This window comes from Adiantum capillus-veneris, chromosome 7 (assembly GCF_014529385.1).
Source record: "Adiantum capillus-veneris isolate H3 chromosome 7, ASM1452938v2, whole genome shotgun sequence".
Taxonomy (NCBI): Eukaryota; Viridiplantae; Streptophyta; class Polypodiopsida; order Polypodiales; family Pteridaceae; genus Adiantum; species Adiantum capillus-veneris.
This window is the reverse complement of record NC_140937.1, coordinates 145,459,840-145,748,197: the sequence shown is the minus strand read 5'-3', so window position 1 is coordinate 145,748,197 and position 288,358 is coordinate 145,459,840. Positions and strand designations below refer to the sequence as shown.

Genomic DNA, 288,358 nt, shown 5'->3' with positions numbered 1-288,358 from the left:
TGAACAAGTATGTGATTCCTTAGGGGAACGCAACGAACTACATAAGTGCAATGCCTTAAGCTTGACATTAAGTGGGAAGGCTGGAGATTGGTATAGGACCCTAAGGGTGGACGAGAAAACAATCTACCCTACCCTTCGAAGGTTGTTTCTAAAGGAGTACATACAAGAAGGTGTGCTTTGGGGTGTAGCATCTCAGCTACAGAAGGCCGAACATAAGGAAGGAGAGTCAGTAAGGGACTTCATTAGTCGTCTAAAGCACTTAAACTCTCGCTGCCCTGTAAATGAGCGCTTCAACAATAACCAACTGCTTGATCGATTCATTCGAGGGTTGAGGAATGAAGGAATCTATAATGGACTAGTGATTAGAGGTATCACAACCTGGGAAGATGTCACTGCCAATGCAATCCAATTAGAGGACAACTTGATGATAGCAGGCATGAGGGTGTCTACTGACACGAGATCCACTAGCTCACAAGCCATTGAGTATGAACCCATGACTGCAAAGCCCATTGCCAATGAGCCAAAGGTATTTGAGACATTCTTGACAGACCTCACCAAGGCAATCCAAGAGTCTCTTAAGGATAATCGACCCCCTCAAAATAGTCACATGTATCCAAGAAGGGAGCAACAATGGTGTTCCATTTGCTTAGGTCCACATAGCACTAGTGAGTGCCCTACGTTTAGAGTAAAATTTAATGGAACTTGCAACGCATGTGGTAGGTATGGTCACCAAGCTAAGGATTGTTTAATGATCAAACGTATGATGGCAAATAGACCACCTGTAGCCTGGACGGATGCACCTCGAGCTCCTGTATTGATGCCTACTCCACCTGTTGAGCAACTACCGCAACACATGGTCCCTAGATCTCAAAATGTTGTACAAGCTACACCGTTACCACCTCCTGTGCTAGGACCGCAGCCCCCGCATCCAAGAGTCGCCCCTATGAACCAAGTGGGTTGCGAGCCATCAAATGCTTATGCAGATGGCTATGAGGAGGAAATAGACACTAGTATTGCCTACGGACTTGATACATTGGAAGAATGTCCTATATACTACATGGAAGATTGTTGGGGGCAAGTCAAGCCGGTTTATCAAGCTGCTGCTGTCGCATCCAGAGGTCAAAATATCAACACCCAGGCTAGGAGGCCACCTCTTCAATGCTACGAGTGTGGGGGACCACATCGAGTAGCGGAGTGCCCTATTAGGCTGCAAAAGAATGCTGCACAGATGCAAGTGAATCAAGGGAGCACGTCTGCAATGCCAATACTCACATGTAATCGTTGTGGCATAGATCACTTGATTGCCCAATGCCCCTATAACCCAAATGCGCCTAAAATCACACCCCTAAATTTGGTCGAAATTGCTAGTGTGACATCGCCAATACCACCCGTTGCACTCACTTATGCGATTACACGGTCCATGCTTCAAGGGCCAGGACATATCCTCGAAGAGAGAGATACCGCGTCAATTATCCAAGCAAAGAAAAAGAAGACACGAAGGAAGAAGTCGCAGAATACGGAAAATTCAAAGCCAAGTTCCAAAACAAACATAGGAACAGGAGATGACCCCGTGTATATGAATGACCTCGAGGATGATTCAGATTCAGTCGAGACAATGGAGACTAGAACCAATACCACAAAGGGAAAGACCGACAAAGAAAACCATAACATGGAACCAAATGAAAACCGAATAAGAGAAAATCATAAAGAGCCTCTGAAAACACCACAAGTGTTTCCAAATCCAATCCAAGACCCCCAAGATAAACCGCAGGGGCAAAAAGGGAAGAATCGTAAAAAGAAGATTGGGACGTACCCAAACCCAGTAGACGAGATTAAGCAGGTGAAACATCTAAGAGGTTTAGTGGAGGAGACTCAAAGGAAACTAGAACCAGAACCCATGCAGGTCAAAATTCATGACATAGTGTTTCCCACGCAAGTTCATCCACCCCACATGAACCATAGACCGTTAGCCATATCTAGTATCATCCAAGAAGGGAGTGAGGACAGGACATCAGAAAGTGAGCATACACCCTTCTTGTTGGAAAGGATGTTTAACGAAGGAATACCTGATCCCATTGAGGAATATGAGATTCCATCCTCACCAGTTCCTAGTCAAGGACCTACACCCTGCAAAACGCCAATGAATGTTGCCAAACTAGTGGACTTCATGTCTTCTGAGGTCCGAACCACGATCATAGCAAAGCTGTATGGAGATCCTGAGTTATTCCTTGCACTTCGAGCATTCCTTAACGGAGAGCTACGAACGGGATTACCGCAGTTTGCGCAACCAAATAGGCCTGACTCGATTATGATTGATGAGGAAAATCATGTGCAATCACTTGACTTAGATGGACCCGAGTCTGTGATCGAGGTACCCATTAACGAATTAGGCCAGTATTTTGAAGGCGACGAGTCTAATGCGACCCTACCCATCACTACCAAGGGATTAACTATAAAGGGAATTCTTGATGGTGGTGCGGGAGTTAGCATCGTTACAAAAGATTGTTGGGAATCCATGGGAAAACCCCGCCTCAGTGTTACTAACATTGTGGTAAAGATGGCAAATGGTACCATAGCCAAACCTATGGGGATGCTCAAGGATCTTAAGATCAAAGTTCTAGGACACAAGGTACGACATACGTTCATTGTAATGGATTTCTCTAAACACCTTATGTCATATGAAATGATTTTAGGACGACCATTCATGAGGGAAGCACAAATGGTTCACGATTGGTCTAAAAATCATGTCTATTTGCAATTCCAAGACTCTGTCCTTAGAGTGGATTTGGTGACTGGTAAGGTACACCCCTTAGGAGGTAAAACCATTATAGATCATCGCTCTGACACCACAGTTCACTCGGCCCCACTACAATATTGTTACACTTGTAAGAAGGATACAGACATTGGCCAAGATTCTCCTTATATGGATATCCTACCTGGGATGACTGAGTCGGACAATGTGGATTGGGTACACCTAGCTGCAACCATAGATACTTGGGGAAATAGGGGGACGACCTGGGTAACACCTGAGGGGGATGAAATGCCTATACCCTTAAATATGCTACAAGCAATGCATATCGCTTCCAACAAGACTCATCCTAAGGTAACGAAGAAAACATACAAGTGGGTCCCTAAAGCTTCTTTAGTGACCATAGCTAGTGCTAAAAAACAGAATCCTTGTAAGAAACGTACCACTCGCTCCAAGAAAAGTAAGAAAATGTTGCGATGGATCCCTAAATGACTATTGGAAGCCCAAGGCTACTATCAAGGAAATGATCAAATCTGGGTGCCAAAACGTAGATTGTGCTCTTACCTATCACCTGACCCAAGTGAGCCCAATCCCGTAGCTCCAAAACGAATCAATGATCGTGGAAAGAAAAAAATCACAGAATGCTACACACCTGCTCCCGAGCTAGTTTGGGTACCAAAGAAAGAACGATTTGTTCCACCTAGCTCAGGAAGGGGGGAGTCCCATGAAGATTCTAGCTCATCATGTAATACATCCATAGAGGTAAAAGCTTCTACACAGCCTCCATCTATAGTAGTGGACCTCAATGAAGCTACAAAAGAATCCACACCTCCCAGTGTTCAAGAATCACCTAATGAACCACTTCAAGTTCGATCCTGGGAGAGTACCTTACCACCGTTGCAGCTTGACAAGGCACCTAGGGTAATAGAAAACTACTGGAAAAAATCCTCACCTATTACCAACTGGAACAATTGGTTTCAAAGGGTGACAAGCTCATTTCAAACGGTATGATCTACCCAAGGAAGGGGGGAGTGTTTGCTGACAGTCATCATTCATTTGTTTCCCTCTCAACCTTTTTCCCTGACCTCTCAGTCTCCGATCTTAGGGAATGTACATATAAAGCTTTATACTCACAAAAAAACAAAAAATAAAGAGCAAGAGCAATTAGCAAACGAGTATGCACATTAAAGTCAAAACATTGACTCAGACCTACACATGTCACATCTGGTACAGTGAAACAGAAACCTATGCCATAAAACGCCTTCGATCCTCATCACTTGAGGGATGGAGGGTAGGTAAGATTAGTACGATAGGAGTGTTTCTGTTTTAGGGTTGAGTGATTAGCAAAGATCTCTTTTCCCACTAATGTGCCTCCTGGAGGTATTCCTTTTGTTTCCTAGTGTGTACAGGAGCGTGTTGCTATTGATAGGATTTGGACCTTCATGGAACCTTTCTCTTGTTCACACTTCAAATCAAGCGCGACCATCAACACAAACAGGTGTTTCTTATCCATTAGCATTGCCCTTATCTTTTTTGCATCCATGTTTGTCTGCTTTGATTGTGATTGGTAGCATAATATTCAGCGCATTGGCTTAGTATCAAACATTTAATTCAATGCAATCTTTTGTCATAATCACTTGTTTAGGTGTAAAAATCAAGCAGTCCGACTAAGCTAGTTTGACCAAGCTAGGTATTAGAAATCTTCTCTTAATACCATGGGGAATGCCTTCCTAATAAACAATGGTTACTTAGGTTCTTAATCCGATTTAGGCAGCATTGTATGAAATGTACTAGGGCTTTCTAGTGGGCTTAACCCTATTGACCTTTAGCGTAAGTATTATAAAGGGAGTTTACTAATGTGATGAGCCTGGGGAGGGTAACAGTGTTATATGACCCCCCAAAGTTACAAAATTAAAATGATGAAAATGAACAAACAAAAAATCAAAGTGCCACAATGTAAAATTTTAAGCTGGAAGAGAAATCTCAGCTTGATTTGGTACTTCACTCACATGTATTGCCTATGGTACTAGAGCCCTAGAGGTTCCCAGTGTGGGCGCTTTTCCTTGAAAAGCAAAAAACCCAAGGCATACAAAATAAGCACACACATCATAATTGAATCACTCTGAAAAGACCTTGGGGGGTCAAAGAAAAAGTAATCTCCACGCACCCCTTCCCTGCCTTTCCTATGATAGAAATTGCACCACAAGGAAGCGTAAAGTGCTAACCGAGCTTAGTGTAGGGCATATCCCCGGCAGCGGCGCCAAAAATGTGCGCTCCTTGCCGCACTGTCGAAGCAAGGGACTTGCCAATACACCGTGTGCGAGCCACAAACGGCTCCAAGCACACAACAAGCATAAACTAGCAAGCTCAAGAAAACAAAGGGTGTGTCAGGTACCGGGCTTGTCGGACCAATAGGGAAAGGTAGAGTGATCGTCGATGAGAGGCGCACTTTAACTTGGACATTCAAGGGATTAGTTGGTTAAGCATGGGCGCCCAAGTGTGAATGGGGTGAGCTCCTATAAAAGCCAACTAAACCTAATTTTTACTCATTCTCTCATTTGTGCAATTGAAGAGTGCTCTTGCTCCATCTCCATCTTCTTCTTCTTCACCTCCTTGTGTGTGTGTGTGTGTGAGAGAGAGAGAGGGAGAGTGTGTGTGCGATCGAGCATTACGAAGGCACGACGGCGGCGAAGCGGTTGAGCGCGGCACGACTGCAGCTTCTTCTTCATCGCGGCGAGGAATCCACCACGAAGGCGAGCGTAGAGCGGTGAGTGACACACCCTTTGTTTTCTTGAGCTTGCTAGTTTAGGCTTGTTGTGTGCTTGGAGCCGTTTGTGGCTCGCATACGGTGTATTGGCAAGTCCCTTGCTTCGACAGTGCGGCAAGGAGCGCACACATGCGAGGAGCTCCAAGCAGTCTATCATGCATCATCTACTATTGGTTGGGAGCTTGCTGTCTCTATTGAAAAGTTAGATCAAGTTTTAAGGACACTTACGTGCAACATTCCCACCATTGCAGTGTCTGTTAGAAACTTGATACAGATAAACTCATCCAAAGTAGGCAGCAGACCGTGGCTTGTAGTAGAAGATGCAAGTGTAGCAAGATGTGAGGCATCATCATGCACCTTTGTGCTTAATTGGTAGGATATTTCTTTTACCTTGGGTTTATGAATTTTATAACCTTTTAATGCTCAATAAGTTCTGACATTGCCTATGTTGTGATCTCTTTGTTGTTGCTCAAAAATGGTGGTGGTTATTTTCTCATGGTATAGAAATACTCGTCGAGGCTTTAATGTGAATGTGCAATGCTGCTTCAACTTTCAACGATCGTAGACTTCATGGTTGAAATGTCAGACATTCAATGCTCAGTAAGTTCTGACATTTCCTTTGTTGTAATCTGTTTGATGTAGCTCAAAATGGTGGGTGTTATCTTCTCATATTACATAAATAGTTGTGTACTCTTTATTGAGAATGCGTGATGCTTCAACTTTTAATGATCATAGAGGAGGTATATGACCTTATTTTAACTTTTGGACTCTACACATACATTTTATGTCCTTGGTTTTTGTTGCTATACTTTGTTCATTTGAACCTACCTTTGATGCGTTATGGTAGTGTGTATTGGTATTGTTTTTATGTTGCTTGTTATTGAGGTTTCATTGGTTTTGCGTGTAGAACAATTAAAAGTAGCATAAAGTGAAGAAAAAAGTTTGAAACCTTTTTTTTTAATGGGATGGACATTATGACACTGAAAAACAATGATGCCTTGTGTTATACTGCTATGTATGACATTGTATATTTCAGTCATGGATAGATGCCCTGTTTTTTAGAAGTATTTAGAAAATGTGAGTTTTACGCAAGTAAGCATGCCGACATATGTGCTAGTCACTTAGTTTGTGTTGTATGCAGTTCGTAAACTTTCCAGATGATGGTGGGCAAACAATCTTCTTGGTGTAGATGTCTATGTCAACCGGTTTTTCCTAATCATCGAGCTGGTCTACCTCTCAGAGTTGTTGATTGTGACACAGATTTATTTGCGCTTGATTCTAGGTCCAGTCACACGGGTTGTCCAGCCTAGCACTTGCTTGGTAGATACTGGGCATTTGGTAAGCTCGTTAAATGCAGGATTAGAGAGTGGGCTAATAAGGAAGCATATCACGTCTTAACTAGTAGACATTAATTGTCAGTGTTAAGGTTGACTTGTGTATTGCACTCAAAGCACAAGTGAGGAGTATATAATGAACAGGGTCTTGTCTCTCCTAGCCTCTTTGATATGCCCAAGATTGTTAAGGTTGACTTGTGTATTGCACTCAAATCACAAGTGAGTCGAGTAAATTTAGTGAACAGGGTCTCGTCGCTCCTAGCCTCTCTGATATGTCAAAGAGTGGGTCTTGCTATCTCTTAACTCCATAAAGCTACCTTTTTAAAAATTCTCTTCTTCTTCTTCTTCTTCTTCTTCTTCTTCTTCTTCTCACCCCTTGTATATTAAGCCATGAGTGAGCGGTACTAGTTGTGTGATGCAGCCATGTGTGGTCACTTTTGTCATCCAGATTGTGTGGCAGATATTATTTTAAAAGACAAGGATACCAGTGACAAAGTTGTTTCGATAGAGTCCATCAAGGAAGGGAAGTGGTTTGCCTGTCCCATGCAAAAATGTTGCAAATAAGGCAAAGGCAAAGTCAAAGAAGAATGGGATCTACAGTTTGGTGTATGTCATAGATACTCGTGAGCCTGGCATCGTAAATGTTTGCCTTTGTAAGTTCTGTCTAAAATGTTGTTATCACAAAGAAAGAGGTTTTGTTACTTGTTTCTATTGGTGACATTAGTGCTACTTGTATTTGAAAGTCCCTTCCTCTGATGATGGCTCTGATGAGAGGAGGAAAATGATGATCCTTAGAGAGCTTGGGCCAACCTTCTACCCAATCATTGGTTTTGCGATTCATTGGTTAGTGGTTCTTTTCATATAAAGTCACTTTTGTTTCTCTTTTCTCGCTATAATTGGTCTTTAGACTCTGGTTCTTTTGTTAAACAAAAGTTATTTAGATCGTTTACTCAATTTTCTCTTCAAGAGTTTTGGCTTTGATCCTTTGAATTTTAATAACCCACCTTGATTGCAAGCTTGCCTTAAAGTGAACCGGAAACGCTTTTAGCAAAAGCTTCAAATTTTGACCTAAAAACCAAGACGCTTTTAAGTTTTCCTTTATTTTATAGTTCTACTACTCTATTACACATTGTTTGCAAAAGTTAGAATGAATAGAAACGTTTGCATTTGGTACATGGTGTGTGTGTGTGTGTGTGTGTGTGTGAGAGAGAGAGAGAGAGAGAGAGAGAGATTTCAATAAGAAATAGATACATTTAGAGAAAAAAAAAGTAAGTTAATACCTTTTGTAATGTGTTTTGATTTAATAAGTGAAGTTTTCCATGGTTGTTTATGAGCATACGATTATTTGTTATTTAGAGAACAATCCATTTCATATGTGTGTCTTAAATCCCACGTGGGAAGCCTATTGAGTAGGTGGCTAGTATCATTTCTTTTGAGACTAAGATTTGTATCAGTTTACAGGGGAAATGATGTCCGCCTTTTGACAAATTACATTAAATCGATTGGTTCATTTTAATTTAGTATTCATTACATTTGTTGATTTTTTCATGGTTTTTCTCTTAACATCTATTGCAAATGAAAACACACTAAAATCTACACTTTTGTTTATTTGTAGTTCATCATGTATTTCTGCAAAATCATGTGCTTCTAAAATTGTTATGTTGCTAGTATACATAAAATAGTGGGTCATTACATTGCATACGAAATCCGTATGAGGGGGGATGGCTCATTGCAAGAACGTACGAATCTTGTCCGTATGTAGGGGGGTAGGTTAGCATGCAAGATACCGTACATAGGGGGGTTTCTCTAATTTTGATGCACACAAGTGACATTCCCCCATTACTAATAATGAATCCCCCGGGGTTCCGTGCCATATGCATGTGCATTGAACTCCGACCTATGGGTCCAAACATCAATAACTTGATTATAGGGAGCATGCATTTCCTCTCTCTATTACTCACAAGCCTCTTTGGCTGAAGCTAGTGGTGACACCTATCATTTGACTAGAAATCTGACATCGAGGCCACCATGGCCACCACCACGAGTGCCACGCCGATCTCCTCCACCAAATCTTTATGGTAGTAATCTCTGTCCAGCTTTCCTTTGTCCTTGTCTATCGGTGAGTTCCTGCTTTTGCCTTTGCCTTCACTCTTAAGACAAACAAAGCGTTGAATCACAATCATGATTGTGGTTGAACCTCCCGGGTACCGAGGTAGCTAACTGAGTACTGATATTTCCATCCTTGTCCAACTGACTGTTGCCCTTGTTCTCTAGCAAACTCTACCATTTGATTTTGACTTCACAAACTTGAGCCAAACAATTTTCCAAGTTCCTTGAGAACTGTGCCAGTGCACAGACCACTAAATGGATGGTTGACGATCCGTTATCCATAGCTTTTGGTCGGTTTTTCTTGCCTCTTTTGCTGCTCCCCGATTGCTTCAAAATCGCTTCCAAGCCACTCCAATTTAGCTTCTATCTCTGCCTCTTTCGAGTCGTCGTGTAGCACTTCAATGGTACCTGCAGAATGTGCACCAAGCTGGCTCCTAAACACATTAGGATGTCAAAGTCTCTCCCTCCTAGAGGTGGCCGTACAAAACTCCACCAAGCCGTTTCGCCAATTTTTCCCTCTCTTGAGCTCCAAGATCCTCACCTCCAAGTACTACAAAATGGGCACATAGCCATTCCCAAAACTGCTCACAGCTCTTGGGGCTATTGCCACCTTCTCCCTCTCCTGATCTTTTGAAGCACCCTCCATAGCCCACAACCCACACCATTTCAAAACGATGGGCTAAGAGCAAAGAAGGGGTGGCTGGGAGCATTTTAAAACGCGTAATAGTAGAGGATTATGGTCGGAAGAGAGGGTGGAGTCCAACATTGCTGGGGCATCTCAAAACGGGCAGGGGGGAGGCACTAGCAGGAATAGCATTCTTAACCGTTGTCAAGAGGGGAGGTTGGCTCTGGCCTCTGCAGGTGCGTTTCAAAATGCACTCACGGGATGGGGAGAAACTGGTGCCGACAGGGCAGCATTTTGAAAACATTGGCGAGGGATAATATGGCAGCATTTTAAACTGCTTGGGAGAGCAGCGATGTCAAGAGTGAGCAAAGCGCCCACCGTTTTGAGATGCCACCAAAGATGGACGCTGACCAGCAAGGGTTCTTCTCCCAAGTAGGCTACTCCTCCATGTCCAAGGCCTTCAAGGAGCACACAGCTCTGATACCATGTCAAAGTCGATGATGCAAAAGCGTAGAGACCAAGGGGGGGGGGGGGGGGGGGGAGAGAGAGAGAGAGAGAGAGAGAGAGAGAGAGAGAGAGAGAGAGAGAGAGAGAGAGAGAGAGAGAGAGAGAGAAAGTCTCTCGAACCAATCAACCTTGGTAATGAATAATTGAATGTGTATACAGTGGAGGCAAGGGGTTGCTTATATAGCAAGCCTAGTAAATTTCCCTACCCAACGCTTTGATAAATAAGTAAAATAAATACCTAAAAGCCAAACTAAATAATGGGATCACATTAGGCAGTTCACTTGAGATGCTCAAACTTTAACATTTTGTGAGTAGATTGATTTTTTTTGCTCCTGCCGCTATCTCTGTCTAGTTTGCCAACTCCTTGAATGGGTTTCCAACTCCTTGAAAGGGTTGCTCATTATGGTGCTCTGATATATGATGTGGTAGGTAGGCATATCTTTCATCATGGGCTTGAAGATGGTAGAATCCATCTCAAAAGACCCGGTCATGAATGCCTCTTTGAATTTTTATTGGTATTGTGAGGGTGGGAACATGATCCGAGCGTACAACCCCATGATGCAAGCATGCAACTCCATGATCACATTTTGGTTGGGAATTTATGCCTCCATATTCCAGCATCGAACCTCTTGTCCCATCAAGGAACACCTACCATGGGTGTTCTGCTGCCTCGATGTCCTCAAATGCAGTGATGCAAGTGATAAACATTTTGACAATTTTCACCAACATTTGAGAAGTGAGATCTGGGACATCGCGCATTTGTGTTATTACCCCTCATAGTGTATGAACCATATAGTGTTCTAAAGGTGTAAAGTTTCCAGCCGGCTTTTATATGATTGGGTAATTTAGTACCAACGGCCTTTTGCTTTGCTAGGTGTAGTAGCAGTCCCAGGATCTCTTTCTACTAATGGGACATAATGTTGGGTTGATCCTGAGATGCTGTGATGCATTCCTGTATATGATCTCATCATGTGGCCACTTTTCAAACCATTTCTTTCACCATAGGGGTTGATTCTCTAGTATTGTGAGTGCCTAATCTACTACCACCGGCACATCTTCATAAACCCCCTTTTGGTTTGTTTGAGAGTGGGAAGTAACTTCTTCTTCCACAAGATGGCCTCTTGCTTCATGAGTGGTAGTGGAATCATGTCATAGCCAAAATTCTTTACCACTTCATTTGTCGTGATCATGAAGAGGGTAGTTGATTCCAAAACCTTGAGTTCATACTACATATATTCTGAATGTGAAGGGTCTTCCACTTCTAAAATCCACCTTTTGATTTCATCTCTAGCATCTTGTGTTTCTTATGCGGCTTCAAAGTCTTGGAAACCTCCCTTAGTAAAAGTGCATGGCAGATATACTGGGGGTAGGTCTACCTTGGTGTGCTCTATCTCTATTGTATGTATTGGTGGGGTTGGCCCAATTGCTTGGGCTTGCATGGCATTGATTGCCACATATCTCTTTTGTAGCTCCAAAGCAAATTTCACTTTTTGTGCAGCTAACTCCGCATGTGCCTTTGCCAATTGCTCTTTGATATGTGTAATCTGCTTATCCTTTTGAGCTTGAATAGTGTTGGTCGGCTGCCAAGCCTCACCATATCAATGTTGGTAAAGCAAGAACCATAGACATAAAATGTCAATTTGTGGGACATAGCTGACCCGACTAGTGTATGGAGGCTACAAGAGATAGCTAATTTCTTTGAAAACACAAGTCCAGTGTGCTCTTGCCTAGATCAGTCTTAGATGTGTGTCAAACATCAAAAGCAACTTTCCTTACCGCAAGCTTAACTTGATGAATTTGTATAGCTACAATTCTCCAAATGCAATGAAACTTACTACCTAGAATATGCAGAGTATCCTCAACATCTCGATATGCTCCAGTTCATTTCAGCACTCAAACAAAATTGCACCTAAGATAAATAACCTATTTTGGGTAGGTCGGTTTCAGCCCCCGAAGCACTACATAGCTTCCTTAGGATGTGCTATATCTATCCCTATGGTCAAAAGTTAGTTAAGTTGTGTGTATTGTGAGTAGGGAATGAAAATAGCTCATAGACAGGCACACCTAAAAACACAATTTCATTGCAAGAAACTTACATAGAAAGAGAGAGCATTCACCTGCAACTGCATTGTTATGCTTGGATTCACAATGCAACACCGCATGAGGGAGACACAAACGATCAAAAGAAACAAATAACTCGCAATACTCAGTTGTTGCGTATGCTCACTTACATTATCCAAAAGCTTAGGTCCAAAGTTATAAAAATTGGCTTTTATACCTTAGCCAAGGTTTAAGAACTGGATTCTTGACTAATTGGGCTCAAGAATATGGCTTATGAATTGCAGTTAATTACAACTTTGGAAGCCCTCGACTCCTTTACACTCTTTGACGATCAAAAATAATACAACGGTTTTGGAATTTGATGGGATTTCACATTAGTACACGAGGTTGTGATACAATTACTGGGGATAAAAATAAGAATGATGTCCTTTTGATGCTTCTGTTAGCTGAGCAACTAACATTCCCCCCCTCCTTGACTATGTCGTTCGCGACACAGCCACTTAAGGTGCTAAGTAGTGGTCGGGCTTTTTGGTCTCGATCCGCTTGGCATGTTGTTCTAGGCCTTGCTGATACTTGAGGTGAAGTTCCTTATCTTTGGTAGACATGGATTGCATGGTGATTTTTTTGTTTTGCTCAATAGCTAAATAGCTTACAAATCTAGCTCGCAAATTCGTGATGATTGAGCCAAAGATATTGGATTGTAAGTGAATAATCCCTTAAAGAACGCCTCTTCAAAGGTTTGCATGTAGTAAGAGGGTAAAAATATCACCCTAGCATAAAAACCATGGAGCACTTTCTTCAAAGGGGGTTGGCTTGATAAATCGTAGCATAATTCGTTATTGCCTTTGAGGAATGACATCCAGGCTACATCTGTATGCTCTACATGGTGCAAAGTTTCTAGACATGCAACCAGCATCTTCAAAATCTTAACCAGCATAATGCAAGACAAGTTTGATATCCCGCAAAAAAGTTGGATAGTGGTTGAGAAGTTTTCCACCATGTAATCTTTAGTGGGTGTGCCAGTCGATGGTGGTGGAAACCTTGGATAATTCAGCCATGTTGGTCACTTTTGCTAGATGATAGTATGTTTTTGCCAGCTATGAACTTGACACTGCACAGGATCCTTCTTTGTAAGTGGCGGGGCATTTTTGTACAAGATGAGATACGTGCAGTGTTGATTCAACCAGATCTCTCACCACTTGGGATGTACCATTGTAGGGTTGGATTCAATGTCACCTTGGGTAATCTTTCCTTGATGTGTAACACTTCAAACTCAATGAGTGGGAAGGGAAGAGCCTGCTAATGCCATTCTTCATTGACGTTTGCTAGTGTGAGAAAATTGAAATCAATGGAATGCAGGATTTGCTCTTCCCATTGCATTGCCTCTTTCCATATTTGCTATGTTTCCTCTTCCACTTGCTTCTTTAATGGTGTCTCTTCATCCACAGTTAGGGTTTTGGATGGAACAAGGGTCCAGCTTCTTCTTGGGCAGTCACAAGCTCTGGGAAATTTCTCGCTTGAGTGTTGGTTTCTTCAAACTTCATAAACTACAGGGCATCTGTATCTCCCATTGCTATGTCTAGTTGCTCTTACCTGATGTGGATGTTTGAGACTTAGTAGCCTCTAGAGCTTTGCTAAATTTATATTTCTGTTGTGCAATGCAAAAACTACAAGATAAGGGTGGCTAAAATGATAGTACCTTCCAACAAACTGAAGGAAGCCCTAGCTAAAGACAATGAAGTCTTGTTGGGGACGACAAGAACCTGGGAGGGGGCAGTGTTGAAGCTGTTCACCAATACATGACAAACCCAACTGGTCAACGGAGGCATATTATTTATTCTTCAATTTTTGCATAAACTCGGCTTGTAATCCATATATTTTATGAGATCTCTAGTAAAGGATACATGTCTCATCTCTCGCTCAAGGCATGCCATCAAAAAAATTAAGATTGTGTCGTCTCGTACCTCAGATACATGCATAGGATATACCAAGCCAATGTAAGCTCCCCTGGAAATCACTAGTGATCCACAATGCATCTAAAAAGACTACTCTCTAAGACATCCACAATCTATTAGCTGTCTTACACTGGGTTCAAACTCTGTCTCAACTGAGGAACATATCACACATGTTGTAGCATATAGGATGTACCACTAGGTAATGACAAGCAAACATCTGTTGCACCTGCAATGTCAAGCCAAGTGTACATGAACAAAGCTCCCACTAGAGAAAATGCTAAACCACTCATGATGTGGTGTGGCGTGGATGACCACAACCTCATCTAGCAACCAACGAGGAGAAGGGCCTCCTCTCGAGAAGACAAATAAGCAAGAGGAAGGCTAAAGGTAAACGTGACATCCCCGTCTCACTGGCATAAAAATTCACCTCTCTAGCATGTGTTAAAACCATATCTACACTCGCATAGATCTTCTCTCGGTGCCTCATACATCTGAAACGACACCTAATGTGCCATGTGTAACCACAATGCCAACATCACATATACCGACAACTATGAGACCTTCATTCCTTATGAGTCGCCACTGTCGACTTTGAACTGTCACACATGATGGATGTCATATCAGTGAATAGCGCATATGCACAAAAATGTATGGTGAGATGAAGCCAAAAGTATGGTGAGAAATCTTGGGAGAAATTTGACAGAGGCTTCCCTGTAAACCTAGCAAAATCTCAATCAAAGTCTCAACCATAAACCTTGTTAAAATGGAAACAAAGTGGGAGACCACTCGACCACTACACAACCATAACCATGATCAACACATCAATCTGATGTTGCATATGCAACATGTATCTCAATGTAGGTCTACCTGGATATGTACAAAAGAAGTTTCCAAATCCTGTGCTAAACCAATCAAAGTAAGTGCATACACTATTCGGGGATAAACAACTTTCAAAAGAACATAAAATGCATAAGCATATACATAAGTATTAAGCAAATGTGGTGCTCAATATGCATCCCACAAACTACACTGACAATTTGTCAATTGTAAGTAACCCGTACCTGTAATCTATAGAACCTATGAATACAAATCTCACTTCTGCAAGAGTGGATACAAGAACACGGAATCCATGCCCAAACTAAAAAAACATGCCAAAGTAAGAGTCAAAACTCGATCACATTGTCAAAGTGGAAGTCACTTGATCACTACAAAATGACCAAAAATTTGTCAACCAAAAGTATGGCAAAGTGGGAGTAAACCTCAACCACAACAATCTCCAAAAAAGGACGCAAAACCATAAATTGGTAAACACTATTTAATGCCTATGAGTAGAAACACCAAAAATGGCTCCAGTCACATACAAGGGCAATCCACAATGTATATCAACAGCTTTTCCGCACATAAACAAGCTCAAAAACCATATGAAAATTGCCAGCAATGACCATAAATCGAAGCACTTAATCAATGCCAAAATTTTGTGCAACAAGGCTATGCACAAAGATTAGAGAAAGAAGTGTCATAGAAACCGCAAAGACCATACATCAAGACTTGCACTAAAGAGTACTCATGTGATCCAAGGTTAATAATACACACACTTCAAGTTAGGTGCGTGTGTGGTGAAAATTCACTCTCAGCTACTACATCTATGAATATTCATGTGACTACATGAGGCAGAGTAAACCATCATAGAAATGGTTGTGTATTAAAGATGAAATCTAGCAAATCATATGAGAATTAGCAACCTTTCTATGATGGTGTGTGTGTGTGTGTGTGTGTGTGATACCCTATGTAAGGACCATTGGAAATCAAGCAAACCATGCTTATGAGTGTATACAGAATAGGGATAACTAGAGGAGAAGCAAGCTATGTATGTGAGTGAGCAATAGAAAGATGTCAATTTTCATGCACCACTAGCCAACTCAAGAGTTTTAGGTGTTCAATCAAAGAATAATATTTAGTGGCTAGCAAATTTTCATCTCCCGCACGAGACACATGAGTCCCTGAAATGGTATTTCAATCACACACCAATCGTTGATGTCATTCAGCAACAACAGGAAGGACAAATATTACAGGTTTCAGGTTTGGGTTTCCAAGTTGAGTAGCTCTTGGCACAAGACTTGAAAACTCTCAAGTGTATGTTAGGATGCAAGAAATGTGCAATGACCCTCTTTCCATGCATTTATTGCTACCACAGTAAAGTCTCCATGGGAACTTAGGGCAAGGGTACAAAGGCTTGCAAGTCAAAGTGTGGTAAGGGAAAGGGTAGCAAAGTTGTAGTCAATTTTGCGAAAGGTGTGCCCATTACACAGACACTAACTAAAGCACTATAACAATCATTTCAAGGTATCCTTAGTTGTGATCAAAGTTTACCCCCAATCGAGACATGGACGATCCATTTCTACATATAAATGTGCATATGTGTACCCTTCATGCCCGTCCATGAATTCTTCACAAGTTGCTAATGCTCCATACAATTATGCTTGGAATACAGAGCCTGTAGAGAGAAGGAAAGAGTGTATACGAGAACTTAAGGCTATTCTATTGAGTGTTGGTCTACATGGTGGTGCAATTGAGCTAGCAAAGGACAAGAAGGCATCTAGAAGTACATAGGATCGCCCTAATAGAATATGTATGGATGGTAGTAAAGCTAGGCATTTGCTTTTAGACTATTCTAACTCCCAAAGTCCCACTTGGTTTCTATTGTGGAAAAAGGTGTGTGACATAACCACCTACAGAGGTAACGAAGTAGCACTTGGAATTAAGCATGCTTGTGTGTGGCAGTCTGCTGATGATATTTTTTGTTTGCTTGAAAATGCAAAGCTAACTTCTAATGAGATATTCACCTTGAAGTTTCTAATCAATAGTTTCACAATACAAGTGGTTGATTCTTGGGGGGAAACACACATAACACATTACTTGGTGGGTTGAACAATTGGTCTCTAAAGTCAAAATGCGTGTGTGTTTTCTTCTTTAGCATATTCTTTTTGCACATGGTGCATTTTTTCTCGACACCTATGGTTCATTAGCATCTAGAGTAGTCAAGGAATGGAGCGCTCACACTATCAAGCAAAAGCAGTGTATTTTTAAAATACATGTCATGGAGGTGGAAGGAAAAGGAGCAACACCTTACATGAGATGTTCAATTGGTTTTACAGAGTTTTAGCTGGGAGAGAGTTTTAGCTGGGAGAGAGATAAAGAAGACTAGAGTGCAAAGAAGTTTAAAATGCAAAATAGAGAAAGTGGTTAGTGTTAGGAGATCACAATGTATCATGCTTCGAGTGCAAATGATCGATTCCAACAATGATTGTAGAGACAAGGCAACGAAATGGTAGGTGTTGGGTAGAAAAATAATTAATTTTGGACACTAACCATTTCTATTGTAATTATGCATTGTAATGACAAGTGATTTTTTAATGCCCCAATTAGTGGTTTTGTGCGTGAAGTTTCATCTATTTTGGAGGTTTTTTTTATTTTTATTAGTTTTAATAACTTTTTAATTTTAAAAAAACTTTAAGCACTATATAAGTCAAAACTTACAATTTGAATTTCATTTCTCATTTGCACATTCTAGAAGATCCTCTCAAGCCCAAACAAGCACACGCTCATATCTTGCACCACATGGATGATACACAAGAGCAGGCCACTATGCACATCCATGTCATCACCACCACTCACACAACAAAAATCCGCAACCAGCATCTCATGCAGAATCCATAGCTTCAAATCCACAACCTCCACCATGCATGGAGCAGCAAACACCACAATCCACTCCAGATGCCCATCAGCCTCCCCAACCTTCAAATCCAGATGATCAAAACACCATGCAATAGAGTTTTGGTGATCTCCCACCATTATATCATGCCACCTGCATAACTTTGCCGGATCCCCTACCAATCTCATCGCTAAAAAGAGTCACACAAGAAACAAGAACAAGTGAAGAATAATATTGAGGTCCGCTATTAAATGAGCAAGTCTCACTTGCTGTTGTAGCACTTGGTGCTCAAGAAACCGCGGCATCTACACCACAAAAATTTTCCCCGTGGTTCAAAGAAAGGGTGATCAAAGTAATACTAGGTGACCCCATTTTTGAAGCACAAGAAGCCAAGAGAAGGAAGAGAAATAAAGAGAGGGAAAAGAAAAAGGCAGCTGAGATAGAAGCACAAAGACAGCAAGAAGCAGACAGAAGACAGAGGGAGCATGAAGAATAGCAAAGAGCCGAGACTGAGAGAGCCCACTTGGTAAATCTACAAGCACGGGCAAAGGCAGAGAGGAAGGCAGTAGAGGACAAAGCTTCAGGCACCCAACAAGCAAAATCGAGGATCTCTAGACCTTCAAAAATTCCTCAAAGAGCAAAATAATGTGCAAAGAAGAAGGACAAGCTCACACGCGAAGAGCAATGGACCCAAGAGGAGAGGAGGACAAAGTACAAAAATGACCCTCCTCAATGGGCCAGGTAGCTAGCTCCTCCACCATTGCCAGCAACTTATAAGAAACAGAGATGGAGGCTAGGGACACCTGCTTTGAGGAAGATTCAAAAATATCAAAAGAGCACCAAGTCGATTATACCAAAAGCGACCTTATCTCGGGTGGTGAGAGAGATAAAGGATGAATATAGTGATTCTCTAACCTGCATATAGCGTGTGATATTATTGACTCTACATGACACCATCAAGGAAATTTTGGTGCAGTTGTTCCAGGATGGTGTTTCTTGTATGGTGCATGCAAAGCGATTAACCCTAAAAAAACATTGATTTAGCTCTTGCAATCAATTTGCAAAACGAAGGGTTCCTACATAAGAATTAGTTCATCCCATGTAACCTCTCTTTATGAGATTTGTAATCTTTTCATATAATGTCAATGACTTAAATTTGGGTGCAAAGTTCTTTTAGTATTTGAATTTGTCAAGTTGTTAATATTGAACTCCCTCCCGCAATTAAGTACCCGGTGGCCGATAGGACAAGGTCAGTGAACTTTTGTCAAAACCAGGCAATGAGGAGACCATACGGGGGTGGCACGATGCCCACAATGCACCACGGCACCTGGCGGGGATCAAGGGACACAAAAAAAATCCATGTGCGCCACAACGTGCCACATGATGGTGCACAAGACTTTTTTTGCACCCCTCGATCCCGTCGGGTACGCAGTGCATCGTGGGCATCTCACCACCCTCGTACGATGCCCGCATTGCTCGTTTTTTACAAAATTTCACCGGTGGTGTCCTGCCAATCGCCGGCAGGACAAGACAAAATATAAAGTACAAATTGTTGACAAAAAACAATAGAAAAGACAAAATTATTCTCTATTGCTTTGGTAATTACATCATGACTAATTAGTCTTTTTGCAAATTACATCTATGGGTATGGGACAAATGGCTAACTTGATGCCAATTGGTTTTACAATTTCTTCTACATTGGTCATCCCTTGACCTAGGCTTAAGGCATAGTGGCCAGAGGACTGACCTAGGGTGCTTTTTTGTAAAGGCATACAAGGCCGCCTCCCAGTCTACCAATATACATTTACACGCATTAATGGTGGTGAAGGAATCTTCAATGAGGATGGCACTTAATGATTTATCCTTGATCATCTCCACAGTACCATGCTTGGAGAAATCTATGTGTGTAACTCAAAGATTCGATGGTCCCAAGTGGCTCAAGTAGTGCCGCAAAGAGCTATCCCTGCCCATGAGCATGTTGCGAGAACCTCCAATTTTCATTGCAAACTTATCAACAAGGTATGTGGTCTACAAAACATTTTAAACGACTTGAACACTTACTGTAGGGAACCATAGACAATCGATTAGGTTAAAAAATGTTTACCTTAGTGTCTTCATCCATCTCTTCAAGAGTTTTCCTAGTAAGCTCGATGCTAGAGCAATCATCTCCACCCATAGGAATCAACGGTTTGTGTGGATGGAAAGCGCTTTTCGAGATGCTCTCATACAAGGAGATACATGATTTGATTTCCACAAGGGTACTTGCCACCATTTGCACCAACCTATGTTCAGTTTTTGCAGGTTCCTCATAGTAAACAGCTAGTGGCATCATTGCTTGACTTATGAGTAGCTCTATCGGCTATGTGTATCGAGCAATAGCTCAATCATCATGAGGTAAAGGCGTTGTTGGCCCAACACAGGTTACGATTTTCCTCCTCCTTATAGTACATTATTGGGTCCAATTGGATTCTCTCGGTGGTAGTGGCAATTGTTGCATCACTGGAGGTCCATATGGCCTTTCTCTCACATAATTCTACTTATAAAAGCACTCCTTCGTATCATGATTGGTGTATTTAGGCTCAATGGCACACCACTTCAACATCTTGGAGCGTCAACTCTTTGTGGATGCTGGTCTCAAATTAGGATTTCTTTGGTATGTTTGGTTCATTCTCTACAGATCATTTCTTTGACCACTTGATCCATGTTTTGTGTGATTGAAGTAGGAGCACTATATTTTGTGCCTGACTCACTGGCTGTAGAAGAGGCACTATCGGTGCTCATGTCTACATCCTTCGTTACCTCTCTGTACGTCTTCCAGTTGTCGACTAGATACAATGCTTCTTTAGTGACCTGCTCAAATGTTGTGCATGCTTTCAAGTGTAAGTCCTTTTTGAGAGATTTGTTTCGTAATCCCTCTATAAAGAGACCTAATATGTGATTGTCTTGTGGTAACTCTTTCATTGGACATCTTTCAATATACTGTTTGAAGTAAAGGGAAGCTTCCTTGACCTTTTTATTCTCCTTCTGCTTAAAAGCATAGATTTGGGAAATCGTTTTGTGTTTGCTTCCCCTCTTAAAGAATTCCTCGACAAACTCTTGCAAGAGTTGATCAATGTTTAGGAAGTCTTGACTGTTTAGTGGCTGGAAACAAGTCAACAATGTTCCTTTCAATGTCAACCCAAATCCTTCATACTATGTATTGAAATCCGTGACTTGTTTGGATCTTAAGACTTGCTAAAATATGGAAACATGTGCGTATGGATCCCCCAATCCATTGTACTGCTTGGGCATGCACTTTGTCACTTTAGAAAGTCTCATCCTTCTAGTTTTTGCTACCATTCTCATCATTCTAGGCTCTCCTACCACTACATCAATTGTCTCATACCCATATATACATAAAACGTCAATCTGTGAGATGTAGCTGACCCGACTAGCTAGTGTATGGAGGCTACAAGAGATAGCTAATCTCTCAAAAAACCCAAGTCCAATGTGCTCTTGCCTAGATCAATGTTGTATGTGTGTCAAACATCAAAATCAACTTTCCTTACTGCGAGCTTAACCTCATGAATTTGTATAACTACAAGGCTCCAAACACAATGAAACTTACTACTTAGAATATGTCGAGTATTCTCAACATCCCCATATGCTCAAAAGTCATTTTTGACACTCGAACAAATTTGTGCTTAAGATATACAACTTGTTTTGGTATGTTAGTTTCAGCCTCCAAAGCACTCCATAACTTCCTTAGGATGTGCTCTATCTATCCCTATGGTCAAAAATTAGGTTAGATGCATTTATTGTGTGTAGTGAATGAAAATAGCTCGTTAGAGGGGCACGCCTACAAACACAAATTAATCGTAAGAAACTTATGTAGAAAGAGATCTTTCACCTACGAGCACATTGGTATGCTCGGATTCACAATGCAACACCACATGAGCGAGACACGAACAATCGAAAGAAACAAAGAACTCATAGTACTCAATTGCAGCGTACGCTCACTTTCATTATCCAAAAACTTAGGTCCAAAGTTAGAAAAATTGGCTTTTATACTTAGACAAGGTTTAAGAAATGGATTCTTGACTAGTTGGGCTCAAATAGAAGGCTTAGTAACTACATTTATTACAACTTTGGAAGCCCCCGGCCCATTTACACTCTTTGACAATCAATAATAATAGAACAGCTTTGGACTTTGATGGGATTTCACATTAATACATGAGGTTGTGATACAATCAATGGGGATAAAGATAAGAATGGTGTGCTTTTGATGCTTCTATTAGCTGAGCTGCTAATAGATAGCTCTATGCCGTGAGTCAAGATTTGTCTGTCATACTTCTCTTGAGCAAATTCTTCTTTGGCCACCTTTAAATCTTCTAAAACTGATCTTGGAGATGATGAGAGTTGGGGTGGGTGCATCTTGATTTCTAAGAGCTGTGTGAGTGTGTTTTTTACCACATCGTATGATTCCTAAAGCTTCACATTCTTCTACTACTCTGCTTCAAGCTTTTCTTCAAGTATTTGCCTCTCTACCTACATTTGGCTATTTGGCTCTATATGCTCTTGCAAGATCATGTAGAGGTTTGTCTTTACTTGCTTTTCTTTCTTTAAAGCTTCTTTGAGCTAGATATGACTATCTTGAAGCTCTTTCGCTAGCTGCTAGATCTTCTAATTGTCTTCTTTTAGTGTCATGGTTGCAGCTTGAGCATCCTTCAGATCTAGCTCTTTGAGGCTGGTAATGGCTCTTTGTCACTTGAACTGCAGCTTGACATGCTCTCATCAATGTCAAAATTGTGAAAAAAAATTGGTCCATCTTCAGTGATAGCTCTTAAGCGCGGAGATACTGGCCCTCTTTAAGATGAAACATGTTTGCTAAGAGATGCCAACTTCCGAGTCTTTCTCCTTAAATACTTCTTTCTTCTCTTGCTTTGTCTCAATATTTGGAGCATGCTTTGCCTTTTTAGGTTGCTTTTCCTTGTGGTCTTCTTGTTGATGCGCAGACTCTTGTTGTATCGGAGGGTCTTGCAGTTGGTTTCTTTCTTTTTATGTGTCCTCTTTGTCTTTTTCTTCATCAATGGGCTGCTCTTGAGGTGGATGCTCTTGAACTTTTTCTTTCTTTTCAGGCTCATGTTTTGACTCATGGGCAGGAGGAGGGTTGGTAGCCTTGGGAGAGAGGGATGGCACAATTTCTGTGTGGATTTCAAGAGGGTTCACACCCGTTTCCTCCCTTGTTGGTTCTTCATTATCTTGTTCTTCGCTTCTTGAGGGGGTCCTAGGATTCAAGGTCATCGGTCTTTTTCTTTTTAGATTAACCTTGAGCTCTTTGCTCCACTTTACACTTTAGGACCCTGTGGATGTGTTGTCGCATGGTGTCGACAAGCTTCACCTTGTCTGGAGTTGTCCTCCTCTTGTATTGCTTTGTCTTCTCTCAACTATTAGCCTTTCTTTTCTCTAGAGGCTTGTCTTGATCTTCCTCCTCTTTGTCATCCTTTCGTTGCTCTTCAGCCTTGCCTCGTAGGCTTGCAACATAGCATCTAAATTCTTGTTCACCTTTTCAACCAAGACTAGTCCTTCTAATACAACCTTTGACTCTTTCGCTCCCTTGATGCTTTCTTTGTTATCATGTTTACTTTTGATTTGTTCCTTGGTTTGGTTTAGTTCAATCTTCAAGGCCGTCTTTTCCCTTATCCTCTTCACTTTCATTTTGTTTCATTTTGCCTTCCATGATTTTCATTGAGTCCTCACTGACCCACTTTTAAATTTGGTTTGCTATGGGAGTTTCAACTCATTCGCCACTAGCTTGTTTTTGGTTGCTTCCTGAGCTTGAGCTCTAGTCACCCTTTGATCGGAATTGTCGGCTCTAACTTAAATCCGTTTAAACAAGGTAAAATTCTAATGAAATTCACAATCACTTCTATTGTCTTGTCTGGATTCTTAGCACAATGTTGAAGTAAGTGATCTTTTCCACACCCATCATAGAATCCAAATTTTTTTGTTCATTGACCCTTAAATGGACACCTTGTGCCCAATGATCACCTCCACATTCAAAGCATGGACCTTCCGACTAGGCAACGGGTGGTGCTCCCATTGGCTATTGTGTCATAGGCGAATATCCTCTAGGGTTGCAATTTTGGATTGCTATGAACATGAGCTTATTTTCATCCATTGTGAATTGGTTTCTAGCAATTTGACATACATATGAAGGTTCCAAATACTGTGTCACCCTAAGCACACATAAACCAAATGTGTCTGAAACAACAAGACCAAAAACTACGAGAGTGAGTCTGCATAGAAACCGAGTGGAAGATTCTTTTAGTCGACCACATTTTTTCAAGCCAAGACTAATGGGATCATTGAGTTCAAGGGTTCCTATGTCCATGCATTGAGGTAGTGATATTCCGAACGCAATTTCTAGCACAAGGGTGCATATTACTAGAACCTAGCGTAGAAATGCAAGATCGGAGGAGAAAGTAACTGATCGGACTCCCTCGAGAGCACCTACATTAGGAAAAGTTTGGACTCAAAAATAGGCCTTGTAAGATTTGTTGATGTGGCATAGCTTTCAAAAAGTGGGGATCGGTAATTTTTTTGCAAATAAGATCCAAACTTGTCGGAGGTTGGATATTTAGAATCTACTCTTCAAATGCTATCTATTGATATATGGCATGCATGTATCGGACATTGCCTTCATGTAGATCTAGAAAAAGGTGATTTTAGATTACCGTAACGGTAACAAAACCTGGTTGATTGAAGAAAAATGGCATAACTTTCATAGAAGTCATCCAAACTTTTCGGACCTTGGCTCTTTAGAATCCATTTTTCAAGAACTTTCCAATGATAGGTCATATCATGGGGTTCTAAGCAATATTTAGAGGGGTCTACCAGGTTGCTTTCTTTTGTACAACTTTGATGATGTGGCACTCTTAAAAGGCCCAAAAATGAGTTCCTAATGTTAGTGGGTATGAGACGATTCATGTAGTGGTAGGAGAGCCTAGAATGATGAGAATGGTAGCAAAAACTAGAAGGATGCGACTTTCTAAACTGACAAAGTGCGTGCCCAGGTAGTACAATGGATTGGGGGATCCATATGCACATGTTTCCATATTTAAGCAAGTCTTAAGATCCAAAAAAAGTCATGGATTTCAATACGCAATATGAAGGATTCGGGATGACATTGAAATGAATGATGTTGACTTGTTTCCAGCCACTAAACAATCAAGATTTCCTAAACATTGATCAACTCTTGCAAGAGTTTGCCGAGGAATTCTCTAAGAGGGGAAGCAAACACAAAACGATTTCCCAAATCTATGCTTTTAAGGAGAAGGAGAATAAAAATCCCAAGGAAGCTTCCCTTGACTTCAAATAGTATATTGAAAGATTTCCGGTGCAAGAGTTATCACAAGACAACCACTTGAGAAGGTCACTAAAGAAGCATTGTATCTAGTCGACAATTGTAAGACGTACAGAGAGGTAATGGAGGATGTAGACATGACCACCAACAGTGCCTCTTCTACAGCCAGTGAGTCAGCTCAAAATGTAGTGCTCCTACTTCAATCATGTTGGAATTAGGGTTGCAGAGAAACACACACAGCTTGGACAAGACGAAGGAAGCTCAAGGCACACAATAGAGAGTGTATTACTTAGTGTGCAATGGAAAGATAGATAGCCCTAGAGTGATGGGCGTATATACAATGCACGGGGGAAAAAACCTCCTAAAGAGGGAAAAAAAGCCCCGGCAGTCCTAGTGTGTTCACACACATCACTACCACATGTATATGGTAACAAATCCCCTCTGGAGTGATGCGGTGAACGAGAGCTGACACATAAGTAAAGGGAAGTGCCACGCCCTGAGGACATGATCAGTCCACAAAGGGGAGTAAGCCCAAAGCTTTGCAGAAAGCTTCAAGCTTCTCACAAGACAATGCCTTTGTGAAAATATTTGCAAGGTTGTCCTGTGTTGGCACATAAGCCAAGCTGATCTCTCCTACTAAGAGCCTCCCCCTGACATAATGGTAATGCACCTCAATGTTCTTTGTGCGAGCATGAAAAACTGGGTTCCTCGCAACTGCCAATGCACTCTGACTATCAGTGTAGATAGTGTTGGCAGTGTCCTGTCCAACACCCAAATCAGCCATAAGGCGTCTGAGCCATACACGCTCAATCGTAGTTGTGAAGACTGCCCCGTACTCAACCTCACAACTCGAAGTGGCCACAGTAGCTTGCTTCTTGCTCAACCATGATATACATGAACTGCCAAGCATGAAACAAAAACCACTTGTGGACACTCACGTGTCAAAACAACCAACCCAATCTAAGTCCGAAAAAGCATGTGAGTTTGGCGGAAATGATCCCCCCTTGGGATAAAACAAGCCAAGATGTAAAGTGCCACTAAGGTAGCGGAAAATCCTCTTGACAGCCTGCCAATGCTTAGACCCTGGGCTATGCATAAATTTGCTGACCTATGAGACTGCAAACTGAAAATCCGGCCTCGTGTTGCATACATAAATGAGGCAGCTAACAGCAGTTTGATAAAGAGTGACATCAGCAGGATCGCCAGCATCATGTAGACTCAACTTCAAACCTATTTCCATGGGAGTGGCAATAGGTTTGCAATCCTCAAGTCCACACTTACATAGCAATGTCTCTATGTAACTTTTTTGACACAAGGCAATACCACCATCACACTGCTTAAACTGTATACCCAAGTAATGATGCAACAGTTCCAAATCTTTCATCTTGAAAGTAGCATTCAAATCAGCCTTAAATTTAGCAATATGTCTCTCATTTGGTCCAGTTATGATTATCAAATCATCAACATAAAGAACCACAATGAGAAGTACATCACCCTCACGCTTTACATACAATGTGCTTTCTGTTGGACTGTTAGGAAAGCCTTGTTTGACCAAATGAGTGTCACCTTTCTCATACCAAGCACGAGGAGATTGCTTCAACCCATACAAAGCCTTGTTACATTTGCACACTTTCTCCTCTTGTTCTTTTATGACAAAACCGCGAGGCTGCGATACATAAACTTCCTCAAATATGTCACCATTCAAGAAAGCAGTAACAATGTCTGGTTGATGCACATCCCAACCAAAATGAGCTACCAATGCACATAGAAAACGCACAGTAGTCATACAACAAGTGGGAGCAAAAGTCTCTTCATAATCAATGCCTTTTTGTTGTGCATAACCCTTTGCAACAAGTCGAGCCTTATGGCGATCGATCTCACCATCCGGCTTGCGTTTCAACTTGTAAACCCACTTCGTACCAATGGCCTTTTTGCTAGGAGGCAAATCACATAAAGTCCATGTGTCATTTTCTATAAGTGCATCATATTCTGATTGCATGGCAGCCATCCAATTTTCTGAATTCTGTGCTTCATCAAAAGATAGAGGCTCCTCAACATCATGTAAGCTAGACACAGCCAAAGCATAACAATCTGATGCATAAGATGCATGGCGAGAGCCTGAATGAGTACGACTAGACAAAGGTGCATCTAATTTACTGTCAGGCAAAGTGTGCACCAGCCATTTTGGCATGCCTCTAGCCTGCTCATTTTCAGCCCTTTTCTCATCAAATACATCATGTACATCTGCATCAGTAATAGGCTGATCTGTAACATTTTTAGAAACCCCCATAGGCTGTACATTTGCCTCATTGGAACTTACATTCGTATTTCCACCACTGAAAAGAGGCAACAAAGTGTCATAAATGTCGTGTGAGCTTACATTACTGTCTCTAGTACATGACAGCAAGGGCTGAACAGAATCTTCCACAAACACTACATCCTGTGAAACCAGAATACGTTTTGTTTGCGGATGATACAACCTGTAACCTTTGCTTTCAGGACTATAACCAACAAAAATACATTTGACAACCTTATCATCCAATTTTCTGCGCTGCACTTATGGCACCAAAGCATATGCCAAACAGCCAAAAGCACGCATGTGCTCAATAGAAGGCTTTCTATCATGCCATGCTTCATATGGAGTAATAGACTGCAAAGCTTTCGTAGGACACCTGTTAAGTACATAAGTGGCACACATGATGGCCTCAAGCCAAAAAGAATGCGGTAAAAAGCTTGACTTTTGACCATACATCGTGCCATTTCTGTTAGTGACATGTTTTTCCTCTCAGCAACACCATTTTGTTGAGGTGTATAAGGCACTGTACATTGGTGTTTTATCCCACGACTAGCCAGAAATGCATTCAATTCATGAGACATATACTCCCCCCCTTGATCGAAACGGAGGGTGCCCATAGTACATTTCGAGACATTTTCAGCCATAGCCAGAAATTGTTTGAAGCACATAAGAACTTCGGACTTTCCTTTAAGCGGAAATACCCATGCATGGCTGGAGTAATCATCAATGAAAGTCACGAAGTACAGGTAATTGCCTAAGGACGGAGTTTGCATGGGCCCACAAACATCACTATGCACAAGCTGCAACCTGCATGTGGCCCGAACTGAACCATCCTTTGGAAACTTAGAACGCTGCATCTTACACAAAATACATCCTTCACAAACATGTTTGACAGGTGCTTCAAGAGGCGGCAAAGAAGCAACAATATCAGATTTCTGCAAACGCAGCAAACTGGCAAAATTCAGATGACCAAAACGTGCATGCCAAAGTTTTGCATCTGAAATAGCCCTTGAATCTACAACAGCATTTGAAAAATTCAAATGACACTTGTCATACAAAGTGAGCTTATACAGCCCACGGCACAAAAGGCCAGATGCAACAATTTCATCACCAAAACTGAGATCATGAACTGTACATCTGTCATCCACAAATTTGACTACAAGTCCAAGTCTAGCAAGTGTGGATACAGACAAGATATTCTTCTTGATCCCAAGTACATAAAGTGCATCAATAAGTGTGAAAGAACTGCCATTTGCAGCAGTAAGCACAATCTTTCCAACTCCCTGAACCGGATAAGAGGCATTGTTGGCACAAGTGATTGAATTCCCATGAGGGACAGACTCGAGAGAGGTAAACAATTCACAATGTGAGGTAATGTGCTTTGTAGCACCACTGTCGAAATACCACACATGTGAATCTACAGCAACTGACAAGCATGCATCATGGACAGCAGGATTGTAAGTGCACTCTGTGCTAAAAGCCCATTCTGCATCAACATCAGCATCACAGTCTCCTTTCACAGAAGACTCAACAATAGCTGCATTTGTAGTGGAACTAGTATTTGCAGTGGAACCACCCTCTTTCTTCTTGGCCTCTTTGGCCTTCAACTTACGACACGACTTGATCAAGTGATCATTAGCTTTACAATAATGGCAACGCATCTTCTTTTTGCCCTTATCACCAGAATTTCCAGATGAAGCGCTGCCAGTAGAAGCATTAGAAACAGAAGTTTTGCCACTCGCAGCAGAACCATAAGAAGTGGCTGCATTGTTGTTACCACCCTTTCTTTGAGAAGCAATAAAAGCCCGTTCAACTGCACGCTGCCTAGTCCTGTTTTTTTTGGAAAGTGACTCTTGCAACAGCAATGTGCATAATGCATCAAAATTGACAACTTCATGATTTCCTTGGGTCATCAGTCTCCAAGTACTAGCAAAAGTCTGGTAGGAATCTGGTAAGGCATCAAGAACAGTCTGCACAAGGGAACTGTCTGAAATGACTTCACCTGCAGAAATAAGCTGCTCATTGATATCCTTGACACTAGCAAGGAAAGTGTCCATATCATCTTCCTCATGCATAATCTTCGACTCCAGCTCTTTACGCAGCAAAGCAATTTTAGCCTCATTGCGGTTTGCATAAAGACCTGCTAAAATATCCCAAGCCTGTTTTGCAGATTTTGCTGAACGGATGTGAGAAACAATGGTGCGCTTCACAGACAACGCAATCAATGCATGAGCCTGCGCATCCTTAACATCCCAACGAGCTTGTTCTGCCGTAGGCAAAACAACTCTAACAGTTGCAATCCTTGCAGCAAGACCTGCAACATCCTCAACATCGCCTACATCCTCAGAACCAGGACGCACATCAATGCCCTACACAATGTTCCAGACACCCTTTGACACAAGAACATGTTGCATCATATAAGCCCACATAGGGTAGTTGTCCCCATCCAACCTGTCGTCAGCAGCAAACATCTTGAACACATCTGTGTTGTTGTTGTCAGCCATGGTAAATGTTGCACCTGATGTGAAAACTGCCCAAAAATAAGAGAAACGGAACGGGAACAACACGTGCTATATAGCACAAACCGTAGAAGACTATAAGGCACCTGTTATGTAGAAAATGGCACTGACAGAATTTCTGCACAAAATGACGAAATTGCCTGTGCAGACCTACCTGTAGTGGAAACGGAGGCCGAAATGAGCCCAAATCGAAAATCTGAGCAGACCGAGCTCTACAAGTTTTCCCGAAGTATTTGTCGACCTGCAAATGCTCGCCAAAGCTCACTGAAATCGGAGAAAGTGAGCAAGCATGTGCTGGAGCAGCTGGCGACTAAGCCCGGGAGAACGCAACCTGCTCTGATACCAATTGTTGGAATTAGGGTTGCAGAGAAACACGCACAGCTTGGACAAGACGAAGGAAGCTCAAGGCACACAATAGAGAGTGTATTACTTAGTGTGCAATGGAAAGATAGATAGCCCTAGAGTGATGGGCGTATATACAATGCATGGGGGAAAAAACCTCCTAAAGAGGGAAAAAATGCCCCGGCAGTCCTAGTGTGTTCACACACATCACTACCACATGTATATGGTAACAAATCACACAAAACATGGATCAAGTGGTCAAAGAAATGATCTGTAGAGAATGAACCAAGCATACCAAAGAAATCCTAATTTGAGACCAGCATACACAAAGAGTTGATGCTCCAAGATGTTGAAGTAGTGTGCCATTGAGTAGAAATACACCAATCATGATACGAGGGAGTGCTTTCATAACTAGAATTATGTGAGAGAAAGGCTATATGGACCTCCGGTGATGCAACAATTGCCACTACCACCGAGAGAAGCCCATTGGAGCCAATAATGCAGTATAAGGAGGAGGAAAATAATAACCTGTGTTCTCAGGGGATTCACTATGTGTAAAACTACCATATCACGTGCGTCCAAGACATGTTTGTAGACCCCTTATCTATGAATTTTGTTAAGAATATAATGTACCCTTTTCTTTCAAAATCTGTGAGTTTTTTTAAAATTTGAAAAAATAATGCCCTTCTATATATATATTTGTGTAAGTTTCAAGAACTTTAAATACCCTCCTGTTGAACTATATGTGACATTTTTATTAGGTGACCTCCCCAGGCCTGTGTTGGCCCAACAACTGCCTTTACCTCATGATAATCGAGCTATTGTTCGATACACATCACTGATAGAGCTACTCATAAGTCAAGCAATGATGCCATGAATTGTTTACTATGAGGACCTGTAGAAACCATGTGAGAGAACCCAAAGGTGTAGCATGTGCTACTAAGGATAGTCTATTTTGGGCCAGTGCCAACAAAGTGATCGAGTGGGCCCCCAAAGTACGTATGTCCCTCAAACTCTTTGCGGCTCACTATGAATATCTCCGACCATACTTGTTTAACATGATTATCTGCATATCTCTTTCCACTTCATACGTGAACACATACAAGTATTTCTACTCTATTAACTCTATCACTTCGGTTCATCACACCTGTAGTAGAGTATTTTCTCGTTGTTATCATATTTGTATAAACCCACATGTGTATTGTCCGCGTTGATCTAAGTAGACACATTCACTTGCCGAAGCTTTGCATTAGGAATGACCAACTTTGGTGGATTCTCCTTAGGCTCGACGTTAACCTTTTTCTTTGTGCAGGCTTGTTAATCCCCACCTGTCCACAATAAAGGGATTGTGCACAACTAATACATGTTTCCTTCCTCAACCACTACTATAATCTACGGGCACTATGAGCTTGAGCTCACTAGATCTCTCGTCTATTTTTGCACAGTAACGATCCATACCATCTTTGTAGATATGAGCACTATGTTCATTTTCAAATTGGTATTGTAGGTGCAAAAGTTTTTTATTTGATGTTGTTTGAGAAAGTCCCTCCCATTTTGGTTCCTCCTTAAAACTCACGCTCTTGGATCCCTCATTCATATAGATATAAGATCTCTTTGAAGAAGTATCATAAAGAATTTCCTCCAAAATTGTCTCTAAGGTTGGTAAATTTCCTTGATTGACACTTCCCCCAACTGAAATATGACTAGACTTGTCTCTAACAATTAGATTTCTATTCTGATATAACTTTTCTGATCGCAAATACATCAAGAAAATTATGCTTACAAAACCCTGACCTATTACCTTTTATGGTGCATCCGACCTTCTAATCAATAGCAAATTTGACCTTCCAATCAATAACTTGCCTGATCGCAAATACATCAAGAAAATTATGCTTGCAAAACCCTGACCTGTTACCTGTTACGGTGCATCCGAACTTCCAATCAAAAGCAAATTGACCTACAAACTTTGATTTTCAAAACCACAAGCTAAAAGGACAAACAAGATATTGTGTATGGTGCTTACCAAATTGTGAGACAATCTTGATCGGATTGGGACAAAAAGATACATTTAGCCTTATGACTTACTCTACGTGTAGCCACCAAATTAAAAAAGATAGGACATGAGTTGTCAAAAAGAATTATTCAACTTGAACAACAAGATGAAACGTGTGCAACTTAAGCCATCACATGAATATATGCTCAAAAATGTTGCATGAAAGAATTCCATGATCAGAATGTGAAAAGAAAAAGAGGGTGGGGGGGGGGGGGGGGGGGGGGTGTTTTTTGTTTTGATAAAATTTCATCTTTATTTTGTGCTCAAAAGAGAATTCCTTTTAGTGTAAAGAAGTTCGTGGAATGTTTTTATAATAATAGAAGAAAATACTAGCCGTAAGATAACTTATGTGTGTGTGTGTGTGTGTGTGTGTGTGTGTGTGTGTGTGTGTGTGTGTGTGTGTGTGTGAGAGAGAGAGAGAGAGAGAGAGAGAGAGGCCCCAAGGACATGGAGTGAGTGAGGACCTTTTCAAGGGCATAAGAGAGAAAGAGAGTGTCTTAACGCATTAGTTCCTACCAATTGGTGAGAGTGGGAGAGAGGAGGGAGGGAAGTAGCTTGCATTGGGGGCAATGAGGAATGAGAGAGGAAGAGAGATAGAGCAAAAGAGGGAGAGATTGGTAGCAACCATGGGCAATGCAAATGCCACGTGGAATGAGAGAGGAAGAAAGGGAGAGATTTAGAGCAAGAGACGGAGAGGGAAAAAGCTTGCATGGGCAATGTCAATGCCACCCAACATGTGTGTGTGTGTGTGAGAGAGAGAGACAGAGAAAGAGAGAGAGAGAGAGAGAGAGATTTAGAGCAAGAGAGGGAGAGGGAAAAAGCTTGCATGGGCAATGTCAATGCCACCCAACACGTGTGTGTGTGTGTGTGTGTGTGTGTGTGTGAGAGAGAGAGAGAGAGAGAAAGAGAGAGAGAGAGAGAGAGAGAGAGAGAGAGAGAGAGAAAGGCATTAAATTAAATTAAATCAAAAGGATTATCATTAAATTTCAACCAACCGTAGAAGGTCATAAGACCATGTGCACTCCATTGTGTATCCCAAGGAGCTTGATACAACTGTTTCATGTGTGTAGCTATTGATACTGCCAATATCAAATCAAACCAATTAGATGTTCAAAGGATGTCATGATTGCATGTGAAGCTACATGCTTCGGTTTTGTAAGATCGATATTCTTTATGAAAGAGATAAGGAGAGAGATGACTAGAAATGTGTGAGCATGACTTGCTTTATAGAAAGCATGTGGGTACAAACTATATAGATCTCTCATCTACTAAGGGTAAAAACAAGCTGTCATGTCGCAATGTGTGTGTGTGTGTGTGTGTGTGTGTGTGTGTGTGTGTGTGTGTGTGTGTGTGTGTGTGTGTGTATGTGTGTGTGTGTGTGAGAGAGAGAGAGAGTGTGCGCTCCTTGCCGCACTGTCGAAGCAAGGGACTTGCCGATACACCGTGTGCGAGCCACAAATGGCTCCAAGCACACAACAAGACTAATCTAGCAAGCTCAAGAGAGCAAAGGGTGTGTCACTCACCGCTCTACGCTCGCCTTAGTGGTGGATTCCTCGTCGCGATGAAGAAGAAGCTGCAGTCGTTCCGCGCTCAACCGCTTTGCCGCCGTCGTGCCTTCGTAATGCTCGATCGCACACACACTCTCCCTCTCTCTCTCTCTCTCTCTCTCACATACACACACACGAGGAGGTGAAGAAGAAGAAGATGGAGATGGAGATGGACCAAGAGCACTCTTCTATTGCACAAATGAGAGAATAAGTGAATTTTAGGTTTAGTTGGCTTTTATATGAGCTCACCCCATTCACACTTGGGCGCCCATGCTTAGCCAACTAATCCCTTGAATGTCCCAGTTAGAGTGCGCCTCTCATCGGCGATCACTCTTACCTTTTTCCTATTGGTCCGACAAGCCCGGTACCTGATTCTACCAAATACATAATACACGTCCGTCGTAGGTGATGGGGTGTCCGTGAGCCGTGAGGGTTAACATGCCCCCCTTCCTGATGTAGATTCCGTCCTCGGAAGCTATTGAGTTGAAGCTCGTTCGTCGAGGTGGAAGAGCATTTGAGATGAATGTCCTTAGCCTTCTTCAGTCACTGCAAAATCAAATAACATTGGCACAGTAATTGCATTCTCATAAGTGATTAAAAAGCATATGCAGTTTTAGGTAGACAAATTGATTGGTAAAAGAATTTCAAACAATTTGTCAGCAATGAACATTAAATTGCAATGTAATCAAATGCATAAACAGATGTAAAGGTAAAAAATTAAACAAGTCTGGGGTCGCTAATTTGACGGTCGAAAGGCACTAGAGATCGAATATTAATACCATGGGTAAGCTTCTTAATTTTATGTGGTCAATTCAGTTGTTTAATCGCGAGAGCCAAGTATTCATGTTCGAGGGCTGACTAGAGGCTATATCTAGAAGACCTTGTAGTTAAGCTACCATAAAAGGAATTTCTCATGAAATCATCGCCTGACTGATTACTTTTTCTTTGACCCCCCAAGGTCTTTTCACATTGATTCAATTTGATGTGTGTGCTTATTTTGTATGCCTTGGGTTTTTTGCTTTTCAAGGAAAAGCGTCCACACTGGGAAACTCTAGGGCTCTAGTACCATAGGCAATACATGTGAGTGAAGTACCAAATCAAGCTGAGATTTCTCTTCCAGCTTAAGATTTTACAGTGTGGCACTTTGATTTTTTGTTTGTTCATTTTCAGCATTTTAATTTTGTAACTTTGGGGGGTCATATAACACTGATACACCTCCCTAGGCTCATCACACTAGTTAACTCCCTTTATAATACTTAAGCTAAAGGTCAATAGGGTCAAGCCCACTAGAAAGCCCTAGTACATTTCACACAATGCTGCCTAAATCGGATTAAGAACCTAAGTAACCATTGATTATTAGGAAGGCATTCCCCATGGTATTAAGAGAAGATTTCTAACACCTAACTTGGTCAAACTAGCTTAGTCGGACTGCTTGATTTTTAAACCTAGACAAGTGATTATGACAAAAAATTACATTGAATTAAATGTTTGATACTAAGCAAATGCGGTGAATATTAGGCTACCAATCACAATTAAAGAAGACAATCATAGATGCAAAAAAGATAAGGGGCAATGCTAATGGACAATAAACACCTCTTTGTGTCGATGGTCGCGCTTGATTTGAAGAGTGAGTCGAGATAAAGATTCCATGAAGGTCCAAATCCTACCAATAGCAACACGCTCATGTACACACTAGGAAACAAAAGGAATACCTCCAGGAGGCACGTTAGTGGAAAAAGGTACTAACACTTATTGAACACAACAAAAAACATAAGGAACCCTAACCTAATTATTTGCACTCCCCCTAGAGAGTCAAGGGAATAGGATATTGTAGAGGTTGGGGGGAAACCCTAAGGCTAAACCCCTATCCTCGTCGTCGAGATAAACAAAGTCATCATCCATGAGACCATATGTGCCATCCGTGTAGTCGTGTAAATTTTCTTCTTCATCATAGGTGCCCATGTTTACTAAGAAGGTCACTAGACGCCTATAGTCATCTTGGTCAAAAGGGTAGACTTGTGCAATGGGAGAAACGCTCTCTACTAAGTATGGATCAGACGTGGTCAAGAGATGTATCAGCCATTCTAACTCCTCAAAATTCCTCTCACATGCTAGCGTACCTATCAAATCCCATTCACATGCAAGCACTGGAAAGACCATGTGAAATATTTGTGAAAAGTAACGAGGGTACCTCTCACCCAAGGCAGGAGTGGATGACTCTAGCGTACTAGCCATATCTGTACATGCAAATAGATGATGGTTAGAGTGCAAATATTACAAGGGTCGTGTTCTTGTGCATAATTTATTTTTATGATTTGTGTTATGGATCTTGCTCTTTTACTTTTTTTTCTTGTTTTTGTGAGTATAAGGCTTTATATATACATTCCCTAAGACCGGAGATTAAGAGGTCAGGGAGAAAGGTTGAGAGGGAAGCAAGTGAATGATGGATGTCCACAAACACTCCCCCCTTCCTTGGGTAGATCATACCGTTTGAAATGATGTCGTCACCCTTTGAAACCAATTGTTCCAATTGGTAATAGGTGAGGATTTTTGCCAGTAGTTTTCTATTACCCTAGGTGCCTCGTCAAGTTGCAAGGGTGGTAAGGTACTCTCCCAGGATCGAACTTGAAGTGGTTCATCAGGTGATTCTTGAACACTGGGAGGTGTGGATTATTTTGTAGCTTCATGGAGGTCCACTACTATAGATGGAGGTTGTGTAGAAGCTTTTACCTCTATGGATGTATTACATGAGGAGCTAGAAGCTTCATGGAACTCCCCCCTTTCTGAGCTAGGTGGAATAAATTGGTTTTGCCTTGGAGCCCAAACTAGCTCTGGACTAGGTGTGTAGCATTCTGTGATCTTTCCCTTCCCACGGTCTGCCATTGGCTTTAGCATTACACTATTTGACTCATATGGGTTTGTTGTCGATAGGGAAGGACACATTTTACGTTTAGGTACCCAAATTTGCTCATTTCCATCATAGTAGCCTTGGGCTTCTAATAGTTGTTTTGGAATCCATCGTGATTTGGTCTTGACTCTCCTAGGGCGCGCTCTTGGTTTTCCCGGGAAATTTTATCTTGGAATGGATGGAAGGGTTGAGGTAGTTGGAAGTAAGGCCTTGGGGACCCATTGATATGTACTCTTAGGTTGTGCAGGTTGAGTACTTCCAATATTATTGCTTGCTGCAACTACAAGTGTTGAAGTGCTAGATTCATGGATAGCCGACAAAGACGAGTTAACCACCTTGGCTTGTGAATGTTGGCTATCCTTCAACTTTGCTAGAGTTTGCAACGTAGGTGACTTTGTTTGAATGATAGGGGTAAGAGTCGGTGGTCGCGTCGTGACACTACCAGTATCCCAATCAATAGTGCATTTGGTTGCCAACATCCACGTGCGTCCTAGGTTTACGTTGCCTTCCATAGCTCCTGCGGGCATGACTAGAAACCTCTGCACTATGCTTCCATTGTCATAGACAACAGGGGTCTGAAGGACTCCAAGAAAAGCAGTTTTCTTTTTATTAATGCCCTTGACTTGCATCGTACTCGGGGATAGGGTCGGTTTCCCTAATTGACACCAAACTCCATAGGATAACAAATTGAGTTTAGCTCCCATATCTAATAAGGCATTGTATAGTACTTTCCCATAGGGGCTATTTAGCTCAATTGGGTATCGTAGGGGTGGCTCAGATTCTAATGAGTCATCATCTGTGTCCTCGAAAAATGCTTGCGTGATTCCCAGATTAGCCTCTCGTTGGTATCTAAGATGTTGTTGTCGTTCTCGAGCCTCAACTCTTGCTTGGATTTTTTTAAGCTCTGCATGTTCCTTGGCAGCCTTCTTTTGATGGATGGCTTGCAACTCTTCCTGGCTTAGAGGATCATAATATCTTTTGAATTTACTCCCATTAAGGAATCCAATGGTTTCAACTCCATCTAGAGTCTCCACACGAATGGTACCTTGCGGAGTAATTTCACACGCTCGATATGGTCCCTTACCAGCGTATTTCAATTTCTTCTTTTCATTACGTACCCCGTACATAAGAACTTTATCACCAACCTTGATGTCTTTATCCTTTAAATGGCTATGAAACCACTTCTTTCTCCTATCCTTCTCCACTAGAGCATTTCGCACAGCTAATTGCCTTTCTTCATCTAGCCTTTCCAGGATATATAATCACTCCACTAAGGGGTTACCCTCCCAACCTTCTTGAGAAGCTACTCGAAGACTAGGAATGACAAACTCCCATGGCATAACTACTTCTTGGCCATACACCATCTTAAACGGTGTGCAATTAATAGCACAATGAGTTCCATTGTCACTCACAAGTTCAAAGGGGCATCCAAAACGTGTGATAATGTTCTCAAAGAGGAACTTAGCTGTTGTTTTTGCATCCGCCTTTCGTGTTGCTTTTGCTTCAGCCCATTTGGTTACATAGTCGGTAGCGACAATGATATATCGTGATTGCGTGTTATGTGCAGCCGGACTAATCGGTCCTACACAGTCTAAGCCCCACTTTTCAAATGGTTGGGTTACCTTGATGGGATGTAGAGGCATCCTATCCCTTCTTTGTGTCTTGTTAAAGCGTTGGCATTCATCACATCCCTTTGCAAAAAGTGATGCATCCTTAAACAGAGTGGGCCACCAATAGCCTGACTGTAAGATCTTTCGGGCAGTCAACTTTCCTGAAAAGTGACCACCAGCTACGCCCATGTGTGCCTCTTGTAGAATAAATAAATACTCATCCTCGCGGGCACAGCGTCTAAGAACATCATCTTTTCCTCTCTTATAGAGAGTTCCAGCTAGTAAGCAATAGGGTTCGCATTCCTTGATTAATTTTAGAGCTATATCTTTTCGCAGTTCTTTGGGTGGAAAACCATTAACTAAGAAGCTAAGAATCTTTTCACTCCATTCAGGCATTGTCTCAACAATGAACAAAGGAGTATCAGGCAATTCATCATCAACCCCCGTAGGAGCTTCGCCATTAGGGATACGAGATAAATGATCCGCCATGACATGTTTCCTCCCAAGCCTCACAACAACGGTGAAGTCAAACTCAAGAAGAATTAACAACCATCGTGTAATTCAACCTGTGGAACACGGCTTGTTTACCAAATATAGCAATGCTTGATGATCAACATAAAACACAAACTTGGTAGCAAGAAGGTAATAGCGAAATTTCTTTACTGCGTAAATCATAGCTAGACCTTCGCGCTCTGTAGTAGTGTAGTTCATGTCGGCATCATTTAATTGGCGACTTGCAAAGCTAATAGGGTAGTCCAATTTATGTTCTCCTGGTTGAGTTAGAACACACCCAATAGCAAAATTTGATGCATCAATATGCACATGAAAAGGTACATTCCAATCAGGTGTTCGCAAGATTGGAGCACTTGTTAGGGCCTTCTTTAATAACTCATAAGATTGATGACATTCTTCAGTCCAGTGAAACTCGATAAGAAGCTTGTACAATGGACGCGCTATCTCGGCAAAGTTTAAAATAAACCTTCGATAATAACCAACATGGCCCATAAATCTTTGAACTCCTTTATAGTTAGTAGGTGGTGGCAAATCGGCAATGGCTTTAATCTTACTCTCATCTGTGGATATCCCGTTCTTGGACACTATATGCCCTAGAATGACTCCATGCTTAACCCAAAATTGGCATTTGAAAGGGTTCAATGAGATGCGATAAAATCTGCACCTTTCAAATATTTTTCGTAGATATAACAAATGCTTCTCCCAAGAAGAATAAACACAAAGGTCGTTTAGGAAAGCTTCACAAAACTCCCTTAGAAATTCTTTAAACGCAGTGTTTATTAATCGTTGGAATGTAGCAGGAGCATTCATTAAGCCAAAAGCCATAACACGAAATGCAAACACTCCAAACTCTGTGATAAAAGCAGTTTTAGCTTGGTCCTCTAATGCAATTGTGATTTGATTGTAACCAGAGTACCCATCTAAAAATCTATAAGCTTCCTTGCCCGCAACTCTTTCAAGCACATGTTCTGAATATGGCAAGGGATAATGATCTCTCCTAGTGGTTGCATTAACTTTCTTGAGGTCCACGCATACTCTTAGTTTCCCATTCTTTTTTGGCACAATGACTATTGGAGAAACCCATTGTGAATGCTCAATAGGGTATATGAATCCACATTGGATAAGTTTTTCAATCTCCTCTTGTACAATTTTGGCGTACTTAGGATTCATTGGATAGGGTCATTGCTGGACGGGTTTAGCAGTGTTGATCATGGGAATTGTATGTTGCACCACAGAAGGTGGAACGCCCTTCATGTCATGATATGTCCAAGCAAAGATATCCTTGTATTCCTTGAGGAGCTCCTTAAGTATAGCCTCTTCAGTTTTGGTAAGGTCTTGAGCAATAAAGACTGGTTTAGACTCCTCACATTAGGGAAAATTTGGACTCACAAAGGGGCCTTATAAGGAGTTTGACTTCCTCTCTCATGTCCAAAACGGGCGTGCGGTAAAATTTTTGCAAATCAACTCTAAACTTGGCGGAGATTTGAGTGTTAGAATCTCTTTTTATTGATATATAGCACGCCATGAGATTCCTCATAGTTTGAAAGATTCTATTTTTTATTCTCTTGTGATGTGACAACTCCGTCTAGAATCTAGAGAATCAAAAATAGAATCTTTCAAAATATAAGGAATCTCGTGGCGTGCTATATATCATTAGAAAGAGATTTAAGAGGGGATTCTAACTGTCAAATCTCCGCCAAGTTTAGAGTTGATTTGCAAAAAATTTACCGCACACCCGTTTTGGACATGAGAGAGGAAGTCAAACTCCTTATAGGGCCCCTTTGTGAGTCCAAATTTTCCCTAATGCGTGGTTCTGCTAATTCTATCTCTTTAACTACCGCTGGACCATCATAGACTCCACTGCTTCCATTGGTAGGTATTCGTTGGGCTTTGGCATACACAACCTTTCGCTCCCCCGTGGTATAAGATTTAAAATGTTCAGGAGCCGTATGTAAGTCAGCAGGCTCTTGTCGATCCTGAAGGAGACCTTTCTTTTAGTTCTGCCTCCTTTTGTTGTTGTGCTAACTCTCCGTTTTGACGTCTTCTTATAGTTCGACTCAATTTCGGCTCTGTAACCTCCAATTGAGCGAGGTCAATGGGTCGCGGGCTGCACCACATGACACTCTGGAGATGTTCACCCCAATTGTATACTAGCTTTCGATGAGCATCACATGCCCCTAGATAGCTAAGCCATTCTGCAGTAGATCTTTCCTTGTTTATCCTAGCTCTCACATTTGCTCGATATCGTCGTCTCTTATATGACCTTTGTTTCTTGTTAAGGTTTTGATTTTGGTAAATGTTTGAACTCGACTCGCTTGATAGGTCTTCGCTTGTATCTTCTTCACTCTCATATAAATTACCATAGATGGTCGTACTAGACCTTGAGTGTTCAGTTTCTATACTTGGCTCACTCGATGTTTCCTCAGGTTCTGAATCCATTTCTCCCTGAGATTCCGTTTCTGATGTGTATTGGCCTGGAGCCTTTGAGGAATCATCGGTTTCACTCTCAGGTAGGTGTGCCTCTTTCTTATCATCGGATGTTACATGCGCTACACCTAACATGTTTACTGGTGCAATGTGTGGTATCTCTTCCCCATCTGGTGTTACCCAGGTTGTTCCTCTAGCTCCCCATGTATCTATAGTTGCCGCTAGGTGTACCCAATCGACATTGTCTGACACAGCCATTCCGGGTAGGATATCCATATAAGGAGAGTTCTCCCCAATATCCGTGTCTTCGTTACACGTGTAACAATATTGTAATGGAGCTGAGTGAATTGTTGTGTCTGATCGATTATCAATGATGAATTTATTTCCTAGAGGATACGTTCGACCACTTAAAAGATCAACTCGAATGACAGAGTCTTGGAACTGTAAGTAGACGTGGTTTTTGGACCAGTCATGCACCATTTTTTCTTCCTTCATGAATGGACGCCCTAAGATCATCTCAAATGACATAGGATGCTTGGAAAAATCCATAACAATGAAAGTCTGCCTTACCTTGTGTCCCAAGACCTTGATCCTGAGATCCTTAAGCATTCCAATAGGCGTAACAATAGATCCATTAGCCATTTTTACCACTACGCTTGTGGCTTCAAGGTGAGGTCGCCCTATAGACTCTCAACAACTCTTTGTAACCATGCTGACTCCCGCACCACCGTCAAGGACTCCCTTTACAGTTAATCCTTTAGTAGTGATTGGCAGAGTAGCATTAGATTCATCACCTTCAAAGTATTGCCCCAACTTGTTAACGGGTACTTCAATTACAGATTCATGTCCCGCTAGGTCAGATGGTGGTACTAAATGTTCCTCATCATTCATTACCGAGTCAGGTTTGTTCATATGTGCAAACGGTGGTAATCCGGCCTGTAATTCTCCATTGAGGAAGGCTCGAAGAGCTGAGACTAGCTCGGGGTCTTTATATAGTTTGGACATGATGGTGGTTCTAACTTCTGAAGAGATGAAATCCATCAATTTGGCAACATTTAATGGCATCTTGTGGGATGTAGGACCCTGACAAGAGAATGGTGAAGATGGAATCTCCACTTCCTCAAGGGGGTCGGGCATTCCCTCACCAAACATTCTCTCTAGTAGGAAAGGTGTGTGTCCACTTTCAGATGTCCTACCTTCACTCTCTTCCCGAATGATACTGGGTATAGCTAACGGCCTGTAGTTCTTGTGAGGTTGAACTTGTGTGGGAAACACTGTGTCCGACATCTGGATATGTTTGGGTTCAGGTTCTAATGTTCGTTGAGTTTCTTCCACCAAACCCCTCAGTTGTTGGACTCGTTCAATTTCCACTGTTGGGTTTGGATAGGTTCCAATCTTTCTCTTGCAATCCTCATTTTTCGTCTCTCGTGGCTTATCTTGGGGGTTCTCAACTGGGTGGTTTAACTTTGAATACTCTTTTGGTGTTCGTCGTAATTTTGCTTTTGGAGCATCGACCGTGTGAGTGCATTCACTGGTGCTATGTTTATAGTTGGTGGTGTCCCATCAACAATCTCTATTAAGTTCAATGGTGTGATTTTCGGTGCGTTTGGATTGTTAGGACATTGTGCGATCAAATGATCTATGCCACAACGATTACAAATGAGTATTGGAATTTCCAATGCACTCCCTTGACTTGTTTGCATTAGTGTAGCATTCTTTTGCATTCTAATGGGGCACTCAGCTACTCGATGCGGTCCACCACATTCGTAGCACTGAAGAGGTGGTCTCCTGGCAAAACTATTAATGTTTTGGCCTCTTGCTGCTAGCGCAGTAGCTTGATATACCGGTTTGAGTTGTCCCCAATGGTCTTCCATATAGTACATGCGACACTCCTCAAGCATGTCGACTCCATAGGTGATACTAGGGTCTATGTCCCCTTCGCAATCTACATAAGTACTAGATGACTCGCAACCTATTTGGTTCATAGGTGTAACTCTTGGATGAGGGGGTTGCGGTCCTAGCACTGGAGGTGGCAGCGGTGTGGTTTGGATCACATTTTGGGTTCTAGGGACCATGTGCTGTAATGGCAACTGTTGCTCCATGGGTGGGGTAGGCATCAATGCAGGAACTCGAGGTAGTCTGCCCAAGCTATAGGCGGTCTATTTTCCATGATGTGTTTAAGCATTAGGCAATCCTTCGCTTGATGGCCATACCTACCACACGCGTTACAAGTCCCGTTAAACTTTACTATGAAAGTAGGGCATTCACTCGTAGTATGTGGGCCCAAGCAAATTGAGCACCATTGTTGCTCCCTTCTTGGATACATATGAGTGTTTTGTGGAGCACGATTACCCCTAAGGCTTTCTTGGATGGCCTTGGTGAGATCTGCCAAAGTCATCTCAGATATCGTTTGCTCTTTCACGATTGGCTTTATCTTCATTGGCTCATGCCCTGATGCTTGCGAGCTACTTGACTTCGGCTCGGCAGACACTCTTTCTCCTGCAATCATTAAATTATCCTCCAATTGGATTGCATTCATGGTGACTGCTTCCCAAGTAGTGATACCTCTAATGACTAGGCCATTATAGATACTTTCATGTCGTAGTCCCCTAATGAATCTATCGAGCAATTGGTTGTTGTTGAATCGCTCGTTTGGATTGCATCAAGAATTCAAATTCTTTAGGCGACTAATGAAGTCTCTCACGGATTCACCTTCTTCTCGTTGGGCTTTCTGGAGCTGAGAGGCTACACCCCAAAGTACTCCCTCTTGTATGTATTCTTTTAAGAACAGTCTCCTAAGAGTAGAGTAGATCGTTTTCTCTTCTACTCTTAAGGTTCTATACCAATCTCCAGGCTTATGTAGCTCATTGTGCTCTTCCAAGGAATCGCACACATGTTCAAAGACTTCCATCTGCTTTCTAGCATCTCCGTCTCCACTGAATTTCTGTGTGAGCTTAGCTACTTGAACTGCCTTGCTCCTAGGCTCTCTATTAGGTGCACTACGCATGTTTTCCGCAATAGAGCGACCGATAGTTTGAGAAAATGCTGCCAAATCTCCTATTTGAGCAGGTATAATGGGTGTATGTGCTCCTGGAACCACATGTGAGATGGGAGTTGGCCTTGGCCTTGGCATACGCGCGGCTCTTGGGTCCCAAATTTCGTATGGTGGTGTACCAGACGGTGGTCCAAAGTTTACAGGCGTGGCCCTAGGCATAGGGGGTGCCTGATATGGCATGTTATTATTAAATGGCATGGCTCCACTTGTATAAGAGCTTGGATAATTCCATTGTGGATTGTAAGCTCTTGGAATAATCGGAGGTGTAGGAGCTACATGAGGCTGAGGTACGACAGGTGCACATGATTGATACATACATGTAGGTATAGTTGGGGGCACTGTGCTACTAGGCATTGGCGCAGTGGTAACAAATGAACTCCATGGTGTACTTCTTGTCATGCTCACCATTGGGATATGCATGGTAGCCGTAGTGTCATTAAGAGAAAGATGAGCTAGATCTGGGAAGGTAAAGCTGCCACTTGTGGGCTCAGATTGTACAGAGGCTCCTGGCGAAACAACATATGGAGGATCAATGGGGCTCACTGAGGGAGTCTCCATTTGTGACAGGGTTGTTTGGTTGGCCTTTCTCGTATCCAAGAATCTCATTAGGCCTGTTGAAGGCATGTTGATCCCTATGTTTTGTCTTTCTAACTCGACAATCCTATGGAGGACATCATAGACTTTCTGTTGTTGCTCATCTATGCTAGTAGCACCCGATGTGGATTGTAGAACATCTAACCAACCCACATGATAGGTGTGTCCTGTGTACCGATCAGTTAAAGCTTCTGCTTGTAGGTCATACTCCCAATTTTTGTTTAGGAATATCCCATCTAGGCCTGGCGTGCTGGAGGTTTCCCTTGAAGTGGAAGCATTATTGCTCCCCATAGCTTGCCCCTCCGTGACCGCTACCTTGGGAGCACTCGGTTGCTCGGCTGGCATGATTGTTGTCATAGGAGCCTTTGCTTTCAGGGCTCGACTTTGTTCTAGCCTTTGTAGGTTCTCAATTTCCCTCTCCCTTGTTGCTTTCATATAGCGTTCGATCTCTTGTACTTCGGCAAGACTCCTACCATCGGGTAGTAAAACCTCAGAGGGAGATAGTCCTAATGGATCAGGAGGTGCAGTGGATGGAATATTCACATGCACACTCTCAAGAATCATACGGTCCATTTTAGGCATGAATGACGAATTTACTTCCCCACTCCCTTCATTTATTTCATTAACCGCATGTTCGGAGCGAGTAGCTCTACTAAGGGTCTCTTTTAAGAGGCTAAACACGCTGGACCCGGGCCGTGGGCCCATGGCATGCATGTCTTGACTTGAACTATCAGGGTTTGGTGTAGGATACCCCTCCATGACTTCGTAGTCAGAGGAAGAATCACTAGACGCGATATGAGGATCTTGGGTCGCACTACCTTGAGTCCCGACCGAAGGTCCAGAACCTAGGGTGGAGGAATAATGGGTGCCCGCGTAAATGGAGGCACTACCAATATGCTCATGCTCTAACACTCGGCCAGAGCGTAGGTTCATATGACTTGGATCCCCTAGAAGTGTCAGTGAGGGCCCGTGAAGGCTGCTCACCTAGTAATTTTGGGTGTTTTGCAACCCAAGTCTTTTCTTATTTATTTATTTTTTGCTTTTTTGGTCCTTTTTTTCTGACCCAGCTATATAATAGAACGTATGATAGCTCAAAACGAGCGTCTCGGTTAGAGGGACATGCCGTGCTTTACAGCCCTCCGTTTGGTCACTTTATGCCCTCGGAATCCCTAAAACCGTCAATTTCTAGTAGGGAACTAGGCCCAAATTAGAAAGTCTAAGGGTGCAAGTGGGAAGAGAAGGGAGAAGAGTGGAGGACTTGCCCCACATGCTCTCATTCCCTCTTGAGGGGGTAGGGTATATATATAAGAGTGAGTCTAGTATATATTATAAGATTGAGGACTGAGGCTTAGGCTTGGGCTTGGGAAAATGATCCCGATCCCGATCAAAATTTTAGTGTAGCCCCCCAGTCACTCACGCTTAAATATTTTCGGTTTTTTTACTTTTTTTTTCTTTTTTGTTTTTTTGGCGATGACCGCTTGCGTTTTAGGTGACCCTTTCTTGGCCACACACACTCTCACCTACCTAACCTCCCAGTCAACAGCTCACAGACAGCTCACTCCCTTATCTACTTAACAGTGCTGCTAACCACTGACTAATCTGTTAACTGCTTACTGACAGTGAGCTAACTGTCCATCTACTTCCTCTCTCACTACCTTGCTGTGCAAAGACTGTGTGCAGCCAAACCTTGACAGAAAACTGTGTACAGACTGTGTGCAAACAGAAATTGCTAACTGCCTTCCTACTTATTCATTCATTGCAAACAAGCTAACGACTACTAATTGTGCAAAGACTGTGTGCAAACAGAAAACACAACATTATTCAGAAATCACAGAACTTGCAGACAACACAGAAATTAACAACTTAAAGAAAAACAACTCATTCCTCTTCCTCTTCCTCTTCTTTCCTACTACAAACAACTCATAGGAGAAGCACAAATTGCCTCTTGGGCTTAGTGCAGGGAGATTCCCCGGCAGCGGCGCCAAAAATGTGCGCTTCTTGCCGCACTGTCGAAGCAAGGGACTTGCCGATACACCGTGTGCGAGCCACAAATGGCTCCAAGCACACAACAAGACTAATCTAGCAAGCTCAAGGGAGCAAAGGGTGTGTCACTCACCGCTCTACGCTCGCCTTCGTGGTGGATTCCTCGCCACAATGAAGAAGAAGCTACAGTCGTTCCGCGCTCAACCGCTTCGCCGCCGTTGTGCCTTCGTAATGCTCGATCTCACACACACTCTCCCTCTCTCTCTCTCTCTCACATACACACACACACGAGGAGGTGAAGAAGAAGAAGATGGAGATGGAGATGGAGCAAGAGCACTCTTCTATTGCACAAATGAGAGAATAAGTGAATTTTAGGTTTAGTTGTCTTTTATATGAGCTCACCCCATTCACACTTGGGCGCCCATGCTTAGCCAACTAATCCCTGGAATGTCCCAGTTAGAGTGCGCCTCTCATCGGCGATCACTCTTACCCTTTTCCTATTGGTCCGACAAGCCCGGTACCTGACTCTACCAAATACATAATACACGTCCGTCGTAGGTGATGGGGTGTCCGTGAGCCGTGAGGGTTAACAGAGAGAGAGAGAGAGAGAGAGAGAGAGAGAGAGAGAGAGAGAGAGAGAGAGAGAGAGAGAGAGAGAGAGAGAGAGAGAGAGAGAGAGAGAGAGAGAGAGTAAGGCATTAAATTAAATTAAATCAAAAGGATTATCATTAAATTTTCAACCAACCGTAGAAGGACATAAGACCATGTGCACTCCATTGTGTATCCCAAGGAGCTTGATACAACTGTTTCATGTGTGTACCTGCTAATATTGCCAATCAAATCAAACCAATTAAATGTTCAAAGGATGTCATGATTGCATGTGAAGCTGCATGCTTCGGTTTTGTAAGATCGATATTCTTTATGAGAAGATAAGGAGAGAGATGACTAGGAATGTGCGAGCATGACTTGCTTTATAGAAAGCATGTGTGGGTACAGACTGTATAGATCTCTCATCTACTAAGGGTAAAAACAAGCTGTCATGTTTAAATGTTTGTGTGCGTGTGTGTGTGTGTGTGTGTGTGTGTGTGTGTGTGTGTGTGTGTGTGTGTGTGTGTGTGTGTGTGTGTGTGTTTAAGAATGAGAGAGAGAGAGAGAGAGAGAAAGAGATAGCTTGCATTGGGGTTAATGAGCCCACAATGAGGAATGAGAAAGGAAGAGAGATAGAGCAAAAGAGGGAGAGATTAGTATCTTGCATGGGCAATGGTGGTTCCACATGAAATAAGAGAGGAAGAAAGGGGGAGATATAGAGCAAGAGAGGGAGAGAAAAATAGCTTGCATAGGGAATATTGGTGTCACCAACATGAGAGAGTGAGAGAAAATATTTTCGAAATTTGCTAGCATAATTCCCAAAAAGCGCTCGCAAAAAAAACAAGTCCTAAAGAATCCATAATGAAACGTGTTGTCAATGTTGGGAGAAGAGAGAGAGAGAGAGAGAGAGAGAGAGAGAGAGAGAGAGAGAGAGAGAGAGAGAGAGAGAGAGATTTACAAAAGGCAAAAGACAACTCAAATGAGGATGAACTACCTAGAGATCATAGAATGCACAAGAGTTGTGTCTTATGTGCCACAATGAGGTGCAAATGACATCATTATGTCAATGTATAGTGACATAAGTTACTATGCCATGTGTAGCATGCTACCCTAGATTAGTATCCCATAGAGCTAACAAACCACCATTTAGGTCATGAGGTGAGATATCCTATGAGGTGACACAAAGCTCAAAAAAGGTGATCGTACTGGGAAAAAGAATGCAGAAAACAATAGCATAGACTCCTTACGCTCAAAGGTGATGCACCAACACAAAACTAGATTCAAAAGTCAATGCGGCTTAGAGGCATGTGTTTTGATGTTTAGTGATTGGACCACCCATAGCCCATGCACACTCAGAGGCCAGTAACACTACCAAAATACAAGTCCTTTAGGGGGGAGCTGTAGATGTGTTCTCATAGACTAGGTGGAAGAGTGAGGTTCCTACCCTCTGGTCTTGGAGACTACTGTGCGGCATAACCAAGAGCAATGAGAGTGAAGAGGGAAGATGGGATAGCTTTCAAGAGCAATGAGAGTGAAGAGGGAAGATGGGATAGCTTTCAATCGTTGGCGAGGATTAAGGTACAACCAAATGAAAGAGAAATATCTTCACACACACACACACACACACACACGCAGAACTTGATGCAAGGCAAGAGACAACTCAAATGCGAATGAAATAACTAGAGAGGATAGAATGTACAAGAGTGGTGGATTATGTAGCCATAATGAGATTGAAATGATATCATCAATTGTGTCAGTGTATAGTGACCTAAGTGACTGTGTCAATATGTAGGGTGCTAGCCTAAAGTAGTATTCCATGGTGCTAGCCTGAAGTAGTATTCCATAGAACTAACATACAAGTCATGTTCAAAGAAGGTGACGAGGTCCTTTTGGGGAGTCTAAAATACTTATAAAGTTTGAAGAGTGGCCCCACTCCTAAGTCATCTCCAAGACATTGTATACCATTCAAAATACACAAGCGAGTAGGAAAAATGGTCTACAAATAAGAACTTCAGCCATAGTCTCACGGCCATCCAATACTTTTGTTGGAATTAGGGTTGCAGGAAAACACACACAGCTTGGAGAAGACGCAGGAAGCTCACGGCACACAACTGAGAGTTTATTACTTAGTGTGGAAAGATAGATAGCCCTAGAATGATGGGCGTATATACAATGCACCCCGGGGGGGGAACTCCTAGTGAGGGAAAAATTTGCCCTGACGGTCCTAAGTGTGTTCACACACATCACTACCACATGTATATGGTAACAAATACCCCCTAGAGTGATGTGGTGAACGAGAACTGGTACATACAATAAAGGCAAGTGCCATGCCCTGAGGACATGATCAGTCCACAAAGGGGAGTAAGCCCAAAGCTTTGCAAAAAGCTTCAAACTTCTCACGAGACAATGCCTTTGTGAAAATATCTACAAGGTTGTCTTGTGTTGGCACATAAGCCAATCTGATATCTCCTGCTGAGAGTCTCTCCTTGACATAGTGGTAATGCACCTCAATGTCCTTTTTGCCAGCATGAAAAATTGGGTTTCTTGCAACTGCCAATGCACTATGACTATCAGTGTAGATAGGGTAGGAAGTGTCATATCCAACAGCCAAATCATCCATAAGGTTTCTGAGCTATACACACTCAACCGTAGATGTGAAGATTGCCATGTACTCAGCCTCACGACTAGAAGTGTCCACAGTAGGTTTCTTCTTTCTCAACCATGATATACATGAACTTCCAAGCATGAAACAAAAACCACTTGTGGACACTTGTGTGTCAAAACAACTAGCCCAATTTGAGTCCGAAAAACCATATAAGTATGGCGGCAATGATCCCCCGTTGGGATAAAACAAGCTAAGATATAAAGTGCCACTCCAGTAGCAGAAAATCCTCTTGATAGCCTACCAATGCTTAGACCTTGGGAAATCTACTGATGAGATTGCAAACTGAATATCCGACCTCATGTTGCATAGATAAATGAGGCATCCAATAGTAGTTTGATAAAGAGTGACATCTATAGGATCACCAGCATCATGAAAACTCAATTTCAAACCTGTTTCCATTGGAGTGGCAATAGGTTTGCAATTCTCAAGTCCAAAATTACATAGCAATGTCTCGAAGTATCTCTTTTGACACAAGGAAATACCACCATCACACTGCTTAAACTGTATACCCAAGTAATGATGCAACAATCCCAAATCTTTCATCTTGAAAGTAGCATTCAAATCATCATTAAATTCAGCAATATGTCTCTCATTTGGTCTAGTGATTCAGTAAATCATCCACATAAAGAACCACAATGAGAAGTACATCACCCTCACGCTTTACATACAATGTGCTATCTGTTGAACTGTTTACAAAAGCCTCGTTTGACCAAAAGAGTGCCATCCTTCTCATACCAAGCACGAGGAGATTGCTTCAACCCATACAAAGATTTATTACATGTGCACACTTTATACTCTTGTCCTTTCTTGACAAAATCGCGAGGCTGCATTACATGAACTTCCTCAAATATGTCACCATTCAAGAAAGCAGTAACAATGTCAGATTGATGTACATTCCAACCAAAATGAGTTGTCAATGCACATAGAAAATGTACAATAGTCATACGGCAAGTGGGAGAAAAAGTCTCTTCATAATCTATGCCTTTCTGTTGTGCATAACCCTTTGCAACAAGTGGAGCCTTACAGCGATCAATCTCACCATCCAGCTAGTGTTTCAACTGTAAACCCACTTTGTACCTTCTTCTTTTTTTTGCTAGGAGGCAAATCACATAAAGTCCATGTGTCATTTTCTATAAGTGCATCATATTCAGATTGCATGGCAGCCATCCAATTTTCTGAATTATGTGCTTCATCAAAAGATAGAGGCTCCTCAACATCATGTAAGCTAGACACGGCCAAAGCATGACAATCTGATGCATACAATGCATGGCAAGAACCTAAACAAGTACAACTAGACAAAGGTGCATCCAATATACTGTCACACAAAGTATGCACCATCCATTTAGACATACCTCCAGCCTGCTCATTCTCAGCCCTTTCCTCATCAAGTACATCATGTACATCTGCATGAGTAATAGGATGGTCTATAACATTTTCAAAAACCCCCATAGGATGTACATTTTCCTTATTGGAATTTATATTTGAACTTCCACCATAGAAAAGAGGCAACAAAGTGTCATAAATGTCCTGTGAGCTGACATTAACGTCTCTAGTACATGACAGCAAGGGCTGAACAGAATCTTCCACAAACACAACATCTTGTGAGACCAAGATACGTTTTGTTTGCGGATGATACAACCTATAACCTTTGCTTTTAGCACTATAACGAACAAAAATACATTTGACAGCCTTATCATCCAATTTTATGCGTTGTGTTTGTGGCACCAAAGGCTATGCCAAAAAGCCAAAAAAACGCATGTGCTGAAAAGAAGGCTTTCTATCATGCCATTCTTCAATATGAAGTAATAGACTGTAAAGCTTTCATAGGACACTTGTTAAGTATAAAAGTGGCACACATGATGGTCTCAAGGCAAAACGAATGCGACAAAGCTTGACTTTTGACCATACATCATTCCATTTCCGTAAGTGACCTATTTTGCCTCTCAGTAACACCATTTTGCTGAGGCGTATAAGGCACTATACATTGGTGTTTTATCCCATGACTAGCCAAAAATGCATTAAATTCATGAGACATGTACTCCCCCCTCGATCGGAACAGAGGGTGTCCATAGTACATTTCGAGACATTTTCAGCCGTAGCCAGAAATTGTTTGCACATAAATACTTCGAACATTGCTTTAAGCAGAAATAACCATGCATGCCTGGAGTAGTCATCAATGAAAGTCACAAAGTAAAGGCAATTGCCCAAGCATAGTGTTTGCATGGACCCACAAACATCACTATGCACAAGCTACAACCTGCATCTGGCCCTAACTGAACCATCCTTTGGAAACCTCAAATGCTGCATCTTACCCAAATACAACCTTCACAAACATGTTTGATAGGTGCTTCAAGAGGCGGAAAAGAAGCAACCATATCACATTTCTACAAACGCGATAAACTGGCAGCATTTAGATGACCAAAACGTGCATGCCAAAGTTTTTCATCTAAATAGCCTTAGAATCCACAACTATATTTGCAAAATTTTGCCCACATTTTTCATACAAAGTGAGTTTATACAGCCCACGGCATAAATGCCAGATGGAACAATTTCATCACCAAAACTAAGATCATGTAATGTACATCTGTCATCCACAAATTTGACTACAAGACCAAGTCTAGCAAGTGCAGATATAGACAAAAGATTCTTCTTGATCCCAGGTACATATAGTGCATCAACAAGTGTGAAAGAACTGCCATTTGTAGTAGTAAGCACAATCTTTCTAAATCCCTGGACCGGATAAGAGGCATTCTTGGTGCAAGTAACTTAATTCCCATGAGGAACAGACTCAAGAGAGTTGAACAAATCACGATGTGAGGTAATGTTCTTTATAGCACCACTGTCAAAATATCACACATGTAAATCCGCAACACAACTGACATGCATGCATCATGGACAACAAGATTATGGGTACACTCTGCACCAAAGGCCCATTCTGCATCAACATCAGCATCATAGTCTCCTTTCACAGAAGACTCAACAATAGCTGCATTTATAGTGGAACCAGCATTTGCAGTGGAACCATCCTCTTTCTTCTTAACCTCTTTGGCCTTCAGCTACCAGCAGAAGCATTGGGAACATGTGCTTTACCACTCGCAGAAGAACCATGAGAAGTGGCTACATTGTTGTTACCACCTTTTCTTTGAGCAACAATAAAGGTGTGTTCAACTGCACGTTGTCTAGTCTCGTTTTTCCTAGAAAGTTACTCGTGCAACAGCAATGTGCACAATGAATCAAACTTGACAACTTCGGGATTTCCTTAGGTCATAAGTCTCCAAGTACTAGCAAACGACTTATAAGAATCTGGCAAAGCATCAAGAACAATCTACACAAGGGAACTGTCTAAAATGACTTCACCTACAGAAACAAGTTTCTCATTGATATCCTTGACACCATCAAGGAAAGTGTCCATATTATCTTCCTCATGCATAATCTTCGACTCCGGCTCTTTACGCAGCAATGCAATTTTAGCCTCATTACTACTTGCAAAAAGACCATCTAGAATATCCCAAGCCTGTTTTGTAGATTTTGTTGAACGAATGTGGGGAGTAATAATGCGCTTCATAGACAACGCAATCAATGCATGAGCTTGCCCATATTTTACATCCCAGCGAGCTTGCTCAGCTATAGGCAAAACAACTCTAACAATAGCAATCCTTGCAAGCAAGACCTGCAACGTCCTCAACATCGCATGTATCCTCAGAACCAGGACGTACATCAATACCATGCACAATGTTCCAAACATCCTTTGACACAAGAACATGTTGCATCATATAAGCCACATAAGGTAATTGTCCCCATCCAATCTGTCCTCAGCAGCAAACATCTTGAACACATCTGTGTTGTTGTCAGCCATGATAAATGATGTACTTGATGTGAAAACTGCCCAAAAAGAGGAGAAAGAAAGTGGGAACAACACGTGCTATATAGCACAAACCGTAGAAGCTTGTAAGGGACCAGTTATGCAAAAAATGGCACTGACAAAAATTTTGCACAAAATGACGAAATAGCCTGCACATTACTGCTTGTAGTGGAAATAGAGGCTGAAATGAGCCCGAATCAGAAATCTCAGCAAATTGAGCTCTGCAAGCACACCCAAAATTTTTCTCGACCTACAAATGCTTATCAAAGCACACAAAAATCGAGGAAAGTGAGCAGGCGTGTGCTGGAGCTGCTGGCAACTAAGCCCAGGAGGATGCAACCTGCTCTAATACCAGTTGTTGGAATTAGGGTTGCAAGAAAATACATACATATTGGAGAAGATGAAGGAAGCTCAAGGCACACAACAGAGATTTTATTACTTAGTGTGCAATGGAAAGACAGATAGCCCTAGAATGATGGGCGTATATATAATGCACCGGGGGGGAAAACCTCCTAGTGAGGGAAAAAATGCCCCAGTGGTCCTAAGTGTGTTCACACACATCACTACCACATGTATATGGTAATAATTTCATGTAAGTCATCTACAAACAATGCTTACACCATGGCGACATTTGTGTTGCCAAGTATCCTAGTTGACTTCATCGAACCTCCGAGTCTATCGTACGAACTCGAAAGAATCATTAATTCTCATGAGTTACGGATAGAACATCATGTTCATCGTCAATTTCTAGTTGTGGAAAGACAAATTTGAAGAAGGTGCCATTCTAGAAAAATTGGTGTCAAGAAGAAGAGACTTTCCACTTTTGTTCCGAGAATGAAAAATCTTCTTGAGGGAGTAATGTCAACATAAGGGTCTTGTAAGGGCAAGAGTGGGTAGGAGTCACATGGACGGCGTGCATGGCAAGGTGTCCCAATAGTTGAGCCAAGAGAGAGGGATCCCACATATATATAGGAGACTCAAGATTCTTCTTACCCATTGAATACTCATGACTTCCAAGTGGGCACTTTAAATAACCTCATTTGCTACTTAAGGATTGTTACCCTCTACCTTGTAAGGTTTTCCAACTTTCCTCCAAGTTTTCATTGGATGCGATTGTTAATTTTCCCAAAATCTTAGGACCTCATCTCATAATTCCTCCCAAATTTGCCAATGATCTTAACACCCCTTTGTCAACATAACCAAATCATGATTCCAGATGGACATTAAAATTTAAAGTGTTTAAAACTAATCAAATTTTCTTAGCACAAGTTGTAACAACTCATATTAAAAAATAAAAACCTACAACTCCATCTAAGATGACCTACCCACATTTGCCTCGATCTATCTTCACAGTTGATTGAACCATTCACTCCCATATTTATTGCTTCTATGAAAATTTCTCCTTTTTTTCACAAGCTCCAATCTCCAGCTCTTTCAAATACACTAATGAGCAATTAATGTGTTGATATCTCTCTCTCTCTCTCTCTCTCTCTCTCTCTCTCATACTTATTGCTCCTTTGAAATTATATCCTTTTTTTCTCTCATCTCTTTCAAATAAATAATTCAACAAGCTTTGTGTTAGAACCTCATTTCTTTATACGAAATGTGGGAAGCTAGGGGGTAATCATCCACTTGTACATATCGGGTATCATTGAACCCCAATCGCAAGTCATTGAATACCTTCCTTCGGTTCCCATGATGCATCATTTTATCTCCCTTTCATATATTGTAGGCGACCAAGTTGGTGATCGGGGAAGGCCGGGAGCCAACCTTGGGAGCATGATTCCAGGGGAATGGTCACTAAGGGACCATTCCCGTTCGTTCCTCTCGGGGGGAAGGGGGCTAGCTAATGTCGACTGCAAACTCCAGCTGCTAAGGTGGCAAGATTGCAGAGCATCGACAATTACCGACAATATCGACCACAAGAAAACCTTCTCATGAGGTGGGAATAGTTCCAATCGCTGAGTTGGTAGACTATGATTAGAGGAGCTTGATTTCATTAAGGATGCTAATGTGTCCAACATCCATCGGCTATATCAATTGGGATTTCACTGCAGAAGGGTGAGTAGATGTATGACTTAGAGAGCTCACCCCCCGACCCACAACTGCAACGGTTTAAAAAACACCATTCTTTCATTAAACTATCTTTACTTGGTGAGCCTAACGTGCTATTGTGGTGTCTTGAGCCCACAAGCAACCACTTGACGTGATCCAGACCATTGCCCTTTAACTTGAAACTAGTATGTGACCCGCGCGTTGTTGCGGCCAAGAAGGAGTATCATTGAATTTTGTGTAACCCTTTCTCCCCCCTTCTTTAGAAGGATAACATGTGTAAGTATTTTTTATGCATCCAATTGAAGGTAGTGACAACTATATCTGAAGTGCTTTATTATGTGCAATAGTGCATTATGGTATCAACATAAATCACAGTGGATTTGTGCGACAATAGAAAGTGCATAGAGAATTGAATGAACATAACAACTACATGAGGTTGGGGGGGGGGGGTGAAGAGAGAGAGAGAGAGAGAGAGAGAGAGAGAGAGAGAGAGAGAGAGTAGAATAAGTACATGGTTTTTTTTTTACTTTAGAGAGAGAGAGAGAGAGAGAGAGAGACGGGAAAAGGGAAACTAAAAGAAAAACAACAATCCACTTCCATTACTATAAGTAGTCTTTGTAAGCCCTAATATTCGTCTCTAAAGAAAGTTCTTTGCAAGCCACTAAATCTTAACTAACAAAACAGCTGCAACTTCAAAACGACAGCCTTCGGGATGTTGCATTTGGTACTCGTAGAACCCAGGGACCCACACAATGAACGCTCCTACCAAAATGACGATGCCCCTCACACAAGGTGTACAATACGATCCTCCAGTTCTCATATCTGTCCCTATAAGAGTATTCTGCATTGGCCGGCAAGCGATCTCCGAGCTCGCGAACCCGTATGCGAGTTGAACCTGCATTACGATTCAAAGCCACATTGATATGAAAGTACCCTTGGAGTCCTCCGAAAAACTCATGCACTTCCATTAAAATGTTATCACGATAACAGTGATTCCTGCAAGCCAATTGGTTAATTACAATAAGTTCAATAACCAAAAAATATTTAAAAAAGCATTGTGCCTCATTGGTGTTCCTTACCTAACAACTTCAAAGCTTTCAATAATGTGTACTACATCATGCGTACTAAGTGGGCCTCTCCAACCAGGTGGATCTAAATGAGAAAATTGTTAGTTTGAACACCAAGCTGGAAAATTTTCAAAGGATATACTTAGATCCTACCATAGATAAGAAATGGCGGATGATGAAGCATCCAGCTAAACGTAGATACTGTCCAATGCCTTCTTTGACGTGGCATCTATAAATACAATATTTCAACCCCGTCCAAGAAACATCATAGCATCAACTTTTCATGACAATCAAAATGTATAGAGAATTGAATCAACCTAGCACCTATAGTATGCGATCCACATGTTGGTGTAATCCAAAAGAGCACACTATTGATACCATTGAAACTTTGAAATTTGCAACAAAATCTTAGTTCTCGATTACTCATAGACATGCATAAAGAGCTACACAAATCTACTCGTTTATGTGTACATAAGCCTTAAATTTTCAACATTTTCACATAATGAGATGGAAAAACATGAAAATATCATGCATATGTAACACATAGTTTTGAGATTTTAAGAAAAGAAAATAACTTCAAATGCAATACCAATAAACCTTCAAACACCGACAGATCTTATTTACCATTTACATTTCCACTCCATGCAAAATGTCAAAACTCTTAGGAAACAATCAACAAAATAGTTAGTGGCAAAGGATGCTTTGGTGGAGTTTCAATTGGTAATATATAATAACTATAATAACATTCAAATTTCCTACACTATCATACGTCGATGACCCTTTTGTAAAAATAATCGCACAAACTCTATCGTCTTGTTTGAACCTTCCACAATTAGGATACATCATATTATACATACTTTGTGGATACACATCATAACAGGGTCTCAATGGTCCCTAATTTCCAAAAGCAAAGGGTTTTATAGGATGAAGTTTGTTATTTGCAAAGAGAAAAAAAAAATTAGGCACGTGCATATGCATCAATACAATAAAATATCCCATTGAAGTGGTTTGATGTGCATGACCCCAATCTGAAGTTGTCTACAATGGTCATTACGAACTAATAATGGGGTCTAGAAAGTGCTACCCAATTATTTAAGAGTGCATAAAGTGAACCAAATCTAAAGGAGTAAGACAATTTCTACTTGTAAACCTAAAGATAACTTTCAGAATGAAATGTAGAGAGTGGTAAAATATCATGGAATCTATCAAGCTTCCAAGTATTTCATTGCAACGTCCTTGAAGCTCATACAGCTAAGCATAGTTGTAATGATGGAAGCCTCTTTTCTAAAAACATGCTACTTTATGTCCCCAAGCCACAAAGGTAGTACCTCATATTGTTTTGACCAAAAATATCATCTCAACCAAAGTCTCAAAACTTAATTTAAGTATACTCTATGGCTTTATGCCATGTAGATCAAACAACACAAGTATAAAACAAAAAAAAACATGTTCACTAATTATCCTACCAACGCAGTTCAAAGCAAGGTATGCTTTAGTACATCAACATAGTGAATCAAATTAACACACAAAAGTATGTGCTTCAACTATTTCTAGTAGCCAAGGTTGAACGTTGCTATATGGCACGGCCATCAGAAGCTCAAGCCATCTTTGTCATCAATGCATTCAATCGATTCAAATGGACCTTGAGCCGGGTTACCTCTCCTTCTAAAGCAAGGACCTGGTCCTTAAGTGCATCAATTTGGACCTGGATTTCCCTATTGGGCATGTGTGAGCTTTGCATTGATTCAAATTGTTGCTCCATGCGCACCAGCATGTTCAATTGGTTCTCCTCAACTTGGTCCATTCCTCCATTGAAGCGTTGTGCACATAAACGCACCTCATTGCGAAGGTCTAAAATTTGTTGATCATTCGCTTGCTGAGCCACGTCCAAAAGTGCTTCCAAGTGTCGTTCAAAGTCCAATTGCCTAGACTCACTACGAACAAAGAAGTCCCATAATGCATCCATGAGTTCATGATTCCCATCATTTACCACAGGATTAATAGAAGAGGATCCCACGCATCGAGCACTTCTCTTTGTCGCTCGAACATTGGCAAACCTTGGAGGAGTGGACTCAATACCTTCCGACTTGGTCTCAACGATGGCATTGTTATTCATGTTTTCCATAGCTGTACCATTAAAAAGTACATCACAATGCATATAAAGTTGAACTATGTAACAACTACAACAAAGGAAGCAATCCCTTGCACAATATTACGAACATAACATCTTATCATACAAAAAAACATAATCTACACAAAGCATAAGAGGTGCAAGCTCAAGAAAATACACAGAGAGACTTTAATGTTTTCCTCAAGCAACATGCATGATTTTCTCTCTTCCTTATTGCACATCTCTCTCTCTCTCTCTCTCTCTCTCTCTCTCTCTCTCTCTCTCTCTCTCTCTCTCTCTCTCAACATAGCAACCTATCCTCTCACAAACGTGAGGATCAATGCATAGAATTGTTGTGCTTAAACAAAGATCTCTAAGATATGAACCTAATATCTTGGATCCCTCAAACTCAAATCACAAGTGGAAAACTCTATTGCATAGAATTACAAAGTCATAATAAACACCAAGACATTTAGAAATGTATCTAGATTTTCAAAGAACATTGCCTAAAATGGATCACAAGCATGGCAAAGCTATTGATATGTTTGTCATAGAAGAAAACATAATCAAGGACATTATCGTGCCACAAATGATCTAAGAGGCAATATCAACGTAGCTCGCTTCATCATGCAATTGGCAATTGGCAATCGGCTTGAAGTTTCTCCATTCCTAAATTAAGGACCGTTTTTCCATCCCAAGTTTGATTATCTCCTGGATTAACAAACAATAGTAGTAAAAAAGGAAGACTTTTTTTAAAATAATACAATTGAAGCACCAAACACAACAATTTACACATACCAGTTATTGCAACTATGTATGGTACTGCCAAACATGCAAGTTGTTTAGGCAAGTAGATTTGGTAGATCAACTCAGCGAACCTAGAACTCTTGAGGTACTCCCAATCATCCGGAACGGAGTATCCTTCATATCTAGCAAACCATTGAGCATCATCTTCATCTTGGGAAGACACACACTCCTTCCTTGCCGAGTAGACACCGTACTCAACGTCGGGCAATGTAAAGATATCGATAGATGGCAACTTCCTAAGGTCCGCAACACATAAGGAAACAAAAAAACCATGAATCTTACTTTATGCCAAGTGAATCTCTGATTTCATTCACACACACCTGGTCTTGTAGTGCTTGCGGATGGTCCTAACAATTTTTTTGTGCGGCAAAGGTACACACCAAAAAAGTGGCTCTGCTTAAAATAATGGGAAAAAAAATCAAGGTCCCAAAGATAACACAATAAGTCTCCACATCATGTCTTAATGGTGGACAAAAACATACCAGGATGTGGATGATCTTCTACATTTAATAGAAAGGACACCTCGGAGATGTAAGTCATTTGATCCATGATCTATATACCCAAATAGAAACCACAAAATAGACAATGTAAGGAAGGAACAAAACCTTCACATGACATAGTTTAGTATATGTTATGGAGAGAGGCAGAAAATTAATTCACAAAATATTTTATGATTTGAAACATATATAAAGAAGAACACAATGATGAGAAGGATTGGAGCCTTCATATGGCATTGATTGATATCTCATGGTACATAATGTTTATTGTTAGTGCAATTGTTTTGTAATTACATCAACGTCACGTAGGAGAATTTTCACTCCGATAGTTGAGCGTGCGCATGACAGTGCAACATACAGTTGTCCATGAGTGAAGATCGGTGTCACCAGGTATAGGCCCAACATGGTAATGCTTTGGCCATGCGACTTATTTATCGTCATACACAAAGAAGGATTGGAACCTTCATATGGAAATCCACAGAGTTTTCCGCCACAGAGTGAGCACTAAAGTATTGCACAACATCACCTTTCATTGTGTACAGGGCCTTAGCATTGACAATATCAACTTCAGAGTTTTTTGGAGCAAGGATGGCCCGCTCTCTGAAGTATTCTGCATGGACCACATCTTTATCAATTTCTGAATAGATGCAACCTATAAATACATCCAATGAGGATGAAGAAAGCACCATGTGACGAGCGATTTCTATCATTTGTTCATCACCAATTGTCAAAGTCCCATTTCCTACATCCATAAGCCATTCTCTATAGGCAGAACTTGCAACATCACCACCTCCCACACGCATGTTATGTGCCAATCTAAGAATCTTCACACGATTCCAAAAGTGCGATCGACAAAGTGTAGCATCAACAATGTCAGCACGCACTCCCTGGAACACCACTGGTAAGATCTATCTGAAATCTCCCCCAAGAAGCAACACTTTTCCACCAAATGGATTTGTTGAACACATGATATCTTGCAAAGACCTGTCCAAAGCTTCGAAGGCATATCGATGCATCATAGGAGCGTCATCCCACACAATAAACTTGCACATTCTAAGCAATTCAGCAAGTTGACCTTGAACAGGGATATTGCATGTGCTACAACTATCAAGGTCCAAGGGTATCTTGAATCTAGAATGTGCAGTGCGTCCATTTCCCAATAGCAATGCTGAAATACCAGAAGATGCTGTGGCCAATGCAACTTCTCCTTCTCCACGCACATGTGACAACAAACAATTATATAAATAAGTTTTCCCAGTCCCTGCAGGACCATCTAGGAAAAAAATAGCCCCACCATCAATAGTCAATCCATGCAACACTGCCTCAAAAGCAATCCTTTGATCTTCATTTAGACTCTGCTCCATTTCACGTGACACGGATAGCTCTTGCATTGTGTCAAGGCATTGCTCTTGGAAAAGCAAGCTATTTTCATCACGTGTCACAAAGCGTTCATCAGGCATTGGAATTCCAGGAAATTCAGTTAAACTTCGTCCAAAAGTACCAAGAATGCTATGCAAATCTCTCAACGCATACCCTTCAGCAACCTGTGTACAACCATCTAACGACTCATATCTCCTCTCCAACATGTGTTGATAGTCCTCATACAAAAAACGTCGAAATCTTTCCCATAAGAGATGAGGGGAGGAGGGTTCACAAAACAATAGAATGGTCACAAACAAATGTCTCAATTGCAAGCCTGTATGTGTACTGCAAGCTTCCTCCATGCATCCGAACCATTCCCCATCATCTTCCAAGATACCCCTTGCAATGCATGCTGCCTTGAATGTTGGAAACAATACACCATTTGCGGAGCGTAGATCCTCAAATGATTTACATCCTTTACAAATAGTCAAAAGTAAACGGACATAATATCGTTCACCTGTAGAGGGCTACACAAAATACATCCGCCCAATAGTGTCCCCACGACGTCTCTTTGTCCATTTCTTGGAACCCGAATTCCACACCCACTTTTGAGGAAAATCGATGTACAAACTATCATTTGCTTCAGGATTCTCCAAGTTGCATGTGAACCACTTTGTCAAAGTGGTCTTCTCTGCATTATCTCTTTGCAAGACATCATTAAGTCTATCATTATCTCGAAAAGTCACCATTTGACCAGCCGGAACATGCACACTCAATCTCTGAACAACTGGTGCGTCATTGTGCAAAGGATATTCAAAAATTCTCCAGCAAGACTCAGATGCAGATACATAGCGGCCATCCGTGTACATGTCTATCTCATCAACGTTCACCCTTTTTGCATCACGTACCGATGTATGGAATCTTACAGTTGCCCTATCATGCCCCTTGTAGATGTACTTATAGACATACTTGACAGCTGAAATTGTCGAGCATACCTCAACATTGATATGTGCATTAAATAGTGTTGACAAAACAGGATTATATGGCACAACCCATCGGTTATCAATAGTAGAACCCCTAACGTTGGAGGTGAAGCCATTGTTTTCGTCGCACATAAATGGGGTAGCCATTATTATCCATGCTTGTTTGCTCACAAAATGAACGTGGATATTTTCTAATACATCGGCCATCAACCATTCAAGGAGATGACCTATTGAACTCACCGCATGGACCATGAATGTTACAACTAACAATGATATCATGCAGCATTGGAAATCGATTTTTATCTGGCAGCTCTGCACAAACCATCTTGTCATAGTCAAATGTTGATTGAGGCTTACATCGAGGATCTAGAATCAATAATGTATGAGAATGTGGCAAGCCTCTCTTTTGGAACTCCACGACGGACATGTAAGCCACCACTTTCCCAAAAATATCTTTCTTTAAGATATACTTCATCATGCTCGAGTGTTTCAAGAAGAAAACCCTGGTGGTTATGTCTGGTCGATCAGAGCAAACCTATCCTGGAAGTAATGCCTCATTTATTTCTGGCCATTTGGGGTTACATGTGAATGTGATAAATAGGTCTGGCTTTCCCTTTGCACGCACAATTGCCATTGCATCTTGATACAATTGGTACATGTGCCGAGGGCGCCTATAAAAGATGAGGGTAAGACAATTCTTTGACCTGCAAACCGTCCAACTACAACATCACTCCCAGACAAATGCACCATGTCAACCAAGCCTGCATACAATTCTGCCCTCAACGTCTGCTGATTTGTACGGACCCATGCAAGACGACATTCCTCAATGGCACAATATGCATCAACCATAAATTGTTGAAGTAAACGACCCCCACGGACATCCCCATCCCCATAGGGAGCCTCGTCTCAGCATTTCCATCGACATCCCTATTGCCATTGGGAGCCTCCTCCACTGCACATTTGACATGCACATTCCTGATACCCGATGCCATCTCTTGCTTCCATCATTGCATAGTTGCACATTCATCCAGAGTTTGCATTTATTGCTAGCTTGGATCGTTGGAAGAAAATCGATTCTTTTCATGCATTCGTTTCATCATCATCGGCTTGCCATTACCACATCTCTCGTCTTGGGGGTCTTGCAAGAGGAAAGAGGGATACTTTTCCACCTTTGCAACAATATTTTCCCATTGATGGTGTATCTTCCTTCTTCATTTCACACGGCCAAAGACGTGCACCACAAAACTCACAGAAGGAGGACATGGTTCCTGTATGATCTGTAGGCAATGAGACATGTATCAATGGTAGCATGGAAGGGTGGACACCTCGTAGACATGGATAGGCATGTAGAATGCAAGCAATTCCTCCAAGTGATGTGTCATGAACATACGGGACCTGTTCCTCATTTTGAGCATCTATGAGAGGGCAAAAGTGTCTGTCATGTTGATGGCATTGCTCTCTTATGTTGGAGGTGCGTTGCCTTGCCCGTTGTCGACGATATCTTCTTGTCGCATCCAAACATGAAAGAGTGTGTTGTCTTCGTCCTTGTCCTTGCATGACAGTTTGCAAAGGAACTTGTGGAATAGTAACATCACCATGGATAGAACCCTCCACAAATGTGGAGGGACTCCTACCACGACCATGGCCATTTGTTGAGCATGGCAAGGAATCCTCTAGCAAGTATATCGTACGTTGTATAGCGAGTTGACATCGATAATTTCGTGCAACCTTTCGGCGTGCACGCACATGAGAGGAATGACTTGTAGATTCAGGAAGACAAAGGCATGTGTCCCTTGTCCTCATAAATGCTTCTGTCAAGCAATAGAGAAAACACTAAATTCATAATGAGTGCATAAGTTTTATCATTTTAGTTACTCCCAAATGCAAGCATAAAATATCCTCAATACATCATAGTATTAATTAAAGTAGTGTACTTAATGTAGGGAAGTTCCTTATCTATACTAACTTCCAAATGCAAGCATATAATACCCTCAACACATCATATTAATTGGAGTATTATACCCAAGGAAGGAATAAAGAGTGTGCATGAGTTCAAGGCTTGTTTGATAGATCCTTTCGTTTCATGCATCCTCCCACTTCTTCTATCAGTAAGATATATTAAATTTAATAGACGTCATAGGATAAATTGAATATGAAATGACACCATTGGAGTTGAAGACTCAGTTGTGAGACTTCTTGAAGGTTATTTAGCATCTCCTATCATTGGTTCTCTCTATGACATCAAGAACAGATTTTTCATGGGTTCTTGCATGAAGAAGGAGAGAAAGGTTGAACCACCCAAGTGTGGTAAGAGTGGTTTTGTTGGTTTTCTCACCCAATGTGGTAGACTGGCTTTTCCAATTCCTTCTCCAAATATTGTAGGTTGGTTCTTCCAATTCACATTGAAATAGTATGCTTAGGTATCAAGACTCATCGGCAAGTCTATTAGCATTGTCCGTATGACATTCAAAACCTGCCCCATAATGGGGTCTTCCTATTGTGCTACCAAACGTGCCTATCATGGCTACCTGCATGAAGAAGAAGAGGAATCTTAAAGTTTGGTAGATTGGTTATCAGAGTTTCTTGCCCCATTGCAATAGACTGGCTCTCCCAGCTCCCTCTCCATTTTTGACTGCTATGCTAAGAGCAAGAGTTTCAATGGGTCTTGCTTGTCTCGTGCAATATTTCTCAGAATAACGTAAATGAGGTAAGGAGCTCTACGTTTTCCACTGTAATATGAGGAATCACTTGGGTTTCCTTCGAAATAGAAAATTTTGGGGTTAGTTTTTGTCACAAATTTTCTTGACCACTCTCTCTCTCTCTCTCTCTCTCTCTCTCTCTCTCTCTCTCTCTCTCTCTCTCTCTAGCTATCTATACCTCACAATGCTAGGAATTGCATGTACCATGTGTTTTTTTTTTTTAATGCAGAATGCCTTCTTTTATAGTAGGGAATGTTGAGATGGGGTTACATTTGGACTCTTTTATCTCTCTCTATGGAGCTAGAAAATGTGTTTATCATGGCTACATACATTAAGAAGGAGAGGAAGCTTAAAGTTTGGTAGATTGGTTATCAGAGTTTCCTGCCCCGTTGTAATAGATTGGCTCTCCCATTTCTTTCTCCATTTTGGACAGCTATGTTGCCCGTGATTAAGAGGAAAAGTCTAGTTCATTGACACGTGGACATGTCAAGGGGCCTTACTTATCTCATGCAATATTTCTTTCTTAGAATAACACAAATGAGGTAACGAGCTCTACGTTTATGACTGTAGTATGAGGAGTTACTTGGGTTTCCTCTAAAATAGAAAATATCCGGGCTATTTTTTGGCACAAACTTTCTTGATTGCTCTCTCTCTCTCTCTAACTATATATATATATATATATATATATAGTTTTTTAGGAATTCCATGTGCCATGTAGTTTTTTAGAAATATAGAGTGCCTTTTGTCATGAGTGTGAATCATGCACTTGCCTAATGTTAAGATATGTTGAGATGATGTTGTATTCTCCTCTCTTTTCTCTCTCTCTCTCTCTCTCTCTCTCTCTCTCTCTCTCTCTCTCTCTCTGTGTGTGTGTGTGTGTGTGTGTGTGTGTGTGTGTGTGTGTGTGTGCTTCACAAGGCTAGGAATTGCATGTTTCATGTGTAAAAAAATAGGAAATAGAGAGTCTTTTCTCATGAGCGTGAATCATGCACTTGCCTGATGCTTGGAGATGTTGAGACAAGGTTCCATTGGGCCTCTTTTAGCAGTTCAATATGTATAATCAATTTAGACATCATGGCAACGTAATAGAACATAGGTGTAGTAGTCCCAATGGTCCCGAAAGCTATGGTGCAAAGGTGTAGAGAGGTAGCTAGTGGTCAAAATTGATTGAGAGAGAGAGAGAGAGAGAGAGATGTTTTAGCAGGGTGATAGATTAAATCACTCCAAAAGAAATCTTAAAGCTCTCAAGTATTGTAGCATTGATATTTTTTATCCAAGTGCTCAAAAAAGAGCTATGTTTAGTGTAATCCCACATAAATTTTACTTTTGAATTTACTTTTGAAATCATTATTTGAAGCTAAAAAAACCTACAAAGACATAGAGGATAGCTCGTGGCCAAAAGTGGCTATGATAGAAAGAGGGAGGGGGGAGGGAGACAGTTGTCTCAAAAGCTATAATTTTCCTTTAAACATTGTTCAAACCTAGGTTTAGTGTATTCTCACTTGCAAATTTGGAATTCACCTCTAAATTCCAACTGGAAGCAAGAACACCTACAAAGCTCAAAGGAATTTAGGGTGTAAAAAACTTCAAATATAGGCAAGGGTTTCCCTTTGCCACCACCCATCTTCACCACTCACATTTTGGAAAAAATCATTGTGTATTGGAGTGCTCGAAGATTGGTTCAGTGTACTTCCATCCATGGATATCTTATTTTAAAAAAGAGGGCCAAATAATCTCAATCATGATAAAGTCAACCACACAACATTGACTATAGGTGAGACCATTTGAACCATCACCAAATTAAAGGCTTTTGCTTCTCTTTCTAGTCCCAAGGGAAAACACACCACGTCAAAAGACCACCACTCATTGACACACAGGAAAAATCCAAGTTTAGTGCAATCCCACCTATGAATTTTGAGATCCACCTCTAAACTTTCACCTCAAGGTGATAGCACCTACGAAAGGTGATAGCACCCATGAAACTAAAAGCACCCGTATTTTGGAGAAAAGCATCCTAACTTAAGTGCAATCCCACCTACGAATTTTGAGATTTATCTCTAAATTTCAGCCTAAGGTGATAGCACGCATGAAACTTGGAGGAATTTAATTTAGAAATCTCCAAATATAGTGGAGGGCTAGCCTAATTCATCGTGCCCTTCACCATCTGTGTTTTGAAAAAAAACATTTGGCTATGAGAGTGCTCTTAAAGATCAGCTTAGTGTAGTCCCACTTAACAAATTTTAATATTGACCTTGAGATTTTCATTTTGACCTTGAGAACACCATAAGGTGATTGCACCCACGAAACGCAAAGAAAATGCAATGTCAAGAGGACCGGTTTAGTGTAATCCCACTTGACAAATTATGATATTTGCGCCTAAAATTTGTAATTTTTAAATTTTCATTTAGACCTTGAAATCCCAAGTCAAAGGTGAGAATGGCATACAATTTAGAGAAAACCTTCAAGTTTAGTCAAGATTTTCCTCCGCCTTTGTCGCCTCGAATTCACTCGTGCTGCCTTGGATTTGCTCACTCTTTGCCTCGGATTTGCTTGCCTTCAACCTTGGACTTGGCTTCTTGCTTTGGGCCTTGTCAATGCCAAAAACCAATATATGGAATTAGCATCTTATTTTCTCTCTCTCTCTCTCTCTCTCTCTCTCTCTCTCTCTCTCTCTCTCTCTCTCTCTCACACACACACACACACACACACACACACACACACACAATGTGTTCGAAAAAAATGTGTCTCAGCTATATCCAATATCACATGAATTCCTAAGCTTATACACCAATTCCGCCCCAAGATCGAGGAAAACAATGCAAAAACACCCTAGTTTCCAAACTTTCCCCTTGTTAATAAAAAGTCCCGGTTGAGGGCAAGGCGAGAAGGCAAAATTCCACCCCAAAATAGAGAAAAATTAGTGCAAAACCCTGGAAAACAACCAATTTTTAAACAAACTTTCGATCTAGCAATCGGAAAGCGCCAATTGGGGGCAAGGGGAAAAGGTGAAACTCCACCCCAAAAAATTGAGAAAATTAGTGCAAGCTTGGCAATAACTTGAGGGCAAAGGGAAAAGGCCAAACTCCGCCCCAAAAGCACGGGTGCAAGACAATTGTCAAAGTACATGGGTTCGCCTCGCAACAATGTTTGGAAAAAATGTGTCCCAGCTCAATATTGTGTGGTTCTCAATGTCAAAAATGCCAATAGAGGGCATTTACAGTTAGTGATCTCTTTCTAGAGTGCCTGGCACACCAATAAGGCATTATATGTAATTTTATTAAAAGAATTCCCCTTGGTAAATTAAAGGAAAGGAATTTTGTTTGAATGAAAAACGGTTTTCTATACTCCAAAAGCAAGGTGAGGGCAAGGGGAAAAGGCCAAATTCTGCCCCAAAAGCATGGGTGCGAGATAGCCATCAAAGTACATGGGTCCACCTCGCATGGCCTACAGTGTTCAGGAAAAATGAGTTTCAGCACAATATTGTGTCGTTCTCAATTTCAAAAATGCCGATTGAGGGCAAGGGGAAAAGGAGAATTTCTACCCCGAAATAGAGAAAAATAGTGTAAAAATAGAAAAAATAAACTTATTTTTTTTAAATTTTCCCTTGGCAAATTAAAGGAAAGGAATTTTGTATGTTTTAAAAGTTTTTTACACCTTGATGTCCAAACTTTCAAAACAACTATTTCCCAAAGTTTCATTTTAGGGCAAGGAAGGAAAAGGCGAAATTCCACCGCAAAACTCTGGATAACAACCTTTTTTTTTATAAACTTTCGGTCTAGCAATTGAAAAGAGCCAGTTGGAGGCAAGGGGAAAAGTGAAACTTTGCTCCAAAAATTCAAGCAAATGTGTGCAAAGCTTGGCAATAAGGTGAGGGGCAAGGGGAAAAAGGCCAAATTCTGCCCCAAAAGCATCAGTGCGAGATAACCATCAAAGGACATGAGTTCGTCTCGCACAGCCCGCAATGTGATGAGAAAAATGTGTTTCAACTTAATATTGTGCCGTTCTCAATTTCAAAACTATCGGTTGAGGGGAAGGCAAAAAGGTGAAATTCCGCTCCGAAATAGACAAAAATAGTGTAAAAAGTTCAAAAAATAAACTTATTTTTTCAAAATTTCCCCTTGACAAATGAAAGGAAAGGAATTTTGTATGTCTGAAAAACATTTTTTACACCCTAAATATTTTTTGTGCTGCTTCATGAAGAAGATGCTTGTCAAAGACATCATCTCTCCTGACTATGATATCCTCCTACACCAGACCATAAAAGCGCTAACTTTTGGAAAAAGTGTTATAGCTAGCAAGACAAACTTCCCAAGTTCCTCCTCTACTTGTTTGGAAATGGATGGAGGCATCGAAAGTACTGCTTCATGAGCATCTATACCATGAATTTGAGTCATCAAAGAGCACCATGAATTACTTATATTGTGCCTACTCGCTCCTCTACTATTTTATTCAATTTGCACTCAAATTCTCTCCCAAGGATCTCCTACCTTTACTTTTGTAACCCGCACCCGTCAATCGCACTCAACCACTGCAAGCCCGCCGCATGGCTCACATTGGCAATCTATGCAAAAAAAAGATATAATGATTTGCCTCCACCCCAAACTCTGAGTGTCCCCTGCCCCCGTCCCCATCCTTGCGCGCAACTAACCACTCCAGCAAGCCCGTCGCCTTGCTCACTCTCGCCTTTTATGGCATATAATGATTTGCCTCCACCCCAAAGCCTTTTTATTGTCTCACGCACGATGCAAATGATTCGCTTTGGAGGGTAGACTCAATCACAATAAGTTTTGGACAGATTCTCACAATAAATTCCCACATTATGACTTAATGCAACATCATGAGCTTCTGTGAGGGAGGCGCGGCATACCTAGCTAGGTACGATTGGGGGCAGGGGACCGCCGGCCCAACGCGGGGACCAGTGGTCTCGTGCCCTAACCGTACCTAGCTATGTACGCGGTGCCACCCGAGCAGAAGCTCATGATGTTATGCATTGTATGAAAAACACTGAAAAAGTCTCCTTTTCCCTACATGAGAAAATTTCTAAATCTTCTTGTGAATGGACCCTTTTAAATAGCCATACAATAGGTTGGCACCAGTGTTAGAAAAAAATCGGGGTCTAGTGTATTTTAAACGGCTGAAATTATAAAATTCCGGTTAAATTTTGAGGTTGCCTTTAAGAAAACCGGCAAATTTACACAAATTTTAGTGTAATTACCTTCAAAAGCTTCAAATTTTGACCTAAACACTGGGACCTTATTTTGATCGGTTAGGAAAATTGTATTTTTCTAGCCCTAGTTGGGACGCATGTTTTATTACATGGAATTTCTAAAGATGCTTTGGAGGTGGCCACTTGGAGGAGAGATGATATAAGTTGTATGCTCCCTGCTACTATCACTTTATAATGACATTCAAATGCACCTCACTTCGCAAGCCATGAGAAGACGACGCTTATTATAGATGACCACAATAGATAAACATACGATTGCTATTGCTCAACTTTACAACAAACGTTTTGACATCTAGCTACTTACAAAGTTAGAGCCAATAGCTAGAGAGAGAAAGAGAGAGAGATTCTTTTGCCACATCAACCGCTTCCTGTCTTGCATAGGGTGAGGCAGCAGGCATGTCCTCGTTTCGGCTCACGCTCCAAGACCTCAAGTGGAGCGTCTCCTCCGTCTCTAGCTCTCGCTCCAAGACTACGATGGTCTCTCTCAGCAAGGCTCATTTTTGAAGGGTGACCTTTATCCTTCATTAAGCTATATTTAGGCAAAATTAAGCTATATTTCGGCAAAAATTAGACATAAGCACAAAGATCTACTCGCTCATCTTTGATTTTATTCATTTCGTTTGCAAGATTCCCTAGCTCCTCATTTACCAACCTTAGTCAATGAGCCTTACCAATATGAGATTTAAGTTTCTACCTCACTATATATAAAATGTAATTTGTTCAAGGATCGAACTCGAACCTGTAAGACCAGTAGGTAGAATTAAACCACTTAGCATCTCGTACGTTGTTGTCCGCAAAGCTTCTTTTAATATTAAAAAAACAGTTGACCCTCGCCCTACTACTCCACAAAACCAATGCTGCCCCCAAACCCACCTGCATCGCCGCGGCAGTTGTTGACACCCTGCAGCGCGTCGTCACAAGCTGCCCTTTCAACCCCCATCAACCCCCCCCCCCCAAACAACATCTCTGGCACTATTGCATGCACCTACACCGTCCCTCAAATATTCTACAAAAGCTGCAATAAACCGAGCTAGGGGCCCTACTCAAAAAAAATTCAATATTCTATCCTTCTTTCGAAGGGTAAAAGGTGCCTCGAAAGGAAGTCGGCCTCTATCCCCCTGGCTCTCGCCGTCTCCTCCAAGACTGCGTCGTATCCGGCTCTCGCTCCAAGACTGCACCGTCTCCTCTGTCCCCCTGGCTCTGCTACGAGAGCCCTGCTTCTCTCCCGTCGCTCTCCTCGATGGCGTCGCTCTCCTCGATGATAGCCTATTGAGCAGAGGACCTGGCTTCACCCGTGTGGTGTGTGTTGTGTTGGGGAGCATATGTTAGTACCTAGTTCTACACCGCTGAAATTTAATGTCAAAAAATCAAATTACACTCTGTCCGTGCATAGGAATTATATACATGAAACCCATAAAGTTTCTTGCTGCATGTCCCAAGCAATCCTCCGCCTTCTTGCTCCGACACCATCAAGGAATGAAGAGAGGACTGTTGGTCTCCAGCAAAACTTCTCAAGGAGAATTTCGACAGGTCGCTGAGCAGGTCTTTGTGCAGCGTTGGTCTGATGTATGCCAGCCAATGGGTATGGATAATGGATGTAAGCATGCCATGGTGATTTGCAGACCATGCGAGCCTGTGTCGAGGGGGGCAGTCCTGCAGGGGACGATGGAGTAGACTGCAGGTCGAGGGGGGCAGTCTTGCAGGAGACGATGCAGTAGATTGCAGGGCATGATGGAGCGGACAGAGACGACACACAAGGCAGCAGGATTTGGTGTTGAGAGAGAGAGAGAGAGAGAGAGAGAGAGAGAGAGAAACCTACTGATCTTGAGCCGCACACAGCCGCAACCTTCACATTATCTCCCTCTCTCCCTCCCCCTCTCCCCTCTCACGCACAGTAGTCTCTTCTTCTTCGCTCTCTCTGTGTTACTCTCACACGCCGCAGCTGCATGATTTTCACTCGCTTGCCTTGAGGGTAGCTCTCCAACATCGTAGCCTTGAGGGCAGCGCATGCACGGCGGGCACGATGAGCAGTCTTACCAAGACCTTGGACACAAGAGTGCTTTGCTTGGGACAGCGCCTTCAACCTCCGATCAGTTCGAGCCTCGAGGTTCAATTTGGCTTTGAAATCCGGAGTTTCCCGAGAGGCTGATGCCATTAGGTGTTGGCTGTCAGGTGCTGGCTGCCTCGTAATCAATGTCCTTGGAGGGATCAGGTGCTGGCTGTCAGAGGTGCTAGCTACCTCGTAATTAATGTCCTTGGAGGGGAAGGAGAGGCTTTCAAGGAAGCTAGTTTTGGGAGAAATAGATCAGGCCGAGCAGTCGGAGCTAGGAGCAAAGCTAACTAAGCTTCTGCAACCTGCAGATCAAGGGCTCGATTGTGATGAGGGGAGTATGTTCGACTCTACAAGATCAAGCTCTTTACTTTTTTTTGAGTTGACAGCCTTTATTGGACTTGAAAGGCCTTGTTATTTTATATTGGACTTTAAAGGCCTTGGAGAAGTAAAGAGGAAGCTACACGTGGAGGGGCTGAAAGAGCTTGAAAATCTCAAGCTGCATAATAGAAGTATAGATAGATTGGACGGCCTTAAACACACAGTGCATCCTTAATGCACCTCAGAGTGTTGAAAAGCTCAATCTTTTGCGAAGGAGAGCGAACGCGCGTCCTGTCATCTGCGATGAGGGCTGCTTTGTGTTGGCTATCTTCTGGGCTCTCTCACTGGTAGTTTGTTGTTGCCAGTGCTTCCGATCACGAGGAAACCCGGTTCCTCTGTTCTCACAAAGTGTTATCAGAGAGTTAACATCAACATCAACCTTCTGTTGATTTCAGCATAACAATCTTGTACAGAGTTGAAGGGCTCCACTCTGTAGATTGCCAGTGCCTTTCTTAAGCAATCGACTCTCCAAGATCAGGATACAAAATAAATTGCAAACCTTCTTCAAACAAACAGTTCAAATCGCCCATCTGAGCACTTAAAGAGCATGCTCATGATGCATGCTATGTCGATTGGAACCCTTTTGCGGAAAGATTGCTTCCTTAGCTCTTCACGAAATAGTTATATCAAACTTTGGACGATCGATCATCCCACATCACTTCCGCCTTTACGGAACACATGCAGAGATTGCACTCTTCATTGATGGGACATAGGATCCTACCTCAGTTCTATTTTCTTCTTGACAACATAATTGGCAGCCCGCCATTGCCTGGCTTTCTTGTGGTAAGGATATTCACAATGGTGCAGTGGTCTAGATCAACTCATCCAGGCCTTTTGGAAGTTTGCGTGTTCAGCGGTTCAGCAAAACCATCCATGGCAATGCACTTGAAGCATCAATAAGATTCGGTTATTTTCCAAGAGACTAGACCTTGCATAAGTATAGCCCCATGGTAACCACCAAGTACTTCCTTATCCACCAGTGATGAAGATTTTGAAGCTTTAAACACAGCCTTTTGCAAGTACTATGTAACCCAGACACTGCTCCACCATTGCCAATGGTAGGGATCTCATTTGTGCTCAAAACAAGTCTTATGTAGATTTAAAGCAAAGGTACTCAGCAGATGCCGTTGGAACTCCAAAATCTTTAGCAAACTTAAAAAATATGCCCTATGCCACCCCCAATGCTTCCCCAATTGAACCACCTTACAGAATCTACGCCTACAACGGTGTGCGTCTATAGTAGCAATATGCAATCCTTTACGAGCAGCATGGTCAAGTTCCACTTCCACAAGCATGTTGCAATATTGAGGGTCTATATCTTGGGTGTGCACATACGCTTCTACAATGGTTTAAAGATGATGCTGTGAAAGACTGCCCTTGCGCACGAGTTGCTTATATACATAGGAGGGCTCCAAACCTCCAACAAGACAAAAGAGGGACAAGTGGTGATGTTATACATTATAACTGAAGTGAACCCAATAGTTGACAAGATCGCTGAAGTCATAGAAGAGATGATGTTGGAGTTAGACATGATTGACATGATGTTGGAGTTAGACATGATTGACAAGATGATGGAGGTTGCGATATCCATGATTGACATGAGAGAACGTATGAAAGCCTAAGAGACCAAAGCAGGAAGGACCAAGATTGATAAAAACTCTAGCTTTTGTAAAAAGCATCAACTACATGAACTTGAGATGATCAATGTTTTATGAGGTACAATTGCACGTGTCATGGACCACCTGGCATGATCCATACCATTACCGTCGAGCCAAATCGCACAACCAACATCGGCCTTAAGCTTGCTTTTAATAATGACATCGTGCTGCACGTATCAAAGAAAAACAGTTCACTCATGCATACCACAGAGAGGCGTCGACATCAATCTTGTCGATCATGCTGCTCAGTTACATGGTACTTGCCTCAGCCAGAGCCCATTCTTTCTGCTATTCTTCCAACAAAAATAGCTTGGCCTGCAACCCTTTTAATGGAGACGCTGCCTTCTTGGCTGGTTGTGTCATCATTGTTTATAGATCAGAGAGGTATCGGTAGACTAGGTTTTTTGTGGTGGGTAGAACATATTCACATGTGTCACATATTCACCACATGGAGGGAGGTAATGCCAAGTACCTTCTCCAGTTGTAGCTGCTTACACAAGAGAGCGCCACAGAGATTGAAGGAATTGATCGGGAAGCTCTTGCTTAATCCCCAATGCTACTTAATTCTTCATGATTAGAGGTTCATATATGCCGCATTGCTCACATCTCCTATAAACTTCTATTTCCATGTGCCTTGCACTAGTAGTAATAGGGATGAGTCAAAAAGCAAAAGTAGGGGGTGGTGAGCAGAAGCCTGGTGGGAGGAGCGCTATAACAAGGGTCATATCTGATGGGAGGAGTGCTATAACAGAGATAGTGTGAATCCAGTGTGTAAGGCTCAATGCAGCATCTTTGAAAGAAAGGAAGCAGAGCAGCGTTTTCATAAGACCAATGAGCAACAAAAGAAAGAAAATAGTCCCCAAAGAGTTGGTCTAACCGTAAGGCTTTGGCCTCTCAACCTATGGGTTGTGGGTTCAAATCCCCCGTTGGGTCACACTCTAGAGGGACACCTTGTGCTCACCTGGTGTTCACGTTGCTAGGGCTCTTGCCCTTGGACACTCGAGTGCATCCTCCTCCTGGGGTGGGTCACCCGAGGAGGAGGTTCCTAGCTGGTTGCTACGAGTTCTCTCCGTCGTTCCCAGCATGTGGTGCATCAATTAGGTGGCCATGGTGATGCCTACGCGTGGCTCTTGCCCGATGGTATGCGGCCCTTGCCCGATCATGTAACATGGCTAATATTTGGAAGGGATAAGCACCTCCCTCTGTGGGCCCTATGGTGTGTCGAAAAAAAAAACAAAAACAAAAACAAAAGAAAGAAAATAGCGAGCAGGTTTGGGCTCACAACGTTATCCATATGCAAGGGAAAACGAGGAATCGCTTGGCATAATCTACGCCATTGCCCTCAATCAAAATTGTACAGTCCAGGACCTCATGCTAGCTTACGCATTAGACAGTGACTACGTAGTGTTTTACCAATTCTTTTCAAGATCATGTAGCGGCGACAATGCATCAGACCATTGCTCGCCACCACCGTCATTAGGTAGCTCTTGCAAAAGAAGTGTTATCAAAGGTGATATAGAGTTTTCCTATTGTGCTTGCTTTTGTCAAAAGATAACCCCTGGCGGAGCTCTTCATGACAGCTAGCATTGTGATGGTGTCTTGCTTATGTCAAAAGATAACCCCTGGTGGAGCTCTTCATAACAGCTAGCATCGTGATGGTGTCTAGCAGGGCACATGAGAGAAAGCCTGTGTGTAGCAACACCCAAAGAGAGAGATAGTAGCACCACCTCCTTCTGATGTCTACAACTCATCACCGGCTATTCTCCAGCATTCTTGCACTGTCCTTGTTAAACATGTCCGCCCTTGCAAGCTTTTGAAGTCATTGATGGTGTTTAAGATAATTTTTACAGGAGAAACTTGTCGTATTGAAGTCAACAGGAGTTATTGTAGCATCATGTAGTGCCTTTAGCTCTAATTCTGATAGTATCGAGAGAGATCAACAATCTGATGTGACTAACATGTTCAACATAACATCAGCGTCAAGCGGGGCGAGTGAATCGTCTCAAGAAAGGGATGTGATTAGCAAAACAGCGTGGGCAGCAGCTCAGCACATCAGCCAATCTGAAGTGCTGCAACAACAGGTGGGGGTGGTCTGAGCAGCAATGGGCTGATAGTGGTAGTGAAGAGGAAGAGAAATCTTCATGGACACTAGGTAATTATAAGTTACTATGATATAATTTTTAGCATGGGGTATGTGTGACCAGCCTCAATACATACAGCCCTTGATGGGGCTAACTGGTCATGATTCTATGGTGATGTGCAAATGATCTTGATGCGAAGGTGATTGCGCTATTGCCGTGTGGACGCTAATGGCAACGAGATGGTTTATGTGTGAGATCAACGGGTTTCAAGGAGGTTTCAAAGTCCAACTTCTTGTGTCAGTGTTGCAGCAAACCAAGCTTCAGATCCCAGCATCCTCTCTGCATGCGGCCATGTCTATTGTTGGCCCTATCTCTATCCGCTCCTCTCCACAAACTCCAAGTGTTGTGTACCCTTTTGTCAACTCTACTTGCAAGGCAACTCCCATCTTCCATGCAGGGGGAGGTACTTCTATTGGTGTTGCTGCTAGCAATGGTGATGATGATGATCAGGATGAGGTTACCCATCCTAAACTCCATGTAGATTACTCTCCCGCACCTCCTCTTCAACTCGTTTCTTTCCAAGCCCTCTCCCTAAGTCGCAACAGAACATAAAGTTATCTATGCTTCTCTTGAAGTTTAATCTATATGCTGTTTCTTAACTTTTGTGTTTGTGTTAACTCTTATTTGTGTGTGATAGAAAGGACGTATATCCACAGCAATGGACATTCCAAGCATGACTCCAGCTCGACAACATTACAAGGTTTGTTATCTGTATCCAATTCCCTATATCTATATGTTTGCTTGGTGCAACATATAAACACTACGGGGCAGAGGACGGCTTTCGTTTCTTATATTTTTTGGAGGGACCGATAATCATAGTACTTAACTAACTTGGCATGAACAATACTCTTGCAAGAGAGAGAGAGAGAGAGAATTTAGAGAACTTGATAAAAATTGAGGACCGGATTTAGTGAAGCCGGTCCCACCTCCAATAGGCATTTGTATTATAGATTCTCCCATCAAGAGAGACTTGGTACAATACAATCTTTGTGTTCCTTGTGAGCAAGGTGATGCAATGAAGATGGAAGGCTTCATGCATCACGAGCATAACATAGACTTTGTAAAAAGCATTAAGTATCCCAAGCCTCAGTCCCAAGGCCTCAAACACCTTCAAAGGTGGAGAGAGCTAGCGGGGAATGAGGGTAGGGAAGAGGAAGAAGAAACATTCATAGGAGAAAGAAGTAGTTCCTCACTTATCATTACTCTTATTGCTAGCATACATAATAGCATAGTAATGAAGATGGAGAAGATGGAAAGCTTAAGCATTGAAGCATGGCTCTTGGTTGGATTTGCATTCCATAGCCAAGAGTGTTGGTGTAGGCTCTCAACTTCTCTACTAGCTTGGAGAAGGAGATGGAGCTCTTGTACTTTGCAATTCACACAATGAGAGCGTCTGTGAGTGTGTGCGAGAGAGTATACCCCCCAAGAAACCCCCCTTCTTGCTTTGGTTGACCCCCTCTTCTAGCTCAACATGGAAGCTCATTGGATCCATGCAAGCCTAGCCAATCACATGCAAAATGCATAACAAGCAACAAGGGTAGCCTTGGGACAAGTGTCCCCCTTTCCCCTTTGAGAGAGAGGACTTGATAAATGCAAAAAAAATCAATTAAATAAAGTAAATTATCATTGTACCCTTTGGGAGGTTAATCAATAGGCTTTAGGCACACAATGAGGGCAACATGGAGAGGAGCTTGACAAGAGTCCTATTTGCTTTCCTTGTACTAAGCTTGCCTTGTGTGACGGTGTGTGTGTTCTCTCTCTAGCCCCTTCTTGTAGGGCCGCCCCCTCCTTGTAGGGATCTTTGTTGACTTTGGAGCACCTTAGTCATGGAGCACCTCAAGCACCTTAGTCAGCAAGCACGACAAGCACCTCAAGCTTGGGCCGGGTTCCCACCTCAAGCACAGCCCTAGCTTACCTAAGGTCAAAGGACTTTAAAACACTAACCATAGGAGGTCTTCAATGAAGCTAACCTTACGGTCTTTTAAGATGAGTGCGCATGTGCGCGGATATGTGCGTGTGTGCATGCAAGGAAGGGGGAAGAGTACAAGCCGGTGTGGGTGGAGCAACCTCACAAGACTTAAGATGAGGAGCTCCTTATTCTCTATGTAATGAAGAATAAGGATATGTACACACGTGGGCGGGCGGCCAGACACTAGACGTCCGGGTGCGGGCAAAAGGCGGAGCGCCTTTACCCCAACAATCTCCCACTTAAAGGTGATGCACCGGTAAGTGAGGCCTACTAGCTAAACTACTAGTATGTACAAGAAACTAGCTGAGAGACTCTCTCAACCTACACCCACTGGCTTACTCTGTCGATCTATATGCGGTTGTATCGGCTCTGGTGGTAGGCGAGTGTGCGTACCCATGCTAGAGCCTGCATGTAAAACCCGTAGACAACTTTGTATGGTCTGCAAATCTCCACAAAGCATCATGCTAGTGTCAGCCACCGTACGACTGACAATCCCTGCTGCAAATGCTTCCACTGCAGTTGCTAGGTCGGACCTTGACAATAACAAGTCGAACATGAGATGCCCGAATGCTGACGAAATCTGTGTAAGATTGGCTGTACTCGCCTCCTCTGCACTATCTACAATCACTGCATCCTCAGGACTACCCATCGTGTATGGATGTGTCAGCACCAACACTGGGTAAGCTACATCCCTCTCACCCATAGGCAAAACTGTGCGTCTTGGCACCAACTCGTCATCCTCTAACATGAGCATGTCAAAAAATTCCATATCTGTCATCTCTATTTGTGTCTCTAAGGAGCAGACCTGCTCTACCTCTGCCTGCACAAAGTCTGGCAATGCCTATTGTGTCTCACTAGAGCACTGTCGCTCGATCTCTGTCTCTACAAAGTTTACTAGCACGTCCTGCACAGCTAAATGCTCTGTCTTCTGAGCATGATGGAGATCATTGGCGAAAAAGACACATCTCATCTCTTGCTCAAAGCATGCTAGCAACAAAACCGAGACTACATCGTGTCAAACCTCAGACACATGCATAGGATTTACCAGGCCGCTACGGGTTCCTCTGGCAATCACTAGTGAACCACAATGCATCTGGAAAGACTTCTCTCTAAGCAGTACCTGACAACCAAAAGCTGCCAACTATCTCATTGAGATCAAGCTCTATCTCAGCTGAGGAACATAGCGCACATGTTGTAGCGTATATGATGCACCACCGGGCAATGACAAACAAACATATCTTGCACCCTCTATGTCAAACGCCGAACCATCGGCCAAGTGCACACAACCAAGTCTCTCCCTTGAAAATGTGCTAAACCACTCATGACATGGTGTGACATGGAAAACTGCATCGCTATCTAGTAACCATTGTGGAGAAAGTGTACTAACCATAGACAAATCTGCGAGAGGTACATTGGAGGCAGGCGTGACATCATCACTGGCATAAACTGCCACTAGAACTGCCTCTCTAACATCTGTCAAAGCCGTATCTGCATCTTGCATACATCTCCGTTGCTCTCTCATACGTCTAAAACAACAGCGTCTAATGTTGCTCTCTCATACGTCTAAAACAACAGCGTCTAATGTGCCATGTGTGACCGCAATGCCAACAACGCATGTATCGGCAAGAACGAGACCGCCATCTCTCAATGTCACACATGTTTGTTACCATAAGTGAACGCCAAAATGGCAACAAAGTGGGAGATTACTCGACCACTACACTAATCAAGCATAAACCAACCAGTAGCTCATTTTTATGAGAACTTGTAACCTGCATGCTGTAGTCTCACGCTCGGAATATGCATCGATGTGAGAACATGAGGCCAAATCAAAGGAAACCTGTAACCACTACAAGCATACTACAAATGAATGGCTAAGAGACAAAGTATGGCAAGAAATCTAGGAAAATCTGACATAATTTCCCCTGTAAACTGAGCAAAACCTCAAGTACAATCTCAAACATAAACCATGCCAAACTGGCAACAAAGTAGGAGGTAACTCGACCACTACACAATGCTCAAAATCATGATCAATCGCATCAAATCTGATGGTAATATATGCTTAAAAGCAACTCCACAATCTGCAAACTCTGCAAGCATAAACTGGAACAAACTGCTCAACTTAGCGTAAAGCGCATAACTATATACGCAAGTAGAGAACAAGCTAGCTCAAAACCAATCCCACAATAGAAACTACCTGCAAAATGTCTGCAAAAATCTATGAAACCTGTGACTGTCTATCTGTAGCCACACGAGCATACACAATCACACTCCTCACTCCTGCGAGAGTGGGTACAAGAACACCAAACTGTGTCCAAACTGACAAAACCTGTCAAAATCTGTCAAAATGAGAGTAAGCACTCGATCACTGTCAAAGTGGGAATATATCAACCATTGTAGAAGATGGCATAGCACTGCAAACTTTTATGGCCAGAAGACGGGGAAAAACAAATAGAATTTCCTTTGCAACGCAAGCCAAAAAATTGGAGATAACTGCTAAAGTGGGAGTCAACTCGACCACTACACCATCAGAGAGCAAACTGTGAATACGTGCAAACCATGGCGAGAATCTAGGAAAAATCCGATAGAGTTTCCCCTGGAAACTGAGTAAAAACTCAAAAAATCTCACCAAATTGCATAAAAACTAGACACACAGTGTCTCAAGAAACAGATCCACAGATGTTCTACATACGCTGGCAAACTGGCTCACTCCTGACCGAGTGGCTCTATGGATGTGTACCTATCCAAAAACACCTGTAAATCTGCTACCTACAAGCTATAGCTAGCTCAAGTTGTATCCACATAAGCATACATAGCCTAAAACTGCATCAAACAGTGTGAAAAATGCTCTCTATTGCTCCACACAAGCTGCTCGCAACCTGTAAGCAAAATCGTTGAAGGAACTGGCAACTACTACCCCATCGATCGGTAAACACATCGATCGAAAAAACCTGTCAAGAGTTGTGTGCGCTCAAGGGAGAAATCCGCTCTGGAATGGTCCGTCAGAGCCATATCTATCAGTATGTGTTGTCGAAGCCAAAACTGGAGATGACCGTCAAAGTCGTAAAGCCAGGGATGGCTGTCAGAGCCGTCTTCCGCCGTCGGACAAAACCACACTAGTCGAATAGCTGCAAATCTATGTCGAAACCGATGCGCCAAGCCGAGCCATCAATGCTCGAGGCCGTAGACAATGCTAGAAGACCAAACTCCGGCCAATGCCGGATAAGGTTGGGCTTACTCGTCTGCACGTAGCCAATGTGTTCTCACAGAGTTTGCTTTCTCTCAATCTCCTTTCACTCTCCAAGCAGTTGTACACCAAACTGCCTTGAAAAACACAGTCTCTGTGTTTTGGATTTTCGAGCCACCTGCACTCCGAATCAGAAAACAATTTCTCCTACAAAGTTGTAGATCTTGAAGGGATCTACATTTTGATTTTTTTTTAAAAGGTTTTGAAAGAAAAGCTTCCTAGCTCAAGTTATGGCTAAAATACTGAACATCTGTCAAGCTACCAAACCTGAGCGACCTGCTTCTCAGTGTCCCTAGCTCACAAAAGACTTGATCTCTCTCTTCCCTTTTTCCTGGTGGAGTGTAAGCTCTTGTTACCTTGATCTCTGAGATCTACTTTCCAAATCCGTGTTGAACCGCCTCTGATATGACGCCGCCAAGCACCGAACTCTGTTGCCACCGAGAGATCACCGCCGCCACCTAGCTGTAGCTCTGATACCAATCGATGAGTGTGCGTGTGCACGGTTGCGTGTGTGCGTGCACGGTGTGGTGCGTGTGGGGAAGGGGGAAGAGTACAAGCCAATGTGGGTGGAGCAACCTCACAAGACTTAAGATGAGGAGCTCCTTATTCTCATATGTAATGAAGAATAAGGGTATGTCACACACATGGGAGGGCGGCTGGACACTGGACGTCCAGGCAGGCAAAATGCGGAGCGCCTTTACCCCAACATTTTAAGCTCCATTAGCTAGCCTTGCACTTTGATAGATCATCTCTCATTTGGACCCCTTTACCATTGGTCCCATGTTGAGATGGACCGGTAGGCACATGTCTATATTCTAACCCTTGTTCCCATCTATTCTCCCACATTTAATGATCAGTTAATATGGAAAATCATTTGGGTTGGTTAAATATTAGATTTTATGACAACAGCTTACAACGTGCGTGCACACACACACACACATACACACACACAAACAGAGAGAGAAGCTAATACTGATCAGAGGACATAAAACATAAAGTTAACTCTACTTCTCTTTAACCTTAGTCAATATCCTACATCTTCTGTATTTGTCTTAATGTGTGTTTTGTGTATGTCAGAGAGGACATATGTTCACAACATTGAATGTTTTGATTACACAAGCGCAATTCTAGCTTGACAACACTACAAGGTCCGTTATTTGCATCCAATTTCCCATGCCTATGTGTTTTCTTGGTGCAACACATAAACGCTACGGGGCAGGGCACGACTTCTGTTTCTTATAATTTTTGGAGATACCACAGTGCCAACTCTCCACCATACTTTTGTATGGCACCTTTGCATGACATGCACTATACACTTAGACTATATGTTTAACTATTCACATTGATTTTTCGTAGCTTGAGTCGAATATCAACATGTTGATTGGACAATCGAAAAGCACTAGTACAACATTCCAGGTTAGTAAAGCACTTCATTTCTTGTTCCAATTTGTTGATCCTTTATCCATTTGCTTGTTTTAGAATTTTGGACATTACTTTCTTTGGTTCTTTACTTGAGTGTTGTTTTTAGAATTATAGATTCGATGTCGATCAACATCTCCACATTCTAATTACACACGCAACCCTTTGCATACGGTTGCAAGCCGATGTGGTGTATTACAATAGTGAATGCACAAGTAGTGGGAATACATGTGGTGTATTTCAATAGTGAATGCACCTTGTGCATATATACTTTAGCTCTAAATAAATGATGCCATATTGTATATGTCCTCATTTCCTCCATACTAGGTCTCAGTATGAATTTATCAAGTCCTACAAGATTGCAATCCAAGTGTCAAGAAGCAAGGGAACGAACTGCAACCAGATTGAAACTAGCTCACCACTTTCAAGTAAATGTGAGAATTTGATTTAGATATAGTTAGATCTTAAGTAGTAAAGCTGGTGAGGATAAAGGCAAGTAGGTGGGGAAATAAAAATTTGATTAGAAGGAGGATTCCAATGCAACATGTAAAAATATATATTTCCACAGCCCCTGTTGTAGCTACAATATGGTTTGGCTTACTACCATCCATTGCTAGGTGATGGTTTGAAATTACCGCACTATATAAAGATTGGACCATGCAATGTGACATTCTTGCTCACAATCTAGAAATATGTCCCTCTTGCATGGCAGGAGATCTCACATATAGCTTCTCTTTCAAACTCGACTAACTCTCTCAAAAATCATCCCTATAATCTATCTTAATTGCTGCAATTAATTTTGTGTCTTCCCATAAACATAATAAATTTTTTTTTAAAATGTATATGCTTCTTTAAAACTCAATTAGCTCTCTCAAAAATCATCCCTACAATCTCTATGCTTTGTGTCCTGTCATAAACATAATAACATCTTAGTGATGGTCTTGTTTCCTTTGCTAAATGCTTGATGTCAATTTGCATATGACCTGCTATATTCTATATATATTATATAGCAACCCCCAACAAGCAAGATTATCTTTCTCGCAAACCATAATAGTATATGTATCCATCTTGTAGCAAATATTCTCAAGAGTTAAACCTACATTTAAAGGCTTTATGGCCCAACACAATTTTCTTAGGCTTGATTGCTTCAACAAAACATCTAAGCATTATGGAGCCATGAAAAACCAAATCAAGTATTAAAAAAGAAAAGATTTGGAAGTTATCCATGGTCTTTGACCTACATGAATGCCTTCAAATTTCAATAAGTGAGCATAAAGCCTTTAGGCTTGAAGATAGTCTTGATGTCACATTCTATTAGCAGATATAGATTGCCTCATTTAGTTATACATTAAAAATCCAAATGTTTAATATACAATCTCATAAGTGAGCAGATTTATGCATCACCCAAGGCCTATGCATTGGAAGCTAGTTAACTTGAGCTTTTGCTACTTGAGTGGCACTATATATCTTGGGTTGTTTATCCGAAGGGAGATCATTGCTACCAGATTTCCATGCTTTTTTAGACTCAAATTGGATTGGTTTCTATGACACACGTGTTTGCACTAATGGTGTGTTTCATGCTTGATAGCTCATGATATCTTGGTTGAGCAAAAAGCAGTCTATAATTGCCAGTCCTAGTTGTGAGGGTGAGTATAAGGTAGCTTTTACTACTGCAATTGAGTGTGTTTGGATTAGACGCCTTTTGACTGACTTGGGTGTTGAACATTAGTATTCCGCCCCAATCTACACTATATAACATGCATTCGTAAAGGTACCTAAAAGACCCTTTTGCTAAAGTGTGGACATATATAGATTGACTCATGTGATATATTAACATGATTATATAGTGGACCCTCGAGGTTCTATGCGCATCCAAAGCACATTGAGGTACATTACCATTATGTGAGGGAGACATTATTTGCAGGAGAGGTCAGCTTGACGTATGTGCCTAATGTAGAACAATTGTGATGATCTTTTCACACACAAAGGCTTTTGCCTGATGAGATTTTCGAATGCTTTTTCCATAGCTTTGGGCTTACTTACTGCATGGACTGATCACATAGGGTTTGACACTTCCCTACACATGATCATCAGCTCATTTTCATCGCATCACTCCTAGGGGGATATTTGTTACCATGTTATGGTAGGGATGTGTGTGAACACACTTAGGAGAACCATGACACTTTTTCTCCCCTTTAGGAAGTTTGTTTCCCCCGGCTTGTGTGTACGCCCATTACTCTAGGGCAAGCTTTATCTTTGTATTAGCACATTTAGTAATAATACTTCCTATGTTGTGTGCTCTTGACATCTCCTTCATGTTCTCCATCTTTGTGTGTGTTTTTGCAACTGCAATTCTAACATTGATAACTAATTATAGATTTACTCAATGCACTTTGCACATGTTTACTTTATTCCTAGATGGTTGATGTGAATCTACATACGTCCTTGTTTGGCAATGCATCTTATATATTGCAACCCAACGTTCTCCTTTGCATAATTGTTGTGTAGCACGAGGAAAATCCTTTATCCTAGCATTTTCCTCCTCAAATATGTTTTGCACTAGGTTGTGTGATCGATAGACAAGACTCCTTGCTACCTCTGGCTGCAACAACGTGTAACTCTCTCTCTCTCTCTCTCTCTCTCTCTCTCTCTCTCTCTCTCTCTCTCTCTCTCTCTCTCTCTCTCTCTCTCTCTCTCTCTCTCTCTCTCTCTCTCTCTCTCTCAAGGTGTATGGAAAATAAGAGAAGATTGACTATGCTTGATTGGAGTGATCAATACGCATGCATTTCATTTTAAAAGTTTGCCGATTCCGTGAAATTGGACCTTTTTGCAGACAGCTATAAAGGTAATTAGTCATCATATACACAATTCTTTTTTTTATTATTCATCAATGTGCTTTACACTTCGTTTACTTCAGTGCTAGATGCTTGATGTCAATCTGCGTATGTCTTGTTAGGGTCTATAGTAATGCCCACCAAGCAAGCCTACTTATTATTAGCACAAAAATAATGAGCAATTAATGTCTCTCTCTCTCTCTCTCTCTCTCTCTCTCTCTCTCTCTCTCTCTCTCTCTCTCTCTCTCTCTCTCTCTCTCTCTCTCTCTCTCTCTCTCTCTCTATTAAACCCTGTGGCTCTATAACCTAGCAGATATTAAGTCTCTCAATTGTGGGTCCATAAAGTAGCAGAAATGAACACATCTTACCACATTCTAAAAGAGACGAGAGGCACCATCGAGGAAATTCTCGCCAAAATATTGTTTATCAATGAGGAGGGTATAAAGCGTTCAAAACTTTGGGAGCTCCTTACTCAAGCTTCAGTCGCTTTTCTCAATATCTGCCAAGTCAATACAAACTCCTTGCTCTTGACGGTGATGCCTTGTTATCTGCACGAAGGTAGGCGTACTGCAAGGCTGAAAAATCCCTATTCTACTTACTCAATTGCAATTAAAAATACCAACCATTTATAGCTAGCTTGAGGACCTCCCTTCTTGAGCAAGAAAAGATAAACCTTGTGCTCTAATACCAATGTAACATTTAATGGTTGGGTGGAGAGAGAAACAAAAAGCATAACACCTAGTTAGATAGGCTGAACAATGCTTCAAAAGAGAGAGAAATGAAGCTATTGACAACAGTTGAGGACCGGATTTACATGGAGCCGGTTCCCCCTCCAAAAGGCTTTGTATTATAGGTTTCCCCCATCAAGGGAGACATTTTACAATACAAATGTGTTCCTTCAATAACTAGCTAATGGAAGCTTCTAGCACTAAGCAAAACACTTATAAAACTCAACATCAATTCCCTCACGGTCTCAGACCCAAGACCTCACACACCTTCAAAGATGGTGAGAGCTAGCAGGGTATGAGAGTAGATAGAGAGGAAGAAGGCGAGAAAGAAGTATATCTCCTCACATAATCACTCATAAAATCTTAGCATAGTTTAGTAATTAGCATGGTAGAGGAGATGAGCATGCATTGAAGCCTGGCTCTTGGCTGGATTTGCATCACAAAGCCAAGAGTTGTTGGTGTAGGCCTCTCTTCTCCAAACTTGGAGTAGATGATGAGCTTTCCATTAAAGCTTGAGAAGGAGAGAGAGAGTCTTCTTGCTTCACACATGAGATTGTGTGAGTGTGTAAGTAATAATGCCTTTACAAATCAGTCCCCCACTCTCATCTTGGTCGATCCCTCCTGCTAATTCCTCCTGTTGGCTTCCCATTGGACCTTTCCAAGATTAGCCAATAGGAATTAAGAGGCATAAGTGATAGCCTTGTGACATGTGTCCCCCTTTCCCCTTTTGTGAGAGCTTTAGGTAATTAAATAATGCAACTAAACTCTCATTGGACCCCTTCGTCTTCTGGCCAATAGGAATCAGGCAAGCCATTGGGTTGTTGAATGCTCATTGGACCCCTTGGGAGACTGTCCAATAGTCTTCTAGAGAGCTTAATTCTTATTGGTTCTTTTATCAAGTGTTTTTAAATGAATTAAACTAAAAGTACTCTAGCCTAATTCTCATCGGTCCACCTCTATGGCCATCCAATAGGATTTGAGTGCACCTTGGGGGCAACTTGGCTAGGGAGTGACGAGAGCAAAGCGAACCCCGAACCCCGACGGCCTCTAAAACACTGGGGACCGAATGGCACGCCTCGAGCCTGTCATGGTAAAGCAAACAGGGGGCACCACCTAGCTTCAGCGGCTAGGACGCAAACAACACACCACCATAACAAAGTTTTCATCCAAGAGAGATGGATTCTTGGGAGTAATGATGAAAAGGAAAGGGAATGAGATCAAGTGAGAGAGAGAGAGAGAGAGAGAGAGAGAGAGAGAGTGAGGGAGGGGGTATAGCGGCTTAGTACTTAGGCATCACAAAAGGATGGCGAATCCGCACACCCTTCACACATACACAAGCTCACTCCAAAACACAAGACTAGGTGGCGATTCCGCACACCTCACATGGGCAAAACATTGCAAGAAAACATACTCACAAAACCTCAAGCTTTCTTTAGAGAATTAGGCGATGAAATGGGGAGCATAGGGTAGGGGAATGAGAAGGGAGAGAGTGGTAGAGCACATGGCGGATAGGTGGGAGTTGATGGCGAAGACTCGCACGAGGATTATGGCCATCATCCTTCATTTAGTTGCCCTTCATCTTCCATAGCCAAGGGTGTAGAGGTCATGCTCAAGACAAGCATGGTGATTGCGGTGATGGTGATGGTGTGGGTGTGGGTGTGTGTGTGTGTGCACTAGGCACACACAATGCATAGTGTACTCTTTGGTGATGGTGTGTGTGTTTAGTGTGATGGTGACCCCTCTTTATATAGGGGAGGAGGGGGGAGAAATTCTAGAATTTAGAAATGAAGAAATCATTATCTACATAGGCCATGTGACTGTGGGGCCCACTTGTCTGGATGTGTGTATATGTGCCAGAACAGCAGTCTCATGAGAGAGAGACTAAGAGAGAGAGATGGGTTGATGAAAAAAAGTGAGAGGTGACATGGAGAATAAAGTAATTACAAGAGGGGAGAGAGGGGAGTGTGTTCAGAGGTGAATCTGTGTGCAGATGTGTGTGAACACAAGAAAAATCAGGTAACCACCGGGTGGGGATGGGTCTGTGGGCACCTTTTTCAGTGAAACTGAGTGTGTGTGAGTGTGGGGGAGGTTATTTAGCTACAGACAAGAGACATGGCGCCCTTTAGAGAGAGAGGGGGGTATTTGGGTCATGGGATATGATAGGAGAGAGAAAGAGGGGGTGGGGTATACTATTTTGGAAGATAGGGTAAGTTGCATGTGAGTTGGTGCATTATTGGTGAGTTATAATGCATTATTGGTGAGAGGTGGGGTAGCTTGAGGGGAGAGAGAAAGGAGAAAGGACAAGGGGAAGAGAGAGGGGGTTGACCTTTTGAGTGGAGGAGAGGAAAAGGGACACCCGGCGGGGCAACAATGAAGAAAAAGGAGGCAAGGTGGGGATGGGCTACCCCGCAGGCATGAGGTGGCCTATTTTACCTTTCTTATATATTTACATAATCATACTTTACTTTTTTTCTTACTTTTTCCAATGCCTTTTATCACTCCCTCCCTAAGAGGGGGTTTTCATGGGGTGGGGACGAGAGAAGAGGGGTATGGGAGCTTGGCTTGTGAAAAGCCCCCATCATTAGCCCTCCCCTTTTGGCTAGAGGCATTCATGTCTCTAGCTCATCTGTTTGATCATTATCGTCGGAGGTGGCGGCTGATGGTGTGTCCTCATCTGGAATGTCAATTGGTGGAGCCTGGTCAAATCGAAGAAAATAAGGTTTAAGTCGCCAACCATTTACCCTGGTTTTATGATGTTTTCCATCAGCCTCCATAAGCTGGTAGCTTCCATTGGCATACTTTTTCCTGACGATGAAAGGACCTTCCCATCGGAGTAGGAGTTTCTTATCCTTGCGCGTGTCGAAGCGATTGTCATAGCGGAGCACCAACATTCCTTTCTTCAATTCTTTTTTCCGGAGATGCTCGTTAAAGCTAAGCCGTCTATGCTCTGCTTGTGCTGCATAATAATTTATTGCTTCTTCTCTGTCCAGCTGCAGTCTTTCCAAGTTGATGATGTGATCTCTCAAATGCATGTTGGGCTGTTGAAGCTGGCTTGCCATTACTCTGAGACTTTGTAGTTGCACTTCAATGGGCAAGATTGCTTCCTTACCAAATACTAGATGATACGGTGTGAATCCCAAGGATGTACGAAATGAAGTTCTGTAGGCCCATAAAGCTGGTAGTAGATACTTATCCCAGTCTCCAGGATGATTGTTTACCTACTTGGTAATAATTTTAGAAACCATTCCATTTACCTTTTCAACTAGGCCATTACATTGAGGGTAATATGGTGAAGAGTGCCTCCTTGTAATGCCCAGTTTCTGCATTAATTCTCCTACCAAGTCTGCTCTGAAACCTGGCCCTCTATCAGAGATGATCTCTAAAGGTGTGCCAAACCTATAGCATATGTGCTCGTAGATAAATTTAGCTACCTCTACCGCTGTGATTCTAGTGGTGGCTGTAGCCTCTGCCCATCTAGTCATGTAGTCGACCCCCATGATAATGTAGAATTTTCCTGAGTTGGCCCTAGGTAATGGCCCAATGGCATCGATACCCCATTTTTCAAATGGGCCATATGAGAGAATAGGTGTCTGTGGTTCAGGCATAAGTGACCTAGTGCCGGCCTTTTGACACAACTTACACGTTTTGCACCAATGGTGTACATCACGGTTGAGGCTAGGCCCTATGAAGCCTGCCTGCAAGATTTTCCTACTTGTTATGTCTAGGGAAAAGTGACCACCACAAACCCCGTCGTGAAAGCTAGCAATTACTCCCGTGATTTCGTGAGAGAGAGGGACCTTCCTGAGTATTTGGTCCTTACCCTTACAGTACAAACCGTCATTGATGAGTCGATACCTTGTGGCCTTCCGCGTCAGCCATTGCTTCTGTCCCTTTGTTAAATCTGATGGGCATTCCCCTGTTTCCAAAAAATGCATGATGTCAGGCAAGGCATCACTTCCTTGAAATAGAGGGAGCTTTAGTTTTATTGCTCCAACCACCACTTCCTGTAGTCTTTCACTTGCTAGGGCATCTGCTTCTTGGTTTTGAGCCCTTGGGATATGGTGTATTTGAACTTCTTCAAACTTACCCAACAAGGTTTTTACACCACTTAAGTGAGTCCTTAAACTAGGATTCTTGCATGTCCATGCTCCATTTACTTGCCTTACCAGAAGTAGAGCATCCCCAAATACATTAAGGCGTTGTACACCTTGCGAGACGCACCATTGTAGACCCTTGGTTAGTGCTGCATACTCGCTTCATTGTTAGAGTGTGAATCTAACAATTGGCCCAACGAAAATACCTTTGTCCCTTTGTCATCAAAGACCACTATGCCTGCAGCTGCTTTGTCGGACGCTCGCTTGTAGGCTCCATCAAAGTAGAGAGAGTATGCTCCTTCTACCATCGGTGGTACTGGAGGTAATCGGACTTCTCCTTCCTTAGATTGCTTCTCCTTCCTTTCAAAGACTTGGTAGGTCATGAGTCCCCCCAAACTTGCCCTTGTCGTGCTTTCTACCTGTACCGTGTAGTCAAACTCTTGCAGACGAACTAGCCATTTAGTAATTCTAGCAGACACATCCATGTGTTGTACAACATAGGGAAATATTTCATCCGTGGTTAGAATCACAAATTGCTTAGGCAGCAAATATGACCTAAACTTTGTAGTTGCAAATCTAAGAGCTAGGACTAAGTGTTCCACATGGGTGAAACCTTTCTCTCCTGCTGTCATCATTCGACTAGAGAAGTAGATTGGCCTCATGAAAGATGTCACCGTATCCTTTTGGAGTAGCACAGCCCCCAATGAGTCATCACCAACACTTGAGGTGACATAGAATTTTTCATCCCACTTAGGTGGTGAGATAGTTGGCAGAGTGGCTAAGACCTCCTTTACCTTGTTGTAGTGATGTTCGCTTTCCTCGTCCCAAGTGAAAGTTGATCTTTGAGTGAGTTGTTGCAGTGGTAGAACAAGTTGTGATAGTAGATGTATGAATCTACTTAAGTACCTCACCTTCTGTAGAAAAGAGACCAGGGACGTGCGGTCGTTGGTGAAGGTAGGGCTATGAGTGCGGACACCTTACTTGGGTCGGCGTTGATACCTTTTGCTGAAATTTCATGGCCTAGTAGAATGACTTTACTCTCCCCAATGTGGCATTTATCCACATTTAATTGCCCACCTAGGCTCTGCAACCTGGCCAAACCTTCAGTTACCTTTTCTAAATGTGAAATACGGGAGCTATATATACAAAAATCATCAATGAACACTCTTATGGATGTTCCAAAGAACGGTTGAAAAACATATGTGACATATCTTTGGAATGTGGCAGGTGCATTTGTGAGACCAAATGGCATAACCCTGTATGCAAAACAACCCCATGGCGTGATAAAAGTGGTTTTTAGCTGATCTTCCAAGGCTATGCGTATTTGAAAGTATCCAGAATAACCATCACAGACGGTATAGCATTCAAAACCCGCTACTTCATTCAGAATTTCATCCAAGAAAGGGAGAGGAAAGTGGTCTCTCTTTGTAGCTGCATTTAGTGGTTTGTAGTCAACACAGACCCTCCACTTACCATTCTTTTTAGGCGTCGCCACTACGGGTGACACCCATTCTGAGTTTTCTACAGGATAGATGAATCCCGCCTCCAGCAGTTTCCTTACCTCGGCCAAGAGTGCCTTTTCTTGTATGACCCCCAGTCGTCGTAGCTTTTGCACAACTGGTTTTACCCCTTCCTTCAGCTTAATATGATGTTTCACCACTGTAATGCCTGTGATTCTTTCATAGTTGTCAATGAACAGGTTAGGAAATCCCATCAACATTTGCAAAAAACTATCTTTCTCCTCAAGTGTTAATTCCGTAGACAACATACCCTTCAACCTACTTCCTCCTAGGCTACGTGATTTGCTCTCCTCTTCATTGGGTTGCCCTTTTGGTGATGGATCACCAGTTGTGCTTACCATTTGTGGATCCTTCATAATGATACCCATCACATCAATGGAACTGTCACTTTCGTCGGTGGATGTGGTCTCCTCCTCAGAACTGGAAGATTCGCTAGTGGTTTCATCTGCCGATGTTTCTAGATTCATTTGCTTCTGCTTGCCAATCCTCATGTCGTAGTAGATTGTCTCCCCTTTCTTACCGGTCATGCGTAGAAGGCCAGTACCCCAGTCCTGTTTTGCCTTCATGGCCATCAACCATGGCCTTCCCAAAATTAGTGGATAGCCCTTCCCCTTAGTAGGCATCACAAAAACATCTACCTCTACCTCAGTGTTGAAAGCTTTGATTTTCACGGCACTTACCACACCCACACACTTTACTTTTGCGTTGTTTGCCATCTTTGCCTTGCATGGAGAAGGCCTGTCAACCTCGAGCCCTAATTGAAGCATCATAGCTTCGCTCATTACACAGATTTGTGCACCTCCATCAATGTAGGTGTTTCCAACCCTCTTTCCTTTTATGTTTACGTCGACAATTGGAAGGATGTCATCCATGTTGCATCCCGAAATTGCTCCGGCTACCTTTGTTTTGGAGTGTCTTGTACTTACCATTTTAGACCATTGTCGCCTTACTTTTGGTGCAAGATGTAGCAGTTGTGGCCATGTAATCTTCGGTCCTTGCTCTGCCACATCCAATGTTAGATCATAGGGCTTAGAACTTTCCCCTAGCTGGAAGTCGGTGATGCCCAATTTTCGTCGTGGCCTGGATGGCCTCTTGCTAGTTTCTCCTCTCATGCTTCTCTCATCATCTAATTGTGTAGCTTTCTCCCTCCTAGCTCTTTTCACAGTCATGGCTTCAAGTGGTTCTAAAAAGGTTACCTTCTCCTTACCCTTGTCCCTCTCCTTTGCTCTGGGTGGATCCACTACTATGGCTTTTCCTTTCTCTTCTAGCCTTATGATGTTTACAGGGCGATCAGGTGGTGGGGCTGGTGGAAGAGGTGGGATGGATGCTTGTAGTGGTGTCTGGGGTGGACGTAGAATTTGTGTTGGTGGGGGTGGTGCTCGGGGTGGGGTTGTTCTTTCTCTAGGGGGTGACAATTGGTTCCTCCTACCTCCTCTATTATAGTTTTGTCATGGTTTGGGACAGTAGTACATACCGTGACCATCTTCTCCGCAGTTGTAGCAATGATACTCCCTGTTTTGTCATCGTGCTCTTCCAGGGTCTTGATCTCTTTCTTGACTCCTCCCTTGTTGTATTAAGTGGACAGACAAATTCTGCAGTTGGTCACTAATATGGGCCAACATATCTTGTTGGTCATCTGTTACCCCAAGAGCCGGTGGTGGTGGTGGTGGAATGGTGGTTGTCGTAGTTGCTGGTCGACGCGATGTTCCTGATTCTGTTGACTCGGTTTCTTTGGCTTTCATTCGCAGCTTCTTGTCTTTAAGGCGAGCAATCTCAACGGCTAACTCGTACGTAGCCGAGAATCTACCTTTCACCTTCTCCTTGAGAAGCGGCCATAAGCCATGCGTGAACCGATCTTTTTTTAGGAAATCGGGTGCAGCTTCCCCCCTAGCCAGTGACTCAACCCACCGTTCCCACAAATCCACAAATTTGGACTCACAGGTGGCATATTCTAAAAGACCCTCCTGCTTCAAGTCTCTCAACTTGTCCCACAACTTTTCTGAAGTGGTACCTCCCCCAAAGCGCCTCTTAAAAGCGGTTTTTAAGGGTTCCCAGTCATCCTTGGTTGCTTGTGGAAGTGCATTGTACCATGATCTAGCTTCTAGCTTCATGAGATGATTAAAGATTCTAACCCGGGATTCATCCGTATCTTTGTTTCTCACTACACATGCTACTTCAAAGTCATCTAGGAAGTCTGTTACCAAATCCTCCCCCTTCTTTCCTTTAAATGTTGGAAATGCTACACTTGCCATGATTACTGAGAGAGAGCTAGAAAGACACACTGCTTAACTTGCAAAAGTTTTTTTCTTCTTTACAAGGAGGCGTGTATACCCTCTTATACTAGGACATAGATTAAAACTTCAAACGGTACATTGCCTTGTACCAAAGGTAAGACAAATGGTTGATCTGATGCCAGAACCTCCAAAAACCGCTCCCCACCCGGCATGGTGTCAATGACGTGCTGGTAGTGAGCCTTCAAATCCAGTATTACCTTGATTGAGCGTACACGTGTTGGTATGTGTGATCTGTCTTGAGGTAGGTTGTACTGATTCATGTGAAGCTTAGAGGTGCTTAGTCACTGTCCAAGCTTGTGGGAGAGGGTGGTGTTCTTTCCTGAAACAAACTCAGTAGATCCCTAGTTTCTCTAGTGAGAGTGTGAGCCAATGCTTCCGTTATCTGTGCTACAGCATCAGGTGCGACTTGAAAACTGACTGTGATAATTACCTCGGTGACTTGAGTTACCCGATTCTCAAAGTAGAATAGTGTTGATTCTCTATTGTGTAGAGCTCCTTCCATTTTGTTGTTGTGGGTTGAATGTAGGTTGCGGACATGGTTTCGACCTTCTCCTTCTTCTTCTTGGCAGTTGGCCTATGTATATCCACTGGGTTTGGCGTGTTGGTTGACTCTCCCACTGCAAATCGATTACCGTTACGCCTGGCACTCGAGCTTCGATGGAGATGCGGAGTTCGTCTAGTTGTGCTTGGAGCTCTTCTTCTTCTGTCATCCAATTAGCAAATCCTGCTAGCCATTCATCCATTCACAATAGTTTAAGGGTTTCAGTCTTGTAAACTGAAGGGTTTCATGAAAAGATCCTCAGTGGGGGCACCAAATGACGAGAGCAAAGCGAACCCCGAACCCCGACGGCCTCTAAAACACCGGGGACCGAATGGCGCGTCTCGAGCCTGTCATGGTAAAGCAAACAGGGGGCACCACCTAGCTTCAGCGGCTAGGACGCAAACAACACACCACCATAACAAAGTTTTCATCCAAGAGAGATGGATTCTTGGGAGTAATGATGAAAAGGAAAGGGAATGAGATCAAGTGAGAGAGAGAGAGAGAGAGAGAGAGAGAGAGAGTGAGGGAGGGGGTATAGCGGCTTAGTACTTAGGCATCACAAAAGGATGGCAAATCCGCACACCCTTCACACATACACAAGCTCACTCCAAAACACAAGACTAGGTGGCGATTCCGCACACCTCACATGGGCAAAACATTGCAAGAAAACATACTCACAAACCCTCAAGCTTTATTTAGAGAATTAGGCGATGAAATGGGGAGCATAGGGTAGGGGAATGAGAAGGGAGAGAGTGGTAGAGCACATGGCGGATAGGTGGGAGTTGATGGCGAAGACTCGCACGAGGATTATGGCCATCATCCTTCATTTAGTTGCCCTTCATCTTCCATAGCCAAGGGTGTAGAGGTCATGCTCAAGACAAGCATGGTGATTGCGGTGATGGTGATGGTGATGGTGTGGGTGTGGGTGTGTGTGTGTGCACTAGGCACACACAGTGCATAGTGTACTCTTTGGTGATGGTGTGTGTGTTTAGTGTGATGGTGACCCCTCTTTATATAGGGGAGGAGGAGGGAGAAATTCTAGAATTTAGAAATGAAGAAATCATTATCTACATAGGCCATGTGACTGTGGGCCCCACTTGTCTGGATGTGTGTATATGTGCCAGAACAGCAGTCTCATGAGAGAGAGACTAAGAGAGAGAGATGGGTTGATGAAAAAAAGTGAGAGGTGACATGGAGAATAAAGTAATTACAAGAGGGAAGAGAGGGGAGTGTGTTCAGAGGTGAATCTGTGTGCAGATGTGTGTGAACACAAGAAAAATCAGGTAACCACCGGGTGGGGATGGGTCTGTGGGCACCTTTTTCAGTGAAACTGAGTGTGTGTGAGTGTGGGGGAGGTTATTTAGCTACAGACAAGAGACATGGCGCCCTTTAGAGAGAGAGGGGGGTATTTGGGTCATGGGATATGATAGGAGAGAGAAAGAGGGGGTGGGGTATACTATTTTGGAAGATAGGGTAAGTTGCATGTGAGTTGGTGCATTATTGGTGAGAGGTGGGGTAGCTTGAGGGGAGAGAGAAAGGAGAAAGGACAAGGGGAAGAGAGAGGGGGTTGACCTTTTGAGTGGAGGAGAGGAAAAGGGACACCCGGCGGGGCAACAATGAAGAAAAAGGAGGCAAGGTGGGGATGGGCTACCCCGCAGGCATGAGGTGGCCTATTTTACCTTTCTTATATATTTACATAATCATACTTTACTTTTTTTCTTACTTTTTCCAATGCCTTTTATCACTCCCTCCCTAAGAGGGGGTTTTCATGGGGTGGGGACGAGAGAAGAGGGGTATGGGAGCTTGGCTTGTGAAAAGCCCCCATCAGGAGCTGACATGTGTCCCTTATTCCCTTTGTGTAAAGGGGCTTGCATGAGTGTGTGTGTGTGTGTGTGTGTGTGTGTGTGTGTGTTTCTCTCTCATCCCCTACGAAAAGGGCTCGCCCCCATCAATCTAGGACCACTTGAAGACTATTTGTACACTCAATAAGCATCCAATTCCACTAAGCTTGACCATTTGGACTTACCTTTGAATTTTGGAACCTTAGCATTTGGGAAGTCTTAATGGGCTGAACCCTAAGGTGTTTGGAGCCCATTGTTGCACATTGCTCTTTTGCAGATGGCGCCCCCTTTGGATCCCTATTTTTCCTCCTTTGGATCCCTACTGTGGCCGGTCTGCCAGCTTAACCAATATTCTAGCTTTTTCTCCCCTGGCACTTCCCCATATTAAATGATCAGTTTAACATGAGAAAATCATTTAGGAGAATTAGATATTAGTTATTATGACATTACCTCTGTTGAAATCATAGTCGTCCTTGACTATGGGGTAGAGAAGATAAAGCCCATTCATTTATCCTTTTTCTAGCGGGTAGAGGATCCCTATCTTACCCTACGACATCGTTCCAGAATGGATCACTAATCCATTTGGCGCTTGAGAGCCTAAGGCTGCCGCAAGCATGTCTGCACATTAGTCCTATCAATCTTCCATAGTAGAGTGATAAGATCTACTTGGTGTTTGGGAGATGTAGTCTCCACAAACTTGATTCTAAGCATGCATACTACTTCATTTTTGTGCACAATAAAGAAAAAGAGAGTCTTATAAGACAAAAACTTTGTTCATTTTAAACATTTGTACATTTGCTTACTCTAGGGAAGCATAGTAAGCATTGACAAGGTTTAGGTTATCCTTTAATTGTATGCTTTGCATCCATCTAGAATCTTCAAAAGGATAATTCTTAAACTTAATAAGATATCGTCGGATAGTCTTACCGCCTCTTTATACCTTGTCTTCATGTCGGAGAATGGACTCAGGCTGTAGCACCTCTTCTTGGTCCTCGATCTCCGATGGGTCTTCAATAGTTGGTTCTTGAGGTGGCTCTCCTTTGTAAGGCTTTAGTAGGCTTGCATGAAAAGCATTGTGTATGAGCCAATGGCTGGCAAACTTGAGTTGATAAGCCATTTCATTGATTGGTCAAAGAATCTAGAAGGGACCATAATACCTTTTTGCTAACTTAGCATAGTACTTTTGGTGTCCCATAGGATTCTTGCCCGTGGTGTGCCTTATTCGAGCCTTGGGAAATTTAAGTAAGACCCAATCATTTTCTTTAAAGGCTTGGGCTCTTCTGTGCTTATCAGCAGCAGTCTTTTGTCTTTGCTGTGAGATAGAGATAGCATTCTTAATCTTTTGGAAAGATCCTTGTAGGTATCGGCTATACTCATCTACAGCGAAGATCTTCATGTGTACCTTAAGTAGCAAAAAACTTTTTTATCTTCCCTCAATTACCTCAAAAGGTGCTTTTCCCGTGGAAGTATGTACAGTGTTATTGTAGGCATACTCCACTAAGGGTAAGTACTTCTCCCATTGGGACCTTTGATCTACTTCGGTTACATACGCTTTTAGTAGATCAAGAATTGTTAGGTTAGCTATTTCACTTTGGCCATCCGTTTACCGATGATAAGCCGAAGAGAAATTCAGCCTTGTCCCTAAATCTCAAAGAGACCCTTCCAAAAATTATTGGTCATTCTAGGATCTCTATCTGACACTATGGACATTGGCAAGCCATGGTACTTGAAGATTTGTGATATGAAGAGGGTTGCCATTTGATGGGCTATGATAGTCTTTTTGACAGGTATAAAATGAGCTTGTTTACTGAAGCTGTCTACAATCGTCCATATTCCCGTATTCCCATGGATAGACTCAGGCAATCCAAATATAAAATCCATGGATAAGCTCTCCCACGGTGAATTAGGGATTGGCAAAGGTTGAAGTAATCTAGGTTGCTTCCCTCTATCAAACTTTGTCTTTTGGCATACCACACATTTAGAAACATACTCTTGTATGTTTGCTTTCATGGTAGGCCAATAGAAATATGTTTCAATCCCTTTTAGGGTAGACTGAATCCCCCTATGCCCCGCATAGGGAGGAGCATGAGATTCATACATTACTTTCTCACGTAGTGAGTTGATAACACATAGTCTATTACCATAGAGAAGATAACCATCTTGTAAAGTAAATGGTTCCTCTTTCTTCCCTAATGCAATGGCTAAAATCACATCTCTAAAAACGGGATCATTATCATAATCATCTATCATAGAAGATAGATCATTGTGAGTTGCTATGGAAACCGCATTCACTCTTGGTCGTCTTGAGAGTGCATCGGCTACTTGATTATGCTTGCCAGCAATGTGAGCAATATGAAAATGAAATTGCGAAAGGAAATTTTTCCACCTCATTTTTTTGTCGGAGAGCTTGGTCTACGTCATGAAGTACTTAAGGCTTTAGTGATCCATCCGCATAATGAAAGAAGTCCCCAATAAATAGTGCTTCCATGAGTTTAAGGCATGTAGAACTGCGAGGAGTTCCTTTTCACATATTCTTAGAGCTTGCTCAACAGGGTTGAGCCTTCGACTTTCACAGGCTATGGCGTGCCCTTCTTGGGGCAAAACAGCTCCAAGGCAATCACCACAAGCGTCACATTGGACCTCAAATGGCTTTGAGAGATCCAGCAATGTAAGCACAGGTTGAGAGATAAGCTTTTCAAAAGCATTGTTCTCCTTGGCAGACCATGTATACCTAACGTTTTTCTTTGTTAGGTCATGTAATGGTCCTGCTATTAGTGAGAACTTTTCTATGAAGCGTCTATAGTATGCACACAAACCTATAAAGCTTCTTAGTTCATGAAGATTCCTTGATTTAGGCCAAACTTTTTATTACCTCTAACTTTGATGGATCCATTTGGATGCCATCTTGAGAGATAATGTGACCTAAATACTAAATCTCTTGTAAGAAAAACTCACTTTTCTTTCGATTAACATAAAGTTTATTCTCTCTTAAGACTTGAAATATTGCCTGGAGGTGTTGCTTGTGTTCGTCTAGTGAATTAGAGTAGATGTTAATATCATCAACAAACACTCCAGTAAAGGTTCGGCAAGGCCTGCATAGCTTCTCCATCAAGCGTTTGAATGTGGCTGGTGCATTGGTCAAGCCAAAAGGCATGACAAGGTATTCGTAAAGACCAAACATAGTGCAAAATGCGGTCTTTACAATGTCTTGATTAGCTATCCTCATTTGATGTTAGCAACTTTTTAGGTCAATCCTACTGAAGTCGATTGATCCTTGTAACTTATCAAATAGGTCTTCTACCCGTGGAATGGGAAAACTATTCTTGATAGTGATCCTAAGTGCTCTATAGTCGACACACATGTGATATGTGCCGTCTTTCTTTTGCACTAAAACAACAGGTGAGCAAAATGGAGATGAGCTAGGCCTAACCATGCCCTTCTCAACTAACTCATGCACTTGCCGCATAATCTCCTCTTGTTGAGCTTGAGAAACTCTATAAGGAGGTTTATTAGGCGGTGAACATCCTGGAAGAAGTTCAATTGCATGGTCATCATTGCCTCATTTAGGAGGTAGTTCACAAGGGATGTCATCAATAAAGACATCTTGAAACCCCTTGAGAAAATTGGATAACTCTAATTTCTTGTGATTATCTATATTTTCTTTTACTAAAGCATTAGAATCTTTAACAAATATCATGTACACGGAAATAGAGCTCTTTATTGACTTATTGAAAGCTTGAGAATGTACAATGGGTATGGTGTTAACCATTTCCTTAGCTTCTATGTACATATCTTTTTCCCTAAACCTAAAGTAGATTCTCCTTTCACGGAATTCAACATTGGCAACCATGCGATCAAACCATGGTGCCCCTAGGATTACATCCCCATGCTTGAGAGGAGAGATAAAGAAGTCCTCTTTGTCCACATAGCTTTGGACATGGAGCCTCAATTTCCTGATTAAGGGAGTGACTGAAGCTTCTTGCCCCTTGAAAGCACCATCTGCGGGTAGGACATCTCCCATCTCATAGTCTTGGATGCCTAGCTTGGTGGCCAACTATGTGGATATGAAATTGTGAGTAGAACCAGGGTCAAAGAGAATAAAAGCATCATGTTCTCTTACCTTCCCCAAGCATGGAATAGAGGAGATCCTTTGTGGTGAGCTTTCTCTTCTTGGATTTTGACCACGGTAGCTTTAGGAGGCTCATGGCAGGTGTTCTTTTGGGGACAAGCGCGGTACGCATGTCCTTGCTCGCCGCACTTGAAACAGTGGTTATCCTAGCGATAACGCTCAAGCTCTTCATGAGAGAATTTATTTTTGCCTTTGTAAACTCCCTTCTCCTTAGCTTTGTTGTTATTGGAATTTCCCTTAGGAGACTTTTGGACATTGTCCTTCCCCTTAGGCGCGTTGGAACCCTTGTTTTCCGTGGGCTTAGAATTTCTCTTAGCCCCTGTTTGGAAATTGATTCAAGAAGCCACCATAGTATGGTGTATAACCGCAGATATGGTGCATGGCCTTTGGGAGTTGGCATACTCCACTATTTCTTCAGTTAAGCCCGCACAAAACTGTTGTTTTTGCTCTCCAAATTCTATCTTTGTGAAGAGAGTGGCTTTGAGATGTAAGTCCCAAAACTTGTCTACATATTTATGAATGGATTCGTAGGGAGAGAGCTTCAAGCTTCGCCATTCGGTGAGTACTTTGTCTTTGGCATCGGTGGCCAAAAACTGTTTCATAATGGAAGCTCTTAAAGCTTTCCATGTTTTTGGAGCTTCATCGTTTGCCCATAGGATAAACCACCATTGCCTGGCGGACTTTTGAAAGTGCATAGCTACATAGCGTAGCTTAGAGGACTCCGTGAAGCCCTCATCTCCAAATGCCGCATCAAATTGTTGGATGAAAGCCAAGACTTTGTTCGTACCACCAAAAGTGCCATCGTAGGTGAGGAAAGAGATACTCTTTCCTCCCTCTTTGAACTTCTTGAACTTGGATGACCTCTTCCACGTGGCACAGGATTGTCTCTGGCCTCTTCTTTTTTATGGTTCAAAAGTTGCACCATCGCTTTCTTCAAAAGATGAAGAATTTGAGGAAGATGGAGAAGAGGGTGACCTCTTTCTTGCCTTTTTCTCGCCTCGGTCCTCCTTGTCTGCACGATCACTTTCTTCATAAAAGGAAGAGGATGAAGAAGAGGGTGACCTCTTTCTCACCTTTTTCTTCTCTTGTTTTCTGTCATCCTTATTTGAATTATGGTGTGGAGAAGTGTGCGAGGGTCTTATGGAGAACATTTTGTCCACCGTCTTCGTGGAGCCATCTCCGTCGAGGTGGCAGGAGACTCACTTCTTTCTCGTTCCTTTGGTGGGGGCTCTTGAGTTCTCCTTTGTAAAGGAGATGCATCATCAAGAAGAAAATTTTTGAGCCCTTCGTATGGATCCTCTTCTTCTTCCCAAATCGGAGAGAGGCCTCTTTTGGAAGTCTCACAAGGAGGCTTCCTAGGTACTCTCTCTTCATGGTGGGGAGCTTGGAGAATCCCATGAGCACGTAGTTGCCGTTGCACTTCACTTTGGAGGGATGGATTGCCCATGGCCTGTTGAAGCCTAGAAACAAGGTAGTTAACAAGCATAGGGGCATCATTAGTAGCCTGCTCATTAGCAAAATCAAAGTTATCAACATTTATTTCACCCTCTTTACTATTGTCAGCCATTCTAACAACTTTTAGGTGTACTTTGGCACTTCAAGCCATAGTTGCTACTCCTCTTTACCCCTTTGTAAACACACTCAAGCTACTGTACCCGTGGCTCGAATACCATTAATTGTAAGGAATAGAAGAGAGGGTCTTTCAACACCAAAACAGCACCGGCTCCTATCAAGCTTCTAATAGATCAATAGTGGTTAAGCTGTAGGCAAGCCCCGTAGGACTCCACTATTGAGACCATAGCTCTTGACGATGATGCCGCGTTGTCTGCACGAAGGCAAGCGTACTGCAAGGCTGAAAAATCCCTATTCTACTTACTCAATTGCAATTAATAATACCAACCATTTATAGCTAGCTTCAGGACCTCCCTTCTTGAGCAAGAAAAGAGAAACCTTGTGCTTTGATACCAATGTAACATTTAATGGACTAGTAACTTGTGTGTAGTGGAAAATAGCATGAACATAGTGAGCATTTCATTAGAATAGATTCCTAATGAGCATAACAAGAGTGCTTGGGTGGAGAGAGCAACAAAAAGCATAACACCTAGTTAGATAGGCATGAACAATACTTCAAAAGAGAGAGAAATTAAGCTATTGACAACAGTTGAGGACCGGATTTACATGGAGCCGGGCCCCCCTCCAAAAGGCTTTGTATTACAGGTTTCCCCATCAAAGGAGACATTTTACAATACAATTCTTTGTGTTCCTTCAAAAACTAGCTAATGGAAGCTTCAAGCACTAAGCAAAACACTTATAAAAAACACAACATCAATTCCCTCACAATCTCAGACCCAAGACCTCACACACCTTCAAAGATGGTGAGAGCTAGCAGGGTATGAGAGTAGATAGAGAGGAAGAAGGAGTAGTCTTACAAGAAAGAAGTATATCTCCTCACATAATCACTCATAAAAGCTTAACATAGCTTAGTAATTAGCATGGTAGAGGAGATGAGCATGCAATGAAGCCTGGCTCTTGGCTGGATTTGCATCACAAAGCCAAGAGTTGTTGGTGCATGCCTCCCTTCTCCAAACTTGGAGTAGATGACGAGCTTTTCAAAGTTAAAGCTTGAGAAGGAGAAAGAGAGTCTTCTTGCTTCACACATGAGATTGTGTGAGTGTGTAAGTGATAATGCCTTTACAAATCAGGTCCCCCACTCTATCTTGGTCGACCCCTCCTACTAATTCCTCCGATTGGCTTCCCATTAGACCTTTCCAAGCTTAGACAATAGGAATTAAGAGGAATAAGTGATAGCTTTGCGACATGTGTTCCCCTTTTCCCTTTTGTGAGAGCTTTAGGTAATTAAATAATGCAATTAAACTCTCATTGGACTCCTTTTTCTTCTGGCCAATAGGAATCAGGCAAGCCATTGGGCTGTTGAATGCTCATTGGACCCCTTGGGAGATTGTCCAATAGTCTTCTAGAGAGCTTAATTCTTATTGGTTCTTTTATCAAGTGTTTTTAAATGAATTAAACTAAAAGTACTCTAGCCTAATTCTCATTGGTCCACCTCTATGGCCATCCAATAGGATTTGAGTGCACCTTGGGGGCAACTGGGCTAGGGAGCTGACATGAGTCCCTTATTCCCTTTGTGTAACGGGGCTTGCATGTGTGTGTGTGTGTGTGTGTGTGTGTGTGTGTGTGTGTGTGTGTGTGTGTGTGTGTGTGTGTGTGTGTGTGTGTGTGTGTGTGTGTGTGTGTGTGTCTCATCCCCTACTAAAAGGGCTCTCCCCCATCAATCTAGAACCACTTGAAGACTTTTTGTACACTCACAAACCATCCAATTCCACTAAGCTTGACCATTTGGACTTACCTTTGAATTTTGGAACCTTGGCATTGCGGAAGTCTTAATGGGCTGGACCCTAAAGTTTTTGGAGCCCATTGTTGCACATTGCTCTTTTGCAGATGGCCTCCCCTTTGGATCCCTATTTTCCCTCTTTTGGATCCCTATTGTGGCCAGTCTGCCAGCTTAGCCAATATTCTAGCTTTTTCTCCCCTGGCACTTCCCCATATTAAATGATCAGTTTAACATGAGAAAATCATTTAAGAGAATTAGATATTAGTTTTTATGACACCGTTTACCTTTTTGAAATAGGGAGAGATCAATAAGATGATACAGAAACTCTGTTTTCATCATATTTGATTGTCAGTGTGATAAAGGTTTTTTGTATTTGTTAAGTGTCAATTGTGATTGGTCCCCCCCCCCCCCCCCCCCCCCCCCAAATAACGAGCTCATTAGGGCTATCATCTAAGTTGGATTTTTCATGGGTTAAGGTTTTTTTGTTGTTTATTTGAATGTTGTTCACTTGTTCTCACTAAGTTTTGATGATGCGGTGAGGAGTAAGCAACCTAAAACTGTCTACTTTACAAAAGTATGTTGTAGCGTTAAGAAATGTAGTACTGATATGATTATCAAGCTTAAACTGGTTGTTATTTGGAGGGTTTAGCATCACTTCCTTCCTCTTAGCCCTAAAAACCTGAAGGTCTTTTTTGCCGGACAGAACTGGTACCTTGGATGCTATATCTTGTTGGCGTAGCTTCGGCTATCTCTGCTCTTGGGAAAACTACATGCTGGCGTGATGTCTTATTGGTCTTAAATTGTGCAAAATGTAAGGCTGGATTGGACACTCTCTGCAAGATTATTGAAGGATTGGATCTCTTATGAAGATTTGAGTATTAAGACACTTGGATCAAAAGGGGTGGTGGCCTTCTGATCAAAATGATATGTATAATAATATCTATTAAGGTCTTTAAAAAAATTGGGGATATATAAAAACCATATGTGTAACTATCTCCTTAAATTTTAAAATATTTTTAAAAATCTGGAGTACATGAGCTCTTTTGGACATTTGTTTTTAGTCAAAAAAGTTGTAAGTTAGACATGGATAACAATTGATATTGTCCATTGACACCTGTAAAACACATCTAAGCCTAAGATATATGTTGTCTTGTTTGAATGGATGCAGGTGAGGACGCTATCCTTTCTTGGAATTTTTTTGGCTTAAAGCAAATGTCTATCCATGATTACTCTTTTTCCTACTACTTGGGAAGTACTTCTTTAATGAGTCATTATCATTGGATACTAGAATGAGGCCTCATTCTCATAAGCCATGTACAAATATAATTCTAAGATTGAGTTGTTTTGTACTAATCATTGCCTTTTTTCTAAAGCCAGCTGTCTTTTGAATGTTAAAGTTCATTTATGTCTTATTATTTAAGTAAAAAACAGCTACACACACGTCCTATACATAAGGTTTTTCCATTCCAGGACACTGGCTTTGGAAACTAGCTTGAATCTTAGTTCTAAGTTGGACCCACTACCTATAATTCCTTGTTTGGTTGACTCGTGCTAGGTGGTCCTTCATAGGCTAATGTTCAGGATACCTACTCACGAATGTTATAATCTCTGAATTTGCAGGTTTAAGGATTGCACGTCCAACCTACATGACTATATATATATTTTCTTTCAAGATCACAAAAATTTTAAATTGACAGCTCGCACGCGAGTAAACTACAACTTTGAGAAGCACACAAGGATTTTAGAACAAATTAGGTTTTACCTAAAAGACCAATCTCTCAAAAATGCCTTGGCTATTAGAACTAGACCTTTTCTGCGTTACATATTACCATAAGTAATCCATGACTTACTAATAGTTTTGTCTATTACAGACCCTTGCTCTCTTGCAAGGCCTGGAACTATCTTTTGAGCCCCTCTCTGTGGCAACCTCTCTTGTCCTTAGATGTATTGGCAGTTTGGATGCGTCTCAATTAATATATGATTCGACTCTTACCTTAGATAAAAAGTTATCTATTTTACACGTCTTTCAATGATTGGGTCAAGATTCTGGCTACCCTAGATAAGGACTCCAAAGATGGGGTTAATATGATTTCCATTACAGAAAGTATAGGTAATTGAGTTATGTAAATGGGGTTAATATGATTTCCATTACATAACTCAATTACCTATACTTTCTGTACAATATGAGCAAGAGCTAGCCTTATTTTCTTCTTTTGGGGCTGAATTATCTAACTTTTGAGAAAATTATGTGGCCTCAATCCATCTTTTATCAGTCTCCCTAGTGCTCCAACTATCCCTCAAACCGGTGGTATCTTTTGCAGAGATAGTGCGGCACTTGAAGCTGTCAAGGAATTTTAAAACAATCTTTGCTCCCTTAGTGACTCTAATCTCTTGGAAATGGTACCCAAAGTATCCAAGGTTTTTAGTTTCCTACCAGTTAGACAAATTGAAATTGAATCTTTTGGTGTGGACCATCAGCTCTAGGTTTTACCTAACAAAGCCTTTCTTGCACCAATTCTTAGTGAAACCTGGTCTAACTGGCTAATCTTCCTGCCTCCACAATTGAGGATTATAGACTCAGGATTTTGAAAGGAGGATAGTTCTTGGACAAAGGAGAACTCATTAAAGCCCCCTTCAACCTTAACCTTATTGACCATTCCAAATGCTCTTCCAATACAGGTCTATACATTCAAACAAAAGGTAACATGGAGTTTGCTAAAAGTAATACTGACTTCTACACAGAATCTATTTGGAATGTTTTTTGGCCATATGTTAAATGTGCTGAGGCGGTCCGGGGCGGGCGGCAATAAAAGCGGCCTCTAAACACCCTTCGAGGCTCCCGTGCTGCTCAATTGGGGCTATGGCAAGCACAATCAAAGACGACAATAACCCACAACCAAAAACCAAACAAGAAAGGGGCACCACCTAGTTGTAGATGCGAACTAGGACGCACGTGATATCTCCTTGTACTCAAATACACAAAGAGAGGGGAATGCAAGCTAGCCACACACACAAACAAAACACAAACATTCACCACACCAGAGTGAGGTAAAGAGCACAAATCAACTCGAGCAACTCAGTCTTAGCCTTAAAGACTAGATGCACACAAAGCTTGGTGAGAAACAGAGAGACAACATAAAACTTGATCTTGTTGCCAATACACAAATTGTCTTAGGGTCACGGGAGTCCTCTCACCGAGCACCCTCTTACAATTGACGTTTTAGGCAAACAATTCAACAAGCCCTCAAACCGCCAAGCATGAAATGGCACAACATACTTCAAGGACAATATACCTTCAAGCACCTGATGAGCCAACTTATCAAGTCAATTTGGAGAGAAGAGTCGTAGTTGTTGCATACAATTGCACCCAAAACTATAATTCTTATTTATGCACACAAGAGTAGGCTACAAGTGTGATGAAGAGTATGGAATCACTCCACTCCTCTAGATACACAACTAGGCTTGAAAAGTGGTGTGTTATGTATGGAGAATGGTGTGGTGTAGTGTGATCATGTGATGATTTACAAGGGAAAGAAGGGCTCTATTTATAGGTTTTAGAATCCCCGATTAGGATTAGACCTAATCAAGTTTATTTGAAGAAATCAAAGATTATGCATATTTCTATTTTTTAAATGAGGGTGGGTCTCTCTTATCCTTTGAGTCACATGGATGTGGGCTCAAGGGAAGAGAATTATTGAGGATGAAAGGAGAGAGGATTGAGTGAATAATTTGGGAGTGCCTACTCTAATAGATAGTAGAGGGTGCATTTTTACAATAAGGTTAGTGGTTAGTAATAATCACTACAAAATATTAACAAAATCATTCACCAAATGGTGATATATATGATAAGCAAAGTTAGAGAAGGGATAAGCTTGTAAAGAGAGGTTGTAGCTTTGGAGAAGTTGACATTCACCTCTTTACAAGATCGGTAGAAGAAGCGGTCAGCATGGCGAAGTTGCACGTGTCGATGAAGCTATGTTATCTTCAAACCTTGGATAATTCATGATAAAATCCTTCATTTGCAGAGATTAACCTTGGATTTTTTCTGATTTTTTGGAGTTCTTTAGAAAGCTGAAGAGGGTATGGTAATATGGACGCATATGTAGAGAGAAAGGGGAGCGCATAGGGGTGTAGAAATGGAGGATGAGATATGGGAGTTGCAGGTTTGGGTGTGGGAAAGAGAGGGAGGAGTGTGTAAGAGTGAGTAGGTGTATGGAAGGGTGAGAGAAAATAGGAAGATTTTTTGGTGTAAGAGGTGGCAGTTTTGAAGTCGGCCATAAATTTCATGTAAAATCGCCCTTGACTTCAAAATTTCTGAAAAAATTATGAAAAATACTTCAGCTCACGAGCTACATTTTCTCATTGGAAGTATCCTCAGATTTGGATCAAAAGAGGGTGCCAAAATTCGAACAAAAAGTTGTCCCTGCAGTACCTCATAAGGCTTGAAGTGGGCCACTATTTGATTCTTTTTCCTTTGTAGTCTTCCAAGTGAGCCCCCCATACATCAACCATGACCTAATATTTCCAAGGAGCTTGCACATATGTATGGTATAGGATAAGTATCAAATATAATATATACTTGTGGGATAAAAAGATAGGCTAGCTAGTCATGAAAAATGGACACATGAGATGCATGGTGGCAAAATATATAAAATAAAAGGAGGAAAAGTATGAGGGAAGGGACCCTCAATTATTCTCTACTTTGAGTGATTTATGGAATTTCTTTGAAGATAAAACCTATGTACTTGTGAATATTTATCTGGGAGAGATGGAAAAAAATATGACGAAGCCGATAAGGTTATCGGTGAATTTTTACGATGAAGTCACATAAGGTTTTTAAAGGCTTGTGTGAGTAGAGCTTAAGGGATAGAATGATAGTAAAATATGTATAAGAAATGACACGCGATGGAAGCTAGCATACTTAGGCCTGATAACGCATACTTAGGAATATATATTTATATAAATAATTTTTTTTTGAAAAAAACCCTTTATACTTAGGTCCTTTATTGATAGAAAATATTTATATGTAAAGAGGAACGTAATATTATAAATTTATTTTTTTGTCTCCTAGCCCAATGACTCGCTCAATGATTTAATAAAAAAAGTGATAAAAACCCTAAACGCACACACACTATTTACAATGAAAAAGCAAGCCTAGTTATTGTGCTAGGGTGTTTTTGTGGGGTGAAGTGGCTTCTTAAAATATTTTATGAGAGCCGAAAAAACGCTATCAGTGCATGTAAATTTCTTGACCCTAAAGCATCATGCGAATCCAACATTATGTGCTATCTGATTTATCCTCAACCATCTGGACTAGCTCTTCCTTGAAAAGTTGATGGACTTTCATCTATCCCTTATCTGCTCTTAGTTAGGTGGCCAAGCTAAACAATTAGTGATTGCTCAAATTGCTTTCAATATTTTTCGAGGTCTTATGCTGGATATCCTTAAAGAACTGAAATCTGATGAACCTGGGACATATTTGACTACTTACGAAAACTACAAAGGTGTTAAGATTATCACCACTTTACTCAAGCCATGCGTTGAGGATGATGACTCCCCCTCGCTGAAAAGACCTAACTCTCTAGCCACCCCCAATTCATTCACTTCATTTTTGACACCTGGCTCTTTCCTCTAATTTTAATAGAGGAAAATCTCGTAGCTATACTAGGGGAAGAGGAAGAAACACCCCTATCCGGCACCTTCTTGACTTATGATCACTTATGATGTGCAGGTTGTTGTTGGCCCATGTGGAAGGATGCATCTTACCAAAAAGACTTCTTGCAAAGAGTATATTTATGAACATTGTCTTTTTCAAAATGAACTTCTGGATTGGGTTTACCCAAAGACACTTTGTTGTGTTTTTTTTGACTTACTTTTTCGAAACCATGAAATACTTGATAATGTACGCATTGGTTGGAATCATCAACAACCTATTAAGAATCTGATCTACAGTAATGATTTTTTACGACACAACACTGTTCTTGATTGTACTTGTGATAAATATATCCCTTTTTGTAAAGATTTTGATACTTATGAAATGCATGTCTGCACTTGTAATCTTGATTTAATTAAAAATACACAATCCAAAAAATCCGTGCTAAAGGAATTAATCACATACCCATTTTTCCTAAAAACCCATATCTCGCTTTATCAGCTTTACTTAGCTGTTTAACTGACCTTATCAGTACTCTCAGAATTGAGAAGATACTCCTATTGGACTTAGCAAAATTGGTTGAACAATGTTTTTTTCAAAAAATCTCACTCGTGCCATATAAATGGTTGTCTAATGAAAGCTCATGGATCACACCACAACTGGCTGTTGAATTTCAAAAGCTTTCACAAGACTGGTTTATAGTAGGGCTAGATAAAAGCTCCAACTGTCCCACTCTTTTATGCAAAAACTTTTCTTGGAAAGCAACTCACTCTCGGGTTTTTGGGAAGAATTTCACACCACTTATACCTCTCTGTGTGAGGCCACTAATATGATTTCAAAACATCTAGATAAATTGGGTTATTTTCTTCAAGATACCAAACTTCCATTACTTTTTTCCACCTATAAACTACATAAGCATAAATTGAGATGGATATCTGATGCCTCAAATGGTATTTTTACTAACATTACCAAAGATATCACCCTTTATCTTGACCTAGTACTTTCAAAATTTGAATTTGTATGTGCTTCCAAACCAAAAATCTACTCTAACTTTCTCCAAATACACTATAACCCTTTTTGGCTAGTAAAAAACTCCACAGATGTTACTCTTAACCTCCCTAAGCAGATTTTGCATCTCTTCACAGCCGACATTACTCAATGCTATGAGAATATACCCTTGGAAGGAGAATTAGGATTGAAAGATGTTCTATTACATATGATTAAGCTTGCCTTTAAACATGCTAGGGAAGAATGGTTTCTTGTACATTTCTCTCTCCAAAAAACCTAGATGGATTAAAAAAACACAATCCTCTCATCCCTTACACTTCAATGGGGAAAAACTATTTAAAAATATATCTTGGGTCCTTGATAACTGCACTATTCTCTTTGGATGACAGTGCTTTAACCAAAGCCCGGGCATTCCCATGGGTTTTTCTTGCTCACCTCTTATGTGTAATTTATACTTGGACTTCGTTGAATACAAATGGTTCCTCAAAAACATGAGTGAAAAAAGAAACTATCATAAACGTTTATTATTTAAACATACTTCTAGATATATGGATGACATATTAAGCCAACAATAAAACATTCTTAGAAGAAATTAATCATATTTAGCCTAACTGCCTAAAAATTGAACCAAATTATGGACAAGGATTTACTACATCAAGCGACTTCTTTTCCACTTTGGTAAAATTCCTTAACTTTACAATTACACTTCATAACCCATGTGTAGGAGGCTATGACCAACGGTTTACTTCGAAGAGAGACCTATTCCCGGGGGATTCACTCTATATACAAAACAGGACGCCACTTGCGAGCGGACAACTTTGATAAAACCCCTATATACGACTCATATTAGGGAATATGACCCCCCTTTATACGCTTATACGACAATCAATGAAGAAAACTAGCATGCCCCTATCTTAAATATAAAATTTAGGTCTCACATGATCTAATGGAGTAAAACTAGTCAAAGAGTGTGTAGCATAGTGAATGGCAATGTACTAAATAACCACTTCTCTTTATAACTAGATGTACCCTCAATGTATCTTGGTTTGACTTTCAAAATATGTGCACAATCAGCCTACACTCTAGCTACTCTCCAATTTTGACCCATCCAAAGCTGGTGTAAATCAACCCTTGACCTGCTCAAAATCGGCCCTTATCTATATGACCGGCTTGATGCAAAATTTGATGTGTGACTTGGTAAAAGTTTTTTCCTAAATTCATCCAAGTTCTGGTGCACATTACAAGTAATCAACCCGGCTCAGGTTCCCCTCCCATAAATATGATACCCCCTCCCTTATTTTTCAGCTTGGGAGATAAATTATTGGGGGCCTGTCCCTAACTTATACGCTTATGTAACTTGTAAAAAAAAACCCCTCCCCTGCACGTACGTGGTGTAGTAAGTTTTTCATGGTGAATCCCCCGGGGACCTATTAGATATCCCACCCATTAAATTCATAAAAAAGAGCAGTAATCGACCACATAAAGGTCCTCTTAGTACTTGCATTAGCCTCCTATACTTCATAGTATACTCCTCTTCTAATTGCTTCTTAGCATGGAAAAATATCAAGTTACTGCCTTGATGGATTCAAGAGGTGACATAGTTAACAAAATCACAAAACCTCTTTCTCAAAGTGACTGGCCTAGCTTACATTTCTACCACGTTAACCTCATTTCTCTAATTAGGTAGTAGGCCCATTCACAATGGACCTACTATTTGCCCATTGTGTATGGTGCCTGGCACAAGGACGGTACACACACACACACACACACACACACACATTTTACCACCTGCTGGTAATTTTTTTCAAAGCTTAGTTCACACTTGCTGGTACACACACACACACACACACACACACACATTTAACCACTTGCTTGTAGCCTTTTAAGGTGTATTTTGCTTGTCAATACTCTAGGTTCTATTTAAGGGGACCTACTACTCTTAAAAGATAGGACCCATAGAAGGGTATGATGGTTACAAGGCATGAAAAAATTACTTATTACAGTCTTTTACCATGCTGTGAGGCGCTCGGGTTTAACCTACTGTGCCAGATGACATCGCAGGCGACTACTCTTCCACATTTCCCTAAGGGGAGCTCGATCTACTCAGTATACGCTGCAGGCAATTAGCCATGAGTGAGGGTAGCCATCCTTCTTCTGTTTAAAGAGGTAAGGCCGCATTCTGCCCCTCACTTAGCTTTGCGTGTGTTTTACTTGCGTACGGTGTGTTTTTTCATCTCTGTTGCACCAAGCATGGAGCTTACAACTCAGCTAACTCAGGTTGGCCACTAAGCTTAACATCAATAATCTCGTTACTGTCATTTTTTGATCAAATGGTAAAGCATTGTTTCATAAAAAAGCATGTACTTAGCAAATGGTATATTCAAATAGTTGGGATGACTATACTTAACATGGCATGATATAAGTGATTGGACCTCTGTTTGGTGGGCTCTGTTCCTTGTTTTACAGCATGGTAAGGATCATTACAATGGTCGGCTTTGACTGGCATTACATGGTAAAGATGGTTTCTTTTGGGAGCATGACTATGGTACTAATACTGATGGTCATTATATAACTACAATCGGGATGACTATACTTAGTGTGGCATGATATAAGTGATTGAACCTTTGTTTGATGGGATTTGTTTCTTGTTCTACAGCTTGGTAAGGACCACTACAGTGGTCGGCTTTGACTGGCATTACATGGTAAAGGTGGTTTCTTTTGGGAGCATTACTATGGTACTATTACTGGTTTTTTCGAAGCTGGTCATCATTTAACTGCAGGTACATAATTTTTTTTTGGAAAAAGAAGTTTTCCATACCCGATATTCACTGCTTTTCTAGCTTTGATAATGGCACTCAAGCGAAAATCTGAAAATGGTTTTTTTTGTGGGGCATAATCTGCCGTATAGCCTGATGAAATTAAAACCACCTTGTGGTGGGCCGTGGCAAAATATGGTACTTTTGAGGAGTAATGTTCCTTGCTGTTTAAAACAGGTATAATCCATCATATGGGTTGGCTAAGTCTATATAGTAAGGGCTAGATGGCTGCTACTGCTTACTATGGTGCAACATTATACATGGATTGGAGGTTACCGATTGGCTTGTGGCATACTAACTATATCTTTTTGAAAACACACACTTAATTTTTTTACACTTGGTCTAGCTAGACATCGTGTTTTCTGCTAATAGGCTTACTCATCGGAGAACGAAGGTAAGTAACATTTGAGGAAGGAAAAGGACATAGAACCCTAATTAGGGTTAAACTTTTTTTAGTAAATACTAAAAAACTTGTTGATTATTCTTAAAAGAAAAATCATTTATATTGCTTTTGCTTTATAGCAAAATGAATATGAAGCTTCATCAATGGAGCTAGTTCTAAAGGTAGTATGACCTTCTAAAAACCTTACAATTTGGGTGATAAAATAAATACTTTGGACTAAAGCTTGAAGGGTTAAAAAAACTTGTTAAAGATGGACATGGATAACAACTGGTATAGTCCACTTGATATTTGCAAAACACATTCAAGGCTAACATATATGTTGTCTTGTTTGGATGGATGCAGGTAAGGACTCTATCTTATCTTTGGAGGTTTTTTTTTTGGCTTTAAGCAGTTGTCCTTACATGATTACACAGACACTTTTGACAAGGGAAGTACTTCTGATATCTGAATACTGGAATGAAACTTCATTCATATAAACATTGTACAAAGATGATTCTGAGACTGAGTTAGTTTTGTACTTATCATTCCTTCTCTCTGGAGCCAGCTGTCTTTTGAATGTAAAAAGTTCAATTATGTCATATTATTTATGGTAAAACAACTACACACACACACGCGCACACGCCTAAGTACTTATACAACAAGTATTTAACCTAGTACAAAAGCTGACTCTTTTCTAGGATACCTATAAACCAAGATCAAGCTTTCAACGCTAACTAGTTCACATGCACTACAAACTTGCTATTGAAAACATCATAATTTATGATTGTTAGCAGTAAATGTACTTGTTTAAATAATTTTTAAAGAAACCTTAAGAATTACACTTAAAACCCCAAAATAATTCCCCTAAGCTTGCTCTAATTATCGTATGGCTCGGCATTGCTCACCCAATAAAACCGAGAAAAATCTTTTCCTTCTTCCCCTTATGGGTACCCACCCGTAATACTTATGGGTACCCACCCGTAATACAGAGCATAGGGAACATGACATTCATGCCTCCTAAAATCGGCCTGACCTTTCATGCCCTCTCTTCCTTGTCCATATTGTAGCACACCTCGTGCTCAGAGAAACCCCGCGCTAAATCTTACCTTTGTCTCCCTCTCAACAAGCAGGGGCGGCCGTATTTGCTTTTTGGAAACCTGCACCTATTGAGTACATGGATCGTGGATTCTTTTACCACCTTGGGCAAGTATGAAGAACCAAACCTTGCAGCACTATATAAGAGGTGAGGGTGCTTTGGCCCCTCACTTAGCCTGTGGTGCTTTTCTTTTTGTGTGTCTTTATGAAGGAGAGGAGTGAGTGCGTAGCCGCATACTGTGCAATTATGGAGGTGTCTAAACAAACCTCTTAGGTCGGTGTTTACCTTTTGAAGAAATTTGGTTGATATACTACGTGTTTTTTTGGGTACATAGCTCATGCTTTAACGATTTAGTTGCTTTATCTGTATATGTTTTCTATTCTGTGAGCTTTGCATAAGCATTTCACTACATAAAAAAACAGGGCACTTACGTTATTGGGAGTATGGGAAATTAGTTGATTGGTTTGCTTCACAACAGTCCTCACAATAAGGAGGTTATCGCCTGGCTTAAGCATGACTTAGGAGCATCATAAACTAGTGGGGTGTCCTGCCTTGAACGCGTACTGTTCGTAATTTTTTATTTTATGGATTTCGCATCCCGTTTACCTCTTTGAAATAGGTAGAGACTAATAAGATGATATAAAAACTCTGTTTTCATAGTATTTGATTGTCAGTGATAAAGGTTTTTTTGTTTTTATAAACTGTCAAATGTGATTGGTTCCCCCCCCCAATAACGAGCTCATTAGGGCTATCATCTAAGTTGGATTTTTAACATGGGTTAAGGTTTTTTTGTTGTTTATATGAATGGTGTTCACTTGTTCTGACTGAGTATCGATGATGCGGTGAGGAGTAAGCAGCGTAAAACTATCTACTTTACAAAAGTATGTTGTAGGGTTAAGAAATGTAGTACTGATATGATTATCAAGCTTAAACTGGTTGTTATTTGGAGGGTTTAGCATTACTTCCTTCCTCTTAGCGCTAAAAAACCTGAAGGTCTTTTTCGTCGGACACAACTGGTACCTTGGATGCTATATCTTGTTGGCCTAGCTTTGGCTAGCTTTGCTCCTGGGCAAACTACACGCTGCCGTGATGTCTTACTGGTCTTAAATCCTGCAAAGTATAAGGCTGGATTGGACACTCTCTGCAAGGTTATTGAAGGATTGGATCTCTTATGCCGATTTAAAGTATTAAGACACTTCAATCAGAAAGGGTGGTGGCCTTCTGATCAAAATAATATGTATAATAATATCTATTAAGGTCTATTAAAAAATAAGGTCTCTCTCTCTCTCTCTCTCTCTCTCTCTCTCTCTCTCTCTCTCTCAAAATTAAACCCTGTGGCTCCATATATGAAGTCTCTCAATTAAACATTATGGCTTCATAAACTAGCAGAAATGAAGACATCTTACGACGTTCTGGCGGAGACGAGAGGCAGCATCGAGGAAATTCTCGCCAAAATACTGTTTATCAAGAAGGAGGGCAGAAACCGTTCAGATCTTCGGGAGCTCTTTACTCAAGCTTCAGTCGCTTTTCTCAATCTCCGCCAGGTCAGTACAATCTCTCTACTTTTCTGTTGCTCATTAGGCCACACACCTTAACCGCGCGAGCCACACACACACACACACCCACACATTTACAGGCTTACACACTCGTTGAGAACGCACAAGTGACCCCAAAACATTTGGTTCTCTCACTCACACACACACACACACACACACACACACACACACACACACTCATTTGCATGCACTGAACTCATGGTCAAGCTCACCCTCATCGTGTATAGAGCTCAGTACATAGATTATGGTATTGGCACTGGCAGATCAATCGGGTAATTTTGCAAGATGAAGACCATGTTAAACAAGAGACGGAAGCAGCCAAGTTACCAGTTGATTACACCACTTTACAGCTCAACAACCTTCTATATGAAAAGAATCACTATCTTAAAGCCATCAGTGCCTGTAAGGATTTCAAGTCGAAATATCCATATATTGAACTGGTACCTGCGGAAGATTTCTACAGAGATGCACCTGCTGAGTTCCATAACGATCCCATTTTGAGAGAGGATCCACACAAGGAGATGTTGGAGCGCCTCAATTTTGAGCTCTATCAGGTCAATGTCACACTATCTTTTTGGATGCTCTGATAGGGTGTGTTGGTGGGTTTGCATTTAGAACCAACAAGCATTTATGCCCATCTTTTCAAATTTATTTTTAAAACATTAATGCTTTGATGAACGAGGATGGAAATCCTTTCTCAATTACGTTCATAAATGGCCCATGGGCTAGTTGTCCATTTGTAGTTTGAGTTGCTACAAGCTATTGCTTTGGAGTTGATCTCCATGAACTTCGAAGGCAAGATCCTCGCCGCATGGTCAGATCCCGCGAAGTTTGCAGATTTGGCTCGGAAAACGCAGATTTCAGCATTTGCGTTTTCAGTGTGTCGTCGTCGCATCGTCGTCATCGACATAGAGTCAGAATTCAGCAGATAAAGATTTGCAGATTTCAGCCATTAGCATTTTCAGATTTCAGCCCGTGTCGTCATCGTCCTCATCGACATCGTCGGCAAGTTCAAGCATTGTATAGATTTGTGCAATCAATAGTAGACCACTCTCACCATAGAGAGTGGGGCCTTTGGAGGAGGGTTTGACAACATTCTGGTGTCGTATTCTTCTCTCTTTATCTCTCAGTCTCATGCACCTTCATTCACAGTGTTCACCACTTTGTTTGTGTCCATTGCACTCTCTCACTAAAGGAACGGAAGGCTCTCCCTTCCGTAAGTAAAAGGAACCCTGGGGCACAGTTCGGAGCACTTATCTTGAGCAAAGTTCAACATTCACTTCCGCTGCACCTTACAAAATGTTACGGTTGTGGGTAGCAAGGGCATATTCTTGCGAAGTGTCCTAACAAAGCACCAAAGGAGCAGGTTGAGGACAAACCAAAGAATTCCAAAGCGGAAGCGGTAGAGGAGCGTGCAAAGAAAGGAAAGACAAAGGTATGATTGGTTCCGAATTTTGTGGGGATAAGCCAAGAGCAGATAGACAAGGGTACGGAACATTGCAGAGCATGGGGCAAAGTACGCAATCAAGAAGTCTTTATATTTTTCGATGGAGGAGCCAAGAACAACTTCATCTCCTCTGAATTGGCGGCTTGACTGGGAATCATGCCTCAAGAAAGGGGACCATCGATGGAGGCAATTTAGCGGCACCAGGGCGAGATGTTGCCATGACACGTGTCATAGGCAAACGTCGGTTGCATTGCTAGGGGTATCTAGGACACGGGGACTTTTACATCATACCTCTGGAGTGGTGACGTCCTTTTGGGGATCCCATGGTACTACAAGAACAACATCATGGTGGATTATCGGCAAGAAAGGCCATGTTGAAGAATGAGAAAGGCAAAGAAATTACTCTTGATGTAAAATCGACGGGCAAGTCTGTCCTACTTTTATCGGCTTCGATCATTTCAAGATTAATTAATAAAATCAAATCTCTTTGTTTACTTGATCTACTTGAATGAACTTAATGAAAATAAGAACTTGAATCTTTCGGACTTGGAAAAAGAATGACAAGAACTTTTGCAAGCTCAAGCTGACTGTTTCTCTGAGGGTTTGCTAGGAGAGCTACCTCCCGAGAGACCCAAAGATTGCACGATTGATATGATACCTGGCAGCTCCCCACCGAATTGGCCACCTTACAGAGTAAGCCGAGCCCAAAATGAGGAATTCATGAATCAAGTGAAAGAACTTCTAGAAAAGGGTTTAATCATGTCTAGTACATCACCTTATTGATCACCAGTGCTTCTAATGTTAAAGAAAGAAGGATCTTGGAGAATGTGCATTGACTAGAGAGCTCTCAATACAATCACCATCAAGAACATGTTTCCAATACCCAAGGTAGATGATATATTTGACAGGCTACAGGGTTCTACGTGTTTTAATAGAATCGATATGAAAAGTGGCTATCATCAGATTAGGATCCTGTTAGAGTTCAGATTTTTGTCCGGTGGTGGCTCCAATATCTCCTAGGAGCAGATTAGGGAGTAAGGGCTGTTTTGTGGCTATGCCTGACCATTCTTGAGGTAAACGTATCTGTTTACGGCGGTGCACTTCACTATGTTGCTCACCCGTTAGGTTGGTGTTACAGACTTGGGCACCCCAAGTCGAAAATCTGGCCCGACACACGAGAGAATCACTTAAAACACTTCACAAGCTCCTATCAGAGTTTAAATAAAGTCGACACGGCGTGGCGTAGCTCCGTGCCCAGAGGTATTGGCCAATTCCCACTGTTGTGCCGTGGCACGTACATAGTGTGAAATAAGAACATGCACCTCACTTTTGACACTTCTGGATGCATGTAAATAAAAGCAATCATGTACATATTTTGATATATGTTGAAGTGGCTATTGTGGTCGCTATCATGTACATACCTATCTGGGGAGTCGTGGCCTTGGATGTTGCGTCTTTGTGTTCTTTCCCACTTGATAAGATGCCTATTTTGGTTTTGTGATGTACATATTCCAAGGTTTCATGGCAGCACACTCACCTCGCCTACAAAGACCAATGTGGGCAAAAACTGCCGAAAATAGCAGCTAACAAGCGTCGTCGTAAAATTGCATAGAAAGTGACCCAAAATGGAATATTGATGCAAACTGATGCACATTTATGCTTTTTATGCTTATGCGAGTGATTTTATAATTTTTGGGATTTTTTTGACTCTGTTTGGAATCTTTTGCATCAAAAAATGGTTTTTTTTTGGTGCGTGTGCTTGTGGTGTGTTGTGTTTGGGAGCATATGTTAGTACCTTGTTCTACACCCACTATTGGGCACTGACGACGTTAGTGGGGATGTCGTGGTATTTAGTCAATACTATGCATGATGGAGTTGATGGTTATATTGTCTTGTGGGTGACTACCATGGGTCTATACCTTGCACTTTCCTTTAAGGGTGAATCTGGGCTTATCCTGGATTCATCTAGGTATATTTTTTAGTCGTATTGCGGACATGCAGACTTCACATTGTGAAGTTTTCGTCCGAGTTACGACCTGTTGATATTGTGCGCTAATTCTTTCTATCTTTTGTGGTGCGTATGCCCTATCAACTACCTCATTTTTGTGCTAATTTTTTCGATTTAATGCTTCTTTTAGTGCTAGGCTTCATTATGGCTGAGTCTGCCCTTGATCTCCGGAGTCATGACAGAAACTCAGTACGCTGAACTTTGTGTTGATGTATGCTCATGTGTGTGTGCGTGTGGTGTGTTTTGTGTTTGGGAGCATATGTTAGTACCTTGTTCTACACCCACTATTGGGCACTGACGACGTTAGTGGGGATGTCGTGGTATTTAGTCAATACTATGCATGATGGAGTTGATGGTTATATTGTCTTGTGGGTGACTACCATGGGTCTATACCTTGCACTTTCCTTTAAGGGTGAATCTGGGCTTATCCTGGATTCATCTAGGTATATGTTTTTTTTTGGATTAAAAATGAGCTGAAAATGGCGTAGTTTTGGCCCAAAGTGGGAAAATGGCCCAAAAATTGACACCTCAGCTGAAAATGCCGTGGAGAAGAGAGAGATGGTTGCTTTTTAGTGAAAAAACGTGTAATTAATCACTACTATGAAATTGCTTCCATGGTTGCTCAATCTATGTGTAGTGTAGTTCCGCCTCTTCGCAATCTTGTATCTGAGCTTGTGAGGGAGTGAATTAGGGTTTCCCTTTATCAAATTGGTGTGTGGGCTTCAATATAGAAGCTCTTAAATGATTAAATCTGTGCAAACTCAGAAAATGGTTTTCATGAAGGTGGAAGCTTATGTATTCCTTTCAATTGTTTGAAGTTACGACTATGTAATTGGGAGCGAGGCTACATGTTTCCATGAAAGAGGTTTGGGTTTTGATTGAAAGTTGTGCTTCTATGAGAGTTGAAGTTTCATGGCTGAAAGTTTATTGTTCTTAATTGCTCTTTAGTAAAATTGGATGTGAATTGGTGATCCTTTCGTGACGAACTCGTCTACGAAAACAAGCAATTTCCAAGCATAATAGAGGAGAGGGTTTGTGACTATCTTGTCACTAACACTCTTAGTTTTTCAGTCATCTTTAGAAAGAGAGTTGGTGATTTTCCATAAATGTTTTTTCTTAAAGTGTTTGTGACTCTCATCACGAACTCTCACAACCAGAGGTTTTACACCTTCCAGCTAGACCAACACTTCCACCATTTCTGGTGAACCCGACGTGAAGCAGTTGGGATGGGGGTTCAATAACTTGTTTTGAAAGGTTCAAATACAAATAATTAAAGCTATGGATTAGCAAGAGCAACAAAGCATGCGTTTTGATCAAGGCACAATGCAAATGTTTCAAACATTCGCCATGTTTATGCAACAACAAGAGGCTGCAGAGAGAAGGGAGGTGTCAGCAACCAAAGCCCTTCAAGCTATTGTGACCAATTTGAAGGGAAAGATTTCACAAAGTTTCTTCATGGTTATGTAAAGGAGATGGAGCTACAACGTGTTCCAGAGGTGGACATGATTCGTAGTTTTGAGCTTGTTGTGGTCCCCGAGATTAGAGACCGTGTAAGGGGGATCAAGGAGAAGCATGGAGAAGGTTGGGAGCAATTCAAATTAGCCCTATAGGAGGAATACTTTATGGAGGACTCTGAAAGGGTTACAAAAAGAACTTTCTTGGTATGGGTTGCAAAGCCAAAAGAAGGACTTTCCATCATTAAACTGTTAAGAGAGTTTGAGCAGCACTATGCTCATCTTTCAAGAACAGAGCGGGCTACTTTGGATAGTGAAAAAACGGAATTGTTCTCTCAAGCTGCAGGTACTAAGCTCCAAGAAAGCTAGAGCTACTCCTTGAAGACAAGAATATATAACAGGGTCTAAAGGCTGAGTGGAAAGAGGTTGAGGAACGCAGTCTCATTGCTTGCTAAGAGGCAACGCCATAGAGATAAAATGGTGGTGAATTGTGTTACTTCTACCTCCAACATGCCTGAGATTCCTCCAAAGCTTGTTACTATGAGTCCAAAAGGTGACAACTCCATGCTTGATGAGCTTGTTAAGGGCATGCTGGAAATGAAGTTAAAGCTAACGAGGGTGGAAGAGAAAGGGCAACCCGTTGGACAGAAATCCCAAAGCAAAGAAGGATTTGTGCACAAATGCATATGGTGTGATAGCACAGACCATGGTAGAAGGGATTGTGATAGCTTCAGTGATGCCTTGAAAAGAGATCTTGTGTTTTTTAAAGATAGCAAGTGTAACAGACTTGGACACTCCAAGTCAAGAATCAATCACGAAAGCACCAAATAACCACTTCAAAACAATTCACAGATCACAATAGATTTGCATTGGCCCGGCGGAGTTCCGTGCCTAGAGATATTGGCCCCAAAGACTGGCGCCCCTTTCGGTATTTCTTTATGTATTAATCAACGTCAAAGTACAAGAGAGCGGTTAGGGTTTCACTCTCAGACTCTGCGTCCAGATGCTCTGCAGAGTGAGCCCTAAACCGTTTACTTAAAGATTACAAGGGATGCCCAAAAGCAGAGCCCCAAAAGCTTCCAGCTCAAAAGCAAAATTCTCTCTCTCTCTCAAGAGAGCAAAAATAAAGCAAATCCAGTCTCTCTCACAAACCCCCAAATTGCGTAGCCAAAAAGCATGAAAATTGCATCGCTTGCTGGCTTCTCTTCAGCTCTGCAAAATCCGGAAACATCCGTACTGCTCCCACGTGGCAATTCAGCCGCCAAGTTAGGGTTTCAGCCATTTTAGGGTTTCAGCCAGCAGTTAGGGTTAGGGTTAGGGTTTCCAGAAATTAGGGTTTTTGCAAAATAGGGTTTTTGGCAAAAATTAGGGTTTGCAGGAATTAGGGTTTTTGGCAGTATCTGCTCTCGGTAGCCACGTCATCCCTTTGTGTCATAACCCCCTCTTGAAAGCATTGTAATCGCCCTCGATTACGCTTGCAAAAAGCGACAGAAGCCATAAACCGTCTTAGCAGACACTGACTGTTACACATGTACCAAATCGATAGTCACATCACACGACATCACAAGACATCACTAGACATCACAGGATATCATCCTGACGTTCAACATTTATTTGGATCTTAGACCATGATTTATCGGCAATGTAGCTAACAATCGCATCTAGGTCCAATCGAGACCTTATCGATGTCCGATTGACTAACCCCTATTGCAACAATGTCTATTCGAGATCAATCATACCAAAATGCTGCAGTCATTTCGTCTATCAGTTCCTGCACTTGAAAGAAGTCAAGAAGAAATCAGTATTATAATCACGAATTCCATTTCATAAAGTCATACAGCAGAATACTGTCAGCTTTCAGTATCTCTGAAGCTCAAAGACACATCAGTGACTCTAGTACCTAAATCAAGGCATCTGTTGACAAAGGAGCGGAGTGACTCCTCTCTTATGCATCCCATTGCACCAGATCTCCGGCCAACCTGAATTCTGGGTTTCGTTTGGAGTAGACTATGCTAAACCAAAAGCATCGAGGTAAAGTTTCACAATCTGAGGAGTATCTGCTAGGTCCTCCTCCTCCATCCACTTTGCATCCAATGCAGGATAGTTCTTGAACTTAACCAAGAACCGCCTCCGGGCTTTTCCTTTATTCTTTGTATCCTTATGTGTCAAAATCTGTTCAGGAACAAGGATCTCCTCGTTTTCTTCCACTTCAGGTTGCTCATCAGGCTCCCCATCATCAGGCACATCACCCTTAAAAGGTTTCAAGAGACTCACATGAAATGCATTGTGAATCCTCGAAGTATCTGGCAGTTTCAATCGGAAGGAGACATCATTTATCTTTTCAGTGATATGGAAAGGTCCGTAGTATCGCATATTGACATTTGGAAAAATCCTCTCCTTTCCCTTTTTCTTTCTTAGGTGTGCCTTCTCAAAACGTAAGAGCACCCAATCATCCTCCTTCAATTTCAAGTCGCGACGATTGCGATCCGCTGCCTTTTTCTATCGTTCTTGAGACTTGTGCAAAGTCTCGCGAACCTTGGTAAAAGCCGTATCCAAATCTCGCGTATAGTCATCCGCTTCAAAGATCTTATCTTTCGTGCTTAGGAAGGGTGGAACCTTCCCAGTACCTTCAACAATCTTAAACGGTGCCTTCCCCGTCGAAGAGTGTATCGTGTTATTGTAGGCAAATTCACCAAAGGTAGGTACTTTTCCCATTGAGTCTTCTGATATGAGATATAAGACTTCAATAAATCTAGAACCATTGAATTTGCAATCTCAGATTGCCCATCAGTCTGCAAGTGGAATGATGACGAGAACTGCAACCGCGTGCCAATGTTCTCCCAAATTGCCTTCCAAAACAAACTCGTAAATCTGGGGTCTTTGTCGGAGACAATCGTCTCAGACATGCCATGTAATTTGAAGATCTGGGCCACAAACAGTCTCGCTAAGTGATCCGGCTTGACTGTTTTCTTCATTGGAATGAAATGAGCGTGTTTGCTAAATTTGTCAATAACAGTCCAGATACCATCGTGACCACTCTATGTTCTCGGGAGATCAAAAATAAAATCCATTGCAATACTTTCCTAGGGGCGGGTGGGTATGGGTAAAGGCTGTAACAATCCCTGTGCCTTATGCTTGTCAAACTTGACCTTCTGGCATACTAAGCAACCGCGCACAAAGTCTTCCACATCCTTTTTGAGTCTCTGCCAAAAGAAGTATCTCTCTACCCCTTTCATGGTGGTAGCAATGCCGCAGTGACCGGTAAAAGGTGGACAGTGGCATTCCGTCATAACCTTTCCCTCAACGGTTGTGTAACGCACAACATGGTTTTTCTCATCAAGTAGCCTTCCCGAATGGAGTATCCTGCTACTGTCTCCCCATCCTGTATCCGTATGAAAATATCTCCAAAATCTGTATCTGTGGCATACTGGTCGACCATATCCTCGAAGCTCCTATGATGTATCACAGAAATAGCCAGAAGCAACGGCTTCCGAGACAAAGCATATGCCACCACATTCTTCTGTCCCTGAACGTGGACAATCTGGAAGTGAAACTGTGACAAGATATTCGCCCACCGCATCTGCTTTTCCGAGAGCTGCTTCTGTGACAAGAAGTAGCGCAAACTCTGATGGTCTGTAAAGACAGTAAAATCCGCTCCGAGTAGGTAATGCCGCCATTGAGTAAGAGCATGGATTACCGCCAAAAGCTCTTTCTCATAAATGTGTGCCGTCATCTCCGGCCTTGAGAACAATCGGCTCTTGTAAGCAATGACACGGCCTTCTTGCATTAAGACTGCACCCAGACTACGACCACAAGCATCACAATATACTTCAAGTGACTTCTGCAAGTCCGACAAAGTCAAAACTGGTCCCGTAGTCAATTTCTCTTTCAATGTCTGAAAGGCAGTCACCTCTGTGGATCCCCACGAGAAAGGGACTCCTTCCTGCGTCAAGATATGCAAAGGGGAAGCAACCTTTGCAAACTTTCGTATGAACCGCCTGTAGTACGAACACAGTCCAAAGAAGCTTCTAACTTCATGGACATTCTTCAAATCTGGCCAATCACGTATAGCCTCTATCTTGGCCGGATCCATTTGCACTCCTGCTGCTGAGATAATGTGTCCCAAAAAGTGTATCTCTGGTAGGAAAAATTCACTTTTCTTTGCATTAATCACTAACTTGTGATCTCGTAATGCCTGAAAGACCTGAAGCAGCTTGTACTCTCGAAAAATCCTATCCATCATTGGGTTAAATGTCGCAGGAGCATTCGTTAAGCCAAAAGGAATCACCAAAAACTCAAATAACCCAAAAGTAGTCCGAAAGCCTGTCTTGTAGACGTCTCCCGACGCGATTCGGATCTGATGATATCCACTCTCCAAGTCAATCCTGCTAAAGCACGAGGATCCCTGTAAACCTGTCGAGTATATCATCGATCCTAGAAATCGGAAATCTGTTCTTGATGGTGATTTTGTTGAGAGCTCTATAATCGATGCACATTCTCCAAGATCCGTCTTTCTTCAAAACCAACAACACTGGAGAGCAATACGGTGAAGTACTAGGCTGGACAAGACCCTTTTCCAAGAGGTCTTTCACTTGGTTCATAATCTCTTCATTCTGTGCTTGGCTCACACGGTAAGGTGGCCGGTTCAATGGTGTGCTTCCAGGTATCAGATCAATGGTATGATCTTCAGGACGAGCAGGTGGTAACTCGCCTGGTAGGCCTTCTGAGAAGCAATCGGTGTGAGAGTGGAGAAAATCTTGGCGTTCTTTATCAAGTTTAGACATATTTGTCCTATCCTTATCGCTCAATTCTTTCATAAAGATCGAGTAAACAAATAGACTGGATTTCATTAATTTTGAAATGGCCGAAGCCGATACAATAGAGACAGACTCGCCCTTCAGTTTAATATCAAGTACAATTGTTCTGCCCTTCTCTGTAGTCAAAGTCGCTTTCCTCGTCCAATAATCGACCACGGCGTTATTCTTGTGGTACCAGGGAATCCCTGAGAGAACATCACAACCCTCCAAAGGCATTATAAAGAAGTCCTCATGCCCCAAATATCCATGACAATGCAACCGAAGTTTGCCAATGACACGTGTAATGGCTACATTCCTGCCGGGTGCCGCTAGAACTGCCTCCGCAAGTGGTCCCATCCGATCAGGAGTGATCTCGAGCCGTGCCGCCAATTCCGGTGAAATGAAGTTGGCCTTGGCTCCTCCATCAAAGAAGATCAGGGCCTCTTGATCTTTCACTTTGCCCCAAGCTCGGCAAAGTTCTGTACTGTAAGGATTCTATTCGCTAATCCTTAATTAAGTACTTAAACTCATGATTAAGACTTAAGAAACTGAAACTGAACTCAGAACAAGACTTAGAAGACTCTGTGTTTGATTGATCGAAAGTGTGATACAAGGGTTCCTTTTATAGGAATTGAATAGTCATCAGTGAAGAGGCATGTCTCTTTGTGAAGAGACATGACTTTAGGCGAAAAGACACATCCTTTCGGCGAAGAGCTGCAACCATTGGGTGAAGAGTCGCATCCGTAAGGTGAAGGGGTGTGACCAGTCGTCGAAGGAGTGTGGCTTTTGGCGAAGAGGTATGTCTTTTGGGCGAAGGGGTGTGACCATTCGAGAACAGGAGTCCTCCCGGGTTAGTCACACTTCGCATCTGCATCTGTAATGAATCAAGAAGAGTGTAACTAGTCACAATCGTGACATTCCCTCCCATTTACATTAAAACCCCGTGTTCAGATGAAAGTCTTCCGCTTTTCAAAGAATTCTTGAAGGAGGTTTGGGTACTGCTGCATATCTTCATCCGTCTGCCAAGTTGAGTCTGACTCATTAAGATCCATCCACTTGACAAGAAATTTTGTTGTGATCTTTCGTCTTGTTTCTTTTTGTCTTACATCAAGAATCTTCTCTGGAACAAGAATTATGTGTTCATCTTCAATTTCTGGCACATAAGAAGATAAGTCTGGAATTGGCGAATCTCCTTGTATGTATTGTTTGAGCCAAGAAATGTGGAAAGTTTGGTGAAGTTTTCCCCATGAGAGTGGAAGTTCCAACTTGTAACTGACAACTGAGTACTTCTTGATTATTTTGAAAGGTCCATAGAAGCGAGGGCGCAACTTTGGAAAGACCGATTTCACTGTTTTGTAGCGATGAGGTGCTACATATAATAACACCAAATCTCCCTCTTGGAAGTCTGCATGTCGTCGATGCTTATTGGCTTGTTTCTGGTACTTTTGTTGGACATGAACCAACTTGTCACGTACTTGAATAAGTAAATCTTGCATTTCTTGAACCAACTAATCTGCTAGAGCTACTTTGTGTTGAAGAACAAAGTTTGTCGATATAAGAGGAGTATGCCCATAAGCTGCTTGAAATGGAGTCATGCCGGTTACTGAATGGATAGAGTTATTGTATGCGAACTCTACAAGTGGCAAATACTCTTCCCATGATCCCAATCGACTTTGTATGTAATGTCGAAGCATTTCTTCAAAATTTGATTCACTCTTTCTGTCTGTCCATCAGTTTGAGTACGAATAACAAATTTGTACGAAGGGATTTGAAAAGGGATGTCCAAAAATGCCCTGTGAATTTTGGATCTCTGTCTGAAACAATAGACTTTGGTAATCCATGTAATCTGAAAATGTGTTGCACAAATAATTGCGCAACGTCTAGTGCCGAGGCAGCTTTCTTGCAAGGAATAAAGTGTGCCATCTTTGAAAACCGATCCACCACTACGAGAATTTGTGCATTGCCTTTTTGAGAACGAGGCAATGTAGTGATAAAATCCATGCTGACACTTTCCCATCTTTCTTGAGGTACGGGCAAAGGATGAAGTAACCCTTGAGGAAGTTGTCGAGAGGCCTTCATTGTTTGACAGGAATGACAAGCTTTGACAAACTTGATAACATCTTGCTGCATTTGTGGCCAAAAATATGTTGCAGATAACAATCTGTATGTCTTGTTGATGCCTGGATGAGCAGCAAAAGGGACTTCATGATGTTCTTGGATCAAAATTTTCCACAATGGTGTATTGTGTGGAACACAAATGCGATCAATATAATACAGCAAGTCATTGACAATGGTGTAGGCTGCGAACATATTCATCTCTGCAGGAGTCGGAGTAGAGGATTTAGGGCTTGAAATGCATCCCCAAAATCTCGATCTGTCAAATACTCATGCTTGAAACAAGCAGGTATTTCCATCTGCACACCGGAAATGGCAAAGTTGATGGCTCGAGGAAGACGGCTTAAGGCATCTGCAACTGCATTTGCGAGGCCTGGCACGTATTGAATAATCATATGAAAATTTGCCAAGAACTCAACCCATCGTCCTTGACGAGGATTCATCACCGGTTGAGTAAAAATGTACGTCAATGATTGATGATCTGTTTGCACCACGGAATCTGCGCCAAGAAGATAATGTTTCCAAGTGCGGTAAGCATGAACAATGGCTAAAAATTCCTTGTCATAAACTGGGTATCTCATTTGTATGGCTGAAAATTTGCGGCTGTCAAAAGCAATGACTCGCTTATTCTGCATAGGAACACCTCCAGAAGCACGATCTGACGCATCGGTCATCACTTGAAAAGGTTGAGTAGGATCTGCAATAGCCAAAACTGGAGTTGTCGTCAAGGAACTGGAGTTGTCGTCAAGGCATGTTTAAGGGCTTTGAACGAGTGTTCTGCTTCTTCAGTCCATTGAAGTTTATCCTGCTTGGTAAGCTCAGTCAAAGGAGCTGCAATGTCGGAGAATTTGTGGACCTTGGTATGATAAAAGTTTGCAAGTCCCAAAAAGGAGCGCACATTTGAGATGGTGAGCGGTAAAGGCCAATCCACTATGACCTGTATTTTCTTGGGATCGACTGCAATGCCACTGGCAGAAATAATGTGACCAAGGTATTCCACCCGATTCTTGAAGAAATCACTTTTCTTCTTATTGATGTATAGCACATTGGTTCGCAAAACTTGGAAGACAAGCTTCAAATGTTCCTTGTGATCAGCCATCGTTCGACTGAAAACTAAAATGTCATCCAAATACACGATCACGAACTTGTCCAAGTATGGTCCGAATATTTCGTTCATCAACGTCATGAAAGAGGCCGGGGCATTGGTTAACCCGAATGGTAATACCAGAAATTCGTAGTGACCATACTTTGTGCGAAAGCTATTTTGTACTCATCACCAATGCGAATGCGAATTTGGTGATACCCTGATTTTAGATCAATTTTGGAGTCGATTTTTGCTCCCAATAACTGATCAAATAACTCGTCAATGCGAGGCAGGGGAAACTTGTTTTTAATCGTCAACTTATTCAAAGCACAATAGTCGATGCAAAGACGCATAGATCCATCCTTCTTTTTGACCAACAGAACAAGAGCTCCAAAGGGACTTTTGCTTGGGCGAATATGACCTTTATCCAACAAATCTTCTAGCTGCCGCTGTATCTCTTGAGACTCTGAGTATGAAACTCGATAAGGGGCTCGAATTGGTGGAGGTTGGCCGGGGATCAAATCAATGGGATGATCCACGGGACACCGAGGAGGCAAAGTTGTTGGTAGCTCGTCGGGAAATAAGTCCAAATGTGGTTGAAAGAAGGGTTGCTGCAAATAGGCAATTTTTGAGGAGGATTTAACTTATGCTTCCTGTGCACCGGGTTTAACATCTCTTAACATGATTAAGGCAGTAGCACAATCACGTTTTCGAACCAGCCGTTTGACTTGTAAAGCAGAAACCAATATAATGGGTTTGGCACTGAAAAGACCACGAAGCTCTATTTCTTGTTGCTTGTGAAAGAGCCGAATTGAGTGATCTCTGAAACTGATTATTGGATCATACTGAAATAACCAAGATTGGCCAAGGATCGAGTCGTAATGTGACAAGGGCATAACTGAAAAACCAAGTTGATCTTGGTAATCCTGTATGTGAAAATCCAGCTTTTCAATTCTTTTGTTGCACTCGAGGAAAGAACCATCAGCAAGTTCTACTTGGTAAGCTGCCTCACTAGGTTTAGTTTGAAGGCGCAATTTAGTAATCAAAGATGTGCTGACGAAATTAGTAGAACACCCACTGTCCACAAGAACGTTGATTGGCTGCTTGCCAACAAAGCCAAGGAGGCTGAGAACCTGATTCGAAAGATCCACCTTGTCCTTGGTAATTACGTTGTGAAGAGCTTGCAGAATTGAAAACTCAATCACCAGGAAGGAAACTTCTGAGTGGGCGCCGATTGTCACCAAGTCGCTCAACATAAGCGATTGCAGCATCCAGTGTGACAGGGTTAAATTTATGGACATCATCTCGCAGGGAAGGCTCAAGTCCGTCAACAAAACTGTGGAGTTTGTCGGAAGGACTGAGTTTCTCTATCTCAAGAGTTAATTTCTGAAACTCTGAGATGTACGCGGCCAAGGAGCCAGTTTGGCTCAGGCGGCGGAGAGAAGACCGGGCATGGAAATCGGCATTTGCAGGCTCAAAAGCCTTGCAAAGAACGCGCCGGAATTTGTCCCAAGTAGCGGTGATTTTTCCATCTTTGATGCGGCGACGCCACCAAAGGAATGCAGTATCCTTCAGTAAAGAGCTAGCCAAAGCAACTTTCTTGCTTTCAATGAGATCAGTATTTGAAAAGTAAACCTCCATTTTGAAAAGCCAATGGTCCAGCACGCGCTTATCGCGGCGACCGTTTTATGGCTCGGGCAACTTTGCATCTATCTTCTTTTTTTGTGCTGTTTTTAAAAAGATATTTCAATTCAGGATTGTCTACCTCTGGTTCCGGAGCGTCGACTTGTTCAGGAATTGACTCTGCTACCGAAGAAACTGAATGGGTAGCTGGCTGTGTCCTCGAAGAAGAAAAGGCCTGCAGGACATCCAAACGTGCGGTCATGGATGCAAGACCGGTGGAGAGGGCCTCCTGGAGGATGGACATTTGTTCTCTAAGTATGGCTATCGGATCGTCTGGTGCAGCACTGCCTGTCTCTGACATTCTGACGGCTCAGAGGGAATATCTCGGAGAAGCTGGAGAGGTGTGGTTGCCGTAAAAAGGTGAAGCTGCTGCTGATGCTGCGTCCCACTCCTCTAAGAAATCTGGTCCAAGATCCGAATCCTCGATATCTTCCACCTCGTCGATAGGAGGTGTGTCGTCTGGCGTCAAAGGCGTGTAGTCCGGAAGCTGTAACTCACTGTGAACCCGAACTAAAGGCTGTTGGGAAATGATGTCGTTTACTGAATCCACGCGACACTCCGTCAGAGAATAAGCCAAATGGGGGTACTAGCTCAGTATGTGCTCGTAGTGTGGCAAATGAAGAGGCTCGCATGTGACGATGATATGCCACACCACCCAGCCCTGTGAGCGCGAGGCATGCCGATGAGTGACATAAACCAGGTAATTTTGGGGCAACACTGTTGGCTGTAATGCAGGTACAGGAGCAGGTTCGGGTGTCGGAATGAAGTCGGGAACCTGTCTTTCCGCTGGAACTGGAACTGGAACTGGAGATGGGGAATCCGAAATGAGAATGACTTCTGGTTCGAATGCAGGTTCCGGTTCGGGTACGGGTTCTGCTTCGGGGGTATCTGGTATAATTATCACTTCGGGAGCCGGAGGAGGATTTTCTGGCAATATTTCTTCGGGTACCTCGTCTATGTACGAGAGAAAATTGATGGGAACATCGAAGGCTTCGTCGTCCATGACTCTGAACAAGCCTGCGTGCACGTCTGTTGACGGCCAGAATTGGTGGCGCGGGAAGTTAGCAGAAGAGGGAGCGCTGAATTTTGCTCATGATGGCGCTGTTTTGCCATTTCGCTGGCTGCCGTTGGCTTCTTGGTTTTTTTTAAAAAAATGTTTTTCACCAAGGGGTGCCCAAGGGTGCCCACTTAAAAAGTAAGTTGGGCGGCCGGCCTAAATTTTATAAAGTGAAAGGGTGGCCTTGGTTAATAACTCCAACGCTGGGTTTTGTTAAATAAAACGCTGCGTTGCAAGTTTTTAAAAACGTAAGCTGATGCCTCTTCGAAAAAAAAAACAGCCAGCGCTGCCTGCGTTTTCAGCTGCTGGGAGGTGCTTGGTGAAGGACTGGCATGGAATCACCGGCGTGCAGCACTTGCACAAGAAGGAGAGGGTAACACTCTTCCTGTCCTCGCGAAGAGTTGCGAAGTGAAACCGGTATGCCGCCACAGCACTCTGTCTACCATCTTCTACTTAGCTTTGTGTATGTGTTTGAGAAAAAAAAAGTCACCTCATGCTGACATGGGTCCTGACCATCTTTCTTCTGCTTCCATACAACTCCGGGAAGGGGGAGAGTAGCGGTGAGGGTGAGAGGCTCACAACCTTCGGGTCCCGGGAAAAATTTGCTCTGATACCACTGTAAGGATTCTAGTCGCTAATCCTTAATTAAGTACTTAAACTCATGATTAAGACTTAAGAAACTGAAACTGAACTCAGAACAAGACTTAGAAGACTCTGTGTTTGATTGATCGAAAGTGTGATACAAGGGTTCCTTTTATAGGAATTGAATAGTCATCAGTGAAGAGGCATGTCTCTTTGTGAAGAGACATGACTTTAGGCGAAAAGACACATCCTTTCGGCGAAGAGCTGCAACCATTGGGTGAAGAGTCGCATCCGTAAGGTGAAGGGGTGTGACCAGTCGTCGAAGGAGTGTGGCTTTTGGCGAAGAGGTATGTCTTTTGGGCGAAGGGGTGTGACCATTCGAGAACAGGAGTCCTCCCGGGTTAGTCACACTTCGCATCTGCATCTGTAATGAATCAAGAAGAGTGTAACTAGTCACAATCGTGACATGTACTCTCGTCCATGGTGTTGGGATCAATACCCACACAATCTGGAACCAGTCCTATTTTCATCTTGCCTTTTCGTCCACGTTCCTCAGTTGCTCTCGAACTCTCAAGCCTGTCGTCGTCCTTATCATTCTGTTCTTTCTGTGCCTTTTTAGGGCACTTCGCGGAGATATGTCCATGTTCCCCGCATCCAAAGCACTTCCCCTCCTTGATGAATCGAGCTCGCTCCTGGGAGTAAGCTTGGGTCGTGCATCCTTTTTGTCTGGGTTGCTCTTTTTCTTTCTACTTTCATTCCCAGAAGTCTGTTCGGCTCGTTGTGTCGTGGCCTCATCTGTGGGGTAGGTCAGACTACCAGAGTGAATGGCAAAGCCCCGCTTCGCATGACTCATCAACTCCTGAATAGAAGCTGACTTCTGTTCCAAGTGATCTCGGATCTCTGTAGGTAGACGCAACGTAAACCGCTCAATCTGTTCTCTGAACGAGATCTTCTTGAATGAAGAGGCGGGTAGAAAAGAGCTCCAGAATATCTCTCGCAATAAGCATTTATTGCATCTTTCTTGGTCATTCGAAGAAATAAAAAGCTTTTTAAATTTCAGCCATTTAACTGGCGCAGTCTTGTTTAAAAGAAGCGTGGACCACCAAGTTCGAGCCTTTCCCTTAAAGTAAGAGGCAGCTCTCCGAATCTTGGAGTGCTCTGAGAGGCGTCCTCCCGCGAAAGCGATGTCAAACTGTTGTATAAAAGACAAAGCCTTCGAAGCATCTGAGTATCCTGAAAAAGTATCAAATTTGATGGAGTGTCCACCTTCCTTAAACTCTCGGACTTTCTTGCTTTTATCTTCCAGAATGTCACGTGACACATCCCAACCCTATGTGTCCGTGGACAAGCTACACCATATCAAGGTTCCCGTCAGTTCAGTCAGTTTAGATTAGCAATGATCTGGCACTTTTGTGAGTCTATTCGTAGACCGTGCATGCCCGTCACTTAGCTTAGATGCATATCCTCCGGTTGCACACAACATGATCATCGGAATTCCCATCAGAATCCATTAGCATCAGTTAGGGGAATTTACGAGTTCATTTAGCCTATTTTCCTATTTATTGGTATTTTCACTTATTTTTATTTTTTTTTCCGAGAAAAAGATCCTTCTATTAGTTAATGAAAACTGCCCATAGGGCTACATCCACCTCTGCGAGAGAGGGCTACAACAAGCATGATGGGGAGACTCTCCCAGTGAAAAAACAGCATATATACAATGAGGCTAAATCAAGAGATGGGAGGAGGGAAGAGCCACACAGGTGGACAGTAGTGCCATTTGAGCACCCCCTGGACTATGGTGTAGAAAGGCCCAGGGCGCCAGAGTCGAAGAAAAGCCTCGTGGCGCTCCCGCATGCGGTCGGAGTTGCCCTGTAGTCCCTCAAGCTGTCCTCTGAGAGTATGGATCAGCTCTAGCCAAAAGTCACAAACAGTCTCTGCTGGTGGCACAGGACGAGTCTCAAAGATGCGGAAACAGCGGGCCCGCCAGATGAACCAGAGAGCTAGGCCGTTGATGAGCTCCCAACACTCCTCTCTCTCACTGCACCACTCCTGTGGAGTAATCTCTGTAGCAGGCTGGAGTGTAGGTCGCCCCCCCTGTATCACTATCATCCTGTTGGTGGAAGATAGCTCAAACTGAAGTGCTGGGCCCGTGAGGGTGGACCAAGCCGCTGCCCCCCAAGTGTATTGTCGAGCCGTGGAGAGGGCAGGCATCAGACGAAGAACACGTAGCCACACCTGCTGGGCCGAGGGACAGTCCCAAAGACAGTGACGCTGACTCTCCACCAACAGGTCACAGGCTGCACATGCGGCCGAGAGACCACTATGCACAAGCCAGCTCCCTACTGCTGTGGCTCTGTGTGCAACCAGCCACTGGAACAAGGTGACTCGCCTCGGCTGTCTGGAGTCCCACAGCCTCTGCCAAAAAGCTCCTCCTGCCAATGACGTGCTGCAGCGGGGCGGGCCTCTCTCTGTGCTGCAAGTATATGACGTCCAAGCCGAACAATGTACTGAAAGAAGGGGACTCCTGGGCGGTCGGCAGAAGAGAAGGGGTCCCTCCATAGCCACTCACCAGGATCCCACTGTACTCGTGCCAGTGGACAACACTCCCAAGCCCATAGCCTCCAGTGTCCAGTCTCAAGAGCTCCTGGGTCAGGGTCTATGACGCAAGTCCTCCCATAGATGCCCACAAGTCGGATCCTCTAGAAACAGCACTTTGCTACCTGCGGGGCCTCTACTGCAACTCGCTGTAATCGTCTCCCACCCTGAAGCTCGAAGAACAGGGCTGGGACAGTCTCTGAGCAAGCCCTGACTGAAATGAGAACCTCAAGTCGTGTGAAGGATCCCATGCACCGGGGTGCTACAGGCTCGAGAGGCGTGAGCCACTCAGCTGGAACTGACTCTGAGATGTCCCGACACATGCTCTGCACCCCTCTCATGCCCTGTAGCTGGACAACCTGCACCTCCTCTGACAAACCTGTGAACTCTAGCCAGTCACCTAGAGAACGCGCTGGACCTGCCGCCATGGGACCCCAAGAAACATGAGACCGACTCCCAACCAAGTGGCCTCTCTGAGTGCTAACCATGGGGTTTCAGACGAGGGGCTGCCGTAGGCGCTCCTCCGTGCACGTCGGCTGTCTCAGCTCTAGGCCACGTCGTAAGAGCTCCCAAGATCGAAGCAAACTCACAGCGAATCTGTCCTCCAGTCTCCTGCTCAAACCAACTCGGCGCAGCTCTGAAAAGATCCGTCTGGTCGAAGGTTGCCAAGGGCCTCCTGACTGAGGCACCCTGGCACGAAGCCTCTGCAACAAGAATTCCTTCCAGGGCTCCTCTCCTGGAAGAAGTCCTCTGACGACAAACTTCCCAAGAAGGGCTCTGCTCTGTTGTGCAGGATCAATGATCCCAAGCCCTCCCTGAGAACAAGGAAGTGTGATGACTGACCAAGCCACCTTGGCTCGGGCAATCCGAGTATCGCGACCTGACCAAAGGAAGTTCCTGATCAGCCTCTCTACCTGGCTGATACAAGAACTCGAGAAGATCCAACAAGAAGTGATGTACCACATAGTCGCCAACAACACCTGGTTGGCAACTACTACTCTACCAGCCGGCGAAAGTCGTGCTGAGCTCCAATGTAACAGCTTTCTCTTGATGGACAGGAGAAGAGGAGCAATCTGCTGCTCGGGGGACAAGTCCAGACCAACCTCACAACCCAAGTACCGAACTGCAGTCCCTGGAGGAATCCACCTGAAACCCTCTCCTGGCATCCAATCTGGCACAGGAGCACTGCCAACCGAGAAAGCCACTGTCTTTCTCCAGTTGATCAATGCGCCCGATGCACAGCAAAAGGTCTCCAAAGCCTGCTCACATCTGTGTAGATTGGCCTCCTGGCCCTCTAAGTATAAGGCTGAGTCGTCGGCAAACTCAGCGTCCAGAAGCTCATCTCCCCGTATAGGGAGTGCTAAGCCTCTCAAACCAACCTGTTGTGACACCAAAAATCTGCTCATCGCCTCCGCATAGAAGAGAAAGAGAAAAGGGGCAAGAGGACAACCCTGTCTGACCGAACGTGTGAGCATGAAGCGCTCACCTCTACCTCCTGCCAACAGCACCCGACTGTGAGCCTGTCTGTACAAAGCTGACACCCCTCTGATCCAAGCATCTGAGAAGCCCATCTTGCGTAGCGTGCCCTCTAGAAAGTCCTAGTCAACTCTATCGTATGCCTTCTCAAAATCGAGAAGAAGAATCACAAGGTCCTCCCCACGGAGCCGTGCAAGGGCAGAAGCCTCCCAAAAAGTGAAGATGTTGTCAAGGATACTGCGTTCCTTGACAAAACCTGTATGAGTCCCATGTATAAGGCTCTCCAAAAGTGGTTGAATCCTCAAACTCAGAGCCTTGGCAAGAATTTTGTAGGCTGAGTTGAGAATGGTGATGGGGCGCCACTGTCGAATCTCATCCAAGGAGCCACCCTCCTTTGGAATGATGTAAATCAGGCCCTCACTCATGCTATCCGGCATCACTCCTGTGTGCAAAATGTACTGAAAGGCACTACAAAGATCTGGGCCAAGCAGGTCCCAGTACTCCAATAAGAAGCTGGGAGTCAGCCCATCCTCACCTGGATAGCTACCATGAGGGAGGGCCCTAAGAGCTGTGTGCAGCTCCTCAAGCTGAAGAGGTATCTCTAGCCTCTGGCGCATCTCCTCAGTCACAAGACAAGGCATCTGTGCCCAAACCTGCTCCCTGCATGCATCCTGTCTCTCTGACTCGGGCTCAGCCGACAGTAACTCACGGTAAAAGTCAGTAGCAACTGCACGCATATCCTCTGGCTCACAAACAATTGACCCATCGGGTCTCCTCAACTGATTGACCTTGGCATGCGAGTGCCGAGGTCCCACTGTCTCAAAAAAAGCACCTGTCACTCTGTCACCCACTTGAGTCCACTAAGATGCCTGTCGGTGAAAGGCAAACTCATGGCGCCTCTCCTCTGTGCAAGCAAGCTCCTGTCGAGCCTGCTGTAACTGCTCCTCCAACCATGGACTGTCTGGATGCTGCTCCTGCATCCTCTGTAGTGAAGCAATGCCTCGTCTGAGACGCTGCTCCTCCTCTCTCACTGCAGCCCGTCGAGCCAGAGACTCCTGGAGAAAGAAGTGGCTAAGCTGAGCTAGGCCTGAGGCCACTCTGTCTGCAGGTGGAGCCTGGCTGTCCATGCCCTCTGTCCATAGAGCCTCGACCCTCTCTCTGAGTGCTGAGTCCAACAAGACCCGCTCTGGGATGCGAAGCATCGTGCTCCCACTCCTCTGCCTGTCTGCCACTGTGAGGATCACTTGTGCATGGTCCGAGAAGGATGTCCCTGCCAGGATGCCCACTGATCCCCCCAAGTCACTGAAGTGGTCACTAGTGTAGAAGCGATCTATGCGCGATAGATTCACTCCTCCCACTCTGCGGTCCGATCTAGAGAAGACAAGACTCTCTGGAGGCCTCACAAAGCCAGAATGCTGCCATGTGTCCGAGACCCTCAAAGTCATACACAACCTCTCCCAAGTTGCTAACTCGACTCCCTGCACAGTAGCATGGCTGCCTTCGATCCTGTCAGAAGGGTCCTCCAACATGTTGAAGTCCCCTCCTACACACCACTGGTCAACCTGTGGCAAAGACTCAACAATCTGTGACCAGAACCCTGCACGAGCACTCGCCACATTAGGCGCATAGATGTTCAGGAAACCCACAAGGCCACCCTGAACCTGCATAGTAATCCACTGAGCCCTGCCTGGCACAATAATCCCTCTGCCCACAATGGCCTGCTGCAATGAGTCCGCAATAGTCATACATACCCTAACCTGGATGCCTCCAAGTCCAAAAGCAACTGACTAAAAGGTATCATAGCGTCCACGCAAAATCTGACCACATCGCCGAATGCGGCTCTCAGACAAATGGTGCTCCTGAAGCATAAGGAAATCAATCTCTCCTCCCACAAGGCAACGCTGAAGCTCCTGACGCAATCGGCCCCTCTGTCGCTGAAACTGGGGCCCGCCTAGTCCCTGCACGTTCCACGAGACGATCCTCATGGGGAGCGAGAGAGAACAGATCTTGCCGCAATAGCAAGACGGGCTATCTTCGAGGCTGGCTTGGATGGGGAGTAATCCGCATCCGAGCGCCCTCTAGATAGGCGAGACTGTTGTGAGTGCCTGGTCCACGCCCAAGCAGAGCGAGCCGTGCGTAAAGCAACCTCCTCTGTCCAGGAGTCCTCATGAATGTATACATAGCAAGGCAAACACTGCGTATCAACAAAAAAGTACACCACAATGTGTCTACATCCTGCTGAGTCTGGGGGTGTCACCGCAAACTTGGCCAGTGGCCACAAAGTCTGCAGCAAATCTGTAACGCCAAGTTCTCCCATGTGGTGAGAGAACTCAAGAACCTGTGTATGCAACCATCCCACCACTGAGTCGAGGGACCACTCTGTCTCAGTCCTACCACAGAGGGGGAAGGAGAAACCAACTGCTGAGTCCAAGGCCTCTGTCCCCCTAGCGGCAAGGAACAAAGCGTGGACCCTGAAGCAGGCTGCCTCGTGGTCTGCTGCGGAATCGCCGACAAGACAGGGGGGCGAGGTGGGGAGTGGGCGGGAGCAGAGGGCGGGGGAGGGGATGAGGAGGAGGAGGGGAAATCGGAAGGCGGAGCGGCTGGCGAGGGTGAGGCGGAGGTGGAGGCTGGCGTAGGGGGCTCCTCCTGCTCAAGAGGACCAAAGCGGTTCCCCGTGGGGACCCACTGCTGCTAAGTAGGCACCTGAGGGCCACTCTGAGTGCCAGGCTGTCTCTGTGGCCCCTGGCGTCGACGGCCACGGGCGTGCTGCCACCCCTCCTCCGCTGGAGCCCCAGGCTCGGAGGGTGGCTCTGAATCTGTGCGCTGTGTCACTGGCTGTGGCCGCGGCCCAGCCTTGGCAGGCTGGGGCTGAGGCTGAGGTGCGGGTCGTGGTCTCCTCCGTGGATAGGTCTTCGCTAGGTGGCCCATCTGTCTGCAAATGAAGCACTGGTTCGGGAGACCCGAGTACTCCACTCTTTGTCTAAACCAACCCCCACTCACCCGAGGCAGAAGGATGACCTTCGGGAGCGTGTGGGTATCTCTGACCAAAACTCGAACTGAAGGGATGCCAGCCGCCTTGGCAGCTACTGATGCTGCCGTACGAGGTGTCTCCAGGACAGTCCCGATGGCGGAGCCAATCCTGGAGAGAAGTGGAAGGTACTCCCTCCATAAACCCGGAAAGCAGACTGAGATGGGGATGTCCGCCTCCTCTACTAGCACATCCGAAGTCGGGTCAAAACCATGTCGCCACTGTCGAAAGTGGGCGCGTGATGCTCGGATGGCCAATGGACTCATAGCTATGACCTTGGAGGCCATCTCGGAAGTCTCGAACTCAATTTGGTAGTACCCCCGTCCGAGAATCTAGACATCCAAGATCTTGCCCACCTCTGCGAGGAGGCGGGCCTGGAGAAGGTCTCGTAGCTCTCCTCTGCTAGGACGGGTGCCGAGAACCTTGCAGATGACAGAAGTCGCCTGCAAGCGTTCTACCTCTGCGGCAAAGAGCAAGTCGAATGGTGGGCTCAGCGGGGTCGGGCGAGGGGGCTTTAGGCGAGTCCCTCTGAGGTGGAGCTGGAGCCTCCATCTGTGTCTACTGCTGAGTCGAAGAAGCGGGCGGTGAAGAAAATCTGCGAACGAGTACGCCAAGCACTTGTCCGAAGAGAAAGCGTTGCCGAGCCAGGTGCAGAAGACCTTCGGGAGCGAAGAGGACGGGGGGGGGGGATGGGGGGACGGCGAGGGCGAAGTGGGCAGCAGGGTAATGTGCGGGTGCACAAGCGGCAGCGAGCGGGGGGATGGGGTGGGGATGGCAACGCGAGAGGAGGGCAGCGGGCAGCCTTTGGGGCAGCGCGAAAACAGGGGGGGGCAGCGGGCGGGGGGGGGGGGGGGGGGGGGGGGAGGGTAGCGATGGCGCAGCAAGGGGGGGGCGAGCAGCAGTAGCGAGCACTCTCCCACCTTCACTTATTATTTTTAAGTGACTTTCCAGCAAAAGTAGGTAGGGCAATTTTGCTAAGTTAATATATAAGCAAACCCAAGTTAGCACTTTCTGGCAGAAGAGGCAGCTTGAGCTTCCCGCTCAAGAGGCAACTTCTCAGCAGTACCCCCTCTCAGCAGCCTAGGCCATGCTTGGCGTTTTTCCCGCGACCAACCACCCTCAGCCATTAGCGTTTTCAGCATTCACTAGCGCCAGGCAACATCAGCAATTCCAGTGTTTCCAACCTCAGCAGATACAGCACCAGCCAGCGTTTTCATGCAAAAACGCCAGCAGAAACTTGCAGACTCCAGCGTTTTTCAGCATTGGCAAAAACGCAGATTTCAGCCATTGACAAACGCAGGTTCTCAGCAGAGGAACAGTAGCAGATCAGCCCCCATTCAGTTGCAGAAGTCCCCCTAAGTTTAGCCCAAGAAAACGCAGCCAAAACAGTCATTTTCAGCCACCAAACAGTCCCCGAATTCAGCGATTAGAAGATCACAGATTTCAGCCATCAAGTCGTCGTCGCCATCACCGTCGTCGTCATCGGCATAGTCCAACTTGCATGTGTCCATTGCATAGGCATTGTACACCTTTGTGCAATCAAAGTAGACCACTTTCGCCGATGAGAGTGGGGCCTTCGGAGGAGGGTTTTACAACCTCTCGGGTGTCGTATCTCTTCTCTCCTTCTCTCAGTCTCATTAACTTGCACGCACAATATCCACTCACTTTGTTCGTGATCATAGCACTCTCCATAAGACGGAAAGCTCTCTCTTTCCCTAAGAACTAAAAGGAACCTTGAGCAATAAAGATCACTAATCTTGAGAAAATACAACATTCATTCCGCTGCACCTTACATTGGTATCAGAGCTTTGGAAGTGTTCTGCATTACTCAAGGAAAGAACCACAAGATTTTTTTTTGCTTGTTGCGATCGCACGAATATCAGAGCTTTGGAAGTGTTTTGCATTACTCAAGGAAAGAACCACAAGAACCACAAGAAATTTTTTTGCTTGTTGCGATCGCACGAACCCAAGTTTACTTGGGCGTGGCGATTCCTAATCGTGTTTTGTTGAAGAGTGACAGGAATCCCAAGAAAGAAGGGCTTGTCCAGCCTCCCCTTGTGTCTCTTTTCACTCATTGAGAGCGGACCGTGCACTTAGCGGCCGGCCAATCGACGTGAGGTGGGAAAAAGCAACCTTGGTGTGAACGCAAGGCTGCCAAGGGGTGCGCCCGCAAAAAAGGGTAGAACTCGGGTGAAGAGAAGATCCTTCTCAAACGCGGTTTGCAAGCGAAAGAAAACCTCAAGAACCTCAAGAACCCCAAGAACCCAAGAACCAAGACCCGCAAGAACCCAAGTTCCTCGTGAACTTAAGAACTCAAGACCCCCAAGAACCCAAGTTCCTCGTGAACTTAAGAACCCAAGACCACTCAGAACCTCAGCAGTTTTCCCCCTTTGGACAGCAGATAGAAGTAGACCAATTTCAGCCCCGAAACAGTCCAAGAAAAACAACAGATAGAAGACCACAGATTTCAGCCATCAAGTCGTCGTCGTCACCACCGTCGTCGTCATCGGTATAGTCCAAGTTGCATTAGTCCATTACATACGCATTGTACACCTTTGTGCAATTAAAGTAGACCACTCTCGCCGACGAGAGTGGGGCCTTCGGAGGAGGGTTTTACAACCTCTCGGGTGTCGTATCTCTTCTCTCCTTCTCTCAGTCTCATTCACTTGCACGCACAATATCCACTCACTTTGTTCGTGATTATAGCACTCTCCATAAGACGGAAAGCTCTCTCTTTCCCTAAGAACTAAAAGGAACCTTGAGCAATAAAGATCACTAATCTTGAGAAAATACAACATTCATTCCGCTGCACCTAAGATGATGGCCATGATGGATAGACAGGAAGACAAGCGTCTTGTTCAGTTCAGTTCAGTTCAGTTCAGTTGAAGTAAAGTGTCCCTTGTGTTTGTATGTGGAGTACTAGATTCGAGCAAATCCTTATTCTCTTCCGTTGCACGTGACACCTTCAGAGAATGGCGGAAGAATAGGACAGTGGTAGAAATGGCACGGACCATGCTTGACCATCGAGACTTGCCGAAGTCTTTATGAGCAGAGGCAGTTGCGACGACATTTTATACCTAAACCAATCTCCAACCTCTTCAGTTCCTAAGAAGACCCCATTTGAAGCCTATTTTGGTAAGAAGCCCGCATCTTCCACTTTCAGATTTTTGGGAGCGATGCCTATGTCCATGTACCAAAGGAGCAAAGGGGGAAGTTTGACCCTAAGTCCCGGAGAATGATTTTTGTCAGCTACAACTCTCTTTTCGAGGGATATCGACTTTATGATCCAGAGAAGAGGGATGTTGTACTCAACCGTGACGTTGTCTACGACGAGATTTTACCTTTAGAGGGGGACTTCCGCTCCCAAGTCTTCCACGACGACACGTGATTTGCCGATACTTGGAGACCTTGATTTTGATTTGCCTCTTGATGAATTCTCTTCTCCTATCCCTATCCCTCGGGCTTCGGAGGAGAATGCACCCATTCTTGATGATGTAGATGACAGTGGTTCTCATCAAAGTGTAGAGTTAGAGAAAAATATACAAGTAGCTCCTCCCTCGGGGAGCAAGACTGACAAGTTGCTGAAGTGGCTATTGCAGACTTTATGAGATTCGGCAACTTCAGACTTTCCACCCGATTGGCGTGAAGCCAGTAAGTACTACACGGTGATCTCAACGACTTTGTGTTGCTGAGGTGGATGGGACTTTGTTACAGGTGATATGCTTTGATGTCTACCATGATCAAGAACAGAGATCCTCTCACAGTTGGAGGAGGCACTTTCACAACCAAAGTGGAAGTTGGCCATGCAGAAAGAAATTGATTTCATAAAGAAGAACAACACTTGGAAGTTGGTTCCGCGGCCTGCCTAGCAGAAAGTGATTGGTGTCAAATGGGTTTACGAGACCAAGTATATTGGTTTTTTGGACAAGCACAAGGCAAGACTAGTTGCCAAAGGCTTTTCTCAAAAACTTGGTGTAGGCTATGACAAGACCTATGCACCGACTGCAAGGATGGCGACCATACGGATAGGTTTTGCCTTGTTGCCTTTTTTCGGTAGCCAGTTTTTCAGATGGATGTTGTTTCAGATTTTCTCAATGGTGATTTAGAGGAGGAGGTGTATGTGGAGCAACCTCCAGGGTTCAAGGATCCAGACTTTGTAGACATGGTTTGTAGGTTGCTACAGGCTCTCGATGGCCTAAAGCAATCCCCTCGAGCATGGTACCCGAAGATAGATTCATTCTTCCTATGACAATCCTTTCGACGACTTCTGCAGACCTCGACTTGTATATTTACCGTGAGGGAGGATTGGTGACACTTGTTATCCTCTATGTGGACGATCTTGTGATTACAGGTAGCCATGTCGAGCACATTCATAGTACTACGGAAACCTTGGCAAAGGAGTTTGAGATGAGAGATCTTGGCTTGCTTCATCATTTTCTTGGATTGGAGATATGGCAGACAGAGGGGGGCATATTTCTCACCCAAGAGTGCTATATCCAAGAATTGTTGGAAGCATTTGGTATGACCGAGTGCAAATCTATCTCAACTCCAATGGATTTCAATCGGAAGTTGTCATAGTTTGATCTCCCCATTGTAGCAGATGCTACACAATATGGGAAACTGGTCGGTTCTCTCATTTGGGTACTCATTACCCGGTTTGATGTCAGTTTCCCGGTGGGACTTCTCAGTTCTTTCATGTAGAAACAAGCCAAATTACATTTGGAGCAAGCTCTTCGGACTCTACAGTATTTGAAGGCTACAAAGACATTAGGCATACACTATGAGGTTGGAGGTACAGACTCCCAGATCATTCTACGACGATGGAGTGATTCGGATTGGGGTGGGATTCAAATGGACGACGATCGACTACAGGTTACACCTTTTCTTTTGGCTCAGGAGCAGTTTCATGGATCAACAAGAAACAATCAACAATTGCCTTGTCTTCCATAGAGGCAGAGTACTGAGCTATTTGCAATGCTACCTGTGAGTCAGTGTGGATTCGGAGGTTACTTTTGGAGATGGGCTTTCCCCAACAGACGACCATTATGTACACAGACAACTAGAGTTGTATAGCCATTGCGAGAAACCCGGTGTTCCATGCCCGGACCAAGCATATAGAGATACAATACCATTTTGTTCGTGAAAAGACCTAGAATGGCTCTATTCGATTAGAGTACATCCCGATTTCGGATAACCCTACTGATATCTTCACCAAACCTCTTCCACAGGCGACATTTTCCTCTCATGCCAGCTCTCTTGGACTTATTTCCCGTCCAAGAGCTGAGAAGGGTGTTAGAGCTCAGATTCTTGTGCGGTGGACCGGTGGTGGCTTTAGTGAAACCGGCCCGTAGGGCGGTAGGCTATGGCTTTCACCGGAAATTCTTTACTTTAGACACACACAGAGAGCACTTTGGACAGGTAACATGCGACAAGAATTAACACTCGAAGCGTACACACGGCTCGGAAGCTAGAATGCTCCGAGCAGACGTTGACAACCTGTAGGCCCAAAAATTGGCGCTTCTTTCGGTATTTCTTTATTCTTTAAGAAGGTAACTTACAAGAAGAGTCCTTGGAATTCTTTACCTGTATCCAGCTAGATACCACGTGTTTTGGCAAAATTTTGGCAGCATAACAGCCCCAACACTTACCCGAAACCAATTCCCCTGTTGGAACTCACTTCCACTGACATAAACCCTCTGTTTTCTGCCCAAAAACAGTAATTTCAGCATGCTGTATTTACTGGTTTTGCCCTGTTTTCAGCCCTAAACAGTCCCTGAATTGTCCTTTTAACAGTGGGGCACCGTTCCCAACGGTTCTGGCAACCATATGGCTGAAAAACAGTCAAAAATCAGCGCATAACCAGCGCTGAAAATGCACATGTAGTGTGAGGTTAGCATCCTCACCGGTGCTTGCTTTTGGAGCAGCAGTTAGCTACTCTTGTTCCTGCTCGCTTAGAGAGGCTCTTGCCTCAACAAAAACGCATGTAACCACACAGCCCTCTCAGCTAGAAATCGAGCGCCCCTTGTTCTGCATAAGGAAAGTGCACCAGAAGGTGCCACTTGGCCATTTACAAGCATTTTTCCGTTTTGGGCTTCCCGCTTAAAAATCTCTTGACTGGTTGCCCAGTTGACTTTGCAGCAGAGTTCTAAAATGTTTCCCTTGTCATTCCGGAGATAATGACGCGAACATATTTTATGGTCCAAAATAGTAGTTCCCTAAATTTTAGGGGATGCTTCTGTTGGACTCCCACTGGTCATTTGACTATCTATCCCCACTGGACCGCATCCAAAATGCAACATGGCTCAGCTATCGGATACTTTCCTTTGGTGATCGCACCTTGGCACTATGCCTTTATTGAGTTCACTTCCTAGTATCTACCAACTTGCTAAGTGCGGCGGGGGGGACCTACATGATCTTGAACTGAGCCTAGACATCTTCTTACTATACGAATTCCAATGCCGACCAACTTCCCGTCTGCGAGTGAAACTACCGTTCACATTGGCCATACAATATCCGACCATTTGCAACCTCAAAAAGAGGGTCTCAAAAATAAAACAAAAATCATTGGAAAGAAACCAACAACTAAGGTTAGCAGTTGCCACGTCCTCATGACATAGTTAACAGTTGCCACGTCCTCGTGACATACCCCCCTCTTGAAATCGCAAACGTCTTCAATTGCATACCATAAATACATGCCACTGATGATCTTGTGTTGTTAGCACTCTTTTATCATCGCATGTATCCGCAAGGAAGGTCGTAACACATAGATACAAATGACGTAATGAGACTTTCATACTTCTGTTATTTCCATCTATCACACTGAATTCATATGTACATTTGATGTGCTAGCTCTATCATTACCCCTCCTTTGCATACGTAGGGTTGGGGCATAGGTAGGCTGTAACCCAAAGGCTTCAAGGTAAAGTTGCAATACATTTGGTGACTCTGACAGTTCATGCTCTTCCATCCACTTTGTATCCATAGGTGGATAGTTCTTGAACTTCACCAAATAGCGTCTTGCAACCTGTCCTTTAACTTTTCTGTTCTTATGTGCCAAAACTTGCTCAGGTACTAGGATCTCATCAAGTTCCTCAACTTCTGGCTGATCCTGATCTGGCATATCTTCAGGCACATCACCTACGAAGGGCCTTAGAATACTAACGTGAAACGCATTATGAATCTTCCACGCATCAGGCAATTTCAGCTTGTAAGCCACATCGCTGATCTTGTCAAGCACTTGAAAAAAAGGCCCATAGTAACGCATGTTGAGCTTAGGGAACAGCCGTTCCTTGCCCTTCATCTTCTTTAACCTTGCCTTCTCGAACCTTAACAGAACCCAATTACCAGGGAACAAAACAATTAGTGGATATGAAGTCAACTTTTCCTTTAAGAAACTAAAAGCTGAAATCTCTTTTTGGGTTCATACGAAAGTGACCTCTTTCTTTCGCAAAGCGTGAAGAGGTGATGCTTTTTTTGCAAAATTCCTGATAAACCTTCCATAGTAGGAACACAATCCCAAGAAGCTTCTAATATCGTGCACAGTCTTCAAGTTTGGCCATGTCTTGATAGCTTCGACCTTTGCGGGACATAGTTACCAGGAACGGGAAACCGGAACGGGAACGCGGAACAAAATGCCATTCCCTGTTATGGGTACTCACGTTTGAAACACGGAACGGGGATTTGGAACGAGAACTTGGAATGGGAACGGGGAACGGAGACCTGTAAACGGCCATTCCCTGTTACTATGTTGCGGGATCCATTCTAACACCATCCTTTGAGACTATGTGGCCAAGAAAGTGGATCTCTTCCGGGAAGAATTCACTTTTCTTAGGATTGACAAGTAGCCTGTGATTGCGCAGCTCTTCGAACACAATGGTCAAGTGATGCCTATGCTCCTCTTCATTCTTCGAAAGAACATCCCAACCAACTGTTGATGCGAGCGAAACTTTGGGGACAATTTGTAGCAAAGTGACCAAGCTGCTCGCATTTAAAGCATTTGTTTTCAGCCATTAGGACCTCCTTTTCCTCGAGCGACTTACGCACAAAAGGCTTCCTTTTTTGTTTCTTTGCCTGCGCTTCAGAAGCCCCGGCTGAATCCTTATCTCTGTTGGCCTTTTCTGACCCTTGTGACGCTTCAAGAGCCGTTTTCACAAAGGGCTTCTTCGCTGAAATTTTCTTCAGCTACCCTCCTTTGTCGTTGCTCGGAAATCCACTGTCCTCTCCTTTCAACAAGGCAAGACAAGTGTTAGCAACTTCCATAAGCTAGGTGAGGGTAGCTACTCTATTCTTGGTACAGTAGTCTCGAAGCCCTTTAGGCAACCCACAACAATACTTTTCTATCTGCTTTGTCAATGGCACAAATCTGTAGGAGGTCCACCATGTAAGCGCATTGTCCTTCAAGAAAGTGGCAGCTTTCCTGACCTTAGAGGTCTCTGTAAAATTCCCTCCTCCATAAGCTGTATCAAACACTGGAGGAAAGTGAGAGCCTTTGCGTTATCCTCGAAGCCGTTGAAAGTGCTAAACTTTACAGCTGCACCACCTTTTTAAGCTTTCGGCTTTTCTAGTGCCTCGAAATTGTCATAAGGAATGGTCTGCAACATGGGCACTGTAGTAAAAATCATCGGCACATCTTGGCCATTGATATTTTGCGTCATAGGTGCCATATGTGGCTGCTGTCCAGAAAAACCAGCCATGCCGAAATGACCTTGTGGCACCCGAAACTGGCCCTAGTTGCTATGAAAACCTTGTTGTATGCTGATGCTACCATACATGGGGTTTGGCATCATGTCTTGCATACCCCCAAGCACCGTTCCTGGCTTTTACGGCTGACTTCCAGGCGCATAACCAGCCATACTCTGGAACACAGATCCACCCCTGAAATACCCAGGATGTACTGTGGGTGGTGGAAAAACTGGATGTATTGCCTGGTAACCAGTTCCCTGTCCATTAAAGACACCCGGACCGGAATGGTTATTTGCGGGGGGAGTGTTCATCGGCGACTATATGTTTCTATGTCTTGTAACATACATATGTGAGCATTTGTGTTGCATTGTGATGTGTCAACCACTGAATATTCCTAATTGGATGAGATTGCTTTGGGTGTGTAATTTTAGTGTATCAAGACACCCGTTACAGATTAGCGCGGTTTGGAATATCAAGAGCTCCGATCTGGAATGAACATATATATTCCTCATTGGATGAGATTTTTCTGGGAAGCCAACGATCCAAGATATTGAGAGCTCTAATCTGGAATGATAAAACTGATTGTCCCTCGGAAATTTTTGAACTAAGTTGAGGTTTTTGGCAAATATATTGTAATCGCGGACGATTACTCTTCTTTCAAGAAGGGGGGATGTCACACATTGCTGATGTGTCAAGCCACTGATGTAACAAACTTGGACACTCCAAGTCAAGATTCTACCGCGACACAACAGAGATTCACTTCAAAACAGTTCACAGTTCACAATTGATTCGACACGGCCTGACAGAGTTCCGTGCCTAGAGATATTGGCCCCAAAGACTGGCGCCCCTTTCGGTATTTCTTTTTGTGTTAATCTGTGCTCAAAGTACAAGGGAGTGGGAGGGGTCTCACTCGCAGACTCTGCGTCCAGATGCTCTGAGAGTGGGAGCCTTGCCCATCTATTTATTGATTACAAGGGATGCCAAAAGTAGAGCCCCAAAACCTTTCAGTTTTTAAAAACTCTTAAAACAAAGCAAGCTCTCAAAAGCTTCTAAAAAAAAAACATTGCGTAGAATCCTCTTGTGCAAAAGCTGAAATTTCATATAGTGGCAGCGTGAAAAGCGGGAGTCCGTACGGCAAGCCACGTCAGCACCTGCCAACGGAGATCATGCCGCAAATCACGGGTTTCCGTACAGTGTGCCACGTCAGCCCTATCTGCGGGTTTGCTGCCAGCCGGGGTGTGAGGGTGTGTCCTCAGCTGCCCCCCCTTGTCTAGGGCCACGACACGTCATTAGTTTGTGACAACTGAAGACCTAAGCCGACTTGAAGATCTCGGCCAAGGGGCCTACACCCTAAGAAGAAGGAGCAGAAGAACAAGAAGTTCCCACCAACTAATGGGAACCTGTCTGATAGACTCAAGTGTTTAGAGCTAAATAAAATAAAGCAAAACCCACTCACACAGAAGACTTGCGTAAAGACCTGATGATGTAGCAACGGTACGGAGGCCTGCCATTTGTGTTGATGACGTGGAAAACTATACGGATTTTCGCGTTTTATGTTGACAGTTGCTGACATGTCAGATTGTACGGATTTCCAAAATTTATGTGCAACAGATGCTTTTGGACCAGAAGTGTTTGGGCTTAGTTCTTTTTATGTAAACTACTTTTAGAGGCCAAGGGCCTTCAAATGACTCATGTGCTCTCACTCTTGTAGTCTACCCGCTGGGGATGCAGAGCATAGCCATTTGTACCTTGTTGATGCAATATAAAGAAATACCGAAGGGGCGCCAAGGTTTGGGGCCAGTGCTCTCTCTTGGGGTGGAACTCCCCATCTCGTGCGTCGTGCATCTCTCAGTTTAATGTTATTTGAAGTGCTTAAAGTTGTTCAATCTATTCTTTCCGTTGGCATGTGGTGCCCATCCCGTTACAAAAACAAGATTGTGCATTATTTAATATTTCTCTTTTCCTCACGAGAAATGGAGACATGGCTACTTTTATACCTTCGCTTTGTCTTATAGGCCAATTTGGCCTCTCAAAGACATAGTATAATAGGGCAGCCACATCATGGAGCTTTTTTAATTTTGTAGAAGCTGAGGGAGTGCTGAGTACAAAATGCCATTTCAATTTATCAAATTGAAAAGGGCAGACTTTCTATTTTTTCCAAAAATGGAAAAGCGGAAGCAACCGCCCCCCAAAAAAATATCCCCCCTTCCCCCCCTCCCCCCTCTTTCTCCAACACGCGTTCTCTTTCTCTCTCTCTCTCACTCTCATGGCAGGCAAGGCAGCGACGACTGCATCTCAGCAGAGGAGGAGTGTCCCTCTCGCTCTCGCGCCGCTGCGTGCGTGCAATGGCCTCTCTCTCTCTCTCTCTCTCTCTCTCTCTCTCTCTCTCTCTCTCTCTCTCTCTCTCTCTCTCTCTCACTGCCGTCCGCCGCCGTCGCTACGACTGCGACTCCGCTCGCGTCCCCTTCACGTCGTGGTTGACCTGCAGAAAATGCCACGACAGTGGCTTTTTTTGCTAAGGTCGTTGCTATTACTAACCAATACTAACTTCTGTGTGCTATAAAATAATATACTAGTTCTACTTATTTCCTGGTTGTTTGTGATCGTGTTTTCTTTCATTCTTAAGGTTTGGAACTTTGTTGGCATGTGCACATGTTTGAAATGTGTCATCCTGGGTTGTCTTTATTGATAACCGAGGATAGCAAAGTTGTGAGTACAAAGTGAAATTCCTTGGGGCTCAAGGATGCAACCTGTTATTTGATATTTGTGCAATTTAATTGTTAGCTTTGACTGTTGTTTAGAGCTGCTTAAAGATGCAACGTGTGTTTTGTACCTGTTAGATGCAACCTCTGCACGTACAAAGTGAAATTCCTGGGGCTCAAAGATGCAACCTGTTATTTGATGTTCGTGAATTTAATTGTTGGTTTTGGCTGTTGTTTAGAGCTGCTCAAAGATGCAACCTGTGTTTCTTGTTGTTGCGCAACCCAATCGTCTGCTTTCGCTTACGTTCAGAGTATTTAATTCCACTAAGAAACTGTCAAAAGTTGCAAGTGTGCTATCCTTACATTTATTGCTTGTCAGGTTGTGTTCTTGCTCTTAGAGTCCTCTTGTATTTGCAATGGTATACAGGCAATTCCTTGGCCTTCACTTTCTAATAGCAATTCCCCACTTCTTGTAGAGAAAAGAGCTGTGCAAGCAGCAAGAGCTACTGGAAGCCAGGAAGAAGATGCTGCTAGAGAGCATAGCTACTCGGAGAAAATTTTTATCTAGTCTTCCCTCTCATTTGAAAGCATTGAAGAAAGCTTCTTTGCCTGTCCAACAGCAACTGGGAATTTTGCACACCAAGCGTATGAAGCAACATCATTTAGCAGATTTGCTTCCAACACCTCTTTATATTCTTTATACACAAATATCAGCTCAAAAGGAAGCATTTAATGAGAACATCGAGCTAGAAATTGTTGGGAGTGCGAAGGATGCTCAGACTCTTGCAAGGCAACAAGCACTGAAAGAATCAGGTACTTTTATGTCTTTTTTAACTTTGAAATGTTTATCCTAAGGAATATGTGTCCTTTGTGTAAGCTTGATTTCTGGTACACGTTTCTCTCCACATGAGGCTGAAATTGCAGCCACCAAATTATATATAAAGCGAACGTGCTGTTCAGTTACAGAAGAAAGTGAGTTTCCATTGGTTAGTCCAATCCAAACTCTCATATTGTAACAGAACCACTCATTTTAAGGAAGTAAATTGGTCTCTTGACAATAATAATGCATCAGAGAATGTTTTCGACCTTAAGAGCTCCACCTTAACTTCAAGTCTCCTCTTGACGTCAATTGTAATCTCATAGAGTGTTGTTTTCAAGGGTCATGTACTGTCTATCTCTCTAAGGCATCCACAATTTCATGTTTTTGTATGCTGATAATATTGTAACCGTCTTTGTGAGGTTCTCTTATAATCCCATATTGAGTCCAATTTGCATGTTGGTGTCATGTGCACATCTAACCCTATGTGCATGTGGACAAGCTGTAACTCCTACTGACAGGGTTTAGGACAGCCTAGGAAGTGTTCTGGCACCCTTGTGAGCCTGTACGCAGGACGTGCATGTCCAGATACTTTAGCTTAGGTGCATACCCTTTGATTGCACAAGAGCACCGATAGTGTTTGCTAGGTGTAGGCACTGGGGAGTGCTCCCATCTAGTATTAGAGTGTCTGGCCTAGGTAGTACTGCATACGAAGCACCTCTTATTAGTAACTCACTTATTAATAATTTACATTTTGGCAATTTATGAAGTCGGGGACTCTTGCTGGCATGTTGCTCGACCCAAGACAATATATAAGTGAACCTAGGGGTCACCATTAGATCATCAATTAGCAGTACAAGCACCTCATGGGCACTTAGTGCCACAGTCCCATCAAGCACCTTGGCGTTTTTGCATCAACCACCTCAGCCCTCTAGCGTTTTCCACAACCAGCAACACCCTAGTGCTTGCAGGTCCCCTCTGCAGGAGAGGATCAGCCCAATGTTTTCAGATTCAGCCCCAGTTTTGCAGGTCAGCCAGCATTCTCAGATTTCAGCCCATCTTCCTCACCGTCATCAGCAATCGGCCATAGCAGATCAGCCCGTAGCCCCGTCAGTTCACAGATCTAGTTTTAGAAGCCCTAGCGTTTCCAGTTTTTAGCCTTTAGTCTAGCAGATCCAAGCATCTACTTCAAGATCACACAATCCAACACTTGCACAAAGACGATAGTCACTGAACATCCACATCACATTCAAATTAGCAACGTGTTTAGCAATTGCATCTAGATCCACACCGGATCTCACTAATGTCGGATTGACTAATTCTTATTGCTATCATATCCATCTCATATGGAATCTCAAGAGCGTAATGTTGTAGTCAATTCGTCTTTCAAACACCACTTAGATACTACGCACATGAGAGAGCACACGTATATTAGACTCATTTCAGGAATTCCCATGTCGAAGTACTTCTCTCATAAAGTTATATAGCAGAATACTGTCAGCCCATCAATATCCGTGAAATCCAAAGGAAAATTAGTGACTTTATTCCATCTGGGTAACCTATGACAAAGGAGCGGAGTGACTCCCCTCTTATACAGTCCCGTCCGCACCAGATTCAACCCTGCTGATCCACGGGATCTCTTGGAATAGTCAAAGCTAGACCAAAAGCCTCAAGGTAAAGTTCCAGTATCCAAGGAGTATTTGCTAGGTCGGTCCTCCTCCTCCTCCTACTTCGCATTTAATGCGAGAGAGTTCTTGACTAAGTAGGAACCGCCGTTCACTTTACTGTTCATTTATCTATTCCAGAACGAGAATCTCCTGGCTATCTTCCATTTCAGGTTGCTCCTCAAGCTCCCTGTCGATTGTTCCGCACTCTTGAAAGGTTTCAATAGACTCACATGAAAAGCACTGTGAATCTTTTAAGTATTTGGCAACTTCACTCTGAAGGATACATCATTGATCTTCTCTTGAATCTCTAAAGGGCCATAGTACTGCATTGTTAACTTTGGAAAAAGCCTCTCCTTTCCCTTTCGTTTCCTTAGGCGTGCCTTCTCAAACCGTAAGAGCACCCAGTCATCTTCCTTCAGTTGCAAGTCGCGTCGATTCTTGTGGGCTGCCTTATTATGCCATGCTTGAGACTTCTCAAGAGCCTCGTGCACCTTGGCTAAAGCAGTATCCAGATCTAGCTCATATTGATCTGCTTCAAAAATCTTATCCTGGGTCAGGGGAATTCTTTGATCTATGAGCTGATTCCCTTTTTCCTTTGTTTCCTTGTGTCTTGGCACCTCTGGGTAGCTTCGCTAGCTTCCCTTGTCCATTGGCACGTCAGTCTCAATCATTGGAACCTTGAGAGGCACTATCATGTGATTCCCTTTCTCCGGAATCCTCTAATGAACTTACATCTGGTCCCTTAGTTCGTCGGAACCTTCGGATGTGCTACCATTTGATTCTCAAGAATCCTATGATGAGCTGTCATCCAGTTCCCCTGATTCATTCTTTTTAGTGACCCTGTCGAGGTGGATACTATCCTGTCCATAGGATAAGTCAATGAGCCGGCATGCATTGCAAATTGTCCCATAAGTCTCTCAATGGAGTCAGACTTCTGTGTTAGACAATAGTCTCAAATCTTATGGCAAATCACAACAAAACCGCTCAATCTGGTCTCTTTAGCAAATAAGTATCCCAAACCCTGTGACTATTCATCAATTGTACCTTTTTTAGTCATTCTCAATTACCTCAAATGTCCCTTCCCCGTCAAAGAATGAACTGTGTTGTTGTAGGCAAACTCTACCAAGGGCAAAGACTTTTCCCAATGAGTCTTCTGATTCAAAATATAAGACTTCAACAAATCCAAAACCACTGAATTGGCTATCTTAACTTGCCCATCTGTTTATCGATGGCAATGCTTTCCCAGGGACGGGAGGGTATAGGTAAAGGCTGTAGAAATCTTGGTGCCTTATGCCTATCAAACTCGACCTTTTGGCATACTAAGCAACTGTGAACAAACTCGTCCACATCCTTTTTGAGCCTCATCGAGTAAAAGTAATGCTCAACACCCTTCAAGGTGGTATCTATGCCGCGGTGGCCGGAAAATAAAGTGGACAATGGCACTTTGTCAAAACCTTTTCCCTTAAAGGTTGTGTAACACACAATATCGTTTTCCGTATCAAATAGCCATCCCATATGAAATAGCTTGCAACTGTCTTTCCACTTCGTATCTGTTCCAAAGCACGACGATAATGATAAGCGAGATGAGAAGCATGACGATTTGCATGATCAAGATGTGATTATAAGCTTTGATGATGTATCGCGGAAATAGCCAGAACAGAAGGCTTTCTAGACATCTGCCACTTAATTCTTCTGTCTTTGAACATGGACTATCTGGAAATGAAACTATGACAGAATGTTAGCCCACCTCATCTGCTTTTCCGAAAGCTGCTTTTGCGACAAGAAGTAGTGTAAACTCTGATGGTTCGTGAAGACGGTAAAGTCGACTTTGAGTAGAAAATGTCGCCATTGAGTAAGAGCATGGGTAACTGCCAAAAGCTCTTTCTTATAAGTCAGTACAACCCGTTCAGGTCGCAAAAACATCCTGCTCTCATAAGCTATGACATGGCCTTCTTGCATCAAGACTGCTCGCTCCCAAATTGCGACCACATGCATCACAATAAACGTCAAAGGGCTTTTGCAAGTCTGGTAAAGCCAATACTGATCCGGTTGTCAATTTTTTCTTGAGAGTTTGAAAGGTTGCAATCTCTGACGGTCTCCAAGTAAAAGGAACCCCTTTTTGAATCAACACATGCAAAGGAGAAGCTATCTCTGCAAATTTTCGAATGAACCGCCGATAATAGGAGTAGAAGCCCAAAAAGCTTCAAACTTCATTCTTCAATTCGGGCCAATCACAAAAGGTCTCAACTTTGGTCGGGTCCATCTTTACACCTTCCATTGAGACGATGTGTCCCAGGAAGTGTATCTCTCTTAAGAAAAACTCGCTCCTTTTCGCATTTACAACCAGTTTATGTTGCCGCAATGTCTGGAAAACTTGTAACAGATGGTGTCTGTGCTATGCCTCGCTCTTGGAGAAGACGCTGATGTCGTCAAAGAAAGTGCCCACAAATAATCGGTACTCTCTAAAAATCCTATCTATCATGCGGTTGAATGTAGCCGGGAGCATTTGTATGGCCAAATGGAATCACCAATATTCATACAAACTCAAAAGTCGTCCTGAAAGCTGTCTTGTAAACGTCTCCAGGAGCAATTTGGATCTGATGATATCCACTCTTCAGATTAATTGTGCTGAACCAAGAGGACCCCTGAAGTGTGTGGAGAATATCATCGATCCTTGGGATACGGAATCTGTTCTGGATGGTGATTTTATTGAGAGCTCTATAGTCAATGCACATTCTCCAAGATCCATCTTTCTTTAGTGCTAGCAACATTGGTGAATAGAAAGGTGAAGTGCTAGGTTGTATGAAACCTTTTTCAAGTTCTTTCGCGTGGTTCATTATTTCTTCATTTTGGGCTCGGCTAACTCGGTAAGGTGGCTGGTTCGGTGGTGTACTACCCAGAATCAAATCAATCGTATGGTCTTCAGGACGTGGAGGCGGTAACTTACTTGGTAAGCCTTCAAGGAAACAGTCAACCTGAGCTTGTAGAAGTTCTTGTGGTCCCTTTTCGAGGTCAGACATATTTGTCCTTTGAACATCATTTAGTTCTTTCAAGAAAATCGAATAAACAATAAAATTGGATTTCATTAAGTGGGACGGACTCGCCTTTCAGTTTTACATCAAGTACAATCTCTTTGCCCTTTTCATTCTTCAAGATGGCCTTCCTTGCCCTGTAATCGACCACGATACTGTTCTTGGGGAACCAAGGGATTCCTCGGAGGACGTCACATCATTCCAAAGGCATGATGTAAAAGTCCTCGTGCCCTAAATGCCCTTGACAATGCAAACGTAGTTTGCCAATGCTGTGTAATGGCTACATCCCGTCCGAGTGCCTCTAGAACAACTCTCGGTGGGTGGCCCCATTTCCTTGAGCGTAATTCCAAGAAGCTGCCAATTCGGTTGAAATGAAGTTGGCCTTGGCTACTCCATCAAAGAAGATAAGGGCTTCCTGGTCTGGCACTTTGTCCATGCTTTGCAAAGCTTGGTACTTTTGTCCATTTGATCAGGGTCGGTTCTCACAAAGCTTGGTACCAGTCCTGCTTTCGTCTTTCCTTTTCTTCCATGCTCTTCGGCGGCTCTAGAATTGTCACGTGCGCACTTCACTTGCGCCACGTGGAGACGCTTCTGCCATAGTCTAGCATGAGTCTTAACGTAGGACTGAGCCTGGCATCTTTGTGAGCCTCTAGCAGGATGTGCATGCCCATGCCGGTCACACTTGCATACCTCTCTTGCACAAGAACAATCATTTCATAATGCAGGCATTTTACCGTGTGAACCACCTCTTATAAGTCATTTGATTAAAAGTGACTCTTGGAATTCTTTTTGTAAGTTTGTTGGAAAAGTGGGTAGGGAAAATTGCTAAAGATCTATAAAAGAAACCCATTGGGCACTCAATAGAAGCAGAAGAAGCAGGGACACAAGGAGACAGTCACCCAGGAGGCAGGCAGCACCTCAGCAGGAGCCCTAGCGTTTTCTCAAGAAGAAGAAGACCCACATCAGCTTGGCATTTTTAGATTTCAGCAAACAGCCCAGCCTTTTCAGTTTTCAGCCTTGTCGCCGTCTTCGTTGCCACCATCGTCGTCGTCGCCATCGTCATCGTCGTCGAAGTCCCTATCTTGACGACGACACCATCGCCATCGTCATCGCAGATCCCTATCTTGACGACGACACCTTCGTCATTATTCGTCGACATAGACCAACAGTACCCGTTGTCGACATCACCGTCTTTGACATAGACCCCGTTGTCGACTTCACCGTCTTCAACACAGTACCGTCGTCGACTTCGTCGTCGTCGTCAACAAAGACCCTTAGTACCTCGTCTTCGACATAGACCTCGTCTTTGACATAGAACCCGCAGTACCCGTCGTCGACATCATCGTGTTCGACATAGTCCTCTTCAGTACCTCAGTACCCAGCATCAGTAGTGTCAATACCCATTAGCATCAGCATCTCAGCATTTAGTCATTGTAACAGCATTGTGTAAGAATAAAGAAAGTACTTGCTCTGGCAACATAGCAAGGGGGCCCTTGAGGGTTGGGACCCGACATCCCCGTGTCGTCCCTTTTCTCTCTCTCTCTCGTCGTCTCTCTTTCTTTCAGTTTAGTTCAGCAAGGGGGCCCTTGAGGGTTGGGACCTGACATCCCTGTGTCGTCCCTTCTCTCTCTCTCTCTCGTCGTCTCTCTTCAGTTCAGTTCAGTTCTTTCAAGTGAAGTAAAGTGTCCCTTGTGTTTGTGTGCGGAGTACTAGATCCGAGCAAAATCCTTATTCTCTTTTGCTGCATCTGACAAGAATTCCCTGGCTTGTCTTCTGGTGGTCTTGTGGTTCTTCTTTTCAAGTTCGCTTTTCTACACTTGTCTGACTTTTCAGTTTTCCTCTGACTAGAGAGGAGAATCAATGGCCTCTTGCCATCTTGAGTAAATCTCATCAATCAGGTAATTCTTCAGGTGTTTCGCAAATCTTGGGTCTTTGGAGTACTTGATCAATCTTTTCACACGTGTCAACCTGCAGTTGACGTTTGTACTCCGATCTGACAATTTTTTTCCGCCAAGAATTTGTCCAAATCTTCATTCTTTTCTTCGGTTTCCCGCTGCTGCTGTTCGCTCCCCCCCCCCCCCGTCTCTCCCTTTGGCCCTCGCGCTCCCCTGCTCCTTGCGCGCTGTTGCTGCCCGCCCCTGCACGCAGCCCCCCTCAGCGCCACTGCCTCCTCTGCCCGCCTCTTGCGCCCCTGTCATCCTGCCCCTTGGCGGCCTTGCCTGCCCGTCGCTTCCGCTCCGTGTGCTCCTCCCCCCTGTCCCGACCTCCCGCCTCATCGCCTTCAAGTCTTGCTTCACCGCTTGCGTGTAGGCTGGCATTTCAGCCTCCTTGTGAGCACCTCGTCGCCAACGCCCTCCTCTATTTAGCAACAGACATAGAATGGCGGCTTCTGCTCCACCTCAGAGGGACTCCACAGAAGCCCCCTCACCCGACACCGTTGAGCCGACCCTTCGACTTGCTCTTTCGCCAGAAGAGCAAGTGAGCTTGATGGCCGAAGTGGAGCGCTTGCAAACCACTTCGGTTAGCTGTAAGATCATTGGCACTCGGCCCAGTCGGGGCGAGGTTCGAGATCTACATGCCCGTCTTCTCTCCGACGTGGGCAAGATCACAGATGTCCATATCCTCGAGAGAAGGTACTACCAGGTAGAGTTCGAGTCTGCAGATATGACAGCCAAGGTGATTTCGATGAGCCCGCTTGTCATCCGAGCAGCTCGAGCTTACTTCCGACGATGGCATCATGGTTTTGACCCTACTACAGATGTGCTCGAGGAGGAGGTAGACTTGCCGATTTCAATCTGTTTCCCAGGATTGAGGAGAGAGTACCTCCCTCTTCTCCCCAGGATTGGTTCCATGTTCGGGACAGTTCTGGAGTCTCCGCGCACTGTAGCTTCAGTTGTGGCCAAGGCCGTAGGTTTACCTACTGTGCGGGTTCTTGTTCGTGACACACTCCCTCCCCAAGGTGGTACCGCTACCTCGGGTGAGTGGGGGATGGATCAGACAGAGTTGAATATTCGGGTCTCCCGAACTAGTGTTTCATTTGCAGGCAGATGGGTCATTTGGCAAAGGCCTGTCCTCGCAAGAGACCTCGACCCACAGCGCATGCGCAGCCTCCCAAGGCTGAGCAAGCCAAAAAGCCAGATACACAGGACGCACAGGCTGGTACCTCGACAGAGATCAATGATCAGACAACTGACGGTTGGCAGCAGGTGCTTGGCCGCGGTCAACAGGGGCGGGCTCGCCCCACTCCTCCCCCTCATGGCCGACCTTTTGCAGCTCAACAGCATTGGGTTTCGACTGGGAACCGTTTTGAACCCCCTTAAGCAGGACCCGCCTGAGGAGGCGCCGCCCGCTTCAGCTCCTCCACCACCACCGCCTTCTCCTTTCTCAGATGCTGCAGCTCCGCCTTTCCCACTTCCTTCCCCTTCCCCACCTCCACCCTCGCCTCCCGCCCTTCCTCTCTCCCCGATGATGCCCACACCAAACTCAGGCTACTGAGTTCTCACACCACACAGGGGACTTAGGGGGGACAGATCTGGTGCAGACGCTTTGGCCTCTGGCCAAGTTCAGTGTGACACCTCCGGATGCAGCAGGTTGCAGGCACATTGTGGTGCGTTGGTTTGCTGACACTCAGTGCCCTCCTTGTTATGTATTTGTGCATGAGGATTCTTGGACAGAGGATGTAGCCCTTCGGGCTGCACGCTTGGCTTGGGCCTGGGCGGGACATTCACTTCTTTCACGCTTGTCTAGAGGTCATTCGGATGCGGATTACTCGCCAGCCAAACCGGCCTCAAAGATAGCGAGGTTGGCTGCTGCGGCAACATCTGTTTTCTCTCATTGACTCTATGAGGATCATCTCATGGAATGTGTAGGGATTAAGAGGGCTCAATTTTAGCGTCAGAGGGGTCGGCTGCGTAAGGAGCTTCAGAGATGCCTTGTGGGTGGAGAGATTGACATTCTTATGGTACAGGAGAATCATCTTTGTGAGAGCTGCATTTGACAGTGTGGTTAGATTTTGCGTGGACGATATGAGACGTTTTGGTCAGTTGCTTTCGGACCTGGAGGCATCTAGGGTGGAGTATGTATGACTATTGCAGACTCTTTGTAGCAGGCCATTGTGGACAGAGGGATTATTGTGCCAGATAGGGTTTAGTGGATCACTATGCAGGTTCAGGGTTGCCTCATAGGCTTCCCGAACATCTACGCGCCCAATGTGGCGAATGTACGTGCAGAGTTTTGGTCTCAGATTGTTGAGTCTTTGCCGCAGGCAGAGCAATGGTGCATCAGGGGTGAATTCAACATGCTGGAGGATCCCTCTGACAGGATTGGAGGTAGCCATACTATTGTACATGGAGTTGAGTTGGCAGCCTGGGAGAGGTTATGTATGACTCTGCGGGTTTCAGATGTGTGGCAGCATTCTAGCTTTGTGAGGCCACCTGGCTTTCTCTTGTTCGGATTGTAGAGTGAGGAGTGAATCTATCTCGGATAGATCGCTTCTACGCTAGTGACCACTTCTGTGACTTGGGTGGGTCAGTTTGCATCCTGCCTGGGACCTCTTTTTCGGACCATGCACCAATGATCCTCACTGTGACAGATAGACAGAGGAGGGGGAGTATGAAGCTACGTGTCCCAGAGAGGATCTTGCTGGATTTTGCGCCCAGAGAGCGAGTGGTGACTCTTTGGACAGCAGGCTTTAGACTTGCAGGACTCTCCTGCTAACAGAGCGGCCTCTGGACTTGCTCAGCTTAGTCGGCTATTTCTCTAGGAGTCTTCGGCTTGCCTGGTTGCAACGAGAGAGGAGGTGCAACGTCTCTGACTGGGCGTTGCTTCCTTGCAGAGGATGCAGGAGCACCATCCAGACAGTCCTTGGTTGGAGGAGCAGTTGCAGCAAGCTCTCTAGGAGCTCGCCAACACAGAGGACTCGAGGAGAGGCGCCATGAGTTTGCTTTCCATCGACAGGCAGCTTAGTGGACCCAGGTGGGTGACAGAGTGACATGTGCTTTCTATGAGGCAGTGGGACCCTGGCATACGCATGCGAAGGTCAGCCAGTTGAGGAGGCCCGATGGGTCCATTGCTTCAGAGCCAGAGTTCATACGCGCAGTTGCTACTGACTTTTATCGTGATCTACTGTCTGGACTCTGCAGAGCCTCAATCAGAGCGTCATGATGCATGCAGAGAGCAGGTTTGGGCACAGATGCCTTGTCTTGTGACTGAGAGGATGCGTTAGAGGCTTGAGCTGCCTCTTCAGCTAGAGGAGCTACACGCGGCCCTTAGAGCACTTCCCCATGGTAGCTGTCCGAGTGAGGATGGTTTGACTCCCAGCTTTTTCTTGGAGTACTGGGACTTGCTTGCCTTATACCTGTGCAACGCTTATCCGTACATCCGACACACAGGAGAGATGCCTGACAGCATGAGTGAGGGCCTGGTTTACCTCATCCCCAAGGAGGGTGGCTCCTTGGATGAGATTCGACAGTGGCGGCCCATCACCATCCTCAACTCATCCTACAAAATTCTTGCCAAGGCTCTGAGTTTGAGGATTCAGCCACTTCTAGAGAGCATTATACATGGGACGCAGACAGGTTTTGTCAAGGAGCGTAGTATCCTTGACAACATCTTTACTTTTTGGGAGGCTTTTGCCCTTGCATGGCTCCATGGTGAGGATCTGGTGATACTTCTTCTCGATTTTGAGAAGGCCTACGATAGAGTTGATTGGGAGTTTTGGGAGGGCACTCTACGCAAGATGGGCTTTTCAGATGCTTGGATCAGAGGTGTGTCAGCTCTGTACAGACGAGCACATAGTCAGGTACTTTCGTAAGGAGGTAGAGGTGATCGTTTCATGCTCACACGTTCGGTCAGACAGGGCTGCCCTCTTGCCCCCTTCCTCTTTCTGTCCTATGCTGAGGCGATGAGTAGGTTTTTGGTTTCACAGCAGATTGGTTTATGCGGCTTAGCGCTCCCTATTCAGGTAGATGAGCTACTGGATGCTGAGTTTGCAGACGACTCAGCCTTGTACTTGGATGGCTAGGGGGCCAACCTTCACAGGTGTGAGCAGGCTCTTGAGACCTTTTGTTGTGTAGGAGGCGCACTAATCAATTGGAGAAAGACCGTGGCTTTCTTGGTTGGTAGTATTCCTATGCCTGATTGGATGCCAGGTGAGGGTTTCAGATGGATTCCCCCAGGGACTGCAGTTCGATACTTGGGCTGTCAGGTTGGCTTGAACTTGTCTCCCGAGCAGCAGATTGCTCCCCTCCTCCTGTCCATTAGGAGGAAGTTGTTACATTAGAGCTCCGCACGACTTTCTCTGGCAGACAGAGTTGTAGTGGCCAACCAGGTGTTGTTGGCTACTATGTGGTACATCACTTCTTGTTGGATCTTTTCGAGTTCTTGTATCAGCCAGGTAGAGAGGCTGATCAGGAACTCCCTTTGGTCAGGACGCGACACTCAGATAGCCCGGGCCAAAGTGGCCTGGCAGGTCATCACTCTACCTTGTTCTTAATGGGGGTTGGGGATCATAGACCCAGCACAGCAGAGCACAGCCCTTCTAGGGAAGTTTGTTGTTAGAGGACTGCTTCCAAGGGAGGAGCCGTGGAAGATTGTCCAGGGGAGGAGCTAGAGTGCCTCAGGCTGGAGGCCCTTGGAGACCTTCCACCAGATGGATTTTTATAGAGATGTGCAGAGTTGGCCTGAGTAGGAGACTAGAGGACCGTTTTGCTGTGAGCCTTTTTCGATCGTGGGAGCACTACGGAGAGGCTTGGAGCAGCACCAACCTACTTGCACAGAGGAGCGCCTGAGACAGCCCCTTGTTTGGAATCCCATGATCAGCACTCAGAGAGGCCACTTGGTTGGTAGTAGGCCTCATGTTTCCTGGGGTCCCATGGTAGAGGGTCCAACACGCACTTTAGGTGATTGGCTACAGTTCTTAGGCTTGTCAGAGGAGCTTCAGAGCATCCCTCTTCAGGGCATGAGAGGGGTGCAGAGCATGTATCAAGACATCATAGAGGCAGTACCAGCTGAGTGGCTCACGCCTCTTGAGTCAGCAGCGCCCATATGGATGGGGGCCTTCACGCGACTGGAGGTTCTCATCGCAGTTCGGGCTTGCTCAGAGATTGTTCCCTCTTTGTTTTTCGAGCTACAGGGTGAGGGACGCCTACACCGAGTTTCAATAGAGGCCCCACGGGTGGCAAAGTGCTGTTTTCAGAGGATCCGAGTGGTGGGCATATATTGGAGGATTTGTGTCATAGATCCTGACCCAGCAGCTCTTGCGACTGGCCACCGGAGGCTGTGGGCTTCGGAGTGTTGTCCATTGGGGGATCCTTTCTCCTCAGCCGACCACCCAGGTGTCCCTTTCTTTCAGTACACTATTCGTCTGGGACGTCACATACTGGCAGCACGGAGAGAGGCTTGTCTTGCTGCAACACCTCATTGGCAGGAGGAGGGTCTCACAACTGAGTTCCTGTCAGCTTTTTGGGCGAGGTTGTGGGACTCGAGAGAGCCACTGCGAGTCACTTTGTTCCAGTGGCTGGTTGCACATCGGGCTACAACAGTTGGGAGCTTGCTTATACATAGTGGTCTCTCGGCAGCATGCGCAGCTTGCGGCCATCCTGTGGAGAGTCAGCGCCATTGTCTTTGGGATTGCCCTTTGGCACAACAGGTTTGGCTCCGGGTCCTTCGGCTGATGCCAGCTCTTTCCATAGCTCGGCAGTACACTTGAGGGGCAGCTGCTTGGTCCACTCTCACGGGCCCGGCGCTTCAGTTTGAGCTGTCCTCCACCAGCAGGATGATAGTGTTACAGGGGGGTCGACCACTCCAGCCTGCTACAAAGCTCACTCCACAGGAGTGGTGCAGTGAGAGAGAGAGAGAGAGGTGTTGGGAGCTCATCTGCGGCAGACACTCTGGTTCATCTGGCGGGCCCGCTGCTTCCGCATCTTCGAGGCTGGCCCTATACCACCAACAGAGACTGTTCGGGATCTTTGGCTAGAGCTGGTCCATACTCTCAGAGGACAGTTTGAGAGACTCCAGGGAAGCTCCGATCGCATGCGGGAGCGTAGAGAGGCTTTCCTTCGACTCTGGCGCCCTGGGCCTTTCTTCACCATGGTCCAGGGTGTGCTCAGATGGCATTACCGTCCACCTGTGTGGCTGTTCCCTCCTCCCATCTCTTGATTTAGCCTCATTGTACATATGCTGTTTTTTCATTGGGAGAGTCTCCCCTTCAGTTTGTTGTAGCCCTCTCTTGAAGAGGTGGTTGTAGTCCTATGGGCAGTTTCATTAACTAATAGAAGGATCTTTTTCTGGGAAAAAAAAGAGGTGTTATCTCTGTCAAATTCTCTGCGAGAACCCATGTGTAATCTGGGGTACTTTATGGCTTATGCCCTATAAGACAAAGCGATGAAGACGGGAGCGCGACCGATGTGCGATGTACGAAGGGTGGTAGTGGCTAATAAGTCTAGGGTCGGGGCACGAAGATTCTTTCACATATAGATAAAATCTCGACTTTTTTGTCGTGTTCTCCTCGAGAATATGTGTGTGCTGCAAAAGGGATCGGATCCTTCGTAGAAGAAGAATCTTTCTGAGCTCTGATACCACTATAATAGGCTTGGACACTCCAAGCGAGAAATCAATAGCAACACACGAATAGAAACTTCAAGACCACTGAACTTTAATATATATATATATATATATATATATATATCTAGATATCTAGATAGATAAATAGATAGATAGAGTCGACACGGCCTGGCGTAGTTCCGTGCCCAGAGGTATTAGCCCCAAGGTTTGGCGCCCCTTTCGGTATTTCTTTAATATTAATCATGGCAAAGTACAACTCCTAAGGGACCCGTGCTCTCAAACTCTGCGTCCCAAGTAGAGGCCCAAAAGCAATCAGTTCAAAACCTTCAAGTCCCAAAAGCATCTTGCCTAGCAGCCAGCGCGAATCCTGGAAATCGGTACTGTGCTACGTCAGCAGCCAACACGATTTGCGGGCCGTCCGTACAGCTCAGCCACGTCAGCATGTGTTGCGCAATTTTTGCCCTTTTGTCCCCTTCGAAGGGGGTACCATAGGTTGGTACAACTTATTCTTTGTCAGTTTCCATTTCGGTATGCCACGTTATCATTTTGTGACATTTTGGCCTTTTGAAGAGGTTAATATAACAAATCATTTCATTTCATTTCATCTCTCTCTCTCTCTCTCTCTCTCTCTCTCTGAGATCCGAACCTTCACTCACAGTATCTTTCTCTCGTTTCTCTAGTCTATTGCACATCTCTCATGAAATAAAAGAAACCTTGCGTACGCACTGAGCACTCATCCTAAGTTATCACCCTAAATCACTTCCATTGCACTTTTCTCGCCAAGTTTGTCAAAGTGCTCTAATGTTGTGGAATGTCACCTAGTGCATGGGGATTTTTTATGTGAAGCCTTCTATTGTTGTTATGGTCATGAAATTGGGCTAGAGTAGGCCATTTTCAGCCCAATAAAAGTGGGACAGCACGTAGAGGCTTACAGGTTTTCTCTAAAGTTCAATTGCAATAAAGAAATACTGAAAGGAGTTTAACCTTTGGGGACAACGTTGTGTCACTGTCTACTTGGGAGCACTCTAGCTGCCAAGTCATGATTTGTTTTTCAAGTGTTGAACTCAAGTCTCAGGTTTGTTCGTGAAGTCCCTTTGTGACATAAAGTCAAACAGTGTAAAGATCAGGTGAAAGCCAAAGTCTACCACCCTTTAGTGAGGTTATTGGCCGGTTGCATGGTTCAGTCGCCGGGACAGAATCACTATTTCCTCAAGAAGTGAGCCTTGGTTGGTTTTTGGCAAAGACACAAAGCACAAGAACTTGGAATTACACTATGGTTGACATGACGAGTGACACCAGGGAAGAGGGTTTCTCTTCACAGGATAGACTAGCTGTGCCTCCGATGTTTGAGGTTGGCAAGAGTTCACGGCCACCACTGTCTATATCTTTCATTGATGTGAATGCTCCACAAGTTCATGGGTTTATGACTGGGCAACTAGGCGAGGATGCGTTTAGGACATAGTTGGTTGTTGGTGTGAATGTGTTTACTCGGTTGGTGCAAAATCCCAGGTCTATAGAATTTTTGCAAGCTCCACCAATGTCATAGCGGGCAAGCCAACTTACTCAGCTAGTAGAGCCTGTTGAGACTCATGCCCAAGTCCCTTATGTGTCCCAATAGGGCAGGGAGCATTCGCATGTTGTAGAGTTTGTTGGGGCTCTAAGGCAAACTTTTTCTGTCCACGAACAAGTGGCTAGAACGCGAATTCCACAGGCTTTACCAACTCAGCTAGCCACCTTCCAGAGTCCAAATGTTGGTTTAAATGGACAGGGAACTACTTTCCAGGCTATGCATTGAGTTTTTCACCACCTACGGTACATCCTAGGTATTTCGGGGGTGGATCTGTGTTTCAAAGCATGGCTGGTTATGCGCCTTGAAATTAGCAGTACATGCTAGGAACAATCTTTGGGGGTATGCAAGGCATGATGCCGGACCCCATGTATGGTAATATCGGATTACAGCTAGGGTTTCTTTGTAATCAGGGCTAGTTTGGGCTGCCACAGGCCGCTTTTGGTATGGCTAGTTTTTCTAACGAGCAGGCAAATGACACTAGGGAACCAAAATGTTAACGGCCAAGGGGCACAAATGATCTCTACCATAGTATCACGTTGTAGGCACTTCCCTATGATAATTTCGGAGTGCTGCAAAAGCCAAAACCATACAAAGAAGGTGGTGTAGTTGTGAAGTTTGATACTTTCATTGGATTTGAGGACAAGACGAAGGCTTACTTTCCTCCAACAGTTTGATACTGCTTATGCATGCTTATGCAGGGGGGAATTTTACAAAGGCCTGCAAGATAGGAAAGCTGCCACTGTTGAAAGGAAATGCGCGTTCATGGTAGACGGCCTTGTTGATGCAAGGATAGGCACCCGCCACATGGGTTTACTTCAAGCAAATGTTTGCATCTTGCATGGCTGTCAAATGAGTTTGAAGCCAATGTCATGATAGATTGGCACCAACTCAATGCGGCTACTTGCAAAAGCTTAGAAGAGTATAATCGGAAGTTTTGTAAAGCGTTGCTTTCAGTAACTTCCTACAGGTTTGTGCCATTGATAAGAGCAGATTGAGAAGTATTGTTGTGGGTTGCCTTGTTGATGCAAGGACAGGCCCCCGCCACATGGGTTTACTTCAAGCAAATGTTTGCATCTGCATGGCTGTCAAATGAGTTTGAAATCGATGTCATGACAGATTGGCACCAACTCTATGTGACTACTTACAAAATCTTAGAAGAGTACAATCGGAAGTTTTGTACAGCGTTGCTTTGAGGAACTTCCTAGAGGTTCGTGCCGTTGATACAGCAGATTGAGAAGTATCGTTGTGGGTTGCCTAAGGGGCTCATAAATTGTACAAAGAACATAGTTGCCACACTTAGCTTATGGAAGTTGCCAACACTGGTCATGCCTTGTTGAAGGGAGAAGACAGTGGATTCCAGAGCAACGTGAAAGGGGGCCAGCCAAAGAAAAATTCAATAAAGAAGTCCTTTGCAAAAGCGACTCTTGAAGCGTCTCAAGGGTCAGAAAAAGTAGAGAAAGCTAAGGACTCACCCAAGACATCTGGAGGACAAGCAAAGAAACATAAGAAAAATCCTTTTGTGCGCAAGTCGCTCGAAGAGAAGAAGGCTTTAATGGCTGAGCATAAATGCTCTATTTGTGAGCAGCTTGGTCATTTTGTTGCAGGTTGTCCATAGAGGAAGAGGTCAATTGACTTAGAGGATAAGAAAGGGAAGAAGCCCAAACCCATGGCAGGTTTAGTGCCAGATATGGTGGGCGATAGGTCAAACTCAGATGCCAGTGAGTTATGTAGAGCGTGGGGTAAAGTTAGGGATTAGACAATGCTTAATGTCTTTGATCTAGGTGCTAAGGCAAACTTTATCTCACCAAAGTTGCCTATCAGATTGGGCATCAAAGATGAAGAGATGCAACAAAGGCAGGTTTCGTATTTTTTGGCCACTCAGAGTGTGTTACTACCATCATTGGAAAGTTGCGTCTGCATATCCAGTCGTGTGTGGACATTGAAGAATGTTATATCATGCCACAGGAAGGGTGTGATGCGTTGGTGGGTGTCACAAGACGGGCACCACGTGCCAACGGTAAAGAACAGACTGAACAAACTTTTAGCACTTCAAATAACAACTGAACAGAAAGAGATAGACGACACGGGGAGTGGCGAAGTTCCACCCTAGAGAGCATTGGCCACAAACCTTGGCGCCCCTTTCGGTATTTCTTTATATTACTTGAACTCAGTACAATGCCAATACTCACGCTCTGTATCTTCTCCCAGAAGAGTGCCAGAGACTGAGCCCTTCACACATTTATAAAGGCCCTTGCCCTCAAAAGCAGTTACATGAAAAGCAATAAACATATGGTCCAAAAGCTGCCAGTGCAAAAGCAGGAAATCCGTACAACTGCCACGTCAGCAACGAAATTCGCGGAAATCCGTACAGACTGTCATGTCATCAGGTCAATGCAAATTCGGAAATCCATACAGGCATGCCACGTCATCAGCGTAAAACACGGGATTCCATACTGGCAGGCACATCATCAATTTTTACGCTATTTTTTTTGTGTGTGAAGGTCCAACCTTATTTTAATGCCTTTGTCACTTGGGCTCCATCGGACCTCCTATAAGTTGACACTCTTCTTCAAAAATAGGCCACTCGGCAAGTCTTTGCAAGTTGGTAAAACTTCTTGTGCTTCTTATGCTTCTTTACTTAGGGTTTAGTCCCCTCGACTAGGATCTGTAGGTTGGCTCCGTTCTTCAGTGGCTTGACACTGTGGCACCCGACCACTCTGGTTCGGGAGAGAATAATGAAGATTCCAATGGACATTGTCTACCTTCAGGAGATTCGGAAGAGTACGACTTGTCTCCACCTAGTGAGTACAAAAGAATGGAGATGCTGCGTCAACAGCAAGTTGATGCTTGTGCCCAACAGATGCTTCAATACTCCAAGGATCCCCAGTATGCGAAATTTTTGGCCAAGTATCCGCTTGGCAAGATGCATTCCAGATGGTGCACCTCCATCCGTTCACCTTGAAGTCAGCTTTGAAGAGGACTACACCAGGAACATCCGCTTAGTAGGTATACTCAGACGATGAATTTGAAGAAGCAGTAGAACGGCGAGTCAACAGACTCATGAAGACCAAGAAGCAGTTATGGAAATAGAGTCGAGCAGCCGACTATCCCGACTACTTGGGTTGGAGGTCTACTTTTGAGAACGCCAGGAAGGCAAAGAAACGTATAAGATTCGAGGGTGTTTCCAGTTTATCCTCATCCTCTTCTGACAGCTTGGATAGTTCTTTCTCTGCATCCAGTGACGAGGATAGAAAGAGCAAGAAGAGGAGAGAGACTCATAAGACAGCAAAGGCAAGGAGGAGGCGAAGAAGAGCCGATCCCACAGAATTTCTCGGAAGTATTTTGACTATTCGGATGAGGATTCTTCCTCCTTGGATAGTTCGGATTTTGATGAGCCGATGTTTTCAATCAAGAGGAAGTACATTTACAGAGCCAACCAGTATGATTTTCTCAAGGACAAGGGCAATAAGCCCAAGGATTTCAAGGAGGGTGGGTAGGCAATAAAGTTCGATACTTTTTCTGGCTTTAAGGATACCCACGAGGCCCTCGCTTTTATCCAACAGTTTGACATAGCCTACTCTAGAGGACGCTACCCACAGCATTCCAATGTCCGGAGGGCGGCATCTTACCTCCAAGGGAACGCACAAACGCACAAACCTGGTGGTCTACCCTTGCTCCTAGAGGGAGGCACCAACGAAGCGGCTTCAATTCAAGCAAGTTTTTACTTCTTCATGGCTCGATGTGATCACAGCTTGGAATCATCTGAGGATGACCAAGGAAGACCCTATGGATACTTTTTGTCAGAGATTTTAGGACACTTTTCTACCGGCCTCTTTTTTCAAGAAATCACCTCCAAGCAACAGATTGAGCGATTTTGCTGTGGTCTACCTAAAGAGATATGGGATTATTGTCTGCTATAAAAGTCGGAGTCCATGCAACGATTGGTCGGACACGCAAAGCAGGGGTTTGCAATGCACGGGGGCACTCTTATACACCCTACAAATAGATTGGTCACAATTCAAACCGGACAAGAAATGAACAACAGTAACAAGAGGAAGGGAAAGCAATAAAAAAAGAAGCCTTCAGGCTTTCGATTGTCAGTGTAGCAACGTGCCAAATACTTCAAAGAGGGTAAATGTTAAGGTTGTGGGGAACAAGGGCATGTATTTACTAGGTGTCCGAATAAAGCACCTAAAAAACAATCGAAGGACAAGCCAAAGAGTTCCAAAGCAGTGGAGGAACGAGCAAAGAAAGGAAAAAAAAAAAGTAGGACTGGTAGTGGGGACCGACCTTGAACAAATGGATGAAAGTACGGAGCTCTGTAGAGCGTGGGGCAAAGTACGAGATCAAGAAGCCCTCATCTTCTTCGACGGAGGAACCAAGACCAACTTCATTTCGATTGAATTGGTGGCTCGACTTGGACGAAATGGGACCACAGAGTGAGGTAGTTCTAGCGGCACCAGGATGGGATGTTACCATTACATGCGTCATAGGCGAACGTCGGTTGCATTGTCAGGGGTACTTAGGGCACGAAGACTTTTACATCATGCCCTTGGAGGGGTATGATGTCATTTTGAGAATCCCTTGGTTCCATAAGAACAATGTGGTGGTCGACTACAGGGCAAGAAAAGCAACTTTGAAGAATGGAAAGGGTAGAGATATAGTTCTTGATGTAAAATTAAAGGGCGAGTCCGTCCCACTTGTATTGGCTTCGGCCATTTCCAAATTAATGGGAATCCAGTCTACTTGTTTACTCGATCTTCTTACATGAGATAGATGACAAGAAAATGTCAAATTTGTTCGACCTCGAGAAGGAGCGGCAAGACCTTTTGCAAGCTCAGGCTGATTGTTTCTTTGAAGGATTACCTGGAGAGTTACCTCCTCAGCGTCCTGAAGATTGCACCATTGATTTGATTCGTGGCAGTATGCCACCGAACCGGCCACCTTGTAGAGTTAGCAGAGCCGAAAATGAGGAAATTATGAACCAAGAGAAAGAATTTTTAGAGAAGGCTCTCATTCAACCGAGTGCATCACCTTACTGTTTGCCATTGTTGTTGGTTTTTAAGAAAGATGGATCCTGGAGAATGTGATGAAACTAGCCCGTAGGGCGGTAGACTTTGGCTTTCACCCAAAACTTTACTTTAGACTTTAGGACACTGAGAAACTTTGCAAATAAAAACCTGTTGAAACACTAGCGTTTTGCTCTGGGTCACCTCTAGCCAGCAACAGTCCCCTCCCCTATCTTGCGACAACGTTTTAAAAAACGACGTACGTTCCCTCCCCCGGTTGTTGGATCCTCCTACTGTCACCAGCATGTGACTACTATCTATCCTTTTTGTTGATTTCTTTCTTATTATCTATTTACTTTCACTTTTTGGAAACACCCCTCGGGAAATCTAATTGCCTTGCATTGCATAGCTAGTGTGGAACTGCCCAGAGGGAGTCCAGGCTTGAGGGCAAGAGAGCACTAAGGTTGGACAAGGACTATGGTTAGCCAAAGTGGGGTCATTGAGTAGCCAAAGTGGAATCCTTTGCTACAAAGGCTACATTTCAGTTCTGGGTGTGGCTGCAGTGTACAAAGAGGGTCGGATGACCTAGAAAGATACAATGGCAGCATCTCCTAAAATTTAGGGAACTGCTATTTTGGGACCTGAAAATGTCTTCGCGTCATTATGTGCAGTTTGACATGGGGATCATTTTGTTACTCTGTGGCCAAGTCAACAGAGGCTGCAGGTGAGATATTTTTAGACCCGAGGGTCTAAAGCAGGAAAATGCACAAATGATTGACACTTGGCACTCTGAGGCCAGTTTACTACTTATAGAGAAGGCAAAAACGTGATTTTCAGCTGTGAGCTCATTTTCAAGTTTCCTGTCACAGGTTAAGAGCTATGTGAAGGAGTACGAGCGGAAGTGCGACGCGAGAGAGAGAGTGCGAGAAGAAGAGCACGACGATATGGTGAACTCGCTCTACTGTAATGTGTAGAGCATAGAGAGTTCTTATTAGGTTTTTACAAAAGAATATGTGTACATACCTGGCGGCCCGCCCACTTACCTTGGCGACCACATTGGGCTTTATACCCCAACAACCTCCCACTTAAAGTCCAATGTGGTACTTTAAGTGTGAGAGAAGCTACTATACAAGCTAATATACAAGAGATGTAGAGAAGTGATGTACTACCCTACACCTAACTGCTTGCGAAAATGCGCAAAGCTCTCTGAGGGAAGTCCTTTTGTAAGTAGATCAGCAGGATTTTCTGTGGTGTGAACTTTGACAAGCTGAAGTTGCTTATCCTTGAGCATTTCCCTGATGAAATGATACTTCACATCCACATGCTTTGTCTTTGAGTGATAAACTGGATTGCGAGCCAATTGTATAGCACTTTGACTATCACAATATAACACAGGCATCTCTTCTTTGATTCCCAGATCTGTTACTAGTCGATTAAGCCAAATTGATTCTTTGCATGCCTCTGATGCTGCAACATATTCAGCCTCTGTAGTAGACTGAGTAACACAATCTTGTAATCTAGAACGCCATGATACTGCTCCACCAGCCAATGTAAAGACATACCCTGACGTAGACCTTCGGTTGTCTAAGTCACTTGCATAATCTGAGTCTGTAAAACCCTTTACACTTAGCTCCTGACTCCCATAGCATATACGCATACTCTTTGTAGCTTTCATGTATCTCAATATTCCTTTCACTGCCTCCCAATGTTTCTTGCCTGGGTTTGACATGTATCGACTTACTATTCCCACTGCAAATGCAATGTCTGGGCGAGTAGCAATCATTGCATACATCAAACTACCCACTGCAGACGCATATGGAATCTTATCCATTTCAGCCTTTTCTTCCTCAGACACAGGACAATCTTGTTTGCTAAGTTTCACATATGGTGGCAATGGAACACTCAGTGCCTTTCCCTTCTCCATATTGAAACGTTGCAAAACCTTGTCAATATACTCTGTTTGAGATAACCAAATCAACTTCTTTGATCCGTCTCTCTCAATGCGCATACCAAGTATATGACTTGCCTCACCCATGTCTTTCATGTCAAACGATTTTGCCATCTTTGACTTCAAAGCTGAAATTTCTTCCAAGTTCTTGCCAGCAATCAGCATGTCATCCACATACAAAATAAGGATCAGCCAACTGCCATCCTTAGCCTTCTTTGTATATAGACAGTGATCGAACTCACTACGTTTGTAGCCTTGAGAAAGCATAAACTTGTGGAATTTATGGTACCATGCCCTCGGTGATTGTTTTAAGCCATAAGGACTCTTTAACAACTGGCATACCCAATCTTCCTTGCCTTTCTCAACAAACCCTTCTGGTTGCTGCATGTAAATTTCCACATCTAAATCACCATGCAAGAACGTTATCTTGACATCCATTTGGTGCAACACCAAATCTAATATGGCAACCAATGCAAGAAAGCATCTCAATGTAGTCATCTTGACCACCGGAGAGAAGACTTCCTCAAAGTCAATGCCTTGTTCTTGCTTAAAGCCCTTGGCAGCAAGCCTTGCTTTGTACTTTGGCTGACTATCATGAGCGATGATCTTATACCTGTAAACCCATTTACAGGGTAGAGCCTTTTTGCCCCGTGGTAATTTAACTGGCTTCCATGTCTGGTTTTTATGCAGAGATGTCATCTCTGACTGCATGGCCAATTGCCAATTCTCGGAGTCCTTCATTTGCATTGCTTCCTTGTAACATGAAGGCTCATTGCAATCAGTCAACATGACATAGTTCATAGATGGAACAAACCTATCAGGAGGTCGCGTGACACGTCCAGATCTACGCACAATAGGTGGCTCAGGCTCAGCCACAACCTGTGGTTCCACTCTATCCTGTCCTTGCTCCTCTTGAGCCCTTACATTTTGTCTTGCACGTGCAGGTCCATCTTCTTGGAAGACAACTCTTCTAATCTCCTCAACCCTCTCTGGTTTAGAATGATATTTGGATTCATTAAAGTGAACATCATTGCTGCGGACAACCTTTCTGGATTCGCGATCCCAAAGTCTGTACCCCATCTCACCAGAATTACCATAGCCTAGAAAGATGCACTTTCTACTCTTTGGCTCAAGTTTGTTCCTAAACTCCTTTGCAACGTGAGTATATGCCTCACAGCAAAAGACTCTGAGATGCTTGTATGAGGGCACCTTGCCTGACCATACCATCTCTGGCACTGAATCCTTCTGCAAAACCTTGCTAGGAGATCTATTTACAAGATGAACATCTGTTGATACAGCTTCAGCCCAAAACCCATTTGGCAGCTGTGCATTAGACAACATACTTCTGACTTTCTCTTGTATGGTCCTATTCATCCTCTCAGCAACACCATTTTGAGGAGGATTGTAAGGAGCAGTAAGTTCACGTTTTATACCTTTTGACTCACAAAAGTCCTGAAAGGCCTTTGAAACATACTCTCCACCATTGTCAGTGCGTAAGCATTTAAGCTTCTTGCCACTCTGATTCTCCACAAGTGTCACAAACGTTTTGAAAACACTAAACGCTTCATCCTTGTGCTTGAGAAAGTAAACCCATACTTTCCTCGAGTAATCATCTATAAATGTCATAAACTAAGACGCTCCCCCTAGAGATAGGTTAGGCATAGGTCCACACAAATCACTATAAACAAGTGCCAACTGTGTATCTCTTCTATTGCTTCTATGCTTATGTGGCTGCTGTGTTTGCTTACCATACAGACAATGTTCACAGAATTCAAAATCATTAAATGAAAAGCCAGGCAAATAACCAGAACGAGACAAGATTTCCATTCCCTTCTTGGACATATGTCCTAACCGGCTATGCCACAAAGAAACGTTCGGCTGCTCGGTTACATTGATTACATTTGTAGAGACATTTGATACATAAATCATGTAAAGTCCTCCAGACTTTACTCCATGTGTTACTGTCATAGAACCCTTGGATATCTTCCACATGTTCTGTCCAAAAGTGGTGACGTAGCCAGCATCATCAAGTAAACGTGTGCTGATCAAGCTCTTTGTAATTGCGGGAACATGTCTCACATTCTTCAGCGTGAAAGAAGAGCCATTCTGAAACTTCAATTGAACATCTCCAACACCTAAGATCTCACATGTCTGCCCATTGCCTAGCCGAACATGATCTTGAGTGGTCACATAAGAAGTAAACCACTCCTTGTTTGGAGACACATGAAGTGATGCCCCTGAGCCTATAATCCAGTCACTCAGTGCATTTCCATCATATACTGTAAGAAGAGCTGAGTCCATTGTATTCTTCAAAAAGTAGATGTCTCCTGACACTACACTGTCATCCTCTGCAACAGTGTTTGTCACATTTATTCTTGAATCTTCACTGAGCACTTGTTCTTCTCACCATGGTCTTCAGCTTTCTCTTTGCCTTTTTCTGCTTTCCATTCTCTGCAGTCTCTTTTCATGTGACCCTTCTTGCCACAATGGTAGCATTCTATGTCACTCTTGCCTTTAGCACTGCGGGACTTGCTACGAGACTGATTCCTCTTTCCACCTTTGTACTTTTCTTTGGTCCTTCCCTGACAACTAAGGCTGTTCCTTTGCCTTTGTCCATTGTCTTTCTATTGGTTTCTTCAGTAAGCAGACTTCCTTCTACACCTGTTATGTTCAAACCATCTGGAGGTGCAGAATTACTCAAAGCTGTGCGAAAAGTGTCCCAACTTTCCGGCAATGTGATCAACAGGAACATAGCTCTAACAGGTTCATCAAACTTGACACCTTGAGCTGACAACTGACTATAGATTGTGTTCAATTCATTCAGATGATTGGACATAGGTGTCCCTTCTTTCATCTTCAAGTCAACAAGCTTCTTAAGCCAGTATACCTGTGAAGCTGCACTCTGCTTCTCATAAAGATCACTCAGCTTTAACCATGCTTGATAAGCCGACATCTCGTCTGCTACATTGAAGTAAACGCTTTCTGCCAAAGTCAGCATAATGGTAGAAAGTGCCAATTCATCCATTTCGCTCCATTCATCTTCGTCCATATCTTCTGGTTTTTTCCCCTTGAGCTTTATAGGTTTTATCTGCTTCTTTTGTACCAACACGTGCCAAATCTGCTGCTTCCACAATGGGAAATTGGTTCCATCCAGCTTCTTGATATTGTAAAGAGCAGTGTCCTGTGATCCAGCCATCGCTACGCTTCACTGTAGTTTACTTTCCTGGGAAAAATTCGGCAGAGTTTCCCCTGTAAACTGACCTCTGAACCAATATCAACTTGTTAAATGAACGAAGAAAGCTTCAGATTCTGCATAAATTTCGGCAGTCTCCTTTGTAAAATGGCTCTGGTGGACTAAAAACAGACCAAAAACAGCTCAAAAAACACTGTCTCTCTGACACTGTAAGCTGTGGGTAAACCTGTCCTGCACCTGTACTGTCTCTGATTGTCCTGTCACTGTCTGTAAGCATAGACTGCGACAATGCCTCAACGGCAGTAAAGCGAAGATGCAATCCCAACTGTCTAACTCACAGTCAATACATCCTAGCTGCCTATCTAAGGGTGCTCGAGGGATCGCTCCAAGACCTGTATCACCGAAAGGATCTCAACATTCGAGAATCCCCCAGCTCAATAAAACCTCACTCGACCCTCAACAAAGGCTGCAGTAAATCTGACGGTACATAGACTTCCCACAAAGTCATACATCCACAAATTTCCCACTGTATACTGTAACCGCTGCGGCGGTTGTTTGCTGCGTGACTCACAGCCAACAAACCCTCAACAGACATACATCATCTCTGACAATACATCCCATGTGGAAGTACCTGCAATGTCAGGATGAAATCTGGAATATCAAGCAGCAAACACAAGCTACTTGATGAACTAGTGGATGTCGCCTACAGTCTGTGTGTAGATGCGCCCGTGTTGTATGTGACACGCCTCCAAGAACTGTGAGCCGTCCTTCGATGTGTAGACAGCCAGAAATCAACACTCTGGGAGTGATATCCTCAGCACCTGCAGTCGTAGGCCGAAAACCCCAAATTTGCAGAGTCGGATCTGCACCCGCTGACACCACTTAGTCGAAAATGGCCTGCGCAGACCTTTGTCGAAGCCGAACGGTGGCCGAGATGACCTCAGAATGAAATTCTGACAACACCAAGCCCTTCGGGCTTGCCCACGAGATTTGGGGCCGTGTCTTCGCCTGTCGAATTTCACTCCAATCTGAGTTGGTGACTCTAGCCTCCTGCAGTGCTGCCCCGAGCCTCGATCTGAGCTCTGATACCAATTGAAGGAGTACGAGCGGAAGTGCGACGCAAGAGAGAGTGCGAGAAGAAGAGCACGACGATATGGTGAACTCGCTCTACTCTAATGTGTAGAGCATAGTGAGTTCTTATTAGGTTTTTACAAAAGAATATGTGTACATACCTGGCGGCCCGCCCACATACCTGGGCGACCACATTGGGCTTTATATCCCAACACTATGGAGTGCTTCCTTTCCCTCCTATGTACAGTGCAGTGCCAGGAGTGATGCCCTGCACGCTCTCTCTCATGACCCTACTTGTAGGGCTCACCCCCCCTTGTGTAGGGACGTGTTTGGCTTTTTGGAACACCTACCGAAAGGGGCGCCTAAGTTAGGGGCCAATCTGGTGTCGGTCTTCTCATACAGGTGCAATCTAGCAGCCTGTATCCCTTTCCCCTTTGTTGTGTCTTGAAAGTATAGGTAGAATAGACGACTAATAATGGGTGAAAGCTAAATCAAGGTTTGAAGTAAAGTCTACCGCCCTTTTTGGATTAAAGAGGCCGGTTTCATGGCTTCATTGACGGGATTAAATCACTTTTTCCCATAGAAGTGAGCCTTGGTCAGTTTGGGCTTGAAGACACAGGGGATCATAGACCAGACATAGGGAATTGCAATTATGGCTGACAGACCAGATGATGTGATTGAAGAGGTTTCCTCTTCACAGGGTCAACAGACACATGAAGTGGGTGAGTCTTCAAGACCACCACAGGCGGATGATGATATATTTAGGACCCAGTTGGCTACTACTGTGGCTATGTTCCACAAGTAATGCAGAACCCAAGGTTTTTAGCCTTTCTGTAACCTCCTCTTCCGTCTCAGCAAGTTGGGTCACTGGATCGTATGCAGAAGCCTGTTAAGGCTCAAGCACAGGTGATTCATACTGCACAGTCAATGGAAACACCTGTACACTCGACGGAGAACATGCAGTCTCCACAACCTGTGCCTAAGGTGCAAGAACAGGTTGCTGAGATGCCAGACTTTCAAGCTGTACCAGTTCAGCCCGCCACCTTTCAGCAGTCTATAGCTGGTTCTAATGGATAGGGAAGCAACCTATAGGCTATGCAACAAGTCTTCCCACCACCTTCATTACACCCTGGCTATGTTGGAGGTGGATCGGTATTCCAGAGCATGGCTGGTCATGCACCTGGAAATCAGTTTTACACGCTAGGAAAAGTGTTCGGGGGTGCTCAAACGATGATGCCTAACCCTATGTATGTTGTCATGGGCCGACTACCAGGGTTTCAAAGCACTTAGGGCCAATTTGGGATGCCACAAGCAAATTTTGGTATGGCTGGAATTACAAATCAGCAGCCAAATATGGCATTTCCAGGTCAACTTAATTGTGGTCAGGGAACACAAATGAACCCTAACAGCGTTCCCATGTTTCAGTCACTTCCATATGACAATTTAAAGCCGCTGGAGAGGCCAACTCCGTACAACGAAGGTGGCAAAGGTGTGACTTTCACGACCTTTACAGGATTTGATGACAGGAAGAAGGCTCTCTCATTCCTCCAGCAGTTTGACAAGGCCTATGAAGGGGAAAACTTTACAGAGGCTTCAAAGGTCCGCAAGGCAGCCACTTTTTTGACAGGGAATGCGGGACAATGGTGGACAACTTTATTTGCTTCAAGGGCAAGCTCCGTCCACATGGATTTACTTCAAGCAGATTTTTGCAGCAGCATGGTTATCTGATGACTTTGAAGCAGATGTCATGACAGAATGGCACCAGCTTAATGCTGCCACTTGCAAGAATCTAGATGACTAGAATCGAAAGTTTTGGAAAGCTCTACTTCCAGTAACTTCCTATAGGTTTGTGCCATTGTCTGAACAGATTGAAAAATATTGTTGTGGCCTACCCAAAGGATTGAGAAAATACTGCACGAAGACCAAAGTCACTACTTTGACACAACTCATCGAGGTAGCAAACACTGGCAATGGTTTGCTCAAGGGAGAAGATTGTGAACTCAATACTGGCGTCAAGGAAGGATCAGCCAAGTAAAATTCAGCGAAGAAGCACGTTCCCAATGAGGCTCCAAAAGGGACTCAGGAGCCAGCCAACGAGGGAAAGGCAAAGCTTCAGCTGAATCAGAAAAGGGACCAGCGAAGAAATGGAAAAGACGTTTTCCTTGCAAGTCGGAAGAGCAAAAGGTGGTCCTGAGGTCAGAGAACAAATGCTTCATCTGTAAGCAGCCTGGCCACATTGCTTATAATTGTCCTACAAAGAAAAGGCCAGATGATTCTGAAGACAAGAAAGGAAAGAAGCCCATGGCTGGTTTAGAGCCAGATATGGTGGGCGACAAGCCAAATTCAGATGCAAGTGAGCTTTGCAGAGCATGGGGAAAGGTCAGGGATCAAACAGTGCTTATCTTCTTTGATCCAGGGGCCAAAGCCAACTTCATTTCCCCAGAATTGGCTTCAAAGTTGGGAATCAGACTTGAAGAGATGGGGTATACAGCAGAGGCAGGTTTGGCATGTCCTGGCCATACAGAGGCTGTGACACCCATCATCGGAAAGTTGCGCCTACATATCTAGTCCTATGTAGATGCTGAAGAATTTTACATCATGCCACTGGACGGATGTGATGTGTTGTTAGGTATTCCTTGGTTATTTCGTGTACAGGGAATCATGGATGCCTACAACAAAAAGATCACTGTACAGAGCAGGGGAAAGACTCACATTCTGGATGTAAAGCTTAAAGGGGAGTCTATTCCCACTGTATCAGCTTCTGCTATTACTTCTGTAATGAAAAAGCATCTTTCTGCGTACTTGGTTTTTGCACGTGAAGTGTCAGATTGTGATGACTCAAATTTATCTGTGCTAGATAAAGAAAGGTCAATGTTTTTACAACAGTATAGTGACTGTTTTTCCGATTCATTACCGTCTCAATTACCGCCAGAGAGACCCGAGGACCATGCGATAGATTTGGTGCCAGGCAGTAGCCCACCAAATAAGCCTCTGTACATGGTTAGTGCGGCTCAGCAAAAAGAGATAATGGGCCAAGTACAGGAGCTGTTAGAAAAGGGGCTGATTCAGCCCAGTTCATCCCCATTCTGTTCTCCAGTGTTGTTGGTGCAGAAAAAGGATGGCTCATGGCGTATGTGCATCGACTACCGTGCACTGAACAATAATACCATCAAGAATAGGTTCCCTATACCTAGAATTGATGATATTCTGGACAAATTAGAAGGAGCAGCTATGTTTAGGAGGATAGATCTAAAGAGTGGGTACCATCGGATCCGCATTAGATCAGAGGATGTGCACAAGACTGCTTTTAGAACGACGTTTGGCCTTTACGAATTTTTAGTGATGCCCTTTGGTCTCACAAATGCTCCTGCTACGTTCAATAGGATGATGGACATAATTTTCTGTCCACACCAGCAGTTTGTTGGTACATTCTGCAGTTTGTTGGTACATTCTTTGATGACATGATAGTCTACTCAAAGAATGGAGAGGAGCATAGGCATCACTTGGCCATTGTGTTCAAAGAGCTACATAGTCATAGGTTGCTCATCAATGCAAAGAAAAGTGAATTTTTTCTGGAAGAGATCCACTTTCGGGGACACATTGTCTCAAAGGATGGTGTCAGAATGGATCCTGCAAAAGTTGAAGCGATCAAGTCATGGCCAGATTTGAAGACGGTGCCTGATGTCCGAAGTTTCTTGGGACTATGCTCCTATTATAGAAGGTTTATCTGAAATTTCGTTGAGATTGCTTCACCTTTACATGCTCTTCAAAAGAAGGCAGTCACCTTTAGATGAACACAGAAAGAGGTTTCAGCTTTTAATCTCTTAAAGGAAAAGATGACTTCAGATCCAGTCATTGTGTTGCCAGATCTTAGGAAGTCATTTGTGGTCCAGTGTGACGCCTGGGGTAGTAGCATTGGTGCAGTGCTAATGCAAGATGGCAGGGTAGTAGCCTATGAGAGAAGAATCTTGCAAGGGCCAGAGATGACCATGCAGGCCTATGAGAAAGAGTTACTGGCTGTGATTCATGCGCTCTTAAGTTGGAAACACTACCTGCTAGGTGCAGACTTCGTTGTCCAAACGGACCATCAGACCTTGCGATACTTCTTGACACAGACAAAGTTATCTGAGAAGCATATGCGATGGGCAAAATCTTGTCCATGTTCCATTTCAGATTGTGCATGTAGAAGGCAAGAAGAACGTTGTGGCTGATGCCTTGTCAAGGAAGCCACAAATTTCAGCTGTGTCAATTCCTTATCATCATGAACTTGATGATATGAGAGAACAATATGCAAATGATGAAGATTTTGCAAGGGTCTTCGAGCAACTAATGGATGGACAACGTCATGAACACCATCTTCTTAAAGACGGGTTCATGATGATGCATGGCAGATTGTGTGTCACAAAGCCATTGCGACGCAAAGTTATGGAAGAGAGTCATGTCCCACCGTATGCAGGGCATCGTAGTATCGATGCTACAGTTAAAGCGGTTGAGACATTCTTCTATTGGCCTACATTGAGAAGAGATGTGGATGCCTTTGTGCGAGAATGCCTAATTTGCCAGAAGGTCAAGTTTGACAGGAAAAAGGCACCAGGGTTATTGCAACCACTACCTATTCCAGATAAACCATGGGAAAGTATTGCTATGGATTTTATCTTTGATCTTCCGAGAACGCAGACAGGAAACGATGGTATTTGGACCATTATTTTCAGATTCAGCAAACAGGCTCATTTTATTCCTGTCAGGAAGAAGATAAAGCCAGATCAGATGGCACGCTTGTTTATGAGCAATATTTTCAAGTATCATGGCATGCCACAGTCGATTGTTAGCGAACGTGATCCACGCATGACAAGTTTGTTCTGGAGAGGCTTGTTTGAGAATATGGGCACAACGCTCAAATTCTCTTCGTCATTTCATCCTCAAACAGATGGGCAGTCAGAAGAGGCAAATTCTACTGTCCTAGATCTGCTAAAGTGCTATGTGTCAGAGCATAAAGGAAAGTGGGAGCAGTATTTGCCATTGGTGGAGTATGCATACAATAATACAATGCATTCATCAACTGGCAAGGCACCTTTTGAGATAGTTGAAGGTGGGAAGAAAGTTCCTCCCATACTGCATACAAAGGACAAGATATTTGAAGCAGATATGTATGTTCAGGACATGGATGAAATGTACAAGAAGGTCAAAGTGGCCTTGGAAAAGACTCAGGCAAAGCAAAAGAAAGCAGCTGATCGTCACCGTCGTGAAGTGGTATTTTCACTTGGTGATTGGGTGCTTTTACGCTTTGAAAAGGCAAGGTTAAAGAAGATTAAGGGCAAGGAAAGAGTGTTTCCAAAGCTCAGCATGCGCTACTATGGGCCTTTTCAAGTGTGCGACATAATTAGTGATGTCGCATATAGGCTGAAATTGCCTGACAGTTGGAAGATTCACAATGCGTTTCATGTGAGTCTTCTCAGACACTATGTGGGTGATGTGCCTGAAGATATGCCAGCTGAAGATCAGCCGGAAGTCGAGGAACTTGTCACAAATACGGAAGCATAGCTGCTCACTCAGATAAATATCATGCGGAACTTAAGAGAGACAGTTCATCATGACGAGTAGGAGAGAGAGAGAATTGACACAGTATTGGGGACCAGAAGATGGGCTGGTCCCCCCCCGTCAAGAGTATTCTTTATTCAGGGAGAGTCGTATACAAGCACAAGAACCCGAGGAAACCCCTCCGTTCTGTAGTCTTAGACCCGAAGGTCGTTCTTTCCCGTAAAGGGCTTGGGCACAAGGCCATTCCTTCCCGTAAGGGCTTAGGCGCGAAGCCGTTCTTTCCCGTAAGGACTTAGGCACGAGCCCGTACTTCCCGTAAAGGACTTAGGCACGAGGCCGTACTTCCCTTGCTGGGTACTTAGGCATCCGTTCGCTTCCTTGGCTGGGAACTCCGTCGTCAATTTCCTTACCTTGCTAGAAACTCGGTCATCACTCCTGCATCATCCAAACACAAGGACTTCATCATAAACAAAGCTGAAAATCGTTACTTATCACTTCTCGGACGTGGAGGAGAGTTTCTGTCGCGATAGTTTTCTTCTGGAACTCGTTCTTCGCGATGAAAGCTTGCTGAAATTGCAGGACAGCAGGGTAGGAATGTGGGAAAATCCTCTTGCAACTGAATTCTGGCGACGAGATCTCTTCACGTGAGCAGTAGGGCAGCGTGAGGGTGCTTCTGCGATCTCTTTCATGGCTGATCTGCTAGCGCTGGCTGCTTTTTGCTCCTCCTGCGAATTCTACCTCCCAGAGATGAGAGCGCTGGCTGCTTTTATAAGCCCTGCAAGTCGGCTAGAATAGGGAGGGTCGACTGCTTTTCTGCCAGAATAGTGGGCGCTGGCTTTTTCTTGCAGGTTTAGGAGGCGCTGGCCTTTTCTGCTTTTTGGAGAACGTCCTGCAACAATTTTAGTACTAATAAGTGGGCAGCCGGTCACTTAATAAACTTTATTAAAAGTTAGTGTGTTCACTTAAAATTGAGTGGCCGGTCAATGTGAACCTGTTTAAACTCAGTTTAAACCTTATAAACTTATTCCAATGCTTGCACTTATTCCTTCCAGGCGTCCCCGGATATGAACTCAAGCATTCTCTCGCGGAAAAACATCCGCTTCTCGTCTTGCTTTTTACCAAAGCTTCTTAGAACCCATCTTTATCCATGTGCTTGCGTTCTTACGCGTATTTTCTTACTCAGTTTGAATTTCCTCCTTAGACCCTTAGTGTGTCCCCTTACCGATGAACTTGTCACCCATCTTGTGACTCATCAGGGACCACCATTACCTGGTCTTCTCCCACCGAACTAACAGGCCAACTCCTTCACGGTGCTTCTTGTCACCCATCATATGACACACCAGAGTTGTCTGTTTCCTGATGGCTTTTCTTACAGATCTGTGATTCCTTAACTTATTAGTTAACTTGTGCACATTTCTTATTAAAGTCCTAATTCTAGAAAATAGAAATTAGAAACAAAATAGTCAAATTAGTTTCGTCCCTCTCACTTATAACAGTTGTCCTCAACTGTAGAGGTCCAACTAAACTGCCGGGGAGAAACCGGAAAGATTCCAAATCTTACTCAATGGTGAGTTGAGCTAGTCCTTTCTCAAAAGAGAGCTTAAAAATTAATTTAAATAAAATTCAAGAATTCAATACTTACCTTACCGGTTCATGTCCTTCCTCTAGTACCTCGAGGATATGCTTCACCATTCATCAAACTTACGAGCCATGTAAGAACTCGTCATTCGCGTCTTTCCAGCAGATTGGAAGTTTCCTTATCCGAGAATCTGTTAACTCAATTCCACCTTCTCAATCCCGAGAAGAATAATCCTCCTAGAAATCAATCTAGGCATCTGTCCTTGCGCATAATCTTGCGCTGTTAGTCCAGAGGGTATTAAACCTCTTGTGTCCTCCCACATAGGGAATGCCCAAATCATAAGAGTATTAATTTCGATATCTTCCTTCACAAACAAGGTCTTCGATCACCTTAACGAAGGTTCTTGTTTCGGGTCGTCGCTCAACGTAGGCGAGCGGTTTCAATCCGAAGATTCCTTTTGCATGGCGGCACTTCCTTCCAATCTTTTCCTCCTGTAAGTTATTACCACTAGCAGTGTTCTCGTGACGCCTACTAGCGTCTCTTCCTTGCAGAGGCCATCCTTGCAAGCATCTAGGATTCCTCGCAAAATCTTAGGCAGATAAAATTCTAGCCATACCATTCTGTGAACATAAGTTCAAACGTGGCTCACTTAAGGGTGAACCCGCTTTGGATCTCAAGGATGTTCTCCCATATGTGGTTAAGGTAATTCTTACCATTTTAAGATGGTTGGCAAATTTTACTCTTACGAACATAATAGTTCGAATTTATTCCAGCAGCGTGTAAATGCTACTTGACCTTCTCATGGAGAAACATATACCGCAACCAAAAGTTGCTACTGTAATAATAAAAGCACATAGCGTACTCAATAATCAACGACCATCAGAAAACCTCCTCTGTAGAGAATCCTTATACCGAACACATCTCAAATAGAGATTCTCATGTCGGAATATCCTTGCGCATAAAAAGGCGCTCAAGAGAGTATAACAAACTCTCGTCTAGTTCCTTGGCATAGGTCTGCATCTTCGTGTGTTATCCATGTACCCAAAGGTGTACATAATTCTTAAGCTGTGTTAGAGTTTTGGTGAACCTAGGAAATTACCGTCCCTTCGTAAGATCCTTAGAGCGAAGACGCTCAACTTGACGATCCCTTGGCTCGATCTTAGAGCAAAACCCGCTCATTAAATAACTAGGATTTCAATCCTTGGATTCCTCGAGCAGAGGCCGTAGTCGTCGCTTGTTCCTTCTCTCATAAAGAGAGTGTTCATTCATTTGTGCGAAAAGCACTACTATGTCCTCCCTGACCAGGTAGGGGGTGTGGGCTTAAAGAGTATTCAAGCTTAATGAAAGCTTTTCTTTGCTTGGAATCTCGGAATGGTTCCTTCCTTTCTGCCGTCCTACTCAGGGCATGGCATCCCTGCAACGCTTTTCCGACTCTGTTTCCAGAGTCCTGTTCCTGCAGAGTAACTCGGCTTTCTTGGACACGAAGTCCTTTCCTTGGGAATATCAACTTCCGGATCACATCTTGAGAGTCTACCTCTTTTCAAACCGTGGATCTGCTTCCCGAACTTGGGTACGAAACCCTTGGGCTGATCTGGCTCTAGTTCCTCAGAGCACTTTTATCGTGCAGAGGCTCATGCCTTCCTCTGCTCCTACTCCCTCACGAAGAGGAAGTACACCTGCAATCAAATACTTAGAGATCATAACATAAAAATCGTACCTTCAAAGTCACGACACTTGTAACGCAACTCGGTTCTCGAAAAAAGCAATTCCCCAGAAGAGATCTCTGCATAGAAAATCCTCTCTTCCAATCCTACACACAAAAGAGGTGTGTTCTCGGGTTCCTTCTCGTAAATCACCCCGTCTACGACGTTTATGGGCTGAAAACAGAGAAAAACAGCAGCTTGTTGCGATGAAAACACGCTCCGTAGGCACTTCTTCGCGAGGGAACTCGCGCACTGGGTCTTGATGACATCTGGTACACTTGGGGCAGCCATGGGCATCACCGACAACGTCTTCTTTACGGCTGAAATCTGCAGCAGCATCTCCTCCTTGCAAAGATTGGTCTTCCCTTATCGGGTAGGGAGTGTTGGTTTGTAAGGTACTTAAGCTTGATAAAAGTTGTTCTTTGCTTGAAAGCTCAGAATGGTTCCTTCATAATTTCCTACCCGCACTGGCAGACAATTTATTGGAGAACTACCGGATACCAGATCAATCATGGGCCTTCCGGATGGTTAAGCAAAGCAGTTCATCGTATAAAACAATGTTCTGACTCAACCCTACTCTCATAAACACTCGAGAGTGATTGTCTTGGTTAGAGACGTGCATATGTCGTGCATAAAAGCAATACGCATTTTATGAGTTCCTCAAAGATTTAACTTTGATCAAAGATCTGCCCTCTCACTTAAAGTTTGAGGGTCAAAAATTCAGGAGTTAGATTGAGTTCTGTTACTCCAAACTTTCTCCGGATAGCAATGTATCGTTCGAGGAGAGGTAACAAAAATTCGTTGTTTCTGTGTTCAATGGTTCTCGTCCCACTGCGGGGATTGTATTTTATGTACATCAAGGTGTACACTTTCAGCTTTTATTGTTGACTCCACCATCTGCTGCAAAGTATCTTGCAGATGGGTTTACAAAATTCGGGCAAAAGTCCTTCGTTAAATTTGTTCATCTTTCCTTCCTCAGAGAGGATCAAGAATGGACCTACCTTGGCAAGAGTGAACCACTACTTGCTTTGACTCGCTCGTGTTCCTATTGGGCAAACCAATCCCAATCTTCTTGAATGCCCTCCTCAAAGGGTAGAGGAAAAAAATTTGTCGGAGAATTCAGCCTTGAATTGTTGTTGTAAGTTCCTTGCAGCGCTTTGGTATACCACCAAGTACTTGCAATCCCCTGGAGGTGTTTGGTCACATGCCTCACCTTCGTCACTTCTCAGAAATTGCCGTCTGCAACGGCAACTTCAAACTGTCGAATAAAAGCAGTAGCTTTCATGACATCTTCCCTTCCGTCAAAAGTATCAAGCTTGACTGGAGTGTTCCTAGGTCTAGAGACCTTCTTCATATCCTTCCCGAAATGACGGGATTTCTTGGCTATGGTTCTCGATTGATGTTCATGGATATCTTCTGGGTTCTGAAGTATCTTGAGCATTCCGCTTCTCAAATTCTCTAGTTTCTTGAGCATCATGCTCTTGTCGCCTTCTCAGAGAATCCCAAGTCTTGTGTCGCCTTTTTGCAGAGAGAAAAAAATAAAAATAAAAAAAATTCCAACTCTGCGAGCTTTTCCTGCAAGACTTAGGTTTCCGCCTTCTTGCTTCTCTCTTGGCTTGTCATGGCTTCTTCCCGTATCTTCCCAGAGTTGTCCTCCTTTATAGAGAAAGAGAGGAGACCATGCTCTGATACCACTGTCACAAATACGGAAGCGTAGCTGCTCACTGAGATAAATATCATGCGGAATTTAAGAGAGACAGTTCATCATGACGAGTAGGGAGAGAGAGAGGGAGAGAGTTGACACAGTATTGGGGACCAGAAGATGGGCTGGTCCCCCCCCGTCAAGAGTATTCTTTATTCAGGGAGAGTCGTATACAAGCACAAGAACCCGAGGAAACCCCTCCGTTCTGTAGTCTTAGACCCGAAGGTCGTTCTTTCCCGTAAAGGGCTTGGGCACAAGGCCGTTCCTTCCCGTAAGGGCTTAGGAGCGAGGCTGTTCTTTCCCGTAAGGACTTAGGCACGAGCGGGTACTTCCCGTAAAGGACTTAGGCACGAGGCCGTACTTCCCTTGCTGGGTACTTAGGCATCAGTTCACTTCCCTGGCTGGGAACTCCGTCGTCAATTTCCTTACCTTGCTAGGAACTCGGTCATCACTCCTACATCATCCAAACACAAGGACGTCATCATAAACAAAGCTGAAAATAGTTACTTATCACTTCTCGGACGTGGAGGAGAGTTTTTGTCGCGATAGTTTTCTTCTGGAACTCATTCTTTGCGATGAAAGCCTGCTGAAATTGCAAGACAGCTGGGTAGGAATGTGGGAAAATCCTCTTGCAACTGAATTCTGGCGACGAGATCTCTTCACGTGAGCAGTAGGGCAGCGTGAGGGTGCTTCTGCGATCTCTTTCATGGCTGATCTGCTAGGGCTGGCTGCTTTTTGCTCCTCCTGCGAATTCTACCTCCCAGAGATGAGAGCGCTGGTTGCTTTTATAAGCCCTGCAAGTCGGCTAGAATAGGGAGGGTCGACTGCTTTTCTGCCAGAATAGTGGGCGCTGGCTTTTTCTTGCAGGTTTAGGAGGCGCTGGCCTTTTCTGCTTTTTGGAGAACGTCCTGCAACAATTTTAGTACTAATAAGTGGGCAGCCGGTCACTTAATAAACTTTATTAAAAGTTAGTGTGTTCACTTAAAATTGACTGGCCGGTCAATGTGAACTTGTTTAAACTCAGTTTAAACCTTATAAACTTATTCCAATGCTTGCACTTATTCCTTCCAGGCGTCCCCGGATATGAACTCAAGCATTCTCTCGCGGAAAAACATCCGCTTCTCGTCTTGCTTTTTACCAAAGCTTCTTAGAACCCATCTTTATCCATGTGCTTGCGTTCTTACGCGTATTTTCTTACTCAGTTTGGATTTCCTCCTTAGACCCTTAGTGTGTCCCCTTACCGATGAACTTGTCACCCATCTTGTGACTCATCAGGGACCACCATTACCTGGTCTTCTCCCACCGAACTAACAGGCCAACTCCTTCACGGTGCTTCTTGTCACCCATCATATGACACACCAGAGTTGTCTGTTTCCTGATGGCTTTTCTTACAGATCTGTGATTCCTTAACTTATCAGTTAACTTGTGCACATTTCTTATTAAAGTCCTAATTCTAGAAAATAGAAATTAGAAATAAAATAGTCAAATTAGTTTCAGAACTTGACGAGATCTTGGTCTCGGGACAGATTTTGGGACATAAATAAAGAAAAGTGAAAGGCAAGGTTGCTAGGCGTTACTTGGTAAAGTTCAGAAACTATCCACCAATGGATGCTAAGTGGATGGAAGAAGGTGAACTTGTAGAGTCACCAACTGTGTTATCACTTTACCTTGAAGCCTTCGATTTGCAACCTACCTTGACCCCTTGAGTTTCAAAGCTACATGGATTGTCAGTGTGACAATGGCTTCTGAAACAAATGATGTACATGGTATTTAAAGTGAGCTCAAATCAAATACATGTTACATGAATGTTAGAGCTGTACAGATTGTCAGTTTGGCAATTGCTCTTATGGAATGTCCAAAAGTTTGGTTAGTGCTATAGAAGTGAGTATTTCTTGTCAGTTTATCAAGGATACAGTAATTGCTTCTATTACAGGGTACATGTGTAACTGCATTCTTAAACTGTCGATTTGGGTATGCTCGAAAGTGTTACTGGACCCAACGTGTACTATAAGACAGTGGCAAAATGTGTGGCTATCATTTTGTCATTGGAAAGTTAGTGACTCAAAGCAATGGCAGAGTGCGAAGCTGCAAGGAGGCATTCCTTTATGGATTGGACGAGTATATCAAGTTTGATGTCGAGGTACTCGATCCAATCGATCTCAACAAGGCGGTAGCGATTGCTCTCACGCAGGAGATGAAGCACAACAAGGGAAAGCCTAAGGAAAACAAGACTTGCCCAAGTACCACTCAGACTTCTTAGAACCCTCAGAACGGTAAGAATGGTAAGACTGGTAACTCTTCTAACCAATCTTCCTCTATTAGGAAAGAACTCTCCAAATGAACTTTAGGATAAAGCAAACACAATTGCTAACCCTAAGCTCACTCCATATGAAAAGGCAGAACAAGGAATTTTAGGAGGATACATCACGTCGGAAGAACAAAGCATTTATTCTATACCACTATGTCATTGGGACAGGGTTCACACGCAGGCAATACATGTATCGATGAGGTGTTGAATACACCAGGGTTGACAATGAGCATGTATGTGTCGACAGGTGTTGAATACATCAGTGTTGACTGTGAGCATGTACGACATAGATGCAAACGAGGACGTTTGAGATTTCAAGAGGGGGTATGTCACCAGCGTGTGACTACTATCTATCCTTTTTGTTGATTTCTTTCTTATTATCTATTTACTTTCACTTTTTGGAAACACCCCTCGGGAAATCTAACTGCCCTGCATTGCATAGCTAGTGTGGAACTGTCCAGAGGGAGTCCAGGCCTGAGGGCAAGAGAGCACTAAGGTTGGACAAGGACTATGGTTAGCCAAAGTGAGGTCATTGACTAGCCAAAGTGGAATCCTTTGCTACAGAGGCTACATTTCAGTTCTGGGTGTGGCTGCAGTGTACAAAGAGGGTCGGATGACCTAGAAAGATACAATGGCAGCATCTCCTAAAATTTAGGGAACTGCTATTTTGGGACCTGAAAATGTCTTTGCGTCATTACGTGCAGTTTGACATGGGGATCATTTTGTTACTCTGTGGCCAAGTCAACAGAGGCTGCAGTAGACCCGAGGGTCTAAAGCGGGAAAATGCACAAATGAGTGACACTTGGCACTCTCAGGCCAGTTTACTACTTATAGAGAAGGCAAAAACGTGATTTTCAGCTGTGAGCTCATTTTCATGTTTCCTGTCACAGGTTCAGAGCTATGGAGTGCTTCCTTTCTTTCCTATGTACAGTGCGGTGCCAGTAGTGATGCCCTGCACGCTACGCACTGCCCTCTCTCTCCCCTATGGCAGTATGTTATGACCCTCTAGTGGGCTTTTCATTTGACCAATGTACAGTTGTGTGGGTTCATGCGCGATTGCCGAGGCAAGAGCCTCTTGCACAGGTACTGGATTAGCTAGCGGCTAATCCCTCGCAGGTACAGGTGAATTCGGAGAGGTTTCACGCGAGAAATGTCATCGGATTTAAAGGGCAAGTAGCCCTACAGGTGCGGGAGCTCGAGGACTTGCTACGGATGCGACCGGCACGCAAAACAGAGCCCGAAACAGTAAATTACAGCCTGATGTGTATTTTTGCAGATTTAGGGTTTTGGCTCTAAACGGTCCCTAATACCCCCAGGAGGTTTGGGGACGCGAGGGGACCACTGTATAGGTGATCTGGCGCATTTTCGGGGCTGAAAACAGAGATTCAGCGTGCTGCAGATTCTCGCCAGGTTTTGCAAAGTGCCCGTATGCATCGGGAAGGTCATTCAATGCGTGGGAATACTGACTGTGAAGGGTCCTAGTACAGTTATGTTGCCGAAATCGGGAAGGAAACGGTTGAAATTCAGCCAAGTTTGTGCGGGGCAGCTTGTAGGGAACCACAACGTTTATTCCCTCTTCTGAACAAGAAAGAAATACCGAAAGGGGAGCCTAAGTTAGGGGCCAATCTGGTGTCGGTCTTCTCATACAGGTGCAATCTAGCTGCATGTATCCCTTTCCCCTTTGTTGTGTCTTGAAAGTATAGGCAGAATAGACGACTAATAATGAGTGAAAGCTAAATCAAGGTTTGAAGTAAAGTCTACCGCCCTTTTTGGATTGAACAGGCCGGTTTCACCTACTGCGCGCCCAATCGACGGCGCCCTGCCCCCTCCCATCTGCGTTTTGAAACGCTGTATAGACAACGCCTAGGCGGCCCTCCCTTGGCGACGACCTCCTCCCCGACTCCAACGTTTTGAAACGCTACTAATTCAGTGTCAGCCCACAGTGCCCCCCTCTCCCTTTTTCTGCTAGTGTTCTAAAAGGCTGTTTCCAGCGGGTAGGGACGGTTCTCCTAGGGGTGGGCAATATATGGCCAAAGAGAGGGACTTGGGGTGGTAGTTTGGATGGAGTATTTGCAAAGGCAACAGAAACTTTGTTTTTGACATGGCTCGAGGACAAGTTGTGGAGCGTCTTGGGAGAGGTAAGTAGTTTGGAGTTGAAGACAAGGATAGTAGATTTTGTGGAGCGGCTCGGATGTACCAGAGAGGAGTGGAACTGCTTGGGGATTTTGGTGCAGCTTGGAGGAATTGTATTGCCCTTGGAGTGCGAGAAGGAGTACCAGTTACCAGATCTTGCAACTTCAAAATGGCCTCCCCTTCCTCGAGCACCCGCGAGGACAACAACCAAAAGCAACAAGTCGCTATGGATAACGGATCGTCGACCATCCATTTAGCGGCCTATGCACCGGCATAGTTCTTAAGGAACCCGACAAATTGTTTGGCTTGACTTTGTGAAGTCAAAAGCAAATGGATAGCAAATTTTGTGGAGCGGCTCGGAAGTACCAGAGAGGAGTGGAACTGTTTGGGGATTTTGGTGCGTCTTGGAGGAATTGTGCGGCCCTTGGAGTGCGAGGAGTACCAGTTACCAGATCTTGCAACTTCAAAATAGCCTCCCCTTGCTCGAGCACCCGCGAGGACAACAACCAAAAGCAACAAGTTGCTATGGATAACGGATCGTCAACCATCCACTTAGCGGCCTATGCACCGGCACAGTTCTCAAGGAACCCAACAAATTGTTTGGCTTGAGTTCGTGAAGTCAAAAGAAAATGGAGGAGTTTGCTAGAGAACAACGGCAAATGTCAGTTGGACAAGGATGACAGTACCAGTACTCAGTTAGCTGCCTTGGTACCCACGAGGTACGATCACAATTGTCATGAATGTGACTCGACGCTTTGTTTGGCTCGAGAGTTTGAAGCCAAAGGCAAAAGCAAGAACTCACGGATAGACAAGGATCATGGCAAGCTGGACAAAGATTACGGTAATAAAGATTTGGCAAAGGAGATCAACATGGCACTCGTGGCGGTGGCCACAATGGCCTCGACGTCAGATTTCTAGTCAAATGACAGGTGTCACCACTAGCTTCAGCCAGAGAGAGGCTTGTGAGTGGCAGAGAGGGGCAAGCAATGACTGCTCCCTATAATTAATTTGGACCCTTGTGTTGGAGTTAAAGTTATTGGTGTTTGGACCCGTAGGTCGGAGTTCAATGCACATGCATCTGGCAAGGAACCAATCAAACGTCTAAAACACTACAAATGGGCGTGCCAATTCATTGTTGTTGGTCAGATTATGGAGAGGATGTGTTCCAACAGTTCATTATCTTGGAGTTTTATATTATGGACGTGATGTGTTCATAGTTCACGAATGGGGATTATTGGACGTAGTATGATCTACAAAGTTGAGGAGAGCAACACCGAGGTGTATCCAGTAGTCCAAGGCCTTCTATTGGGGTGTCCATGGTTGCTTCTTCAACGACTTGGTCTCACTGTTGATGTCCACTATGAGCTGCAAAGAAAGTGTTAAAGTTTTGGCATCTCAAGTAAACTGCCCAATGTGATCCCATTATTTAGTTTGGCTTTTAGGTATTTATTTTACTTATTTGTCAAAGTCTTGGGTAGGGCAATTTACTGGGATTGCTATATAAGCAACCCCTTGCCTCCATTGTATACACATTCAGTTATTCATTGCCAAGGTTGATTGGTTCAGGAGACTCTCTCTCTCTCTCTCTCTCTCTCTCTCTCTCTCTCTCTCTCTCTCTCTACGCTTCCGCATCGTCGACTTTGACACGACCATGGGGGGCTTCACAGTATTGGAGGAGGCTGCAGCAAAGGATCCGGATCACCCTAGCTGGACATGCGAGGTGCCTAGTCAGAGTACTAACATGGAGGATATTGACAAGATTCGCCACCGACCAATGAGGGATTCCCCCCCCCCCCCCCCCCCCCCCCGCGCCTCTGTGTGTGTGTGTGTGTAACAAACTGTTGCGTGTCAAAACCCTGAAGAATGGAGTCAACTTGCATATGCCGGTTGAGGGGCATAAACCCTAAAGAAGAACAAGTATTAGAAGAAGAAGTCCTACCAACTTATGGGGACCCCGTCCGATGGGGCCCCAATTGACACAAAGGATTAAAATAAAGCAGGACCTGCACACACACACACAAACTGATGATGTGGAAGATTTCGGAAAATTGTGCTGGCATGATGACGTGGCAGGCTGTACGGATTTCCGCGTTTTGCGCTGATTGTTGTACGAAATTCCGTGATTTACGTTGACAGCTTTTTGGCTTTGCTTTTGGACCAGAAGCTTCTGAGTTTGAAGGCTTTTTATGTAAACTGCTTTTCATAGGCCTAGGGCCTTTAAATATGAGGTTAGGGCTCATTCTTTGGCATGCTTCCTGGAGAAGGTGCAGAGTGTGGAGTTCCGGCTTGTACTGTGTTGATGCAATATAAAGAAATACCGAAAGGGGTGCCAAGATTTGGGGCCAATACTCTTTGGGGTGGAATTCTGCCACTCCGTGTCGCGTGTCGTCTCTCTCTTTCAGTTCAGTTGTTATTGAAGTGCTAAAAGTCTGTTCAGTCTGGTCTTTTCTATTGGCACGTGGTGTTCGTCTTGTGACAGTGGTATCAGAGCATCAGGCATGTGCTTTTTTAAAAGCATACCGGTCCTATAAAAGAGAAGACAGAGCTATTGAAATTCGATTCGAGGTATCTTCGCCCTCCAACCCGGACTTATTAGCCACTCCCACCCTTACTTCATCGCGCATCGGGCGCACTCCCGTCTTCATCGCTGCGTCTTACAGGGCATAAGCCATAAAGAACCCAAGACTTGGAATTCATGGATTCAGTAGAATATTTGCAGTCTTTGCTCAACGAACTCCACGACATTCTTTTGCGGCATCCTCAGCAGAATCTTCTGATGCTTCAAAGTTTTCAACAATTTTTGAACTACATGTTACCCCCTCTGATGCTCCAAGTGGTACCTCCTCCGGCATCAGAAAATATGAGAGCTTCCAATGGGCAATCTTCTCAGCCATCTTTCCCGATCGAGGGAGTTTTCAGGAATATGGCGCAGCCATCTGACCCCGATCCAGTGCAACAGCCTTTGCCACCGCCATTGCCCCCACCTCCACCACCACCAACGCCACCAGGCTACAATGGTTGGAACCCATATGGATACCCTTATTATCCATACCCGAGATATGTACCTAACCAACCCAAGGATTTCAAAGATGGCGGCACGACAATCCAATTTTTCACTTTTTCCAGGGTGAAAGATAGCAAGAAAGCATTGCAGTTTCTACAGCAATTCGACAACATCTATGCTTTGGGAAACTATACAGAAGAATCCAAGATTTCTCGAGCAGCGGGATTTCTTAAAGATAATGCTATGCAATGGTGGAGTTTGATCGCGACACAACCGCATGCTCCAAGGACCTGGCAAGCTCTCAAGACAATGTTTGCACGTAGTTACATGACTTCTATGTTTGAAGTACGGATTTTGGCAGAGTGGTGCAACTTGAAAATGCTTGCCACCGAAACCATGGACGAATATAACCAAAGTTTCTCGATGTGTACCTTCCATTGTCTTTCTTTAGATCTGTTCACTTAGAGGCCCAATGCGAGCGATACACCATTGGACTACCATCACCATTGCAGGAATATTGTCTATCCAAGCAAGTCTCCACCACGCAAGAACTTATGGACCATGCCGCAGTCGGCTATGCAACGGTGGCGTTTGATCGCGACACAACCGCATGCTCCAAGGACCTGGCAAGCTCTCAAGACAGTGTTTGCACGTAGTTACATGACTTCTATGTTTGAAGTCTGGATTTTGGCAGAGTGGGGCAACTTGAAAATGCTTGCCACCGAAACCATGGACGAATATAACCAAAGGTTTCTTGACATGTACCTTCCGGTGTCCTTTAGATCTGTTCCCTTGGAGGCCCAATGCGAGCGATACACCATTGGACTACCATCACCATTGCAGGAATATTGTCTATCCGAGCAGGTCTCTACCATGCAAGAACTTATGGACCATGCCGTTGTCGGCTACAAATTGATGAAGGGAAAGCTAGAGTTTACCACAGAAGAATCCAGAACTCTCGACAACAACGAACAAATTCTCGAGAGTCTCGTGAAAGTCAACCACAAAGGCCTCGTTTGACACCTCAACAACGAGACACCTTACTACAAGAAGGCCGTTGTTTTGGATGCTTTCAAACAGGACATAACTATTTTGGTTGTCCCCAACGCACTGACAGACCTGCGGAGCTGACTCGCGCGCCGACGGTCGACAGAAACCCAGGACCATCTCCAGCCAAACGAGCTAAATTGGCCATTGGATTAGTACCTGACATCTATGGCATACGCCTTGAAAGTACAAATGAATTGTGTCGAGCATATGAGAAAGTCAACGGTTCGAAAGCCCTAATTTTCTTTGACCCAGGAGCTACTGAGAACTTCATCCATCCACAATTCTTGAAGCAAATGGACTTTGATTATGATGCAGAGGGTGGAGAAATTGAAGCTGAGCTAGCCACAGGGCAAACTCAGAAAGTGGTACCACTCATTGGTGCTCGTCCAGCGACTATCCAAGATTATCATGGAAAAGCCGATTTTCACATTATGAAGTTGGGCAATCGTGACGTTTTATTAGGCATGCCTTGGCATGACAAGAATGATGCGACTCTCCCAAGTTCGGAACCGAACCATCATCGTGGTGCAGAAGGGCAAGCCCGTCGTCCTCAAAGTTCGGTTGTCCGAACAAAACCCTGAATGAACTCTTTAGTTGTTTTATAGTTAGATACTTTTGAACTTTGTTTGAGAAAGTATTGTTTAAAGCTTTGTTTGAAATGGATGTTATATGTTTGAACTTGTCTTGGTGCCAATTTGAAATGTTTGACTCTAGTTTTAATATTGGTTTCAATGATTGGTGATTTTACTCCCGGGTGGAGTAGTGAGAAATGATGTTTGAGAATGCTTGTTCATACTCATGGCCCGGACCCTTGTGGTTATTTGCGGGGGGGAGTATTGAATGATTGAAAAGTGTTGTTTTTACTCATGGCTCGGACCCTTGTGGTTATTTACGGGGGGAGTATTGTTGTTGTTTTTACTCATGGCCCGGACCTATATGGTTATTTATGGGAGGAGTATTAAGAAGTCTGAGTAGTGGTTACTCTCAGCACCTCCAAACGACGTAGGCTGCGGTCTGGGGGGCGGTTGGTTGTAAAAGGCCTCTATATCTCATGGCTCGGACCTTTTTAGGTTATTTGCGGGAGGAGTGATGAGGGACTCGTTGAACAGCTCATGGCCCGGACCTGGATGGTTATTTGCGGGGGGAGTGTTCATCGGCGACTTTATGTTTCCATGCCTTGTAGCATGCATATGTGAGCATTTGTGTTGCATTGTGATGTGCCAACCACTGAATATTCCTAATTGGATGAGATTGCATGGATATGTGTATGTAATTTTAGTGCATCAAGACACCCTGTGGAAGATCAATACAGTGTGGATGTGGTGGCTAATTTTACTACGCTGGAATATCAAGAGTTCCGATCTGGACGAAAGGAGAAGCTAACTCCTTATCAAAAGAGCCGAAAGGAGAAGCTAACTCCTTAACAAAAAGAGCAAACTGATTGTCCCTCGGAATGTCCCTCGGAATGACCCTCAGAATGACCCTCGGAATTTTTTTTGAGCTAACTTGAGTTGTTTTGCAAATATGCTGTAGTCGCGGACGATTACTCTCTTTCAAGAAGGGGAGATGTAACAAAGTGCTGACGTGTCAAAGCCCTGAAGAATGGAGTCAACTTGCAGATGCCGGTTAAGGGGCCTAAACCCTAAGAAGAACAAGTAACAGAAGAAGAAGAAGTCCTACCAACTTATGGGGACCCCGTCCGATGGGGCCCCAAGTGACACAAAGGATTAAAATAAAGCAGGACCCGCACACATGCAAACTGATGACGTGGCAGATTTCCAAAAATTGCGCTAGCACGTGGCAGGTTGTACGGATTTCTGCGTTTTGCATTGACTGCTGTACGGAATTCCGTGATTTACGTTGGCAGCTTTTTGGCTTTGCTTTCGAACCAGAAGCTTTTGAGTTTGAAGGCTTTTCATGTAAACTGCGTTTCATAGGCCTAGGGCCTTTAAATATGAGGTTAGGGCTCATTCTCTGGCATGCTTCCTGGAGAAGGTGCAGAGTCTGGAGTTCCGGCTTGTACTGTGTTGATGCAATATAAAGAAATACTGAAAGGGGCGCCAAGGTTTGGGGCCAATACTCTCTGGGGTGGAATTCCGCCACTCCGTCTCGCGTGTCGTCTCTCTCTTTCAGTTCAATTGTTATTGAAGTGCTAAAAGTCTGTTCAGTCTGTTCTTTTCTATTGGCACATGGTGCCCGTCTTGTGGCACTCTCTCTCTCTCTCTGTGTGTGTGTCTCTCTCTCTCTCTCTCTCTCTCTCTCTCTCTCTCTCTCTCTCTCTCTCTCTCTACAATGCAAGCTCCCGAAGATGAAACACATGTGACATTGGAATGCCAAGAATACGCTCACATCCGGGCTAATTTTCAACCACTTCTAAGCGGTTGCTCTACCTTTGCGGACCTATTATCCAAGACAGACCCCTCCCCTACAGATCTCGGAACATACCTCACCCGCATACTTGAGCATCAAAAGACACTCATAGGAACACAAAAAGAGAATAACACACACCACACCATACACCCCCGTGAGGGGAGACTATGTATCACTTTGAGGTCCCATGGGTCATTTCTGGCCCCCCGCAGACGTTAATACCAAATCAAATCAAATCTACACAGCTCCTGGTCAGCCACCTCTTCCCGATCCCCTCGAGCCATGCCCACAACGTGTGCTTTTTTCACTGCTGAGATGGTGAAGAAGGCCATTAATAGGATGAGAACTCGGAGAGCATATGATCATGATGGCTTAGTGGCGGAGCATTTTATACATGCCTGGGACCTTCTCGTTGAGCTTCTAGTAGTGATGCTCAACTGAGCCATGTGTGAGGGCGTGCCTGATAGTTGGAGTCTATCTACTATCGTACCCATCTTCAAGTCGGGAGACGCGATGGAGCTTGGGAACTATCGCACTATCATGATTGGACACACATTGGCACGGCTGTACGTATCCATTCTCGAGCAGCAATTGAGTAGATGTGCAGAGAGGGAGGGGCATATGTGCAACCGGGCAAGCAGGGTTTAGGAGAGGTTTCTCTACACTTTACCACATTCTGACACTAGGAGCCACTATTGAGGAGGGCATATCACATGGAAGACGGATCTATTGTAGCTTTGTGGATTTTTGCAAAGATTTTGACACGGTGCCCAGAGCTAGATTTATGCGCAGACTACACGAGATGGGAGTACCCACAGAGCTGGTTTGGGGAATCATGGCATTATACAGATCCGTAGTGGGGCATGTACGCACTCCAGAAGGGCTATCTACAATGGTTCACTCCACTATCGGGGTGAAGCAGGGCTGCCCGCTCTCCCCTACTCTATTTGGTATGTATATAAATGGGATTTTTGACTATATTGAGAGAGATGGTGATAGAGGGGCACAGCTGGCAGGGACATGGATTCTACTATTGCTATATGCTGATGATATTGTGTTGATCTCCGACTCTCCAGAGGGGATGCAACGTCACTTGGATGCATTGCATAGGTTTTCCCGCGACAGTGGTTTATCGGTCAACCTTGGTAAACCAAGGTTATGGTGTTTAACACCACCCCACAGTGGATCAGGAAAGCAGCACCCACATTCACCTATGGCCATGAGACAGTGGAGTATACAGATGCTTACACATACCTGGGGGTGGTCTTTAGTGGACCAGCATTCTCATCGAGGAGAGCAGCAGAGACAAGACTGACTAGAGCCTATGCAGCATTGGGGGGATTGGAGAGGATGTGTTCACAGATCCAGTTTCAGGAGCCTCGGACGAAGCTCTGGCTTTTTGACACCCTGGTGGCCTCCGCAGTGCTCTATGGAGTTCAGATATGGGGGCCCTCTTTGGACCATCATGGGAGGTCAAGTCGCACTAATGAATGAAGAGACATGGAGAAGCCCTTGGTCTCTATGATCTCGCGACTCATCAGAGCTAAGGCTTCAGTATCACGTGACATTATTCGAGCAAATCTAACTGCCTTCCCACTAGTGGTTGAGGCGCTCACCACATCAGTCTCCTTTATACACCGCTTATGGGACCTCCCTAGAGAGAGATATGCCCGCCTAGCACTTGAGTCCTCTCGACAGTTAGCTATGCAGGGAGATACAACATGCTGGTATGGGGTGATGACATCATGATTTCAGGGACATGGGTTCAGTATGGATAGATTGCCCCCTTTCCAATACTCATTGGATGCACCCTCTTTGACTCTTGCACAGTGTGAGATCACCAAGCTCATCTGCCAGGACGTGACTCAACTTGACACCAAGAGGACCTCGATATAGCCGGCACTGGAATTGGGCACGAAGATGGCTTTCTATAGAGAGCATCTTCTCCAGCTCACTGAGGATGGCTTTGTGATGAGGCCCAGATACATGGACACCTACTTATCTCATGGAATACGATGTGCTATTGGCCAGATACGCACATCTTCACACCAGCTTCGGATCGAGACTGGTAGCTACAACAAAGTACTAGCAGAGGCCAGGACATGTCCCCTATGTCACATGGAGCCAGAGACAGAGTTGCACTTTACATGCCACTGCCGTGTTTACTATGAGATACGAGGCCGCTTTCACTGCCTGTTGAGGGAGGGCTTTGGACCACTTTCTAGAGTCATGGATATGAGACTAAAGATGTCTGGGACTGTTTTTGCTAGAGCTCCGCAGACATAGAGAGAGCCTGATGAGAGGAGAGGCTAGCCCGTCTCAAAGACGGATCACAGACTTCATTAAAGTGGACATTGGGCAGCAAGAGGAGCAGCTACCATAGGAGAGCTCACATTCTTTGTATGCCAGAGGCACGCTGATTGATCGAGCGACCGAGCTTGGGAGATCTAGACGCCCACGACGGCGGAGGACTACACAATACCGTCGGAGACTGCAGTAGAGGATCCGGGTCACTTTGGCCCGACATGCACACCGCCCGGTCAGACTATTGACCATGGAGGAGATTGATGAGATCCGCCAACGACGGATGATGGATCTCCTATGATTCAACTCTTTTGAGGACTGTTCACCCTGCTCATCTTGTACCACACACATACCCACATTGTGTTGTATTAGCCCTCATTCATTACTCCCACCCCTCCCCTACCCTCCCCTGCTCGTAGCATACGCAGTTCCCTTTTTTAGTACCTTTTCTTTTCTTTTTATTTTCGGTACCCAAACATTGTATCGGATTCACCGCATTGTAATTTTTTGGTCTCATAGGTCATTTTGGCCTTCTGAAGACGTTAAAACTTAATATAAGAGTTCATTTCATTTCATTTCGCTCTCAGAGCATTATTTACTCAGCTGAATTTTAATATAATAATTAAATACCACAAGGGGCACCTATTCAGGGGCCAATGGTGTGTAGGAGAGGAACCTTGCCTCTCCATCACTCTAGCTCTCTTTTTGTCACACTACCTCGTAATCTTCATCTCCTCTACACTGGTTATGAGTTTGAATTCTCTCTTCCTCTCTTGAGTAATTCTATGAGCTGTGAGCTATGTGTCTCTTACATTCCCCGAGTACGTCAGTTTATGCACCACCCAGAGGACAGTCCCCCTTCTCTATTCTGGATGAGGACATATGGGAGTTCTCTAGAGATGGTGACATCATCATTCTAGGGGATTTCAATGCTAGGACTGCTCATCATCAAACAATATTTTATGATACTTCAGAGGAGATGCTGAGAGAGTTGGATGTTGCAGAGACGGGCCTATCCAGACTATCACAGGATGGAGAACACATTGAGTATGGACGACACATTGATAGACATGGTGGACTGCACATGGATTGGCCATCTTGAATGGCCTACATAGATTTCCGGTTGCGAGGGGTTTTACATGCTTTCCACACAGACATGGAGCCAGCACAGTGGATTATGTCATGGCACAGCCGAGCCTCATCTCTAGTATCCAGGACCTCATGGTTGGACCCAGAGTTGTTGGTGTGGCAGTGGATCATGCTCCTATATCGCTGACCATTTCTTTTCAGTTTAGTGTAGCACACAGGCTACGGGCAGCAGCCCCTACTCGCTACACCTTCACGCGGGAGACGCACTCTATATACATAGATGGGATCTACAGACACATGTGCACAGAGGAGCCAGGGCGACCTCTGGAGGAGCTTACTACTATACTGACACAGATACTACATGGTGTAGCAGCAAAGGCATCCCCACATACCCAGCCTGAGCAGAGACACCGTTCAGGGAGCATGCCCCAGAACAGTTGGTATGATGAGGAATAGCACATACAATAGCACGGGGACGGGGACGGGACGGCAAAAGTCAGGAAACGGGGACGGGGGTCGGGACGACAAAAAAAAATTGAGAGGTTTTTTGGCATTTTTTGACCTATACACATGCCACACACATAGAGCATCACTTTGACCACAAATTTACACTAAATAGACCAAAGAACATGAGTCATATAGACGCAAATGTGCTAATAAAACATCGAGAAATGAGGACCCAAAGGGTGGCTTTTATAGCCATTGGGGTGCTTCAAAGTTCAAACATATGTCTATTAGAGAGAAACTGGCCTCTAGAAATGATTAGGTTTTCAAATTTTAAAAAAAGTCCCCTCCCATCCCCTGCCGTCTCCTCCCGTCCCTTGCCGTTCCCTGCCGTCCCCGGGACGTTTTGCCTGCGTTCCCACTTGGCAGCCATTTTTCTGTCCGTCCCCTGCCGTCCGCACCCGTCCCCGTCCCGGAAATGGGCGTCCCCCGTCCCTAAGGTCCGTCCCCTCCGTCCCCTGTAACTATGACAAGCAGAGCTAGCTGCCTCCCCACTGGTGGTTGAGGCGCTCACCAGACCTGTCTCCTTCATACACCGCATGTGGGAACTTCCCAAAGACAGATATGCACGCCTTGCACTTGAGTCCTCTCGACAATTAGCCATGCAGGGAGATACAACATGCTGGTATGGGGAGATGACATCATGGTTTCAGGCGCATGGGTTCAGCATAGACAGATTGCCTCCCTTCCAGTACTCATTGGATGCGCCCTCTCTGACTCTTACACAGTCTGAGATCACCAGGCTCATTCGCTAGGACTTGACTCAGCTGGACACCAAGAGGACATGGATACAGCCAGCACAGGAGCTGGGCACGAAGATGGCTTTCTACAGAGAGCATCTCCTCCAGCTTACGAAGGATGGTTTTGTGACGAGGCCCAGATACATGGACACCCACTTGTCTCATGGGATACGATGTGCTATTGGCCACATACGCACATCTTCACACCAGCTGCGGATCGAGACTGGGAGATACAGTGGAGTACCAGCAGAGGCCAGGACATGCCCCCTGTGTGACATCGAGCCTGAGACACAGTTGCTCTATACATGCCACTGCCCTATCTACTACGAGATACGAGGCCGCTTCCATTGCTTGTTTAGAGAGGGCTTTGGACCATTCTCTAGAGTCATGCGGTACGAGGATCAGAGATGCCTGGGTTTGTTCTTGCTCGAGCTGCGCAGACACAGAGAGAGCCTGATGAGAGGAGAGGCTAGGTAGTCTCAGAGACAGATCACAGACTTCTTTAGAGCTGCCTCTGGACACCCGGAGGAGTTACTACCACAGCAGAGCTCGTCGCTTTACACCATAGGCATACTGATCGACGGAGCGACTGAGCTGGGGAGATCTAGACGCCCACGACTGCAGAGGACTACACAGCATCGACGGAGGCTGCATCAGAGGATTCGGGTCACTTTGGATCGACATGCACGACGCCCGGTCAGACTACTTACCATGGAGGAGATTGATGAGATCCGCCAACGACCGATGCTGGATCTCATGTGATCTAGCTATCCCAGGTAGTTGTTTAGCTGCTTAGTTAGTCCACACCTAGCAATTTAGGATTCCATAGTATTTTATTTTGTCATTTTGTCATCTTGTTACTCTGACTTTGTATCAGACCCACCACATTGTAACTTTCTGGTCTCATAGGTCACTTTGGCCTTTTGGAGACGTTAATATAACATTTCATTTCTCTCTCTCTCTCTCTCTCTCTCTCTCTCTCTCTCTCTCTCTCTCTCTCTCTCTCTCTCAGAAAGAGGAGTCCGAGCAGCCCCAACAGCATAACAACACCAAAGGCACCAGAGGCATACTGTTTGATCGGGCGATAGAGTTGGGGCGGTCCCGTCGCCCACGGATGAGGGGGCCCTCTCGACATCGACGCAGACTGCGACAGAGGATCCATACCATACTGACGCGACATAGGAGCCTTCTTAACAGAGTGCCTACCTTGGAGGACATTGAATCTATATAGCCTTTTGGATACTGATGTATATGTATATGATGCCTCGACTGTCAGAGAGCTCCATTGTATCAGCTCACCCTTTGTATTCCCCTTGTATCAGCTTTCACCCCACCCCTACCCACTATTTTCTTTTCAGTTCTTTGTACTTTTTGTACCCAGACCTGGTATTAGATTCACCACATGTAACTTTGGTCTCATTTATATATATATATATATATACATATATATATATATATATATAGATAGATAGAGAGATATAGATAGATAGATAGAGAATGAAATGAAATGTAATGTAATGTAATATTAACGTCTTCAAAAGGCCAAAATGACCTATGAGACCAAAAGGTCACACACACACACACACACACACATAATGTGTGTGTGCGCACCTCTCTCAATTGTGCTGAAAATTACAGGTTTTTTGTCTCCCATTGCCTGGTGAGTACCATATGCTAGTAACATTGGCTAGCACTTAAAGCCATTATGGTGCCGTCCCAGTGAGAGTCTTGTGAGCCATGAATTGACGTGTATAGGCATATTTCATCACTACTTTATCTCAAGTTCAGCTAGGTGTTGTTAATTGTTATTATCCTATACCTCCTCAAAATCAATTCATTGTCAACCTAAAGGCATACTACGCTCTAGCTACTGCAAGTGTCCTTCCATTTATTGATCTTGGGAGTTGTCTCTACTTGAATTGTTGGTCATTATATGTCTTTTGATACCACAAATGCATTCATACTTTTTATTTTCTTGAGTGATATCGGAGTTCTGGAATGTAGGCCTTAATCATGGAAATCAGGAGGAAAGCAAAGTAGAAGATGATATTCCAGACGAGGAGGACGAGTTGCAACGCCGGCGAAAGAGGGCTAAGAAGTCACATTCAAAAGAGTCCTTTGATGAAGGAGTTTATCATAGTCATCCTCTGTCTGTTTTATGGCATATATTTGATGAGCCAGCTGAGAGTGGGAAGCGGAACAAACTGTTGTCACTAAGATTTGACTATCTAACGAAGCTGAATATTGTTTGTGCTGGAGTTGAAGGTGACAGAGGTGGTCCATTGGAGCTACTCGCTAATTTGTTCCCAGATGACACTGGTCTGGATTTACCAACGCAGGTTACTCATATTATACACTAGTTTGACTCCTTCAAGCCCCAACAATAGTTTATCTCTAAATACACATGTTTATTTGTTTTTTCTATGGTTTGAGAAGCCTAGCCAAAACTGATGGTCTTCATGGTTATTTTTCCAATCTGATGTTGTAAAGGCAGCCAAACTGTCCGCTGGGGTGGATTTTCTCTATGATTGCAATAGGTCTTCACATCCATACAAATGGGTCCAGCATCTCGCTGGTGTTGACTTTCTTTCTGAAGTTCCAGCTCTGGTTCTAGATGGGTACTTGCCTGCCGAAAATCAAAAGGCAGCTTCTATCCGGAATGGATTGTCAGTTTATCATAGGCAACGCCGTGTACAAACTATATTAGAAAAACTTCGATGTCGAAAGAGAGCTCATCTAGCCCTCAGGTTCAGAATCCTGGATTGCACATACCTTTTTAGTATTTTGTGCAGTTCATGTGAACTTTGCTGTGTGACCTTTTCTTGGATCAAGTGTTTTTTTGTTTATAAAGGGCTTCTGGACACTATGCAGGGACCAACTGGATATATTGGCATGTTCCAAGCTACCACTTTGTTCATATACTGAAGTTCCATGGGGTTTATACAAGTCGAAGTGTTTCTTACAGAGCTGGATAGAGATTTTGCCTTCCGGCTTGCAAAAGCCTGCAGCTTGTCTTGATGACACGTTGACTCTTATTCCGTTTGCTTCTGCTACAGATAAAATGGAAGTCTCTCCAGTAAATAGTTTGGAATCTGCTAGGGAGGATGGGGAACTCCCTTCTGCTGGATTGTTGTCCACTTCTGCTTTCAGAGGGCCTAAGTTCTCTGGCTTTGCAGAAAAGAAGTTTTTCCCCTACAAAGAGAGAAGCCATATGAAACATGTTACTTCAGTACGAGCAAAGGGGGCATTTACCATGCTTGGTGACTCTGGTTCCACTGGTTTCGAAGGTGTGGAAGGTGGGGATTTGGATGATGATGATGTTTTATTAGAATCTGCCGGTCTTGCAGAAAGTCCTATTGATTATATGAGCACTGGTGAAGCTCAAAATCCCCTTTTTTGACGTGCTAGCATTGTGGGGCAGTGTAGGTATCTAATGCTGTGTCTTCTGGTGTCAATCCTACAGGTGAAATCCAGGAAAATGCTGATTCTGAGAAGGTGATACGGGCATGGGAAGATTGTGGTTGTCGTGTTTTCAATGCCGTGCTGAGACGAGATGAGGGTGCTATTGGGAAATCAATTGACTTGGAAGCTCAGGTATTGGTTTTGAGCATTGTGACTATAGATCGAAGGAAACACAGTGGTTCTTCCAAGTTGAGCACACCTGTGATTCAATTCAAAAAGACTAGCAGCCAACATGCTAAATGGATTGCGAGTGTTTCATCGTTTTAAGGCTCAAATAAGCCTTCTCACGTTTGTTCTCTAGCTGAAATGTGACGGCCTTACTCACCTGAAGTTTTTAGTACTATATGCATCAACATGTTGACCTAAACACTGATGTTTTACTCTGTATAATGGTTAAACATTGTCTCCCCTTGTTGCCAGAAACTAAAGAGCAGAGATTCTCTCTTTTTCTAGCTGTTTGCTTTTATGATAGCTTTTCTGAGTGCTTTTGTTTGGGCTGTCTTTCTGGTTGGTAAGAGAAATCTGGATCTGTGCCTTTGTGAGCTAGGTGCATAGTTGCTTTTCTGCTGGTTTGTGCACTCACGCGTTCCAGTTGTAATTGTGCATCACTCAATAAAGAAATACCTATGACATCGGCAGTTCAGGGCCACCACTTCTTCTTGGCAGGAGCATCCTGCCCCAAGTCTTCTAACATTCAATTTCACACTTTCAATTTAACTCAATGAGTGTCCAGTTTGGTTGCATTTTGGGTTATTTGTTTCGTCTATTTGCAGTAGTAGTTGATTACATTTATCCTGCTTTGTGACCTTCACAAAAATTTAATTCAAAGACCCATCATAGGTCATGTTATTGGATTGGAATGGTGCCGGTCTAGGTTTTATTTCCATGTCTGAGTTTTCTCTCTCTTCAACAAATGAAATTGTGAACCAATCATGGTCCATCTTGTTCAAATGTGATACAGGTGTCTTCTATTTTGATCAAGATGAATTCAAAGCACTTGCATGCCTTCTCTATGAAAGATTCAAAAGATCATCATGTACTCCTCTTGGAGGACGAATCATAGTTAAAGGGAATGGCCATTTTCAAGCTTTTGTTCCCTGTTCCCATTCCAACATCCTGTTCCAAATCCCCATTCCGTGTTTTAGACGTGAGTATCCGTAACAGGGAATGGCATTTCATGCCTGTTTCTGTTCCCTGTTCCACGTTCCGCTTTTCTGTTCCTGGTAACTATGGGACAAACATACAATCTGGCTAGCATACAAACTCGCATGCCCTCAAGCGCATAGAGATAGAAGCTACAAACAATGAAGACCAGCTGGTTAAGTCCAAAAGGTGTTAGCTAGAATTCAGATAACCTAATCGTTGTATGGAGAGTTGTCTTGTGTACATCTTCAAGAGCTATACGTGGTTGGTTTAAAGATAGGTGCACTTTGCAACCTTGATTAAGATGTCCTTAATCCAAGGAATCGAAAAGCGAATCTTGATGGAGATTGTTTTTGAACAGAGAATTGGAGAGCAGTAACGCGAAGTACTAGGCCGTATTAGACCCTTCTCTAGGAGCTTATTAACTTTTTAAAGTTTTTTTCTTGTTGATTCAAACTGACAAATACAGTGGTTTGTTCAGTAGGTGACCTACCAAGTACCATATCAATCTTATGTTTGTTGAGGGACTCTAGTGGCAACTTGTGAGGAGAGAGACACGTGAGGATTTTCATCCTGTGTAATAAACTTGAGTTTACCTTTATCTAAACAGGGATGGACTTCATTAGCCAACATTTTTTTCTCTTGCAATGAAATTAAAACACACTTCTTAATTACCTGCTTCGTGAAAATGTGACTGAATTTCTCTGCCACCACTGTGACAGGGCATTCAAGCTTGCGAGGAGTCAAGTACTGTTGATTGGTGCTTGTTTGAGGTGCTGATTTTTGTGACATAAAGATGAATGTATTGCTGGTTTCTGCTATCTTTGAGCCATGCGGTCCTGTTGTCAGGAGAGTTTTGGCCATGTGAAGATACTGTTGTAGATAACGCTAGAAATAATACTGGTACTTCTTTTACATAGGGTGACTGGTCCCGGTTGTATTTAGGTATAGTTGACAAGACTATCAAGATCCCTACACGTTCCACCTTTCCAACGGGTTCATAGTTAGTCGAGATGTTGTCTTTGACTAGCATGTATCTTCAGAGGGGCTTTGGCACTTTGGTCCTCTACTTCATCCTCAGATTTGCCTCTTCCTGATGATTATGCAGATGAGTTTCTTCCTTTTGATGAACCTCCCTGTACAAGTTTGGATCCTGGATTCTTGCTGATGATGTGGTGGGGATAGTTGTTTTTTGTATTCGTATGGTAAATTGCTGTTTTTTCATACTTGTATAATTCTGGCATATGATATGCGTATGATATGGTCAAACATAGTTACCATGCCAAATCTGGATGGCGAATGGAAAAATTGTCCTAGTTTGATCTTTGTCAATAGCCAGTGGACTTTGCAAGTTTTGAAGTGGTAGCCATCAAGTTTTTGAGCTGCAAGCAATATTTAGCTTTCAAATATAGGGTGATTTTTATTTGCTTTGGTATCTATGTATGGAACTTCTTGGGGACTGAACTATACCTTTTCCATTCTGCCATACTTGCATGCATTTGCCGTATGGCAAAACTAAGATGGGGGATGCGGATTCAGATACTAGTGTTGATGATGACAGTCGAATTGCTCCTTAAATAGGGAGCAACCGTTAAAGTTTCGCAGGTGGCTTTTGGATACTCTTTGAGATCCAATGTGAATTACTTTCCTCCAGATTGATGTGTTTGGTACTACAAGATAGTGTGTGCGTCTCCAACGATTTGATGTGGGTGGAACTTTATTACAGGTGAACTATGCTTTCATCTCTACGGTCATGTGGGACAGAGAACCTAAAGAGGTTAACAGGTCCTTTCATAGCCAAAGTGGAAGGAAGCTATGCAGGCAGAGATCTATTCTATCAAGAAGAATTGTACATTGTTTTGAGACCAAAGAACCGGGATTGGCTATGACAGGGCCATTGCGAAATCATCATCATCCATATGGTGCTGATGACATAGTTAGCAGGGAACGCGTTCCCACAGGTCTGGAACGTCGGAACGGCGTTCCGGCCGGTCAGAGTTGCAGGGAACGTCCAGGAACGGCATGGCGTTCCGGATGACAGGCTGGTACCGGAACGTTTGGACCGGAATGGGGTGGAACGGCAAAAAACGGGCAGATTTTACCAGGCTCCAATGGTCACAATCGAGCAGATTCTGGGGGTTTTTGTTTCTTGGCAACCCTCATAAAATGCTCCCCCCTCACCCCTTTCCTTCACAATTGCAAAAAGCCTCAAGGCTCTCTCTCTCCCTTGCTCTCAAGCTCTACCCTCAAGCTCTTAAGCTCTCTTGCTTGGGCTTGCCCTCAAGGCTCAAGCTCTCTCTCCCTTCGTCTGAAGAAGTGAAGCCTCTCTCTCAAGCAGTCTATCTCAAGCTCTCAAGGAGTCAAGCCCTGTGTGTCTACAGCCTCTGCGCGCCTGCAGCTCCCGAGCACCCTATGCATTGCAGCCTCTGCACGCTCCTGAGCCCTGGGCATTTGACTGGCAGCAGATTCCCACCTGCTCAGCAATCTGCACCTGCGTAGTCCTCCTTCAGAACTTCATTTTGGACGTCCGTCTCGAAGACCAGGTCTTTGTACAACTAGGAAAAGGAAGTGAATCAAACAAGCAAGAAAGATGGCGGCGCACTTCATGGTCACAAGCAAGAGGATGCCAGCCATTGAAAGAGAGTTGAAAGAATGCAAAGTTCACATGGAAGAGTGGAAGAAAGAGAAGAGCTCACTTCTTGAATGGAAAAAGAGGGAGGAAAAGGCGAGGGAACTAGAGCGCAAAGAGTTCCGGGCTGAAATTCAAGCTCTAAAAGGTAACATCTCAGACCTTCGGAAGGAACTTACCGAAGTAAAGAGAGAGGACGCCTTGAAGATGGAGAAATTCAGCCATCAATGATAGATGAGCTGAATATTATATGCGTGCAAGTCAAAGAGATAAAGGAGGAAGGAGGAAAGAAGACCTCATGGGTGGAGGTTCTCTTCAAAACACAAAAGAAGGTGGAAGAGGTTGAAAAGTGGAGTGAAGTTGTCAAGAAGGGAAAGGGCAAGGCCATTCCGGCTACACCCGACACCGACATCATCAACAAGGCACTTGAAGAGGAACAACGAAGAAGGGTACGCGCTCTCACGTGAGAGTGACCGGCCTAAAAGATTCAAATAAGGTGGACCAAGAGGTGAAGAGCCTCATGTCAATGATGGGGGTGGAGAAGCCCTCGTGCACACAAGCTTGGAGAGCGGGCAAGAAGAATGAAGGTAATGGGGAGAGTTCAAAAGAACGGGCTCTCATTTTGCGCTTTCCCTCCATGGAAGAGAAGAAAGACTTTTTAGAGAAGAGGCCAACCCTCAAGCAAACAGGTATCTTTTTAGGAGATGACCTTACCCTCTCACAGCTTGCACATATGAGAGAGGTCATGCCGGAGATTGTAGCAGCAAGGGAGAAGGGAAAGTTAGCCTTTACAAAGATGGGCGAGTAGTGATTACAGAGCGCCGCTCTACATGATGGTGCGAGACCTATGGGACCACTCTCAGGATGGCGGTTTGGAACTGTAATGGTTCGTATAGACTTGATGTGGAGGCCTTTGAGGACAACTTCAGAGACAGAGACATTGTTTTCTACGTAGAGACTCATCAGGCTCCAGGACAGTTGATGTCGCATATATCAGGATACAGATGGGAGACAGCTTGCCGGACATGCACCAGATCTGAGCATGGGACTAGAGAATTAGGACGTGTAGCAGTTCTTTTCAGAGAGGAGCTCCAGTCACTATTGCACATAGTTCGGAGAGATGATCAAGCCAGATACATGTGGGTGAGGCTGAGGGCAGAGACTGGACGTTTCTTGTACATCGCCATATGCTATTTTCCTCCCAGCACTTTAGTATATGCTTCACCATGAGGACAATCTCCTTACTCTGTACTTGATGATGATAATTGGGAGTTCTCCAGGGATGGAGACATCATACTATTGGGGGATTTCAATGCCCGTACAGAGAGTTCACATACGGTTTTCTATGACACCTCAGAGGAGATGCTCAGAGAGCTAGAGCCAAAGGAGATGGGGCTTCAGAGATGCGAGAGCATATAGAGTATGGGAGATACCTCAGGGAGATGACGACTACTCACAATTCATTCTGAATGGCTTACGGACCTTCCCTTCATCTACAGGTTTTACTTGTTTTCCACACAGATATGGGGCCAGTACTGTAGACTATGTTCTGACACATCCGAGCTTTATCTCTCACATTCAGGATTTTATAGTGGGGCCTAGACCTGTTGGGATGGCAGTAGATTATGTACTTTTGACATTATCAGTCTCCTTTGAGTACAATACAACTCAGGCCTCACTGGGTGGTAGACATCCACGCTATACTTTTACACCGGAGACTGACTCAGTCTATGCACAGGGAATTCGTAGACTTTTATGCACATCAGAGCCAGTATACACAGTGGAGGAGATCACATCTATGCTGACAGTGGCATTACATGGGGCAGCATGCACTCAGCCTGGTCAGAGACGTCGCTCTGGGCACATGCCTCAGAACAGCTAGTATGATGAGGAGTGTCGACAGAGGAGAGCTCAGATCCAGCGGGAGCTTGCATTGGGAGTGATCACCTATAGACAGTCTCGTATTGCTACACGACGACTAGTACGACGGAAGAAGCGAGCTTTCTTGGTCAGATGGAGCAGGATTTATATCAGCTCTTCCTTAGTGGAGATTCGGGAGAGGTTTGGCGTCTATTCCATGAGCAGTCTCCCCCACCAGTGATTACTTCTACGGAGATATGGGGGTAGTATGCAGCATCATTATACAATGTACCTGGACAACCACCACTACAAGATCCACCACAGCCATGTCCGGCTACGAGCACCCTTTTTACCACTACGATGGTAAAGGAGGCCATTGACAGGATGAAGACCAAACGGGCACAATGATTATGAGGGTTTGGTAGCAGAGCACATTATACATGCTGGGGACTTGTTGGCAGAGATGCTTGCACGGTTGTTTAACCGTGTCATGTGTGAGGGCTTTCCTGAGTCTTGGAGATTGTCTACTATTATACCTATCTTCAAGACAGGAGACCCCACAGTGCCAAGGAATTACCGTACTATCATGGTAGGACACACATTGGCACGGTTGTATGCATCCATCCTTGAGCATAGGCTGAGCAGTTGGACTGAGACTATGGGCATATGGGCACCTGGACAAGCTGGTTTCAGGTCATGTCTTTATACTTAGAGCTATCATTGAGGAGGGTCGGGCACATGGTAGACGGATTTATTGCAGCTTTGTCGACTTCCGCAAAGCTTTTGACACAATACCGAGGGCCAGATTGATGCGCCGACTTATGGAATTGGGGGTACCCACAGAGCTGATATGGGGGATTATGGCATTGTACAGTTCAGTGATGGGTCATGTACGCACCCCAGAGGGGATATATGACAGTTCACTCCACTATCAGAGTGAATCAGGGATGCCCATTGTCCTCTACTTTATTTGGTATGTATGTTGATGAGGTCTCTGATTATATTGACGAAGGAGGAGGTAGAGGTGCTCAGCTTGCAGGGACATGGATCCCTCTTTTATTGTATGCTGACGATATCGTGTTGATATCAGACTCACCAGAGGGTATGCAGAGACATTTGGACGCATTGCATAATTTTGCAGGGGATAGTGGATTATCTGTCAACCTTGGTAAAACCAAGGTCATGGTATTTAATACCACGCCACAACGGATCAGGAGATTGGCACCTACATTCACATATGGTCATGACAATATGGAGTACACTGATGCATACACATATCTTGCGGTGGTCTTTAGTGGACCGAGGTTCACATTGAAAGTGACACTAGACACTAGATTGACTCTTGCCTATGCAGCCCTAGGCGGTTTAGAGAGGATTTGTTTGCAAGTTCAGTTCCAAGAACCTCGAACAAAGCTCTGGCTCTTCGACACTTTGGTCGCTTCAATTATGCACTACGGGGTTCAGGTTTGGGGACCATGTCACGAGGACGTGGCAGTTATTAACCATGTCACAGAGATGTGGCAACTGCTAACCTTGGTTGTTGGTTTCTTTCGAATGGGGTTTATTTTATTTGTTTAAGACCCTCTTCTTGAAGTAGCAAACGGTCGGACATTGTATGGCCAATGTGAACGGTAGATTCACCCGCAGACGGGAAGTGGTCGGCACTGGAATTCGTATGGTAAGAGGATGTCTAGGCTCAGAGCAAGATCATATAGGTCCCCCCGTCGCACTTAGCAAGTTGGTGGATACTAGGAAGTGAACTCAATTAAGGCGTAAAGTCAAGGTGGGACTACCAACAAAAAGTATCCGACAGTTGGGCCACATTGCATTTTTGGATGCGGTCCCAATGAGGATAGATGGTCAGAAGACCAGTGGGAGCCCAACGGAAGCATCTCCTAAAATTTAGGGAACTGCTATTTTGGGCCACGAAATGTGTTCGCGTCATTACCTTTGGTATGACTAGGGGAACACTTTACAACTCTGCCGCGAAGTCAACTGACGCACCAGTTGAGATATTTTTAGCAGGGAAAGCCCAAACTCGGAAACTGGGCGACGTGTCAGCTTGTGAGCGATTTTGCCACTCTGGGAGGCAAAAACGAGCTGCATATCATCAAAGGGGGCGCCATTTTCAGCCACAGGCGGATTGCAACAGGTACAGAAGCTATGGAATGCTTACCTTGCCCTCTATGCACAGTATGGTGACGGGAGTGATGCCCCGCACGCTACATACTGCTCTCTTTCTCCCCTACGTGCAGTTATGTGATGCCCCACAAGAGGGCTACTCATTTGACTGATGTACAGTTGTGTGGGTTCATGCTTTTGTGCTGAGGCAAGAGCCTCCTTGAGCAGGAACAGGGGTAGCTAACTGCTGCTCCAAAGCAGGCACTGGTGAGGGTCATAACCTCACCGTACAGGTGCAAAATCAGCGCTGTGTATGCGCTGTAATTTGACTGTTTTTCAGCCATACGGACGCCAGGATCATTGGGAATCGTGCCCCACTGGCAAAGGACAATTAGGGGACTGTTTGGGGCTGAAAACAGGGCAAAAACCAGTAAATACAGCGTGCTGAATTTACTGTTTTTGGACAAGAATCAGAGGGTATACGCCAGTGCAAGCGAGTTCCAGCAGGGGAATTGGTTTCGCGCAAGTTTTGGGGCTGTTTTGTTGCCGAAATTTGGCCAAATCAAATGGTATCTAGGTGGATACACGTGAAGGATTCCCAGGACCTTACCTTGTAATTTACCCTCCTAAAGAATAAAGAAATACCGAAAGGGGCGCCAATTTTGGGGCCTACAGGTTGTCGGCGTCTGCTCGGAGCATTCTAGCTTCCGAGCCGTGTGTGTGTTTAAGTGTTAACTCCCGTCGCAGGTTCTCTTTGCAAAGTGCTCTGTGTGTGTGTATAAAGTAAAGAATTTCGGGTGAAAGCCAACGCCTACCGCCCTACGGGCCGGTTACAGACCATCTGTTGACAATGCTGGATGGAGTAATATGGACAGGCCCTTGGTATGTATGATTTTTAGGTTGATTAGAGCCAAGGCCTCATTTTCACATGACATCATATGAGCGGAGCTGGCTGCCTCACCTATGGAGATTTAGGCACTTACCAGATCAGTATCATTTGTACACAGCTTGTGGGACACCACCAGGGACAGATATGCTAGGCTTGCTCTTGAGTCATCCAGACAACTGGCATTACACGGAGATACATCATGTTGGTATGCATAGATGAGCTCATGGTTTCATAGGCATGGTTTCAGCATGGACAGGCTGCCCCCTTTCCAGTATTCTCTTGATGCACCATCTTTGGCTCTTACACGGATGGAAATTACTAGACTTATTCGGCAGGATCTTATCAATCTTGATACTAGGAGGACATGGATAGAGCCATCATGGGAGTTGGGTACGAAGAGGGCTTTCTATAGAGAGCATCTTCTCCAACTCACGACAGACGGTTTTGTCACCACATGGCCCAGCTACATGGACACACATCTATCTCATGGGTTACGATGTGCCATAGGCCAGATACACACATCTTTACACCAGCTTGGGATTGAGACAGGTAGATTCAGAGGCATACCAACAGACAATAGGATATGTCAGTTATGCCATGCAGAGCCAGAGACAGAGTTTCACTACATATGTCACCGCACGGTCTACTATGAGATACGGGGACGCTTTCACTGTTTATTCAGAGATGGTTTTGACTTGCTAGATAGAGTCATGAGATATCAGGATCAGAGATGTCTCGGATTATTTCTACTTGAGATACAGAGACATAGAGACTCTCTATTGAGAGGGCATAGACAGAGATTGTCCTAGAGACGCATCTCAGATTTCTTCAGTTCGAGTACCACAAAGGCAGAGGGGCCACCACCACCACAGGGCTCGGTTCCCACCCATACACACTCCAGTGTTACTCTCATTGACCGAGCTATAGAGTTGGGGAGATCGAGACGACCACGACTGAGGAGGGGAGCCACGCAGCACCGAAGGAGATTGCGGCAGAGGATCCACAGGATTCTAGCATGACACCCAGAGTGTGGATCGGGATAGACCTCATGCTACTGCTATATTGTATCATGGTGACACTTATCCCCATTTTGTACCTTTGTGGCATTATACCATTGCTCAGCTTACCAACCACCCATAAGAGTCGGTAGCACTCCTATCTCAGTTTCTAGTTTGTAGTTTTCTTTGTTTGTACCCAGACTTGGTACTAGACTCACCATTGTATTCAGTTTGGTCTCATAGGTCATTTTGGCCTTTTGTAGACGTAAATATATCATTTCATTTCATTTCTCTCAAGCCCTTTCGGTACTCTCTGGATGCACCCTCCATCCCCCTCACTAGGGCAAAGATTATCAGGCTCATCAGACAGGACTTGATTCAGTTGGATACGAAGAGGACATGGATACAACCTGCACATGAGCAAGGTACGAAGATGACTTTCTATAGAGAGCATCTTCTCCAATTCACGGAGGATGGTTTTGTGATCAGACCAGGATACATGGATACTCATCTATCCCACGGGATACGATGTGCTATTGGTCAGATACGTACATCCTCACATCAGTTAGAGATCGAGACAGGCAGATTTAGAGGAGTCCCCGCTGAGTCCAGGATTTATCAGGTGTGCCAAATATAGCCAGAGACAGAGCTACATACATATGTCACTGCCATGTATACTATGAGATACGAGGCCGCTTTCACTGTCTAATCGAAGAGGGTTTTGGGCCACTTTCTAGAGTCATGAGATACCAGGATCAGAGATGCCTCGGATTATACTTACTGGAGATTCGCAAACACAGAGAGGACCTCTTGAAGAGGGGCACAATGAGAGAGATCCAGCGACAGTGGAAGATTACAGATTTCTTTCAGTCACAGATAGAGGAGTTCGAGCAACCCCCACAACATAACAACACCATAGGCACCAGAGGCATACTGCTTGATCGGGCAATAGAGTTGGGACGGTCCGGTCGCCCACGGATGAGAAGGCCCTCTCGATATCGACGCAGATTGCGACAGAGGATCCATACCATACTGGCGTGACATAGGCGCCGTCCCGAATACTGATGTATATGTATATGATGCCTCGACTGTCAGAGAGCTCCATTGTATCGGTTCACCCTTTGTATTCCCTTTGTATCAGCTTTCACCCCACCCCTACCCACTATTTTCTTTTTAGTTCTCTGTACTTTTTGTACCTAGACGTGGTATTAGATTCACCACATGTAACCGTTTGGTCTCATAGGTCATTTTGTCCTTTTGAAGACGTTAATATTACATTTCATTTCATTTCATTTCTCAAGCTCTCTCTCTCAAACCCTCAAGGATCAAGCTCTCTCTCTATTTATTGGATAATCCATGGCCTCTTCTTCCACCCCTTGCAATTGTCAGAGAGCTCTAATCTGTACTTGCATGTGTTATTGTGTATGGGTATTGTGTCTGTTGTGTACACTGTATGTACTATGACCGTGGCATCACACATCACAATCAAGTCATAATAAGGTTGAATGGTCTTCAAATTGTGTTTTTTGTGGGTATTAGAGTCAAAGGACTCTAGTACTACTTGTATTCGAACACATAACGTTAATATTGCATTATTTGGGTGTTTTCTATGCCTCCCGTTCCGCGCCGTTCCCGTTCCGGACCCCTTGCCGTTCGCCTGTTCCGCAGGGAGGCCCGTCCCCGTTCCCGTTCCGCCTTTCGAGTAACTCTGGCTGATGAAATGTGCACGTTTTGGATATTGTATTCACTTAACACTTTGGCCATATACAAAGATAGCCAAAATAGCAACAGGCAGAAAAGAAGTAGGGGGGCATTTTGTGGTGATGAGTCGGCAATGGGAGAGGGTGTGGGTGAATCACAGCAGCGTGTTAAGGGTTGGGGAGGATTGGGTGGCAGAGGCGTGAGAGTGAGGCGACTAGAGGTTGCAACAGGGAGGAGAGAGTGATGCTCCTGTAATGTGCAAACAGCTAGCAGGGGCCCTTTTTACTCTGTGTCTGTGTGGGGGGGGAGGGGGGCAGGGGTAACGATTGGCAATGGGAGAGGGGCTATGTAATTTTTGAGTGGCTGAGGTGGGTGTGAACAGCTTGTGTGGGTTAAAGAGGATGGGCAATGGAGAGAGGGTGAAAGTCGGTGGTGCGCTGGCGAGGCAGCAGGCTGGTAAGAGGCGGCAGCGAGGAGGAGTGAGTTGCTGCGGCTGCAATGTGCTAGCAGCCAGCATGACATAGTCACATGGAATGCAAAATGGGACTGGGGAATGAGGAACTGCAACGGGAATGAATTGTCATCCCAGCTGTCACATGGAACGGGAAAGAACTCTCAGCTGTCACATGGAATGGGGACTGGAAAAGGAGAAGGGAAAGCGGAAAGGGGAGCATGGTCCCAATAAAACCATTCCCTGTGACTAGCCAAGCTGCTGAAAAAGGAGAATGGATGGGGGCAGTGAGAGCTGGTCGGCAGTCACAAAAGGTTTTACTACAGTTGTGACACACTGTTTTCACACTTTGCTGTAGGTGTGACCTTTTAGGCATAAGCCTGCAACTCAAATGTTGGCATGCATGTGTAAGCAGAATAGTTTATTGCCTTCAAATGTTGCCTAACCTCTGGCCTAAGTGTAGAAAGCTCTGCATATTGGTTTGTGTTCCCCCTCAAAGGAACACGATCCAACAGTAAGTACAGTTCCTTTCACAGATGAGAATTGCTTGTTTTGTTTACCATGGAAAAAGCATTAGCTGGTGGCTGTTTGTTGCAAGGAGCTCTTGTGAAGAGAATGTTTTGATTGTGAAGGAATTTGACTTTCTCCTACGCTGTTTCCCTTTATACCTTGCTTAAAACTTATGTTCTTCACATTTGATGTCACAAATTTGATGGTTTTAGCTTTTATACAAAAGAGTCAACTTAGAACTCCGTAAATCTTTTGCTAAGGTGCTCCTCTATCAGGTGAAATTTTGTTGCGAGTATCCTGTTCGCCCACCTTCCTTTGTTCTCCATAAAATATCAGAAGGAATGGTGCCAACTCTCCCTTTTCCACCGAGTGGAGTTTTAAGTGTGACAAAGAAATCCTCCAACCCAGTTACAGCTAGCTTGCTCAGTTTCAATGATCTTCGTGCCATGGAGAAAGAGGTAATTTTTATCTGCTGTAGTATATACGCGAAGGGGGTCTGATTATCTTTTGACTTGAATCAGAGAAAAGAGCATAATCATCATAAGCACTTGCCTGCTTGTTTGCTTTTGCACTATCTCACTCAACTCAATTTGGAACTTGTATCAGCTCAGTAAAAGGTTTTACATGATAGAACACCCAAAACACAAAATTATTCACTTGCTGGCTTGTGAAGTGATTGTATCCTAATAAGAACTACTGCGAATTGTATCTGAAGCATTCAAGGATATGTTTTGCAAGGATTGTTTAGAAACAGCTATGTTGTTGACTTGTGAGTGTTCGACCATATTTTGCAAACTTGCTTATGGTTCAACTTTGTCGTGGATTTGTTTTTCAATGTATCTTCACCAAATGAGTTTCTAGACTGGTTAATGTTGAAGATACATTTGTCAAAGAGTCCACCCTCTCCCTTTGAGTCATCTATAGAGTTGCAGACTTATCTGATCATTAGGTAACGGCACCCCTGGCCTCCTTTTTATAGGCGCAGATCCAAAAGGAGACTTTAGAAATCACAGTTATGCATTAGCACGTATTTTGATCCACACTGGTTTTTGGATAACAATCTACAATTGCATACTTCACGCTAAACATTGAGATGCAAACAGTCCATCTTAATCTCATCCTACCCAAAACTCTTGATGCACTAGAATCACTATCTATCTAGTCATCTCATCCAGACAAAAATCTTGATGTATGAGAATCACGTGAGATAGAAATACTTGTGATAGAATGCTGCAGCCATTCCTCCCACATAAGCAAATATACAAATTTGACAGAGTAAACATCTAAGTTCAAACAATTGATAGAAGTCTCTAGCATCAACAAGTTCCCAAGGATGCCAACGAGAAGGCAACTCAATGACAAGATTTTCAATCTTACAAAGAAGTTGTAACAGCAAAAGCGGGAGCAAGAGAGGTGTTTGGACAATTCTCTAGCACATTGCACATAACATATAGGGTACCAAATTGATCACCTCACACACCTTTCCCTTTTCTGTCAGCCACGGTTCCCATGATTACACTGAAAAGACGTAATCATTAAACTTTGTTTCCCAATCTATTCAATCTCGATGCGAATTGCGGGTTTCCACGTGTCACCTCTTTGGTTAGGTGCGGCTCAATCTTGGTTTTTCTTTCTCTTCCGGTCCTTGTCAATATATTATGCCACCATGTTGTGACATATATATCCTCTCCCTTTGAGTCATCTACAGAGTTGTAGACTTATCTGATCATTAGGTAACGGCACCCCCTGGCCTCCTTTTATAGGCACACAAAAGGCGACTTTAGAAATCACAGTTATGCATCAGCACATATTTTGATCCACACCGGTTTTCGGATAACAATCTATAATCACATAGTTCACACTAAACATTGAGACGCAAACAGTCCATCTTAATCTCATCCTACCCAAAACTCTTGATGCACTAGAATCACTATCTATCTAGTCATCTCATCTAGACAAAAATCTTGATGTATGAGAATCCCTTGAGATAGAAACACTCGAGATAGAATGCTGCAGCCATTTCTCCCACATACTCAAGCAAATATACAAATTTGAAAGAGTAAACATCTAAGTTCAAAAGTTTGAAAATCTCGTCATTGAGTTGCTTTGACTTCTCATTGGCATCCTTAGGAACTTGTTGATGCTAGGGATTTCTATCAATAAAGTTGTAACAGCAAAAGTGGGAGCAAGAGAGGTGTTTGGACAATTCTCTAGCACATTGCACAGAATATATAGGGTACCAAATTGATCACCTCACACACCTTTCCCTTTTTTGTCAGCCATGGTACCCATTATTACACTGAAAAGACATAACCATCAAACTTTGTTTTCCCAATCTATTCAATCTTGATGCGAATTGCGGGTTTCACGTGTCACCTCTTCGGTTATGTGCGGCTCAATCTTGGCTCTTCCTTCTCTTCTGGTACCATTTTCGGAACTCTTAGAATGATGATCTTCTTAGTCCTCTATCCTTGCTGGACTCTTGGTGCACTAAGTTTACCATCCGTCTTGTTAAGCTAATCCAAGTTGGACTCTTGATGCAATAGAGTTAACTTTTTCGAAACATGTGCTTCACAAATGCAATGCAATGCCATGCTAATCAAAGTTACTCAGAACGGGAACGGGGAGGGTCCCTGAATAGCGGAACGGGAATGGGGGTCAAAACGGTAAACCTAAAATATGCCACCGAGGGGGGGGGGGGGGGGGGGGGGGGGGAGGGGTTTCTTGACTTCTGAGAGCTTGAGGCTTGAGGGAGAGGGTTTGGATTTTATGGAGAGGATAGAAAGGATACCCCCCTTCCCCCTCAAAAAACATTCAAGCAGCATTGCCCAAATGTTCCCTTTTTTCAAAAAAAGAAGCATATTTTTCAAAACTGTCGTTTCGGATCCGCGTTCTGAGTTCCGTTTGCCGTTCCTGAGTCAATTCCGCCTCTCGTTCCGGTTTTTCTTGGGGACACCCGAAAAATCGACCTTCCTGCTAAAGAGTTTCTCTTTGCTTGGGAGTAAGTCATATACTTTGTTGTTGAGGTTGACCTCGTTGATCTCTTGGAGTAGATTGGTCTTGTCGCTTCTAATTCTAAGAAGGTTCTTGAGTCCTTTCAGGCTAAAAAACAAGGTTACCTTTCTTAAACTTATAGCCAGTTATGGCCTGGTCCATGAGCTCTTGCATAGTGGTTACATGGTTGGAAAGGCAATACTCTTGTAGTTGTGAAGGCAACCCAATAGTGTCTCTCTTCACACTTATTTTCCAAGGTAAAATTTTTAAAGAGAGAGACTAGTAGGTACGCATTCCAGAATCTTTGATTGTAGTCATCTAAAGTTTTAGTGGAAATCATCTTTAAACTAGTATGCTTTGTAGTAAATTGCACCTCAATGAGAGATTTGAGGTGACTACAAGCAAAAATGTTCTTGAAAGTTTGCCACGTTGTTAGAGCATGTTGTTAGAGCGTGTCCTTGAGGAAAGAGCAGGCACTAGTGGTCGTGGATAATATGGGTAACGATAGGGATTCCAACTGGGAATACGGGATGTGTTGGAGGTGGGGTAAAAGGTGGTGTGAGGGAGGGTCCGGCAACAATCTGTGGAAAAATATTGCCAAGTCGATTAGTGTAGAATCTCCCCGATCGTGAGTTAAAGCTCTCGCCGCTCTCGAACTATCAGGTACCAAAGGAGGTAATGCCGAAGGCATCATGAAATCAAAATTTTGTAAATAACACAATTTTTTTTAGATGTCTCAAAAGAAACTTGTTGACGAGAAACTGCAATTATTTTTCTAAATCCAGAGCTTCTAGTTGATGTATTATCAGTTTGCTTGTGGGAAAAGCAAGCGATTGACTCGATACCACTGAAAGTGAAAGGACACCGTGTGCTGATGGAAAATAACAATTGGAACACTTTAATAAAATTGAAGAACTGTGCAAATAGTTTAAGCACTGTAAAGCCCCTCGCAATGTTTCTTTATATTGATCTTCTCAGATTCAACTCCCAATCTGTCGAGAGGAGCACTCGTCTTAAAAACTGAGTATAACTCCCCAAGGCCATTCTTTTATAGGCACTGGGCCTTTGCTTTTACAAGTGGCTAAAAAGCCCCAAAACAACTTTTAATTAAAGCTGGCACCCCTCAAAAGCCTGAAAATCAACGCTTTTCAAAACTGACGCCAAGGTTGCATTCCAAACTCATATCAATCATTCTTCCCATACTGTACGATTAGTATGCATATCGATATTAGTACTTAAAGTACTAGTTGTTACTTATATGTATGCACGAGTACACATACATGCGTGTATGCATGCATGTATATTAGGTTGTAGACATTTGTATTTATATATTCATACGTGTGCATGTATGTTGGTGTGTATGCATGCACATTTACATGTATGCAACCTTGCATAAGTAGACATGTACTTCTATTTCTTATCAGTTCTTATTGATTATCCATACTGCTTTTATCATTTTTTTTTCATACCGTATTTATCGTACCTATCCACTTGACTGATGCCCACAAAGCTAGTCACAAGCCGGCAATTTGCAGTGTTGATCTTGCCACAAGTCCCGATGCGAATCATGGGGTGCCACATATCACCTCTCTTGGTCAGGCGTGGCTTAGGCTTGGCTTTTCCTTCTCTCTTTTGGATGCCACGTCACCAAGTTGTGACAAAGGCACCGAATCTGCTTGCTTTCGCTTTCTTCGCTTTTCTACCTTCCGCCACTTTGCCTTCTTTCTCGGTTAGACACTGTAGAATTCAAAAAGCATATTAACCACTTTGTTTGAGTCTTGCTATAATTTTTGAAGGAGATCTTGTTGAGTTTGAAACTTCCTTCTCTCAAAATCCGCTTTCACTTCTTCAATTTCGTCAAAGTCTTTTGTTGCCAGTGGCCACAATCTTTGTGTCCACGTATTGATAATCCACATGTTCTTGGGGAAGATGTCTTTAGGACGTGGCAACCGCTAACCTTAGTTGTTGGTTTCTTTCCAATGATTTTTGTTTAATTTTTGAGAGCCTCTTTTTGAAGTTGCAAATGGTCGGACATTGTATGACCAATGTGAATGGTAGTTTCATCCGTCGATGGGAAGTTGGTTGGCACTGGAACTCATATAGTAAAAGGATGTCTAGGCTCAGTACAAGATCATGTAGGTTCCCCCGTCGCACTAAGGAAGGTGGTGGATACTAGGAAATTAACTCCATAGAGGCACAATGACAAGGTGGGGTCACCCAGAGAAAATCACCCGAGAACTGGGCTACATTGCATTTTTGGACGTGGTCCCAATGGTGAAAGTGAGAGTCCAATAGAAACATCTCCTCAAATTTAGGGAACTGCTATTTTGGGCCATGAAATCTGTTCGCGTCATTAGCTCCAGATTGACCAAGTCAACTCAGCAACCGGTTGAGATATTTTTAGACCAGAAGGTCCAAAGCGGGGAATTAATGCATGAGTGCCACTTGACACATTTTTGGGCATTTTCCAACTTAAGAGAGAGAGAAGCATTAAAACAAAACGTGGGCTGCATTTTCACCCGTATGGTGGATTGTTGTAGGTACCAAAGCTATTGTGTGCTTGCCTATCCTCTATGTATAGTGAAGTTCGAGAACTGAAGCCTTGCACAACATTCACTCCTCTCTCTCTCCCCCTCCGTGCAGTTATGTGGTGCCCCACAAGAGGGCTTTTCATTTGACCTATGTACAGTTGTGTGGTTTTATACGCGATTGCTGAGGTAAGAGCCTCTTGCACAGTTACTGTATTAGCTAGTTGCTAATCCCCTGCAGATACAGGTGAATTCGGAGAGATTTCACCAAGAAATCTCGTCCGATTCAAAGGGCAAGTAGCCCTACAGGTGGAGGAGCTCGAGGAGTTGCTATGGTTGCGAGTGGCTCGCGAAACGGAGCTCAAAACAGGGAAATACAGCGTGCTGTGTATTTTTGCAGGTCTAAGGTTTCGGCCTTAAAACGGTCCCTAATACCCCCAGGAGGTCCACGGATGCGAGGGGACCAATGTACAGGTGATTTGACGCATTTTCAAGACAGAAAACAGAGAATTCAGCGTGCTGCAGATTCTTGCCAGGTTTTGCAAAGTGTCCGTATGCGTAGGGAAATTCATCTATTGCGTGGGGATAATGTCTGTGAAGCGTCCTAGTACAGTTATGCTACCAAAATCGGGCCAGAACAGGTCATTTCAGCCCGGATTATGCGGGACAGCTCGCTAGAATCACAGGTTTTATTCCGTTTTTGAATACAATAAAGAAATACCGAAAGGGACGCCAGTCTTTGGGGCCAACAGGCGTCGGCGTTTGCTTGGTAGCGCTCTAGCTTCCAAGCCGTGTGTGTTTGAAGTATCAATTCCTGTTAGAGGTTTTCTTTTGCAAAGTTTCTCCGTGTCCTAAAGTCTAAAGTAAAGTTTCGGGTGAAAGCCAAAGTCTACCTCCCTACGGGCCGGTTTCAAGGTTCCGTTGCCGGGACATAAATCACTTTTTCCTCAAGAAGTAGGCCTCAGTTGTTTTGGGTAAAGACACAGAGTACAGGAACACGGGATTACACTATGGCCGACAAAGGGAAGGGCATTATGGAAGAGGACTCCTCTTTGAAGGACAGACAGGAAGTTCCTATGGTGTTCGAGATTGGCAAGAGCTCACGGCCATGCCTGTCTGTACCTCCTGTTGAAGTGAATGTTCCTCGAGTACAGGGTTTTATGACTAGGCAACTTGAGGATGATGTGTTCAGGACTCAGTTAGTTGCCGCGGTGTTTGTGTTTTCACAACTGGTGTAGAACCCAAGGTTTATGGAGTTCTTGCAAGCGTCACCAGTGCCACAACAAAATAGGCAACCTACACCGCGAACAGAGCTTGTTGAAGCTCAAGACCAAGTACTTCATGCGCCCCAACAGGAAAGGGAGCACTCGCATGTTGCGGAGTTCGGGGCTCCAAAGTATGTTCCTCCCGCCCTTGAACAGGTGGTTAGAACGCCTGTTTTATAGGCTGTGCCAGTTCAGCCCACCACCTTTGAGAGCCCGCATGCCGTCTCTAATGGATAGGGAACTGGTTACCAGGCAATGCATCCAATTTTTCCACCACCCACGACATCCTGGGTATTTCGGGGGTGGATCTGTGTATCAGAGTATGGCCAGTTATGCGCCTGAAGTCAGCCGTACATGCCCGGAATAGTGTTTGGGGGTATGCAAGGCATGATGCCAAACCCCATGTATGGTAGCATCGGCATGCAACAAGGTTTTCAGAGCAACCAGGGCCAGTTTGGGGTGCCACAGGGTCATTTCGGCATGGCTGGTTTTTCTGGACAGCAGCTAGATATGGCACATATGACGCAAAATGTTTATGGCCAAGATGCGCCGATGATTCCTACTACAGTGTCCATATTGTAGACAATTCCTTATGACAATTTGGGGGCACTGGAAAAGTTGAAAGCTTACAAAGAAGGTGTTGTAGCTGTAAAGTTTAGCACTTTCAGCGGCTTCGAGAATAAGGCAAAGGCTCTGACTTTCCTCCAGCAGTTTGATACAGCTTATGCAAGAGGGAATTTTTCAGAGGCCTCTAAGGTCAGGAAAGCTGCCACTTTCTTGAAAGACAATGCGCTTACATGGTGACGACATTGTTAATGCAAGGACAGGCACTCGCGACTTGGGTCTACTTCAAGCAAATGTTTGCATTTGCTTGGCTATCAAATGAATTTGACGTCGACGTCACGACAGATTGGCACCAGCTTACTTCGGCTACATGCAAGAGCTTACTTGAGTACTATCAGAGGTTTTGTAAAGCGTAACTCCCAGTGACCTCCTACAGATTTGTGCCATTGACAGAGCAGATAGAGAAGTATTGTTGTGGCCTGCCTAGAGGGCTTCGGGACTACTGTACCAAGAACAGAGTAGCTACCCTTACCCAGCTCATGGAAGTTGCTATCACTGGTCTTGCCTTGTTGAAAGGAGAGGACAGTGGGTTTCCGAGCAACAAAAAAGGAGGGCAACAGAAGAAAAATTCAGCGAATAAGTCCTTTGTGAAAACGGCTCCTGAAGCATCACAGGGTTCAGAAAGACCAACAAGGATAAGGACTCAGCCAGGACTTCTGGAGCGCAGGCAAAGAAACAGAAAAGGAAGCCTTTTGTGCGTAAGTCGCTCGAGAAAAAGAAGGTCCTTATGGCTGAAAACAAATGCTTTATATGCGAGCAGCTTGGTCACATTGCTTCAAATTGTCCCCAAAGGAAAAGACTAGCTGTCTCAGATGATTAAGAGGACCAGAAAGGCAAGAAGCCTAAACCCACGACAGGTTTGGTGCCAGATATGGTGGGTGACAGGCCTAGTACAGATGCCAGCGAGTTATGCAGAGCATGGGGTAAAGTTAGAGATCAGACGGCACTCATCTTCTTTGATCCAATTGCCAAAGCATATGAAGCTGAGCATCAGAGCTGAAGAGATGGGGTACATGGTAGAGGCAGGGTTGGCATGTTCTGGCCACTGAGAGTGTGCTATTCCCATTATTGGAAAGCTGCGTCTGCATTTTCAGTCATATGTAGATACAAAAGAATTTTATATCATGCCATTGGAAGGGCGCGATGCGCTACTTGGAAATCCGTGGATATTCAGAGTACATGGCATGCTGGATGCCTTCGGCAAGGCGATCATCCTTCAGCATAGGGGCAAAACTCATGTTTTGGATGTAAAGCTCAAAGGGGAGTCTGTCTCTATTGTATCTGCTTCGGCTATCACTTTTGTAATAAAGAATCATCTTTCTGTGTACTTGATTTTTGCACGTGATGTCTCAGATAATTGTCAGTCACATTTATTTGTGTTAGATAAAGAAAGGTCAGTATTTTTGCGAGAGTTCAGTGACTGTTTTTCTGATTGATTACCGTTGCAATTGCCGCCAGAGAGACCTGAGGACAATCGGATAGATTTGGTGCGAGGGTGTAGCCCACCAAATAGACCTCCCTACTGGGTTAGCGCGGCGCAGCAGAAAGAGATTATGGGCCAGGTTGAGGAGTTATTAAAGAAGGGGCTGATCGAGCCTAGTTCTTCACCTTTTTGCTCCCCGGTGCCCCTAGTACAGAAAAAGGATGGCTCATGGCACATGTGTATTGATTACCGTGCGTTGAATAAGAATACCATCAAGAATAGGTTTCGTATTCCAAGGATTGATGATATTCTCGATCGTTTAGAGGGTGCTGCAGTTTTCAGCAGGATAGACCTTAAGAGTGGGTACCATTAGCACAAGAGTGCGTTTAGAACGACATTTGGTCTTTATGAGATCCTAGTGATGCCGTTTGGTCTAACAAATGCTCCTGCCAGGTTCAACAAAATGATGGACCGGATTTTCCGCTCGCATCAACAGTTTGTTGGGACATTGTTCAATGACATGATAGTCTATTCGAAGAATGAAGAGGAGCATAGGCGCCACTCGCCCATTGTGTTCGAAGAGCTGCGCAGTCACAGGCTACTTGTCAATCCTAAGAAAAGTGAATTCTTCTTGGAAGAGATCCACTTTCTTGGCCACATAGTGTCAAAAGATGGTGTCAGAATGGATCCCGCAAAGGTTGAAGCTATCAAGACATGGCCTTGAAGACTATGCACGATGTCAGAAGCTTCTTGGGATTGTGTTCCTAGTATAGAAGGTTTATAAGGAATTTTGCAGAGATAGCATCACCTCTTCACGCTTTGCAAAGAGGTCACTTTCAGATGGACCCAAAAGGAGATTTTAGCTTTTAGTCTCTTAAAGAAGAACTTGACTTCAGATCCAGTAATTGTTTTGCCAGATCTCAGGAAGTCCTTTGTGGTCCAATGTGACGCGTGTGGCAATAGCATCGGAGCAGTGCTGATGCAAGATGGACGGGTAGTAGCTTATGAAAGCCGAATTTCGGAAGGGCCAGAGAAGACTACACAAGTCTATGAGAAAGAGCTCTTGGCCGTGATTCATGCGTTTTCTAGTTGGAAGCACTACCTTTTAGGTGCTGATTTTGTTGTCCAAACAGACCATCAGACCTTGCGATACTTCTTGACACATTCAAAGCTATCCGAAATGCATATGCGATGGGCAAACATTCTTTCTATGCTTCACTTCCAAATTATGCATGTGGAAGGTAAGAAGAATGTTGTGGCTGATGGGTTATCGAGAAAGCCACAAATTTCAGCTGTGTCAATTCCTCATCATCATGAGCTTAATGACATGAAGGAACAATATGCCACAGATGAAGACATCGCAAGGATTTTTGAACAATTGCAAGGGGCAACACCATGAGCACTACCTCCTCAGAGATGATTTTATGATGATTGTTACAAAGTGATGACGTGGCTACCTGTCTATAGAAACCATAAAAACCTGCAAACCCTAATTCTAGAAAACCCTAACCCTAAAACCTGCAAACCCTAATTTTGTTGCCAGAAACCCTAAACTGTAGAAACCCTAACCCTAAAGGCAGTAGGGGAAGATCTCGAAAAATGCACAGACATGATGACGTGGCACTGTACGACAGATCTCGGAATTTGTGGCACGTTTCATGGGACTGTACGGTAGATTTGCGGATTTTGCGCCGGGAAAAGCAGTGCTTTTATTCTACGCAATTTGAGTGTGTGAGAGAGAGAGAGAGAGAGAGAGAGAGAGAGAGAGAGAGAGAGAGAGAGAGAGAGAGAGAGAGAGAGAGAGAGAGAGAGAGAGAGAGAGAGAGAGAGAGAGAGAGAGAGAGAGAGAGAAATGAAATGAAATGTTATATTAACGTCTTCAAAAGGCCATAGTGACCTATGAGACCCGAAAGTTACAAAGTGGTGGATCTGATACAAAGTCAGAGTAACAAAATAACCTAACAACAGTACAAAACAAAGATATATACTGTGGGGTCCTAAGTTGGTCGATGTGAGCCAAGCAAAAAACTAAGCCAAAAATGGGCGGCTTGTTGGGATAGCTGAATCACAAGAGATCTAGCATTGGTCGTTGGCGAATCTCATCAATTTCCTCCATAGTTAGTAGTATGACCGGGCGTTGTGCATGCCTAGCTAGCGTGCTCTGAATTTTCTGTCGTAGCCTCCGTCGATGCTGTGTAGTTCTTCGCAATCGCGGGCGCCTGGATTTCCCCAGTTCAATCGCTCGGTCAATCAGTGTGCCCCTGGTGTGAGACCAGGGGGAGCTCTGCTGTGGGAGTGGCTTTTGCGGTTGTCCCGTGTCTGCTCTGAAGAAGTCTGTGATCCGTCTTTAAGACTGGCTAGCCTCGCCATTCATCAGGCTATCTCTGTGTCTACGCAGCTCGAGCAAGAACAAACCCAGACATCTCTGATCTTCGTATCCCATGACTCTTGAGAGTGGTCCAAAACCCTCTCTGAACAAGCAATGGAAGCGGCCTCGTATCTCGTAGTAGACGGGGCAGCGGCATGTATAGTGTAGCTCTATCTCAGGTTCCATGTTACACAAGGGGCATGTCCTGTCCTCTGTTGGTACTCCGCTGTATCTCCCAGTCTCAATCCGCAACTCGTGAGAAGATGTGCGTAACTGGCCAATAGCACATCGTATCCCATGAGACAAGTGGGTATCCATGTATCTGGGTCTCGTCACAAAACCATCTTTCGTAAGCTGGAGAAGGTGGTCTCTATAGAAAGCCATCTTCGTGCCCAATTCCTGTGCTGGTTGTATCCATGTCCTCTTGGTGTCTAGCTGGGTCAGGTCCTGGCGGATAAGCTTGGTGATCTTTGACTGTGTAAGAGTGAGAGATGGTGCATCCAATGAGTAATGGAATGGTGGCAGCCTGTCTATGCTGAACCCATGTGCCTGAAACCATGATGTCATCTCCCCATACCAGCATGTTGTATCTCCTTGTATGGCTAACCGTCGAGAGGATTCAAGTGCTATGTGAGCATATCTGTTTCTAGGAAGTTCCCATGTGCGGTTTATGAAGGAGACTGATCTGGTGAGCGCCTCCACCACTAGTGGGGGGGCCGCTAGCTCTGCTCGGATAATGGCTCGTGGTACTGATGCCTTGGCTCTAATGAGCTGCGAGATCATAGAGACGAGAGGTTTCTCCATGTTCCCCCATCCGTCTGTGCGACCCGGCCTCCTGTGGTGATCCAGTGAAGGTCCCCATATCTCGGTTCCATAGAGCAATGCTGAAGCCACCAAGGTGTCAAAAAGCCAGAGCTTCGTCCGGGGCTCCTGAAACTGAACCTGCGAACACATCCTCTCCAATCTACCCAATGCTGCGTGGGCTCTAGTAAGTCTGGTCTTAGCTGCTCTTCTGAGTGAGAATGCAGGTCCGCTAAAAACCACTCCAAGGTAAGTGTAAGCGTCTGTGCACTCCACAGTCTCCTGGCCGTATGTGAATGTAGGTGCTGACCTCCTGATCCACTGTGGGGTGGTATTAAACACCATAACCTTGGTTTTACCCAGGTTGACAGATAAACCACTTTCGTGGGCAAACGTATGCAAAGCATCCAATTGACGTTGCATTCCCTCTGGGGATTCGGAGATCAACACTATGTCATTAGCATATAACAAAAGTGGAATCCATGTCCCTGCCCAACTGAGCACCTTTATCCCCATCACTGTCAATGTAGTCAGAAACCTCATCCACATACATACCGAAAAGAGTAGGAGAGAGCGGGCAGCCCTGCTTCACCCCAATAGTGGAGTGAACCGGTGTAGAAAGTCCCTCCAGGGTGCGTACATGCCCTACTATTGATCTGTACAATGCCATGGTCCCCCAAATGAGTTCTGTGGGTACTCCCATTTCCTGTAATGCAATCTGCGCATCAGTCTATATCTGGGTACTGTGTCGAAAGCTTTGTGGAAGTCCACAAAGCTACAATAGATCCATCTCCCATGAGATCTGCCTTCCTCGAAGATGCCCCTGAGTGTCAGGATATGCTCAAGAGTAGAGAAGCCTCTCCTATCCTGCCTGCCCAGTTGCACGTATTCCCTCCCTCTCTGCCCATCTACTCAGCTGTTGCTCAAGAATGGATGCATACAACCGTGCTAGTGTGTGCCCAATCATAATAGTGCGATAATTCCCAGGCTGCATGGGGTCTCCTGATTTGAAGATAGGTACAATCGTAGATAGGCTCCAAGTGTCCGGTAGGCCCTCACACATGGCACGGTTAAACATAACTGCTAGAAGCTCTGCTAGTAGGTCTTTTGCATGCATGAAATGCTCAGCGATTAGGCAATCATGATCATATGCTCTCCCAGTCTTCATCCTGTCAATAGCTTTCTTCACCATCTCAGCGTTGAAAAAGACACATGCGTGTGGGCATGGATTGAGGGGGTTGGGGAGGGGCGGCTGTCCATGTACTGTGTACAAAGATGATGCGTACTGACCCCAGGTCTCTGCGGAGGAAATAGCGGGGGGGGGGGGGGTGGACTGCTCATGAAAGAGCCGCCACGCCTCACGTGAGTCCTGACTCAAGAATAGCTGATATAGATCCTGCTCGAGTTGAGCCAAAAAAGCCCTCTTCTTCCGCCGCACCAGGCGTCGGAAGTCAATCTGTGACTGTCTGTGAGTGACGTCCCCCAACAGCACCTCCCTCTGAAGTCTGGCTCTAGTCTGGCGGCACTCCTCATCGTACTAGCTGTTCTGAGGCGTGCTCCTTGATCGGTGGCTCTGCTCAGGCTTGGTGTGTGGGTATGCTTCTGCTACTGCCTCATGTAATGCCTGTGTTAGTATAGTAGTTAGCTCCTCCAGAGGTCGCTTCGGGTCCTCAGTGCATAGGCGTCTGTAGATTCCGTCCATGTATACAGAATCCTTCTCCCGTGTGAATGTGTAGCGAGTGGGGGCTGCTACTCGTGGCCTGTGTGCTACACTGAACTGGAAGGATATGGTCATCGACACCAGAGCATGATCCACTGCCACCCCGACCGGTCTGGGCCCAACTATGAGATCCTGGATACTAGAGATGAGATTCGGCTGTGCCATGACATAGTCCACAGTGCTGGCTCCATGTCTGTGTGGGAAGCATGTAAAACCTCCCGCAGCAGGAAATCTCTGTAGGCCGTTCAAGATGGCCAATCCATGTGCAGTGCCCATGTCTATCAGGTGTCGCCCATACTCAGTATATTCTACATCGTGTGATAGTCTGGAAAGGCCCGTCTCTGCAACATCTAGCTCTCTTAGCATCTCCTCTGAAGTATCATAAAACACTGCCTGGTGATGGGCAGTCCTAGCATTGAAGTCCCCTAGGATGATAATGTCACCATCCCTAGAGAACTCCCTTATGTCATCATCCAAAATAGAGAAAGGGGACTGTCCTCTAGGTGATGCATAAACTGATGTACTCGGGGGAAAGTAGCAAATAGCTAGATAGAGGTATCTGCCTGTCTCTGCTTTCAGTCTCACCCACATGTACCTAGCCTGCTCGTCCCTGCGGGCTATGTGTATCAGTGGTGGCTGCAGATCCTCTCTAAATAACACTGCCACTCCCCCCAAGCCCTGCCCACTGTGCTCTGAGCGTGTCTCCTGTCTGTAGGCTGTCTCCCACCTGTATCCACTGATGTGAGGCATGGATTGCCCAGGGGCCTGGTGTGTCTCAGAGTAAAAGATGATGTCTCTTCCAGTAAAGCTATCCTCAAAAGCTCCCACATCAAGACGCATAGATCCATTGCAGTTCCAGGCAGCTACTTTGAGTGTGGTCCCATAAGTCTCGCATCGTCATGTGGGGCGTCGCTCTTGTATTACCACTTTTCCGTCTCGGTAAAAAGCGATCTTGCCTGTCCCCCTTGCCGCTCTAACCTCCGGCATTACTTCTTGCATATGAGCGATCTGCGAGAGGGTGAGATCATCCCCGAGAAAGATGCCAGTCTCTTTAAGAGTTGGTCTTTTCTTCAAGGACTTCTTCGCTTCCATGGAGGGAAAACGGAGGATGACTCATGAGTGCTCTTTCTTTTGAGGTTTCTCCACTGCTTCCATTTTTCTTTATGTTACCCACTCTCCATGCCCTTGTGTGCGTCGGCTCATGAATCCCCATCAAGGCTGTGAGTTCTTTTACTTCTTCGTCCACATTGTCTGTCTTTAAGACTGCAAATTCTCACATGTAAAGCACGCACCCTTCTCCTCTGCTCCTCCTCTAGTGTCTGATTAATGATGTTGTTGGGTGTGGACGTGGGCGTTATCTCCTTGCCTTTCCCTTTCTTGGCCACCTTGATCCATTTCTCGGCTTCGTCCGCCTTCTATTGAGTTTTGGTAAGAACATCCACCCAAAAAGTCGTCATTTCTTTGTGCTCCTCTTCTCCCTCTTTGATGGCCCGTACTTGCTCCTTGATCGTGTTAATTTCTTCGATTACTGAGGGTTGCAGTTCTCCCTCTTCCAGTGTGTTTCTTGATCGTGCTTCGGCGAGATCTTTCTTGAGTGACGCGATCTCTTCCTCTTGGGTCGTCACTCGGTCTTCCAGCGTGCTTATCTTGCTCTTGGATCAGCACGCGTCCGTCGAGCATGTTTATTGTACCCCAGAGATTGCGGTTCATCCTGGTAATGATCTCCGTCATTTCCTCTTTGCATTTTTGAATGGCATCCTCTAGGGGGTCGGCTTTATCGTTCATCTTCCTCATGCTTGATCGCCGTCCGCAAGGGGGTGGCGGGAGAGAGAAGGGAGGGGGGGGGGGGGGGGGGGGGGGGGGGGGGGGGGGGGGGGGGCAGCGCGCGGGGTAGGTAGGAGAGAGAGAGAGAGAGAGAGAGAGAGAGAGAGAGAGAGAGAGAGAGAGAGAGAGAGAGAGAGAGAGAGAGAGAGAGAGAGAGAGAGAGAGAGAGAGAGAGAGAGAGAGAGAGAGAGAGAGAGAGGAATAGGGACCTCGGGAAGAGGGGTAGGAACGGGCAAGGGGATGGCAAGTGAAGGAGGAGCTAGTAGCAGAGGTAAGTGATCCTCGGCTGAAGAAGAAGAAGAAGGGTGAGGAGAAGCAGGAGGTAAGGGAGTGGCGGAAACTTGAGAGGGAGCAGGAGAGTTAACACTGGGGGCTGCATGTGGTGTGTGTTACTGACGAGGACGGAAGGAATGGTTACGACCAACTGTCTGCCATGCAGTCTCAGTAGGAACTGAAGCAGATGGAGCACGCGGAGGCTACTGAGGTGCTCTAGTAGTAGTAGTAGGAACCGGCTGTGGACGCTGACCACGTGGTTGAGCCTGAGTGCCACAAGCCGGCTGTTGTTGTCGCTAATGGCGTGGCTGAGTGGGGCAATCGCGAGCCAAGTGTCCCATCGCGCGACAACGTAGGCACTGTCTTGGGCAGCCAGTGACTACCATTCGGCAAGAGTAGTCTCTATCACGCACAGCCACAGTAAGTGTATCTGGTAACGAAGTATCCCCAAACACCAGGACCTGAATGCGAGGTGGACCAGATGAGAAGATGCAGGAACCTGGAACTACTGTGCCAAAATGAGCAGCAATCATTTGAAGGAGATGCTCATCAATAAAATGAAGAGGCATATCCGGGAAGGAGAGCGTCAAAGGGAATCTGGGAATAAGATGCCGATTGTCAAACTCCTCAGTAGTAAACTGGGGATACCACCTCGTCAAGTATATCATTCTGCGATCAGAAACTATCGGAGAGCGAGCCAGGAGAGCTGAGGCAGTGGCAGGATCTGAAAGACGTACCATGAATATGCCTCTACCAAGGAATGAAAGCTCCGAGACCCGTCCCTGAGTGGTGCCCAATGCAGTCTGACACCAATCACGTATAGAAGAGCGAGGTGGAGACTGTCCAATCATCCGGCCAACCAAGGCATGCTGTGCCAAGTGGTGAATTTTGGAGTCAATGCGTGTCAACAGATCACCAGTACAATCCACGCGACATGCAAGTGGTGATGGAGCGCCGTATGTAGCACTCGAGACTGGCAAAGCCGCCATGAAGAATGGGGTAGACTGGCAAACGAGAAAAGCAAGACCCGAAGTGAAGCTTGGACTCTTTCTCTCTCTCGCTCTATTTCTCTTTTTCTCGCTTTCCCTTGCAGGCAGGGGAAAGATGCGCACAGTGAAGGTTTGAAACAGGGAGGGTTGCGGGCTGTTAGGGTTTTCGGGGAATTAGGGTTTTCAGGGGATTAGGGTTGGCAAGTGGAGCGGTTAGGGTTAGGGTTTCATGGAATCAGGCTTGGCAGATGAGGCTGCAGGCAGATTGTGCGCAACATTGGGTTGAAGGCAGCGCGTGTGTCAGCAGGCTGCAAGGAGCAGCGCACGGCGGCAAGCTGCAGGCATCGCGCGGCAGGCGGCAGTGTGCAGGCTGGAGGGGACGCGATCGCGACAGACTGCAGGCAACAGAGTTCGCAGGAAGCAATCTATGTTTCTATCCGGATTCAGGACTCTATCATTGGTTTTATGTCTATCCTTGACTTTGAGAAAGCATACGATCGTGTTGAGTGGGAGTTTCTTGAAGGATCATTAGCCAGGATGGGTTTTTCTTCGACATGGATCTGCGGCATTTCCGCTCTCTTCAGGAGTGCCAGCAGTGCAATTACTATTGGTGGTCGTGTCAGTCGCAGTTTTGAGCTCTCTCGATCTGTTCGTCAAGGATGTCCTTTAGCAGCATATTTGTATCTGTTTGTAGGAGAGACTATGTCCGACTTTCTTCGAGCGCAGAGTCATGCATTTCGTGGCTTGACCATGCCAGTACCCTCAGCTCCGGACCTTATCGATCAGGAGTTTGCTGATGACACTATGCTGATGTTGCGCTATTTGCTAGCAGCTCTTGATGCCATGAGGGAGGCCCTGGAGGTTTTTTGCATTGCCAGTGGTGCACGCATTAACTGGCATAAATCCTATGGGTTACTGGTTGGCAGTGATGACATACCTACTTGGGGGGTGACTGATGGTTTCACATGGCTGCAGCCGGGTCAGACATGCAGATATCTTGGCTCTCAGGTTGGATTAGACATTTCCTCACAGCAGCAGTTTGCACCCGTACTACAGTCTATTCGCAGGAAGCTATGTCATTGGTCTTCACGTCATCTGTCGTTGGCTGGCCGTGCTTTGGTCGCCAACCAGGTCATTCTGGCTACAGTATGGTGTACGGCCTCCTGTTGGATGCTACATTCTGGTGTGATAGCTCAGCTTCGCAGACTCGTGCGGAATTTTTTATGGAGTGGCACAGATGGGTCTACTGATACTCGTGCTCGAGTTCGCTGGTCCACGATTATTCGTCCTAGGTCAGCAGGCGGCCTTGGCATTATTGATCCAGAATTACAGAGCCGCGCCCTTCTTACCAAGCTTATTGTTCGGGGTCTCTTTCCCGGGCAAGAACCTTGGAAGATGCTTCTTCAGGCAGCTCTTTCCACAGCGACTCCACGCCTCGGCACTAGAGATGGCCATACTTGGCAAACAGGGTTTCGTTTCCTCTTTACGGATGCCCCCTTGTGCACCAGCACTCTCTCACCCTTCATCCGCTCACTCATTTAGATTTGGGTATCCATGCGGAGAGCTATCATACGCTCACCTCCCTCATGCCGTGAAGAGATTGAACGCCAACCTCTCATTTGGAATGATGCTGTTCTTGATTCTTCAGTTAATCCACCCCGTCACCTTGGAGAGAGGACCCACATTGATTGGGCTGCTTGGGACGCTGGCCCTGCTGCCTCTATGCGGTTGTTTAATGAGACACGTATAATGGATGCAGATTTGGTGGCAAAACATTATGACATTGGTCGCGGGGTAACAGACAGACTGCTTGAGATTGACTCCGTCATCCCTTCACACTGGGACGCAGTCATGCGAGACACGGTTCAGATGCCTCCACATTGTGGCTTGGAAGGCCTCTTTGCTCAGAGCACTCTCTTATTAGTTTGTTTTGACACCATGTTGTTCACAGTTGAGACTGACTACTCTCCAGGGATGCATGCTAGATTGACATATGCTACCACCTCTCCGCACCTTCTCTACAGCGGCGCTCGATGGGAGGCCATACGAGTAGTTGGCTCTCGCGAGAAGCGTCGTTGTGTTGACCCCCGTTTCGCTTCCGCTGATGCTGCACTTTGGAGGCTTTGGGTGTGGGAGGGTCGTGCCCTATCTCAGCTTTATTGGGACCCAGGAGAGTGGCATTGGCCTCACCCTAACCCCACCGGTGCACATGCATCATTCTTTGAGTACACTGTCAGAATTGGAAGATTCGCATTGCTGAGACAGCACACAGAGCAGCCCACTCGTATGCATTTCTAGTTGCATTCAGGTCTCTCCCATGCCTATCTACAGCAGTTTTGGTCAGCCATCTGGGATTTACATGTGGCTCGTTGTATTTCTTTTTTCATGTGGATGATTGCACATGCAGGACTTCCAGTTGGGACTTGGCTAGCTTCTATGGGTCATGATCCGTTATGTACTCGCTGTCCTTTGCGACTCCCTGAGTCACCTGCACACTGTCTTTGGTCATGCTCGTCTTCTCATGTAGTGTGGCTAGCAGTTTGCTCTTTACTTAGCAGAGCTGGTGTTCAGCATGGATTTCTCACTTGGGGATCTGTCTCCTGGTTGATGCCGATGCCCGGACCGCATCTTTTCTACGAGGGCTCAGACACAGATCCAGCTCTTATGCTTACCTCGACTGGTTATCGGCGAGGGACTTTGGCTATGTTACCACAGATTGCTTGGCAGGGGGATCCTTAGACGTGTGATGAAATCTTCTTAGTTATCACTAGCATTGCAATATGGAATGTTTGGAGAGCTCGTTGTCTTCACATTCTCAGTGCGGCTCCACAGCTCCTTCCAGATACCCTCACTGCCATTTGGCTGGACATCATTCACACCCTCATTTGGCAGTGGGATTCTTCCTCGGGTACATTTAGAGCAGCCGAGGCTCGTCGATTTGACTTCCTTCGGCGTTGGGCTCGATCTCCACTCTTCTTCACACTTACAGGTGGACAGATTACATGGCATTATGCACCTCCTCAGTGGTTTCTCCTCCACTCATCATATAGACCACCATGAGATTGTTCTAGTAGAGTTGTCACTATAGTGACTATCACCCTTACATTCAGCTTGTACACCCCACGTGATAGGCCTTTTTGGCATCCGCTGGGGATTATATTGTACTCAGTAATATACAACCTTGACTTTTCCACAAAAAAAAAAAAAAGGAGAGAGAGTGAGAGAGAGGGGGGGGGGAGGGGGGGGAAGAGAGAGAGAGAGAGAGAGGCAGTACGATAGACTTAAATTAACAAATGATAGACTTAAAAAATGGGGGGTTAAAAGGTTAGTGCGTTAAGAAAAATTAACAGCGCGTTAGAGAGAGAGAGAGACATCGCGATAGACATACGAGAGAGAGAGAGAGAGAGAGAGAGAGAGAGAGAGAGAGAGAGAGAGAGAGAGAGAGAGAGAGAGAGAGAGAGAGAGAGAGAGAGAGAGAGAGAGAGAGAGAGAGAGAGAGAGAGAGAGAGAGGAGAGAGAGAGACGTGCAGGGGGCGAATGCGGGGCAGCGCGCGAGCAGAGGGCGGGAGTGCAGGGGGTAGCGTGGGTGAGCAAGGACGGGGATGCAGAGACAACTCGCGAGTGGGGGGGGGCGGGGGGGGGGGGCTTGGGAGCAGAGGGCAGTGGTGCAAGGTCGGCGCGCGGGCTGTGGGCAGGTGCAGGGGCAGCGGGAGAGAGAGAGAGAGAGAGAGAGAGAGAGAGAGAGAGAGAGAGGAGAGAGAGAGAGAGAGAGAGAGAGAGAGAGAGAGAGAGAGAGAGAGAGAGAGAGAGAGAGAGAGAACTCCTTTTCTTTATTTGAAGAAGCTCAAGAGAGCTTGTGAGAGAAAGAACCTTTGCTTTATTTTTAGGCTTTTGATTCTAAGCTTTTGTGGCTCTGCTTTTGGCATCCCTTGTAAATAAATAAGTGGCTTGGGCTCTCACTCTAGAGAGCATCTGGACGCAGAGTCTGAGAGTGAGACCCAACCACTGTACTGTGAACTGAGATTAATACAAAAAGAAATACCGAAAGGGGCGCGAGTCTTTGGGGCAAATATCTCTAGGCACGGAACTCCGTCCGGCCAGTGTAAATCTATTGTGAATTGTGAACTGTTTTGAAGTGGTTATTTGGTGCTGTCGCGGTTGATTCTTAACTTGGAGTGTCCAAGTCGGTAACAGTGGTATCAGAGCACGGCCGATTTCTCTTCTACAAGAAATCCGATCCCAATTTTTTTTTTCCGCGACACCTTTGGCTTCACGCAAGGATCAGTTGACTCCCTTTGCATCCGGAGATGCGGCAAGGGATCACAACGAAGATTCCGGCAAAGAGTATGGCCCTCGGCCTACTCAGGCGGAGCGACGAGAGATGGAGCATCGTCAATTGATCGGCGATGCAACAAAGATGATGCTCAATTTTGCGAAGGACCCAAAATTTGCAAAATATGTGAGCGAGACTTCTTTACAGGAAGTGCAAGAGCAGTGGCAGAAAACCACAACACCACCCCCGAAACCCGGAGAGGAATTAGAAGAGGTGGTTGATGTACAGATTGCTCAGCTTTTTCACGTGCAAAACAAAGCTAAAAAGCACCGCAAAAAGCAGAAGAAAGGCACTGACTTCCTGGGTTATTTGGGTCGTCAGTCGACATTTGATAAGGCAAAGAAACAGAAGAAGCTTGTTCGATTTGAGGAGTACCCAGTTCTTCTTCTTCTTCTTCTTCTTTTGAAAATTCTTCTAGCTCTTCTGACTCGAGCGAAGAAGACAGAAAGGCAAAAAGCGAAGCAAGAAACAACGCTTCGAAAAGGGCAAGCAAAAGGCAAAGAAGTCTAAATCTCGCCCAGTGAGTGACAGTTCTAAAGTGGACTCGTCTATAGACAGTTCAAACTCTGATGACGGCAAATTTTATGCAAACAAGAAGAATTTTTATAAAGCCAACCAATATGACTTTCTGGAAGACAAAAGCAAGAAAGTCCGAGAGTTTAAGGAAGGTGGAGAGTCAATTAATTTGACACTTTTTCAGGATATAAAGATGCTTCGAAGGCTTTGTCTTTTATACAACAGTTTGACATCGCTTTCGCGGGAGGACTCTATTCAGAGCACTCTAAGATTCGGAGAGCTGCCTCTTACTTTAAGGGGAATGCTCGAACTTGGTGGTCCACGCTTCTTTTAAACAAGACGCGCCAATTAAATGGCTGAAATTTAAGAAGCTTTTTATTTCTTCTTGGCTAACTCGAGAGTATGAACGCGATATACAAGCTGCTTGGAACCATCTTCGGATGACCAAGAGAGATACAGTGGACGCTTATTGTGAGAGATTCTGGAGCTCTTTTCTACCCGCCTCTTCATTCAAGAAGATTTCGTTCATAGAACAATTGATCGTTTTAACCTTGGGTCTACCTACAGAGTATGCGAGATCATGCTTGGAACAGAAGTCAGCTTTATTCAGGAATGTCATGAGTCATACAAGCTGCTTGGAACCATCTTCGGATGACCAAGAGAGATACAGTGGACGCTTATTGTGAGAGATTCTGGAGCTCTTTTCTACCCGCCTCTTCATTCAAGAAGATTTCGTTCAGAGAACAGATTGATCGGTTTACCTTGGGTCTACCTACAGAGTTGCGAGATCACTGCTTGGAACAGAAGTCAGCTTCTATTCAGGAATTGATGAGTCATTCGAAACGGGGTTTTGCCATTCACTCTGGCAGTCTGACCTACCCCACCGATGAGGTCATGACACAACGAGCCGAACAGACTTCAGCGAATAAACGTAGAAAGAGAAAGAGCAACCTAGAAAAGAAGGATGCACGACCCAAGCTTACTCCTCAGGAGAGAGCTCGCGTCATCAGGGAGGGGAAGTGCTTTGGATGCGGGGAACATGGACATATCTCCGCGAAGTGCCCTAAAAAGGCGCAGAATGACAAGGACGACGAAAGGCCTGAGAGTTCGACAGCAGCTGAGGAACGTGGAAGAAAAGGTAAGATGAAAACAGGATTGGTTCCAGATTGTGTGGGTACCGATCCCAACACCATGGATGAGAATACAGAACTTTGTCGAGCTTGGGGCAAAGTGAAAGACCAAGAGCCCCTTATCTTCTTTGATGGAGGAGCCAAGGCCAACTTCATTTCACCAGAATTGGCGGCGCGGCTCGGGGCAAAGTGAAAGACCAAGAAGCCCTGATCTTCTTTGATGGAGGAGCCAAGGCCAACTTCATTTCACTAGAATTGGCGGCGCGGCTCGAGATCACTCCCGATCGGATGGGACCACTTGCGGAGGCTGTTCTAGCGGCACCCGGCAGGGACGTAGCCATTACACCTGTCATTGGAAAACTTCGGTTGCATTGTCAGCGGTATTTGGGGCATGAGGACTTTTTCATAATGCCTTTGGAAGGTTGTGATGTTCTCTTGGGAATTTCCTGGTACCACAAGAACAACACTGTGGTCGATTATCGGGCGAGGAAAGCAACATTAACTATAGAGAAGGGAAGAACCATTGTACTTGACAATAAACTGAAGGGCGAGTCTGTCCCTATTGTATCGGCTTGGGCCATTTCTAAATTAATGGAACCTAGTCTGTTTGTTTACTCGATCTTTATGAGAGAATTGAGTGATAAGAATAGGACAAATTTACCACCTGCTCCTTCTGAAGATCATACCATTGACCTGATACCTGGAAACACACCACCGAACCGGCCACCTTACCGTGTAAGCCGAGCACAAAATGGAAAAGGGTCTTGTCCAGCCTAGTACTTCACCTTATTGCTCTCGAGTGTTGTTGGTTTTGGAGAAAGACGGATCTTGCAGTTTGTGCATCGATTATAGAGCTCTCAACAAAATCACCATCAAGAACAAATTTCCAATTCCTAGGATCGATGATATACTCCATAGATTGCAGGGATCCTCGTGCGTGTTGACACTTTCTTTGATGATATCATTGTTTTCTCCAAGAATGTGGTAGAACATAGAGATCATTTGCTTCAGGGCTTTCAGGCATTACGAGATCACAAGTTAATGATTAATGCAAAGAAAAGTGAATTTTCTCTACCTGAGATACACTTTTTGGGACACATTATCTCAGCAGCAGGAGTGCAAATGGATCCGGCCAAGATAGAGGCTATACGTGATTGGCCAGATTTGAAGAATGTCCATGAAGTTAGAAGCTTCTTTGGACTGTGTTCGTACTACAGGCGGTTCATACGAAAGTTTGCAAAGGTTGCTTCCCCTTTGCATATCTTGACACAGGAAGGAGTCCCTTTCTCGTGGGGATCCACAGAGGTGACTGCCTTTCAGACATTGAAAGAGAAATTGACTACGGGACCAGTTTTGACTTTGTCGGACTTGCAGAAGTCACTTGAAGTATATTGTGATGCTTGTGGTCGTAGTCTGGGTGCAGTCTTAATGCAAGAAGGCCGTGTCATTGCTTACGAGAGCCGATTGTTCTCAAGGCCGGAGATGACGGCACAGATTTATGAGAAAGAGCTTTTGGCGGTAATCCATGCTCTTACTCAGTGGCGGCATTACCTACTCGGAGCGGATTTTACTGTCTTTACAGACCATCAGAGTTTGCGCTACTTCTTGTCACAGAAGCAGCTCTCGGAAAAGCAGATGCGGTGGGCGAATATCTTGTCACAGTTTCACTTCCAGATTGTCCACGTTCAGGGACAGAAGAATGTGGTGGCATATGCTTTGTCTCGGAAGCCGTTGCTTCTGGCTATTTCTGTGATACATCATAGGAGCTTCGAGGATATGGTCGACCAGTATGCCACAGATACAGATTTTGGAGATATTTTCATACGGATACAGGATGGGGAGACAGTAGCAGGATACTCCATTCGGGAAGGCTACTTGATGAGAAAAACCATGTTGTGCGTTACACAACCGTTGAGGGAAAGGTTATGACGGAATGCCACTGTCCACCTTTTACCGGTCACTGCGGCATTGCTACCACCATGAAAGGGGTAGAGAGATACTTCTTTTGGCAGAGACTCAAAAAGGATGTGGAAGACTTTGTGCGCGGTTGCTTAGTATGCCAGAAGGTCAAGTTTGACAGGCATAAGGCACAGGGATTGTTACAGCCTTTACCCATACCCACCCGCCCCTGGGAAAGTATTGCAATGGATTTTCTTTTTGATCTCCCGAGAACATAGAGTGGTCACGATGGTATCTGGACTGGCAAACACGCTCATTTCATTCCAGTGAAGAAAACAGTCAAGCCGGATCGATTAGTGAGACTGTTTGTGGCCCAGATCGTGAAATTACATGGCATGTCTGAGACGATCGTCTCCAGACAAAGACCCTAGATTTACGAGTTTGTTTTGGAAGGCAATTTGGGAGAACATTGGCACGCGGTTGTAGTTCTCGTCATCGTTCCACCTGCAGACTGATGGGCAATCTGAGATTGCAAATTCAGTGGTTCTAGATTTATTGAAGTCTTATATCTTATATCAGAAGACTCAATGGGAAAAGTACCTACCTTTGGTGAATTTGCCTACAATAACACGATACACTCTTCGACGGGGAAGGCACTGTTTGAGATTGTTGAAGGTGTTGGGAAGGTTCCACACTTCCTAAGCACGAAAGATAAGATCTTTGAAGCGGATGAATATACGTGAGATTTGGATACGGCTTTTGCCAAGGTTCGCGAGACTTTGCACAAGTCTCAAGAACGATAGAAAAAGGCAGCGGATCGCAATCGTCGCGACTTGAAATTGAAGGAGGATGATTGGGTGCTCTTACGTTTTGAGAAGGCACACCTAAGAAAGAAAAAGGGAAAGGAGGGGCTTTTTTTAAAGCTTAGTATGCGATACTACGGACCTTTCGAGATCACTGAAAAGATAAATGATGTCTCCTTCTGGCTGAAACTGCCTGACACTTGGAGGATTCACAATGCATTTCATGTGAGTATCTTGAAACCTTTCAAAGGTGATGTGCCTGATGATGGGGAACCTGATGAGCAACCCAAAGTGGAAGAAAACGAGGAGATCCTTGTTCCTGAATAGATTTTGGCACATAAGGATACGAAGAATAAAGGTAAAGTCCGAAGGCGGTTCTTGGTTAAGTTCAAGAACTATCGTGCATTGGATGCGAAGTGGATGGAGGAGGAGGACCTAGCAGATACTCCTCAGATTGTGAAACTTTACCTCGAGGCTTTTGGTTTAGCATAGTCTACTCCAAATGGAACCCAGAATTCAGCTTGGCCGAAGATCTGGTGCAGTGGGACGCACAAGAGGGGAGTTACTCCGCTCCTTTGTCAACAAATGCCTCGATTTTGATACTACAGTCACTGATGTCTCTTTGAGCTTTAGGGATACTGAGAGCTGACAGTTTTCTGCTGTATGACTTTATGAAATGGAATTCTTGAATATGATACTGATTTTTTCTTGACTTCTTTTTAAGTGCAGGAACTGATAGACGAAATGACTGCAGCATTTTGGTCTAATTGATGCCGAATAGACATGGTTGCAATAGGGGTTAGTGAATCGGACATCGATGAGGTCCTGACTGGATCTAGATGCGATTGCTAGCTACATTACCGATAAATCATGGTCTAAGATCCGAATGAATGTTGAATGTCATGTGATGTCTTGTGATGTTCTGTGATGTCGTGTGATGTGACTGTCAATTGGTACATGTGCTAGATGTGTGTTCCCAGTGCGTAGGTACTAACAGTCAGTGCTTGCTAAGACGATTTATCGCCTCTATCTATTTTGCAGGCGTAATCGAGGCGATCACAATGCTTTCAAGAGGGGGGTATGTCACAAAGTGATGACGTGGCTATCTGTCTGCAGAAACCCTAAAAACCTGGAAACCCTAATTCTGGAAAACCCTAACCTCAAAACTTGCAAACCCTAATTTTGCTCCTAGAAACCCTACACTGCAGAAACCCTAACCCTAAAGGCAGCAGGGAAAGATCCCGGAAAATGCGAGAGAGAGAGAACTCCTTTGCTTTATTTTTAGAAGCTCAAGAGAGCTTGTGAGAGAAAGAACCTTTGCTTTAGTTTTAGGCTTTTGTTTCTAAGCTTTTGGGGCTCTGCTTTTGGCATCCCTTGTAAATAAATAAGTGGCTTGGACTCTCACTCTAGAGAGCATATGGACGCAGAGTCTGAGAGTGAGACCCAACCACTCTTGTACTTTGAACCGAGATTAATACAAAAGGAAATACCGAAAGGGGCGCGAGTTTTTGGGGCCAATATATCTAGGCACGGAACTCCGCCTGGCCAATGCATATCTATTGTGAACCGTGAATTGTTTTGAAGTGGTTATTTGGTGTTGTCGCGGTTGATTCTTGACTTGGAGTGTCCAAGTCTGTAACAATGATGCATGGCAAACTATGTCACTAGGCCATTGCGACATAAGGTCATGGAAGAGAGCCATGTCCAGGGCATTGTGGTATTGATGCGACAGTTAAAGCGGTAGAGACGTTTTTTTATTGGCCTACTTTGAGGAGAGATGTGGATGCCTTTGTGCGAGCATGCGTGATTTGCCAAAAGGTCGAGTTTGATAGGCAAAAGGCACCAGGGTTGTTACAACCGCTACCGATTCTGGATAAGCCATGGGAAAGCATTGCTATGGACTTTATCTTTGATCTTCCAAGAACGCCAACAGGGAATGATGGTATATGGACCATTATTTGCAGGTTCAGTAACCATGCCCATGTGTTCGATTGTCAGTACGTGGTATGACACAATCGATTGTCAGTAATCGTGATCCTCGCATGACAAGTTTGTTTTGGAGAGGATTGTTTGAGAACATGGGCACTACGCTCAAGTTCTCGTCTTCGTGTCATCCACAAACTGATGGACAGTCAGAAGAGGCTAATTCTATTGTCTTGGATCTGCTGAAATGCTATGTGTTAGATAATAAGGGCAAGTGGGAACAGTATTTGCCTATGCTTGTATGCGTACAATACGGTGCATTCGTCGACTGGCAAGGCACCTTTTGAAATTGTTGAAGGCGGCAAAAAGGTTCCTCCCATTTTGTATACAAAGGACAAGATCTTTGAGGTAGATCGATATGTTTAGAACATGGATGAAATGTAAAAGAAAATTAAAGTTGCCTTGGAGAAGACTTAGGCAAAGCAGAAAAAGGCTGTTGATCGTCACCGTCGTGAATTTTTGTTGTCACCTGGTGATTGGGTTCTGTAACGGTTTGAAAAGGCAAGGTTAAAGAAGATGAGGGGCAAGGAAAGGTTATTTCCGAAGTTCAACATGCGTTACTATGGGCCTTTTCAAGTGCTTGATAAGATCAGCGATGTGACTTACAAGCTGAAATTGCGTGATGCGTGGAAGATTCACAATGCGTTTGACGTGAGTCTCCTAAGACCCTTCGTGTGTGACGTGCCAAAAGAGATGAGGATCGACCAGAAGTTGAGGAACTTGATGAGATCCTAGTACCTGAGCAAGTTTGGCACATAAGGACAAAAAAGTTAAGGGACAGGTTCTCTCTCTCGTAAGTTGGAAAAAGCCCAAAAATCCATCATACCTGCAACAATCTATGTACAGGTTGTTGCAACAATCCATCATACTTGCAACAATCTATGTACAGGTTGTTGCAGGTATGATGGATTGTTGCAGGTACCAAAGCTATTGTGTGTTTGCCTACCCTCTATGTACAGTGAAGGGCAAGAACTGAAGCCTTTTGCAAAGTGTCGGGAAAGTCCCCTATTGCGTGGGGATAGTTTCTATGAAGCGTCCTAGTACAATTATGTTGCCAAAATCGGGCCAGAACAGGTCATTTTCAACCCGGATTATGCGGGACAGTTTGTAGGAAATCACAGGTTTTATTCCCTCTTTGAATACAATAAAGAAATACCGAAAGGGGCGCCAGTCTTTGGGACCAACAGGCGTCGGCGTTTGCTTGGTAGCTCTCTAGCTTCCAAGCCGTGTGTGTTTGAAGTATCAATTCCCATTAGAGGTTTTCTTTTGCAAAGTTTCTGTGTGTCCTAAAGACTAAAGTAAAGTTTCGGGTGAAAGCCAAAGTTTACCGCCCTACGGGCCGGTTTCAGAAGATGAGAAGATGCTTAGTTGATTGTTGCACTTGTAGACCTAATTATTTTGGGAAGCATAATCACCTTAAGTATAATCGGCAAGTCACTTGACAAGGGGGTATAAACATTGTAACAATACCGAACTGAGTGGAAACAACAAGCTTGAATTGAAAGAGAATACACTAGAAAATATATATGGAGTGGTGGAGCTGGACTCCTAGAGGCATTGGCCCCTCAACAAGACTCCTCCCACAAAACAATGACTTGGCAACCACGTACTAGCAAAAGAGAAGAGTGAGAGATCGCTAGGTGAAGACGTTGTTGACCATATCGTTCTGAGGCGTCAACATGCCTTTTACGGGCGGTCATATACCAAGTGATGTGGCAAAACAGTGGCTTGCTTTACACAAGTGTGAAAGCAGTTGGGTGCTAGCTATTCTCAACAGCTACTTTTAAGCAACACCAGCTTTTTGTATTTGTTGCTTTTAGGTCAAGGGCCTTCATAAACGAGCTTAGGTGGTCTCTTTTGTAGATGAGATTGGAAGCAAAATTGCAAAGTGAGTCCCCGACAGTTGTATTCTGCAAATCATCAATATGAAAAGAAGTATCGAAAGGAGTTCTAGACTTTGGGAACAATGCATGTGGAAGTGGAATTCCGTCACTTTGTGTTGCGATAGCTGTTCAAGTGTTAAATTTTTAGTTTTGTTCGCGTGTTGCTGTGAGATTACCGCCTTGTCATTGCCAAGCCGGTTACATTTGTATCCAAGCTTTAATCTATTCTTCTTCCACGGAGGATGCGGTCCGACATTTTGCAGCACTCGCCATTGATTTTGGGAGAGAATCTGGTCAAGAATAACAAGCTGTCCCACCTATAGTTTTGGGCAAGAAGAACCCAATGGCATTGGAGATTTGAATGACAACAGATCCGCTGATGAAGAGTTGGATGGCCAACTTGAGGAATCTTTAATCAAGGATCCAAAGTTTGCAAATCTCCGACGGAAATATCAAGTTAGCACTAGTACTACGCGCCTGATAAAGTATTCAAAGGATCCGAAAGATGCGACATTTCTAAAGGAGCGGCTGATTCTGGAATTTTATGTGAGGTGGCAGACAATTGCTAACCGCCCTCTCAAGTTGGCAATGAAAGTGAAAGCAAAGGCATAACCAGATAAGAAGATCTCTTTTTAGATGTCAGAGCAAATTGATCAAGCCGTGGAATGTAAGGTCAATGAAATCTTGAAATGTAGGGCTCGCAAAGGACGGAAGCTTGAGTCTTTCCCTAGCTATTTGGGCCGACAATCAACATTTGAGGATTTGAAAGAGAAGTGGTCTAAAAAGAAACACTGTCGACCTGTCCACTTTGAGGATGACTCTAGTCCTTTTTCTTCTTCTTTCGCCTTCTTCTCGCTCCAGTGAGGAAGACAAACGGAAGTGGAAGAAACAGAAGTACCGGAAAAGAAGATTCAGAAAGAGCTACAAGAGATCATGTGGTTAGACATGAAAGCTCCTTCTGACGACTCTGGTGATGACTCTTACACTGTCGGAACCACCTTTGGTAAATAGAGAATCATTTTATTCGGGATCTGATTATGACAACCTGGAATGGAGAAAGGGCAAGAAAGAGTTCAAGGATGGTGGCCAAAGCGTGCAATTTGACACTTTCTTTGGCCACAAGGATACCCATAAGGCCTTGTCTTTTGTTCAACAGTTTGACATCGCTTTCTCTGGAGGGCCTCCAAAGTTCGAAAGGTGGCATCCCACCTCAAAGGGAATGCACAGACATGGTCTTTTACTGCACTTAAAAGTACTGAGAAATGGGGTCAAGTTCAAAAGGTTGTTCTCATATATTTGGTTGACTTGCTAGGTTGAAGTCAATGTTTTGATGGCATCAAACTGCCTGAGAATGAAAGAGGAAGTTACCCTTTCAAACTACAAATAGAGATATTAGGATACATTCTTGAACGGAAAGGTGAGAAATAAATTGCACTATGAAAGTCCTGATTTTTTTAATAAGTTAGTGCTCAAAATAGTATTTTTACGTAATGAACACTTAGCCTCTGCAAAATACTAGTTGCTTGATCAGCAAACAGCATTCGTGCATTCATTCAATGCTGAAGCATTTCCATTTCTTAGTGTGTGTGCCTAAGGTAGATTCCATCCGTTCCATGCACTTACATCCATTTTATCTCTCTCTTCCAATCAAGTAAGAGGATATAGTCTTTCATGCTTTTCAAGAATGTCAATGACCATTCTTACTTCCCCACGTAAAGATAGAAGTATGTCTAATCAATCATGGTTCTATAGACACCGGAACGCATGTCCAATCATGTCATCTTTCAATTGGAAAGACAACAAATGTTATCTTTCATGAATTGCTTTGATACATGGTTCCGTATACAAAGGCTGATGACACAGGGCATCCCTAAAAGATCATCACACCATTCCAAAGGCATGATGTTGAAGTCCTCATGCCCTAAGTAACCGTGACAATGCAACGAGTTACGGTAACTTCATGCCCTGGTAGTACTAATACTACATCCATCTGTAGTCCCATGTCTTAGACTTGATTCCCAAGCGAGCCAACATTCCGCCTTCTGCTCGGTAGACAGCTTAGAGGTTGTGGATTTGTTTTTCTACACCAACTTCTTGGATTTTTTCTTTCCTTTCAACGCTTCTTTCTTAGCAGCCTTAGACACTTGCTCGTTCGTGGCATAATTCACCGATCTTAACATCATAGAGAGACTATCCAGAGCATGGTCCATGAGTTGTTGGATGCTTGCAGATTTTTGCTTCAGACAGTAGCGTTGGGTTTTTGTGCTCACTACAACAATATCTCTCCATCTGCTCTTTCAAAGGGGTCTTTTGTTTTAATTTTAATTTTTTTTTCAGGTCGGGTAATGATGTGGCGACAGATCTGCTTGCCCTAAACAACTCAGCAAGTTACAACACCTTCTTACTATCTCCAAAGAGGAGAGGTGCATGGAGGCCATCCTTTCCCTTTCTGAACTGGGACACAACACACAATTGCATTTTCATGCATGGAGAGCTTACTTCTATATAAAGAATCTCTTTCCTCTCATTCTAGACCCTTTGGCGAAGAGAGAGAGCACGCCTACGTGCTCTCTTATGCCCCTGTGAAGAATTGAAGGGCGTAGAAGTTCTACACACACACTACGATGTTGTAATTCTGGAGGAATAAACATATTCCTGTGAAAGGGCCCGGCCGTTCCGGGTCGGCGCTGCATCACTCTCAATCTTCTCTCCCTAACTATCTAATCTGTCTCCCATTTTTCTACGCATCCATTGTGCTATGTCTCTTTACATATATATCTCCCTCTCTCTCAATCTCTAGCCGAAAATTGGTATATATCTTTTATGCAAAGTGTTAAATGGCAGTAATAAACCGGTGGTTTATGCAAAGGCGTGTTTCACCTTGGCATTATGAGAATAGCGTCAAGGTAGACTATGGGGCAAAGAAGATTCATCAAAGAAGTCAGGGTATGAGAAGTGATTATTGATGTAAAACTCAAAGGCGAGTGAGTTCCCCGTGTATCGGCTTCGGCCATTTCAAAATTCATGAAATCAAGTCTTTTTGTTTACTTGATCTTTCTCAATAATCTGGATGAAGAAAAAGATGCCAATTTGTCAAAGTTAAGAGTCAGAGTGGCAAAGCTTCCTACAAGCTCATGCCGATTGTTTCTTAGAGGGTTTGCCTTGCAAGTTACCGTCAGAATGACAAGAGGATCACACCAAAGGATTGATCCCTGGCAGTACTTCTCTGAACCGACGCCCCTATAGAGTGAGCCATGCTCAACAGAAAGGAATCATTAGCCAAGTATAGGTCCTTTTGGAGAAGGGTTTGATCCAACACAATATCACACCTTTTTGTTCTCCGGTATTGCTTGTCAAGAAGAAAGACGTCTCTTGAAGGATTTGTATTGATTATAGGGCTCTCAATAAGATTACCATCAAGAACAGGTTTCCAATATAGGATCTTTGATATTATAAGGGGTATGAGCCTCCCGAAGACCGGCCACGGGAGGGGACCCCCCACCTAGGCACGTTAGCCTCACTCCACGCACTCGCGCACCGTGGGGACTCCACGCAAGGTTCCCCGGGGCACGCTATGACCCGTCGGCGGTGCGGCGGAGCCTGAGGCTACGTGGGGCTAGGGACCCGAGACGCGAGACCCGCGAAGACCCGCGAAACACAAACGGCCGTCGACCCATGGAACGCAACCACGCCCGAGCCGGTCCCGTCCGAGCCGGGCCCCCGCGAGAACGCAACTTGACCCGAGCCGGTGCCGTCCGAGCCGGGCCCTCCTGAGCCGGTGCCGTCCGTGCCAGGATCCCTTGAAGCAACAACTTGGTCCCTTGGCTGCGTGCGGGTAAGAATCCCCGCCGGGCCCCTTGACGACAGTCCCCTCGGCCGCGTGCGGGTAAGAATCCCCGACGGGCCCCTTGAAGACAGAAGTTCCCTCGGCTGCGTGCGGGTAAGAATCCCCGCCGGGCCCCCTCCTCGACGCGCCCAGAAGCTGGGGCGTCACACTTGGTATCAGAGCTCCAGAACGAGCTCCTGGAAACGAGCCGAAGACTAACGTGCCCGACGCGCACGATACTCACGACGACTCCAACCGCAATGGCCCGGGTCGTCAAAATCCTGGTGAAGAGAGCTCCAGAAAGCAACCACACGCCCTCCGCACCGTGACGCGTTCCCTGAACACCGGGCCGTCACTTGTGACCCGCGCCGGCCCCGATCCGAGCCGGGCACCTCCATGAGGAAAAGGAACGATGCGAGCCAGACAGGGCTCTTCGTGACGCGTCCCAACAACGGGCCGTCACCCGTGACCCGCGCCGGCCCCGATCCGAGCCGGGCACCGCCATGACACGAAAAGCAGCGATGTGAGCCAGACAGGGCTCTCTACATGAAGAAAAGGCAGATACGAGCCAGACAGGGCTCTTTATGACAAAAACATAGAAACTCCAAAAACGCGACGAACCAAGCCAACGGTGTTCGTCGCGCCCCGGCCACGTTTTGTGGCCCATGCTGAGCTAAAGATCCAAACGACGTCCAAACAGGGACCAACTCGCAAGTGCTGCATTGCGACGGAACGCTCTTTCAAATTCGGCTTTCAAGAAGCCTCCGCGCGGACCAACGCAGCAGGTGGCTCCGCGCACATCGGGTTACCTATTCGGGGAACGCTCAAGTACGGGGAATTCTACTTGGGTGTTCAAAGCATACTTTTTCAGCCTTCTGCCAAAACCCCAAAAATACTCACTCACTCACTTTCAAAAATGACAAAAACAAAGCACGCCGACTTACTTGCATTTTGGGAACAGTTTTGTTCACTTGCACTTATATGCACCCCTTTGTCCCCACGGCCTCATGCATAGCCGAGCACTCTTTTCCCACGTTCGACGCGGTCGTCGAACTCTCTTCAAACGGGGGTGTATATAAGGGGTATGAGCCTCCCGAAGACCGGCCACGGGAGGGGACCCCCCACCTAGGCACGTTAGCCTCACTCCACGCACTCGCGCACCGTGGGGACTCCACGCAAGGTTCCCCGGGGCACGCTATGACCCGTCGGCGGTGCGGCGGAGCCTGAGGCTACGTGGGGCTAGGGACCCGAGACGCGAGACCCGCGAAGACCCGCGAAACACAAACGGCCGTCGACCCATGGAACGCAACCACGCCCGAGCCGGTCCCGTCCGAGCCGGGCCCCCGCGAGAACGCAACTTGACCCGAGCCGGTGCCGTCCGAGCCGGGCCCTCCTGAGCCGGTGCCGTCCGTGCCAGGATCCCTTGAAGCAACAACTTGGTCCCTTGGCTGCGTGCGGGTAAGAATCCCCGCCGGGCCCCTTGACGACAGTCCCCTCGGCCGCGTGCGGGTAAGAATCCCCGACGGGCCCCTTGAAGACAGAAGTTCCCTCGGCTGCGTGCGGGTAAGAATCCCCGCCGGGCCCCCTCCTCGACGCGCCCAGAAGCTGGGGCGTCACAGATATACTTGATAGATTGCAAGTTCTTGCTTCAGTGGAATCAATGGTAAAAGTGGCATCATCGGATTAGGATCGTGTTCAGGTCATCCTTCAGATTGTATGAGTATTTGCTGATGCCTTTTGGTCTTAAGAATGCTCCTGCAAGTTCCATAGGTTTTTCCATGCGTTTCCCTACGTAAACACATGTATGTTCAAACTTTGAACTCGAAACATACGTGACCCTAATTTTAATTGGGAAAAACACTCATAGCACCATAGAAACATATAATTTTTCACATCTTACTTTACTCTCGAAACTACTAAGAAGTTTAATCATCATTTATGTCCGCATCAACCTCATTAGCTTGAATTTTTCTTGCAAATTTCGGATCTTTAGAGGTTATCGACAGTTTGTGGGTGCATTTTCAACGGCATCATTGTTTTCTCCAAATCTGAGGCAGAACATCGGGAGCATTTGTGAAAAGTATTCAAGGCATTACGACATCACAAATTGGTTATCAATGGGAAGAAAAGTGAGTTGTTTTTATGCATAGCATCCCAGGCTTGAGGCTTAGAAACCTGTGATATCAAGGTTGGAGTTTCTGAAGATTCTACTGTTACTATTAGGAGGCTGCCCCCCTTTATTCTACAGCTGGTCTCCCTCTTGGGATGAACTAACCATTTTTGTGCATCTTTATGTTCCTTTGTGTTGCTGACTATGTCTATCTCCTTGATTGATTTTGACTGATATTGGCTCTCCCTAAGACCCTCTTTGTGAATATGCTATGTTCTCATGGTTTGGCCACTAAAAGTTCTGGCTGCCTTGCCCTGCATGGAGCTTGGAAGATCAATCTCTTACCAAGCTCAAGAGGAGTGTGTGCCAAAATGGAAGAGGGATTGTCCTTGGAGGACAAAAACAATGACCAGTATAATAATATTATTTCTTCTGTACCTGCTTCAAAATCCATGGTGGTTTGATGCTTCATGCCACTCCTAGAGTGAGCTGCCAACCTGAGAGCATTCAATCAACCATGCAAAGAGCTTTGTGAGATAGTTTTGAGGTACGACTGTGAATCGCACAAATTTTGCAGAAAATTCCCAAAATGCCCTGTCGAAATTCCCAAAATAACCCTGGCCAATCTTGCAAACATCTGTCAAGACATTGTGTTTTGCAACTAATAATAGACAAATTGGTTCTCCTGCTTAGATGATGATAGAACTAGGATTTTTTATAGTATTTTGGTCTCTAAATATGAAACAGTTCATTATTTGTAGACACATATGGCTTTGTCTATGACCCTAATGCTCAATATTGTTTTGTCCAAGATACCTAGGGATAGATCTCTGTTTTATCAAAATATGTGAAAATTGAAGCAATCTATCCAAAATTGGTACAAGGGGCGGTCGGGAGTTTCTAGAGTTTCAGGGGTATTTTTGGAATTTGCACAAAAATAAAGGGTGTTTTGATGATTTTCCCATAAAATTTAGATTGGGCTTGTACCCTTTGTATTACATAAAAGCAAAATGATAGCGAAAGCCAAATAAGAAGATACAACTGAAGGTAAAAAAGGCTGAGGGGGATTGGTATAGGGGTGAAAAATCAATGTAGACAGGGCTAAGATTAGGAAGCCAAGAGGAAGATTCGCGGTAGCACCACATTAACCTGCCTGGGACACCTTCAGCCACCTAGTGGTGCAACACCCTTTAGCAAAACAGCCACCAACCACTAGGAGTCTTGGACAACGCAAAGGCTGAATCCTCCATCCACACCATGAAGAACAGCAAGTACCGAAGTTCTTGTAGGACAGAGGGAAGCCTTCAAGCAACACCAAGCTCGAAGGCAAGAGATGCTCCTAACGAGGGGTCACCAAAAACATTTTTCCTAACCAAAGAAAATAAGGCCAAACTTAAAACTCTTCCGGTTTTGAGGTCAGAATTTGAAGCATTTTCTGGTATTTACGCTAAATAAAATTTTGCCGGTTTTCTTTAAGGCAAGCTCGAAATCTAGTTGGGATTTTGCAACTTCAGCTGGTTAAAATACACTTAACCCTGGTTTGTTGCGAACATTGCCTCCAACCATCTCTGGCAGGAATCAATGTAGTTGTGGAAGCTACAATCTGCGTTGTACAATGTTAAAAATGCTCCCCCCCCCCCCCCCCCCCCCCCCGCGCGGACAACCCACCCCACCCCACACCCTCCCCCCTGCATCTATTGAGATAATTTGAGGATTTTCTTTTGACAGGTGAATTCAGGTGCTATACGGCTTGTGTCCCCAGCACACGAGAATGAGGTTTTGGCTCAGCAGCTGTCCTTATTAACTATGTTGTTTGATGCTTATGTTGATCAACATCTCTCTATTCATGATCAATCTTCAAGAGGGAATGGTGGTGGTGCTGTTGACATGCTTGGACAAAAGTTTGCAGTGAGATCAATCAGGGGAAGAGACCGTCAGATGCAGTTTCTTTGATGTCAATTTGCTATGCTCATACGAAAGTTAATGGTATGGTCAATCATAAGAAGATGCTCACAATTTTTTGCTTCATGAACATATGCCTCTCAGGGAAGGTCTCCTTTCTGCAGCACATCAGATGAAGACACTCACATATGGTCCCTTCCTAAAGATACACAGATCAGGGAAGGGCTCCTTTCTCCATTTGCAAAAAGAAATTCTACCCTAGAGCTCAAAAAATGCAATCATTCAAATGGGAATAGAGTTGTACCCAAGCTTCTTGTACTCTTGTCCAAACGTTGGGATGGAGAATTTGATTCACTAAAAGCTTCTGGTGAAAGAGCTGGCTTACCACTGCTTTCTCAAGGGTGACCCTTCACAAGAGGAGAATTGTAGCATAGTGCTAGCATCTTGCATAACGTACAATGCCAATGTCTTGAGTGAAACATGACTTTTTATATAACCTCATTTTATTTTTAAAATGCTATTTAATGTTTTTGACACATGCTGTTGATTATATTGCTACTTCACACTTACCTATGGCCAGTAAAAAGCTCTCTTAATTGTTTTAGCTTATGTGGAGTGCAACTCTTGAGGGCTTCAATAAACTCGGTTTTATCTGGAATCTGTAGAGGCTGGGTAATTGCTTTGAAAAGCTATAATGACTGAAAACATGTTTTGTCACATAAATATTATATACTAATTGTATTGTGCATGGTATGCCCATGGATTGGCAGTTAATGATTGGAATTCAGGCTCGAAAAAAGAAGCGTCTTATGCTACGAAGGAATTGAGAATGGTTTGTTTTACTTCTCGTTCATTTGTTTGAAGAGCTTGGTGATTTTGGCAGTGATAAACATGCGTCGATTGACTCAAAAAAGAGTTGCAAATATTTCCAATATGAAGTGTGTTAGAGACATTTTATTCAACCATTGATTTGTAAGGACATCTCACTGTGAAGAAGAGGATCGATTCCTTGTCAATGTATCCAACAAAGGCATGAAGGGCCTCTTTCGAACCAGTGGGAGCATAATCAACTTTGATAGTCAAATCCTTTGCATAGACTCTTGTACCAGAGAATTAGCAAAGTTTGTTGTGTACTTAGGCTTCTTCCAGGCTGCGTGCAGCGTTTTTAGTAAACAGAAAGCAAGAAATGGGGATGATACAGGACAAGACAACCTCGTAGGGAGGATGTGTTGCCTTTATCAGTGTATCGGAAGCTTGGGTCCTTTTTTGTGTATGGTTCAGAAGCTTGAAAACCATTGTCCAAGTCTTCCATGGCATCCAAATAGCTGACAACACTTGATGTGAACAGTGAGAGGGATCACAGCTGGCTCATTGGACAGCCCAATCTACATTTCTGCACAGCAAGACCAGAGATCTACGGCCTCCAAGAGTGAAGAAGGAATCTGAGAAGTCCAGTGGACCACTGCATCATGCACACCACCTCTCTACATAACACTGCAGGGCAGACAATCCTCTCCACCAATGACGACTCAAGTGCGCACACAACCACCACAACTGTTCGCCGGAGCCTGCGCCAGCTGTACAGAGTAGAACTCCATGTCTGTACACTATGCCATGTGTGGAGTATGAGCCTTCTTTATCTACTTTAGTGCTTGATCCTATCAAAACAATTTCAGACTAAAAATTGGCACCAGACCCAAAGGGCTACTTTCTTTGCAGTGAGGAGGCTGACGTCAACAACTGCCAAAAAGCTACTATGAGGACAGCCGCCTCGTGATAAACTTATCCTCTTCTTCTTGCAGACTCTTGCTCTGAAACAAAGCACTCCTTTTTTTTTTGCTAGATCATATAGGCATTTGCTTAGCAAATGTATGTACGGCATATATGTGGCAATTTTTCTCAAAAATTGCTTTAGCGTGTTAGTTCACTCTCTGATATGAGATCGACATCCTATACTCGAGGTGGTATAAGGTTCAGAAATAGACATCCTGAAGTCAGAGCTTGTAAGAAGCCATGCCATTGTACCTGACTCTTCTTGTATGAATGCAAGATGTCCTACAGCAGCCCCTTATTTATTCACATCATAGGCGCCTTGGGATAGACCTTCTATCACCTCTTTGTCATCTACCTGGCATAGCCTTTCTGTTGTTTTTATAGATTTGTTAATTTGTTGTCATGAAGTTTGTTTGTGGTATGTTAGGGGTAACAATGGTTGACAAACACATTGGCGGTTTTGTTGAATACTTTTGACCGCAGCTGTTGATAATCAATGTGTGGTAGAGCACAAAAACCAAAAGGAAGCATAGACCTCTTTCCACCAATTTGTTAGGTACATTCCTAATGTGTGAAGTATTCGAGGGTCATATAATGAGACCCTTGTTTTGGCCAAAGAATGCATGGCCAAACACTGCTGATTTGCAGATGACCAGCTAGCAAAAGACCAGCATCCTAGCTCTTGCAAGCAGTGACTGGAATAGTCCTAAAATGCATCATTTTGATCATGGCTTCTTCACGCATTGTTAGGGTGCAAAATGAAGTAAAAGACATGGCTTAGTTACTCCATAATGATTTCTATGAAGTTTGCGAGTGTTGCAACTATGAACTTCTTGTTTGGCTGGTCACATCCCATGTATCACTTGGCATGGTTGCTGCTATCGAGATATGGCATGCACTTATTATTCCTTGGAATTGTCTTTCATGTATGAAGATGCCTTGAATTGGCCCATCACAACCCTTGTCTTCAAAAGTTGGGTTTATCACAAGTTGTGGTCAAACTTCCCTTCTCAATGCAATTGTTAAGTAGTGGTGGCATATTTCATTAGTATTCTTCCTCATGCTTGATTAGGTTGTATCCGAAAACAAAGCTAACAAAAAATGACAAAAAGGACCTTGGTGGTTCATAAGTTTCCTTTACGTCTCTGATGCAAAAACCTCAAAGATCTTCACCAAAGTCATTGTCCTAATTGCTTGCATTGGTATTTGTTGCATGTCATTTGCTAGTGCAACATGGAGTTGTATAAAGACAAGACTTCAACATTGCTTGTGTGCGCTAAACTAACAGGTAGCGATGGTTTGATTAGATTTGGAAGAAGTGCACACCATCTCAATCGATATCTTGTTGGAGACCGCCCAAGACGGCTCTAGCTTGGGTCCATAACATATGCATGATATTTTTGGTGGTGGGGCACACCTCTAAGATTTTCCATCTCTAAGGTCAATTGTGAGAACTTTTTACTACCCAAATATGAGAGAGGTTTAGGTATATCTCCAATCAAGTTGATGAGTTGAATGGACGGTTCAATCTTGCATGGACCTACATCAAGGGATGGATGAATCTACCACATAAGCTACACCAACGTGTGGAATCATGATTGTATGATGCTCCATAGTGCCTAAAAATATCAAATCTATTTGGTCTCTCCTATCATGAAATTTACTTTCTTCAGGCAAGACAAGATTTATTTCAAGAAGGATAGAGTGGAAAATTAGATGTTCATTTGGCTTTGTAGAACTTAGTTTAACACTAGATTGAGTATGGGACACCTTTATGTGCTTGGATAGTTTTATGTCCTCTTAATTGAGAAACTTCCTAAAGTTATTGTAAGAGGTGAAAACAAGGTTTTTGAAGTGCTTTAGATAGACTAAGTAGATTTTGAATTGAAAAAAAGTTTGATTTTTTTTTTTGAGGATAAGGATTCCACATTTAAATTTGTGTTTTTTATAAAGCATTTTTCAACCTCAACTGTGCCAAAACAAAACATGTGTGAGTTTTGCGATCTTTCTTGAAATTGGTAATTTTCCACCTTAAAACTCATCTTACTTAATTCTAGAGGTCTACAGAACCAACCTTTAGTTCTCAACATGTTTTCATGATTTTAAGGAACAATTAATGTATGTTTTTTATGTTATGGCCGATGAAAATTTTTGTTGATTTAATGACAAAACTTACACTTTGATGAAATTCTTTTGGCTATGTTTTTCCAATTTAAAGGCCGCTAATAGCTAACAACAAAATATTGGGAGGCTTTTTCATTTTATGAGAATCAAGCCATTTTAGTCACTATTAGTCTCATAATAGTGCTAATTTCACTCAACGAGTAGCTCGGTTTGCTTGGGTCAAATCCAAATAAAAATTCACAATTTGGCTATGTGTTGATAGTTCACAAGGATTGGAAAGGCCACATTGTGAAAGCTAATTTTTTTATTTGTCCAGTTTTGGTACTTCATAGTTGTGTCTAGAATTATCTGAAGGAGCCATCTATTGATAATTTTGTTGCTTTTTTGTGTGTTTATATGAATTTTGTATGAAGTAGATGCGTAATTAGTGGCTATAAGGACAGTAGTCAAAGAAACATCAATGATAGGTTAATCAAATAAGGAAAAGTTATTTTTTTTGTACCTAACTGTATCTTGATCAAGAAAAGGCATGAACAACCATTGATTTTGATCAAGAACCCATTGAAGTGTATGGGAAAGACATATTGATAGTCTAGAAAATTCCCTATGCTCTGTACAATGGGAAATTTCCATATTACCCACCCTTGCAAACTTTCTAGGCTACGTGAAACTGACTTGTTGGGGTTGCACACTTGCCATATTTTTTCCACAAGACTCCATATGATCCCTATGGAAAAATATGGCAATTAGGTAATCCTTGACTGTTGAGACGATTTTTAATGCCCATGAAACTTTTTTTTAGGGGTGAGGAATATGGTGCATTATCAACACCTCTAGAGTTTCATGCTACGTGAAATTGTCTCGTTGATGGCACAAATGCCATATTTTTATCAGAGGGCTCAAAACGAGCCCTATGGAAAAAATATGGAAATTAGGTAACCGAGGATTAATGAGATGTTACCCAATGTTCATGAAGGTGGGAATATGGTGCATTATTCACCCTTGCAAAGTTCCTTGGCAATCTAGAACGATCACGTAGGTCAAAGATTGCACAATTGCCATATTTTGGGTAGTTGGGTCCCTATAGCAAAAGATGACCATTGTGCAACCTTAAATTGACAAGACAATTCTTGATGCCCACGAAACTTTGTAAGCGTGGGGGGATATCATGCATTGCCTATCCTTAAAAACTGTCATGGTTATCTAAATTCATGTTGTCGGTCCAAGGTTGCAAAATCACCATAATTTGGCTGGTTGGGCCTCCAATGAGCCCTATGGCAAAAACATAAAATTTATGTAATTCTAAATCAATGAAATAGTTTTTGATGCCCGTAAAGATTTGTAGGGTGGGGGGATATAGTGTATTTTTACTCGTACAAAGTTTCATAGCCATCTAAAATCATCTTGTTGGTCCCAAGTTTCACAATAGCCATAATTTTGCCATAGGGTCTCAAATTAGCCCTACAATAAAATATGGCAATTAGGTAACAAATGATCAATGAGATGTGGCATGATAGCCATGGAAATTTGTAGGGGTAGGGAATAGGGTGAATTGTCGACCCTCGCAAAGCTCAATGTGAAGAGATGCACGAATGCGATGTGCATGCGTGCGTGCGGGGGGGAGAGAGAGAGAGAGAGAGAGAGAGAGAGAGAGAGAGAGAGAGAACAGAGAGTGGGGTGGCCTAAAGCAGTACTCACTGTTTATTCTTCTATGTATATAAAGAATAAGTGAGTGGGTTAGTGAGAGGTCAGTGGATGGTGGACATTGAACGCCTGTCCTAGGGCAAGGCACATGCCATCTTTACCCCCAATAACCTCCCACACTATAAGAGGAGTTGTTTATAACCGCCAAGATTGCCGCAAAAAAACAAAGGAAAAAGGAGAGAGAAAAATTTGCGTGGGCGGCAATAACCGCGGCTATGAACGCGGTAGTGGTTTATCAGCAATAAGCACGGTAATAGTCATGGCAATATACCCGTTGCTATTACAGCGACCTTTGTCGCTGCTATTACCGCGTATATTACCGTTAAACGCCAGTTCAAAAATAAAGGTGCTCATTTGGGCCACCCAAATTAATGAGCACCTTTATTTTTGACCTGCATAAAAACAATAAGACATGAATTGTTTTTTGGAAGAGTATAAAAAATAACAAAGAACTGAAATTGAATTTACTTTACCTTCACAATTAAAAATGTAAAAGATCAACTATTTAAAAAAGTTACAATAAAAAGTAAATAGTTGTATATACATTGTACCACATTGGGACTTTACGAAAGTTTTGACAAAACATTTTTTTATCTAATCCTCGTCGTCGTCCAGAGGCACGTATGTTGGATCACTTTGACTCTACATAAACCCACACCAAATTAAACAATTATCCACATCTCAAAACAATTGATACAAAATTACTTGTTTAAACTTACCGCTTGTAGTGGTCCAACCGTCGCGTCGAATTGCTCGCGAGAGATGTGGTTGTTTTCAAACAACCATCGCCAAGCATCAAATTCTGTATGTTGCTCCCGATACTTGACCATCTCTCTGGTTGGTCGAGAGAGAGTGACATTTTCCTAAGTTAGCAATAACAATACCAAATTATCAACTACAATCTTTATAATCAACAATCGACATTATAATTCAATTAATCTTACATATTTATCCTTCTAAGCTCCCTTGCCTCCTGAGCCATAGTGCGTGGGAGTTTGTCTTGCGCACGTCTCGCGTTCTTGTCTATATGATGAGCCCGTCTCACAGCTTGATCGCTCTTCACTTGAATTGCCCACTCCCACTCCGCGTCTGCCATGTTGCCACCGCGGTAACTTTTGTCTGGATCTCTGACCTAGTTGGCTGCTGCGCGCCGCACACTGGACTGCTTGTTTTTCAGAAATGTGTTTATGTAGCCCTCCAACCATTGTTGTGAAAAACGTTTATTGGAGGCATCTGGAAATCTAGCTAGCAGAGCATCCTCAATGTACCGTGCATGATCGGACTGTTAGTCTCTGAACTTTATAAAAAAATTCTTATACGTTGAATGTATAAGAGTTTGTAGATGGTGTCGGAATGCCCTGCCCTGTGCTGTGCCGAAATCAACCTCCCCACCATATTTAATCCTATAGTAGTGCCCATGCGTATCTGGCATGGGTGTGTCAGTATCCTCGTCCTCTGCGTCAGGAAAAAAACGCTCTGAAAGTGGGGACTCCGTTCCCCCGCCACTACCAAAACATGCGAAACCACAAGATCCGCCGCCGCTTCGTCTCTCACGGCGCTCGCTGCCCTAAGACGAGCGTCAACGCGCGCTGCCAGAGGAAGTCCGTGATGATGTTTTGGCGAAGCTGGAGTGGAATGGAGTGGCGTAGGACCCTGTGATGCCATGGGAGTAGGACCCTGCGATGCAAGGGGAGTAGGACCCTGCGATGGAATAGGATAGGAAGGGAGAGTAGAGGGAGGTGCCGTCAGTGCGAGGCTCTGTAGGTAAGGAGTCCCTCCCTGACTCCCCCATGGTGTACTCTGTGGAGGAATGCCGTAGGTCGCAAGCTGTTGTGGAGTGTAGCGGCCAAACAAATCCTCCTTCGAACGGAGGTACTGCTCTCGTAAAGAGATAGTCCGCTGTAAGTCAGAATCTACGACCGGTGCAGGAATCTGAGAAGGGTAGGTGTAGGATGGCCATGCTTGCAAATAACAAAAAAAAAATCTATGACACTCATGGTTTATGGTTAACTACGTAGAAACATTAGTTATTTCTTTGCTTGTTCTCACCGACTCAAGACTCGGGTCCACTGGAGGCGATGCCCACCTCGGGTGGGAGCCCACCTGACATGTGAACCAACCAAAAGAAAAGCCAGCTGGCTGCTCCTCACCAGTTGGTTTGTCGTCTGACATCTACATTACAAAGAGCAATATAAGATTAAGCTTTCCACCCTACTCACTCATCTAAATATACGTACACAAGTATATTACCACACAAACACGTATATACATATACATACTAGTAGACCTAAGTAGAGGCTAGTAGTGCCAAAGGTCAACTGCACCTCTTCAGATATAATCGCAGTCTCAACCGTGGTAAAACCAAAGGTACGTTGCGGTATTCCATCCATGAGTGGATCAATGACCGCAACGCCACGATTAAAAAAGGACTATACCCAAGAGGAAGCGTCTAACCTTCGGATGCTATGCTCCCGTACTTAGTGCCTACATACATGCATAAACAGATATATATGTACACACATATATATGTTAAGGTTGTAAATGTAGCCATCGTTTTGTGTTGGTTGCACCTAAATTCAACGTTTAAGTGATCAATTGATCGTAACATTATAATTCTCTCCTAGAGGATATATATATTAGCACACAAACACGTAGATACATACACATACTAGTAGACTTAAGTAGAGACTAGTAGTGCCAAAGGTCAACTGCACCTCTTCAGATATCATCGCAGTCTCAACAGTGGTAAAACCAAAGGGACATTGCGATAATCCATGCATGAGTGGATCAATGACTGCAACACCACGATTACGGATGCTATGCTCCGGTACTTAGTGCCTACATACATGCATAAACATATATATATGTACACACATATATATGTTAAGGTTGTAAATGTAGCCATCTCTCCCTCTTTCCCTCTATCTCTCTCTCTTTCTTTCTCCCTCTCTATCTCTCTCTTTCTTTCTCTATCTCTATCTCTCTCTCTCTCTTTCCCTATCCCTATTTCCCTCTATCTCTCTCTTTCTCTCCCTCTTTCCCTCTCTCACTCTATCTCTCCCTCTTTCCCTCTCTCCCTCTCTATCTCTCTCTTTCTCTCCCTCTTTCTATCTCTTCCTCTCTTTCTTTCTCTCTATCTCTATTCCTCTCTTTCTCTCCCTCTCTATCTACTCTCTCTCTCTCTCTCTCTCTCTCTCTCCCCTCTATCTCTCTCTCTTTCTTTCTCTACCTCTTTCTATCTCTTCCTCTCTTTCTCTATCTCTCTTTCTTTCTCTCTATCTCTATTCCTCTCTTTCTCTCTTTCTCTCCCTCTCTATCTACTCTCTCTCTTTCCCTCTCTCACTCTATCTCTCCCTCTTTCCTTCTCTCTCTCTATCCCTCTCTTTCTCTCCCTCTGTCTATCTCTTCCCCTCTTTCTTTCTCTCTATCTCTATCTACTCTCTCTCTCTTTCCCTCTCTCACTCTATCTCTCTCGTTCTCCTTCTCTATCTCTCTCTTTCTATCTCTTCCTCTCTTTCTCTATCTCTCTTTCTTTCTCTCTATCCCTATTCCTCTCTTTCTCTCCCTCTTTCCCTCTCTCACTCTATCTCTCCCTCTTTCCCTCTCTCCCTCTATCTCTCTCTCTTTGTTTCTCTATCTCTCTATCTCTTCCTTTCTTTCTCTCTATCTCTATTCCTCTCTTTCTCTCCCTCTCTATCTACTCTCCCTCTCTCACTCTATCTCTCTCTCTCTCTCTCTCTCTCTCTTTCTCTACCTCTCTATCTCCTCTTTCTATCTCTTCCTCTCTATCTCTATTCCTCTCTTTCTCTCCCTCTCTATCTACTCTTTCTCTTTCCCTATCTCTCTCCCTCTTTCCCTAACATGGACTCCCTCTATCCCTATCCCTATCTCTTTTCCTCTTTCTCTCTCTTCCTCTCTATCTCTCTCTTTCTCTCCCTCTTTCCCTAACATGGACTCCCTCTTGTAAAGAATGAGGATGCAAGAGAGCTACACAAGACAAGCACAAAGCACACAGAGATGGAAAGCTTCTTCTTCTTCTTCACAGAAAAGAGAGTACAAAATGACTAAGTGCTAAAGCTGAAAAGTAGCACATATGTACATGCGGTCACTAAGTGTGAACTCGCTAGAAGCGTACTAGGCTGGCACTATAAGTGTAGTCCAGCTGTAGAATCACTGGTAGAGATCCTCCGTGTCGGTCACCTAACGCGCCAGTGAGTAAATGCCGTAAGCGGCCAAGACCCATAGTGGATGCCAGCTCAAGGTGTAGAGCTCGACATCTCAACACTCCCCCTCGAGCTCTGCATGTCGCAGAGTCCAAGCATAGTCCGGAAACGTCGAAGCTTCTCAGCTCCGAGGGCCTTGGTAAAGATATCCGCTATCTGCTCCTCTGTGCTGACGTAGACCAAGTCGCTGTCGCCCGCCAACACTCGCTCTCGAACGTAGTGGTAATGGACCTCTATGTGTTTGGTCCTGGCATGGAACACTGGGTTCCTAGCCAACTGCATGCTGCTGAGGTTGTCACAATGGATGAAAATCTGCTGGTCCACCTGCACTCCCAAGTCCTCAAGTAATGTGCGTAGCCAAGCTACCTCGCACGCCGCAACTGCTGCACCTCTGTACTCGGCCTCTGTGCTCGATAAAGCAACCGTAGGCTGCTTTTTGCTGCTCCAAGTAATAGCAGCACTCCCAAAAGAGAACATGAAGCCACTCGTAGATCTCCTATCAACAATGCTACCTGCCCAATCTGCATCTGTATACCCATACAATGCTAATGGTGCATCTGCTGCATAGAACAATGCGTAGTCAAGAGTACCTTGCACATACCTAAGTGTGCGTCGTACTCCATCCAAATGTGGCTTCCTCGGAAGTTGCATGAACTGACTCTCCAAGCCTACTGTGTAGCTCAAGTCTGGCCTCGTGATAGTCAAGTAGATTAGACTACCCACAATCTTCCTGTACATGTTGACATCCTCAACAACATCACCCTTCTCTGCACTCAGCTTTGCATTCACATCCAAGGGAATAGAAATTGGCTTACAATCAGCCATACCATACTTTGACAACATGTCCAAAGCATACTGTCTCTATGATAGCCATACACCCTCTGGAGTCCTGATCACTTCAATGCCAAGAAAGTAGCGCAACTCGCCTAAATCTTTCATTTCAAACTCCTGTTTGAGAAGACCCTTCACATGGTCAATCTCCATAGCATTGTCACCAACAATAATAAGGTCATCTACATATATGGTAATGACCACAATCCCCACATCACTCTCACGTACATAGAGTGAATGATCAGCATGAGCTCTCCTAAAACCAATACTGACAAGATACTTGGCAATCCTGTCATACCATGCTCTAGAGCCCTGCTTCAAACCATACAAAGCTTTGAGAAGTCTGCATACATAATCTGGGTAACCTGGATCGACATAACCAGGTGGCTGATCCATATACACTTCCTCTTGCAACTCACCATTCAAGAAGGCATTCTTTACATCCATTTGATGCATAATCCATCCTCTAGATGCAGCCACTGCTATGACAGCTCTCACTGTCGTCATCTTTGCCACTGGAGCAAAGGTCTCCTCATAGTCTATGCCATACGTCTGTGCATAACCCTTTGCGACCAGCCTTGCCTTGTGATGCTCAATGTTACCATCAGCCTTATGCTTGGTTTTATACACCCATTTACAGCCAATAGCTTTCTTGCCACTTGGCAATGGCACCAACTCCCATGTGTCATTTGCTTCCAATGCAACCATCTCTTCATTCATTGCATCATCCCAATGCACATTTCCAACTGCATCCTCAAAACATGTGGGCTCCACATCCTGTATCACCTTAGCCATGTAGGCTTGGTGATGCGCTAGATACCCATCATAAGTCAATTTCTGAACTGGATTTCTGACTCTATTAGATCTGCGCGGTCCTGGGTCACTCCTTTGCCCTCTAGCATCTTCTTGTACTTTCCTTACACCAGGTGTCCTGACAGCCGGAATTCCAAATTCCTCATCAAGACTTTGTTCAGAACCATCTGAATCCATGTCTACATGTGAAAAACCTGATGATGCATCAACCATAAAGGGAGGTTCATCAACCTTTTCCTTTCCTTTTCGTGATACATTCCCTGTACCTGTTGGTGGAGTAACCTGCGTACGTAGTCTACCATTCCATGGTTTCTCAACAGAGCCACGAGAAGAGGACTCTTGTGGTCCACTCAAAACCTGTGACTGTGGCCTCACATTTTGTACAACCACATCATCTTTTACATCAGCCCCAATAGTGCCATGTGCATTACTGTACCAGCTGCTCATCTCATCAAAGACTACATCTCTGCTCACTCGTAATTCTCGTGTAGTAGGATTGTAGCACCTGTACCCCTTTTGTTCAAGGGAATATCCCACAAGAATACATTTCTCTGCTTTAGGATCCAATTTCCTATGCAACTTATCTGGTACATGCACGTAAGCTATGCAGCCAAACACTTTCAAGTGTGCCAAATCAGGCTTTGTACGTGTAAAATTTTCCTCACGTGTTACATCATGCACCGCAGTTGTAGGTGTCCTATTCATAATGTACACAGCTGTATTTACAGCTTCAGCCCAGAAATGATGAGGCATGTTCTTCTCATTCATCAATCCACGTGCAACCTCTGCAATGTGCCTGTTTTTCCTTTCTGCGACCCCATTCTGATGTGGAGTATATCTGCATGTAAACTGCCTGTGTATACCATGCATTCGCAGAAAATCTGAAAAATCATTGGAGAAGTACTCTCCCCCTCCATCTGACCTCAATGTCTTGATTTGCATATCTGTCTCCTTCTCAATCATGACTTTGAAGTCTTGAAAGTGACCAAACACTTCACTTTTGTTACGCATGAAGTAGACCCATACTTTCCTTGTATGGTCATCAATGAAAGAGACATAATACCTGCAACCATGTATACTTGCAGTATCGGTTGGACCCCAAACATCTATGTGCACCACCTCAAGTGGCTTTTTACATACATTGCGCTCATGTGGAAATGAGCCCTTTGACTGTTTTCCAAACTGGCATGCTGCACACACTTTATGTATACCATCCACCTTGAATTTGGGCAAACCTTTTACAATCTGTTTTGATTGCATGCTGCGCAATCTCTGCTCATTGACATGGCTAATGCGTTTGTGCCAAATGTCAACATCAGCCACAACACCTGTGCCCTGTGCAAATAATGCAGCTTTTACCTCAGGCATGTCTACATTCAGCGTAAACATTCTGCCCACACATTTGCCCTCTGTGATCAGCTTACAGCCATTCTGGAAATCTTCTACATAACAGCCATTTGGATTGAAGCGAACCTGCAAACCCTGCTCAACCATTTGTCCAACAGAAACAAGATTCTTTGTAATGTTTGGGAAATGAAGTACATCTGCTAAGTACTTTGATTTCCCACTCTTCGTATTTAGAGGTATGTCCCCTACATGAGCAATGGGGTGAGCTGTGTCATCTCCTGTCTGCACATAGCCTGACACATCTGGTTTGCGCATATCTCTAAACCACTCTCCACGAGACGTCATGTGATTAGAGGCACCTGAATCCACATACCAAACATCATCTTGGGTGGAATTCTCTGCAGTCATTGTATTCATTACATGTTGCATAACAAACATGCGCTCGTTTTTGCTGTCATCTGCATCTCTGCTAGTAGATGCATAGTTGCCCTGTTCTCTCTTTCTACTTGCTTTTCCCTTTGGACAGCCACGTGACATGTGACCTCTTTCACCACAAGTCCAACATTCTCTACTATCTGGAGTATGTTGCTGCCTGCTTGATCCTGCACCACGACCTCTTTGACTCCCCCTGCCTTGAGACTGGTTTCCCCTACCACCTGTATTGTTTTGATTTGATTGACCTTCCAGAAATTGGCCCCTGCAACCCCTTGGGCCTCGACCACGACCTCTACCTCTACCTCTGTTGGAGTTAGAATAGAAGGCCTGTTCAGAATTATTTCTGCCATGAGAAGAAGATGTGTCAAGGTTCTTCTCCTCAAGAATAAGCATAGAAATCAAATCTTGGAACACGGGGATGTCGTCTCTTATATTCATGGAAGACCTAAAATGTACATACTCATCTCCTAGACCATCCAAGCATGCACGGACAATGTCATCGTCTTCCACTGAGACTTTAATAGATCCAAGAGCCTCAATGATACTCTTGATCTTCAAAGCATAATCATTGATGGAGAGGTTGTTCCTCTTAACCTGATTTAGCTCCGACTTTAGTTGAAGCTTCCTGGCCTTGGTGTTCACCTCGAACACTCTGCCTAAGTTTTTCCATGCAATGGCGGGGGTTTCAGCATCCTGTAGATAGCCCATCATGCCATCTGTGATGCTCATAGAAAGCCAATACATCACTTTGCTCTGGCCTTGTTGCCAGTCCCTCAAAGCTTTCCTTTGTTCTCCTGTAGCATTTGCCTCGGGAATCTCTGGTTCCTTTTCATTGTCTCCTTCTACATAGTCCCAATAAACTTTTCCTTTTAGGAAATTTGTTATTCTGAACTTCCATGCAGGGTAGTTATTTTTCTCAAGCTTCTCAGTAACAATCTGACTGAAACCGTCAGACATCTTGAAGCACTAAGACAAAATAGCTGCAATCTGCAAAAACCTGCAAATCTGCTGAACCTGCTATCGTGGTTCTTGTAACGCTTTCTACACTCAACGAGTGTCCACAATCAAGCGTACATACAACCACTGTACTTGTACAGTAAATCTCTGTATACTGCACTTTGGAGACCTGTTCAGAAACTTGTGCGAAAAACCCCTAAAAAATTTTTTGCTGCGCGAGGCGCCTTCGGCATCTGGTCGTGGATTGCGAACGAAGGGAATGTGATGCTCTTGGTCTCTTAACCTCTCTTGCCTGCACCAGGCTCTGATACCATGTAAAGAATGAGGATGCAAGAGAGCTACACAAAACAAGCACAAAGCACACAGAGATGGAAAGCTTCTTCTTCTTCTTCACAGAAAAGAGAGTACAAAATGACTAAGTGCTAAAGCTGAAAAGTAGCACATATGTACATGCGGTCACTAAGTGTGAACTCGCTAGAAGCGTACTAGGCTGGCACTATAAGTGTAGTCCAGCTGTAGAATCACTGGTAGAGATCCTCCGTGTCGGTCACCTAACGCGCCAGTGAGTAAATGCCGTAAGCGGCCAAAACCCATAGTGGATGCCAGCTCAAGGTGTAGAGCTCGACATCTCAACACCTCTATCCCTATCCCTATCTCTTTCCCTCTCTCCCTCTATCTACTCTCTCTCTTTCCCTCTTTCTCTATTTTGCCAGCACTCTCTCTCTCTCTCTCTCTCTCACTCCCCCCCCCCCCCCCCCTCTCTCTCTCTCTCTCTCTCTCTCTCTCTCTCTCTCTCTCTCTCTCTTTGATTCTCTCTCTATTTATCTACCTCTATCCCTCTTTCTCTCTCACTCTCTCTTTATCTATTTCTCTCCTTCTATCTAACATTTCTCTCCCTCTTTATCTATTTCTCTCTCTCTATTTAACATTTCTCTCCCTCTCTCTCTCTCTCTCTCTCTCTCTCTCTCTTTATCTATTTCTCTCTCTGTTTAACATTTACCTCTTTTTATCTAACATTTCTCTCCCTCTCTCACTCTCTTTATCTATTTCTCTCTCTCTTTAAATCTCTCTCTCTCTCTCTCTCTCTCTCTCTCTCTCTCTCTATATATATATATATATATATATATATATATATATATATATATATATATATATATATATATATATATATATATATTTCATCTAACACTATCCAAACAATCATTTTCAAAACGTGTGTGACAAATCAATCATTTCCAAACGTGCATAGAAAAGCAACCATTTTCGAACGTGCTTAGCAAAACAACCATTTCCTAATGAACAAGGTATGTTATAATGGATTCTTTTTTTTTTTTTTTAATGTGTGTGTGTGTGTGTGGTTGAAAACAAAAGGGAAAGAGGGAGGATGTGCTTTTGTGTTTACCTCTTCTTTGTAGCGCGGTTGAGCTTCGAATAAGTTGAGCGTCCAAAAAAGATGGCGGAATACCCCCTTGCCGAAACTTGGACGAAACCCTTTTCGACGAAACTTGAGAAGCTTGGAGAAGGAGAGAGGAGGAAGGGAGAGGTAGGGGCGGGGGGGGCTTGTTGAAGGAGAGAGAGATGGGGAGGGGGGGGGGGAAGCTTGGGAGCGATGGCGGAGAGCAAGAAATGTAGGGAAGGCAGGGTATGCTGCAAAAACGCGGCATACTCTGCCTTCTTTCCTTTTTTTAGGCGCCAGTTATTACCGTGGCTATTACCGCGACTATTCCCGCGCTTATTACCGCTCGTATTACCGCGGCCAGTCGTTTCAAACGGATACATGCGAATTTGAGGTTGAGGGGAGGAGAGGGGGGGGGTTACAAACCACCCCCCCTACCCTTAGCTATACATTATTTCATTTTTTAGCCTTTTGAGTTTTTTGATGAAGATTTTTAATTTTTTATGGATACTTTATTTTTTAGTACTTTTAAATGTTTATTAATTAAATTTTTAAAATCTCTTTTAGTTAAAAAATAATTTTAACACTCATTGTCATTTATTCCATTTGACTTTAACTATATGTAATTTTTTTAATGGAATTAAGTGTTTTTTTAATTATTTATTTTTTACGACACATGACTAAATGAACAACCTTTTGCTTGTGCAGGACATCGACTGGAATGATCGTGGTCCTCCTGGAGGCCCAGAGCGAGATCGTTGGCTCAAGGAAAAACTACCTTGTCCTTGCGCCAAGTGCAAAAGGACAATTCCTCACTTGAGGCGCATTGCTTTGGAGCATGTGGAGAACGAAGGGCTTTGGCATCCTCGGAAAAATGCTCAAAGAGATGATAGCACGACTCACTCGTCGCTTGAGGAGATGCCCCATTGGTCTGTGTTCGATGGTGGTGCACCGGCGCGCAAGGCCGAACGGCAGAGGCAAGAGCGACTGGGCGATTTGGGTGCACCGCATGGTGATCCTGTCGTTGGCTCTATGTCGGCAGCTCCTATGGCGTCTTCTTCACACTTTGAGGTAGAGGATGAGTACATGTTCGACATGTGTGATGAGTTACTAGCTCATGAGCGTGACGTGTGCGAAGAGGATTATCAACCCTGCACTAAACGGAATGCCGAAACGGAGGATAGATTGATGACGAGTGCCTGAATACCTCTTTACGACGGTGCACGGTATTCGGTGCTCCGAGCATCGTTGGAAGTACTCAACTTGCAAGAAAAATTCGGTTGGAGTAATACAAGTGTCGATGCACTACTTCTGTAAGTATGAAATGTGGCTTTTATATACTCTCTCCCTCTCTCTTTATGGTGTCGCCTTCTAGGAATTATATGTTGGGGTATAAAGCCCAATGTGGTCACCCAGGTAAGTGGGCGGGCCGCCAGGTATGTACACATATTCTTTTGTAAAAACCTAATAAGAACTCACTATGCTATACACATTACAGTAGAGCGAGTTCACCATATCGTCGTGCTCTTCTTCTCGCACTCTCTCTCGCGTCGCACTTCCGCTCGTACTCCTTCAACTGGTATCAGAGCTCAGATCGAGGCTCGGGGCAGCAATGCAGGAGGCTAGAGTCACCAACTCATATTGGAGTGAAATTCGACAGGCGAAGACACGGCCCCAAATCCTGTGGGCAAGCCCGACGGGCTTTGTGTTCTCAGAATTTCATTCTGAGGTCATCTCGGCCACCGTTCGGCTTGGACAAAGGTCTACGCACGCCATTTTCGACTACGTGGTCTCGACGGGTGCAGATCCGACTCTGCAAATTTGGGGTTTTCGGCCTGCGACGACTGCAGGTGCTGAGGATATCGACACTCCCAGAGTGTTGATTTGTGGCTGTCTACACATCGAAGGACGGCTCACAGTTCTTGGAGGCGTGTCACATACGACACGGGCGCATCTACACACAGACTGTAGGCGACATCCACTAGTTCATCAGGTAGCTTGTGTTTGCTGCTTGATATTCCAGATTTCATCCTGACATTGCAGGTACTTCCACATGGGATGTATTGTCAGAGATGATGTATGTTTGTTGAGGGTTTGCTGGCTGTGAGTCACGCAGCAAACAACCGCCGCAGCGGTTACAACATATAGTGGGAAATTTGTGGATGTATGACTTTGTGGGAAGTCTATGTACTGTCAAATTTACTGCAGCCTTTGTTGAGGGTCGAGTGAGGTTTTATTGAGTTGGGGGATTCTCGAATGTTGAGATCCTTTCGGTGATACAGGTCTTGGAGCAATCCCTCGAGCACCCTTAGATAGGCAGCTAGGATGTATTGACTGTGAGTTAGACAGTTGGGATTGCATCTTTGCTTTACTGCCGTTGAGGCATTGTCGCAGTCTATGCTTACAGGACAATGACAGGACAGTCAGAGACAGTACAGGTGCAGGACAGGTTTACCCACAGCTTACAGTGTTAGAGAGACAGTGGTTTTTTTGAGCTGTGTTTTGGTCTGTTTTTAGTACACCATAGCCATTTTACAAAGGAGACTCAGCCAAAATTTCTGTAGAATCTGAAGCTTTCTTGGTTCATTTGACAGGTTGATATTGGTTCAGAGGTCAGTTTACAGGGGAAACTCTGCCGAATTTTTCCCAGGAAAGTAAACTACTGTGAAGCGTAGCTATGGCTGGATCACAGGACAGTGCTCTTTACAATATCAAGAAGCTAGATGGAACCAATTTCCCATTGTGGAAGAAGCAGATTTGGCACGTGTTGGTACAAAAGAAGCAGATAAAACCTATAAAGCTCAAGGGGAGAAAACCAGAAGATATGGACGAAGATGAATGGAGCGAAATGGATGAATTGGCACTTTCTACCATTATGCTGACTTTGGCAGAAAGCGTTTACTTCAATGTAGCAGACGAGATGTCGGCTTATCAAGCATGGTTAAAGCTGAGTGATCTTTATGAGAAGCAGAGTGCAGCTTCACAGGTATACTGGCTTAAGAAAGAGTGACATAGAATGCTACCATTGTGGCAAGAAGGGTCACATGAAAAGAGACTGTAGAGAATTGAAAGTAGAAAAAGGCAAAGAGAAAGCTGAAGACCATGGTGAGAAGAACAAGTCCTCAGTGAAGATTCAAGAAATAAATGTGACAAACACTGTTGCAGAGGATGACAGTCTAGTGTCAGGAGACATCTACTTCTTGAAGAATACAATGGACTCAGCTCTTCTTACAGCATCTGATGGAAATGCACTGAGTGACTGGATTATAGACTCAGGGGCATCACTTCATGTGTCTCCAAACAAGGAGTGGTTTACCTCTTATGTGACCACTGAAGATCATGTTCGGCTAGGCAATGGGAAGATATGTGAGATCTTAGGTGTTGGAGATGTTCAATTGAAGTTTCAGAATGGCTCTTCTTTCACGCTGAAGAATGTGAGACATGTTCCCGCAATTACAAAGAGCTTGATCAGCACAGGTTTACTTGATGATGCTGGCTACATCACCACTTTTGGACAGAATATGTGGAAGATATCCAAGGGTTCTATGACAGTAGCACATGGAGTAAAGTCTGGAGGACTTTACATGATTTATGTATCAAATGTCTCTAAAAATGTAATCAATGTAACCGAGCAACCGAACATTTCTTTGTGGCATAGCCGGTTAGGACATATGTCCAAGAAGGGAATGGAAATCTTGTCTCGTTCTGGTTATTTGCCTGGCTTTTCATTTAATGATTTGGAATTCTGTGAACATTGTCTGTATGGTAAGCAAACACAGCAGCCACATAAGCATAGAAGCAGTAGAAGAGATACACAGTTGGCACTTGTTCATAGTGATTTGTGTGGACCTATGCCTAACCTATCTCTAGGGGGAGCTTCTTACTTTATGACATTTATAGATGATTACTCGAGGAAAGTATGGGTTTACTTTCTCAAGCACAAGGATGAAGCGTTTAGTGTTTTCAAAACGTTTGTGACACTTGTGGAGAATCAGAGTGACAAGAATCTTAAATGCTTACGCATTGACAATGGTGGAGAGTATGTTTCAAAGGCCTTTCAGGACTTTTGTGAGTCAAAAGGTATAAAACGTGAACTTACTGCTCCTTACAATCCTCCTCAAAATGGTGTTGCTGAGAGGATGAATAGGACCATACAAGAGAAGGTCAGAAGTATGTTGTCTAATGCACAGCTGCCAAATGGGTTTTGGGCTGAAGCTGTATCAATAGCCGTTCATCTTGTAAATAGATCTCCTAGCAAGGTTTTGCAGAAGGATTCAGTGCCAGAGATGGTATGGTCAGGCAAAATGCCCTCATACAAGCATCTCAGAGTCGTTGGCTGTGAGGCATATACTCACGTTCCAAAGGAATTTAGGAACAAACTTGAGCCAAAGAGTAGAAAGTGCATCTTTCTAGGCTATGGTAATTCTGGTGAGATGGGGTACAGACTTTGGGATCCCGAATCCAGAAATGTTGTCCGAAGAAATGATGTTCACTTTAATGAATCCAAATATCATTCTAAACCAGAGAGGGTTGAGGAGATTAGAAGAGTTGTCTTCCAAGAAGATGGACCTACACGTGCAAAACAAAATGTCAGGGCTCAAGAGGAGCAAGGACAGGATAGAGTGGAACCACAGGTTGTGGCTGAGCCTGAGCCACCTATTGTGCGTAGATCTGGACGTGTCACGCGACCTCCTGATAGGTTTGTTCCATCTATGAACTATGTCATGTTGACTGATTGCAATGAGCCTTCATGTTACAAGGAAGTAGTGCAAATGAAGGACTCCGGGAATTGGCAATTGGCCATGCAGTCAGAGATGACAGCTCTGCATAAAAACAAGACATGGAAGCTAGTTAAATTAACACAGGGCAAAAAGGCTCTACCTTGTAAATGGGTTTACAGGTATAAGATCACCGCTCATGATAGTCAGCCAAAGTACAAAGCAAGGCTTGTTGCCAAGGGCTTTAAGCAAGAACAAGGCATTGACTTTGATGAAGCCTTCTCTCCGGTGGTCAAGATGACTACATTGAGATGCTTTCTTGCATTGGTTGCCATATTAGATTTGGTGTTGCACCAAATGGATGTCAAGACAGCGTTCTTGCATGGTGATTTAGATGTGGAAATTTACATGCAGCAGCCAGAAGGGTTTGTTGAGAAAGGCAAGGAAGATTGGGTATGCCAGTTGTTAAAGAGTCTTTATGGCTTAAAACAATCACCGAGGGCATGGTACCATAAATTCCACAAGTTTATGCTTTCTCAAGGCTACAAACGTAGTGAGTTCGATCACTGTCTATATACAAAGAAGGCTAAGGATGGTAGTTGGCTAATCCTTATTTTGTATGTGGATGACATGTTGATTGCTGGCAAGCACTTGGAAGAAATTTCAGCTTTGAAGTCAAAGATGGCAAAACCATTTGACATGAAAGACATGGGTGAGGCAAGTCATATACTTGGTATGCGCATTGAGAGAGACAGATCAAAGAAGTTGATTTGGTTATCTCAAACAGAGTATATTGACAAGGTATTGCAACGTTTCAATATGGAGAAGGGAAAGGCACTGAGTGTTCCATTGCCACCATATGTGAAACTTAGCAAGCAAGATTGTCCTGTGTCTGAGGAAGAACAGGCTGAAATGGATAAGATTCCATATGCGTCTGCAGTGGGTAGTTTGATGTATGCAATGATTTCTACTCGCCCAGACATTGCATTTGCAGTGGGAGTAGTAAGTCGATACATGTCAAACCCAGGCAAGAAACATTGGGAGGAAGTGAAAGGAATATTGAGATACTTGAAAGCTACAAAGAGTATGCGTATATGCTATGGGAGTCAGGAGCTAAGTGTAAAGGGTTTTATAGACTCATATTATGCAGGTGACTTAGACAACCGAAGGTCTACGTCAGGGTATGTCTTTACATTGGCTGGTGGAGCAGTATCATGGCGTTCTAGATTACAAGATTGTGTTACTCAGTCTACTACAGAGGCTGAATATGTTGCAGCATCTGAGGCATGCAAAGAATCAATTTGGCTTAATCGACTAGTAACAGATTTGGGAATCAAAGAAGAGATGCCTGTGTTATATTGTGATAGTCAAAGTGCTATACAATTGGCTCGCAATCCAGTTTATCACTCAAAGACAAAGCATGTGGATGTGAAGTATCATTTCATCAGGGAAATGCTCGAGGATAAGCAACTTCAGCTTGTCAAAGTTCACACCACAGAAAATCCTGCTGATCTACTTACAAAAGGACTTCCCTCAGAGAGCTTTGCGCATTTTCGCAAGCAGCTAGGTGTAGGGTAGTACATCACTTCTCTACATCTCTTGTATATTAGCTTGTATAGTAGCTTCTCTCACATTTAAAGTACCACATTGGACTTTAAGTGGGAGGTTGTTGGGGTATAAAGCCCAATGTGGTCGCCCAGGTAAGTGGGCGGGCCGCCAGGTATGTACACATATTCTTTTGTAAAAAACTAATAAGAACTCACTATGCTCTACACATTACAGTAGAGCGAGTTCACCATATCGTCGTGCTCTTCTTCTCGCACTCTCTTTCGCATCGCACAGCCGCTCGTACTCCTTCATTATACTAATACACATGTTTGTTGTAGTTTGATGGGCAAAATGTTGCCAGTTGATCACCACATGCCTCCATATCGTTGACGAGATAGATCGTATGTCATTGCACTTGGAATGGAGTATGAGCGCATCCATGCGTGCGTCAACGATTGCATGCTATCCCGCAATGAGCATGCACATGCTACCTCATGTCCCGTGTGCGAGGAGGCACGATACAAGACAGGTGTAAGCGGGGCACACCTACCCGGCAAGGTATTAAGACATTTTTCGTTAATTTCTCGCATCCAACACATGTTTAAAAGCATGTCTACCGTGGAGCTTCTCGCGTGGCACGCAAACCATCACTCAAATGATGGAATGATGCGTGTCCCTGCCGATTCACCTGCATGGAGGCACATCGAAACTCAATGGCCAGAGTTTGGGTTGAAGCCTCGACACTTGAGGTTTGGGTTAGCAAGTGATGGTGTCAACCCCTTCGGCACTAAGTCTACTTCATAGAGCACTTGGCCTGTGGTGATCGTCAACTACAATATTCCACCATGGGAGACAACAAAGAAGGGAAATATAGTTCTTTCCTTGCTTGTGCCAAGGAAGTACAAAGTGTCGAATATTGACATTTACCTCGAGCCCCTCATCAAGGAGTTGGAGGAGTTATGGAGAGGCATTCATGTTGTCGATGTCTCACTTGCAAAGGGGGGGAGAGAGGCTCAAGTGAGGGGAATCGTTATCTGGACTATGCACAACTATCCTGGGCTTGGAGAGATTTCTGGTAACCCCCTGTCCTCTATCTCTCTTTCCCTCATTCCCTCTCTCCCTTTATCTCCCTTTAGCTCACTTTAGTTCACTCATCTCTCTAACCATATGATATGTATGCAGGGTTGTCCACATCGGGTCACAATGCATGTCCTACTTGCGGGCCATCGTTGGTGACGGAGAGGCCAGATTCCTTGCACAAGGTAATCTATCCAAACAACCATCATTTCTTACCCCAAGGGCATATCAAGCACAAGGATCCAACAAATGGGAAGGCTCCTCTAAAGCTCACAATGGCAGATTGGGCAACCATTTGGGAGGAACACCACAACAACGATCCGGCTCCGTGTCCTCCACCAAAAGGTATGTCAAGGTATTCCATATTTTTAAGGCTTCCATATTGGAAGGACTTAAAAATACAACACCTCTTGGATCCCATGCACATATTCAAGAATGTAGCCCAAACACTATGGGACCACATTATTGGCAAGAAGGACTCTTTGGGTGCGCGGGAGGATTTGAGGCTTTTAAAACGTCTCCCCTCCTTTGCCACTCCACGGCGTGCCCCAAATGGAAAGATTATGCTTCCTAAAGCACCATGGATTCTAGCAAAAGAAGAATTAGACAAGGTGAAGGGTACCATTGCCTCTATTCGCACACCAATAGGATACATGAGGTCGCTAAAGGGAGCTTTCACAAAAGCGAAGGGTGGAAGTGTTCAATTGCATGGGTTGAAGTCCCACGATTGGCACAAGATGCTTCAAGTAATCTTCATACTCCCTATTCTATCTATAGTTTGTGTGTATGACTATCACTCACTTTCCCTTTTCTTGATTTACATTGTAGTTCATTCTACCGGTAAGTATGTGTATATGTCGGGACAATAAAGTCAGGGACGCTATTTTCAAATTAGGAGAGCTAGTAAGGTACACCACAAGACTCCACTCGACTACACCTTTTTTTATGTACACAATAATTTCAACTAGCACTTAGTGTATCCTTGTGTGTTTTCTTGCAGATTTGTGAGCTCCAAGGAAATCGAAATAGATGCTATCCATGTTGCTCAAACACTTGCAACAGAAACTGTGTTCCTCGATCGGTCCTTCTTAGTCAAATTCACCTCTTGGTTACGTGGTGGAGGAGATAGCTGTATGTGGAGTAGTACACGCACGATGGATGTTCTTCTTAGAGAGGTTTTTAAAGACTCTCAAATATTTTGTGTGGCTACGGTCTCAACCAGAGGCATGTATGGCCGAAGGGTGGATTGTTTAAGAGGTATTTGTTTACATATCAAAGTATTTGGCACAAGTTGATCCTTCAATGCCTCTCATGTGGTCAGACGAGGAAGATTCAAGGATGACTTCACACTTGACAAGTGGAACAGGAAAACTACTTAACATGGATATGAATCTATCCCCAGTGGTCGATAACTTTTGCACTCTCAATGCAAAGATTATGACCAAGTGGGTGGACTGGTGGAGAGTGGGAAAGTCCAGGCGTTTGCAAGAGAGGGAAGCATAGAAACAAGCACATGGAGGAAGGAGGGCACCCCCAGTGCCTAGACACCTTGCATGTTTCCCAGATCTCATTAGTGCAGAGTGGCTTCATGAGAGAATGACTGAGTCAAAAGCGCGCGGAGAAGACATCACCAACAAAGAATGGGAGTATCACAAGGCTGCGTACCAAAGGTAGAATACTCATATTCTTAAACCATATTGTCTCGCTATTTGTTGAAATTATCTTTAATATGTATTTGATAAATTAATATATTTTTCTATTTTATAGTGCCTTTCCTTTAACTCTATGTGGTCAATGGGTCGTCACTTTCGTACGCGCCACATTGACAAGCGTAGAACCACCATGGATTGTGCCATCATGGGAAACTTTGACAGAGACGATGATGAAGCCAGGTACTGCGGAACTATTGAAAGGATACTAAAGGTTAATTTAGAACCTTTCATAGCTTCATCTTCGAGTGCAAGTGGTTTGCAAATGTGTCTAGACGACATGAGAATGGCCTCTACATGGTGAACTCTAGTGTGCATCACACAGGGAGGTATGACAATTTTACTGTGCAATTGTGAGCAGGTGAGTGACATGTACCTTTTTTATTCTTATTTACTTGTTGTAGCGTTAGTTATACCAATGTTAATCACTTTGAGCTTCTATTTTATAGGTCATCTATATCCCAACAATCCACCAACCAAAACTTTCGTTCGTAATTCGCGTAACACCTCGGGGGAGAACCATTTTTTCCACTAATGAAGTGGAGACTATCTTCGACCCTATTCCACCTCCGACTTTGGATGAGGTGGAAACAAAGGAGAGGGAGGTCGATGAATCAAGTCCGGCGGCAACAAGTCTTAGCGAGGATGATTGTCATGATGATGAAGATGATGAGATGGAGGATGACGAACTCGAAGATGATGAAGCTGGCAATGCATCCACAAAAGACAATTCCGTTTCTCTCTTTATTGATTTAGGATCCATGGGGTTAGAATTGCATGATGCTTCATGTAGAGATCTTTTGGAAGATGATTCATAGACATTTTGCAGTTATGAAGTTTTTTGATCGTGTAATCCATTCACCTCTCTCTCGCTCCTCTTCCTCTCTTTAGATTTGAGAATATGCTCAATTATGTTAATCAATTGACAATGATTATTTTATTTGTAAACAAGGGTAATCTTAGGCTGGGTTCAGACGAGACTAGAGGAAGAAAGGCTTTCTGCAGGTTTACCGCCACCTCGTCTAAACGGTGTTGGAGGAAGAAGAGCGAAAAACAGAGAGAGGTGGAGAGAGGCCAGCAGCTCTTCTGGGCGGGGGGGTGCCGGAGGAAAAATGGCGGGCCCGGAGGAAGGTGATACCTATTGCAGCAAATAGGCTTTTGCCACGCAACTTAGACGCCCCTGTGGGAAGCATTTCCGTTGTAGCGTCTGGACCGGGCCTTATATCCCCCGCCTCCTTCTCCCCCCTCTTTCTCTTTCTCTTTCTCTCTCTCTCTTTCTTTCTCTTCTTTTTAATATTTGAAAATTATATACAATACTCTTTAATTTTTATTGAGAGGAGGGAAACACCAAAATTTGAAGGGGGGAGAGTTAATCCAGAATTTGAAAGTTTAGGCACTAAATTTGGACAGCGGATATAACTCATCATTATTATGCTATTATGCTATTCTATGCAAGAAAATTGATGATAAGTGAGGAATTATCTCTTTCTCAAACGTTACATCTTTTTCCTCTTTCCTACCCTGATTCCCCGCTAGCTCTCTCCACCTACGAAGGTGTTTGAGGCTTTGGGACTGAGGCCGGGGATGGTTAATGATTTTACAAGTTTATGTTATACTCGTGATGCATGAGTCTTTCCACCTTCATTGCATCACCTAGGTCACAAGGAGCACAAAGATTGTATTGTACCGAGTCTCTCTCTTGATGGGAGAATCTATAATACAAAAGCCTATTGGAGGGGGGACCGGCTCCACATAAATCCGGTCCTCAACTATTGTCATGTTCTCTAATTCTCTCTCTTGCAAAAGTATTTTTCATACCAAGTTAATTAAGTATAATGATTATGTTGCTACTGCTAACTAATTTCACCCTCTATGTTCTCAAAGTAGTTTAATGAAACTGCTCACTATGATTCTCTTAATTCCGCTATTCTCAAATTTCATAGGCCATTTACATTACATTTGTATCAGAGCTATTGGTTTCTCATTACATTGGTATCAGAGCTATTGTTTTCTCTTTTCTTGGTATCCATGAAAGGTTGGACTTGTTCATTGCAATAGGGTAAGTGGGACATGGTTAGTTGAGAACGACTTAGTTCGAGGTACACCGTTGGGAACTATAGTCTCAATAATGGAGTCTCTCTACGCTTGCCTTTGGCTTTAACCATTATTGAGCTATGAGCAATCTCAACAAGAACCATAATCAATCGAGCAATGTTAGACCCTCTCCACTATTCTTTGCAATCAACAGACTCTAAACCATGGGTGTGGCTCCTTGAGAACTAATTTTCAAAGGTAAAGAAGAGTAGCGACTAAGGTTTTTGATGGTACCAAAGCACAAAGTAATCTATACATAAGTCTAATTAGCATGACTGACAATAACCAAGAGAGTAGAATGAACACTGATAAATTTGATTTTGCGCATGAAGGTGCTAACGATGATGCCCCCATGTTTGTTAATTACCTTGTTACTAGGTTGCAACAAGCTATGGGTTACCCTGCTTTGCAAGCTGAAGTTAACAACTTCGTGCTTATGGGATTTCTCTTCCTCTCCAAGAGGAGAGAGAGCTTAGGAGGCCTCTTGATGAGACTCCCAAAAGAAGACTCTCTCCCATAAGAGAGGAAGAATCCAAAGAAAGTTAAAGAAGAAAATCCTTAAGTTCCTCTAAAGATGTGGCTCCACAAAGACGGTGGTCTAGACGGTCGCCAACTCGTCCCATGAGGAAACGTTCAACCCATAGTCCTTCTCCTCATCAATCCAAAAGGGAAAAGAGGAAACAAAGGAAGAAAAAGGCAAGAAAGAGGTCAACCTCTTCTCCTTATTCTTCACCTTCCTCCTCTTCCAACGAAAGCAGAGGATATCCTCCTAGAGAATTCAAGACGGGAGGACATCACAAATCCTAACGTGCGTGGAGAAGGTCCCAAAAGCTCAAGAAACTCAAAGAGGGAGGAAAGAATATCTCTTTTCTCACCTATGACGGCACCTTTGGTGCTACCGACAAAGTATTGGCCTTTATCCAACAATTTGATGTGGCCTTTGGAGACGAGGGCTTCACAAATTCCTCTAAGCTTTGCCATGTAGCTATATGCTTCCAAAAATCTACTCGTCAATGGTGGGATAGCCTTTGTGGCAATGGCAAGGACCCAAAGACATGGAAAACTCTACGAGTTCCCATCATGAAGCAATTCCTTGCAAGCGATGCAAAGGACATATTGCTTATTGAATGGCAGAGTCTGAAGTTTCTCTCCAAAGAGCCTATCCACAAATATGTGGACAAATTTTGGGATTTACATCTCAAGGCTACTACCTTTCAAAAGATAGACTTCACCGAGCAAAAAAAACAATTTTGTGCGAGATTACGTGAAGAAATGGCTGAGTATGTCAACTCTCATTGGCTTGGTTCTATCACCGAAGTAATCCACCACACTATGGTTGCTTTACGCATCAATTTACAACAAGGGACTAAAAGGAATGCAAAGCCCATGGAAAGCAAAGACAAAAATGATGCAAAAGGGAAAAACAATGTCCAAAACTCTTCCCAAGGCAATTCCAACAACAACAACAACAATTGGTCCAAGGAGAAGGAAGTTTACAAAGGTAAAAATAAACTCTCTCTTGAAGAGCTAGAAGCTTTTCATAAGGACCATAAATGTTTTAAGTGTGGGGAGCAAGGACATGGTTATCCTTCTTGCCCCAAAGAAATGCCCGCAATGAAACTTCTAGAGCTTCCACGGTCGAAGCTCCAAAATAGGATTCTCATTGCAAAGGATCACCTCTCTCCTATGCTTGGGGAAAGGTAAGGAAGCATGATTCCTTGAGTCTTCTTTGACCCTAGCTCTACTCATAACTTCATATCAACGAAGTTGGCCACTAAGTTGGGCATTCAAGCTTTCAAGATGGGAGATACTGTAACTGTCGATGGAGCTTTCAAGGGACAAAAATCCTTCGTTACTCCCTTGATTGGAAAGTTGAGGCTTCATGTCCAAAGCTATGTTAACAAAGAAAACTTTTTTACTTCTCCTTTTCCAACATGAGGATGTTATCCTAGGGGCACCGTGGTTCAACCTCATGGCTGCCAACATAAAGTTCCTTGAAAGGAGAATCTACTTCACCTAAAGAAAACAGAGCATGTATATGGATGCTAATGAGTCCGATCGTACTATACCACTTGTTAATTTCACCTCCTTTTGATAAGTCAATGAAAAGCTCAATTTTTGCGTACACGATTTTTGTCAAAGAGTCTCTAGATGATGCTAATGTTTTAACAAAGCAAAGTGTTAGAAATTAAGAAGACTTAGACTTGTCTATTTTTCTATATAAATTCCAAGATGTTTTATCAATGATATCCATACGGAATTACCTCAAAACGTGGCGATGATGACCATCAAATTGAGCTCCTACCAGGAAGCTCACCGCCTAACAAGCCTCCTTATCAAGTTTCCCAAGCTCAACAAGAGGAGATTATGAGACAAGTACAAGAATTGGTAGAGAAAGGGATGGTGAGACCTAGCTCCTCTCCCTTTTTTTCTCCGGTCCTTTTAGTGCAAAAGAAAGATGGTACATACCACATGTGTGTGGACTATCAAGTGCTAAACCATATCACTATAAAAAATAGATTTCTCGTACCATGGGAAATCTATTTAATAAGCTACAAAGTTTGACTTACTTCAGTAGGATTGACCTCAAAAGTGGTTATCATCAAATAAGGATAGTGAATGAAGACCTCGTAAAGACCACATTTTCATACAATGTTTGGTCTTTATGAATATCTCCTCATGCCTTTAATGCACCAACCACATTCAATCGTTTAATGGAGAAAATCTTTACACCCTATCGCAAATTTGCTAAAGTGTTCTTGTTAAGTATGGAGCCTGATTTACCCTTGTAATTTTCTGTGGTAAAAGCGCACATTTGTAAGGCCCCCATTATGAGGAGAAGCCATCGTGCGTGAAGGAAAATCACTCACCGGAAACCAAAATTTTCACGGCCAAAAATCAGGGGCAACTTTAGGGGCCTCGAGGGTGGAATCCCTCGAGATTTTTTTTTTCCCTCGCCGGAATATTATGGCCGGACGGCGGTCGGAAAGTGGTCGGAAAACAACCGTCGGTTGGCCGGTGGGGCCGGTAGTCAATGGCCGATGGCCGGTGGCTGAATTCAAAAGCAGACTTGTCTTCTCAAGGGCGGCCACACATGGGCGGATTGGAGGGTCCGATTTGGACTTATCTACACAAGGGCGGCTACACATGGCTGCCTCTCATGAGAGAGGGCAGCCCTTTTGGCCTATAAAAGGAGGCCATTTTTACACACATTTCATAGTGTGAAGTCGATGCAACAAGGTGAGTGTAAGGTGGTGAGAGTGAAGCAAGGCGGGAGCTCCATTTAAGGGTATAATCCCTTTGTAAACTACTTCTTGTTTTGAAGTACTAAAGCCATTGAGTGGTTGCTTTCCCGTGGACGTAGCCCACATTGGGTGAACCACGTATATCGTGTGTACTCTCTCTCTCTC

General features: G+C 44.1%; 2 protein-coding genes across 3 annotated transcripts; one reads left to right on the top strand and one right to left on the bottom strand.

Annotated features, from left to right (window-relative positions):
- Nucleotides 1–61,570: 61,570 nt before the first annotated feature.
- LOC147454752 (uncharacterized) lies at nucleotides 61,571–63,154 on the bottom strand. Its single transcript, XM_086517070.1, has 2 exons — nucleotides 62,614–63,154; nucleotides 61,571–62,499 (listed from the first exon to the last, which is right to left on the bottom strand). The coding sequence occupies exons 1-2, from the start codon at nucleotides 63,152–63,154 to the stop codon at nucleotides 61,571–61,573; spliced, it is 1,470 nt and encodes a 489-aa protein (XP_086373196.1).
- Nucleotides 63,155–117,445: 54,291 nt separating this feature from the next.
- On the top strand, nucleotides 117,446–258,766 carry LOC147454751 (THO complex subunit 5A-like). 2 transcript variants are annotated; one of them, XM_086516591.1, is made up of 11 exons: nucleotides 117,446–117,627; nucleotides 117,903–118,193; nucleotides 152,825–153,161; nucleotides 207,246–207,580; nucleotides 207,732–207,988; nucleotides 208,113–208,615; nucleotides 208,705–208,835; nucleotides 221,281–221,463; nucleotides 258,026–258,105; nucleotides 258,207–258,283; nucleotides 258,364–258,766. In XM_086516591.1, the coding sequence occupies exons 1-11, from the start codon at nucleotides 117,475–117,477 to the stop codon at nucleotides 258,459–258,461; spliced, it is 2,445 nt and encodes an 814-aa protein (XP_086372717.1). In that variant the 5' UTR covers nucleotides 117,446–117,474; the 3' UTR covers nucleotides 258,462–258,766. The 2 variants fall into 2 exon arrangements, with proteins under 2 accessions (XP_086372717.1, XP_086372716.1); XM_086516590.1 differs by lacking the exon at nucleotides 117,903–118,193 and having other exon boundaries at nucleotides 117,447–117,627; nucleotides 258,026–258,766.
- The last annotated feature ends 29,592 nt before the right edge of the window (nucleotides 258,767–288,358 follow it).

Excerpts from the sequence above, each read along its gene's own strand:
- LOC147454752 (XM_086517070.1), bottom strand. The coding sequence starts at position 63,154 with ATGGCTACCCCATTTATGTGCGACGAAAACAATGGCTTCACCTCCAAC. Across the intron at positions 62,500-62,613 it reads AAAGTGGGTGTGGAATTCGG|GATGTAAATCATTTGAGGAT; the intron begins GTTCCAAGAAAT and ends CTATTTGTAAAG.
- LOC147454751 (XM_086516591.1), top strand. The coding sequence starts at position 117,475 with ATGAAGACATCTTACGACGTTCTGGCGGAGACGAGAGGCAGCATCGAG. Across the intron at positions 221,464-258,025 it reads TTCGTGCCATGGAGAAAGAG|GTGAATTCAGGTGCTATACG; the intron begins GTAATTTTTATC and ends TTCTTTTGACAG. Across the intron at positions 258,106-258,206 it reads CAGCTGTCCTTATTAACTAT|TGAGATCAATCAGGGGAAGA; the intron begins GTTGTTTGATGC and ends AAAAGTTTGCAG.